This window comes from Paroedura picta, chromosome 9 (genome assembly GCF_049243985.1).
Source record: "Paroedura picta isolate Pp20150507F chromosome 9, Ppicta_v3.0, whole genome shotgun sequence".
Lineage (NCBI taxonomy): Eukaryota > Metazoa > Chordata > Lepidosauria > Squamata > Gekkonidae > Paroedura > Paroedura picta.
This window is the reverse complement of record NC_135377.1, coordinates 65,953,996-66,242,353: the sequence shown is the minus strand read 5'-3', so window position 1 is coordinate 66,242,353 and position 288,358 is coordinate 65,953,996. Positions and strand designations below refer to the sequence as shown.

General features: G+C 43.8%; 1 protein-coding gene and 1 long non-coding RNA gene across 4 annotated transcripts; one reads left to right on the top strand and one right to left on the bottom strand.

Moving 5' to 3' along the window:
* Positions 1–151,219: 151,219 nt before the first annotated feature.
* On the bottom strand, positions 151,220–259,403 carry LOC143844271 (uncharacterized). The gene is made up of 3 exons (XR_013233910.1): positions 259,271–259,403; positions 154,920–155,052; positions 151,220–151,316 (listed from the first exon to the last, which is right to left on the bottom strand). It is a non-coding gene; the product is annotated as an uncharacterized LOC143844271 (long non-coding RNA).
* Positions 259,404–260,885: 1,482 nt separating this feature from the next.
* On the top strand, positions 260,886–284,721 carry SLC35B3 (solute carrier family 35 member B3). Of its 3 annotated transcripts, none has more exons than XM_077353165.1 (11): positions 260,886–261,147; positions 266,438–266,562; positions 267,262–267,519; positions 270,306–270,427; positions 271,919–272,073; positions 274,843–274,950; positions 277,094–277,191; positions 279,945–280,037; positions 280,491–280,537; positions 281,484–281,553; positions 284,069–284,721. In XM_077353165.1, exons 3-11 carry the CDS (start codon positions 267,319–267,321, stop codon positions 284,171–284,173), a joined length of 999 nt encoding a protein of 332 aa, XP_077209280.1. In that variant the 5' UTR covers positions 260,886–261,147; positions 266,438–266,562; positions 267,262–267,318; the 3' UTR covers positions 284,174–284,721. The 3 variants fall into 3 exon arrangements, with proteins under 3 accessions (XP_077209280.1, XP_077209278.1, XP_077209279.1); XM_077353163.1 differs by having other exon boundaries at positions 260,892–261,147; positions 280,491–280,602; XM_077353164.1 differs by lacking the exon at positions 260,886–261,147 and adding an exon at positions 265,303–265,456 and having other exon boundaries at positions 280,491–280,602.
* The last annotated feature ends 3,637 nt before the right edge of the window (positions 284,722–288,358 follow it).

Here is a 288,358-nt window from a genome sequence, read left to right as displayed (position 1 = left end):
CTTGTCCTCTGACCTCCAAGAGGGCAACATGTGCTCTCCTAGTCCGAATACCTGTCTCACCTTTCCCATCACAGTAGGGATTTTGCTTCCAGTAAAGAATATCTTTTGTTGTTGTTGTTAAACTACAAGTCTCTTGTGGACTTTATCTTAAAACACCTTCTCCTTCCAGTTGTATACAGCTAGTTCAAGCTGACCACATCTACCCTTAGAAGACACATAGAGAAGACAAAGGACAAGCTCATGTCCTGTGCAAAGTATGGCCGTGCTCCCCTGGCCCCTTAATCCAGCATTCTGACCTAGTTACTCAAATGAGCCTCGCTTTGCAGAGCGTCACATCAGCTTCCCCTCCTTTCAATTTGACCTGAATGCAAAAAAAGAAGTGTTTAAAAATCTTTCTCACAAAATGTTTAACAAGTTGTTCTCTCTTGCCCCGGAGGGACGGACCAGAACCAATGGGATGAAATTAATTCAAAAGGAATTCCGTCTAAACATCAGGAAGGAGTACCTGACAGAGCGGTTTGTCAGTGGAACAGGCTTCCTCGGGAGGTGCTGGGTTCCCCATCTTTGGAAATATGTAAACAGAGGCTGGACAGCCATCTGACAAAGAGGCTGATTCTGTGAAGGTTCGAGGGGGTGGCAGGTTATAGTGGATGACCGAAAGTTGTGAGTGTCCTGCATAGTGCAGGGGGTTGGACTAGATGACTCAGGAAGTCCTTTCCAACTCTATTATTCTCTGATTCTAACGCTTCCAAATCAATTTACGAGCTAGTAAGAGGTAAGATGTGTTTTGTAGAGATTTAGACCCAGCTCTTCTACCCAATGAGGCCCTTACCTCTCCTCCTTTCTACCTTCACAAGAAAAGTACTGTGCGGTAGTTTAGGCTGAGAGGCCACTTGGTGAAGTTCCATGGCAGAGTAAGGATTTGAATTTCCCATTTCCTACTCTCACACTCTAACTGTTTCACCATGTGATATGAATTATCACCTGAGAATAGAAGAAAAAGCCCAGTATTTTCTTCATATCTCTCAGTGGATAAGCCTACTAGAATAGTTAGGCTTTCCTTGAGGAGAAACAAAGACAGAAGGCATCGCTCCTGCCTTAATGTGTGTGCATGTGTGCATACACACCCCTTTCCTCTGCTTTGTACATTTGAGGTGAATTTTTGCTGCTCAGTCGAACAGTAGAAGAACAACATCGTCAGACTTCAGTTAACCACACAAACATCACCAAGAAATGTATTCCCAACAAGAGAGTGTTCCATTCAGCTGATGTTATTTCTATGGAAAAGCGTTGCCTGCAGGCTTATGCCAGAGTACTTACCAGTTTTGAAATGTATATAGTGCCTATAGCTATAGCTATTATCTGTTTAAAACATGCCAATTATTATTAAGTACAATTACTGAGGGTGTTGCCTGTTTTCAGTGCAGACTCTATGGCTCTTTAGGAATAACATGTGCAAAAAAATATCTCTGAAGTAGCCAACTTATTTATACCCTACGTGTGTGGGGTATAAATAAGAACATCCTATAAACAATTGCTATAGAGCAGGGGTAGTCAAACTGCGGCCCTCCAGATGTCCATGGACTACAATTCCCAGAAGCCCCTGCCAGCATTCGCGAATGCTGGCAGGGGCTTCTGGGAATTGTAGTCCATGGACATCTGGAGGGCCGCAGTTTGACTACCCCTGCTATAGAGCATTATTTATTTGGGCTGGGCTGGGCACCAGGAAAGCTCTACCACCTATAATATTCAACCTATAATACTACTTGAGATCCACACGTGGTGTTTTGACATGCCACCTCTGGCTCTTCTGAGTATTGTTTCCCAATATGGCCCCCTTCCCATGCCCCAGGAAAGTGGGGAAAGCCTAGGTCTACCTGATGGAAGACCTCCTTCCCAGCCGTCTTGGTCTTCTCAATAGAGTGGTGGTAGAAATGAAGGGGATACATGCATCATGCCAATGCTGTGATACCACTTCTGGCTTGAACCTGAAAGTTGCATCATGTTTCTGTGATGTTCTATGAGTCCCACATACTCTATAGGAAAACCATAATAAAACAAGGTAAAAACACAGACCGGCCTTTCTCAACATTTTTACTGTTGAGAAACCCCTGAAACATTCTTCAAGCTTCAAGAAACCCCAGAAGTGGTGTGATCGTGCAGAATATGGTTGGGAAGCACAGCTGTGTACATGCCCACCCAGGGCTCCTCCCCTTCCCACCCCCTCCAGGCCCATCATTGGGAGTGTGGGTCAACATGTCACATGTGGTCATATCACGGATAAATGTTTAACAAATTTTAAAAATGTATAAAAAAAATAACTCCCACCCATTTGGGAAACCCTTCCAGGACCATCAAGAAACTCCAGGGTTTCATGAAACCCTAGTTGAGAAAGTCTGACATAGACTTTGGGGGAACCGAAAGCATTACAGATACGATGAGTTCCTTTTTAAGTCTGCATAGGAAGAAGAAGCAGCAGCAGCAGCAGCTAGATTCCTCAAGGTGATCTATCCATTTCTTTTTTCAAGATGTCCTCTACTGATATTGGCCGTAAAACATTAGCCACATGCCCTCCCACTGAAGTTTAGCACCTGACACTTTTATTAAAAAAAGATACGGAAGTGAGCTGAATTCCATGCCACTCAAGCTAAAATTCACTGTAGTCTGTTAACTGTACACTCCGTAACACTGACCTCAGTGCTACCCAAACCCTTGCAGTCCATCTTTCCAGTAAGCGCCAGCCCTCGAAATGCAACCAGAATAACTAAGGGAGGGAGATTTCTATGAGCTGCAAACAGTACCTGAGCATTCCTTTCTCACACCGTTCAGCATCCCTAACTTTATGCAACAAAATACCATCGTGCTCAGTAAAAATGGAACAGTGATCTTTAAAAAAATAAATAAAAATAACAACAAAAAATCCTGCTAATGATGGAAACAAATGAGCAAGATTTATCTTTCTGACAAGTCATGTGGGTGTGAATCCTTAATTAGTATATAACAGGTTTAGACTCTCATTTCTCCCAACGGGCGTGGGAATGACTTAAAGTAGAAAATCCCAATTCCTAATCTGCAAGGAAAGCCAAGCCTGGTGTTTTAAAATGAACCTGTAATTGTGGAGATAGCAATCTCCTTTCTCATCTTCCTTTTCTTTTCTTCTCTCTCTCTCTCTCTCTCTCTTTAAAGCAAGTCATTTCATCTCCCCAAACCTCAGCGACCATGCTTTGATGGCAAGCCAGATGGCAGTTGTTCCTCACCCCCGGTGCCAAACAGCCTGATTGGAGCTGCAATTTACCTTCCGTGGTGAAGCACTATGTCGGAGCGTACCAAAGCTGCAAATTTGGCTGCTGCTCCTGAGTCTGTGTGCACACAGTTGGTTTCTTCCCAATTTGGATTCAGCAGGTAAGAGGCTGTGTCGGTACCCAGCAATTATGAAATTGGCATGCCCTGGATTGTTTACTCACAGTAATATTCCTACTGGACTTTATTAAAACACCATCTGTCGTGAACACTGCAGACAAAGAATCCAAACCAGAAACATCTCCTGACTGAGAGAGCAGTGGGTTTTTTTTTGGGGGGGGGGGGAGGGAAGAGTGAAGTAATGCATATATGGACAATAGTGTTTCAAGATTACGCTCACAGTTTTGGAAGGAGACAATTTCCCCCAATCCCTGAAATGCAGCTTTTCTTCTTCTTCTTTTTTAAAAACCAAACTTGATATTTTTCTTAATGGATTTTCCCTTGTCTCCTGTGCAGAAGGGAAGGGAAGGGAAGGGAAGGGAAGGGAAGGGAAGGGAAGGGAAGGGAAGGGAAGGGAAGGGAAGGGAAGGGAAGGGAAAGAAAGAAAGAAAGAAAGAAAGAAAGAAAGAAAGAAAGACAGAAAGAAAGAAAGAAAGAAAGAAAGAAAGAAAGAAAGAAAGAAAGAAAGAATTATGGATAAGCTGTTTTGGTCTTATGAATCAATCAGGAATGGGAGGTAAATGAATGGCTGTACATGGTTGGAAGCTGGCATTGTTAGCTTTGCTACAAATTAAACTGGAAATGATTTAAGGCCAGGGCATCTGACCAAATTATGCGCAGCCATGGTGAAGTCCTGAATATTTAAAGCACAAGGTGACTAAAGATAGCCTCAATAAATATTAATAATTATTATAAATAATAGCCCTCGCATCAAAGCTTGCAAAAACCAAAAACAAAAACCCATAGTTTGTATAGATCTTTCTCCTTTCCTCTGCATCTCTCTCTCTCTCTCTTTGTATATTTGTGTCCATGCGTGTGCATCTGTGTGCTGAAGTATCTCTGGGTACCAAAATATTGTTCTATGCCCCTGCCACTGTATTAGGTAATCTTTATTCAGGTAAGCACGTTTATGAAATGCAAGACCAGTAGTTAAATACTCAAATGCAGAGCACTGCGGCTCAAATACATGCCCTCCCCCCCAAAAGGTTTCAATGCCCTCCCCCCCAAAAAGACAGATGTCACTTTAGGAACCACATCCATGTGTGGGGTATACAATACCCACATGTAAACAAGGGCTGGTTCCTGCTGTTAAAACTGTGGTAAAGGGAGTACAACATGAGCCAAGAGGAGCCCCTGGGAGAAGAATTTAAGTGCACTAAAATGCTTGGGTTGCTTGAGAACTGAGTGTGTTCCATTCTCTGTATGCTGAATGAGAATGATAGGCTATTTTAGGAGGCCCCGGGGAAAAATGATTACAAATACACACAGTCGCTGGTCCCTCATTTGCTCTTTAAATCCAGACACCATGCTCGGCCCTAATGTACAGAAGCACTCCACAGTCTATAATCAATTGCATATTTGTTTTAACCAAGTGCAAATTCAACCAATGTGTCACTGTCATTTGGTGAAATCCAGCCTGGAGTCCTCGTTCAGACGGCTGCTTCAGGCAAACTTAACCATTTAGTATTGCTCCGTGGAGTGACAACTTTGCACGTCCATATAACTTTTCTCTTTCCTCACGTCACCTGATCTTAGGTGGAGCTGGTACAGACCTTCAGCTGCAAAATAACAAGTAGTGCAATCCCGAACAGAGCCATGCCCTCCTGTGTCTTTACTTCCTTTCTATCCCAAAGCAGCTTACATCATTCTCCTCACCTTCGTTTCTCCTCACATCGACCTTGTGAGGAAGGCTAATCGGATCAAGCTGGAAAAAAAAAATCCTTCAATAGCAACGTGATGTAGTGGTTAAGAGCTGTGGCTTCTCATCTGGAAAACTGGGTTGGATTCCCCACTCCTCCATGTACAGCCTGCTGGGTGACCTTGGCTAGTCACAGTCCTGGTAAAGCTGTGATTCTACTCTTCAACCATCTCAGTGATTCTGCCGTCATACCTATGGCATGATGGCTAAATGTTGTTCGTTTATTGCATTTACTTCTTCCATCGTCATCTCAGATCTCTCGCAGCCCCACCCACCTCACAGGGACCCTTTCCAGACTGGAGGCTTCTCACTGAGCTGCAGGCTGAAGTTTGAGTCAGGGAAGGTTGCCCCGCCTCTTCCTGCCCATGCACAGGGGAGCATTTGGCCTGGTGCACCTCATCCTTAGAGCCTCTTGTGGCGCAGAGTGGTAAGGCAGCAGACATGCAGTCTGAAGCTCTGCCCATGAGGCTGGAAGTTCAATCCCAGCAGCCAGCTCAAGGTTGACTCAGCCTTCCATCCTTCCGAGGTCGGTAAAATGAGTACCCAGCTTGCTGCTGGGGGGTAAATGGTAACGACTGGGGAAGGCACTGGCAAACCACCCTGTATTGAGTCTGCCATGAAAACGCTGGAGGGCGTCACCCCAAGGGTCAGACATGACCTCATCCTTCCTGGATTTGTGCTATCACATGGGAGCTGAGGCAGTGAAGTGTTCAGTGTGGAAATGGTCAGTGCTTCTGTTCTGGAGAAGGGAAGGGAAAGGTGTTTGTAAGCTGCATTGGGACTCCTTTTGAGTAGTGAACAACAGGGTACAAACAACAACAGCAGCAACAACAACTCTTCTTCTCCATCAGGTCTTTCCCCAGGGACTGGTTGGATACAGTCCTGGATGATCAATACGTCAGAGCACCTGTGATTTACACAGACTACATAGCTGACAGTCTAGCACCCCCTGAACTGTCGGGTGAGGGCATTAATGGGACAAGCTAGAGAGGGCTATGGGCAGCCTGAACTGTGTTGGAAAACAGCTTTCTGTGCGATGTCTCCTGACTTGTGGGGGTGTAATCAGGACTCTCTTGCCATAGAGTTGGTGAGATAGATAGGACACTGACCACTCTCACCTTTGATCTCACTGACCTGTCCCTAGAGGGTAATTTCCTGTTTCCACAGTCCCCACCCTCTTTCTCCTCCATCTCTCCTGCAAGCAACATGATGGCAGGAAGGTGCCTCAAGCATCTCTCTCCATCCAGCTATTTAGAATAGATTAGGAACCTTATCTTTACCTTTATGTAGTATTAAGTTCTTTATTAAACAGTAGTTATATTAGTTAAGTACCATGTTTGTTAACGTGTGTTTCTTTGTTGTTTTCACTCCACATGCACTCTGCCAGCCACTGCATTACTTGCCTCATCAAGGCACTCTGCTAACTTTAAGGATATTAAGACTTTAAAGTAAAGGTAAAGGTATCCCCTGTGCAAGCACCGAGTCATGTCTGACCCTTGGGGTGACGCCCTCTAGCGTTTTCTTGGCAGACTCAATACGGGGTGGTTTGCCAGTGCCTTCCCCAGTCATCACCGTTTACCCCCCAGCAAGCTGGGTACTCATTTTACCGACCTCGGAAGGATGGAAGGCTGAGTCAACCTTGAGGCTGAGTCAACCTTGATTAAGACTTTACCAATCCTTAATATCCAATAAACTGGAGTGGATCCATTCACTCTAATTAAGGTCGCCAGTCACAAAAGGCAAAGAGAAGTTCTTCAGTGCAGCACCAACATATGATATCATTTCCAGAATGGAAAAGGATATTGATGTCGCCACATCAAGGAGACACTCTAGAATTCATCGAAAGCTCTATGATATACCCACAAAGCTTGGGGTGAATCCTAGAGCCCTGTGTTGATGTTATGATGTCACTTCCAGTTTTGCACTGGAAGTGGCACGTATTGGAACAACATCTAGGTTTGCGGGCATGATGCTAACCACCAATGGGCAATTCACTGCGAGTGGGGTGGGGTTTGTCAGTGACAAAAAGCCATTACGGGCAATGCACTGACATCTCTTTTGGGCTTGCTGAAAGCGATGTCAGCAATTTGGGATGCTGACAGTCGCTGGCACATAGATGTAGCTGCAGCAGCAGAAACAGTATACTGAATGTACAGGAATGTACAAGTGAAGCATCAGGGCTTAATTAAACTATATTTCACAGGATAATCTTCCCTGAAATGTATATGTCTGGTTTCTAGAACCATTCCATCACTGAACAGAAAAAGCACAAAAAGCAAGCCATGCTCAGTCACAGAAAAACAAAACTCTTTCTGACTGGCAGAGATAACATCCCTCTGACACAAGGGGTCTTCCACTGACACAAGAGCATCTTTCCCTGGAACACTCTCATGGTGCATTGAACAGAGCGTGGGGCTCTAGGTTCCTGAGAGGCTCAGGTCTGAATCCCTATTTCTACCATAAAAGCTTGCTGGGTAACATTGTAACCCATTACAAATTTTCAGCCTGGCCTATCTCGCAGGGTTGCTGTGAGAGAACGGAGGAAGGAAGAACTCTCTTTGAGTCCCAAAACTGGGGAGCAAAGCACAATATCGATACAAAGAACAAACTGTACCAGCAAAATCAGCTGGTAAGATCCTGCCCAATAAAATGAAGATGAAATTTCGATATCATTCAAAGAACAACTGGAATAAGTTGAGGCTTTTTTAGCCTTGCTGAGATTGGATGTGGCTGCCATCTAAAAAGCACCAGCGATCTTGTTGCAACAATAAGCTTTTGTTCTCTGTGTCAGTACAGTCTTCCAGCCTCCTTTAAAAAGGGGGTGGGGGTGGAGAGAGAGAGAGAGTGAAGAAAAAGAAAAACAGAAAGTACCCCTAGCTGCCTACTGTTCCAAGCAAAACGGTTTTCATGAACCACAAAGTCCATTAGGAATTCAAATGAGGCAACTAATTATGAGAATAGAACCTCCGCTCCTCCTGCATCGACCGCACTGAAACAGTCTGTTTTAAAGGATGAGTGCCAAAATATTTTTGCAACCGTCAAGATCCCCGCTGGCCTTGTGTTGCAAGTGTACGGCTGCCTCTGGCGCACGTGTGGTTCGGTAGCCTACCTGTGCACTGGCACACGCTCAGAACGGCCTCTCACACTGTGCAAGGCAAACCGGCTCAAGCTGCATAACATCTGTGCCAGCACTCCAGCATCCTTATCAATCATCCCTCCTCTCTTTCTGGGGCAACAAGGAAGAGAACGCTGGCATATAAATGTAAATCATTCCCGTTTCCTCTGGAATAGAATAATAATGGAGACCATTTGCCAACCACGCGTTGTTCCAAGAAATGGGTTAAGGGGAACATTGGTCTTATAGCTCCGAAAAGGGGGAGGAGGGGGAGGAAGAATTTGCTGAAGCTACACAAAAGTGATTAGAATAATCAGAGCAGCTTCTGACTGCTGAACTTGTGTTCTGGAGAGCTCTGCTTTCAAACAGTGTGAGATGTGTCCCACTGCAGGAAGTAATGTGATTATTTCATTTCCTGGGATGTTTGAAACAAGAACAGGAATCCCAGCCCATTATCTGTCTCACAAACAAGCCGTTTCGGTGTGCAAGAATTGATATTCCCCTTATATACAAATGGCCGAGGCCAATGGATAATTACCGAGGATGCATTCACATAGTCACTCCGGGTTTATAGTCAACCTGTAGACATCTGTCTCTGACCAAGTGTGCGCCCTTCGCATTTGGAGCTGAACGCTGCACTACTGCCCCAGATCCTTGTTTTATGAAGCATCTATAATGGCTTTGGAAAGCATTGCAGAATGACTGGATAACCATTCTGTAGCACACCAGGGCGCACTGAAGCCTCTCGGCAAGACAAGGAGAGAAGATGGCGCCAACAAATGGGGAGAGACACTGGAACCCTGCCTCTTGCCAGAAAGGATAGTAAACTGTGTGTCTCCTCAAGCATTTACATGGAAGGGCTGGTCAGGGTTGCAGCCCTTAATGGTTCAGTACTGAACCAGTGGAAGGAAGGAAGGAAGGAAGGAAGGAAGGAAGGAAGGAAGGAAGGAAGGAAGGAAGGAAGGGAGGGAGGGAGGGAGGGAGGGAGGGAGGGAGGGAGGGAGGGAGGGAGGGAGGGCAGACCAAAGAAAATGTATATATCACTAATAATCTATAACTGTCTAATTTCTTATGAAGAACCGAGTGGAGAAATCATGTGATCCCGGGATTTAATATGGACTTTTTTAAAAGGCTCATCTACAAAAGAAGCTAATAGTAATATACCCAGTAATATATGTATATAATAAAATATTAATAGTGTTTATTAATGATTGCTGTACTGTACTTTTATTGGCTTTGGACCAGCCATGTCAAACTTGAATGTAACTCTCGGGAACCTTGAAGGACAGAAATGTTCTTTACAAAATCTAGAGCTGACCATGCAATCTCAGTCTTACTGGAAATTATTTTGTAGGTCCCTGGCCTGGGGACCCTCCTGCTCTCTCTCTCTCACTGATTGGTTTGGCAATATGCAGTTTGGCTGCCATCCTGCCTCCTTTGGGCCCCCTCTTCCCTCCTTAACCCCCTCGTCCACATTTGGAAAGCATACACATGACCTCTGAGGGGATCTGCCCCCCAGTTGCAAAATGCACTGAATCCCCATAATTATACTGTGAAGACAAGCAGTGTCCAAATTCCAGGGATTCGTGCGAGCTCTGCTTCAGACTAGATTGCCCTGACTTCTTTTTTTTTTTTTTTTATAGAAAGTTTTTATTTTATTTTTCCAAAGTTGAAGACAGTGAGATACATGCAATCTACATTGTTAATACAGAAAAGGAGAGCTATGCTCTTCATTTGATACACTTGGTTCCCCATTTTAATCCCTTTTGTAAATAGTTCAGGTAAGGGCCCCATTGTTCTTGAAAGGCCTCTTCTATTCTTCCGTTAACTATTAGTGTCAGTCTGGCTATCTTGGCAAGATCAGCTAGTTTATTCAGCCAGTCTTCTGTCGAGGGTAGTTCTTGTGTTTTCCATTTCTTGGCCAATTCTAGTTTTGCTGCCGTTGCATAGAAGAAGAAGCTCTGTATGTGGGTTAGGAAGCACTGTGGAAAAACATTTTGGTTCTCCGTTTCAATCTTAAAAACCCTCTTCTCTCCATTTAAGATTATAAGACTGGCTACAATATTATGGACTTTTACCCAAAGCTTATAGACTTTTTATAGACTTTTTCACGTTTGCACCACATTTAAAAAGAGAAGTCTACCTTGTTACCATCATTTCAACATTTGTTTGCATAGTTTCTGATAGTTTTAACAATCATAAACAGTTTATACTTAACGTATTCCTAGAGCCCTCCACAGTTCCACTAGAGAAAGGGAAAAAGGAAAAAAAAATAAGCCTACTTAGTTGTACGTTAAGAAGAGAAATAAATATATATAAGTGTACATTGTTAATACCAGAAATAATAAAATGGAGTCTTCATTAATTAGTAGAATAGATTTTTCGTTAGTTATATTTACACCTCCTCAGTTAGAAACCTCCTTTTAGTTGTGCTTTAAATTTCAACCACTGTGTTACATTTCCATTCCCCAAGTTTCTTAAGGGGGTCTCATATCGAGGCTTATTACGTCTTGTGGCTCCCGTTGACTAATGTTCTGTCCTATTGGTCTTTCGCTGGGAAAGTACAGTTGTAGTCTTTCCCTCGGAGTACACATCGATAAATCTTGAAGCAGTTGTACCTCCTGGACTCCAATATCAGTACCAATGTTTTTCCATGAAGCTCCTTTCAATCGATTGCTTTCACCGCAGATCCATATGTCTTTTAATTGATTCTTGTGTATTGTTGCTTTGGAGTGGCTATATATCTTCTCAGGTAGGGTGTCCTTATCTGAGCTGCAAGACTCTGACATCCCCTTTTCCATCTCCATAATTTCAGATTCCTCTTCTGCTGATAATTTTCCACCTTGTTTAGAACTATCATCAGCCACTACTATTGGTTCATCATTCCTGTTGGAGACTTCTTCCTTAATACCTTTAAACTCCATGAGCATATTTTTAAGTGAGCCATTTATAGATTCTTTCAGGTCTTGTGTTTGTTTCTCTAGAAGATATGCAAATTTTTTAAACGAAAACATGTTCCAGGTTTGGAGTTTTGTTAGACTTAATCAATTATGCATATGTTGTTTCCAAAATATATTTGCAATTTTGCAAATAATCAGTAGAGGTCCCTCCTTATAAAACTCAGAGTCCTGGGAAATCAGCCAAAAGACAGTTAAAAAACAAGGAGCGATTGTAGAGCAAAGCAGAAAGACAAGACCAAAAATAGCACTCCAGATAAAATTTTGTCTCTTTGCACACACTAGTCCCTGTAGTTGCCAATGGGAAACCGAAACTATTTTCTTCACCAGCTGTCGTCCGTCGCTTTGATGACCTGTTGAAGCTTTTCCAAGCCTGAAATCTCGTTCTGGCACAGAACTCTCGCAGAACTCTCGCGAAGTCCTTATATCTGCTTTTTCAATCTCCGGTTTATAAACAATGGTGAGGGGGTGTTCTGGCTGTCTTAGCCCCTTTCTCTACCTTCTCCCACTTATCTCCTTGTCACTCTAGCTGCTTAAATTAAGGAGAGCAGCTCTTCACGCCGAGAGTTTGTTCCAAAGGGAGAAGGTGCCGGGGGAAACCCCCACTCACTGTTTGTAGGCTCGATCCGATATCTGCCAGTTGTTTTCACTCCGGAGTTGTGGTGAGTCAGAAGTCTTGCAAGGAAGAATCCAATTAGCTTTGAAGATTAAAGTAAAAGCTGTGTAGATTGCAGAGTTGTAAGAAAAGACGAAAGTTTTAAAATGGCGAACGGCACTTGCTGGACCCTGTGCACACTGAGCTTATGTTCCAGGGAGTATTAAATTCCCTGCGGAACGGAAAGGCCCCAGAGATTCACAAGGAATTCCTGAGAAGATGGTAGGTGGGTTTGCGTACCCAAATCCCGATTCTGTCAATCACAGCAGTGATTGACCCTCAGTGGAACAGGAGCTCGAAGTATTCGAGCTATCCAAGTGCCATGGCTCCGCCCTTGCCCTGACTTCTTTACCTACCTCTGAACTTTGGCTCACCTTCTCAGGTTCAACATTAAAGTTCCAAAAATCATGTGCCTCATTTTTTTTCACCACTTGAATTGATGCACTTCCCTTCCCTTAAGCACCACAACAGCCTAGAGAAACACACTTGTCATACTTGGAGCTTTTGGCCCAGTTGTGTCAATGCCTCTCTTTGACTGGATACCTTCAGGGAGCTCAACAATCTTCTCCTCTTTTGATATCTGATATACCAAGGAGATGACTTATCTCCTGCTCTGGAATAAACTGTCCACTCCCATCTGTCAAACACTGTTACACTGCCTGGCACCAGTGAAGAGAATCACAATGACAATATAGATTATGTGCTAACAAAAGGTTACCTGCATCCAACCTGCATCCAAACTGATTAAGAAGAGGAGAAGAGATGGATTTTTTATACCCTGCTTTTCACTACTAGTCCCAAAGCAGCTTATAAACACCTTTCCCTTCCTCCCCCCACAACAGACGCCCTGTGTCTTTTCTATCTTTTCTACTGCATATATTTACTTGAAAATATATCCCACTGAATTCTTTACCTGTTTCATCTCTGAAGGCAGAGGCACACAGAACAGGGCTTCAGAAGACAGGTGAAGACAGATTTTAAATATCCTGAACCAAGCCATTTTGGGCTTCAAATGTAAGAACCAGCACTTTCACTTGTGCCTGGAAACAGATGGGTAGTCAGTGTGGATCTTGGGTGATATAATCCAATTCCTGCCAAGAACCTGTCTGCAACATTTTGGACTAACCGATGTTTCTGAGCCGTTTTCAAAGGCATCCTCATGCAGAAAGCATTGGATGTGGATGCGATCAGAGCTGTCCCAATCTTTTCCCACAGCCACATGGGGAACCCTTGCCTCGCTCTTTCCCCTGCCTGCCCCCAGCTTTGTGTACACACAAGATAGCTGAGGGACAGGAAGTCAAAATCTCCCACTTTTTTTTTACTCATCAATCATTGCCGCATGGCGTTTGGTGGCAGGGGCTCATGGGAACTGTAGTCCATGAACATCTGGAGGACCACAGGTTGACTACCCCTGACATAGGTGAGGCTGAAAGAGTTCTGAGCAAACTGTGACTAGTCCCGAGGTCACCAAACAGGCCTTGTGTGGAGGACTGGGGAAGCAAACCCAGGTCACGCCATTATAGTCCACCCCTCCTTCACCACTATATCACGCTGGCTCTTGGAAATAGAACTATTACATCTTGTTGGCTCAGCATGAGTGACAGTGTAATCCTGCCTGCTATCAACCATTTTTTATCCTTCCTAATATTAATGTGAAGTTTAAAAGGGATAATTTCTTTACGGTCTGTAACATTACAGTAGATAGATATACGATTTCAGGCACAGTTTTGTTTTCTGTCAAGATCTGTCGTCTCCTTCGCAGATGCAAACATAAAACAACTTTCCTAATGGAGATTTCTTAACCCACATAAGAAGTTTCTCCCCCATCCCTCTTTAATTTGAACCAGATTCAACAGCATTATAAGAATTCATTACACCCTCCAGAGCAAACACAAATAGATGCAATAATACATAAGGCATTGTGGCAGACGAGTCTTGGCATTTAAGTAAGATTTATCTCTGTTGTTTTGTGGGCAGGGCAGGGATTTGGAAAGGAAATTTTCCCACCAATCTCCTTTGTGCACAATTATGTTGTGAGGTATAAAACAAGCAAACAAATAGCCATTTGTTTGTGGTGGTTGCACAACTTCTGGATCTTCCGTGATATGGAGGTTGCCTTGGTATAATTGTGCCTCTTTTATTGGTGACATCTCCCCATACGATATCCCTCGCGTAGATAAATGTGTGGAATCTTGATTACACTAGTGAACTTGTTTGCTAGTTGGGGAGGGGGGGTGGGCGAAGGAGGGAAGGATAATAGACTTCTTTGTCATCGGAGGGTAAAGAAATGTGACAATCCAGAAACTGGTTTTAGGGCCCCATCTGCTAAACCAGAGAGAAATCAAGATTTTACAGTTCTATAAATATTTTAGTGTATGCCATCATTTATGAACTCTGGCAGCTATCATAAAATCTCTCTGACTTTTGTTACAACTGCATATAAGGCCAGAAAATTGCGTCTCATGGTAAACCATAAAAACCTAAGTAAAAGCACCATTCCTTCCAGTATATTCTAAAAATATACAGCCTCCCTGTCAGTACATGGCAGGGTAGTTACCATCCCAAGATGCCTGTTTCTCTCCCATTTTCTTCATCTGATCCTACCCTGGTCTTTATAAACCTTTTTGTATCCTTTTATGTTCCATAAATAGCAGCCATCACAACAGAGCAGCCGGAATGGCTTTTACAGTGTCACAACGTAAGTGTAAGTAAGAGACACTTAGGTGATGGTAATACTGCAGATATATATACTGGGGTGGGGGGGGGGAGGAAGGTACACTGACCTTTTGTCTAATTACCCTTGATATAATTTTTTTTTCTATCCTTCGACGGCATGCTTCTTTAGCACCATGAAACAGGAACTAGCCCCAGAGAAGATTCTTTGGACTGCAGTCATCAAGTGTAAAACTCAAGGCAATAAGGAGAAGAAATATAGAATGAAATTTACACCGGGATTAACGTCCTTGACATCTAACTCGGATAATGGGTTATATCTTTTCCCAAATGGTTTTGAGCATCGTACATAGAGATGCCAGCCTCCAGGAGGGATGTGAGGATCTCCTGGAATTACAGCTCACTTCAGACTACAGATCAGTTTCCATGGAGAAAACGAATGCTTTGGAGCAGGGACAGTCAACCTGTGGTCCTCCAGATGTCCATGGACTACAATTCCCATGAGCCCCTGCCAGCATTTGCTGGCAGGGGCTCATGGGAATTGTAGTCCATGAACATCTGGAGGACCACAGGTTGACTACCCCTGCTTTGGAGGATGGCAGCCTTTCTTAACATTTTTATTGTTGAGAAAACCCTGAAATATCCTTCGGGCTTCGAGAAACCCCAGAAGTGGCATAATAGTACAGAATATAGTTGGGAAGCATAGCTGTATACATGCCCACCTAGGACCCCTCCCCTTCCCACCCACTCCAGACCCATCATTAGCCATTGGGGGGGGGACAGAAAAAAGTTGACATGACCATATTTGATTCCTTCATCCAGTTTTGTTGTATTGTTGTCATCCTGCTACTTTTGAATGTTATATATTTAGAAAAAAAATATTATTAGCAAGCATCCTTAGAAATTATATAAAGTCGGCTCTATTGGTGAAAAAATGAAGGTAGAGCAACGAGGAGGGGCCATAATGAATGGAAACCATTCAAACCACTGCTTTCTGCTCCCTGCTGCTATGGGTGGTGAACAAAAAGCAGGGGATGAAACGGCTGGGAGGCAATTCACCCCCTTTTTGCTCGTTGCCCAAAGCCACAGTGAGTAAAGAGCTGAAGATGAAGACTCGGAGCCATTTAAACCCTTGATTTCTGGTCACAGGGCTGTTTTCTGTTCTTCATGAACCCCCACAAATTGCATCAAAACCTGAGAAAGTTTGTTGTGGCTTTTCAGTTTGTGAACGTCGCTTGACAAACCACAAACTGGTCAGAATTCATGACGAATTGTCAGCGGGTTCGTTCCCATCTCTAATGACAGGTTACAAAAACTAGTTTTAGAGAAGATGGTGATACAGTAATAAAGGGTGGTAGGGTATTTACAGGAGAGACAGGGATAGCACCCAATTCTGACACTAGAATTGCCAACACAAGTATGGGAAATTCCTGAAATGGGGGGGGGACATGTGGGGGATATGATGCCGCAGAGTTTGTCCTCAAAAACTCCCACAGGGGAACTGATTTACATCGTCTGGGAATGAACTTTAATTCCAGATGGACTCAAGACCGTGCCTTAAAGTTGGTCACCCTACTTCTCACTTAGAAGAGGATCTCATCCAGCAACCCAGGTACTAGTTACCACACCCAGTTTTTAGAGGCAACTCTTTCAAACAGTAAGCTGGTTCACTGAAACACCACAGAAATAATTGCTGCCTGATGAAGGCCATTTCATCACTTGCATTTCAGTTCCCTTTTAATAACTGAGCGTGCTGTGTGGGATCGTAAGCAAACCCAAGCTATTCCAATTACCTCCTACTATTGAATACAAAATATAGTCTTCATGGGAGGCCAAGCTAGCCTCTTCCAGATGCTAGGTGCTCAGATAAATATTTATATTTTCTTTTAACTATGCGTAGCTTCGACAGTTGATTCTCTAAGAATAAACAAAGCAGATCTCTTATTTCTTTGAAACAGATTTATATACTATTCTAGCCACCACCTCATAGTGAAATATAAGTAAATGTACAGTTTTATTCTTCCCCCCACACACACACACACACACAATGTAACCATTGAAAATAATCATCTTATCTGATATGCATGAAATGTGAGGGGATCTGATCCTTTAGAGCAGGGGTAGTCAAACTGCGGCCCTCCAGATGTCCATGGACTACAATTCCCAGGAGCCCCCTGCCAGCGTTCGCTGGCAGGGGGCTCCTGGGAATTGTAGTCCATGGACATCTGGAGGGCCGCAGTTTGACTACCCCTGCTTTAGAGTTTTGCAATCTGCATTAGAATCATAAAGTTGGAAGGGACTTTCAGGGTCATTTAGTTCAACACCCTGCAGAATTTAGGAAATTCACAACCACCAGCCCATCCACAGTTCCATGCCCAGATTATGCCCCACCTAAAAAAACAAAAACAAAAACATAATCCCTGGCCAGTCTGGTCTGGACGAAATTTGCCTTCACACCTCACAGTGATGATAAACTTTTCCCTGGGCATGAAAGAAAGGACCACAGGAGCCAAACACCACCACAATCCCTTCTTCCCACTCACAATCTGCTTAAATTCACAGCAACAAACTGCCTAAATTCACAGGTGCTTTCCGCACCGGGATCCTTGTAGCAAATTGTTTGCTGAACGAAAAATCGCCATTTAAAATTGTGCAATTCGTCATTATGCATACCTGACTTTGTAGTGGAATCCAGTTGCGTTTCTATCGTTTCCCACAAGCTTCCGGTCTCAGCAAAAATCGCTAGACAGGAAGCGCTATTGCCAAGCTCGTCCCGCCCCTGGCCGTCAAGCAGCCAATGGGCAGCCGTTAGCATGCTCCCAAACAGCCCCTTTCCCTTTAAGAAAGGTTTAAAAAAAAAAAAAACACACCCATTGCAACGAATATGTGTTGATTCGTTGCAACGGAGAGACCCATCAGCTGGCAGGTGTGTTTGAGCTGTCGTTTCATCGTAGCCACGCTCCCCCCAAGTGAAAAAAAAAATCCCCCCCCCTCACGGGTCCGATTTTCAGCCGAAAACAGTGTAAAAAATAAAGGGAAAATACATCAGCAAATGGGCTTGTCTGTTGTTTGTGCTTAGTGAATAAACAGCTCTGGGGAGGGACTGAAGCCGGGGAAGCCTCTAAACAGGCTTGCTGGTGGGTTGAACTTCGCTCGCTCGGAGAAAAAAAAAAGGCGATCGCTTCGCCGGAAGATCAGAGGAGAGAGCCAGGGGGAGGGACTTTGTAGAAACCACAACAATGGTAACGCACAGAACTTTCCCGCTAGTGTTGCAGATTGGTTGCAGGAGTGTAGCGCTTTCCGGAGGGTGAATCCACTTTTGGGGATTTCCCTGAAAGCGCTACAAGGAAGCGCTTTTTGCGGATCGGTTTCAGGTGTGTGGCAGATTGTCAACGACGTTGTGCATAATGGCAAATCAGTAGTGTTTTCAATTGGCAACCATTGTGCGATTTTGAAGGTGTGCGAAAAGCCACACAGAATCAGCCGAATCAACCCTGGCGATCAATGGGGTGACAGATGTCGCAGCCAGATCGCCCTCACATCCAGATAATGCTTGTGAGTTTTGAAACCAGAATGATTCTTATAGCTGGAATGTTTTTATCTTTTATAATATTTAAGTTATCAATGCTTCTTTTATCTTGTTAGTGCCAGGTGTTTTTATGGACCTTGTAATTTGACTACTGGTCTAGCACCGTAATAATAAAGACAGACAGACACAGAATCAGCAAGTTAATGTTCCAGATTGAAATATCATTTATATCTCAAAAAGATAACGTATCTATAGTTTTTCTGTCATTTAAACCAGATTTTCTGAAATTCCCGCAGCTGAACTCACCAGTTATCAAAGTCCACCCCCCATTCCTGTTTCCCATTGCCACTTTAAGCATTAACAGAAGAAAAAAATGTTAGTATAGTCCTCAGACTTAAAGCATGACAATTACTTCCAGAGATAACCCAGAAGTGACTTAGAGTTTTTGATGGCTCTTAGAGAAGCATGTGTCACTAACAGATTTTCTCCATTTGGCTCAAAGGCCATTTATTTTTTTCCTGCTGACGATTTTCCAGGAAGTGATATCATACCACCATTGACAGCTGTTCCCCCATGCCCCCCCCAGTCTTCCATTTAAATTCCTACCTGATAAGTATGTTGTGGCCTGCTAAATGCATAATAATCTTGTCTCCCAAATTTTTGTTGGGTTGTGCAGAGAAAAAAATGGAAGATTTCTCAAATCCCTGATTAGCTGCCATCATAAGACATGTTGCAAGCTTCTTGAATCCCATGACACATTTTTCTAAGTAATACTATTATACCTTATTAACAAGGGAACAAATCTGTTATTTGTTTTCTATCCAGAAGGGCACTACCTAAAACAGGTATAGATATATTATTTATCTTGAAAAAGTAGTGTTCCAGCTCAACACAATTTCCCATATATTGTTCTTTGAACCTGCTTTCATTTGCATCTTTCATGCTACAGAAAACATGACACCTCTGTTATTTAGATGGAACAAATCCACCCAAATGTCCCTATTTATGTAATTATATAATGCAGAAATCCTAATTAGAAGTTCCTCCTCATATTGCTCCAAAATGTGTCAAAGTTTTGGTTTTGAGAGTCCAAAATTGCCTTCTAATAATGATTTGATGCAAGCCTTTTTCACAATACCATTTGTGAATAATAGTGTAAGGGTGGCAGGAATGCTTAAGCAACTGCACCACACTTCCACAAAGATAACTTCACAATAGGAATGTATCATAGAATCCTAGAATCCTAGAATCCTAGAATCATAGAGTTGGAAGGGGCCATACAGGCCATCTGGTCCAACCCCCTGCTCAACGCAGGATCAGCCCTAAGCATGTAGACTGAGGCCATTTTTCTGTACTGATTGTCAGCCACCGTTAGCTATCCAGAGCAAAGGTCACCCTCTCATCAGGACAGAGCAAAGGGTGAAGGTATTAAAGTTCTAGCTGGCTCGTTGACTGCAGACTGTGCAAGCGCTAATGTAGGGCATTAAAATGAATTGCAAAATAATTTCAGGATAAAGGTTGCCAACTCATAATAAAATGAATATTCCAAGGAGAGAAAGTTTTTATTATGAACCCATGACATGCTAACTTCGTCACTAGTAGCCAAAGAACAGATAGTAAGCAGCAATGAAAGCTGCCAACTGACCCTTCCAGCAGCTCCTTGACCCACTCTTGCATGAGGCCAAAACTAGAATAATTCGCTACGGCATGCAGTGAGAAAGTGTGTGTCTGAGTATGGTACAAGTTGAGCAGTGTTGACAGAGTTAAATATGCATCAGGGCAATTGTGAAGAGAAACTACTTTGTGTAGAAAAAGGAGAGAGAAAGAGACCTAACTGTCTAGTGTTCTGCATTCATTCTGTCTGTTCATTCTGGAGGCAAGCAGAGAGGAAGTGTATTCAAAGGAGCAGGAAGACTTTACTATCAGGAAGATCCTAGTCTAACTATGCTAAATACACATCTCTGATGCCCCCTGTCTTCATATGCTTTTTGAATCTTGCACACCAGAGATCCTGCACATTCTGACAGGCAGATGCTACAGCTGTTTCCTTTTCAAAATATGGCCAAGATTTCAAGGCTGAAGTCCCATAAATTGAATTATGGAGGAGCACTCCATTGATTGCTGGCTTTCAGGGCAACAGAAGCAAACACAATGGAGTAGTCAGAGGGTTGGACAAGGATTTGAAAGACCCATGTTTGAATTCCCACTCTGTGGAGTTAGCATATTTAGACTAGGATCTTCCTGGTATTTTCAAATAATCTCCTCCTGTATCCTGATTGGCTCAGTTGGAGACTTCCTACTCCTTTGAACACTTTTCCTCCATTCGCCTTCAAATATAGAACATTTGGTCAGACTGTTAGAACTCTCTCTCTCTTCTCTCTTTACAAAGTTATTTCTCTTGTCAGTAAAGCCATTTATTCATTAAGCACCTGGCACTCCACCCATCTTTGCATATTTAAACTGTGTCAACAGGAAATGCTAGATAGTTATACAGAGGCAGAGGATGGGAAACTACCTATGGTCGTCTCTTCCCTTGGAAACACAATCAATCAGTTGTGACTTGGCAGAACTTAAATACAATATAGCCAATTAAAAGAATTAATTCTCCCCCTCTCCATTTTCCTGATCTCAAACATACACACAGCTGCTTTTGCCACTCTCTTTTTTTGGGGGGGGGGAGGGGAGCATAGGGGCAATAAAGGGAACTAAGCAGGTCCAGCCCCAGCTAGTATTTGGATGCTTGGACCTCCAAGCATCACCAGAGTCAGCATGTGGAGAAAAGCAATGGCAAACCTCTTGCCGTAAGTCAGCTGGGGAGGGAGGGATATCAGAATCATACAGTCCTAAAGCTGGAGTGAGCTACATATGATCTCTAGTCCAGTCGAGTAAACTGTGATTCATCACAAAATTATGTCAATGACCTCAAGATCATTCATTCTGATGGTACAGATCATTATTCAGCAGTCTAAAAGTGCAACCATTGGACAGTCTGGCTATAGACATTCAATTGAAGTGAGCAGAAGGAATCGGACAGAGATAGGTGCCAATTGCCAGATCCCCATCGACTTCCTTGAACAAACTTGGCAATTTACAAAGCTCACCTGGGACTGGTCCCACCCACTCTCCGCCCACTTAGCCCTTAATGAATTATGAAGAAGGGAAAGATGTGGTGTTTTATTTCTTATCGGCTACTTTTGTGATATTTCATATTATTTTGCAATGGCCTATAGACTCAATCAAATAAAACTTATCCATTCTATATACCAGTAGGCTAAAGTCTGACTTTAACTTATATAGCAGAAATTATATAGCAGGCAGGAATTCAGCAGGTAAAACTTTCCCCCATCCTCACATTGGCATGTTGGGGAAAACGGCACAGGGTGAGTTTCTGCCTGCGAGTTTTTAACGGCAAAGGAACGCTAACAAGAAAAAGCTGGCAATCTTCACCGGGCCTTGAAGAGATTTCTTTTACAAAACAGAAAAACAAATGTGGGATAACAGCGGCATTGTAATAGTAATGATTTACACATGCCATTGGCATAAATGTCTACCCGAGCATGGGAGAATCGCATCCTGTAGTCATTGAAAGCCGAGAATAAAGCAGGCTTTGGATAGAGTCTCTTTTTCTTTAATAGCATTTTTCGCTTTCACCACACACAGACGAGTCTTTCAAGTGATCAAAGGGATGTTAACACTTTCCAAAACACTGCTATTAAAATATTTTGTCACTGCTTTAGTACATCAAATGATGCAATGCCTACATTCCCCAGACAATGCACAGAACATTAGAGAATTAGTTTAACATTCTGACAACCTTGCAATTTTATTTAAACAAGTTCTTCCCTCTCAATTCCCTTCGGAGAGACGATGGTGTCTTTCTGTTGATTGTAGTGGACATAATGCAGATCTCCGGTTTCTTTCCCAACGGACCACCCACTGCTTGCATTTTACGCCGCTACCATGGCTGGATGTGCTCCTCACTACCGCTCCGTTCTCTCGGCTTCTTCCCTGCCTTTTCTTTTCAAGAAACGCAGCAGATGAGCAGATGCATTGGCCTGCCATCTGTGCTTTCCTGACATGGGGCAACCTTACCCATTATTCCCAAAGCACTTTGGAGTAAATAAATTGTCGACCATCATAACAAATACGCAGGAAAAGGAAAAGAGCACAAGGCAGCTTCTGGTGGGGACTCATTCTGAGGCCAAAATTAAATGTGTCTCAGCAGGGAGAAAACGTGATTTTCTCCCCTCCGGGGGTAACTTAAGTAAATCCAGCCTACTTCTTACACTCTTTCCACAACGTGTAAAATTATCCCGATGGGTTTCTCGGTTGCAAAACAGAGCTGGAGATTTGCAGTGCCAAAGGACCAGATACAAGTGGTGCATAGCGGAAAGAATTTCAGGGGAAAGTTGTGAGTAGAAAGCAGAGTTGCCAGGTTCACACCCCCCCCCCCCGGCTGTTGGAGCAGGAAGTGCTTCAGAAGACCCCACCTTTATGTTTGCAGGGAATATCCGTTCAGAAAAAGCTGCCTCTATGACATTTGACTTGCCAAACTCTGAAATATTCGTTGACGGGATGTACAGTACCTTTTTTTTTCTTTGCTACTAGCTGTACTAGTTGACTGATCTCCAGACCTTACTAACAGACAGACTGTCATGTCAGCTCTTGGCACAGGAGGACCCCTTGGGAGACAAGGAATCCAGCTCTCTCAGGCAGGATCCAAACATAACTAGCAAACAGCCTGAAGCACAGTCCCTACAGAGGTTCTACAGAAGGTTCATCTCCTGGTAACAAACCTCCCACACCTGAGCCATCAGTCCTGTCAGAAAAACAAGTACCCAGCTCACCTGAAGCAGGCACACCATGAAAGTGAAGGAGATGGCAGCAAAGTCAAGAATTTAAAAAGAGAAGGCGTAGTGCTCATCTACAGGCTTGCTATTGCAGGGGACTGGGAGAAGAAGAGAGGTCTTCTCAGGATGGGGGCTGAATGCAGGGCCCCACTTGCCCTGTAATTCTAGGATCAGGACTAGGGGTTAGCAATGCCCTATATACATGGTTTGCAACAGCAAGTCAGTGTAGGTGTGATGTGTTTGAATACTGGCTCAATTTTGTACAGGAGCCACCGAGCCTGCTCTAAAGCCCTGACCTTTGCTTTTTGGGCTGCTTCCAGATTATGTGTTGACAATCTGCCTGCCTAAACATTTGACCCAATGTCTGACCATGCTCCTAATAGCTGCCCACCCTGACCTTGGACTGGATTCTGGCTACACTTCTGACTTCTGCCTACTCTGACCTTGGGCTGTATTCTAACAATGCTCCTGACCACTGGTTGCCCCATTCTTGGACTGTATCTCTTCCTTTGGACAGGAACAATCTGATGTTGTACCTATACTGCTAAGTAACACACAATATCTCAATATCCTGATGAAACAAGTGAATCTGGCATATGGTTGCAATAAGCATGGAATCACCCAAAAAAGTCATCAGAATGACTCAGTGATTGCATCATCTATATTTGATTGTCAGAAGTCTATACATAACTGGTGACTATGACATGATTTGAAATTGCAGGAGTTTGGGCATCCCTGTGATGTCACTAGAGATAACCTAAATTCGCACTCCACACTTTTGGGGTGCCAGTATATTGAATAGGAGTGTCATACTAGGAGGAGAGAGACCTAGGCTTATTATGCACAGGTGTTTTCCCTTCCTTTCACAGTGCATATCCCTTGGGTTTTCCTTGTCATTCTGCATTGATTTCCCTCCTTTCACTGGTCAGTTTGCTTTCTGGTTGCTGTTTCCCTGGGTTTTCAGAGAGTGCGTTTGAGCCAATTTCTCCTCTATTTTGCTTCCAAGAAAAAAATTAATTCAAAGAATACAAATTCAAGCACATATAAAGGAACAAATGACATGATTTCTTTTCCTTTCCCTTGATGAAGGTCAAACTTTCTAGCAATTAATGCTGTCATATGTGACAAAGAGGGCATTTCATCAGTTTAATTACAAGGGTCCTCCATAAGGCCTTTGGGATCCCCTTTTCACTTTTATCAGGCTGTGGCCTCCTTGAAATATGCCAGCCCCCCCCCCCCCACGAGGGCCATATGGCCCACAATGAGAATGGCTGGTTAATTTCCAGCTGAGAAATAAATTCTCTCATATAACCTGTCCCATCTCTTTTACAGTAAGGATGTTCCATCCAACAAAAAATCACAATATTTCCTTGCAAGTCTACTTTTGCTGTGGTACTTCACGTGATAGGCCATTCATCTTTCAATAAGTGCTGCAAATAACTTAATAAAGTGGTCCATAATGCAGCAGCTTGAACCCCATGGAGAGCACCAGTGATCTCCCAGCTGCACTGGCTTCATATTGAAGACCAGATCAAATTCGAGGTTTTGACTTTGATATTCAAGGCCCTAAACGGTCCAGGATCCTGTTTCTTTGGGGTTGTCTCCTCCTGTATAGCTCCCAAAGAGTATTAAGAGCAGGCAGTCTAAATCTGCCCCAGGTCCCCACCCCCAGGGAGATAAAAAAAACCCTCAGCCAGGACCAGGGTTTTCTCGGTCTTACCCTGGCCTGGTGGAATGTTCTACATGAGGAACTCAGGATCTCTAGGATCTCACACAATATCGGAGGGCTTGCAAAACCGAGCTGCAAAATCTACAGTTGAGGTCAGGCAATAACACCAAGAAATACTGGTCTCCTCATGTGAAACATCCACCAGTGGAATCACCCAGTGGATGTTTCCCCTCCAAACTCTGAGAGTTCCACAAGAAATTCAGTTCTAGAAGGCGGGTTTCTAATTTTATGTATGATTTTATTATGTATGATTTTATGCTGTTGTTAACCGCACCGAGCTGATAGGATAGGACGGTATAGAAATGAAACATAATTTTATTTAGATTGCCCAAAGCTGGTGGGAACTGTCCTTCTTTCTATTTGTTCATAATTTTGTTTTACTTTCTTGGAATGCTACTTGCTTTCTCTGGAATACAAGACATGGATCTCTTTGCTGACTCTTCTCAAGGAACAGCTCCTCTCAATTTGGAACAATTTGGCCAGGACAGAGATGAATGGCTGGCTGGAATGCTATCTCTGAGTTTGAAAGGACAATAGTGCTAGCTTCAAACAGGGCTGGGGGGGGGGGGGGGAAGTGGCTAAATTTTCAGAGAGGCTTTCTGTCCATGTGTGTGTGTGTGTGTGTGAGCTCCTTTTTTGTTACATGATATCAATTTGGCATTTAATAAGCTGCAATGGGAGGCGACCTTCCAATGGAATTTTTAACACAGTAGAAACAAATTACTTCCAAGATGCTTATCATTCATAATCCTGGCGGTAATGAAAACAAAAGTTATGGCAGAACACGTATTTTGTCCAGGATGCTGGCCACCAACAAGAAATGGACCGCAAGGCAGCTCTGGTTTGAGTCAAAAGAGGCCTGGCTGGCTTGTCTTTGACAGCAGTATAAAACCCCATGGGGAACGGATTGCCTGTAAAAGAATGCTGGCTGAGGACAGCTCATCAGACAGATGTTGTTTTGAATTGGGTATCTCGGCGCTTTGATTCTGCTACAAATGGACTCACACAGACAAAAAAATGAGTTCATGCACGCACTTGACGGCAGATCCCCTTTGAATGATGGAGGGGCGGACATGCACCCGCACGCATTCACACTGACAGACTCATCCACCGCCGTGCAATAAGGCAGCACTCTGTGTGCAGGCGCATCTATGCACAAGTCTGATTTTGCATGACTTTCATTCCCTTTTTGGAAGGGAAGAATCACAAGGGCTGAGCCGGCAAAGATGCAAATAATTCATGGAGCTCTTGTGCCACATATAGGGATGATTTAAAATTTCATATCCTCGCTGTTTAGACTTTAAAATCTCCATTTCAGCTTTGCTTCTTCCAGGTCTGAATTGAAACCATGATTCTTTATGTTTGCCATTCCCCACCACCACCACCCCACCCCACATGTATGAAATTTTGTGCCTTTGTTTTTGAGCCAGCTGCACTGAGATAGTATAAAAATTGTGCAAAACCGTGTCCAATAAAGAACAAATCAGGAATATCAAGAGTGCAAATTGGTGAAACAAACAAGTTCATAACAACAGCATACAAAACAAATAGGGGGGCATATTAATAAATATCAGGCCACGAGTAATCATCTGTGTTGGGTCCCTTTGAGAAAGGGTAGAATTTTTAAAAAATCAAATAAATCTATGCATGGCTGAAGGAGGAGCCACACACCCATTCCTCCACCATACAAAATGGATCCCCTGCTGGGTGGTGACCAACAACCATCATACAGAACAAGGCTTGCAAACATTTATAGATTTAAATGATACATTGTTGGTAGTCCCTGGCCCTAAAGAAGTGCTCCTGGACTCAACCAGAGCCCTGGCCCCAGCTTGGTGGAATATGTTTCCATCAGAAACTTGGGCCCTGATAGAGCTATTAAAGTTCTTCAGGACTAGAAATTGGCACTTTCCCACCAGACATATGATTGAGGCCAGGGGCAAGTGCCCCCTCCCTCCCCCCCCCCGTATTTTCTCCAACACAGATATTGGCCAGAGAGACAAAGATAGAAGCAAAGCCTAGGAAATGAATTCTAACAGAGCACCTAGGATATTATTTTATACTTCTGCCATCTTACTGTTTTTATCAGAATTGTGGATGAGTGACCACAAATTTATAAAGCTTCAAAGGATGCTGCACAATGGTGGCAGGGGCAGGGGCTCATGGGAATTGTAGTCCATGGACATCTGGAGGGCCACAGTTTACCTCCCCCTGCTTTATGGGACAGAGAGCAACGTCGATGGGTGCCAAAGCTGCGTAACAGGATTTTGCCATTCACCGTGGCCGAGCCCAAGTGCTTGGGGTCCTAGCTGGCCAAGTTGTTCTCATTCCTGTGAGATGCTGACTCAGTAGAGGAAATATGGTTGCCAGGCAATAGGCGCTACAATCCAGACGTGAAGTGACAGAAACAGCAACATTAAAAGACAGCTTCATTTATCGGTATAATTAATGCCAGGCTACAGTGAGGTGAAACTTTTTCCTCTTTTGATATCGCAAGAGCCAGCGATTGGTCTTGCTGCCATGAGGTCAGGCCTATATCCAGCATTACCCTGCCAATAGTAACAATTCCCACCTTCTAACATTTTAAAATCAGTTTTAGTTGGATTTAAAACAACAACAACAACACCCTTTGCGATCAGCAGAGGTCCACGTGGATGTGTGCAATAATTATCGCCAGATCTTCACCCTAGTTCACTTTTATTATCCTTACAAGGACTTTGATCCCTTCTAATGAGGAAAGAGAAGCCACAAAGGGGGAGGAAGGAAGGAAGGACATAAGCTCTTCTCTTCCTTTTTTGTTCATTTGATCTGATGGAGGAGCAGGCCAAAGTACGGCTGAAGCACTCGATAGAAGGTAATCAAAGAAATTCACAGTGGGGTTTTGACGGCTGCTGGCTTCCTCGAGCTCTCCTGTTAATGTTGGCTTTGGACACACCAAAAAAGTCTGATTTCTCAGTTAACTCGGGTTTAATGTCTTCACTCTCCACCCGACCTCACTCCCACCAGAAGACTTCACTAGGATTCATTAGGATTTTCCCTTTAAAATGCATTGCATGCTAAGCTGATCGATTATGAGCTCCCCCTTCCCCCGGTACAAAACAACTTAATGACGGGTCAGCTTTAATGAGAAAAGCTGCTGCCTCTTGAAGTGACCTGGCTTGGGCCAGCATCCCACTGAGCGCCAGCATGTAATGCGCTGCCTCCCTTTTAGAGTGCAAGAGCCATGGAAAATCAACAGTGAACGGCCTGGTGCCTCTGAACAGGATGGGCCATGTGCGTGGCTATTTAGTGCTGTTTGGGGAGGGGGGAAGGAGGAAAAAGAGCATTTTGCACAAATGGGAGCGAACATAAGGAGTCCTTCAGAGGAGAATGGGGCCTTGGCAAATTTATAGACTCCCCTGAAAGAAAGTGATTACAGATCATTATCCAATTGAGGCAGATTGATGGGACAGGGTCAAAGTGATGTCTCAGAGAGCATGTTGACGGGACAATGGCCCCTGTCAGTTGTGTCCAGGGACTGGAAGAAAAAGGAAGTCACCACACACGGAAAGCAAAGGCCCAAAATTATCCATTCTCTTTCAGGAAGCTGATTATAAACCAGTTAGCATGGTAAGTGTTTGGGGTTTTTTAAAAAATGAAAACACAAAATAAAATGGCACTTACAGCAATAACAGCCACTTGCTTTTATATACACACACACCTAAATATACTGCTGTCAGTAAATAATACAAATGACATCAGAGAATTCCAATGTGTGCGTTGAGTAACAAGGACCCTTCTTGGTCTGTTGGGCTCTGATGAGTGTGCAGGCTGTTTCTTTTTCTTAAATAGTATGCTCAGCTGCTGGAGACATCCATTTTGACCTCTTAGGAATCGTTGGCAAATACAAAAACATCGTACCAAATTATTCACAAAGGGACTCAGAAAAATTAGTAGGGGCTGTGGTCTACACCAGGAGTAGTCAACCTGTGGTCCTCCAGATGTTCGTGGACTAAAATTCCCATGAGCCCCTGCCAGTAAACGCTGGCAGGGGCTCCTGGGAATTGTAGTCCATGAACATCTAGAGGACCACAGGTTGACTACCCCTGGTCTACACTGTGGTGCATATCTTGTTGAAAATAGGGTCCTGCTATCATTTAATGGAGGCTTTTTCATCCAGGATTTCATTAAACTCTGGGGTTTCCTGACAGCTCTGGAAGGGGTTCCTGAATGGCTGGGAGTCAATTAATTTTTAATATATTTTTTAAAATATTTATTTGGTGACATGACCATATATAGTCATGTTGACCCACCCACCCCTCCCAAAGTGACCAATGATGGGCCTGGAAGGATGGGAAGGGGAGGGGCCCCGGTTGGGTATGTACACAGCTCTGTTTCCCAACCATATTCTGCATGATTGCACCACTTCTGGGATTTCTCGAAGTCTAAAGAATGCTTCAGGGGTTTCTTAGTGGTAAAAAGTTGGAAAATGCTGATTTAATGAGCCATGCTTCAGTTTCTGATTTTAGACTTCTGGTGGGCTCTACAGGACAAATCCCATTTCATTGCTTATTGTATGCCCCACCCATTGATTATGTTGACTCCCTCAGTGTAATCCACCTGGGGTCCAAATGGGAAAGGTGGTCCATAAATAATGAAAATAAATCAATATTTAGCATTTGATTACTGCAGTATCAAGTTGTGCCTACACAATGAGCTGGAAGACAGAACTTTCTCATCTTTCAGCTTTCTACAGAGCCTTTAAAATGGAGCTCTTCCACCACGTCTATGGTTGAGGCTGGGATAGTGTAGGAAGATCATTTGGGATCCCCCTGATGTTAAATGTCAAATGCTATCTATGATTCTATCTCTTCCTTTTCCTCCCTCTTGTAGAAGGTGGGGGGAGGAGTCGAGGGTTCCGCCATTCTTGTTGTTGATATTGTTATTATGCTGTGATTGTCTATTTTAATGGGTTTTTATTTGGAATTCTGTAAACCGCCACTAGCCTCTTGGAAGTGGCGGTTAATAAATTGAACAACAATAACAATAACAATAACAATAATCTGGCAGACAGAACTTTCACATCATGTCACATCCAGGTCTTTTCAGCTGCTAGGCTATTCACCAATGGATTTAAGCCCTTCTAAGTCATTATGATTGGCAGCCCTGCTTTGCATTCTGGGAGAGTACTAGGTCTGCAACCTTCATGATATTCACCACTTTGTTTTAATAGGATAATGTACCTATTTCCCAGCTATTTCCCATTAGCACCTATCCTCAAAAATCTGGATTACTGATTGTGTGTGTGGTGTTTAAATCTCTGCACCTTGCCCTATTTGCATGAAAAACTACATGTTTTAAAAGTCTCACATATGGTATTTTGTGCAAATAAGGCTCTGGGAAACGACCCAGTTATCCACCGTGGCTGCCTCAAAGGAGATGAACAGAGATATGGGAAGAGACATCAAACAGGAGGAAACGATGGAGGAAATACAACAAGAACCTCTCTGGGCCCATGACTTACCTAAGGAGTTGATGGAGGATGTATCCCCGGGGGTTGGGAGAAGAGGCACACTAGGGCAGCCCAAGCAGGTTGAGCATGGGAGAAACCCAGGGGCGGGTCGTTTGTGGCAAGATGTGGAGTCCCGGAAGGGCGGGGTCCCTCCTTAAAGGCTCGGGGGGTGGAGACGTGGGATGAAAAGGCTACTTAATTGAGAACATTAGTTTCTATGAGGAGACGGGGTTGAGCTGTAGTGAGGAAATTACCCTGAACTCAGGAGCGGGAGAGAGAGGATCGACTCCGTTCTGAGACGCTATATCCTAAAGGAAGGGCCTTTTCAACCCCCAGATCTCCAACTCCGAGCAACGTGGCAGACAAGAAGCATACATCAGACCCCGAAGACCCTGACAAAGGCAATTAGCAGATTTTCAAACACCATACACTTTTATATGCTCAAAACTGGAAAATTACAAATTTGCCTACAGCAGAAGACTGACTGGATTGTTAAACTGTTAGAATTGGCTGCAAAGGCCAAACTCACAGCAACAGTGAGTGAAAAAAACAACCATTTTATTTATGATGCAATGGAAACCTTTCACTGTCTTCTTACAGAAAGGGGGGTGGGAATGAGTGAATGACCTGTGGCTTTGAAGATAAAAGAAAGTAAACATAGGCCTAAGTATAATATGAATATGATGAAAGATATTCATGGTATAATAATAATGTATTGTATTGTTTCTGGTTTGTGATTTACAACATGATGGGATGGAGAAGCTAAACAGAAATAAAATTAACAATAACAATACAGCATGTAACGTAAGTGATGTAAGATACCTGTTCTTTGTTCTTTATTCTAGAGTTTCTTTGTTTTTTATTTCTTTTCTTTTTCTTTTTTGTAATTTGCGCTAAAATAATAATCTTTTTTTTTTAAGTACCATATCTGTCATGTGCACCTGTTCTCCCCAGTATGTGAGGTAGAAGCAGCAAAATCATAACGACTGGAACCATAACTTGCTTCATTTGTTATCACATTGCTATAAAGTTTCTTCAGATAGTTTGTTGACATTTTCCTGCAGTCATTAAGTGACTGGATAAGAATACATAAAGGCACACCTAGATTCTAGAAGCAAAGGCTTTCCTAAGCCTTCTAGACTCTTTGGTACTTTATTTATTTCCTGAATTCATCATATGGCATGAGCACTGTAGCCAGGAAATCAGAGGATTGTCTGGTAGCCAGGCAAGGGATGTTCAAAGGTGGTGTGACATGGTGTGCCTCTGTATCATGACTCCTAGTGTTTTTTAGAAGAACTACCACCCGAATCCTTGGAGGTCTACCATCCAAATACTTGCCGGGATCAGCCTTGCTTAGCTTCCAAGATCAGATGGAATTGGGCTTGCCTGGACTATCTTCTCGAATGGTTTTATGCACACACACACACAATCTCATGACACAGATTGGCAACCAGAACCAGACAATTCTATAAACTCTGCTGCACATGCCCAACTTCAAGGACTGCTGATCTAGTTCATTGTGACTTGGGCTAATTGTATTCTGCTTCATGCAATTCTATGGTGGTAATTCAAATCATTGCTTGCTGGCCTTTGACATCCAGGCCTTTGATTCCTTAAACACAGTGGCACTGTAACCCTGCTACCTCTTTCAATGCTGCCTGTGTCTTTTTTGTCCTGCTGGGCCTAAAAACCATGCATCCCTTTTTCAGAAGGCTAGGGAGGAGATTATTTGGAAGGCAGAAGAACAAGTTGCTAATGAAACTCAAAGGTAAGCAGACAGTCAAAAGGACTTTAAGCTGAGCTAACTTTTTTTTCCATCACAGTTTCATGTGTATCCTAAAGTGTCTGACAATGCAGTGAAGTTACTTCCTGTTATATGACCGGAAATGACATCATGAGTGATGCAATGAATGCTATTCAAGTAAGTCTCCAGGGCCAATCTTTCCCAGTTAGTTGGAGGCACAAACTGTAGACTTAGAAGAAGAGAAGCTGGGTGTTTGTACCCCACTTTTTACTACCTGAAGGAGTCTCCAAGTGGCCTGTAATTACCTACCCTTCCTCTCTCCACAGCAGACACCCTGTGAGATCGATGGAGCTAAGAGAGCTCTGAGAGAACCATGACTGGCCAAAGTCCACCCAGCTGGTTGCTTGTGGAGGAATCAAACCTTGTTCTCCAGATTAGCAGTTAGTGCTCTGAACTACCACAGCAAACTGCTCTTAGCAGTGTAAGGGCACTACTGTGCTATATTGATGGTCAAAACTGAGATATGAAGGTGGATTTTTACTTTGGACCTCAGTTAGTATCCCCTGAATCAGGACCAAGGAAAGCAAAGGTCATACTTAAACCAGCACTTTGGTTGGGCCAGAGTTTCCTGGGGGCATTTAATTTCTACCCTTCCTGCCCAATAGCTGATCCTCAATTTTAGCTTGAAATCTGCCTCTGAGACTGACCACTGGTGGACACTGGATGCTGCTCTGCTGAAGAATGCGTGAGATCACATCAGTTTGGGGAGAAGAACACGATGGTATTCATAGCATAGCTTTGGGCAAATGACAACATGTCTACAATGCAATCCAATCTTAGCTATGTTTACTCAGAAGGAAGTATGGATTCAATGAGATTCACTCCTAAAAAGTGTGTAATCGTATGTAGAATCTCTACAGTCTAACCCAGGGATTCCCAACCAAGGTTCTGTAGACCCCTGGGGGTCCAGAGGAGGTCTGTGGCCTTTCCCCACCTTCCTTAACATACTTAGCCACAAGCTAAGGAACTGGCTGCCTCCACCCAGAGGACTCGGTAGGTAGGCCATAGGTATTAAAATCAGAGGGGCGGGGAGTTGGTTATGGCATGATCCGGGGGTCCAGGCTGTCTTCTCAGCCCTGCCTTTCTTTCCAGCCTATATGAGGTGGAACCACTGTAGTAGTAGTAAAGGTAGGGGGGGAGAGTGAAAGAAGGGTGTGGGTGATGATATAATTGCTGGTGACATGTCACTTCTGAGGGGCATGACAGGGAGGTGTGGCTAGCTGACATCACTTCCAGGGGTCATTGAAGCCTGAAAATTTATTGCAGGGGCTCCTCCACAGTCAAAAGGTTGAAAAAGGCTGGTGTAACCCCATTGAGTCCCATGAATTTAAACCAGACTAAGTCTGTATAGGATAGTATTTCCAGGCGAGGCAATGGCTTAAAATTACTGAATTGCTTAGACCATCTTAGAATTGCACCCTTCTAAATCTAGTGAGGTTAGTGGGATTCTGTTTAGAAATTGCACTGAAAATTACTCATCATTGGATTTCTTGTCTGATTTCTTAAAATGTTGTATAGCAATAATCTTTGAAATCAAAATCTGGCTTAATTTTAAAGGGACAGCGCGCAAACAGATGGAACTCTGGGAAGATGCATTTTAAAGATCATTTATCGCTATTGGAGGCAACACAGTATAATGGTTGGAGTGCTGGCCTAGGCTCCTGGAGGGTAGGTACAAACCTTCCCTCTGATATGAAGGAGTTCACTGCTGGAATATGCAAGGTCTGCAGTGTGCAAGACTGAACATAAGATGAGGAGCGTCCTGCAGGGGGCACTGGAGGGAATGTGTATTTAGCATAGTTACATGAGGAACTTCCTGATACTTTTTAAATAACCTTCACCATCTCTCTGTCTCTCTCGCTCTCATTTTTCCTTTCCAAGTTTGTTCCTCCTCTAAATATTTTATTCTTTTAAGCAAGTTGGTGCTTCACCAACACATATGACGTAGTCTTGGGTCAGACAGTCTTTCAAAGTCCAACTATCTCAGTGTGTTGTTGCCACTAGGATAAAATGGAACATTCGTTATTATACTGGTCCCCTGCCCCCAACTGGGGGAGAAAAGAAGACTCTAAATGAATTAGTATTTTGGATGACAGCCAAGAGGAGGGGGAGAAGAGTGTTAACTAAACTAAAATGCATTCAAACTCCATGTGTTGCAATAGTCCTCTCTCCCTCTCCATTCCCCCCTCTCTCCTTAGACCAGAAGGCCTTTAATAAAGAAGGATGTATCAGTATCCCCCCCCCCCCAAATATCTGTTGTCAACAAGGTGAGGGGGATTTAAGTTAACAAAATATGTGGTGGCAGTGGAAAAGGTAAAGCTCCCCTACCCTTTCAATGTGACCCTGATCAATCAATGATACGTATGGCTTTGAAAGCCAAGTAAAGCCCCCTGTTCTCCATCCCACCCCATTTCGGCCATATAGGGCAATCCAAAATAGAGCCACAGCTATCTATCCCCAGATATTTCAAAGGCCTTAGAAAGAGATGACTCTGTTTAGGATTGCCCCACCAGCTGCTTGTCCTTAAGAGAGTTATTTTGCAGTGCAAACACGTCACAGGACTAACCGGGTTATTTTATTGGTGTATTAGCTAAAATTAAAGAAGGGGTAAAAAAAAAAAAGAAGAAAAAAAACCTCAAATGAATCACAACCAGCTTGCAGAATAACAAATATATTGTATACAACAAAATTAGCTCCATCTGACATCCCAAGTGCTGTACGTAAAACACTCACTGTTTGTCCTGTCCCTTTGAAAATCATTTTATTGGAATGTATCAGTTAAACTAAAACACATGACCTTCCTTCTCAGGCCATAAAAGAAACCGCTGAAGAGAAGCTCTTTTTTTTTTTCTTTTAAAGGTCTATTCATACAAACTCACTGGGAAAAGGCTTTTTTAAAAAATCAGTGCCTGAGAAATGACAAGTGTATCACATGCATCCGTTTCCATTAGCTCTTTGGGTCTGGAAGAACTGGTCAACATTTAGGAATTTGTTTAATGAAAGGCTCGCTTATTAAAGCACCGCCAACCCTAGGAGGTGGGTAGAGCTGTGCACACCAGCTTCCTGCACCGCTGTAAATGTTGCAATGCCATTATCTACATGTGATGGAGCAGACACGGTAAGCTGCAACCATGGCAACATCAGGGGTCAATAGGCCTTTTTTTTCTTTTTTAACAATGTAGTCCCAAGGAGGGACAGTAAAGTCGGTCCTGTGCAGAATTACACCCTTCAAAAGCCAGCAAAGTCAGTGAGCTTAGAGCTTGCCATCTTAGCCCATTGGCTACCAAAGCATGACTGGCGACTTTAACATTTTGGATTCAACCCCATTGCCATGCAGAGTCCAATAGCTTTATTTCCTATACGTTAGCTGAACATCAGAGTTCAGAGTGACAAAAATCATTATTATACTCCTTGCCAGAAAAGTCTATGTTTGCTGTAATCAAATGCAGACTGCTTGACCTGGGGGCTTTCCGCACCGGGATCCTTATAGCAAATTGTTTGCTGAACGAAAAATCGCCATTTAAAATAGTGGAATTCATCATTATGCATACCTGACTTTGTAGTGGAATCCAGTTGCGTTTCTATTGTTTCCCAAAGGCTTCCGGACTCAGCAAAAATCGCTAGAAAGGAAGCGCTATTGCCAAGCTCGTCCCACCCCTGGCCGTCAAGCAGCCAATGGGCAGCCGTTAGCATGCTCCCAAACAGCCCCTTTCCCTTTAAGAAAGGTTTTTTTTTAAACACACCCATTGCAACGAATATGTGTTGATTCGTTGCAATGGAGAGACCCATCCAGCTGGCAGGTGTGTTTGAGCTGTCGTTTCATCGTTGCCACGCTCCTCCCGAGTGAAAAAAAAAATCCCCCCCCCCTCACGGGCCCGATTTTCGGCCAAAAACAGTGTAAAAAATAAAGGGAAAATACATCAGCAAACGGGCTTCTCTGTGCTTAGTGACTAAACAGCTCTGGGGAGGGACTGAAGCCGGGGAAGCCTCTAAACAGAGGCTCGCTGGTGGGTTGAGCCCCGCTCGCTCGGAGAAAAAAAATGGCGATCGCTTCGCCGGAAGATCAGAGGAGAGAGCCAGGGGGAGGGACTTTGTAGAAACCACAACAATGGTAATGCACAGAACTTTCCCGCTAGTGTTGCAGATTGGTTGCAAGAGTGTAGCGCTTTCCGGAGGGTGAATCCACTTTTGGGGATTTCCCTGAAAGCGCTACAAGGAAGCGCTTTTTGCGGATCGGTTTCAGGTGTGTGGCAGATTGTCAACAACGTTGTGCATAATGGCAAATCAGTAGCGTTTTCAATTGGCAACCATTGTGCGATTTTGAAGGCATACGAAAAGCCCCCTGGAATTGAAAGAACTTAGAAATATGGTAAAGAAGAGATGCTCCCTTTGGAGCATGGGGATTAAACAAAATGAACAGTGCCTAGCAACTTATTGATGTGGGACACATCTTCTGGCACGACCCCTGGGACAGAAATGAGTACGACGTAGTCCCGCCCCAGGGAGAATGCCAGAAGAGGCTGGGGCAGTTTCAGGGAACTGCAGCAGGTGCCAGCTGAGGTAGTGCGGGCCATTGCGGGAGGAGGCAACGTGGGCCACCGCTGCACTGCTTGAGAGGCCTGGGCAGTGGCCTCCTGAGGCCAGGGGGACATCACAAGGTGACATGGAGGCCAGGTGGACCAGCATTTTCATGAAGGTGAGGAGGGGGGGAGATGGGAGGGAGCTGTGAGTCTGGGTGGGGGTGGGGGGGAGGCAGCTCCCTATCCTTTTCCATAGTAGGAAATTGGGAAGTTGCCACTGGATGTAACCCTAAGAGGAAAAATTCACCAGTTCTTCTCTAGGATTGCCAGCTAGCTCTGAGTTGCCTGGAGATCTGATGCCTGAGATGCCTGGAGATCTGAGGGGTGAAGCCTGAGAAGGGCAGGGCAGGGTTTAGGGAAGGAAGAGACTTCAATTATATTAAAAAACACCTTCCAAAGCAGCTATTTTCTCCAAGTGAGGTGACCTCTCACTTGGAGCCCAGTTGTAATCTCTGGAGATATCTAGCTACCACTTGGGTGTAAACTGCACGGAGCTTTTATTCCAACCCCAGATCGATTCAGTCCCTGCCCTCTACACAGAATGGGATTTCCATTTGGATTTGGGGTGATTTAAATTTTCCTTCTGCAGCAAGAAAGATTGATTTGGAGTGACTCTACCTTTATTGTGCGATATCTTAGAGTGCTTTTAATCCTCAATATCCAGATTGGGAAAGAAAGCTCCATGGTAGAGGACCTCTGATAGGTTACACCTGGTCATGTGACATGCTTGCCTTAAAGGAGAAGCCCCTAATTTCTCTCAACTTCTGTCGGTCCTGGATTTTTCCTCCCTCCTCTGCCTTTTTTGATCCTCTCCCCCACCCTTCCAAGAAAAGAAAGAAGCTCCCTGTCTGGCTCCTCTCCCCCCCCCCCACTCCTTCAAGAAAAGAAAGAAAGAGGCTTGGCTCCCCCCCCCTTCTGAACTACCCTAAACGCGTGCAGAAGACTTCCCTGTTTCAATGGGGGGGGGGGAGATCCGAGTTCAAAGCAGACTGAATTCAACAGGATTGACGATGGAATAAAGAAAGTAAGTGCAGACTCTGCCCTGGAGAAGGCAACTCTATCCATCTCAGAGCAAATTATTCAAAAAGGAAAGGAACTTGCCATGCCCATCTTGTTTTCTTCTCAGTGAAGGAGAAGTACTGCTTGTGTCATGCCCTTCAGACATCTTATGAATAGTTTATGAAACTATATTAATAAAATTAAATTTAACACTAGAATAAAGACGCAGACAGGGAAGTATTCCAGCTAAGTAATTCTCCAGGCTCCAAGGGCTGTGGTTGATTTCTTTTTTTAATTGTGTTTTTGTTTTCCAAACCGATTACCTACTTAATTCCTAAAAATAATTACACTTACTGTCTTTGATCTGTAGTAAATGGCTAAATAATACCTCCCCGCAGGCAGATAAGGTGCCGGCATTTTACAGAATGATGGTTACATCCATGCAAGGTTTTCTTTTGGACTTGCACAAATTATGTTTCTGTTTATGATTTTCCCGGGGGGGGGGGGTTGTATTTGGTCCACTTGCCCATTTGTATTTTGTCCAGTGCGCTGCTCAAAGCAAATCTACGCAGCAAATGTTTTCGCTGTGCTATGCCAGTGTTACTGTCATATGAAGTGTAAGAATACAAAGTTCAGAATGTTCCAATCTCTCTCTTCCTTTCTAATAGCAACTACAGATGAACAAATCATTATTAAACCAATTTCCGTCCTGAGGTGCTGCCGGTATTGTAAGGTTCTGGGGTTAAGAAATACTTGGAGATTTTGGAGGGTAGACCCGGAGGAGGGCAGGACCTTTAGTGGGGCATAAAACTATAGATTCTGCTTTCCAAACCAGCCATTTTCTCCAGGTAAACTGATCTCTGCCACCTGGAGATCAATTCTAATCCCAGATCTCCAGCTACCCCCTGGATGTTGGCAACTCTATGGTAAGGGGTCAGGAATTCTAATCCTTCCAGTGGTCAGTGGGTTTATCTGAGCTATTCTGGAACACAACGGAAAAGTTAGGAGTGTGGACAGTAGTTTTGGGAATTTCTTCATGGAACATGATGATGGTGTGGGCCTAGATCTCAGTAGGGCGCGTTATCGTTCATCCTTTCTGGGCACCTCAGAAAACCTGTTTAGTAACACCCCTGCCCCATTCCCTAGTGATTTCCACTTTCTTTCATAATTTTCCTTTTATCCACACTGCCCCCTCCTAATGCAGGGAAAGAGAGAGAGGAATAAGGATGGAGGGGGGAGGGGGAGAGAGAAGGTGGGGTAGTTAATGAATCATAAAAGACTATACTTTTATCGATGTGAGGGGGGGGGAGGTATAGATGCACTTTTTTTTTTCCTGAGTAAGGCCTCCAGAAATCCAGAATCAATGGTTTGGAACTTTTGTTTGAATTGAGCCCTCAGAAAGCACCACTGTGATTTGCATGCAAGTAAACACCTATATTTTCCCCCCCTACTAACTGAATGGATTTAACTGCTAATTAAAACTAGTCTGTAAGCACAATGGAAAATTAATTAAACCATTTAGCAGAGAGATGCAAATGAGGCTAAGCTGTAGTTCGGACATTAGTACAGGGAGATTCACGTTCCTGTTTGTTATTCAGTAAAGTCCCCTCCTTCTTCAATACCGTGCGGTACGAATCAGGAACCAGCAAGATTCAGTGGAGTAGCCGTGTTGGTCTGAAGTAACAGAACAAAGTTTGAGTCCAGTGACTCCTTTAAGACTTTAGTTCTGGGTATGAGTTTTCACGTGCAAACTTGTAGTCGTTGTTAGGTTCCATCCAGTTATTTCCAACTTGTGGTGATTATGTGAACAAAGACCCAACTCTGTCTGCAGTCATTTTTTTAAGTGGGTGTAAGTTCAATCCACTTATGTCTTTGATTCTATCCATCCGTCTCTTTATGGCCATGAAGACTGGCTCGAAACTGCGTAAGCCCTGTCTATTAAAACCCTGGAGAAAATGTGAGAAGATGTTCAAGATGAGGCTCAGGGCTTGCAAGGCTCATTCCTTGTTTCATAATTTAGCCAATACAGAATGAAAATCAAACCGCCTTCTTCAGCAAAGTGGAAGTCAGTAAGCGGAGAAGGGTGTAACCGCGCTTCAGATTTGCATGGCTATTCTAATAAATTGCGTCATTTGTCACGCCCATATCAAAGCACTGAATCCGAGTTAATTTGGAACCCAGATTTTGATGCCTATCAATACATTTTAGAACATTGTGTTCATACAGAAAAGAAGCATTAGGGGGCCATTTAGACTTCCTAATCATGTTGTTGTTTGGGTGAGGAGACTTTTCTAACCCATATTTCTAGATCAGTTCTTTATTTGTATTTATTTTTTTGTATGAATGACTCATCCTCCTTTTGGCTCCACAGAAAACACTGAGTGGCTTCCAAAATTCATTTTTCCGTCATTTACAGAGGAATCTATTTATGGTAGGATTGAAATGGGAGGTCTTTTCCTTTCAAGATTGTCACAAAGAACTGCTAACACACTGGGTTCGGGACTGATGCCATGATGTTGCATGTGACCTGTATCTCTGTAACAATTAAAATTCTGCAATAATAATATTAGGAAGCAGCGGGAGTTCCCCCACCCCTTACATTTTCAACAGAGAAGACAGGAGACAAGAGAACAAACTAAAGTTTCGCCCATGAGGTGCATGTCTCTGCCAAAAGAAGCCTTAGATTACCCATCAGCCCAGGCTTGCATATTTCCCCATAAAATAACATTTGCTAGACAGGATGATGCATGGACTGAAAAAGATATGAATGACGTTGCTCTCATGTTTACAGATATGCCAAGCGATCACGGCTGACAACAAGTTGCTAAGCTGTATTCATGTGGACATGAAGCGGGTGGAGCTGACTTGTAAACCTTCTGACACCAATCGACCCATTTTGCTCCTTGTGCAACTATTTATTTGTTTATTTATTGTATGGCATGTGCATAATGTTGCCAGGAGATCCTAAGCTTGTCTGGCAGCCAATCCGGAGGTGGTTTGCCAATTGCCTGCCCTCACATCGTGGTCCTGGCATTCCCTGGAGGTGGCCCTTCCAAGTGCTAGCCAGGGCCTACCCTCCTTAGCTTCCGAGATCTGACAGGATCAGGCTTGCCTGAGCTTCCCAGGTCGGGCTGCTTCTCAAAACTAAGATTCAAATGATGCACAAGCTTGTGTTGCTTTAGTCCAGTGGTTCTTTTTGAAAGGCAACAATTAAGAACAGAGAAGGGGTTGGAATGGGACTTTTCTTTCCCTTCTGTGATTTCCCAAGCTCAAATTACTCCTCCCCCAGCAGTTTTCCTGGTAGAAGAGTAAAAATTGGTTGTCACCATTTGTTTTGAGGGGGGTGGAATTTGTGATTGTATCTGATATGTACTTCAGCCCTCCAAGGTTGACTCATAAGAAAACGGGCAAGCACATGTGCCATGAGCATGTTCCTCCAAATAGTTGTCTCTGATCAGGGAGAAGGGTTTTTACATCAACACAATAGCATTACGTCTTTCCCAGGGGAAACCAGGAAGTGATGTCATGTGTCTTTCAGAAGTTTCCATTGATTCCAAAGGCCTGATTGCATGAGACACTAAGCATGGGTTGGGTTGGGGGAAATGCCTCACCCATGAGGACAGGGTTGCAAGATCCATTCTGGAAAACTCCTGGAGATTTTGAAGTGGAGCCTGGGGAGGGCAGGGGAACTCAGTGAGATACAATGTCACAGAGTCTGTTCTACAAAGCAGACATTTTCTCCAGGAGATCTTGAAGTCTGGAGATAAGCTGTAAATCCATGGGGATCTCCAGGGATTACAGGTGATCTCCAGGCAACAGAGGTCGGTTTACCTGAAGTAGATGTCAATTTTGGAGAGTGGACTGCATGGAATTGTGTCCTTCTGATGTTCCGCCCCTCCTCAAACTCTGCCTCCTCAGCTTCCACCCACAACATTTCCAGTTATTTCCCAACCTGGAGCCTGGGAAGGGGTGGGGTTGAGGGCAGGACTGGAACTCAGTGGGGTATAATGCCATGGAGTCTCTCATTCACAGCAGCCCTTTTCTCCAAAGGAACTGATCTCTGTAGTCTAGAGCAGGGGTAGTCAACCTGTAGTCCTCCAGATGTCTATGGACTACAATTCCCATGAGCCCCTGCCAGTTGTGAATCTGGAAGTGAAGACAGGTGAGATTGATAACCCACCCCCAAACCGCAAATATTACCCTATGAGAAGAGTCTGTGTGGGACTGTGCTTCACGTTCAAGGCTATTTACACTATATGGTTCTCATGTTCTCTCTGTCCTTAAGGGGAAATCTAGAAGTTGCCTACAGGCGTCAGTCTTTTAAGATCTCGAACTGATGTTTAATATCTTCCTGCACAGAATCATCATTTAAAAAAAAATAAAAAACCTTCAACATCTGTTTTAATTCTCTTCCTGTCTTCGTTTCTGCCTGTCTTTTACAAATAATGCTATTTTATATATCTTTAGAAATACCGAAAATACTATCAGAAAAGAAGAGGTGCTGGTGCAGCCATGGTAGATCAGGCGGTGACATAACCAATTTCCGGGTCATAACCCACCAGGCAGAGGCCAATGATGTAAATTAAATTTAACATCCTGTACAGCACCACAAGAAGTATTACAGAAGTGAATACTGGAATGTACAGGCAGCATGTGCTCCTTACCACCAAGTCCTACAAAGAAAGACAGTAAAACTAGCTGGAACTGAATTCTAGTTCCAATATTGCTATTGTTCACAAGAGGGAATCAGGGGGTAATTGTATCTCTACTGCAGTCCAATGGGCGCTGTAATGTCAGGGGTTATTTTTCCTTCAGAAAAGGGGGAGATTATAGTACAATGATCGTTTAAATGGAAACCATCCTTTGCAGGCACTTCCATTTTATTCATTTCCCCCCTTCAGTGAAAGGATTTTATCATCTTCATCTTCATCTTCATCTTCATCATATAGGGGCGGACCATTTTTCTTTACCATTTGACTTTTTAATAGTGTTGCCATCTCCAGCTGGCAGCTGGAGAGCTACTGCTGCTACACCTGATCTCCAGGTGACAGATATCAATTCGCCTGGGGAAAATGGCCACTTTGGAAGGTAGATTCTAGGGCAGGAGTGCCCAAAATATGGCTCTCCAGATGCCCATGGATTACAATTCCTAGGAGCTCCTGCTGTGAGGTACGTGACGCTGAGAGAGCTCTGACAACTGCTCTGTGAGAACAGCTCTATCAGGACTGTGACTAACCCAAGGCCAACCAGCATGTGGAGGAACGGGGAATATCCAGATTAGAAACTGCTGATCTTAACCAGTACACCAAGCTGGTTTTCTTTAAATTATTTGTGTTTTTCCCCCACCAACACATTTCATTGATGTCTATTCGTTCACGTAGCCCAGCATTTCTTATTCTTTTTACGGCTGAGGACCCCGAAACATTCTTCAGGCTTTGAAAACCCACACCTCCCTGTCATGTCCCTGGAAGCCCCCTCCCATTTCCACCCCTTCCAGGCCATTATTACCCATTTTGGGAGGAGGAGTCAACATAACCATATATGGTCATATCACTGATCTTTTTTAAAAAATATATATATATATATGTAAAAAAATTAATGAACTCCGACCCAATTGACAAAACCCTTTGGGGGTCTTCAAGAAACCCTTGTTGTTCACAAAACCCTTGTTGAGACAGCCTGACGTAAACCAACAACTATCTTATGAGGCTCAAACCCTGTTTTGTGCTAGAACTTAGATTTTTAAAAGATACACTGATGGACAACAGTGACAATAAAATGACACTCCTTCTAGAATCCCCTTCTAGAACTTTCTCCATGCTAGAGGCAACCCTGAGAAAGAGTGGCCGATGGAATGTACTGAATGGAATGCCAAGTAGTGTCCAGATGGTAACATAGACCAGGGATAGTCAACCTGTAGTCCTCCTGATGTTCATGGACTACAATTCCCATGAGTCCCTGCCAGCAAATGTAGGGAAGCATGCCTGGCCTTGACCAGGGCCAGGGCCTTTTCGGTCCTGGCCCCGACCTGGTGGAATGAGCTCCCAGGAGAGCTGCGGGCCCTGCGGGATCTTTCAACATTCCGCAGGGCCTGCAAGACGGAGCTCTTCCACCAGGTTTATGGTTGAGGCCGGGGCTGATAATATAGATCTATGCCCCCCCCCTGGGACTCGGGTTCCGGACCCAAAGCAAAACATCATCAGGACCTCCTCTCCACCCGCTAGTAGTGGGAGGGGGGGAAGTTGAGCCGCCGTTCTTGCCATGCCGGTAATATTGGTAATGTTATTATTGTTTTAATGGGGTTTTAATGGGGATTTTGGGATACTGTTACCTGCCACGAGCCACAAGGGAGTGGCAGGAAATAAATCTAATAATAATAATAATAATAATAATAATAATAACAACAACAACAACAACAACAACAACAACAACATCTGGAGGACCGCAGGCTGACTACCCCTGACATAGACTACATTGGTAACCTGCTGAAGAATTGTAGTATTCTTGTATGTTTAAGATGGCATGTGAGAAAACATAAGAGATGAGACTTCATATCAAGGAAGACAAGCCGTTCCATAAAAGATATTGAGGTGGAAAATGACCTAAAGCATCTCTTGAATCTTGAGGTGCAGGCTGAGGTCTTGAGGGGGAAGAACCTGGAGACGTTCAACTTTGGACAACAATGCTGAGGAGGTGACATAGCTTAGTCAGTTAAATATGCATTTGGAATCAGGAGGAATGCCTTGAGCAGTCTTCACTGTGGGAAACCATCACCAGAGATGTAGGAGAGAAGACATGGAGGGATATTTGGATAGCTCTTTTAATAGGCACACTGAGAACTTAGACACAGTAGTCATCAGTAAACTTAACTTCTCTGAATTCTCTCACTTATATGGGAGTCAAGCTCCTAAGCAGAGAGACCCAGCATGGTGTAGTGGTTAAGAGCAGTGGCTTCTAATCTGGAGAACTGAGTCTGATTCCCCACTTGTCTACATGCAGCCAGGTGGATGACTTTAGGTCATTCACAGTTTCTCTTAGAGCTCTCTCAGCCCCACCTACCCCACAGAGTGTCTGTTGTGGGGAGAGGAAGGATAGGTGATTATTATTATTATTATTATTATTATTATTATTATTATTATTATTATTATTATTATTATTATTATTATTAGATTTATAGCCCGCCACTCCCTTGCGGCTCGTGGCGGGTAACAATATCGCAATTCCCCATTAAAACCCCATAAAACAATAATAACATTGCCAATATTGCCGGCATGGCAAGAATGGCAGCTCAACTCCCCCCCCCTCCCTCCCACTACTAGCGGGTGGAGAGGAGGTCCTGATGATGTTTTGCTTCGGGTCCAGAACCCGAGTCCCCGGGGGAGGCATAGATCTATTATCAGCCCCGGCCTCAACCATAAACCTGGCGGAAGAGCTCCGTCTTGCAGGCCCTGCGGAATGTTGAAAGATCCCGCAGGGCCCGCAGCTCTCCCGGGAGCTCATTCCACCAGGTCGGGGCCAGGACCGAAAAGGCCCTGGCCCTGGTCGAGGCCAGGCGTGCTTCCCTAGGGCCGGGAACGACCAACAGGTTTTCACCCGCAGAGCGCAAGGCCCTGCGAGGGGCATAGGGCGATAGGCGGTCCCTCAGGTATGTGGGTCCCAACTCGCGTAAAGCCTTGAAGGTTCAAACCAGAACCTTGAACCGGATCCGGGCAGCAATTGGCAACCAGTGCAGCTGCCTCAGCACTGGCTGGATGTGGGCCCTCCAAGATGTGCCAGTAAGGACCCTAGCAGCTGCGTTTTGCACTAGCTGAAGTTTCCGGATCAAGGACAAGGGAAGGCCCGCGTAGAGCGAGTTACAGAAATCTATTCTGGAGGTGACCGTTGCATGGATCACTGTGGCTAAGTGTTCGGGGGACAGATAGGGCGCTAATAGTCGGGCCTGGCGAAGGTGGAAAAACGCCTGGCCCGCTACTTTTTTGACCTGCGCCTCCAAAGTCAGGGAGGCATCAATGGCCACACCCAAGTTCCTGGCCTGGGACGTGATGGTGAGTTGCGTCCCTGCCAGAGTGGGTAAGCGCGCTTCCTGGTCCTGCCTCCTACGTCCCAGCCACAGGACCTCCGTCTTGGAGGGGTTGAGTTTCAGGCGACTCTGCTCGAACCATTCTGTCACTGCTTCCAAACATCTGGCGAATGGTTCCGGGGGGAGTCCGGGCGGCCGTCCATGAGGAGATAGAGCTGGGTGTCATCAGCGTACTGGTGGCAACCCAGTCCAAAACTCCGTACCAGCTGGGCCAGAGGGCGCATAAAGATGTTGAATAATGTGGGGGAGAGGACCGCACCCTGAGGGACCCCACAAGGGAGTCTATAGGAACGCGAGAACTCATCTCCCACTGCAACCCTCTGGGTCCGGTCCTGGAGAAAGGAGCGTATCCAGCGTAACGCTGTGCCCTGTATCCCCGTGCCGGCAAGGCGGTGGACCAACAGCTCGTGGTCCACGATGTCAAAAGCGGCCGACAGGTCCAAAAGAACCAGCACTGCCGACCCGCCCTTATCCAGCTGGCGACGGAGGTCATCCAACAGGGCGACCAGCACCGTCTCCACCCCGTGGCCAGGTCGAAAGCCAGACTGATATGGATCGAATGCCGAAGTTTCTTCCAAGAATGCCAGGAGCTGGTCTGCCGCGGCCCTTTCAACCATCTTGCCCAGGAACGCCAAGTGCGACACTGGGCGATAGCTGGCAGGGTCCCGCGGATCCAGCGTAGATTTTTTCAGGAGAGGGTGAACCACTGCCCCCTTCAGCTGCTCAGGGAACTCCCCGGACTCCAGGGAGCGGTTGATAATGTCCCTGAGCTGGCCTCCTATCTTCTGGCCGCCTCCTTTGAGGAGCCATGATGGACAGGGGTCAAGGGGGCAAGTGGTCGCCCTAACTGAGCCTAGCAACTTGTCCACTTCGGATAAAGAGAGCCGTCTGAAGCCATCAAACGTCACCTCCAAAGGCGGCCAACAGGCCTCCAGTTCATTTACTGTATTAACTGTGGTGGGAAGATCATGGTGGAGAGACGAGATTTTGTCCGCAAAATAGCTCGCAAATGCCTCACGGCCGAGTTCCAATTTGCTATTATTTTGGCGCCCCTCAAGGGCGGTAAGGGATCTAACTACCCTAAATAATTGGGCCGGGCGAGAGCTTGCAGACGCGATTTCCGTGGCAAAAAATTCACGTTTTGCCACTTTCACCGCCATCTCATACGCCCTCATAAGCGTGCGATAAGATGTTCTCGTAGCTTCGTCGCGAGTCTTCCGCCACACTCGCTCCAGTCGTCTCACTTCCCTTTTCTTCTCCCGTAGCTCCCCGGTGTACCAGGGAGCCCGTTTGAGTCGAGGGCAGAGAGGACGTTTAGGGGCGATCTCATCTATAGCAGCTGTCAGGCGGGACTGCCAGTCCGCCACCAAAGCCGCTAGTGAGTCGCCAGGAGGCATCGGGTCCCGCAGAGCATTCCGGAATCCAGTTGGATCCATAAGTCTCCGCGGGCGGGCTAGAATGCGCCCGCCGCCCAACTGGGGGGGGGTGGTATCCTGAGCCGGGCCCGCAGGGCATAGTGGTCTGACCACGGCACAGCTAAAGCTGTATCCAGATCCACCTCTATCCCAGCACCGAAAATCAAGTCAAGTGTGTGGCCGGCGTGATGGGTGGGCCCGGCAACAAATTGCGAAAGCCCTAGTGTCGCCATGGATGACACCAGGTCTCCACCATGGACTGAAGGGGGCGCGTCCGCATGGACGTTGAAGTCGCCCAGGATCAGAAGCCTGGGGTACTGCAACGCCCAGGCGGCCGCCGCCTCCAGCAGGCGGGGCAGGACATCTGGCGGCGCGTTGGGCGGACGGTATACCAACCAGATAGCCACACTCTCGACCGAGTCCCATCCAATACCGACACACTCCACTCCACTGATTTCCGGCGCTGGGAGAGCCCTGCAGGTGAGGACCTCCCGGACCACAATTGCCACCCCCCCTCCCCTCTTGTGGGTCCGAGATTGGTGAAGGACCGAGTATCCTGGTGGGGCTAGTTCTTTCAGGGCCGCTGACTCGCCTTCCCTCACCCAGGTCTCGGTCACGCAAGCAAGATCCGCCTTCGACTCCGCGATGAAGTGTTGCAGAGTCGAGGCCTTGTTCTTAATCGACCTTGCGTTGCACAAGACCAATGTTGGACCCTTTACCCTAGCCTCCACCCTCACATTCCTGGGGATGGGACGGAGGTTAGAAGGGGATCGAGCACACCCAGGGCGCCGGCCGTGTCTCCACGGACGGGTCCTATATGGGACACCAGTGCTTCCACCTCTTCTTTTGTCCAACCTCCTCCCCCAGCCATAGCGCCCCTGGCCTGTGATCGTTGGAATCCCGACCCCAGTGCGAGCCCCCCCCCTTATTTGGACCTCTCTCTCAATGTTCCCGCACCCCAGAGAGAACAAACCACTAACCTCCTGCATACTTCTTCCCCCCCGCTTAGCTGCACTAACCCACCCTAGCCCGCCCTTCCCTAGTACTGCTCCCACCCAGCCCTCCCCTCCCGTCCACCCTAATCTAAGTAGCAGCTGGCGAGGCAGGAGCTACACTCTAGGGGCGAGATCCCGCCTATAAGGGGTTCTCTCTAGCCCTTCCAGTTCACTCCTTTAACACCACTGGTCTTGCCCTAACTTCTATTTCTCTCTGGGTAAAAATCCCTATCCACTAACCCCTCCCCCCCTAATATCGAAGAATGGCCAGTCCAGGCAACCACAAAAAAATACAGTTGGCAGGTGTTCTTAGCTTGGCCACCAGATGGTGCAGAGGCGGTTCTCAGCTGGACCAAGTCCTTGTGGTTCTTCCGGCCGCCACTAGGTGGTGTCCAAAGGAGCCAACTCTTCACTCCCGGTTCAGATCTTAAAGTGGAAGCGTCCTCGCCTTCGTTCTCCTCCATTTATCTGGCGGTGGGGATTTGGCCTCCGGACCACAGCTCCAACTCTCCCAGCACAGTCGACAGCAGCAACAGCAGCGGCAGGTGCAAGAGAGGGCCAGGCTCACGGAGAGCTGGCAACAAGCCAATCACAGCAATCCCAGTGCCTGCTACCTCAGTGGGCGAGGCCTGCCTGGTCTGCAGTCTGAAGCTCCAAGCATTAACCTGTAGCCCAAGGTAGTAAATACCGGCAGCAGTAACAGAAGGACGAAGCAACACCGGCAGCAGGAACAGAAAGAAGAAACGACGCCTCCTCCACAATGACCAAGGTAGGCTCAAGTAAAACAGCATCCTGATGTGTCAACAAACAGAGAAAGTTCTCTGTGTCGCAGACCGCAGAGCAATAAGGCCATAACCAGCAGCTGCAGATAACTGCAATTAGCAAAATTCACTGTGTGGTAGCAGCCAAGGTCAAAAAGATATTTTGCTGCTTTCAAACAGCTGCAAAAAGATTTTTAAAGGCTTTGTAGGGACTTATCGGAGGAGCGTTAATTAGTTGCTCTCACTCCGCCGCCATCTTCCTTCCTTCCTTCCTGAAGCCACAGTTAAGAGCCCATATAGAAAAAAAATTATTTGACCTGTTGTCTAAAGGGGATGACAGAGAATGAGGTGGCTGGATGGAGTCACTGAAGCAGTCGAGCTTAAATGGACTCCGGGGAATGGTAGAGGACAGAAGGCCTGGAGGATCATTGTCCATGGGGTCACAATGGGTCGGACACGACTTCACAACTAACAACAACAACTACTACATTAAGTACAATACAGTTCAGATTTAGCCTGTTGTCTAAAGCACAGGGCAGGCCTCATGGAGAAGGACATGACAAAAGTCTTGTTTCTGGTCATCCCTGCCTGACCTCTGCAGGTAGGGCAGACCTTGGAAAGACGTTTAAGGGCTAGGTGTTTGTCAGGATAAGAGGTTTCCCAGCCCTGGTCATTTATAGTTTCGCAATTCAATTCTTCACCATGTTCCACTCCTTCTGAATTTTTGTCCAGTTCAGAGAATTTCCAAGCTTAATTTCAGAATTTCCCAAAAGCATATTTTAGTTCTTTTCAGAGTAATTCAGAAACACCAGTTTGCTGTAGTGGTTAGGAGTGCAGACTTCTAATCTGGCAAGCCGAGATCGATTCTGCACTCCCCCACATGCAGCCAGCTGGGTGACCTTGGGCTCGCCACAGCACTGATAAGACTGTTCTGACCAAGCAGTGATATCAGGGCTCTCTCAGCATCACCCACCTACCACATAGGGTGTCTGTTGTGGGGAGAGGAAAGGGAAGGCAACTGTAAGCCACCTTGAGACTCCTTTGGGTAGAAAAAAGCAGCATATAAGAACCAACTCTTCTTCTTCTATCTATCTGTATCCCTGAAATTTCAAAATTGCCAATCCATTCCCTCTAAGTACTAGAACAAGGTATTAGAACTCAAGGGCATCCTGTGAACCTGAAGGACTGAAGCACAGAGTTCTATAACTGATCCTAATGGCGTCATGAAAGGATTTGTTGTTGCAATTGTTTGAAAAAGTGAAGAACTGATGCCACAGTTCTTTGATGATTCCTAGGAAATGGAGAGAAAAGTGCCGTTTGTCTGCTGCCATTCACTGAGTACCCTGGAGACACAGTGTTCTGGTTAGCCACGCATCCCAGAAAGCTTCTTCAGCAGGATTGCAATGGCATTTGAATTCTTACAAAACTATGCAATCCAAGTGAAAACAAAGCTGCTGGCTAAAGTAATAAGCCAGCACTCCACACCTGATTAAACGGCATTGTGTTGCATTGTGTTGCTGTGTTGCTGTGGTCGTTGTGTTTTTTGCCCAACAGCATGCCAAGTTTTTCCTCTCACTACAGATATAACATAAGACCAGAGAAGAGTACAAAAGGCAGGAGTTACAGCCATGGAAACCAGGTCAGAAGCACATAGCTAGTGCTGCTGGATACCAGGTGGGACCTGGGAATCAACAGCTAATTTCCAAAGCATAGAAATTTGTTCCCCTGGGGAAAACGGCAGCTTTGGAAAGTGGGATATATGGCATATTCCACCAAGGTTCCTGTCTGCCCCAAGCTCCACCCCCAAATCTCCAGGAGTGTCCCAATCTGTACCCGGAAACCCTACCCTTCTGTCCCCCACCAGTGGCCAGGGGGGACCTAGCAAGACTACACATGGCATAGGCAGTGAACAAAGTGATACAACCCCACCTCTTGAAATTAGAAATGGCAGAAATTGTAGGTTTCCATTTAAATTGAATTTCCGGTTGACCGAATAAGGCGGTGACTAGCATGAGAGGTGCCCAACTTTCCAGAATATTCGTTCTTCCATTTCTGCTGTGATTCGGTGATTAAAAAAGGCACTCAGTGTTTAAATTCCAGCTGGAACAGAAAGACCTGCCAGCTGAAGACTATGCAGAGAAAGAACCAAGTGGACGATGTACACAGACAGATGTAAATGAGTTTTGGAGGAACAAACTTGCTTTCAACCACTATCTTCATCAGTGGCTCTTAACAGCTATCACTCATCTAAAAGAACAAATGTCTTATGTTGCTTTAAATAGTAGAACACCTCAAAATATCCACTGAACCTATTCAGGTTCCTAACTTTAAATTGTGTGTAGGGTAGGTATCCTATGGTCATAGACCAAACCTGATGGCCCCCAGTCTGACACATGCTCATTTGATCTGTCAGCAATCACGCATTTTGTACATTTTAGAAATGTGTTGTGTTTCTATACACAACTAGCCAACTCTGTTCTTCCTTTGAAACCTCTAACCTGGACCAGAAATTACTACAGAGTAAATAAAAAGGTAAAGGTATCCCCTGTGCAAGCACTGGTCATGTCTGACCCTTGGGATGACGCCCTCTAGCGTTTTCTTGGCAGACTCAATACGGGGTGGTTTGCCAGTGCCTTCCCCAGTCATTACCGTTTACCCCCCAGCAAGCAAGCTGGGTACTCATTTTACCGACCTCGGAAGGATGGAAGGCTGAGTCAACCTTGAGCCAGCTGCCGGGATTGAACTCCCAGCCTCATGGTCAGAGCTTCAGACAGCATGTCGGCTGCCTTACCACTCTGCGCCACAAGAGGCTCTTACTACAGAGTAGAAAGAGGCACTGTAAAAACAGTCTTGGAACCAAAATGGATTGATGTAGCAAGGTTGTATTATGAGATCCATTAATGTATATAATATCGTAATATTGTGCACATGGATATGTATAGCTGCAGCATAAAATATTAACAATGAATTACTCTGAGTTTCGGTGAGTCTATGAAAGTAGGGTTAGCACGCAGATAAAGTTGATTTAGTTTATCTAGTTCAGAATTATCTTCTCTGTCTACCAGTGGCTCTTAGTGGCCTCTAATCTGGAGAACTGGATTTGATTACCCATTTCTCCACATGCAGCCAGCTGGGCAACGCTGGGCCAGTCACAGTTCTTTCAGAGCTTTCTCATCCCCACCTATCTCACAAGGTGTCTGTTTTGGAGAGAAAAAGGTTAAGTGATCGTAAGCTACCTTGAGACGCCTTAAGGTAGAGAAAAGCAAGTTATAAAAAATATGTCTTCTTTTCCCCCCTAGGAGTCCCCTTCCCTGCGGCCACAGGCAATCCTAGGGGGGTAGCTAGCATATATGAAGAAAAGTTGTTTTTATACCCCACTGTTGTCTACCTGAAGAAGTCTCAATTCCCTTCCCTTCCTCTTCCCTGAACAGACACCCTGTGAGGTAAGTGGGGCTGAGAGAACTCTGACAGAACTTCTATGAAAGAACAGCTCTATGAGGACTGTGACTAGCTGTGACTAGCCCAAGGTCACTCAGCTGCCTGCATGTGGAGGAGTAGGGAATCACACCTGGCTCTCCAATCACAGCCCACTGCTTTTAACCAGTATATCAGCTTTTCTCACACCTTTTTCTTGTTTACTCCAGCTTTTCTACACCAGCTTTCTTCTTGTTTACCATTGAGAAACCCATGAAACATTCTTCAGGCTTAGAGAAACCCAAGAAGTGATGCAAGCAGGCCAGACCTCCCTGCCATGCCCTTGGAAATCACATGTCACCAGAAGTGACATCACCCAGATGCTTCCACTGGATGTGACATCACCAGACCACTCCCACAGCACAAGAAGTGACAGCACAGAATGGGATGCCAAGTGGTGTCCATCTGGTAACTGGGTGGCTGCCGGTTTGCTCTTCTTCACCAAGGGAAGCCTGCAGTGGGAGCCTTCAGAAATAGGGCCAGCCAGGTCTATGCTGCTTCATTACCCCCCACGCTCACCCCAATGCTAGAAACAGGACTGGGGCAGGCCTATGCTACTCTGTCCCCCCTCCAAACAGTTAACTTAAAATGAGAGTACTTACCTCTCTGGACTCCAGTCACTACCACATGCAAGAAATCTCAGCCTGCAAGGACTTTTATGGCTGGGGCCCCTCGCCTTCCACCACCTCCAGGCCCATCACTGGCTTTGGGGGGGCGGGGGTGGACATGGCCATAAATGTTCATTTCATCAATAATTTTAATTTCTCCCTGTGTGTATGAGAGGGAGAGACTGAGCCCAAAGGCCATGTTGTCTGTAGCAGGCACACAATGATTATTTGTGCCACTTTCCCATTGGATACTGGAGTGACCATTGCTCATACAGAGGCAAACAAAATGGGCTCTTAGCAATCTGCCATGTGCTTGGCCATTTGGGAAACAAAAAAACTATAAGTTTTGTCCCACAAAAGAGGGGGGGGGGTAAACCGCCCCCTCCCCATCGAAGAGACCATCCCATAAGAAATATATCCAGTACAGAACTTCTTCCTTATTTACATTCAAGAAAACACAGCAATACCCCTTTACTGCTGGGAGGAACCAAGCAAGCTGTTTGAGTGCAGCAGCTTTCCTGAATCGAAGCAAGGATCTTTCCACCCCAAAGGGGCCGAAAATGTAAATAAGGTAAAGTGAGCCTTTAAATGATCAACGCGCACGTTGCTGTACCTACAGCATGTTGGGTTGCTACACTGACTCAAAGCAGCTGCCAGTTTCCCCTCCAACACTCAGCGACTTGCTAACTGATCTGCAAGTCCCCAAAGTGTGTTATCTTTAACATGCCGCTAATTTTGCTAAAAGCCTTGTATTTATAGCATCTTTATTTATTTACAACTAATTAGGCTGTTATTTTTCTGAAATCTTTTTTTAAGATAAAAGCACATGCAGAGCTCTTATAAATAAGGGGGGTTAAAAAAAAAATCCCGGCAAAGATTTTTTTTAAATCATGTTTTGCAATATGTAAACAAAGCTCCCCAGCCCTGCATTATTGTATCTAATTAGACTTGGAAATCTGCGACAATTCTAATTATTCATTTACACAAATGGCTTACAGTATGTCTCGGGTTTTTTTATTCCCGGTAAAAAGAATTAAAACTGTCAAAGAAGGAAGAAGAGGAGGAATTAAAACGCTGAACGCAATTGTTTTACACATTCTGTTGCTGTTGTTGGGAGAGAAGTCTACGAAAGCTAAACTGATCCATCCCAAAACTGGTAGAGATATCTCTCACCTAAACAGAAGAGCAGCATTTCATACCACCTGAATATTCCAACAAAGTGTGTTTCACTTTGCATGCATTTCCACGGTTTGCAAAGCATCAGCTTGTAAATAGCCAAAGATGAGAACATGGCCACAGTCACAGTTTTACAATAGGATATGTGGCTTTCTTGCAGCTCTGCCACACTGCGATACAAAATGCCCTGAACTTCACAGGAAATAATATCTTAAGAGGGAAATCAAGGATCCTCAAAATTAAATGGCCCTGCAGGGATGAAGAATCTGAGCCACTCCCTTATTAAAATGTATGTCATCTGAGGCATTTTGTCAGGTTTTTCTAGTTCTAGAGAGATTCAGTCAGGCACATGTGGCTACACAACAGAATGTATTTCTACTACTGAAAGGTATGGAACAGAGAAAGACAGAGTAAGCAAGCAACAGGGAAGGGAGGGAACTGGCAATACGTGGACTTCTCTAGGATCAGTTGCGTGGAGAGGGCCTGGCCAAAAGGAGAAAGAAAACTGTGACAGGATTAAGGTAGCCAAAATCAAAACCAAACACTCAGGTGCTTGAATGACCAACAGATCTTTAGACTTCCACCTGCTCCCAAATGTCAGAACCGATGCTGATCAGATCAGAAATCAGATTAGAAGTCTGTACTCCTAACCACATGAGCTTCTTGTGGTGCAGGGTGGCAAGGCAGCCTACATGCTGTCTGAAGCTCTGACCATGAGGCTGAGAGTTCAAGTCTGAGTCTGCCAAGAAAACGCTAGAGGGCGTCACCCCAAGGGTCAGACATGACTCGGTGCTTACACAGGGGATACTTTACCTTTAGTCCTAACCACTACACCAAGCTGTCTACAACCCCTTATAGGTTTGGTATACCCACTACCACTTTATCCCCATAGAAGTGTTGTACAGGGAAATTTTACATCAAGGACTGGGCCACTTGATCAGACAATATAACATTGGAGATTTCTCAAAGTGAGGGATCAAAGAATGGCTTGCTTATAAGGTTGGAGCAGGCTTTCTCAACCAGGTTTTCATGAAACCCTGGGGTTCCTTGATGGCCCTGCAAGGGTTTCCCAAATGGGTGGGAGTTAATTAAGTTTTAATCTATATTTTAAAAATTATTAAACATGTATCAGTGATATGACCATATATGTTCATATTGACCTGCCCTGCCACCCAAAATGACCAATGATGGGCCGGGGGGGGGATAGGAAAGGGAGAGCCCTGGGGTGGGCATGTACACAGCTATGCTTCCCAACCATATTCTGCATGATCGTGCCACTTCCAGGGTTTCTTGAAGCCTGAAGAATGTTTCAGGAGTTTCTTGAAGGCTGAAGAATGTTTCAGGGGGCTTCTCAATAGTAAAAATGTTGAGAATGGCTGAGAGTAAGCAGTGAGCGCTATTGAGAGGAAAAACTTGCTGGATCCAATATCACATCCCATACTGGTAAGATACACAAAGCAGTAGCAGGAGGTAGAGGCAGGATCTTGCTTCAGGTCAAGAAATTACTTCCAATATCAACACATTTTCTCTCTCATTTCTGAAAAGGAGTGGAGGGAAGGCTGCTCCTTAGGCTTCCTCCTTCTCAGCAATACTGATCAGAGTCTTCTGCCTTACAACCTCAGCATGCAAGTAATATCTTGACCCTTAGTACTGGGTTATTGAAAGAAGGCAGCATAACTAATGTATGACTATCTTGTTCATTTTCAGCATATCGTGTGTTCTCACCTGATCCGTCAGACTATGCTACGGCATTGCAAACTCTTGAAGAACTTACTGACACTACTGCTCACAGGTTTTTGGTGGGGACAGAACGGTACAGAAACTAGGGATGGGAATGAACCTTAAAAAGGCAGTTTGTTTCTGAGTTCAGAATGGCCCCTGAATGAAGCCCCAAGCTGAACTCAGCCACATGGGCCCCACCTGAAGTGAACCAGTCCAGAAAGTTTGGTTCCCTTGAGCCAGGAGAAATAGGGCAGGGATAACCCTGCAAAAGACTTCCCATTCCCCTTTCTCCTGGCATGACTCATCATGGCTAGGAGAAAGCAAGCAGAGATCACAATGGGAAGGATAACCCACAGCCAGGAAAAATGGGGTGAGGATTGCCTTAGAAAGGACTTCCTTTTCCCCTTTCTCTTGGCATGGCATGTGGATTGCCTTGAAAGGGCTTGCCATGGCCAGGAGAAAGGGAGACAGGATCCCTAGGGAAGAGTCTTCCCATCTCCCTCTCTCCTGGACCGAACTGGAGTTGGTCACCTTAGTAGTCTTGGGCTCCCTCATGCAGCCCCTTTAAACTGGGCTGCAAGAGGAAGTCAGAGGCAGCTGAGCAAGCATGGAGAGTCTTCTCCAGCCCTGATATTGCCTCTTTAAATGGGCTGCACAAAGAAGCCCAGTTTAAAGGGACTGCAGGTGAAAGCCCAAGACCACTGAGCTGGCAGGGATAGTTGTCCATACCAGGGAGCCTACCCACAACTGGGATGAAGGGAAGAGCTCTCCCTGCTAGTTTTGTTGTCTTTGGCTCCCTCATGAAGTCCCTTTAAACCAGGCTGCATAAGAGAGCTTGTAGCTAAGATGGAAGGAAGAGTTCTTCCCACCTATCAGTTGCTGGTTTAAATGGCTCTGAGCCATTGAAACCACGTTTTCTGCTCCCCACAAATGGCTGAGTGGTGGGGAGCTCCCAGTCCCTCCGCTGTTTTTCATGGAGAGAGGAATGCAGGGGTTTACCTCTTCACAAAGGGTCACGTACCATCATTCAAAGAATTTCATTGTGGTTCGTTAGTTCAGCAACCTTGGTTCAATTGGCCAAAATTCATGATGAACTTTAGTTTATCAGCTAGTTCATGCCTATCCCTAACAGAAATACCAAACTAAAGTAATTAAACAATTTTTTAAAATACTCAATCAGCAATGCCACTTTGACAAATTTAAGTCAACTTTGGAGGCTCCATGAACCACTGATGGTACCCAAGTGTGAATAATCCCTAACTAGTTAACGCATCACAGAATTAAGTGCGTGGAATGTAACTGACATCATTGGTTGAGTTAATATTGGTTGCCTTGAGAACCGAAGGCTATTTCAAGGAGTAACTTGGCAAACAGTGGAAGTTCTAGATGCGTTATTGTATTGCTTTAAGTAGTAAACTGCACTGGGTCTACCAATATCCCAAGCAATAAAGAACCACAACTTAGTGAAACTCAGTGATATAATTCACTAGGAAGTGTACAATTTCTTTGGTTTGAAGTTTAAAAACAAAACAAAACAGCGATTTGTCATGTTTCATATTTCCAAAAGCTGTATGTGGTTTGCGTCTTAGGCAGAGTGTAGAAGCATAATGTCACATTGTTTATTTCTGTGCCGTTCACTTATCTCAAAAATAGCACAAGGTTTTTGCAAAAAAAAAATCAGATCTGTCTTTAATCACAGTCAGAGAAATTCCTTTGCTGGGCACTGGTGTTTTTACACAGGCCATACGATGTGGAAGGAAAGGAAGTTAAATCCCTTTTGACAATTTTGTCATAACCCCCCCCCCACAAAAAAAGAGAAAAGAGTCATCTGAAACAACAGCCTTGTTCCCTAATGAAATAAAGAGATCAATTTTCATGATTTTCAACCCACACGCCAACTTTTTTTTTTTTAAGAACGTCATTAGATGAAAAGGAAAGCTACAGACAGACAGAAAAGCTTCTAAGGACGTAATCATAAGCTTTCACTTAGTGACATGAGGAAAACCAGCAAGTTATCCTTCCCTCCAAAAAAACCGATCTTCATTGTCAAATGTCTGATCAAAGTATCCTCCCCTTTAAAAGTAAGCTGAGCAGTCAAACATCTCTCACAGTAACTCACAGACGTTAAAGGCCTGGTTTCAAAGAATGGGGGTTTGACAATACCTTGAGCCCTTGGTGATTAACTGAAAATCGTAACTTGTCAGCGTTACTTTCTGCCCCACATAGACGTCCATTCAGTTTCTCCTTTTCCAGGAGGAATGCAGAGAATTAGTAGATTTAGTAAAAATTCAGTCTTCATAACAGAGGGGGGAAATGTATCACCAGCTGTATTGCGTGGACAAAACTGAGAGGGTTCAGTGGTGAGTGACAGGAATGATCTGGGGCCAGTAGATCAAGCCCTAAAAGGAAAGGCTAAGGGACTTGGGAATGTTCAGCCTGGAGAAGAGAAGGTTGAGAGGGGACACCATTGCTCTCCTTAAGTATCTGAAAGGTTGTCACTTAGAGGAGGGCAGGGAGTGGTTCCTGTTGGCAGCAGATAACAGGACCTACAGTAAAGGGTTTAAACTATGTATATAACCATTTCAGCTCGATATCAGGGGGAGGAAATTGCATAGAGGGAATAGTTCAGCAGTGGAATCAGCTGCCTAAGCAGCAGCTGGACTTATCCTGGATGTTTTTGGCTGACATTGCATTAAGCAGGGGGGGGACTAGATGGCCTTTATGGCCCCTTCCTACTCTATGATTCTATGATTTCAGATTTTCCTTAAACATATTTTTCATTCTGATGCAATTCTGGCTCTAACAGACGGACAGTGCTGCTTCCCAAAATGTATTTAAATTTTCATGAAACTCATATTTATGTTATACCCACAGAATCATAGAGTTGGATGGATCCATACAGGCCATCCTGCTCAATGCAGGAACAGTCTAAAGCATCCATAAGAAATATCTGCCCAACTTCCTAAGGCCAAGAACCAGTTTCTTCTGGGCCAAAGTACTCAGAGGCTGAACTATCTCCAGTTGTAATACCATAGCCAGGCTCTCTGTCCAAAGCCGATGATACAAAATGACCTTCTATTTGAATATTACAGGTGGAAACCAAAAGTGGTTTGCATAGTTTTCCATTAGGTTTTTCAAAAAATGTAATGTTCAAGATTGAAAATTTTCAATTTCCTTAGGACCGAATTTCCTATTTTTGAAATAAATTTATTTATTTTTAGTGTTAGATGTTCGGAATGCCCAGAGACCCCATTCCTATGTGTTTACATACATTTTTCGATTAAGCATGGAGCTGGGAGGGCGAGGGAGATGGCAATCTTTTTCAGCTTGACTACATAACTCACAACTACTTATCTCTTCGAGGGTCAGTCTGTTTTGCTATGTTCCTTTCGATCTGTACTGGGCAGGTGCCATTCATAAACCATCAGGAATTACTCACGTGTGTGACAAAGAACTGCCTTTAAAACAAAGGCATCACGTAAATGTCTCAAATCACTAAAGACAGAAACATAAGACTGCAGAAGCCTTGTAAGGCAGATCCATCATCTCCAAATACATTCTGTATCTTCAAAAGCCTGTGGAAATAACAAGTCTGTAAATGTTGACTTCACCTGCCATTGACTAGAGTGTCATGACTACTTCCTGTCTGATTCTCCATTAACTAGCTTGGCCCACCTACTTTCTGACTCATTTTTCTTCAGCTATGGCTGCAATTCAAAAGGTTCATAGCAGAGACATACCTAGCCTATTTGGTGCCCCGGCTAGGCAGGTAGTGTTTGCTGACATTGGGAAGGTCAGTGGGCAGGGTCCCCATGAAGTGCCCCTGGCTGCGCGGCTGCCGGATTTAGCTTCCCCCACTTTAATGAACACCCTGGAAGGTGGAACCTACTGGCCACAGCTGGGCAGCTAGTGACTGAGAGTGCAGGGCATACGGAGCAGTCAAAAAGAGAGAGCTGGCTGATCTGGCCAGAAATATTGAAGCTTCAGAGAAAGGAATCACATCACTTCTTCTGTATTCTATTGCAGTAGTGAAGCCTTTGACACTGATTGGCTGGCCCGCTGTGATGTAGGCATCTGCAGCCTTTGTAATCCTATCGCCTGTGAACATCTACAAGGGTCACGGTGAATGCTAGTAGAAGGGCTGAGGGTGGGTATGGGGGGGGGGATATTAGATTGTTGATTGCTGCTGCCATTTTGGATGTATTGTGGGTTTTATCGGGTCTTTTAGGTCTATGTCTTTATGTTTTTATGTAAACTACCACGAGCCGGCCAGGCCGAGAATGGTGGTCTATAAGTACAATAATAAATAAAATAAAATAAATAAATGTCATAGGAATTTCTGTCTACTTGGGAACAAAGTTGAGGCAGATGTTTACCAGTTTGGCTGGCACTACAATTACATGTGCGGTTGTGTTGGAACTGGCTGGGGTGCCAACGGAGAGAAGGCAGTACAAGGTAAGGGATTATGTGGGCAGAGAGTGTCTTGATGGAAAGAGGAAGAGCAAACACCGAAGAGATCTATGTGAGCCTGAGAAAAGGATAAATGAGAAGTGTGGGAAAAGGCTTGAGAACTGTGGACTTGAGGAAGAAAAGAAGGCTTAGGACTGCTAAATCTAGATTTTGAGAGAGCAGCAGGGCCTTTAGCAATTTCTGGGGTTGCCAACCTCCAGGCGAGGTCTAGAGCTCTCTCAGAATTACATCTGATCTCTAGACTATGGCATTATAGGAGTTGGGAACCCATGTGTATGTATCTGTGTGTGTGTATGTATTTCTGTGTATATAATTTCTTTGTGTAAGCTATTGCTGTGTTACTGTAACATTCTGACCTTGCAATCTAAAACTGATAATTTGGGCAAATACTTGAGTTCAACAACTAACTCTCTGCCATCAGGCATCTAGAGTTAGCCCATTTATCTTTAATCATTTTATTTACTTTGTTTTTACTCCACTTTTCACCCCACTGGGAACCCAAAGTGACTTCCAACCATCTCCCCTTCTCCGTTTTAAGGAAGGTATTTTAGTAATTCAAGCAGAGCTGTGGTTAGGGTTGCCAGCTGGCTAGTAAAAACAAAAGCAAGTTGGGTTCCTTTCCTAGAGGTTTAATATGCAGAAACAAGCTGTTGAAGTTGTTCATGGCATGGAGCTAAACAGCAGCACCTAATAGTTGCTGCCAATGAAATTTATATTAAAAAGACAGCTAGAGGACCAGTCAATTGATTTCTATTACAATCTGAAATTTACATCTTCCCTTCCCTGTCCAATGAGAGATGCTATTTCACATTGCCCCTATGTGCTGTCAAGTCACTTCCAATTTATGGTGACCCTATGAATTTGTGTCCTCCAAAATGGCCTAGAAGAGGAGAAGAGCTGGGGAGCTTTATAACCCACTTTTCCAAACACCGTTCCCCTCCTGCGTGTGGACAAGTGGGGAATCAAACTTGGTTCTCCAGATTAAAGTCCGCCACTCTTAGCTACTACACCATGCTGGCTCTCTACCATTAACAGCCCTGCTCAGCCCTTGCAAACAGAGGTTCCTGGCTTCCTTTATAGCAGGCTTTCTCAACTGGGGTTTCGAGAAACCCTGGGGTTTCTTGGTGGCCCTGGAAGGGTTTCCTGAATGTGTGGAAATCAATTAATGCCTTATACCAGGGGTAGTCAAACTGCGGCCCTCCAGATGTCCGTGGACTACAATTCCCAGGAGCCCCTGCCAGCATTCGCTGGCAGAGGCTCCTGGGAACTGCAGTCCATGGACATCTGGAGGGCCGCAGTTTGACTACCCCTGCCTTATACACTTTTATATGGACTCCTGGGAATGGTAGAGGACAGGAAGGCCCGGAGGATCATTGTCCATGAGGTCGCGATGGGTCGGACACGGCTTCGCACCTAACAACAACAACAATGCTTTTAAAATGTGTTAAACATACATTGGGTGATAAGACCATATATGTACATGTTGATCCCCATCCAATAATGGCCAATGACGGGCCTGGAGGGGGTGGGAAGGGCCCTGGGTGGGCATGTACACAACTAGGATTCCCAACCTTATTCTGCACGGTTGAGCTATTTCTGGGGTTTCTCGAAGCCTAAAAAATATTTCAAGGGTTTCTCAGTGGTAGAAATGCTTTATAGAGTCAATTCTTCTCACACTCCCTTACATTCTGCTTCCTTGCTAAAGTGAAAAGTGCCCTGTTGTCATGGCCTCAAAACACATGCCCTGCTTCCCAGACCGAGAGGAAGGAAACAGCTGCTAATTCAGCCTGAAAGAAATATACTCTTGACATGTTCAAGAGCATCACTTTCTTTTACAAATTAATTCACCGTCTCAAAAGAAAACAGTTTAATGACATTACAGAATACATTCCCTGGTGTTCTCTCGACTTTCCCCCCTGTCGTTTCGAACAAGAGAACTAACCACCAAGCAACTCCATATGTGCCATATTCCTTATGAGCTTAGCAGACCTTGTGCACACAGGAAAACCCAAACCCTTGACGATTAGACCCGTCATACAAGAGTTTGACATATGTTCCTAAACGGGATAATGCAAACAGGCTGGCCTTTCAGAGCAATCCACATCAATCTGAGGTAATGGTTTAAATGCTGTAAATATCCATTTGATACTTTTACCATAGTATAAACAATTTTTAACCATTCTCATATACTTCTGAGGTTTCCAAAAGACCATGAGGATTTATTTACTTCCTGTAAAACAACAGGAATTCTTAATCCTGTCAACAGATTACAGAACTGTTTGCTGTTTGTGGGGGGTGGCGGGTGGAGGTTAGGCACGAGATGGAGAAAGTTCTTTGTGAAATGCTGCCATCTATAGGACTTGTGGGGGTTTTGCAGCATGATATGTCGCTGAGCTAACCCTACAGTATAATTATTTCACAGTACAGACTCTCCTCAAGCAAATAAAAAGAAATAGAAATTGGCTGGCATCGAGAATATTGGTATAAAACCAAAACTGAGCTGAAACTAGCCACATTTTCCCATAAACACTTTTTGCCAATGCCTCCCAAAACCCTTTTGCTTTGGACTATATTTCAATCTCACCTTATTTTATTTATTTATAGTTGCATCTGTTTCCCACCCTATTGCCTGAGACTCAGGGTGGGTTCCATCACAATAAAATCCAATTCCCAATTGCCTAGATCCTCTGTTACTGGAGAAGGAGGAGCAAGGAGATGGGAGGGTTATACTAGTCCCAGTTGGTATATTACTAGGGGCTTTGACAGGGAGGACAGCATAAGTCAGATGTTGTTTTGGGCTTCAACCATAGACCTGGTGGAACAGCTGTTTTACGAGCCCAGCAGAACTGTTCAAGATTCCGCAAGCCTCTGATCTCCTTGGGACGAGCATTCCACCAGGCCAAGAAACGTGAAAATATTTGCTTCTTCACTGATGTTGACTTCTCTGAAGGAATCCCATGGTATAATCTGATTCCCTATGTATCACTGTAACGTCATCCAGGTCAATCTCTTACCATGACTGGGTGGAATTACCCACATGACTCATGCAGGGAAAATAACCCTTAGTTATCAGTGAAGCATTAGACACCGTCAAACGGATAAACTATCATGTTACACAGTCTCCAAGTCAACCCCCTGCCACCACCAGGTAGACTTGATTGCATTTTCCGTGGTGCAGGTAAACATGATACCAATTGTGGGCAACCAAAAGGTTTCAGTCGCAGCATTCTGTATCACAAATGAGAATGTCCAGTAGCATTTAGAGACAAAAGGACAGATTTGTAAGACAAATGAGTGTCCAGCTCTGAACCCAAGAGATAGATGTCCAGTGGCAACCAGAGATAAGATTTGACTCTTACCTATTTATCAGCCTCATCAGCACTGCCTCTCCTTCCCTTTCTTGCCAGCTGAGGCTATGGGATTCCATGAGTTGGAGGAAAAAATGGAATGAATGATGGGATATTTTAACCTGGAATGCTGTAAAGCAAGGGTAGTCAACCTGTGGTCCTCCAGATGTCCATGGACTACAATCCCCATGAGCCCCTGCTGTAAAGAACTAGGTGGAAGAAATGACAGTAGTGAACAGGGAAAGGAAAAGGCAGAAAAACAAAAAATCTAGTGTATGATGCACAATGACAACTAGAGGCTTCTGTAAAACACGTCGGTATAGATGGGACTAGGGTGGAAGAGCCCTATAAGTGTCACAAAACAGAGAAAAGATAATAAAGGTAGTTACCCAAAGCAGAATAAAATTTGGAGGAACTGCACTGCTATATGTTAGGGAAGCCCTGAATAGGTGAATTGTTCGGACATAACTGCCCTTGTTAACAAACCAGTTTCAGATAAAACTGGCACTGAAGTTCACCTGATGTGAAATTCAAAATTCAATTGGGAATCCCTTTTCAGGAGAAACACAAAGTGCTTGAAATAATTTTTTCCAGGAAGCTCAGATTGATCTCAGCTACTGGGGGATCACAGCTTGGTGGCCATTATGTCACAAAGTCATTCAGATTTGACTTCATGATGACGCCGTTGAAGACACAGAAGTCAAGAGAACAAGAGCAGTGCTACCTGCATTGCTCACCTATACAACTGTGGCCCTCCAGATGTCCATGGACACTGACAGGGACACATGGGAATTGTAGTCCATGGACATCTGGAGGGCCGCAGTTTGACTACCCCTGAATTCTAGCCAGCTAGAGATCAAATTTATTGTTTTTTTCTTTATTTATCTTTAGATTTATACCCCACCCTTCCCCAGGGATGGATGGCAAACTGATGACATCACTCCAATCAAGTAACACGTCCTCAGGGCAATACTTCTTATGTATGCGAAGTTCCATCACCTTTTCTTTCAATAGTACAGAAAGCCGGGACAGGACAACTACCAGTGCAGGCTGAAGTATTTGCCAAAATTGTCCCTGCTCTGTTTTATTAATGGGAGAAAGTACCATTTGAAAAGGGGAAGCAGATGCTTGATCATCTGTCTCCTTGTTGGGAAGAATGGATGCCTGATTCATGGAAAGAGAAAGAAGACTTAAGGGGGGGGGGAGAAATGGCACAGGGGGAATAGCCATTATCAAGCAAAAGGTTGAAGATATGTCCCATTAAGCATTTGGAGGGGAAATATTTCTGCATCCCTGCAAGTGCAACCCTTTCCTGACAAACTGAAATGGACAAACACTTGGTGGGGCCTTTGAAAACCAATTTAGGGCAGTGGCTAAGAGCAGCAGCCTCTAATCTGGAGAACTGGATGTGATTTCCCCACTCCTCCTCCAAATGCAGCCAGCTGGGTAAACTTTGGCCAGGCACAGTTCTCTTAGAGCTCTCTCAGCCTCGCCTACCTCATTGAGTATCTGTTGTGGGGAGGGGAAGGGTAGAGGATGGTAAGACAGTTTGAGACTCCTTCAGGTATTAAAAAGCAGTGTACAAAAAAACTGCACCTTTTTCCAGCTTATCTCCTCTAGAGACTGCTATTGTAAACAGATAACAGGCAAATCTGTTGGAAAAATATATATATTTATATATATATATATATATAAAATTTTGCAGCGATTTTCCTTCAAGCTGGTGGTGGTAAATGGCTGAAATTTCAGCTTAATCAAGGGCTTCACATTTGGCTCTTAGTGGCAGGATATGCCCCCTCCCCACCAAAAAAGGTGAGCCTTCTGGGTTTTGCCCATGCCAACCCGCAATATGTAAAAGCCAATCTTATTGTCTAGGGATTAGCAACATTTTCATTTCATTCAAGCTATGTATGAAACGCATCTGCTCCGATAATACCGCTCGAGATGCAATGAAAGAGTTGGAAGGTAGCCCTGGATGCAGCTCAGCACTCTGAACCTTGCAAAAGGTGAAGCTTTCCCACGGAAATTCAGATGTTGGGAAGTCGACTCCTTTAAATCTGCAAGGACTAAATAACAAGAATGTCATTTCGGGTGACATAATGTCAGAGTTTTGCTTTTTGAGCTTTTTTGGCACGAAGCAGCAGAGGAAGCTCAGCAGTCACCGGGGCCCTAGGCTAGAAGGTTTTGAACAAACTCCAATCCTTAAATTTCCAGTTAACTCGCATGCTGAAAAAACAGCGTTTCAGATGGATGGTCTGTGCCAGAGGAACGGAACGGGAGGGTGGAATATTACAGTAAATGACCTATAAAATGAAGGGGGTCTGCATGGGAAAAAGGAGGAATTGCCCATTTAGTCTGGATTCAGCCCAATGCCAGATATAAAGAAGGACTCGTCTCAGATGCTGCAACTGCGAATGAACAAACAGGCGGGGACAGAACTCTCTCGGAGGTATTAATTTCTTGAGACACCCAGGACTTGTCATGTGGTTCAAGAGCCAGAAATAGACTGCCCTTTACTGGATACTTTTAGCTTAAGGATGAATTTTGTACGCTGACTCAGAATGGGGACCAGACATGGTTCAGTGGTAGATCAGCTGCTTGGCATATCGGAGGATCCAGGTTAATGATCAGGTAGCATGTAATGTGGATGGTCTCTGTGTAGCATCCTGGAGAGCCAATGTCAATCTAAGTGGTCAGGTTATTGACTTTTGTGGACCAATGACCTGATTCAGTCTAAAGCAGCCTCATGTGTTCATATGTTCAGTGCTTAAAGCAGGCTCTCTCATCAAGGTTTCTTGATGGTCCTGGAAGGTTTTCCTGAATGGGTGGGAGTAAATTAACTTTAAATATATATATTTTTAAATGTGTTAAATATTTGTCAGGTAATATGACCATATATGGTCCTGTTGACCCACCCACCCTCACTTCCAAAATGGCCAATGAGGGGCCTGGAGAGAGTGGGAAGGGGAGGGACCCTGGGTGGGCATGTACACAGCTGTGTTTCCCAAAGAGATTCTGCACAATCACACCAATTCTGGGATTTCTAGAAGCCTGAAGAATGTTTCAAATGTTTCTCAATGGTAAAAAAGTTGAGAAAGAATGAGTAAAAGCAGAGCCAGTGTGGCGTAGTGGTAAGAGTACTAGACTATTATATAGAATTAGAATTTATTCAACTTACATCAGAGAACAGACATGGACAGGGCCACGTGTATAAGTGCATTTTTGGTAACAAAAGCAGCCATTTTCTCCAGGGGAACTGATCTCTATAAATGAGCAATAATTCCAGGGGAACCCCAGGTCCCACCTGGGGACTGGCATCCCTGCTTGGGCCAGTCACTCTCTCTGAACCTAGTTTATGTTACAGGGTGGCTTTGAGGATAAAATGGAGGAAGGGAACCAAATACACTGGAGGAAAGGTGAGATCAAACTGTACCAAATGAATATATAAGACATCTTCACCTTCTCTATCTAGCTGCCCATTTGTTCCCTTGGGCTCATTCCGTACATATTGAATGATGCACTTTCACTGTGCTTTTGTGACTGGATTTTCCTGTGCAAAACAGAAAATCAACTTCTAAAGTGCATTGAAAGTGCATTATCCAACGAGTGCAGAATGAGCGCCGCATCCAGATTCCGTGCTGTTCTGTGCCACACGTATCAGGGAACATTGCCGAACGCTAGGTGCTCACATCTGACACAAAGAAACTCCTAGTCCTGTGTCTTCTCACATGGCAAAGGAGCTCTGACCACCCACATAACTCAAGCCTGGCAAGGAGCTTTATGGGTGGGGGTAGGGAGGGAAAGGTGAAAGGGAAAGAATCAAGCCGCAAGTTTATTGTCATGAACATGTAAAATGCCTTCCTGCATTGGCAATCATTTGGAACAAGAAGAAATGACCAAGAATAGACAACCTATATTCACCTATTATCAAGGACATGGAGAAAGACAGCATTAAGCATTTAAGACACGTTAATAGAAAGTGACTACAATATAGTCTTTGGTAACTGTGGCTTTTGCTGATGCTATAACACATGCTGACACCAAATATCAATTCTAGGTAAATCCAATTAAGCCCAGAAGCAAAACAGCTGGATTAGCAGTTCCCTGCATAAATTATTTTTTGCCTTCCATTTACTTTCCCCTCTTTTTTTGCAAATGAGCCTTTCAACATGGGATAAAAGACCTCGCTATCATTTTCCCCTTTGCTTATTAATTGCAGAAGTCTAAAAAAAAGAAAAAAAGATGCCCTTGCAGAGACAAAACCTCTATTATTGTTCCACATCGCATTCAGTGTGGTGAAGATGCCTCGTCTTGCCTCCACAAATTGTCCCTGGGATCCTGGTTTATGGGTAGAGGTCATCTGGATTATATTAATTACAATAGGACCTCCTGGTCTTCCCAGGGGTATGTTGCCATTTCTTTCAATTACATTTTGCATGATGCATCCCCCTTCTGCAACCACCCATAAAATGTATATATAATGGCGACCAATCATCTATTTACTTTTAATATCTATCTATCTATCTATCTATCTATCTATCTATCTATCTATCTATCTATCTATCTATCTATCTATCTATCTATCTATCTATCTATCTATCTATCTATCTATTTAGGGATTTATATATCGCCCCTCTCAGTAATACTGTCTCGGGGCAGTTTACATAATGTAAAATTCAATAATCAATAGAATTAACAATCAAATTAAAATATTAAAACAATTTAAAACCACGATGATCACCATCGCATCAGCAGACAGTAGCGACTCGTAGCCAGCTGGATATTAGTTGCAAGAATCAAGGGGGAAAGGAGGACAGAAGGGAGGGAGGCCCAGGATTGGATCTCATGTTATTTATTGTCCAGCTGGCCTCAACCATAGGCTCGGCGGAAAAGCTCCATTTTGCAGGCCCTGTGGAACTCATAGAATTCCAACAGGGCCCTGATCTCTCTAAGTAGCTCATTCCATCAGGTAGAAGCCAGGGCTGAGAAGAAAATGAAAGAAGCGCCTGGAAGTGGTGGTAAAAGTTTAAAATGTTGTTAGCAGTGATCAAAATACCTGAGAAATTAAGACCGGGTTCATCATGAACTGTATTTTACAGCAGAAATGTATCCCTGGGTTGGTGAATTGAATGAATAAATACCCTCTTCTGAGTTTCAGAAGGTGGGCGAAGTAAAAGAATGTAAGAAAAGCCCTGCTAGATCAGACCAGTGATCCATCTGGCCAGCTACCATGTGGTTTCAAGCAACAGTCAGCTTATTAATAAGGTCATTGACCAGTAAAGATTCCAACACAACACAGCAGAAATAGGCAAATTAAAATATTGATTAACAATTGGGAATGACACCATTCCTCTTCTAAATATATTCCAAGTTTCAAGCATCAGCCAACCAGTTGCTTTTTTATATTTGTTGTTAAATCTATTTGCCAACCACTTTCCGAAGACTCAGGGTGGCTCACAACAATATAAATTACTTAATAAAAAAAATAAAAATAAGAATTTAAATAAATTAATAGATTTAAAAACATTAAAATCATGGTGGGTTTCTGATAGGGAGGCCAGCAACTCCATGTGTTGTTTGGGTCTCAACCATTGGCCTGGTGGAACAGCTCTGTCAGATCTCATTCAGCAGAGTGTTCCACTTGGTTGGGACCAGGAATAAAAAAGCCCTGGCTCTGGTTGAAGCCAGTTTAATCTCCTTGGGACTGGAGATTCTGAGCAGATTTCAGTCTCCAGATCTTAAGGCTCTTGGGGGAGCATATGGGGAGAGGCAGTCCCACAGCTATGAAGGTCCCAGAGCATTTAGGGCTTTGAAGATAATAACCAAAACTCTGAATCTGATCTAGTCTTCAATTTAGAGTCAATGCAGCTTAGAAAGCACAGGTCAAATATGAGCCCTCCGTTGGGTTCCAGTAAGGACCTGCACAGCTGCATTCTGAACCCGTTGAAGTTTCCAGAGTAATGAAAGTGGCTATCACACTTGGCAAAGATGATTTAAAAACTGATGCATAACATTTGTGATCTAGACCAGTGGTCCCCAACCCCCGGTCCGGGGACCGGTGCCGGTCCGCAGATCAGTTGGTACCAGTCCGCAACTCCTCCTTGTCCTCCTACCTGGCTGCTGCCTGGGGGGCTGCCCTGCCACTCTGCCGCCAGCTCACCTTTGGTGCTCTCTGGCGGCCACCATGGCTGGGGCTCCCCCTAGGCATGGCACTGTGCAGCTGCTGCAGGCAGCACCCCCCAGCAGACGGCGGGAAAGCAAGTGGAGCAGGGACTCAGGCAGCAGCGACATCCCTTGGCAAAAGACTACCCCCCATCCGGGCCTCAGTAAAATTGTCAAGTGTTGACTGGTCCCCGGTAATAAAAAGGTTGGCGACCACTGATCTAGACCTCCATAGATAAGAAATGCTCCATAACCACATCTAAACTCTTGATGGTTTTCAAAATTGTATAGATGTTCAACAACTTCAGAGAGAGGATAGCTGCTGCAGGACCCCAGGGCATGACACTGGAAGGTTCTCACTCCTAGCATCACACTCTGGTCCCAAACTTGGAGGAAGGAATTCACCATTTAAGGGCTGCATTTTGAATTCCCACATTGGCTAGATGGTGGGCTAACAGCCCATGATCGACTGTTGTTAGATCTAATAATAACAGCAGCACTGACCCGCCTAGAGCCAACCTAGAGCCAACCCAGCACTGACTCACTTAGAACTCTCTGAGAGAGATCATCTGTGAGGGTGACCAGAGCAATCTCCACCTCATGGTCAGAACAGAATCCATACTGAAATGGATCAAGGACACACTCAGCCACCTTACTCAGGAATGGCAAATGTGAAACCAGGAGGTAGTTGGCTGGGCTGGATCAATCCAGTGTTGTTATTTTTTTTCAAAAGTAGACTAACCACAGCATCCTTCAGTATCTCTGGGAATGTCCCTGAAGTTAGGGACAAGTGGATAATCTCCTGGAGAGGAACCCAGATCTCCTCACCACCAACTTTCACAAGCCATGAGGGACATGCATTTATGGAGCATTTTACTCCTCTATCCTCACTGGATAACATCTGTCTGTCCATCTGGAATTGAAGACAATTTCTATTTTCTAGAGACTAGATTTTCATTGAACTTGCTTAGGTTCTTGGGACTACAGAAAGCCCTAAATACCACCAGCATGACCTTGACCCGGTGTATCTGATTTTTTGTCAGTGGGTAAAATGGTGAGCCATGACTGCCATGTCAACCATGGTAACCTTTCTTTGGGCAAGTTGACTTCTGACCTTCACCTCTTAAAAGATGAGTAATATCAGCCCATTAAGAAGTTTAACTCTACTTGCCAAATGCTGTTCTGAAGTTGAATGGAATATATATTTTCAAATACATTTTGTTGGTTACAGGGTCTTTTTTAAAGTATTTAAAGTCATATATTTTCAAAGATTGTGTGATATGATGGATCAACATTCTGAGAAATTTTAATGTAATTGTACATTGTTCAAACAGTTAACCACAAGGGTGGAAAATACAGAGAACTGGGTGGAAGAATGATTGAACTGCTCTTTTAAATGGATTCTTTGGTACAGTTAGTTCCAACTCAAGAAATTATTAAAAGAAGTGGTATATTTTACATTGGCTTTTCCAAGAGTAAGGAACATTTGATGCATTTGCTTAATGTGTCAGTTCAAATGTTTTAATGTTTTGAAAGGTCCCAAGTTAATTGGTTTGTAAATATTAAATAAATCCGTTTCCCACATCCAATGTCTGTTTCAAAAACTCTTATTTTTAGTTTCTGATTTAAGATCAACCATATCACTTTCCCATCACTTCCAGAAAGATTACCTTCTAAACCTCAATTCATCAGCCATAAAGACTGTGAACAACTTTGATTACAGTTATACTCTCATGTTGATCTTATGCATAAATTTTAGTGTAACAAATGACCTGAAGTAGCCATATACTCTATCGTGATTTCATTACCACTGATTTGCATATTTTTTATTTATTTCTAATGGGTATAAATACACATTAAATGGTTATAAAACCCATCATAAAGTTGACTGTAATTATTTATGCATGCAATATGCAAGGAATTTATAAAGGAAGGGACTGACTGATGTATTTGCTCAGAAGTGGTACTTCAGGAAGTTAAAAAGATAGCTTTGTGTTGCAGTTTTCTTGAGTTTTCAGTGATACCGCAAGGAAGTAGGCACAATTTGTACAATCTTCAGCCATCATTTCACATTTTATAAGATCTTTGTTTTGCACAACAGGCATTCCATACTTCCAGAATACTTGAGATCATGCACAAGGCTCTAGTGACACACCAAGGAACCTTTATCTATCTCTGGGAGATTACATGAAGCTGCCTTATCCTGAATCAGACCCTTGGTCTATCATAGTCAATATCGTATACGCCTGGGTGGCCAAACTGGCTCTCCAGATGTCAATGGACTACAATTGCCATGAGCCACTGGTAATTGAAGCCCATGGATATCTGGAGAGCCACAGTTTGGCCCAACCTGATCTATACAGACCAGCAGTGGCTCTTCAGGATCTCAGGTTGAGGTCTGTCTTTCATATCACCTAATATTTTTTAACTGGAGATGCTGAGGATTGAACTTGGGACCTTCTATATATAAAGCAGATGCTTTACCATTGAGCCACAGCCCCACCCCAATTCTTACTGGTATAATATGGTTATACTGTCAATGGCTGGAAGGAGGTGAGTGATATGATGGAGGTGGCTGGATGGGAGCTTAAATGGACGAGCTTAAATGGTAGAGGATCATTATCCATAAAGTCGTGATGGGTTGGACACGACTTCGCACCTAACAACAACAACGGTCAATGGCAGCAATTCTTCTGCTCTAAGTAATGCTGAGAGATAACATATTCAGAAAAGCAATGTTAATTCATACCCTCTTCAGATATGTGCAAAGAACTTCCTAAGATGCATATACGATATCTTAATTTAGTACCCTGTACTATTAATGCTTATATGTGTGAAAGTGAGGTCTTTTGCTGACTATTCCTGCCAGTTGTTCCCTCATATCTAAAATTACAAACTTTGCTTCTCTTTAAACACACTGCCCAAAAAAGTCCACTGTAGGTTTTGAGTCTACAGCTAATACTCAAAGGATTTTCTCGGGATTTTTTTTCACTTTTCCCAAGAAAACCCAGATACATTTGGGAAGCTAGAATATACCAGGAAAATACTAATCAGGTACTTTTACGGCCTCTTGTGGCAAATGAGCCTCTTGTGGAGCAGAGTGGTAAGGTAGCAGACATGTAGTCTGAATCTCTGCCCGTGAGGCTGGGAGTTCGATCCCCAGCAGCTGGCTCAAGGTTGACTCAGCCTTCCATCCTTCTGAGGTCAGTAAAATGAGTACCCAGCTTGCTGGGGGGTAAACGGTAATGACTGGGGAAGGCACTGGCAAACCACTCCGTATTGATTCTGCCATGAAAATTCTGGAGGGCATCACCCCAAGGGTCAGACATGACCCGGTGCTTGCACAGGGGATACCTTTACCTTTACTTTTAGGGTATATTTTCAGCTCAGGTGGACCCAAATGCACACTCCTAAGATGAGAGAAAAATAGCATTGTGGGACCAGAATGTTTTGTGCCGTTTCAGAACTGCTTTGTTTAAGTTCACTGAGTTAAATCCCATGCAATAGGATGCTGAAAACAGTATTTTTTTCCCCCAGAAAGAATACTATATCGTGCAAGACAGATGGTTAAAAGCTTTGTTAAACATACATAGACAATGTCATTTGTTCTGGATATGATGGCATTTAGCAGCCGTTTTTGAGACAATCAGAGACAGAGCGAGCTTTCATTTTCTTCCTCCATCATTACCTACATGAACGTGGCCTAGAAGATTGGCCACTTGTATATCACCATAATGGGCTATCCTTTTTAATCACTATGCTGGCACGCGAAGACACGCCATAGCACTTGGCAAATCCATATGTTCAATGGCGTGCTCAAACACAGAACGGTTATTTTTCTCCAGAGACGGGTGGCAAAGAATCCAAAGAGATTTACGCTTTAAGCATTTACGTCTCGAGATTACATGAGCAAGAAAAATATCTTACTATATCTTAAAATATAAGGGGGGAAACCCCTGTTTGCAAGGCACAACTGTATGCCAGGTGAGGTCAGACTCTCCAGAGAAGGAACCGAAAAGTATCCAGGCAGTTGTGTTCTACAGCAGCTATGTGGGAAATAGGACTTCACAAGAGCCCCAGAAGCCGCCGAGAAGGAGGCAGAGCACCAGCCATATTTGAGAGGGAAGTTGCAGTGGAGGTCACCTTGCCAAGGAACAAGGGAACATGGACCAAGCTGAGGAGAGGTTTAGTGCCATAACAGAAAAAAAGACCAGTGTGGGGCCTAGTCCACACTAGCCACAGGGTTCCAAACACATCAGGAAGGAAAGGGTCTTAATGCCCTTTTTTCTCAACTTTAAGAAGTCTCAAACTGGCTTAGAAACACATTCCCTTCCCTTCCCCTCCCCTTGTGAGGTAGGAGGAGCTGAGAGTTGTGAGAGAACTGTGACTGGCGCAGGGACACCCAGCAGGCTTTATGTAGAGGAGGAGTGGGGAATCAACTCCGATACTCCAGATTAGAGTCTGCAGCTCTGAACCACTACACCACGCTGGTTTCCTGTCCTCGAAGTGGTCAAACTCTTACCTCCAAATAAATGTTATAACTAGAGAAGATATTTTGCCAAGGGGCATCCAATGACTTCAAACAAATGACAGAGCAGAGTTATGCCATGAATCTTCTTGATAAAGAAAGTCATCATAACCCATCCTGAGGCCTAGAACATTTGCACTAGATGCATACTATGAGGGAAACCATCATTCTCCAGCAACTGAGCCACAGTATTTAAGGATCTTGTTGAAAAGGATACAGGTACCTGCTTGCCCTCAGCATAGTAGATCGGAAAAAATACTTGAAAGAAGAAAGCTCTATGGGGCATATTCTTATAGGGATCTTCCTTGCTATATCGAAATGAGTATGTAAATACTGATGCAGCATACTGCAAGAAAAATCTAGACATATTAGCAATACGTTTATGATATGTTTAATATTTTAAGCAATAAATGAACAATACAAGAAGGAATCAGACTATGTTATTCAAATACATACATAAGATAATGAATACTATGAATGATAATGACTGCATTTATTTAGTGCACATAGGGACTTTAAAATTAAATTGAAGTCACTAATTCTCACCTCCATAAGCTGTGAAAGCAGTTAATTCTCACAAAATAACCCCGGATCTCACTTCAGTCCCATCAAAGGTTTCGTTATTAATTGTAATTGTGAAGAATTACAGAATATTTACTTATGCACTTTGATGGATTCTCTCACAAATAACTTTAACTAAACATTCATTGCTATATATTGTAAAATATAACAACAAGGTGACATATGTGAAGTGTCATCGCTGTATCATGTATACGTGAGGTTCTAGCATTTCCATATTAACTGCTAAAAATTAATTAACAGCTAGTTTATGGCACACTCTTCACAAATTCTTTATTATTCATATCAATTTACATGTTAGCTTAGGTTGGAATATGACTTACTGACCAGCCAAATTGTGTAATTAATTCAATACTCCACTAGTTTTTGAAGAAACAGCACTGCTACATGATGTCTGTTCTGTTTTGTTTCAAAGGCAGATTTAGGGTGGACATGGTGGCACCATAATCTCCTGCCGTTTCTGTTTTCATGGAGTCCCAAAATGTTTTATCCCAGTGGAGCCACAAATGTCATCTACAAGTTCCAACTAGCGGTTGGGTGGTTGTATAGGATGTCATGATCATTGTTGTATGTTTCCCTCCCTTCCTTCCTTCCTCCCTGCCTCCCTTCCTTGTTATCAAGGAAAGAGACATTCAGAAGGTTTGCCATTGACTACCTCTGTGTAACAATCCTGGTACTCCTTGGTGGTCTTGTTTCCACATACTGACCAAGGCTAACCCTACTTAGCTTCTAAGATCTGAGGAGATTGGGCTAGCTGAGGCTATCCAGCCTTTGCCATGAGGAACCAACAATGTGGAGAGGAAGTGCAGTGGGGAGGAAGGCAGTCTTACAACAATGAGAGGATAAGTGATGTCTCATTTACAGGGGATAATGTAACCTCAGGGTCCTACCCATGCCAAGCACTCGAAGTTACCATTTAATATGTGAAATTTAGTTTTCTGTACACCCAAGTTAAGTATTAGGCATTCCCAAATGGAAGCTTAGAAAAATACTATTAACAATGGTAAGTTTGCTGGTAGCTCATTAAGCTAACAATTAGGAATTGTGCAACAATTGACCTCATCAACATATATGTGGCCAAAGGTCTATTTAACTGAAAGTTCTGGAACTAATGACCCAAGAATGTACATGTTTCCCATTATTGTGTATGCATATTTGGCTTCTTGACCTAACTTGCTAACTTTACTTTGAAATTTGAACAATCTTGCTGACTTTTTCCCCCCAAAATAGAATGTGACAGGAACTTGGCTTTATTAAAAAAAACTTTTAAAGAAATTTTGGAGGTAATAAATCCCTTAAATTTTAGACCTCTGAAGTCCACAAGGGTAGGCCTCTGATTTCTTTGTGTTCACATCCGGCTTTAAATATCTTGCTAACCAAGCACACAAGCTAGTTGGGGTAGCCTGTTTTCACTGCCTCACCCATAACCATCCATGTTTATCTTTGTGTGTTTTTTTTCATGTCTCCGTGCCAAGAAATCTGGTTAGTGAAAATGCCAGATTCTTTGATTTGATTTTATTTGATTTCATTAGGGACCATCAGCCAAGCTGCTTAAGTGCCTGACTACTGTTTGCAGTTAAACATTCATTAGGGAATCCCCTGTGGGTTCATTTGTTTCGCTGAGGTCCAATTACAGTGCCACAAATGCAGCTTTTGCAGCAATTAGCTGATTTTTCCTGTTTACGTTCTGTCTCTTTAGAAAGAGGACTAGTTTGTAGGGGTCAGATTTTTAATTAGGCACAATTTAGGGCCAATAAGAAAACTGATCATTTAGTAAATGGATGTGGTGATCTTAAAAGCTCAGAGGTAAATAACACAACAGGGACACCAGCAATCTGCCCTCCTGGTGTGTACTGCTTAAAACCCTATAACGTGGGGGAATAGATTACATGTTGAATGGGCTGTCATCAATTACACTTAGGTGTGTAGGGCACTAATACTGTACCACAATGGCAAGAATGATGGGGAAAATAGACAGCAGAAGTCAATAGCTTATCTTTGTATTCGAACTAAATATTCAATAATTTTATCACGTTCAAAGGAAGTACAGTGCTTTGCATACAACCATATGCCTGCTGCCATTATTTCTTCAGTTTTACAGAAGGCAAACTGAGGCTGGATTAGGTGAGCTGAACAATCAAATATTACTAGGTGGTCAGTCAACTGACTTCCTGTTATTTGACTGTGATCGGATATTGTCAAATCTTCAGGAAGCCAAGAAGGCAGCTATGATACCTCTACTCATTTCCCCACTCTGAGGTAAATTTTGCCTCCAAAATATGTATTATATTTGTTGATTATTCAAGAATACAACATGAAAAAAGGAAGGTTCACAATAGAATACCAACAGAAAAATAAGAAACCTATCCAAGGCAATATTCTTGTTCTAACAATATATATTCAATTTTCATACAGTTATTATATACATAAAGAATCAACCATAACCAAAGGCATTACCTTTGAGCTGATGGCCTATTGATATTATTGAAACACTAATATAAGGAAGGCCGAGCATCAAAGAATTGAGGCTTTTGACTCTGGTGCTGGAGAAGACTCTTGCGAGTTCCTTGGACTGCAAGATGAACAAACTGGTCAATCCTAGAGGAGATCAGCACTGACTGCTCCTTAGAAGGCCAAATCCTGAAGATGAAACTCAAATACTTTGGCCACCTCATGAGAAGGAAGGACTCCTTGGAGAAGAGCCTAATGCTGGGAGAGACTGAGGGCAAAAGAAGAAGGGGATGACAGAGAATGTGGTGGCTGAATGGAGTCACTGAAGCAGTTGGTGAGACTCCAGGGAATGGTAGAGGATAGGAAGGCCTGGAGGATCATTGTCGATGGGGTCATGATGGGTCGGACACAACTTCACACCTAACAACAATATAAGGAAATGATGTAGGATTTTTCCACACTCACTATTGTTACAACAATCTTATATTGGAGGAGTCAACCACTGAAGAAAACATATTGAAAATGGAAATTATCTAGAAACCGTTATGGTTGATTCTTTATATGAAAATATTGTTAGAATAAGAATATTGCCTTGGATAGGTTCCTTGTTTTGCCGTTGATTATTCAAGAATGACAACAGTCTCATTTTGTTGTTCTAATATTTAATGCTTAAAGTTTGCCAGCTGACAAGTTTGACCAATCAACTGAGGATATCTTTTTTGATGAGTCAAGTGCCCAATTCTAGGAGGACAGCTAATAACAACTATTCATGTGCCCATGGTTAAGCCCCAGATTCCTCATCAAACTTTGAAAGGAATAGCAATTTTTCAGAGCTTTTGGGCCTTCCCAGCAGCAATGGTAATCTTTTCAATACTTGACCTGGGAATAAGGGTAGAATTATGGGAATCCCAATTCCATGTCTCTTTCCTTCTTTCCACCATCAGAGGTTACCAAACATGTGATGTAACATCATTACACTGTGTGTGGCTCTACCTCAGTCTTGTTGGTTCCTAGCAGTAGGGCAGGGCTCGACAATGTGCCATGTGACATAATCACACAACATGTTAGGTTAAACTAGATGCTAAAAAGAAGATATGGCAGAGATGTGGAGGGACAGGAGCACCGTCTCTCTTGGAATGTCTGGTTTTGCTCACGATGAAGATGACTTCTGAATAAATCTGCACAGGAATGTGCTGTCTGATATTCCTTCTCAAGCACAAAAAACTGTCAAAACTCTCCTTAATGCCAGTGGGTCTATAATTTAAAAGAACCATTTATTTCCCAAGAATCTGTTTTTAAAAAGTGTGATTTTGAGATAGAAGTCAGAGTACAGTGGGAAAGTTGTATAAACAAGGGGAGTTAATTGTTGATGACACTGCCAACCATTCTCATGAAACTTCAGCTGCAATAATATACTATGAAAGTACTTTTATATTCCCTATTTAGAATATAAACGGTTGACTTTTTGCTCAATGGCTTTATGAGGTCCCTATACTCTTAGCTGGTTTGATTTCTCCACAGTGTCTGGATACTGTTTGGCAACTGACTGCTGGGTCAAAGGTTATTAAAAATGCAGTGGCCTTGTGACCTCTCTTTCCCATTTCCTGCAGGAGAGCATGCTTTCATCCAGCTAGTCTCTTAAGAAGAATTTGTTGTGATTTAATGTCTGAACTCTAGGATCAACCTTGAGTTCAGAAGGTGGGGCTGATATCTGGGATATTTTTTTGTAGAAAATGTAATCCTACTTTCCCTAAACACTGAATGATATGTTTGCTTTCATAGTTCTGTTTCATTTCCCAGTATATGCTGCCACACGAACATATGACAACTTAATTTATGGTTAACACAACACTAAGAATAAAAATATGCATTGTGTGTAAAAATAGCTGAGCCATCTGAGCCACCTTTCCCATTTAATTTGGGCGGGTGAAAGAAGATACTTGTGTTGTTGCAGTTGAAATGATGGCCTAAGTTAGGTATATAAGGCAGAGAATCCAGCACTGCAACACATAAAACTCAGTAAAATCACTAGGACCTTGAATATTTTGTACCTCAACATAACAAAGATGGAGTATCATTTCCTAAATAGTTAAAGCTGACGCATCAGCTTCTAGAATGAAACCCAAAGTGAAACCAAAAGGTATTATATCACTGTCCTTTATATCACAGACGTTTAATTCTGGACACATGCCTTCATTGCAACATGAAAATTTGTGGGCACCCTAAACACAAAACATTGAGCTGAATCCTGTGTGCCCTTTCACTCATAGAGGGATCATGCATAAATGAAATAATGGTCCTTCCATGAATGAAGAAATCCCCTGAATGGAATTTCTTCCACAAATGGAAGACAGCTCTGGATCCAACTGAGATCTAACTGGGAATTAATATTATTCTTTTGTTTGTTAACTGATTCCTAAAAATATTAATTCTTTACATCTATGCAGCCTGAGGCACAAAATTACCAGCCAAGATGTAATGTATGTATAATTTTTTATTATATATATAAATCTAAATAAATATAAATCTAAATAAATAAATAAATAAATACATTATTATTATTTAATTTATATCCCGCCTCCCCCCGGAGGCTCGAGGCGGGTCACATAAAAACCAATCCCCTAAAACAATAAAAGCACAATAAAACATAATACAATTAATACAAAAGTTATGACAAGAATGTCGTATGTATGTATGTATGTATGTATTTATTTATTTGTTTGTTTGTTTGTTTGTTTATATACTACCCTCCCCGGAGGCTCAGGGCGGTTTACATGGAACGTATGAACAATACATGAAACAATCCATAACATATGAATAACCATAACAATAATACTAATAATTGATAGCGGTAACAATATAAACAATGTAAACAATGCAACAGTGCTAACAGGTCCAGAGCACTCTGGTGGAGTTCTGGGAGCGAAGGGAGCAAGGGCCCTTCAGTTGCTGTTGGTTATACCTGGTCTCAACCAAATGCCTTGCGGAAGAGTTCCTTTTTTCAGGCCGTGCGGAACTGTTTAAGCTCCGTCAGGGCCCTGATCTCCTCCGGGATCTCATTCCACCAGGTGGGGGCCAGAACAGAGAATGCTCTGGCCCTGGTCAAGGCCAGGAGGGCTTCCTTAGGGCCAGGGACCATTAGCCGGTTGGTGGTGGCAGAGCGTAGAGCTCTTTGAGGGGCATAGGCAGAGAGGCGGTGCTCAGGTACACTGGGCCCTGACCACGTATGGCCTTGTAGGTAATTACCAGAACCGTATATACATATATATATCTATGGTAAGGCAGCCAACATGCAGTCTGAAGCTCTGCCCATGAGGCTGGGAGTTCAATCCCAGCAGCTGGCTCAAGGTTGACTCAGCCTTCCATCCTTCCTAGGTCGGTAAAATGAGTACCCAACTTGCTGGGGGTTAAACGGTAATGACTGGGGAAGGCACTGGCAAGGCCACCCTGTATTGAGTATGCCATAAAAATGCTAGAGGGCATCACCCCAAGGGTCAGACATGACTCCGTGTTTGCACAGGGGATACCTTTACCTTTATATAGGAGCTAGTACTCAGAATATTCACTCCTAGTTATGCTACAGAAATCTTGACACAGATTTCATGCAAGGGTGTCACCAGGTGTTCTTTCATCCTTTTTCTCCTAACATGTTAGGTCAGCAGCAGCTTTTGGGACCATATAAGGTCAAATATCATTTTATTTTATACAAAGGCTGTGTTCTGATACGGCTTTTAGAGGGGCTAGATCAGCTTTTCACCACTTTTTTTTTACCAACCATTTTTTTACCTCTGAAACATTCTTCCGGTTTTGTGAAAACCCAGATTCTTGCAATCATGAAGAATATGGCTGGGAAGAATAACTGAGTACATGCCCACTTGGGGCCCTTCCCACCCCCACCAGGCCCATCATTGGCCATTTGCGGGGGGAGGGGGTTGACATGATCGCATATGGTCATATGTTTAACAATTTTTAAATATATATTAAAAAATTAACTCCCACTTATTTGGGAAACCCTTCCAAGGCCATCAGGAGACCCCAGGGTTTCATGAAACCCTGGCTGAAAAAGTCTTGGTTATATAGATTCATGGAAGATAGGTCCATCAGGGGTTACTAGCCATGGAGACTCAAGGGAACACCCATTTTCAGAAAGAGGAGATCTCGGAGTAAGATGAAACTTGAGGGAAGGGCTTGTTCTATGTCCAGTTTGCTGGCTCTCCCAGGTAACAGGATGCCTATACAGGAAATTTGTACTTGTTTAAGTCATCAATTTTTAATTATAGTTAATTTGTCTGCTTTATTCTGAAAAAAATTGCCAATGATCATAACTCTCATTCTCGTCTAACATTTGGGGGGGGGCATTATTATAACCTATATTAAAAATTAGAATTAAAGCATGAAAATCAGCTGGCATATTGGTTTCTTAAACATATTAAGAAAATCAAACATGGCATTTAAAAATAGTGCAAATTTCACACCAAAGCAATTACTTCTTTTACATCTGAAAAACATGACTAATTTACACAATAAATTTCACTGAGTTCACTGCAGACCATGGGTTTAGAAAGTTAGGACACTGTTTACAATGGGTCTATAAATCTGGTGTGGGTATATTATTTAATGGTGGTTAACTAATATGGATTTCAGGACCGCACTCTCTTTCCCCTCCCTTCTGGAGTGTGAACAACTCACATATTTCCTCCTCCCTTTCTGGCCCATTTTCCTTTGATGGATCACATTGCAGGCATTATTTTGGATAGTAATCCACTTTGAATGTTATGACAGAAAGGAAGTCGATGAATGAACCATCTAAATAAATTAATTAAACAAACATCCAAAGGGCACTTTAAGCTCCAAGAGCCATTTTCTTGGCACATCCTAACATGCCATTGATCAGACTAAGCTGCTACAGTGCTTTTGTAAGTGAGAGAAAGAACTGTGGCTTTTGCTCAGTTTTGACATCTACAGGGCAACCCAGCAGCTACCTCAAAACAAGCTTCTTGATATGCCCACACCAATCTGGTCCTTGCTTTCAAAACCTACCTCGACCCACCTGTTTCTGAAGGAGCACCTCTGCCTACACAAACCCATGTTCACAAAGGAAACTTTTGGCTGGGCCCTCAGTTTGAATTGCACATGCTGCCACTATCCATTAGTGATCCTTTTCATGTGTGGCTCCATCCCTACAGAATAGATTACTACAAGGTGCAAGATCTATTAGAAAAGCCATGAAGTTTATGAGAGCCAGTTTGGTGTAGTGGTTAGGAGTGCGGACTTCTAATCTGGCATGCCAGGTTCGATTCTGCACTCCCCCACATGCAGCCAGCTGGGTGACCTTGGGCTCCCCACAGCACTGATAAAGCTGTTCTGACCGAGCAGTGATATCAGGGCTCTCTCAGCCTCACCCACCCCACAGGGTGTCTGTTGTGGGGAGAGGAAAGGGAAGGCGAATGGAAGCAGCTTTTAGCCTCCTTCGGGTAGAGAAGGAGGCTCAAACTCTTCTTCTTCTTCATGTTTTCAACAAGCCTGTATGATACTGGCTTATGAAGCCATTTACTGATAGCTCTTTTTGTATAGTTGGTTTTATTTTCAGAGGCTGATCTCTTTGATGATGTTTATCATTTTGGTTTTTATGGGGACAATACTAAGAAGGTCTGCTTTTTCAATGGGGCTTACTCCCAAGAAAATACTCTTCGGATAGCAACCACAGATACTGTGGCAATATTTTACTATTATTATTTTGTAAGCTGTTTTGAGCCTCCCAGGAAAAGATCAAAAGAAAGCAGTGTTTTGGTGGTATAGATATGATGATCAAGAAAGTGGATACTTATATATTCACTGTATATATTCACCAAGCCATTATAGGAAGCTGAAGCAGTTTGGCTGTGTGAAAGTGTTCTCATTAGAGATTCTTCAGGATTTAGAAACATAGGTAGACAGCTGAGTGACCTTGGGCTCACCACAGCACTGATAAAGCAGTAATCTCAGGGCTCTCTCAGCCTCACCTTCCTCACAGGATGTCTGTTGTGGGGAAAGGGAAGGCAGTTGTAAGCTGCTTTGAGACTCCTTTGGATACAGAAAAGTGTCATATAAGAACCAACTCTTGTTCTTCTTCAGTAATATCAGGGTTCTCTAATCCTCACATTCCTCACAGGGTGTCTGTTGTGGGGAGAGGAAAGGGAAGGTAATTGTAAGCTGCTTTGAGACTCCTTCAGGTAGAGAAAAACGGCATATAAGAACCAACTCTTCTTCATTTATTTGCTGAGCTTGACCAAAGTATGTCTTGACCAAAGTATAACATTGAGTTATAGCACCTAGCATTTTGTACACCAAAGGGTGCCTGTGGGGTGGACTTTGGGACAGCCATAGAGGTAGGTGAGCTTGTGCTGACTTTCATTTCAGCTATGAACCTCATATGCACCTGTTTCTCTAATGCCTTGAATGCCACTTTTCTTGGATGCTTTAGGATGCTTTGGGCTGGATGGTCTGTGTGGCTCCTTCCAACTCTAGAATTCTATGATTCTGTGATTCTATGATTCTAAAAGGTTTCTTCCACCAAGAGACTGTTTATCGGGAAAGTCAATTGGGCACTGACAATTAGGTAGCTAGGATTGGGCATCAGCAGCAGAGAAATTAATGGAGTGCATGTAGATAAGCTCTTTGGCTCCAAAGAAAGGAGGAAGTGTCACTTTGGAACAATGATTACAACCAGGTACCTTGTTCAGAACTGTTTGTTTTTTCTTGCTTGCTATTTAAAAAAAATGCTCAGAGCATCATGCAACAAGACATAAACACTGCCGTTACAGATTACAGACATTTCCTAGGATGTCTCCAAAGCAAACATTGCTCACCCAGTGAAAATTGCAGCCGTTCCCCGTTATTGAACACTTGGCAAACTCTGCCTGATCACCACAAAGTCCTACAGCTAATGAATTCGCTCATTTTGAAGTAAAATAAACAAAGACAAGAGGAAGCAAACGGCTGAAATTCAGCTTGAAGACAAGAACTGGGAGTTCAATACAGGTCACGTTTTGATTTGGAATGTGCATTTCCTATGGAACAGAGAACTAAGCGGTTGATAGTAATCCACGTGATATAGGGTTGCCATCTTTTGAGAAGAAGAAGAAGGAGTTGGTTCTTTTAGGCCGCTTTTCTCTACCCAAAGGAGGCTCAAAGTGGCTTACAGTAGCCTTCTCTTTCCTCTCCCCACAACAGACACCCTGTGAGGTGGGTGAGGCTGAGAGAGCCCTGATATCACTGCTCTGTCAGAACAGCTTTATCAGCACCGTGGCGAGCCCAAGGTCACCCAGATGGCTGCATGTGGGGGGAGCATGGAATCAAACCCAGCTCTGCAGATTAGAAGTATGAACTCCTAACCACTACACCAAACCGAGTTCGCTATGGCCCATTATGCATGGCCGCCGAAACGGCGATTTCGGGTCACATGGAAAACGCGGAGGGGGAAGACGCGACGCATACCGGTTATGCACGGGGCGGGGCGCGACGGCGGCAAAACCCAGAGTAACCGATTATGCACGCGGCGATCCGGGCGCCGCTTCTGGTTGCGCCCCGTCACCCGGAAGCTGTGCTTTCTTCCGCGTTTCACTGACGCGGCTTTTTCGGCGACATGCACCGAAGCTGCGGCCGGTTGCAGCCGGCTCCGTGCGTTATCGGTGATTTTAGTCGCTGCCATTCCACCCCGAATGTGCGCTAAAACCCCCGTGCATAATGGGTCTATGTGTAGCTTGGAGAAGAGGAGGGCAAGGGATAATAGGACAGTAGTGTTTAACTATATAAAAGGTAGACATGTAGAAGAGGGGGCCAAGGTGTTTACTGCAGCTTTAGAGACAAGGATTAGGAGCAATGGGTTCAAATGACGGGAAAGGAGGTTCCACTTATAAATATTAGAAAGCATTTTCTGACAGCGAGGACTGTTCGTAGATGGAATCTGCTGCCTGAGAGGGTGGTGGAGTCTCCTTTTTTGGAGGTTTTTAGCAGGAGATTGTATGAGCACCTGTCAGGAGTGTGTGATTTTTAAGTCCTTAAGAACAGGGGCAGTCAACCCGTGGTCCTCCAGATATTCATGGACTACAATTCCCATGAGCCCCTGCCAGCAAATGCATTGTAGTCCATGAACATCTGGAGGACCACAGGTTGACTACCCCTGCTTAAGAAGGTGAGAGGCTGGACTGGATGACCTTTTCTGGTATCTTCCAGCTCTGTCTGATTCTGATTCTGATTCGATTGCCAAATATTAGGATTCCTCAGACTTTGCCTCCTTTTCCATGAAGCCAGTTCTTGCTCCCCAGTCTGCACCCTGTTCCACTAATGTGCATTTCTCATGGGTAAAACAAATTTGACACACTAAAAAAAGTCATGCACCATGGGAAAGAGAAGTAGTTTCCATTCGTGTTTACAAGCGACACCCCCCCCCCGCCCCCGGTACAAATGCAGCCAGCTCAAACCATGCAACAACAAAGGAGACAAGCAAAACAATTTTTGTAACTGAATATTGTCTGTGTATCCAAATGATTAGCATGCCTCATGCCAAACATCATAAAATACTCAATTGCAGCTAATTGGGATTCTGGTTTAAAAACAAAAAACAAAACCACCCACTTGCCTATGGATAGCCTTGACTTCTCCAATTGGCCTTTTTCAAATTGTCAGGAGGTCTGGCACCTGTCAAAGAGCCCTTGCAGTTTGAGACCTGACCACGGCTACAGACACAGAGCTCTGTGTACAGAGGGAATGGTTTCTAGGTGGACACCTCGCCCTCCCTTCAGTTCATTCTTGTGCTGCAGGAATAAAGCCCAAGAGCTACTGAGGTCTTGAGCACACACACACACAAGTTTATCTTGTGGCTATTTCCCCTTCCTTTTATAAAACCTGCTAATGCCGTAAGAAACTACTGACATGTGAGAATTGCACTTTACCTGCAGGGCAAGCTTATGTCTCAGCCCTGGCTGCCAAAAGGGGGAAAGGTTGATCCATCCTGTTCTTTCTCTTTCTCTCTCTTTTGCTGTAATTCCAGCGAGGTGCTTTAATGGAAAGACCTACAGAATGCAGCCTATGCCAAAGTAACAATCCTTACTGTGTCTATATCCATTTAGACAACTGCAAAAATCAGGGGACGAAGGAGGAAAAAGATGACTAGAGAAAAGGAAAAAGATATGGCTTTGCCCCACTCTAAAGAATTAAGAAGAGGCATACCTATCTCCAAGTTTATTTAGCTTAGAAGAAATGTGCCATAATAATTCTGTTTATGGCATATTAGACTCTTTGGTAATTTGAGAAGTCCTGGCCCCTAAGAGGATGTTGAATGCTGCAAAAGAGAATGAGCTCATGCCAGTCTAAGATCCTTAGACTCTGTTTCAGCACGAAAGGAGGACAATCATATTCCTAACTCAGCCTTTTTCAACCTTTTGACTGTGGAATAACTCCTGAAAAATTCTGCAGGCTTCGAGGTAACCCGGAAGTGATGAGCCACACCTAGCCACACCTCCCTCCGAGGTAACCCGGAAGTGATGAGCCACACCTAGCCACACCTCCCTGCCACACCCCTGGAAGTGATGAGTCACCGGAAGTGACATCATTTATTGCCAAACAAACACAGGATTCTGATGCCCCCCTCTGAAATTATACTCATCTTTCTCTCTGCTTTTAATATGGAATAGTTAACACTCCGTTGGGTCCTTATACAAGTTATTCTGTTTAAGATCTTCATTGTTACTGGTATGTGGTGATGCATATTGTGGAGAAATGCCCCTACAGTTCCTAATTGTTAAGATGTTTTAAAGAGTTTTTTTTTTTAAATCCAGGTCTCTGCGAAGAGCAGAGGCTGCAGCAGGTAAATTTATTTTTTAAAAAAATATATATTTTAATAAATTAAATCTCCTGCCCAACTGGCATACCCCTCTAGGGCTCTGGCATAACCCCGGTTTGGAAACACTGTTGTAGTCACTTCAGAAGGCAAGTGTTGGTGGGGAGGGACCCTGATTGAATAAAATACTCCTCTAATTTTTTACAAAAACACCTAGATCCTTAGACATTGAAAACTAGCATAAGAAAAATGTGCTGTACAGGGAGTTGGTTTTGTTTTAATATAGTCAGTCAAGTTGCAGTCTGGCGTTTTGTAGCCTAGGTGCACATGAATTAGAAAGGCTACATCCAAACTGAACTTTTTAGAGCATGTACTGCTTCCTAAAGTCTTCTGTCTTAGGTATTACTTATAGAAGACAAGTTGCATAGGGTCCACAGCAGGCCTATTTGCTAGGGTAGCCAAACTCAGGATTGGAAAGACCTGAGGATTTGAGGGTAGAGCTATGGAAGACTGACGTTTATGGAAGAGAAGGACCTTGGGAGGCATAATCTCCATGCAGTGCACCTTCCGAAGCAGCCATTTTCTCCAGGAGAAGTGAAATGGGTGTTTTAAATATATAATTTGCAAACTATATAATTTGTAAACGCAATCTGCCCCCAACTGGAGGCTGGAGGAGCTGGAACAAAGACCAGTCAGCTGATGAAATTCAGCAAAAACGGAAAGAAGCTGACTTGGCTCAAAAGAATATTTATTAAATATTAAGTATATTAAAATGAAGCCAGAATGAGCTTTTGGAGAACAGATTTCTTATTCTGTTACCAGAAACACACTTAAGCACATGTCCTGTGACACGCGTATATTCAACAGTGGGGAATTTGCTTAGCAAGAGGTGGTGATGTAACATAATGGCTCATTTGCCAAGTCTGGAGATGGGCATTAATGGGTCTTTAATGGGTCTAAAGCAGGGGTAGCCAACCTGTGGTCCTCCAGATGTCCATGGACTACAATTCCCATGAGCCCCTGCCAGCGTTTGCTGGCAGGGGCTCATGGGAATTGTAGTCCATGGACATCTGGAGGACCACAGGTTGGCTACCCCTGGTCTAAGGAAAAGGAACCAACATGGCAATGGATCTATCTATGGAGGTGGGGGAAGCAATTTCCTCTGGCGGATTGGCCAAGATTGAGTCATAGGTATTGGACAAAGGAGATTGCCTAGGAGCCCCTTGGCTAACACAGGTCTGACGGCAATACAGTGTGGGGGAGACGGAGAAGAGTGATACCTGTCTCAGGCTGCAACTGTCATGTTGACTCTGTGGCTGAGAAGAAGATGGAGTCTGACCCAGCAGGGTCTTGGCAGATTTTTAACAGTGCCTGGCTTGGACACAAGCCTAAACTATTGAGGGATGCCACTGGTTGTTGGGGACAGTATGCCATACCAAAAGGCAGGGTCCTGCCATACGTAACACTTCAGTGGCTTGAATGGGTAAACCAGAATGTGAACTGCTTCTCTTTCTTAGGGTGACTGACTTTTTTTAGTGTGTCAAATGTGTTTTACCCATAGACAGTATAGTAAACATTCAAGCCACTGAAGAAGACATTAACTATCTATTTGCCCATTATTCTCTTGATGTAGATATTTTCATTTTTTTTAAATTGTGTCCAAATGTATCCCATGCTATTCAATCTCAGGTGATCGCAAACAAATCCTAATTGCTTTCTTTTCCTATGTATCTCTGGAAGACTGTTTATACACTGGGAACTTCACTGCCCCAGCTCCCATGCAGGAGCACAAATCGGGGGCAGGTGAGGCGCACCAGCCCAAATGTTCCCCCGTGTTGGTGCAGGAAGAGGTGGGACAACCTGACATGACTAAAACACCAGCCTGCAGCCTGACATGAAACCTCCAGTGCATAAACAGTCGAACCTGGGCAATTTCATTACACTGTATGTTAATTTGCCCTCCCACTCCATCTATAAGTCTGAACTGATTCTTTTCATTCCATGACATTGTATTTGAAGAAGCGTGCACAAACACAAAAGCTCATACCTTAAATAAAACTTTGTTGGTCTTAAGGGTGCTACTGGACTCTGAATTTCTTCTGAAGTAATCTGTTCTACAAAAGCAAGCAATACACCGGGGCTTGTTCTGGCTTTATTTTAACATTTAATAAATATTCCTTCAAGCCAAGTCAGCTTCTTTCCATCCCAACTGGAGGCTTGCAACCCGACCACTTCCAAATTAGGACTACTTCTACTCTGCCTTGCATTTTAAACCCTTGCCCGAACAATGTTTTCGGATGGGAAAAGTTCAGATACTCTCACTGGGATATGCTTTACCCTCTAATAAGTTGTGACTAAGAACAATATACACGTGGAGCTAAAGTTCAAGGCATGCTGTATATTCTAAGCCTTCTGGAGGTACGTTTCTTTTAGCAGGTGGTCTTCAGCTGGAAATGAGAATCATATTTGCCCCGTATCTTTGAAAACTAGTGCTGCAGCTGAAGAGATAAAGTGGCGTTCCTGAAAGTGGAGAGGGAGAAAAAACTCTTCCTCAACTTGTAAAATCCGTCTTATTTATCCTCTTTGGCTTGGTAACTGAAAGAGGAGAGCTTTAATTTGCACTCATTAAAAAGCTAATCTTCGGCAGTCCAAAATAAATCAGGAGTAGATTAAAGCTTAGGCTGCGTAAGGAGGACAGGAGGATCTCCGAAAGGGCAAACAGTATCTCTGGAAATATTTATTTGGTCTTCAACACAGTTTTAGTTTCCTGGGGGGGGGGGATAATGTTTATTTTCTCTTGATTCGTGGATCACAGCACCTCCATTGTGAACTCAAAAATTACAAAACACAGCGTTGGGTCCTCTGACTTCCTTCTGCTCGCAGGGATCCTATTACTCTCTTCCGAACATAAGAACACAAAAGCCCTGCTGGATCAGAGCAGCGGCCCATCTAATCCAGCACTGTCTCTCAGGCAGCGGCTAGCCATTCATACCAGAGCGCCAACGACAGAGCACAGAAGCTCCCTCCGTGCATGTCTACAGGAACCAAAAAAAGGTCAACCAAAAGGGAAGTGTCTGTAGGCTTAATGGGCGTGCACGGTAAAGTTTCTAAAATATGTAGTTATAAAAATGCCAGTATTTATTCACAATACAATTTAAATTACAAACACCAAAGGCTTTATGCATAGCCTGCGGTAAAATTCAATCCTATGAAGAGGCTAACATTTCGGCATTACCGCCTTTATCCCTGGCATGGCATACGTATTATGTCCACTAGGCCTATAGACATTTCCCTCTTTGTTAAATTTTGTTTCCAAAACTCTTGTTTGGATTAAGATTTTTCTCTTTATGTGGGTATTCAGAGGTTTACTGCCTCTGTATGAGGAGGTTCCCTTTAGTCATCGTGGCTAGTAGCTGCTGTCCTCCATGAATCTGTCTAATCCCCTTTTATGGTTGTCTATGCTTGTGGCTTACACTTATTACCTATTGGCTACCCCATTTTTTACCTTTAGAAATAATATTTCAAATCTTCTGTTATGCTGACCTTGTCATCAGGAGGACTTTAAACTGGGTTTGATTCCCTGCTCCTCCTCCACATGCAGCCAGCTGGGTGACCTTGAGCTAGTCACAGTTCTGTTAGAGCAGTTCTCACCGAGTAGTTCACTCAGAGCTCTCTCAGCCCTACCTACCTCACAGGGTGTCTGTTGTGTTGAGAGGAAGGGAAGGCGATTATAAACTGCTTTGAGACTCCTTAAGACAGTGAAAAGCAGAGCATAAAAATGAAGTCTTAGGGTGTTTCCGCACAAGGACCAATGTTGCCAATTGGTTCCACAAAGCGGAAATGCTATTTTTAAAAGTGCAATCTCAGAGTTACGCATACCTGCCTTTTTAGTGGAATCCTGTAGCGTTTCAATAGTTTCCCACAGGTTTCTGGTCTCGCAAAAATCGCTAGAAAGGAAGCGATTTTTTCTGTGCTTTGTCCTGCCCCTGGCCGTCAATCAAAAAACAGCCAATGGGCGGTTGTTATCATGCTCCTGAAAAGCCCCTTTCCCTTTAAGAACAGGTTTTTTTTTAAAAAAAAAGAAAAACACATGTTGCAACGAATATGCCTTGATTCCTCCTAACATTGAGACCCATCTAGCTGATGTGTGAGCTGGCGAGTCATCATTACCACGCTCCCCCAAGTGAAAAAAAATCCCCCCCCCCGCATGGGCGCGATTTCAGGCCAAAAATAAAGGGAACTTGCAAACGGGGCTGTGTTGTGCTTGGGGACTTAGGGGAGCTTTAAAGCACTTCTGTGGAGGGAAGCCTCGCTGGGTGAATGAAGGCTCGCTGGTTCGTTGCTTTCTGCTCGCTCCAAGAAAAAAAAATGGTGATCGCTTCGCCGGAAGTTCGGAGGAGAGAGCCGGGGGGGGGGGGACTTTGTTGGAACCACAACAATGGGAACACACAGGTCTTTCTCGCTAGTGTTGCAGATTGTTTGCAAGAGTCTAGCGCTTTTCGGAGGGTGAATCCACTTTTCCCGATTTCCCTTTAAGCGTTACAACGAATCGCTTTTTGCGGGACTGTTTCAGGAGTGTTGCAGATTGTGTGCGATGTCATGCGGAACTGCAAATTAGTAGCGTTTACAAATTGCAAGCCTTTTGCTACATTAAAGTCGTGCGGAACGGACCTTATTCTTCCCCTTCCAAATGTGTCATAAAGACTGCAAGTATAAAAAATTTAAGAATGGACCTCAAGTACAAAATCAATAGTTTGGAATTTCAAAAACAATATTCTTATTAATATACTTTGGTGAAGAAAATCCGAAATAATCTATCACCTAAAATTAATGATAAAAGGGTGAAATATTAATCCAGGATTTAAATTGCTTCACATCGGTCTCATTGCTGCTGAGAATTCAGATCTATTCGTGGTGGCATTGGAGCTTCTCTATTAGCCAGCTTGGAATAGTGGTTAAGAGCAGTGGCCTCTAATCTGGAGAAGCCTCTTCCACATGCAGTCAGCTGGATGACTTTGGGCCAGGCACAGTTCTCTCAGAGCTTTCTCAGCCTCACCTCCCTCTCAGGGTGTCTGTTGTGGTAGAGGGAGGGTTGGTGCTTGTCGGCTGCTTTGAGACTCCCCTGGGTAGTAGAACAGCAGGATACAAAAAATGTTCCTCCTCTTCTTCCACTAGTACTACAGAGCAGTTTTCTTGCTTCAGCCCCAGTAGTTGCCTTTCCTCCCCACCACCACTGGAGGGCTTTTCTTTAAAAAAGAAGAAAAAAAAGAAAAAGGCATTTGCTAGATGTCCATAGCCTTATAGCCATCGATTGTTATGTTCCACTAGTTCTTTTGAGTATGAACAAGAAAATCTCTAGTCCTGGAAAAAATGTCCACTGGTGGCAAAGTGGGAAATGACAATCCCAGGGCTGAGGCAAAGAAAGTGGCACCAGTATGGGCAGGACCTTCAAACATGCATACCTTGTTGGCAGAGTTTGAATATGGTGACTGGTGAGCAAAGCACCAGTCTGCTTAAAGAATAAAATAGGGTTTCTTATTCAGAAGAGAAACAACTGTCTACAATGGGCTTTCTCAACCAGTTTTTCATGAAACCCTGGGGGTTTTTTTGATAGCCCTGGTAGGGTTTCCGGTATGGGTGGGAGTTAATTAATTTTAATATATATATTTTAATTTGTTAAACATTTATTAGGTGATATGGCCATATATGCTTATGTCGACCCCCCCCCTTCCCAAAATGGCCAATAATGGGCCAAGAGGGGATGGGAAGGGGAGGGACCCTAACTCTGCTTGCCAACTATATTCTGTAACAATCACACCACTTATGGGGTTTGCGAAGGCAGAAGAATGTTTCAGGGGATTCTCAATGGTAAAAAAGTTGAGAAAGGCTGATCTACAGAAAGAGAGACTAACTAACTGCAGTTATTCTTCTATTGTTCACCTGCTGTTCTAGAGGCAAACAGGGAGGAAGTGTGTTCAAAAAGCAGGAAGTCTCCTATTGAGCCAATCAGGACACTGGGGGACATAATTTGAAAATAATCAGGAAGTCCTCATCCTATCTATGCTAAATAAATAAATAAATAAATAAATAAATAAATAAATAAATAAATAAATAAATAAATAAATAAATAAATAACTCCTCTGTTGCCCCCTCTAGGACATCCTGTATAATCTGCTCAATTATGCACACTGCAGGTCATGCATTTTCCAACGCATCTATCTATCCCCATGGCATTCAAAGGTACTTTGACTATTCTGCTGCAGAGAAAACAACAAGTTTTGTTTGTAGCTTAACTTCTGAGCATTTGGGTTTGAACAAAGTCATCCTTGGCTTTTCTTCTATTACCGGCTTCATTTCCATTCCAAGACGCACATTCTTTTACGGGCCTACCACAACATGTTTAATTAATGCCTACATGCATTCCATGGTTAAAGCCCTTTTCAAAACGCATTGCCCCGTCGCCAACTCTCCCAACTGCTCCTTCATAGGATTCCGTCGTCTCGCCTTTTGAAGTCCGTCATCAAGATGCCCTTGTGTCGACGGCAGAACCCCCCTAATCTCTTCCGAACACACCGGGCCGAATCCTCTCATGCCCAAGTCGAGTCATGTAAGTCCCACTGGTTTTCGGTGTTAAGGAGATTTACACCACATGAGGGTCTGGCCTCAATTAGATTGCATTGCCTCCCAGCAAACAACAAAAAAAATTCTGTTAATGAGTTGAAGGATCCTTGAGTTTTAAGAACAGCTGGAGAAAACCCTCCATCCCCATGCCCTTCCTTCTTGGCAGGCAAAGACCGCTCCGAGTAATACTCAGGAGTTTAACTCGTAGAGCCAGAGAAACAGGCTCTCCGTGGGGTGCGGCTGCTGTGGTGAGCGCTAACTCCCAGACTTCATTCGGATGGCGTGGCAAGGAACATATTAGGAGTGTATCTCGGTGCTCCTGCTTTCGTTTTTGGCAAGCTCTGCTACTCCAAGCCAGCAGGGGTTTAATGCTATTAAATTTATGGGCAGCAAACGCTGTTGAATTTCTGGGTAGCAAATTAACAAGACCAAAAAAAAAAAAAAAGTGGTACATAACTGTAAAGTTATTTGGAAAATCTGCTGAAGTGCACAAGTCAGCTAAACAAATGCCTGAACTTTTTAAAGAGCCGTTTATTAATTATTTATTTTTGTATTTGTATGCCGCCTTTCCCCTAAGGCTCAGGGCAGTTGACACGCATTAAGATATAACTCTATCTACTACAACAAAACACTATATTATAATCAAAGTTTTAAATTTAAATTTGTTCAATTTACAATACAATTGATCATTTTACCTAGAAGAATAAGAGTTGGTTTTTCTCCCCCGCATTTCACTACCCAAAGGAGTCTCAAAGTGGCTTACAATCACCTACCCCCACACCTGTGGGGTAGGTGGGGCTGAGAGAGCTCTGATGCAACTGCTTTGTGAAAACAACTCTAACCGAATTGTGTCCAGCCTGAGGTCATCTGGCTCTCCAGTTGAGAGCAGGGGTAGTCAACCTGTGGTCCTCTGCTGGCAGGGGCTCATGGGAATTGTAGTCCATGAACATCTGGAGGACCACAGGTTGACTAGCCCTGGTTTAGAGGATGCTGCTAACAATAAATAACACCAGTGTGCTTGGTTGGTCTCCTATCCAAGGTATGGAAAGAGAAGGTTGTGTGTCTGCAATCTTCAAATGCAGTTTGGTTGGGTAGATTTGGGTGGGGAGGCCAGCTGTGTTTTGATATTATCTTTCTTTAGGACTCAACTATAAGCCTGGCAGAACAGTTCTGTTTTGCAAGCACTGTGGAATAATTTAAGGTCCTGCAGGGCCCCGATCTTGATAGGTAGATAGTTCCAAGAGGCCGGGGCTAGGACTGAAAAGGCCCTGGTTGAAGTCAGTATTTTATCTTTAGGGCTGGGGATCATAAGCAGGTTTTGTATCAGTAGAATAGAAATTGATTATTTCCTCAAGAACATTATAAATTTAGAAAACAATAAACTTCCAAAATATATTGTGTTAGACAGCCCAGGCAAAAACAGCAGTCAAACAAAGCACTGAGGACTCAGAGCACCACACAGATCTTTCAGGCTCCCCTAGATCTGTTGCACCATTGAATATTAGATATATTCAAGCCCCTGCTGACTATCTCTTCTTTGAAAGCAAAATACTAAAGGGAAGCATTCACGTTAGCCATGTGCTCTGCATTACCTTCTGCCATCCTGGGGAGATGTTTTAAGAAAGTCCCAATAGCCAAAAGACTCTGTCCTTGTAAACCTGGGGAGGTAGAGTCCATAGAGCATGTGCTCCTCAGGTGCGCTTCTTTTACATCAGCAAGGGCCAGGTTTATCCGCCTTCTGCTCAGGCATGCCTCTGATAGCAAGACAGATTCCTCCAATGGAGTGGAAAGCCCCCCCCCTCCCATTGTCATGCATGTTGCCAGATATTTTGCTCACATTTTTTAATCTTTAGTCTGTTTTTAGAAAATGTTTGTAATTTTTTATTGCATATTGCCAAATATTTCATCTGGCCGCAGTGCTGTATTAAATAAACTTACAATGTTAGAGGACATCCAGTATCTGATTCTAGGCTTCTTCCCTTTGACTAGTGACCCTGATCTCCCCATCCAACTCCACCCATGCTTGCTAAGACCCAGCATTTCTTTAGCCAGCAGGTCACATCTGGTACACTCAAAACTTAAAAAGGGAAGGGAAAATGGCCAAGTGAGAGTTGATTGATCGATTATTGTAAATCCCCTATGTGTTTCGCTGTGCTATAACATGATTTTACATTTGATACAAGTAATACAAATAACAGAAGGACCCCTCAATGAAAATTAGCACAAAGGTATTTAAAATAATATTAATTGGAAATACAGGATCAAAATTTGTTTCTAAAACTGAAACATGTTCGTCTGTATACCATATAAGAAGAATAAGCTATACACTTGGACATGAAACAAATACTGACCAAATACTGGAACAGCCCAAAGGGCAGGGGCTCATGGGAATTGTAGTCCATAGACATCTGGAGGACCACAGGTTGACTACCCCTGCATTACATAATGCCAGCGTTTGCTGGCAGGGGCTCCTGGGAATTGTAGTCCATGGACATCTGGAGGACCACAGGTTGACTACCCCTGATGTAATGGACTGCCCCCTCTATGATGAACCAAGAGGCAAGTTTATTTTAAAAATGCTCCCTACCATCTCAGGCCTTTCATAAACTGAATATATGATTTTTCTACTGTCTGATATTGATGCCTACGTTACAAATAGAGTTGCAGTGTTTGCTCTCGCTGCTGGGAAAATTAGGTCCAAATTGTCCAGTTAGGATTAAAACCCAATCGTTATGGTTCCTTTTTATTTGTGCAACTTTTTATTACCATGTAGGAACTCAATCAACAACTTTTAAACTGCTTGTGATCTTATCAGTTTGATGCCTTAATTTTAACTGATTTTTGTACAGTCAATTTGTTTGTAATGGCCAATGGCTGACTAATAAACTGAATCTGAATCTCTGAAATCAATAGGCTGACGGACTCCGTATGAGATTGCCGTGTAGAATGCTTGTGTGAGCAGACCAAAGTCTTGCCTAAACTACAAAAACGGGCCTATCAACAGCCAAAGACAACATATGACATGCCCCCCTCCCAGTGCAGCTGTAAAACGAGAATTATCCCTCTCTCTCTCGTTTTGCACATGCTCTTTTCTCAAGACAATTCCTGAGACTGAGGGCTGCTTAATTTCAAAGATGTGCACCGAGTACATGATTTGGTTCCCTCTGTTTCCAGTTGTGAAGGTTTAAATATCACTCTGAAGAGTGTTTGCTTTGATAAGGCTTCTCAGCAGTTGGGAGTCTTATCCACTTCCCAAATCCTACTTAAGATCACACATATGGCATTAGGGCTGTTATTTTTGTAGTTCATTGCAACTTAACATCTGCCATGAAAATCCCCATTTTTCTAAGGCTATGAAAATTCTAAGGATTTGATTTCTTATGATACTGATAGGAATCACCAGTAGGTTGTGTGTGTTTTTTTTAAAATGGCCTTTTCTTCGGCATGTCCTTAGGAAAAGCATTAAGCTTAATCACTAAAAGAAAACCTGCTTCAGTCAACTGAAAAGTGAAGGAATTGGATTCCTTATTTCAAGTTTTCACCTTTCTATTTCCCCCCCCCCTGCAAGTCAACTGGCTGGCCCCATACAGATAATGTACCCATCTAGTTCTCCTCTGGGCACCATAAAGGGATGGACAGGTAGGGTTACCAGGTTCAGGTTGGAGTCTGGGGAGGACAGGGACCTCCATGGGCTACAATGCCATGGAGTCCCCCCTCTCTCCAAAGCAGCCATTTTGACCAGGGGAACTGATCTGTAGCCTGGAAACGAGCTGTAATTCTGGGGGATCTCCAGGTCACTGTCATTATAACAGGCACCTCTGCATATTGAGGGGTCTCCTCAGGTATATAAGAAGATATGACTTTGTAAATTAATCAAAGATTAAACGTGGGATTTCCAGATTGCTCCCCTCAATCATTCTCTCCCCCCCCCCAGCATGTTCTTATGTCTTTTCTTGAATCTAACATTGTTTTTCAGTGGCTTTACTTTTACAAACAAAAAAGTCCCCGTCTACACAATTCTCACATTCTTAAACATACCCTGTCTGTTACTTGCCGCATACAGGAAATGTTTTTATTGACGCACACAGAAAAATAAATACATTTTGTGAAGCTGTTTGGCTGTTAAAAAACAGAAAATCGGGCAAACCCCAAAGGTAAGGGGTTCAATTTGCACATAACTACAAATGGACATTTTGAGACTGAAACATGAACCAAAACAGCTATGAAGCTGGAGTCTTACCGTTTCCTATACGAGGCATTTGTGAATTCTCATTCGTGTTGCTGAAAATTATTATTGTCCTTAATCCATTTTACTGAAATGGAGACGGTTTGAGTCTTAGCCTTCGTGTCCTTCTTTTCCACTACCATATAATTACTGAAATGGGTTACAATAAAGGCAACGTAATTTGTTATGATCCCCATTTTATATTCCCAACCTTAAAGCTGGGAGCATATCCCATATTTTTCTACCTGGTGATAAGCTAAGGTAACCTCCAGTACGATGGGCATAGAAACATGATTCAGAAAAGCCAGGTTTTGTTAGGGGTTATAATGCTTGGCTGAGACATACCTTGGGGGCTGACTCATGCCACGGAGGGCTGGCTGTAGGCGACGCAACTCTCCAAGCAGCCTGTGCTTGCAGCATGCACTGAGTCATGGGCAAAGTGGGCCCTGAATCGCCTATAAAAGGCACTACATAGGTGGGTCCCAGCCTCTTTGCCCAAGATGCCGCAGGAGCAGCTTCCCTATGTTGATGTGGAATCAGCCTTTGTTGCACTGAGTTGGTTGTTTCACGGTTAACATTTCGTCACAGCTGCAGGGTTGCATGGGATGGAGCCTGTTGGCAGGGAGTTTGGTTGCTATCAGACTCCTTGGGTTTGGGGCCTCCCTAAGAAGCAGCACGTAAATGAGTGCAGCTGACCCAGCTGGGAGGCCCATTGGCTCTGCCACATTGGTTGCTTCCATTAGTGGTGGACTCCAGTAGGCAAGGGGATCTGCTCTCCCGGCTGGGAATGGTGCAGATCCCCAGAGCATCTCTGGGCTCTGTGGGTGTAGGTACAGTCCACTGACTGCTAGGTCAGGCTCCCTCTCCCATGCTGTGACAACCCTCCCGTGGGGAGGTAATAAAAGCTGTGGCCTTGTTTAGTGTAGTGGGCCAGTTTGGTGTACTGGTTAGGAATGCGGAATTCCAGTCTGGCATGCAAGTTTCGATTATGCACTCTCCCACATGCAGCCAGCTGGGTGACCTTGGGCTCACCACAGTGCTGATAAAACTGTTCTGACCGAGCAGTGATATCAGGGCTCTCTCAGCCTCACCCATCCCACAGGGTGTCTGTTGTGGGGAGAGGAATGGGAAGGCGACTGTAAGCCGCTTTAAGCCTCCTTCGGGTAGGGAAAAGCGGCATATAAGAACCAACTCTTCTTCTTCTTATACCCAGCATTAGTGCATCGTGTCTTATTCCAGCCCAAAAAGCCCTCCTGCTAGTCAACTGCAGATTAAACACAGAGACTTTGGGAAGGTTTATGATTTAAAAAAAACCAGCATACACCACTAATGCTATTTGCCAAGCAGCTCTGAAGCAAGACAGACAACAAGAAGAAGAGCTGGCTTTGTGTACCCTGCTTTTTACTACCCAAAGGAGTCTCAAAGTGGCTGACAATCGCCTTCCCTTCCTCTCCCCAAAAACCGACACTCTGTGAGGTAGGTGAGGCTAAGAGAGCTCTGAGAAAACTGTGACTATCCAAGGTCACCCAGCTGGATGCATGTGGAGCTGTGGGGAATCAAACCCATCCCTCCAGATTACAGGCCACCGCTCTTGACTACTACACCAAACTGGCTCCTGTAAGAATGGTCAACTGGTAGTGGGGGACTCCACAAAGTAGTCCATTGACTAATGGTGGGAGAGAAGCACAGGATCTAAGCAAAACATATGAAGGAAGGCAAATTAGAGAGCCTGTTCATCTGACAGCAAAAAAGTGTCCATGGTTAATTAGCCATTTAACTACTATCGGAAGTATATAAAATGTAGCTGCTCCATCCCAACTTTAAGGCGATCTTTGGCGGAACTGCATATGTCTTTGCTGAAACGCCAGGCATTAACACCTTCAGAAATGGCACTCCAGTGTAAGGTAAATCTGCCAGCTTTCAAGATGATTAGGGTACGCTGAAAGTTGTCTTTCCTGCCTTAATCCCTGGATTTTACCTCTAGTCGGAATGCAAGTAAGGCACATTAGTCAATTAATAGGCTGTTAAATGACAACAGTTCCAGGCAATTTAATTATTGTTGGTAAAATACAAAATGAATTATTGCATGCCAGTAACTAATTTCAGATCCTTCCCCTTGGAAGAGATTAATTTAAAACATGATAGTTTATTTGGGGTGAGGGGGGAAAATGACAGCTTGCTTGCAAACTATACAAGTGTGGAGTCTTTTTTTAACGGGATGGGAGGACCTTTCTAGCACCATCACAGCACTGGAATAATGGCACATGTTGCCCTGCTGTGTACATACCAGACTGTGGTAGCAGGAAGTGTCAGCAACACAGCACTGGTGCCTCTCCTCTACTCCTACATAGTGCAGGGAGATGGTCAGTCGAAAATTTTTGTTCAGGTTGACCGTCCTGCATTCAGCCTCCTATCATAATGAATATGTCAGAATGTGCCTGGTTGCCAGACTCCTGCCATGTTCCCGTCAGTGTCAGCTGTCAGCTTCATTGTCCCTTGTCATTCTGTGTGTTGTCACCTGTCAGTGCAGAGCAGGCCTAGAAAGTTAACTGATTGTAACTGTTTTTATTGCTTGCTCGCTTGTGTAGTTTCTTGGGAGACTCTCCCAATTTTCTCTTGGGAAGATGGAACTGTGGGAGAGGGTAGCTTGGATGTTATCGGTGAGGCTGACCTTGAGGCAGCCTTGCAGGAATGATGTCATGTGCACCTGGGCGCACGACTAGTTTGTACGCTTCTCCTGGGTAATGGGGGAAGCCTGCCAGATGTCAATTGGGGATGGGGTTTCTGGGGTTGTATTGATCAGTGTATTGTCTATCACATCAATTTTAGCAAGAATAACCATGAGCTTCATATCACTACCTCAGTAAACTGCTCTTGCTGCTAATGCCCAGTACATTTATTGAGAAACTGTTGGGAATTCCCAGTAATTCAATCATTTTGGCATCACTGTGCAGGGAAGAGGAGAGGGGGCATGCACACGTGGAGCCTCCAGGGAGGGCGGTATAGAAGTATGATAAATAAAATAAATAAAAGGGCTCTGTGCATGCAAACCTGCCTCTTTGGCCACAGCAACTGAACTAAGCGGTTATCCGCCAATTCTCCCAGTTAAAAAGTTGGGTTATGTGAGTACATAAATGTGTTGAAATTCAATGTTAAGATTTGTCACAGCTGGTGAGGTAGGTGTGGGTTGGGGCCTGTTTCCTGGGGAGCAAGTTCAGGCGATCCACTGGACTTCTCAGAATAGGGGCCTCATAAGAGGCAGGAAAACTGTGACCTATAGGGGCAAGTCCAGGAGGCTTGCAGTGCCAGGTGGCCTGTGGGGGGGGGGGCAAAGGAGGTAGACACCTCCTGCAGCACCTTAGTTGTACTTCCCAAAATGGGGGCACAGCAGCATGTGCATTGGGGCTTAGGTACAGTAGGCCCCAGCATCCTGCTAGGATCTGGTTTTGGTGGTGATCATCAAAAATGTAGGCTCCGCAACCCATGCCTAGCCAACACCTTTGTTGTAATAGTTTTTGATGTTATTAAAAGCTGTGGCCTTGTTATTACCAAAACAAGAGTCAGCATCCTTTGTTGAACCCAAAATGCCTTCCTGCAAACCAATGTACTGAAATTTACTAATCCAAACTATTGTACTAAATTCTCTTCTACTTGGCATCCAGTCCTCCTATATATTTCTGGAAAAGTACTGCCTCATAGATCTATTTATAGAGACTTTTCCATACCATCAATTTTCTGTATTTGTGGTTACTTTTTATTGATGCATTTCCTTTTCTGTTTTTTTAAACAGAAAGTCAGTGGGGGGGTCTGATAGTATAGGCTATTAGTATGATGTTCCACACTTCCTTCTATTTCAGTTATGCATGTATGCTGCGTCAGATCATCCGTCTAGCCAGCTAACAGGCCGAAGTTCTCTGGCAAAGAACAAGTCTTTCCCAATGCCTCTCTGTGATCTTTTAACTAGATAGGCCAGGATCTAATCAGGACCCTTTGCACACAAAGCAAGCACTGCATCAAGTCTGTTTCTGCATTAGGAAACATACCTTCTTTTAGACTTGCTTTGGAATTGGATTATGAATTCAGGCAGATTGTGAGTGGGTGGGCAGGAAGGGATGTGCCAGTGTTTGTCTCTTGTGGCCCTTCCTTGCAGACCCAGGGAATTGCTGATTGGCACTGTGGGATGGTAGGTGAATTTCTACCAGGCCAGTTGGATTCTGGAGATTTTTGGTGGTGGTGGGGATCACTTGGGAATGAAATTGGGGTTACTGTGGGTGGGCAGGTAGTTGTGAGTTCCTGCATTCTGCAGGGGGTTGGACTAAATAAGCCTGGAGGTCCCTTTCAACTCTATCATTCTATGATTTCCTTTAGATGCTGTGAGTCGGCTCTAGCATTTACGCATTTGGGCTTTTCTCCCCTTATTTCCCAGGCTACAATTCACAACATGCTTTCTGCACTGAGTCCAATGGAGGCAGCCTCCCATCATGCTTTGCTCCCTTTCCCTTTTCAAAAAATGTTTTGGTTTCTTTTGCAAAATGGTGCCTGCTTTCCCCTTTGTTTTCATTGGGTCCCTTAACCCCACCATGATGTGCCATTGATCACCTCCCCCCTTTCTCCCAAAGTTTTATTTTAAACCCTGGATTATAACATTATAACATTATTGCTTTTTTAAAAACTTAGAAACAGAATTGTAATGTGCTAACTCCTTTCTTTTGAAAAAAAAGCAGATTTTTTCAGAAGGAAGGGATGGGAAGGGAGGACAGTGATGAGGAAAGGGCCATTCCCTCATGTCTCCCCACAACACCCTGTGTGGTAGGAGGGGCTGAGTGAGCTTTAAGACAACTGCTCTACGAGAACTGCCCTAAGAGAACTATAACTAGCCTAAGGTCACCCAGTTGGCTCCATGTGGAAGAGTGGGGAATTAGGCTATTTGAGATTTGATTGGCTGTGTAGATTTTTTTTTAATGTTCCTTTGGCAGCGGCAGCAACTGCTACAGCACAAGAATCTGTGCTGTGTTACTGAAGTTAAACTGTAGCAATCATTTTGTGCCTGGCTCTGCCCTCTGTGGCAGCCATTTTGTTTCGGTACCCGCCATGTCATGTGAGAATTCCAAATGTGTCCACAGGCTCAAAAAGGCTGGGACACCTGTACATTACCACTTAACCATAACCCCTTCCTTCTTTAATAAGAAGAAGGCCTAGGGTTGGGAAATATCTGGGGATTTGGGGGATGGAGCTGGGAGTGGGTGGGATTTGGGATGGGGAGGGACCTCAATGGGGTATAATGCTATGGAGTCCATTTGCTAAAGTGGCCATTTTTTTCCAGAGGAATTGATTTCTGTCATCTGGAGAGGAGCTGTAAAACGGGGGGTTCCCCAGGTTCTCACCAGGGGACTGGCATCCCTAAGAAGACCTCAGTAGAATTTGTCCTCATATTGTAGAACTGTTCCACTTTCTGTTTTTGTAAGGTGATTCTTTTAATGCATGTGCTTCTGAATTAAATAAACACCTGTTTGGTAACATAGTGCATGGGTTCACTCAATAGCAAACCAGAAGAAGTGCAGTGCTCCACATTAGCTTGGCTCAGCCTAATTTGACCATTTATTTGAGCCTCTGGTGGCTAAGTCCATCACCATGCATGATTATTGGGGATCCCGAGAGCTGGATAATGGAACGCACCTTGCCAAGATTCACTGTGCACATGAGTCCAGGGATTAATCTACTTTCATCTGTGAACTCTCATCTTCCACAGCCTCTGGCACATGGACCATTTTCCTTTCAAATGAGCTATTAGCATCAGAGGCTTTCCAAATGCTGTCCATGGCAATGTCCGTGTTCAATGTCCCACTCGTAACAAAGATTTACAGTTTAGTTATCTATTGTGAATAATTAGTTTCCAGAAATTGCTTGGGTAACATTTAAGGTGACATGGGTTCACCGGTCTGTTCGTGTTTCATAATTCAGAGTTTTATATTGTAGCTCCCCTTATGACAAACCCTATTAACCAAAACCTTCCAGGCCTTACTGAAAATGTCAGGCTACACTCCGGAAAAAAAAGAAGCAGATAAGAATTGTCATTTTGCAGGGCCTGCACACGACTGCTGACTCAAAATCTGGCAGAGCAGCATATTTCTAAAGCCATAACTCATCGGCTAAGAGAAGAAACAATCAATCACTGGACAGGAAAGGAAGAAATGGAGAAACAGGGCAAGATGTTGGACAATTTGCCACATTCAGGACTCGGAAGATATTGTCGCATTCTCCCGAAATTGAAGGATTCCATGAAACAAGAATAATGTTGTTGTTTTTAAAAGAAGGAAGAGCTATGCAGTGGTCAGAGTCTAGCTGTATAAAGCCCAAATTAGGCATGGAGTTCAATGACTTTGCACCACCTTTGAAGTTGTCAAATTGCAGACATCCCAGTCACAGATTTAAGATAAGTGTGGTGTTAACACATGGTTATGAAATCACATTTTTTTCATTATATTAAACATGGAACTGGAAAATGGATAATGAATATCTATACATAATTTTAATTTCTAGAGTGATTTAAGGCAAACGATATGCCTTAGACCTGTTCCACATAATATATTTCTGGTAAGGCCTTGGAGGAGGAGCATGTCTCATAGCTAAAGTGCCACTCAGCACTTAACATCCACTCAGGGCGGCTATCCCGCCCCTGAGTGCCTCCTTCTCCAACCAGCTTGCCTGTCTGTCTTGCAGCCAGCCAATCGCCTTCCATCCCCCACTCCTGACCACCCCCTCCTACTTCCACTTACCTCTGGTACTTGGAGACTACAGTTCCCTGCTGTGTGAGAGCTGCCCCTGCTGGTGAATTCCCTGCAGCCTGCAGCCTTTCCAGGTCCTGGCTGGAGGGGAATGGAGAGGCCATCTGCAGAGTTCTTCCACTCCACCCCACCCCACTCCCGATCTAGCACCTGCTGTATTCCTGAATGCAATGGGCATTGCCCCTAGTGTCTACATAATACTTCTACCTCTATTAATTAGCAGTTATTTGAATGCACATCTTTTTTGATAGCTCCGTCACCCTTTTTTTGCAAATGTACATTTTTGAAACAGAAGAGAGGATGGAGTATATTTTGTTCAAACTTGAATTTCGAGTGTTAGCAGATGCCCCAAATTAGAAAGACACCTGAAACAGTTACAAATGGGTCAATCAGCCCTACTCATCTAGGCCAAGCTAATAGCTTTCAGCCTAGCCTACATAACATGGATATCCTTTTGCACAATCAAAGCTCTGAAGAGGTTTTAAAAGAGGGGTTCCCCCCTCACAAAGTGCAACATGATAGATTGTGTTCTAATTTTTATACATGGTCTTTTAAAATTGCATACCTTGGTGATTATGTCAAATTGATTGTAATTCTCTCACTTTGAGACTTGCTTTCTATTGCTATTGATCAATAAATCTCTTCTACAAAGGGGGTGGGGGGAGAAGTGCTTCGGAGAGGCTTACAATCTCCTTCCCTTCCTCGCCCCACTACAGACACCTTGTGAGGTAGGTGGGGTTGAGAGAGCTCTAAGAGAACTGTGACTGGTCCAAGGTCACCCTGTTGGCTGCATATGGAGGAGTGGGGAATCCAACCTGTGTGTACAGATCCTGATGTTCTTTGGGGGTCTCCCATTCAAATAGTAACCAGGCCAAACTTGCTTCACTTTCAAGATCTAAAGAAATTGGGATATCCTGGTCCATCCAGGTTCACCAAAACACTATGTGGGTGTGTGTTTTGTATTTTGTGGGGGGGTAGGGGGGTTGCAACATGCAAGGCTATCCCCTCCTGAATTTTGTATTTATGGGCATTACTGGAAAAGAGCAGCCACACTTACTCAGTAATATCTACTCTTATGAGCACACTACACAATATGCCTGACATGACTGATGCATGACCTAACTCGCATTCAGATGTACATTAGAGGATCCACTATAAACTGTACTCATTGACTCAGCACTTTGAGGGAAGAGAAAGAGTTTCCTTCCCAATCCACTTTTGCCAGCGGAAACAGTGGCCCTTCACATCCCCCAGGAAAATCCCAAGGAGCCAGAGGAAAGAGCCAAAAAGTCCCCACCCCACCACCTTTTCTGCTGGCAAAAGCAGGGTGGGAGGGAAACCAGAAGCTCCTTCTCTGGCTTCACAGTATCCCTCTATATCTATATCCCTGACTGAAGGAGCAATGTAGATCAATGTAGATCTGACTGCAGGTCCAGGCATTGATCCATGGCCTGACACTGTAACAAGGCATATTACGGTTGCGAGTCAGTCCCTCAGGTAGAGGCGGAGGTCCCATGCTACCAAGCCTTGTCCTACCACCACCAATCACCTGGCCAGTGGAGGGGTTTGGCAGTAAAAAGAAGAAAGTCTAGGCCATATTGCCAGCAGTATATAAGAAATGACATAACCATGCCAACAGTGCTCAGGTGACGCTCTGGTATTTGGACAAAAACTCTGGTAGACAAAAACTCTGGTAGTTTTTGTCGAAATACCAGTGTATCACAAGTGATGTCACAGTGTGATGATGCAATCTTCTGTGCAACACTGGCATTGTGGCCTTGGTCTTCCTTGAGAGCCAGCTTGGTGTAGTATAGCCTTTCTCAACTCTTTTACCATTGAGAACCCACTGAAGCATTCTTCAGGCTTCGAGAACCTCCAGAAGTGGTGTGATCTTGCAGAATATGGTTGGGAAGCATTGCTGTTTATAGGCCCACCTGAGGCCCTTCCAGGGCCATCGAGAAAGCCCAGGGTTTCATGAAAACCTAGTTGAGAAAGCCTCGTAAAATAGTTAAGAATGGTGGGGACAGGGTTTGATTTCTCACTCCTCCTCCACTTCCAGCCAACTGGGTGACCTTGGGCCAGTCACCATTCTCTCAGAGCTCTCAGGCTCACCTATCTCACCAGGTGTCCGTTGTGGGGAGAGGAAGGGTAAATGATTGTAAGTTGCTTTGAGACTCCTTCATGTAGTAAAACACAAGGTAGAAAAAAGCAGCTCCTCTCCTTCCTCTTTCTTCTAATAAGTTCCCTTCTTCGGAAAGTGGTGGAAAGATACAAGTCTAATAATAAATAAAATAATAAATAAATATTGTTGCGGTTGCCAGTGTCCAGACTACATTTTCCCTGGGGGGGGGGGAATGGCTGCTAATGTCTCTCCCCTCCCCAAACTCTCTCCTCTCCAAGCTCTGCCCCCCCCCCCACAAATCTCCATCTATTTCCCAACACAGAGCCGGCAACCCTACCCATAGTGTAGTTTGGCCCTTCGTTGGAATTACTAACACACATCTCCTGTACAGCTCAGCCACTTTGTTCGGGATTTGCTTGAGTAAAAAAAAAAAAAAAGAATTTTGATAAGATTAGCAGAATTTTTCAGATGGGGATTCCACAGCTCCCCAAAGCAACAAAAATGCCAACATCAAGATCCTAACATGGTAATTAACAGTTTAGGCCTACTGGCAAAGAACCCCCCCCCCCTGCTTTCCTAACCGATAAATTGAGCAGTGATACCTCCGTTTGCCAGGTAGCCCAAGAGATTAAGGGCAACTGCTGCTTTGTTTTTAATCAGTTACTTAATCAGTTTGCGCAGCGTGAACTGGTTTGACTCAACAGACTGAGTGACAACACATTTCAAACCAGAGCAGAGTAATAAAAAAAATTGTAGCGATAAATCATGGCCAAGCGATGGCACAATTCCTTTTATTTACCCCTTTGCTTCTATCAAAGCCAGTTAACCTCGGTTCTCTCCCATCCATCTTTTTGTTGTTATTGCTGGGGAAAATTTTTAGCATTTCACTCGCGATGTTTCGCATGATGAATTATTAAAAATCTTTAACTGTCGGACAAGCTTTGAGAGGCAGAAGCCCACCCACCCGCCCACCCCCCTTTCTCCTAAAAAATTATCCCCGGTTTTGCTGTGAGGAGAAGCAGCTAATGAAAAATGGCCTGGAATTATTGTGAAACAATTGTCTGTAGTGTAATCAACTCCGCTTTTGCCCTCCAACTACTCCACGATATAATGATACATGTATCATTAAGCAGCTGCTATGGATGCCCCAGGAAATCTGGTAGAAATCTGTACCTATTGTTTTCCTTTCTCCCCCCCCCCCTCCGCCCCAATCCCCAGCTCCTTCTCCTCCGGTACATTCCCTTTGCTCACTCCCCATTGCGCTTTCGAAGGGCTGTTTCCAGGCAGAGATTGTTATGTATTATATTTGTACACACCGTTTTTACACATTATAGGGGTGCGCTCAGGCTCCGGTTGGAATTTGTCCTTGCAGAAGGCGGAACATGCCACTGATCACCGCTGCGGCGGAAAGTTCAGAACGGCTAGCCCATCTTAAGGCCAACTTAATGCCTAATTAGGCCATTCGTATAAGAGCGGTTTTGTTTTGTATTTAATTTAGGGTAGCAATTTTTAACATGGAAAATGGAGGGCAAGGGCGAGTGTGTGACTAATGTTTAATTAGAAAAGATTTGCCATAAAACAATTGTTTGCTTAATGCTGCATAATGGAACGGGCTGGGGGTGGCGGTGGTCTAATTCTGGTCCTTGAGATTTCTTCTGCATGCGTGGTTTTTGGTTATCGAGTGATTTTATACGTAGCCCAAGGCACCGTAGACATCAGCCTGACACTCAAAATCACTCTCTGGAGGTAACTACATCTCCGTCGATGTTCTCTACAGTGGCTATTAGCAACAACATTAACAACCACAGTAATCATAAATAGAAACTCGACGCCACAAAACTTTGTTAATGCAGAACAAATGCAAAACACGCACACACACTCACACTCTTCGCTAACAAAGAAGTTCAACTAGTTTTAAGAACTGTGAAGCGTGCAACTAATATCACTTGGATTGTACGATTCAAGTCTCCCTGTCGAATAGACAGACGATGCAGTCTTGAGTCCTTCCAAGAGTGTTAAGTGCTTAAGCCAGGGGTAGTCAACTGCGGCCCTCCAGATGTCCATGGACTACAATTCCCATGAGCCCCCCTGCCAGCATTTTCTGGCAGGGGGCTCTTGGGAATTGTAGTCCATGGACATCTAGAGGGCCACAGTTTGACTACCCCTGGCTTAAGCCATGAGACCAGCTCCTCCTCCAAGCCCTTACCAGAAATATATAGTGGAACAGACATGTGTGTGTATGTGTAATCAACAATTCTTTAGCAAAGGAGTGAGAGCAACAGAATGAAGTTTTATTCTGTACACTTTTGTCTTCCCCAAAAAGAAATTTGGACCAGTTTAGAAAGTAGCCCATTGGAAAATGGACGCTAGAGGCAGATCTGTAGCACATGGGTACCTTCTTGATCACACATGGTCACCAAGAACCCTTTTCAATATATATGCGTAAGCAACACCTTCCAGAGCAAAAAGGCTCACAATAATGCAAATGCAAAATGAATTTGTATGGATTATTCTGAAGCTGCAAAGGGCTCCTTCCAATAGACATCCTATTTAGTTGTGTGTGGGGGGGGGGGGGGAGGACTTCCAAGGGGACTGTGCACACAATTACTGCAGTGAGGTAATTTTGGGGGTAGGGGAGGCACCTCCAGATGTGCAGTCGCCTTGGAGCCTTTGTAACATAATTAGAGCTGGGATTTATTTAGCACCGTTGAAAATAGTTTCAGTGGGGCTGATTATTGGCCGTTCCCCTTGGAGAAGTGAGATAATTTGGTGCCGCATTAGAGCTGAAGTTGAAGGAACGAAGGATGGAAAGAGGTGTCTCAGAGTTACACTCTTATCAGGATGTGGGTAGCCTGCCCTTCTTCCAGTCATCTTGTCCTCCCAGGCAGCACTTTTACAGTCAATAACTTGGAAGATTTTCTAGTTCGTTGGATGAAATCAGGCACTACGAGGGTAGCTACCTCATACAAATGAGTTGTTGGAGGCATTTTCCGCAGCACGCTGCATGAGGTAATTAGGACTGGGTTTCAGTTCTTGTCAGGCCAGGCTTAAAGCACAGGGTAGAGCTAAAAATGCTAAACAGGACAAGCTAAAGGGAGCCTATATCTGGTTACGGTACTCCTTTTTTTTTTTTTTTTTTTTTGCCCTGACATGTGGAATTCATAGCAATGTTACCAGCTGTGTTCAAATGCATACACGGTTTCACTTGCAACTAATAAAGATAAATTATGGGCTGAAAATAAGAAAAGGAAAGTAGGAAGAAAAGAAAAAAACAACAGAACCTTAAGGAATAACCACTTAAATACTAAAACTTGATGTTAATACAGAATTGTAGACAAGATTTACCAGCCCAGAACAAATGCACTGGTCTACTCACTCACATGTGTGTATGTTAAGGTGACCAGATTTGAAGATTGGAAAAGAGGGACACAATTGGTCGGGATGTTGCCAACCTCCAGGTACAGCCTGGAGTTCTGGAATAACCAATTAAGCCTGCACAGCGTGGAGACACGGGGGTTGCTTGGAGACACAGGGGTTGCCAACCTCCAGGCATGGCCTGGATTTCTGGAATCACCTTGAGATTTATTGAGATCTATTGAGATTTATTTATTGTAATCTTGAGATCTTGAGAGCCAGTTTGATGTAGTGGTTAGGAGTGCGGACTTCTAATCTGGCATGCCGGGTTCGATTCTGCACTCCCCCACATGCAACCAGCTGGGTGACCTTGGGCTCGCCACGGCACTGATAAAACTGTTATGATTGAGCAGTGATATCAGGCCTCTCTCAGCCTCACCCACCTCACAGGGTGTCTGTTGTGGGGAGAGGAATGGGAAGGCGACTGTAAGCCACTTTGAGCCTCCTTCGGGTAAGGAAAAGCGGCATATAAGAATCAACTCTTCTTCTTCTTCTTTATTGGTCCAGAGTTAAAGGCACAATCAATAAAACTGTTTTTATGCACATTCAGTAATTATTTCAGCTAGTAGTAGTTCTTGTATAGGTTTCCCCTTATTAAGAGATATGTTAGAAACTAGCTTCTTTAAGTTACTCAGTAAGCCAAACATTTTTAAAAGAACAGGCAAGAATGGCAAGGCGTAAGCCTTCGTGGACATGCTGGTGCTACCCCCTCCCCTTTCCCTTGGGTCCCATGAGGACTAGAAGATTGATGTAAAGGAAGCACAGGCACAAAAGAATCTGAGAATGGCAAGACTGTTTAACTTCACAGAAGTGAAAATATGATTCAAGGACAGGAGTACTGTTTGAGGGCCAAAAGATTCAAGTATGAGAAAATAGCCATCATTTTAAATAGACTTTGCTAAAACAAAAAGTAGCAAGAATGAAGTATATATATATGTTTGTATATATTCAAAGAAGTTATTTTAAGTATAGATCGATAACTTTTAATGGTGTTTGAAGTTACACGATAATGACTTAGCAAAGAACATTAAGCCATCAGAGAAAAAATGCAACTTTTTGATAGGTTGCTACTTTGGAGAAATCAGTCCTAACCTGTGGTTGATGACAGGGGTTTCTTTTAAAAAAAATAAACTGGGAGCCAGCCTAACAGGTGGTACTTACATTTCTAAAGCAAACAAGTTGTTGTTTGAAGCCATTTCCTGCTTCCAGGTCAGCTTCAGATATATAAAGCACACAAGTCCCACCAGTGAACTAATCCTTCTCTTTGTTTTTATCACTGCTTGGAGGACATAACACCCCTTTCCTGCTTCATGAAATGCAGAAATTAAAAAATAATAGCATATTCCAGCAGGGAAACAGAGCAAGCATACATTTATTAAAAGGCCAGAGACCCATAAAAGCGTTCCTTGCATTGCAAAAACACGGTGTTCATTAAACAGGCTACTATTAACAAACACCCTAGCATAAGCTGTAATTGTTTATATGCCACCGACAACATTTTACATACACAAATGACATACAAAGTAAAAAACAACTTAAAAATGAATACCATTAATTTAAGATAGAAATAAAGGGTCCCCAACTTCTAAGAATGAATGTAAATAAACATTCACAAGTAGAAGATGCTGGTGCCTGAAGAAGAAACGTGCTTTTGCTTTAAAAGAGGTTGAACAGAATGTCATTTACCTACTATGCTTCCTTGCGAGGAGGAGGATGCTGGTGGGGGCGGGGCCAGCTGAGCTTCATTTTCACCCACAGGTTTTCAGTTTTCCCCAGGTGGCTGCTGCTGCTGCTGAGAAGCCAGCCAGCCGAGGGGGCGGGGGAGGAGAGAGAGAGAGCTTCTTTGCCTTGAGAGGAGGAGGAGGAGGAGGATGCCGGCGGCGGGGGGCGGGGCCAGTTCCATTTCCGCTGCTGCTGAGAAGCTGGCCAGAAGACCAGCCTCCTCCTCCAGTGGGCAGGTACGTGTCCAGGGGAGAGAGTGAAATGGGGGCAGGCCACCTCCATTTGCCGGCTCCGGGATGGGGCCAGCTCCATTTTCGCTGCTGAGAAGCTGTCCAGCAGACCAGCCTCCTCCTCAAGCGGGTGGGACACGTGCATTGGGGGGAGAGACAGTGAGAGTTTCCTTGTCTCACGAGGAGGAGAATGCCAACAGGAGGCATTTTTAGAAATGCGGCGGGACATGGCAAATTTTCTCTGAATTCGGGACAGTCCCACCAAAAGCGGGATATCTGGTCACTGCAGGCTGTAGTTTTAGTCATGGCAGGTTACCCTACCTTTCCCTGCACCCACATGGGGGAGCTTTTGGCCTGGTGTGCCTCATCCACCCCCGATTTGTGTTCCTGCATGAGGGCTGGGGCAGTGAAGTTCCCAGTGCATAAAAGGTCTGTGTCAGACACATGAGACTTTGGGGGGTACAGAGGTTAGAAGTCTAGCAAATTTTACCTCTCCTCATCTAAAGTCTCAGAATCAAGAATGAAGAGGCAGACTGGTAGCCATCATTTGGGAGTAACATTTTTCCTAGCAATTTGTTTTACTTTTTATGCTCTGGAAGATATGTGGTTGGTGCAGGGGGAGTGATGGCACTAGGGGAAAGAGAGGATGTAACAGGGCTCTAAGATGTGGGAGGGGAGAACATTCTGTCTGCTTTGGACTAGCCTTCTCTTCTGTTCCTCCTCCCCCTAATTACATAAAATAATTGACCAGGAAAGCCCTTTATTACAAGAAAAGCAAATGTGAGGAGCAAATGTAAGGGGAATTAGGCAATAGGCCTAATGTTGGGTGAAGATGGAGAGACAGAGGACAGAGACACAACAGAAAGGCTCACTACCTATTTTGCCTCTATTTTCTCCCAGAAGAATACAATCACATCTAGGGATGGTAGCAGGCAAGGTATAGTGTCTGGGGGTTGATATTGACAGAGAAGTGATCAAGAGACTCCTGACTGCATGAGATATGCTCAGATCCCTTAGGTCAGCAGTATAGAAGGCAAATGCAGTCTTGGACTGTATCAACAGAGGCATCCCTCAAAATTGAAAGATGTCATAGTCAGATCGCATCTAGGGTACTGTGTGCCAAGGAGCTAAGCACAAACTTCTTAAAATAAATAGCTTTATTGGGAATAGAGAAACAACTTCGTAAAGAGAGAGAAGAGAGAGTCCTAGCAGTCTAACTTTTTAGCTGTTTTAGCTGAAGGCAAAAAGGGAGGAAGTGTGCTCAAAGGAGCAGGAAGTCTCCAATTGTCAAATTCAGGACATAGGAGATTATTTGAAAATACCAGGAATATCCCAGGAACAATTAAGCATGCTCTCCACTAATAAAAAAAATGGAAAGAGAAGAACATACATAGCTTTAGTTTGAAAAATCAGAGTAAAGTTGCATGCAACTGTGTGTAATGTCTAGCTTCTGCCTAAAAGAATTACAATTACAATAATGGATAATTTGCACCTCAGAGAATGATGGCAATCTATTTTTCCTCTCCCTGTCGGTTCCCGAGAGCTGTCACTGAGTTCCCATTACCTGTGTCACATTATCAACGCTCCCCATTAACTGAGTTTGCTGGCCTCTTGGAAACTTGTTTGATTCGATCAATGGACTCGTTGCCATGGAAGGCTAACATGAGGTTCCACTGATGATAACTTGATTTTCTTTTGCATCTGAAGTTGTGGGGAGGAAGGGGGGGAGGAGACGGACTAAATGAAATCCCATCCATCTTAATGAAATACAATTATATTCTCCTTATTAATCATTTAAAAATCAATACGTCTCTTCTTGGTGAACCTCGCCAGAATTTGTCATTCCACACTAGGCCTCAATACATCTTGTCCTGTAGCGATTTGTATAAGTTCAGTCACCTGTGTCATAGAGTAAATCACTGCGTTTCTTGGTTTCAGGAGAGGCAGCAGGGACCAGCAGCAACGATGGAGGATCACAGAGATAGCCAATCTATTTTAAATTATTAAAGGGAATGTTTTCTTCATGCATTTAATTGTATAAAGAATATTACATAACTATATTTCTTAACTCTGCTCCACTAAACATGTCACTCCTACGGAACAGGCTTTTCCACACCGAATTTTTTTTCATTGGTTCTGACCTCATACTGCTTCAGTAGATCCCCTAATTTCTGCATACGTTTTTGAGCCTTTAATTTTTGCTTCTTTGTTGTTTTCCCTCTCTTTCTAACCCCTCATCTTTCCCAGAAGCAAATTTTTAGTAGCCTTTTTCCTCGTGTGTGATATCCCTGCCAGCCCACTTTTCTATGATTGGATTGTTGTCAGACTCAAACAATGCCTTCTCTTCTGTCTATATCCAGAAGACATAAAGTTTCATTTCCCCTTTTTTAATAGCACTGACATATCAATATTGTAATGATAGTTCTAACAGGTTCTCTAAATTCTCAGCTCACAGCGCCACCCTAAGAAGAGTTATACCCCTTAAGTCCTCTGAAATCAGTGACCGTGACTCAGGGCTCGGCTGAAATACCAGAGGCCTCTTTATCTATAACTGTAGGCCCTGCTTCAATACAGTTGTAATTAGGTGGTGACTTCTCTATTCTGCTTCCTTGCCGAGTCTAAGCCCTGAGTCACAGTTTATAAGATTACATCCCCTATTGGAGCTATTTTATTTTCATAATACTTGTTATATGTCTGGAGCTATTGACTTTTACAATCTATGTATGCTTGACCACGGAAGAAGGCTATTGTGCCAAAATACATTCGGCCTAAGACATTTGGTCCTTGTTTGAACTGATTTTGTATAGGAGGCCTTATAGAGTCTTTAACTTATTTTGTAATAGATATGTGCATTTTCATATATTTCAACATTTTAAACTATTTATGCATTACATTCATAATATTTGGCCACACATTTACATTTCTTTAACCTTTTTGAGTTCTTGATTAAAATTTGGCGTTTTTCTCTCCTTTTTTCTTGGGGTAAATGCTAATACTACAAAATTTAGAGACAACAAAGTGACAATGGAATCATTTCAAGAAACTTTAGTTTTTGTTCATGAATATGGATGAGCACAAACCATGGCTGAACCAGGAACTGAAGCACGAAGCACAATTCACAAACCAGTTTGTATCACTTTGACCATTTTGGCACTGGGGACTTCACTGCCCTGGCTTCCATACTGGAGCACAAATCCAGGGCAGAAAAGGTGCTCCCAGCCAAATGTTCCTCCTTGCAGGAGCAGGAAGAGGTCGGGCAACCTGCCTCGACACAAACTCTAGCCTGCAGTACAAAAATGTGAAGCCTGCTGTGAAGCCTGCAGTACAAAAATGATCTTTGTGAGCCATTTAAAGTTTAAATACCTTGTTAAGTATGGCAGGACCCCCTGCCTCACAGGCAGGCACACTGTCTTCTACAACCAATGGCACCCTTCAATAGCCTAGGCTTAGGCCAAAGCCATGACACTGCTAAAGTCTGACTAAGCCAGGTCAGAGTCCATCTGAGAAATCCTGCTCTCTGCCTTAGGTTCAGAATGACAGCCTAATCCAGGTACCCCGATTGAACTCTTGCTCTCCACCTTAACCCTGCTCCATTGTACTGCTGATCGAGTGGACCAGCTCCATCCTGTTTGCCCAAGGGGGTCCTAGGCAAACCTCTTTGTCTTACATCAGATTCACACTTGGCCCCTAGGCCAGAGGAAATCTCTTCCCCAAACCCTACAGATAAACCCATTGAGACATGATGACTCTCCTCCTCAGACACATTTACACCTTTGTATAAACCCATCTACAGCCATTATCGGATCCAGCTAGGGCATTGTCTTACATCCTGACCCATAGAAACTTCCCATCATGTGCTCACCTGAGTCTTGTCACATAGCCACTCTGAGTGTCTTTCAGCTTGGGACCCTCAGAGACCTCCCACGCTGGTTTGTGTCACTTCCTCTGGTTCTCCATTCTTTGAATAGGTAATTATACCAAGCCTTCCACCCTTCCTCCCTTTCTCTATACGACTGTAGGTGTGTTAGCTATTTGTGTATCTTTTTGTTATTTTCCTCAATAAAGCTTACGTGTACTGTTTTACCATTTACATTTGTATCTGCTTTGAGTTCCTACAGGTGCAATTACCCTGGTATATATAGGCAACGATCCATAATGCTAGTTACCCTCCTCTCGCTATAATTGAGCTATCTTCTCCACAAGGTCTAAGACTCGTGTTTTAGGACACATGTCCAAGCAATTCGGGTAACACCCTGCTTTCTGCTCCTTGCAGCTTTTTATGTGGGCCAGATAGCAGAAATTTCCAAACATCTAAGCAGCGGCAACTAGGGATGTGTAAGGGGGAAAAATTGGACTGTCTCGGATTCAGTCTGAAGCTAATCTGATTCATCCCAATTGCTAATGGTTTGTTCAGATTCGGTTGCATTGATTCGACCAAATCCGAGTAAATTCAGCACCAATGAAGCCAATTGCACCGTTGAAGTCTATGGAAATATTTCCCTTTTCATCTTCTCCAAACTTGTGGAGAGTGGGGGTTTGAGGTACAGACACCAAACTTGCAGCATGGCTGCATGAGTCCTAAAAAGAATCTCCAAGTTGCAAAAAGATTGGACCAGGGTGCCCCATCTGACCTCCATTATGTTCTGTGATGAGAATTTACAAACAGACCAGAGTGGATAGGTTGGAGGAAGAGGGGATGCTACCCCAGCCTCAAGTTTGGCTCAGCAAAAAAGACTGCTGGGCTGCTTCAGGGTTTGTGGTGGGTGGAAACCAGAGCTAAGCTCCCACCTGCTGCCACAGCCTGGCATTTCGTTCCTGGTGGCAGGTAGAGCCAGTGGCTGGTCTCCAACCAGGTGAGTCCTCTTTGGGTTGTTTGGGTGAGAGGATTGTTTCATTCTTGTGTTTTTACTCTGGGTTGGTGGGTTTGAGGGAGAGGGGATTGATGTTACTTCCAGTGACATGTCACTTCTGAGGATTACCTCAAAGTCTGAAAAAACTTTTCAGGGGTTACTCCACAGTCAAATGGTTGAAAAAGGCTGGATTATGGTCTGCAAATATCTTCAGCTGAATCACTACTTTTTTAAAAAATTATAATCAAGCTTTTTCATACCCAACACATGTCTATTCTTAAATTTGTTTCATGTCTGTCTGAGAAGGAGGCAATGTCTTTGGATATTCAGTCATCCAGGAGTTTCCAAATTCCATCATTTCCACTTTTAGTATTCCTTGATCTGTCTGTTTTTTGGGGGGGGTCTAGTACTCCATATCTCCAAAAATCATTATTTCCTCATCTTGGAAATCTAGCACAACTTGAAAAAAATTCAGCAAAAAATAGCTTTAGCCTTCTTTGGTGCATATATCATTACTATTATGCACATTTTGCCTTCTGGGGGTCTCTTTTTTAAATTAGGTAACTTCCAAGTCTCTTAATTTTTCTAATACATCTAATTTTGAGTTGTTTATGTAAATAGCTACTCCAGATTTTTTATTTTGTGCTGAAGCAAGATATGCTTTGCCTAATTTTGTATTGTTTAAAATATGTTCATATTTCTTCTTTATATGAGTTTCTTGTAGGCATAATATATCAGTGTTTTGCTTTCTCAGATGATTGAAGATTTTCATTCATTTTGAAGGAGAATGCAATCCACTGATACTATTTTTAATTTATTTCATAAGATCTGTCTCAAAAAGCTGTTCCTTTTCTTTGTAAGTTAGTAAGTCCTGAAAGACCTACACTACTCTTCCCATTATCCTAAGTAGTGATTCCTTTGGTTCGTTAATACTGTGCTTTCTTGTAGGTTTATTGAACCAGTATATCTCAAGGAAGTTTATTTTTGAATGCAAATCTTGAATTCACTCTAAAAATCTGGCCAATGTCATGGAAGTTTTCGTCTACCTTTAAATAATTCTGAAGTAAATCATGAAAACTGTTTTCCCAATTTGGCCTCCTCAAATCATCTGGGATTCCTCTAAAACACATATTACTAGATCTGCGTTGAACTTCCAGGATTTCAGTTCTTTCTCAATCCAAAGATTCTGCCTTTCCTAATTTGTGTCATTATCTTTTTGCTTCTCTTGGATTTTTCTAATTTCTTGGTTATTCTTGTAATTTAAAATTAATTTCTGAGAATCTAGCTGGTATCTCTTGACATACATTTTGAATATTTTTGGGGTTCCTTCCTTAGATCCTTGAATATTTATCTGAATAATCTGTGTATTCTTTAAGGTTCTTTTTTCTGAATCATTAAAGGTCTTTTGAGATCTTTCTTCAAGTTGCACCAGTATTCATAATAATTTTCCCACCATTTCTTTTCTGGTCTTCATCTTTTTCATCTGACCTTTTTTCCCTGTCTCATTGACATATTCCTGTTGCCATTTTCCTTTTTGCTCTTCTATATTTAAAAATATTGTTCACACTTACCATACGTGATTCTCATATATAGTTTTCAATGCATATATCAAGTGTATATCAAAGTTGATACTATTTCAATGACTTAACTATATCTCCATTAGAATCAATGACTTAAATGACTTAAGTATATCTCCATTAGAATAAAAAATTATATTATCTATAGTTCTTATTAAAAAGCACTAAATGTAGCAAGTAATGAATGTTCGGAATAGATATTATATAGATGAGAGTTACAGCTTATCTTCTAATCATTAAATTGCAAACATCAATCTATCATTAACACAATAATTTTTCCCTGTTAAAATTACAGTAAAGGAGGGGAGAAAGGTGATAAATGAGAAGAGCAAGGGGAGGGAGAAAGGGAAGGGACAAAAAGGAAATAGAAAAAAGGGGGGGGAACACCATCTTAGTTTAGTTTCTTGGTACACTGCTTCATCTAAGGTTTCAAGAGTAGGGGGGACCCAATGCTTTCATGTTGTTTGTCATTCTGGGAAATTTCACATGTCCAAATAGGCAAATATATAATAGGAAAATAAATAAATCTTGCATTTCTGATGAACCAGTCATCTGGTGAAACTGAGACTTTTAAATCCCTGCTATATCATGTCACAGCTGACACCCTGAATGCTTCAAACAAATAACTTTCATCAAAGATAAAAAAATTATAAAGGTAAAAAAAAGTAAAAATGAAAATAATGCATTATATATTCTATAGTAAATAACATTGAAAAAGAGCTTGCCTTAGTATGTTTGCTCTGTTATTGAAGCCGAGATTTTCTTGGAAAGCAACCAAGTGTCATTCTGCTGAAATAAAGTTCTTTATAACTGGTTACATACTCCTGCTGAATAGTTGTAATTAAAGACCAAAGTTTATCAGAAACCTTGCTCCTTTTTACTACTACATATTGGAAGTTGACTTCAAACACTGCTGGAAGACTGCCAGTCTTTTCAATTACAACTGCAATTCTGGGAGTCTAGAAATATTAAAAATATTGTTGATCCGGGAGTACAAATTATTGCAAAGAAAATTGAATCCAGGTTGATTTGGGGGGGGGGGTCTATAAAAAGAAAGAGATTAGTTAGGGTCAGCTTAACAGCAAAAACCCCTCCTTATCTCAAGTGTCCTTGATAATTCTAGAACCCAGGTGAAAACTGGACTTATCAAGCCCCCTTGAAAGTTTACCTATCAGTTGGGTCTCCCCCCCATAGGGGAGAGGTAAGTGGAGAGAAGCAAACTCCTTCCTTTCCTAGTATCGTTTACCCCACCGCAGCAAGAAAAGGCTGGAGCTCCTTATCGGGTCTCCATGTTTTCTATTATTCAGGAGTAATGAACTTATTCGATACAATGTATTTATAACTTAAGACCACCAGAGCATCATTTAAGAAGTAATTTATCATGGAAAACTGATTATGGGAGTACACAAAAAGAGGAAACAGAATTCCTAGTTCATCCTTCTTTTCATTTATCAAATGAAGCTGAATTTCAAAACTGGCAATGGTGAATCTGAGTTAGTGATGCCTTGCAGTTGAGTTCTTCACATTAACACAATGTTAGATTGTGAAATCAATGAGTAGTGTGGTTGAACAACTTTAGAGCCAGGGGAGGAACAACAAAGATGACATAGTTCCCTTAGCTCATTATCCATGCATATATATTCAATTAACTTGTTACTTAGATATCTGTGACACTTTCTCCTTCTAAATGGAGAATGGCTATCAGCCAAATTGCATGAAATCTGTAAATCTGTAAATCTTCGCCAGACTTTTCAGATGTAGATTAACTGTATCCATAATCCAGTCCTGTCTGTGCTGTAGCAGCTGGGGGGGGGGGGTTGTTCACCATGGATCTGACAAAATAACTCACCCTACTACTTAAATCCCACATACAGAATACAGATACAGTCAGAGACTTTGTGGCAGTGCTCTAAATATGATCTAGATGAGCAGTCCAGAAATAAAGATTATTGCCTCATAAACTGAACTGTATTAGCCACATGTTCCCAGGTTAAAGAGAACATGTGATTGACTCAGCCCACACTAGGTTAGAGGAGACTTTCCAAAGAAGCAGACAGCTTTCTTTGGAGTTATATGCTCTTTTCCCTGCTCTGCATTTATTTGTCACATTTATAGCCTATTTTTATTGTGTGAAATAATATCCTGGACTAGATAGGTCCCTGGCCTGATCTGTATGTTTTTAGTCCACAACTTTGAATAAATGTGGATCAGGAAATACATTATGCAATCTGATTGGTGTTGTAGAAGCGGTGGCTTCTAAATGATGAGTGGGGTTTGATTTCCCTGCTCCTCCACATTCAGCCAGTGGGGTGACTTCGTCCCAGCCCCCGCAGGCACCTGCAGTATCCAGGAAGCTGAGGAAGTTCCCGCATTTCCATAAAGCGGGCCTTCCGTGGTCCTTGGCCAGGCCATGCCCGTGCTGGCAGCATGGGCTTGCATAATCAGGGATTTTCCCTGATGGCCTGCTGCCACCAGCGCAGGCATTCTGGCCTGTGCATAATGGGTCATTGCGGAGCAAATCTTACAAAAACTCATGCCAGCCACTTGAGAGCTCCAGGTTGCTGCCGACTAAAACCCACGAGCAATGAGAGGCTGTCCAGGGAGCAAATTCCTTGTGCAGAATTAGTCTATGTTTGACATGTCTGCCCTACAGTTCACCATAAATCGGTTGTGACTTGACAGCACTTTCCACCACTATTATCACCAACAACAACTGGGATACAAAAACAAAAGTGAGTTCAATTGGGGAAATGAAAAGGAAGAATTAGCAGTCATAAGAGGAGTTGTATGTCTCCCCATTAGTTTTCACAGCAGGACTGAGATTGAAGTTCACATTTCGTCTGGCCCCAGTTTCAAAATTAATCCATCATACAGTGGAAGAAAAAAAGATTGCAGTTTGAGAAAGCACTCTAGAAACAGAGAACGAGTTCTTTAAGTCATGTTCTAGATTTTCTGCATACAGACCTCATAATGTACCAGTGGCTTTCTGCACTACGTCATCCTACATCAATTTCTTCTTCAGCCAAGGATTATAACTATCAAGGTCATGCAGAAGCACTAAGAAGCTATTTCTATTGCTCCCGATATTTTCACCTAAGCACTGTAATCAATACCTGCCAAGACAATTAAACTCCTCAAACAGTTTTGAGCCATGTCCCAGAAGACTTCCCCCCCCTTTACAATACATTTAAAAATCAATGTGCAGACACAATCAACCAATTAACAAATTTCAAGTGATCCTTTTTTAATCAGCCTGTTGGGTGTGTTTGGATATTAGCAAAACCTCAGTGAGTGGCTTTTCAGATCTTTCAAATGTAAGTTCTCAATACCCCCATCAATAATGTTGAAATTGAATAAAACCAACATTTATTGTTAGAAAGAAAGACCTACTTTAACATTTTCTTTTCCCTCTTAGATTATTGTGCGGCAACCAAAAATGACTTTAAAAATAAACACTCATTTTCTTAACAGACAACTCTACCGCCCTTATTTTCACCCATTCCAGTTGGACTACCTTGATTTAGTAGCTAAAAAGTTTCTGTTGATCAACCAAGAAAACCTTTTCAAGCTCACAGCCCTTTAAAAAAAATTAAAACAGCAACAAGCAAACAAAAATCCCCCATGCATTCTCTTTCCCAAATTTGTACACTCTTCTGATCCTTGTTTTATAAAGGAAATGAAATTTGTCAAGCTGCCATACATCATGTGTTCTGCGGTACAATGTCCCATCTGTGTGTCAAGCCGAAAACAAAAGCATTTTGTGAAAAATTGCTAAAGTAGTAATGATTTTTGTCCTCAACTCTTTGTTTTGCCTTTCAATAAAGAAGGCGACAAGTGCCACAAATGATGTATTGTTGTTTAGGAACAAACCCTAGTAACACAGTGCATAACCAAAACCATGTTTCACAGGCGAGAAACTATAGTTTACTGCCCCTATGGCTCTGATGAGAATGTGATGTTCCACAGTTTATAAATGCTCGGAGGTCAATACATGATTTACCTCGGCCTGTTCATCCAATGAGCAGTGGGTCCAAAAATACATCATGCTGTTAGACAGCCCATTCGAAGCTTGGCTGAGCCCCCCAGTGATGGAAAATGTTCCATGGTAGCCTTTCTGTCAGCTGAAGATGAGATAATTAGATCCAGGTAATACATTGAAGTCCCGTCAGGGAGCCGGACAGCAAACATGTCATCTTTATAGGCCTTTCTTGTCCTCCCCAGCAACACTGGACTAAGATAGTAAAAATTCTGAACAAATGCATCCATGCACTGCAATAAACACAACACCAGAGTAATCATCCTTCAGCCAGGCTCATTACCCATACTCAACTGGTATCCGGCATGAATGGCAAGCAAAACAAAAAACCAAAAAAAAAAAATCCAGAATGCATTCAATTTATGTGCCGTTTCAAATGGAGTTATGCAAGGAAATGCACTTGAACCTGAATTTTTCTATGAACTGAGAAATGCCCCAGGTTTACAAAAAACCCTGAAATCTGAAAAAGAGAGATTAATTCCCTCTCCCCAAAATAATAAAAGCAGTGCCTGTACCTTTAAACAAGATCTCAGTGATTGTCCTGGGGAGTGCTCAGCAACCACAGCAATATTGCCAGCCTCCAACACTGAGTTTGCCAGTATAAGGGAGGAGGAGGAAGAAGAGGAGGAGGAGAAGGCAGGGCCCCAATCCCATTCCTCTTGGCTTGGAGAGAGGATTCATTAGGACCAGGGCCATCAACAACCACTTGGTAACCTGGTATCATACAATTGGTGCAATTTTAAAAGGTCCGCCTAAGTTTGAATGATTTACATATTAGACTCCTTTTTAATCATGCTCATTCTGATATTTTTCAATATTTATTTATCTTCCAGGATCCCATTTAACCACTCAGCTACACTTTTAATATAGTTGAATATAGGTAATTAATATAAGAGCGTATCATCACAGTTCTGACCACTGAGGAAGACCCAGTAGGGTCGAAACGCCTTTGGTCTTATGTGCTGTTAGTTCTGTATAGTTTTTATGAAGTTTTTATTCTGTTTTTAATTGTGCACTATAATAAATAATCAACAAGTTTTACATTATTTTATTGTACAGCTCAACTTCTAAGTTCCTACCTGTTAAGGTTGTGTTGTGTTCCTTTTTTGGTTTTTGTTATACAACATGAAGTCACACAACTTGCTTGAGCCCTGAGGCAGCCTCTGTACAACTTACACAATTTGGCTGGGCCCAGCAAAGGCCACCACGTAACTCACCTGAGCACTGTGCATGACTTTTGCAACTGGGGTGAACTTGTCTCAGGTAAAAGCTGCCAGGGAATTGGAAGGAGGGAAGACTGACAGCCAGTGATATAGTAATTAGAGAATCAGAGTAGGCTGTGAAAGATGACATTGTACTGTAGTAGCTTGCTAGATGGCCATGGTGGTGCAAAACATGGAGGCACCAAATCATTTCTCATGCCCTTCCAATTAGCACTAGGGGTTGATATGAAATCTGTCGCAAGTCTTTCTTCTGCCAATGCGCAAAGGCATTTTGCTCCCTCCTCCCAACTTTGCTGAAGTGGTAGGCCGTCTCCTTTCTTCTTCCCAAACTTTGCTAATTAGGGAGGCAGCTGTTGGAATATGCAAGATATGTAGTGTGCATGATTGAACAGAATATGGGACATGTTCTGCAGGGGGCATCAGAATAGGTGTATAGTTAGCATATTTTGGTTAGGAACTTCCTGACACTTTTCAAATAATTTCTTGATTGACTCACTTGGGAGACTTCCTGCTCCTTGGAGTACATGTCCTCCCTACTTGCCTGAATGAATGGATGGATGAAACAACTGAATGACTGAAGAACTGCAGTCAGTTAGTTAGGTCTCTCTCTTCTCTATACAAAGTCATTTCTCTCTTAAATAAAACCCTTTTATTCATTTAAGCATCCTAGTGTTTTGAACCTCTTTGCATATTTAAACTCTGCCACGAGGAGTCTCCTTCCCGCTTCCTGCCTCCCTCCCAGGCTTTGCCAACAAGGCTGTGAATCTCCCTCCTTTTCTTGCCTCCCTCTCTGGCTTTCCTTTTGCATTTTGCTTTCTGCACAAAGCATTTGCTCCCACGTGCTCTGGGGCACATGACCCAGTACTTTTACATGTGAGTACCTGCTTAGCTGTTTTGATCCCTGAAAATACTTGGTGGGGGGAGTGCTGCATCACAAGCCCACAGTGGATTGGGACATCAGCTGCCACCACCCTGGATGGGGAGGAATCTGAAGCATTGTGCTGCATATCAACAAAATCCCCACCTGAACACAGAAATCTAAATAAATAAACAGCTGGGTCCAGCAGCAGATCCAAGGGGGGGGGGAGGCATCAGGAAGCCAGGCTACTCCCCAGTCATGGTCAGGCTACTCAATTATCCACAAGGAGACAGAGATGCCGCAGAGTCCAGCTTCCCCCCCCCCCAGCCTTTTTTGTGCCAGTAGAGTACAGAAGAAGAGAGTGCTTGCAGCTTAGAAGAAATGAAAGAAGGAAGGTTTTGTATGTCACTTTTTACTATCCGAAGGTGTCTCAACACGGCTTATACCCATCAACCCTTCCTTCTCCCCTCAACAGGGACCTTTTGAGGTAGGTGGAGCTGAGAGAGCTCTGAGAGAACTGTGAGTGGCTCAAGGTCACCTAGCTGGCGGCATGTGGAGGAGTGGGGAATCAAACCTGGTTCTTCAGATGAGAGGCTGCCGCTCTTGCTCAGCAACAGTCAAAAGTTAGTTTCTGGAGCACAGTGACAGGCTGGTAGGGAAACAGTAAAAGACCTGCACCTGTAGGGAAGGGAAGGGACTCCACAGAGCAACTCCTGGCCCTCAGGGGATGAGTCAGCAAACTGAGTAGATGAAAGCAACCAGCTGAGCAAGGCTCAGTGAGGAAGCAATCTTGCTTGCCATCTCTTTGTGCTAAACTGTTTAGCAAGCAGATCTTTATGTATTATTATTATTACTAGTAAAAAAGCCCATTGTATTAAGAAGACAATGGGCGCTAGCAGGCAGGGACCAGAGCGAGGGGCAGGCGAGGGACAGAGCGAGGGACAGGCTACCTGAAAGAGGAGGCGGGCGGCGGCTCCTCGGTGTCTCGTGTTTTTTGCCGGGTAGTCCCAGGCGTGGTGCGCTGGGCTGCGGCGGGTCCTCTGGGTTTTTTTGTTCTTCTGCGGCTTTCCCGGCGGCTCCATTGTGTTCTGGGGCCATGAGGGCAGGGAGCCCCCAGCAGCCGCGCTGTGTGCGGCTGCCAGGGCTCCCAGGGCGGCGGCTTCAAGCGGCGAGAGGCTGCTCCTGGGGGGGTTTTGTTCTTCTGCGGCTTCTCGGCGGCGCGGCGGCTCCCTCGGCAGAGGCTCCTTCGGCTGGTGGCCTGACATCAGGCTGCCAGCTACGGAGCCCCCGGCAGTCGCGCGGCGCTCCCTCGGGCGGCGGTGTGACTCAGGCAGTGGCGGCTCCCTTGGCGGCGGCTTCCTTGGGCGGCGGTTCCCTCAGCAGCGGCGTGACTTGGGCGGCGGCTCCCTCGGCGGCGGCGTGATTCCGGCGGCGGCTCCCTCGGGTTCGTGGCTCCCTGGCTGGCTCCCGGCTCCCTGGCCGGTTCTTTTTTGCCGGCTTGCAGGAGTCCTGGGGTTGCTGCGGCGGCGGCCTGACGTCAGGCCAGGAGCAACTGCGAGCCGCGCTGTGCGCGGCTCGCAGTTCCTGGGGCTGGGAATCGGAGGGACCGGCTTCACGCCTGCCGATTGGTCCCTCCGATTGTCTGTCATGAGGAAGGGTCCAATCTGGACCCTTCCTCATCCCGGACTCATCCCTCCCCAGAACCCCTTACTGTTTTATTTAGTCCGTGGCGCCTGCGGCACCACGGGCGGTTTACAGATTATTATTATTATTATTATTATTATTATTATTATTATTATTATTATTATTATTATTAAACAAGTGCCCCTCTTTGTAGACAGGGTGATTTTCAAAATATTAAAAATCTAGCTAAAATACAATAAAACAGTAAAAGCAATAATACCACATGCTCACTTCTCCGTTATTTGTTCAGCAATGAGACATTCTGGAGAGGGAAGGAGGGCTCTGACTCTGTTACTTGTTTCTAGTAATCTGTGCATACTCCTGACACTGGGGACCAAGACCCTGTATCCTGTGCCTTTCCCCAAGCATTGGCAGTAGACCCCTGGATTCACAGCCCTCCTACCCTGACACTTGGACTGGACCTTTGGATATATTACTACAGGCTGGTTTATAGACCTTGCTCTTGTGTCTTTCTGTACTTGTGTCTTTCTATACTTGTCATCATTGTACTTGCCTATCCTGGAACCCCTAAGGTTATAAAATAATAAAGAAAGGACATTTTTTGTATTTCACTTTTACCAGAATAAACAAATGGAAATGGGAAAGGGCAGTTGTTGAAGAAGACACAGTAGAACCAAAGGGGAGGAGCCAATTGGAACGAGGGTAATTAGAGAAGAAAAGGGCTCCATCAAAAAGGAAAGGGGGGCCTGGCTGTAGGCTGCTTAATATGAACTCTCTAGGTCAGGCTTTCTCAGTCAGGGTTTCATGAAACCCTGGGGTTTCTTGATGGCCTTGGAAGCCATGATATGACCATACATGGTGATATGACCATATTTGGTCATGTTGACCCACCCCTCACAAAATGCCCAATAATGGGCCTGGATGGGATGGGAAGAGGAGGGGCCTTGAGTGGTCATTTACACAGCTATGCCACCTCTGGGGTTTCTCAAAGGTTTCAGGAGGTTCTCAAGACTAAAGTTGAGAAAGGTTGCTGTAGCTGAACTTGACAGGCAAACAACTTTTTCACTTTCAACCTGTCCTTACACAGCCATTGCTAGATTACAACACAGTAATTCATGTGAACAATTCTGAGCAAATCCTAAATGTTTAATGTGAATGTGGTTTGTAACGGATAAAATGTGACAAAGAGAACTTTTATATCTCTTCGAACATAAAGTTGTCCAATGGACTCAGTTTATATAACCAGCTTCCAGCAGTGGTAAACCCAGACAGAACGTGACGTACAAAAATCCCACCAGAGGCAAAGGTTCTAGCTCAGCTTTCCCCTCATCTTCTAATTGTTTTATGTACAGATCTATTTTCATAACAATCTTTTGTAACAAATTTTGCTAGATAATGAACATTATTTTGTAAATTGCCTCAGGAAGGTTTCCCAGAAGAGGCAGCATATGAAGTCCCTAAATAAATAAATAATAAAAAGCAATCATCCGTTCCACTATATATTTCTGGTAAGGCCTTGGAGGAGGAGCATGTCTCATGGCTTAAGTGCCCTTAACACTAACTCAGGGTAGCTGTCCCACCGCTAAAGGCCTCCTCCTCCAACTGGCTTGCCTGTCTGTCCAGCAGCCAGCCAATTGCCTTCTGTCCCCCACCCATGACCACCCCCTCCTCCTTCAACTTCCCTCTGAGGCTTGGAGGCTGCAGATTCCTGCTGCATGAGAGCTGCCCCCTAACAGCTGCCTGCAGCCTTTCCAGGTCCTGGGGGGCGGGGGAGACCATCCACAGAGTTCTTCCACTCCACCCCCCTAATCTACCACCCGTTGTATTCCTGAATGCATTCTCTAGTAGCTGAATATGACAAAATCCCCTAAATTATAATTGGACTACGAATTAGGGCAGAGCATAAAATGAGAAAGAGTGTTGGAACTGTTGAGCTACAAAAGATACCACAAATGAAAACCTATTCTTCACTTCAAAAAGCAAGTGCATAAAAATTTGAATGCTTTAAAAAAAAAAAAAAAACCTCAAGATGGTCTGTTGCAATATAAACTGGCAAGGATGTAGCAGATCACTCTTACATGAGAAGCAATATCATGGAAATGTTTTGTGCCCATCCGATTCTTTCATAAAGCACATTAAACTAGAATAAATAGTAATTCCGTTACCGCAAAAAAGCAGTGTCTCCCTTTGAGAAAGATGCACTACATCATAATATATACCAAAACTAAAATGAATACTAACCTCATTTTCCTGTTATGTTGGAATAGTCCTTAATACAATCGCTTAAGAGCATATTTCTTGATACTGTGTGGCCTGTTCCCTTTTATACATTTCACTTTAAGGTATTGCCTAGCATTAAAACGGGTCTTGTGAATTTAATTATCTTTCAGCTAGAGAACAAATCTTCTCTTATCACTGAGGATTTACACACATACATTTTTTTTGTATACAACACTGAAAGAAGTTATCTACTGAAACGATTCACTTAGAAAGAGATCAAATACAGCATCGGAACATTGGAGTAATAAAGGCCACTGAAATGGGAGCAAGCTGTACCCTTTCTACTCCTTATCATCATTTCTACAGCTTTTATTAGTTAGCTTAACTACAGGGTTTTTTTACATCACTAACTCTGCAATATGAGCCTCTTGTGGCGCAGAGTGGTAAGGCAGCAGACATGCAGTCTGAAAGCTCTGCACATGAGGCTGGGAGTTCGATCCCAGCAGTCGGCTCAAGGTTGACTCAGCCTTCCATCCTTCCGAGGTCGGTAAAATGAGTACCCATCTTACTGCTGGGGGGTAAACAGTAATGACTGGGGAAGGCACTGGCAAACCACCCCGCATTTAGTCTGCCACGAAAACACTAGAGGGCATCACCCCAAGGGTCAGACATGATCCAGTGCTTGCACAGGGGATACCTTTACCTTTTACCTTTAACTCTGCAGTGCATTCTATTATACTTTCTTCTTTGTTCAAGGTCTTCAATCTTTGCAGACTCGGAAACAAGTTACAGGGCCCATCCATGGTGGAATCCTTTCAGTCACTAATAGCCTTGCCAGATTGCTACTCCACTCAATATTCATGTACAAAGAACGTAAAATAAAAATGGAGGCTTAGAGGGGCTAGCAAGAGGGGCTCTATAACACCCCATGGGTTGAAGATACTAATTTAACACAATACCCACACCTTCATATGTTCACTTCACATTCAGCAGCATAACATTTACCTGGTGCTAGTATTGGCAGATGCATACACGGATGTCAGTCAGCAGGTGGGACCTGGGGATCCCCTGCTTTTACAACTCACCTTCAGGCAACAGAGATCAGTTCCCCCTGGAGAAAAAAGCAGCTTTGGAGGGGGGACTCCACAGCATTATACACCATTGAGATACCTCCTCACCCCAAATCCTGCCCATTTCTGGCTACACCCCCAAACTCTCCAGGTATTTCCTAAGCCAAAGCTGGCAACCCTAAGTTTTTCCATTATTTAATAGGAGACTTGCATATGATAAAGGGACATCGTCTGTCTATCAGTTTCATTTTTTTTACTTGTCATTCATAAAGAATAAGGAAGCCTTAGTAACTCTACATCTTTTGTGCTATTTAATTTATGCATATGACAATTATTTATCTTTTTTTTTAAGAGTGTGAATTTTTTAATCTCACAGGCTGCATTCTCTACTGTGTCACATGCGTGTTCTGGATGGGACCTCTGAGGAAGACCCATTTTGGGGTTGAAACACATTAGGTCTAGCATTGTATGGGGTTTGTCTATGTTTTTAACTATTTATTTATTTATTTATTTATTGCATTTGTATGCTGCCCTCCCCTGAGCTGGGCACAATAAATGTTAATAAAATTTGATTATTTAAATCTTGTGGACACCTAACCTTTTGGATCCTAACTTCTGGCTGGTTAGGTTTGTTGTTTTGTTACACTATCCCCTTTCTGGTTTTCTTGAACCTTAAGTGCATATTTGGTACCTCTGGGAGAGTTTGGGGGCACAGCAGAGGAGAAAGGACATTGGCCATACATCAACATCATTCCCAGCTGGAACCCAGAAATGGTGTCATTTTTCTGCTAGGATTTTGCTCAGTCTCTATCATTATTCAGAAAGATTTCTAGAGCATTACCAATGTTATTTCCATGTTGTAGCTAGAAGTGTCATCAACCAGTCAGTGATGCCCTCCCCCCCTCCCCCCTCCCCCCCCATTTCCCCCTACCATGCAGCAGAGCAACTGAATGGAAGGGGGTAGACTGGTAGGTAGAAGGCAATCCTTTCTGATTTCCATAAAAATCTAAAAATACCCTACTGATCTGAAAGCCTTGAGAGACAGAATGTGGAAAGAGAAACCATATGAAATTATACCAGACAAAATTTGTAAACAACATCCAGAATTTTCACTGTTACAGTTGGACTAGTATTTGGAACAAAATTTTTGGAACAATGGGGAAAATTTGCCCCGGATTACCTTTAAACCTACTCTGCACCCCTAAATTTGGTGTCATCTCAAACGAACAAAGTGGATTATTTTTTTAAAACATGGGCTGAAGTGGTTGTGCATGCCACAAAGACAACCTGCAACTCAGTTTGGTGTAGTGGTTAGGAGTGCGGACTTCTAATCTGGCATGCTGGGTTCGATTCTGCACTCCTCCACATGCAGCCAGCTGGGTGACTTTGGGCTTGCCACGACACTGATAAAACTGTTCTGACTGGGCAGTGATATCAGGGCTCTCTAAGCCTCACCCACCTCACAGAGTGTCTGTTGTGGGGAGAGGGGAGGGAAGGGAAGGCAACTGTAAGCCTCTTTGAGACTCCTTCGATTAGAGAAAAGCAGCATATAAGAACCAACTCTTCTTCTTCTTCTCAACTCAAACTGTTTACTTCATATATAATGGCCAGAGCCAGCCTTTTAGTAAAGCACACAATTAAAACTTTACAACTTTTCAGTTCATTTCAATGCACCCTAAACATACTAATTTGTTGTCCGAGCTGACTCAGTGCATGAAGTAGTACTAACCATCTCAGGGCTGAATCTGCACTGGGCTTTTCATCTCCAGTGACCCCAAATTTTAAAAAGTCATCTACAAGTTATTCGATTTCCATTTTGATATTTAGTGCTTAAAATTTTGCCTCTGCAACATCTATGATTGGCATGGTGTTGACACTACCTTTTTCCAGCGATATCCAGGAGTGGATATCACAGCTTGTCAATCACAGCAAGCCACCAATCACAGCACAGGAGTTCTCTCAAGAACTGAAACTTTCGCCTCCCCCAAGCCCCACCTTTAAAAAAAAAAAAGGCACTTCCATGTTGCTATGCAGTAATGCCACAACACAGATGCATTTTTAATAAAAATCAACACTGCCACATTGCTATGGAAAAACACCAGAACAATACAGCATCCCCCTCACCCTTTTGGGATTTGTATTTTTTTTTTACTTTATTTCTGTCTGGGTGGATTTCTGAGATGCTGGACATGGTCCCTGGAGCCCAAAAATACATTTTCTGTAAATGGCTGTCTTAAAAACTGTGTTTCACCCACCCCATATACAGAAAAGGGGCTGTGTTTTGCCTGCCTGATCCTAAAAAAGACCATAGACACTTTAAATAAGATGTTATTTTACCTTTGACAATGTATGTTTGCAGTCGCACTGCAATGCGGTCTGTAACATTTTTAAAAAAATTACTTGGAGCAGGAAATGGAGAGGGGTGGGCGGGACAATGCTGCAGAGACTGTCGTGAATTTCCCCCTCCATATGGACTTATTCCTGGTTGCTCACCTATGGGACGCATAATTTAGGGTTGTAAATCCAGTTTTGTCGATTCTCCTAAACGCAATTTTTAAAAGACCCAAACTCGATCCAACTCCTGGACAGCCTCAGGATGCAGGCGATGTCATGTGGAGGGGGCTCTAAAAGACACCAACATTTGACGGCTGTGCAGGAGCAGATTCCTTATGCAGAAATGGTCTATAGATCATGTATATTCTTCTATCAATTATACAGTTGCTGGTATGATTGCCACCAGCCTAAAAAAATGTGTCTCTTTAAGAGAGGTTCAAGGGGTAACTGAGGAATGTTATTTACCAAGTAACTTCCCTTTCCTCTATGCTGTGCAACCCTCCATGCCAGCAACCCTTATCGCAGTTGGTCATTTGCATTGTCCAATCAGGTGCACACAAAAGATGTAGACTCATCTTACAAACAGCAAATGTTCCCAAGAAGGACTTGGAAGATAACCTGGATCCTACGCCGCCATCAAAGGGTTATGGGTGTTACATTCATTTCTCACAACAAGAATAATATGAGCACGGCTTTGGCAATCCTTAGCTGTTTGGTCTCTGTGAAATCTCAATACCCCTTTTCCCTCTGCTTTGGTCTCTATTAGAAAAATCTAAAGAAGACTGTTTTGTGATTTGACCTCTTTTTACTTTTCCTGAAAGCCTGTGGCATTTATATTTAGGCAAGATTTCTTCTTATTTTTGTTAAAGGCTGATAACTTTTAAGGAGAATATATACTGTAGTCATGTTACCATATATGTCTCAATATGATTTTTTTTAAAGGAAAAAGCAAAGAAAGGGGGGGGGGAGGGAATCATTCTATTTCAAATAATGAGCATGTGCACCTTTTTGCCTCAGGCCTTCACACACAATTTAGCCAGAAAGCCAGGGCAGATCATGATTTAGCTTTTGACATCTCCTGCCTCCAGGCCAATAGAGACTAATACAGATTTCTGACTCTGAGCACACCACAGAAGGAAGGGAAAAAAAAGTGAGGGAGAAAGGCCTTTTATTGACTAAATGATAAAGAGGTTTGTAATGATAAATAACAGTCATTTTATTGTGGAATTCCCCAGAAAAGATGCATTCTGAAGACGTCTACGAGCCAGCACTGGTCCCCTGTGGATCTGAACTGGTTAAGCCTCCCAGTCTTCCTGGTGCAGAAATGTTAGGTTGCAAATTGCATAAGATCCATCCTATTAAAACTGCATAAGCCCAATACATAATCAAGGCTCCATCTAGCCTAGTTGGAACTGAGGATTCGCTGAAGGCAGCCAACTCCGGCCTCGCATTTCCTTTCTCAAGGCAGTGTGTCAGACATAGTCAGCGGTGCCTCAGCACCCGTCCGCCTGAGCCTTCTCTCCACCGGCTTTGATCGATAGTTTAATTGTAGACTTTGGGAGCAATAATGGATAATTCAGCTTGAACCATCCTTTATGAGTCACGGTGTCAAGGATGGAGCTTTCAAAATTAAACAAGAGTTGGGTAATATTATTACATTTGTACAGCTCACCTACAGTTAAATCCCATTTACAAGTACCGTCTTGACAACTCATAGAGTTCAATAAACATTGGCCAAGAGAAGATGAGAGGCGAAAGGGGAGAGGCAAGAGCTGGCACTGACAACAATGTTTAGTGGGGAAGCAGAGCCTCAGAAGAGCTAAAATTGACCATCTGTATTTTAACATAATAGGGATGGCAAAGCAAATAATACTATATAATATAATAGTAGTATTGCCAGGAAACGAGACATTTCAATGTTACTAATTTAACTATGCAGTCCAAGAAAACTGATTACAAATTCACTGTAAATAATTATAAACTCCACCATTTTACAGCAGCCGTTGACGGAAGTGGAAGCTCAGTTTGGTTGAGGAAAATCTCACACTAAGCCGACTACAAATTCACTGTAAATATTATAAACTCCACCATTTTACAGCAGCCATTGACAGAAGTGGGAGGTCAGTTTGGTTGAGGCAAAGTTCATACAAAGCCTGATGCCAGAAGAAGTTGTGTGCTGACAGTTTGAGAGGGGTAAGGTTGAGAGATGAAGGACCAAGGAGCCAAAGATCCTGAATTTCAAATATGTGTTTAAATAACCTGCCAATAAAAAATTGCCCGAAAGCCCGTTGACAGGCAGTCGGGCATCATCGGCCCAAAGAAGACTCAGACACTTTTGTTGTGTTGGCATAACCTGGCCACAGCTTTTATTACACATAGGACTGTTGGTCCCAGCATAGGGCAGAGTTCCACTGCCCTCCCCACTATCTAAATCCTAATGGCCTGCAAAGGAACTCCCTCCCATCTCCCAGCCGGAAGCACGGGCTCCTTTGCCACTAAAAGGTATAGGTAAAGGTATCCCCTGTGCAAGCACCGAGTTGTGTCTGACCCTTGGGGTGATGCTCTCTAGCGTTTTCATGGCAGACTCAATACAGGGTGGTTTGCCAGTGCCTTCCCCAGTCATTACCGTTTACCCTCCAGTAAGCTGGGTACTCATTTTACTGACCTCGGAAGGATGGGATTGAACTCCCAGCCTCATGGGCAGAGCTTCAGACAGAATTTCTGCTGTCTTACCACCCTGCGCCACAAGAAGCTCTTCCTTTGCCACTAGGATCCCCTTTAAGGGAAGTGACCCACCCAAGATACCTCTGGAGGCACACACCTCCATTGGTCAACCTTGAGCTACCCGGTGGTGAGAGTCCCTGGCCTGCCCCCAAGAGTCAGGCCCACTCACTCCCAGCTGCTTCTTAGGAGGCCCCCAATCCTGGGAGTCCAGGACACAGGCTGGCTCTCCCCCCAAAACCTGACTCCCCCTATGCCATCCCGCAAGCTGTGACAATAGCAAAACAATAAAAATACAACACTTAAACCTTCCAAACAGAACAAATAACACATTGTTGACAAAGAACCAGAATTACAGGTTGGGTAGGAGGGAAACTGCCCATCGCTGCAGCTTTGGGCAAAAGAGGCCCTCTTAACCACCTCTTCACCCCACCACCACACATCAGGCATCAGGCCGCCTTGATGTGCTCCTGCCCATCATCTTCTAGTGCCCTTCTTTTGGCACCAGCTCCTCCACCTGTCAATCAGCGGCCCCAGTGAGACAGAGCCTTTTTTTTTTAATGGTTGTGTTTTTCAAGCAGCGCACACATGCTAAACACATGTTCCCCTTATCCAGTATCAGTGACATTAACAATCCAGGGATAGGAACCCTTATTATTGCACTCTATTATCCTCCTGATTCTGTGTGATGCCGGATGTATGTCTGAAAATGGCTTTCAACCAAATGCCTGCAGATTAAAAGCAGAAGACAAGACTGGAATGGGTCCAAGGCTGATGCTTCTTCTAGGAATGCTTGCAATTAATCCATGACCACTCACTCTACCATCTTTCCTAGGAATGCCAGATCCAAAACCAGGCAGCGGTTGGCTGGGTCTCTCAGTAAAGGCCAAACCACTGCCTCTTTTAAACTCCCTTGGAATGTCCCTGAAGATAGGGACAGATATACTGTTTCCTGGATAGGTTTCTTGACCCTCTCATCACCCACGCTCATGAGCCATGAGGGATAAGGATCTCAGGGGCTAGCCTGACTGATACTAGCATCCTAGTTTGGATATGCCCCTGGAAGCTATCAAAAATGACCCCCGAAGATGGCCAAGAGGTCTCCAGTTGAATCACTGTCTCAATGGTTGGGGGGAGGTTGCCAATTGCTTGAAAACTCGATGGAGTCTCCATAAGTTAAGTGTGACTTAATGGTATTTTCCACCTCCAATAAAAGATATTATGTTAAGTATGCTCTGGTCTTTTCTTAACATATATATTGTACAGATCTGTTCCATTTTTAATATTTAAAATACATTTATTTTATTTATGATTATTATGGATTTATGGTCCTTTCAAAAAGGAAGTGGACAAAATGGGGAGGGTGCAGAGGAGAATGATTCCCAAGCCCTATGAGGAAAGGATGAAGGACTTGAGAAACTTCAGCCTGGAGAAGAGGAGGTTGAGAGAAGACATGATTACTCTCTCTAAGTACAATTTGGATGCTTTAGGCTGATCCTCATTAAGCAGGGGGTAAAACTAGATGGCTTGTATGGCCCCTTCCAACTCTATGATTCTATGATTCTCTGACTGATTGGATTTATAAAACTGCCTGTCTTGGCACAGCCATCTTAGGTTGGTGTACAACATTGTAAAAACCAGGAATACAGTAAAACAATAAATAAACTTGCTTAAAACTGTCACAGAAGGGCAGCCGGCATCCTCTTGATTCCCAGGTCCAGTTCAACTAATCATCAATTAAGGCATCATGAGGATTATTAGGTGTTCCTTGCAGCCTGGCCTCAATCGAATGTCCGGTGGAAGAGCTCTGTCTTACAGGCCCTGCAGAACTCAGCCAGCTGTGACAGGTCCTATGTCTTTTCCAGAAGCATGTTCCACCATGTGGGAGACAGGACCAAGAAGGCCAGGCAGAATTCTCTTGGGCTAGAGGCCACTAGCCTGTTGGAACTGGCAGAGTGTAATGCCCTTCGGAGGGTATATTCAGAGAGGCAGTCCCTCAGGTATGTTGGGGCCAGACCATGAATGGCCTTAAAGGTCAAAAACAGCACCTAATCTGGTACTCCAATGGAAGCCAGTGCAGCTGCCTGAGCACAAGTTGTATCTGAGTCCTCCATGGTGTTCTGGTGAGGATTCTGGCAGCTGTGTTTGGACAAGTTGTAACTTCTGAAGTAGGGTCAAGAGAAGGCCTGCATAGAATGAGTTACAGAAGTCTAGTCCAGAGGTGATCATTGCATGGATGACTGTGGCTAAGTGATCCAGGCCCAGCTAGGGCGCTAGTAGCTTAGCCTGGCACATTGGAAGATGTCTGCTGAACTACTCTAGTTACTTGAGCCTCCATTGAAAATGAGTCATCAAATATAACTCCCAGATTCCCAGCCATCTGTGCAGCAGTAAGCTGCATGCCATCCAGGCTGGGCAGGTACACTTTCTCCACTGGTTCCTGCCACAGGACTCTTTTACCCATTCTGACACAGCCTCTGGCAAGTTGTTCTGGGGTAGGGGGGAGTTCAGCCAGCCATTCATCAGGAAACACAGCTGGATTTTGTCAGCATGTTGGTGGCACCCAAGCCCAAACTCTCAGACCATCTGGGCAAGAGGGCACATGAAGATGTTGAATAACGCTGAGGAAAGGATCACCCCCTGTGGAACTCAACAGTTTGTCCTCAATCCTGGAAAAAGGAGACTAGCCACTCTACTACTGTCTCCTGTATCCCAGTATTGATGAGGCAGTGAACTAAAAGCTCATGGTCTACAATAGGGGTTTCCAAAGTGGGCAGTTTGCCCCCCTGGGGTGGTGGAAGGATCCAGGTGAGGAATTTCAGGGCAGTAGGAGGGCAGCAGTCTTCATACTGCAAATGCTTTTTCCTAGCAAGAGCTGTTCCAAGGTGGCTTGCCACTGCCTGCCTCTGGGTAGTAGTGACCCCATGGACTTCCTCCCATCCCAGGGCTTCCTGAAGAAAATGACAGTTGCAGAGGGTAGGCTGGATGAGTCATATTCCTGCTGAGCTACTTCTCAAGCTCCACCCCAGACCTCTAGGAATTTCTTAACCCAAGTTTGACAGCCCTTCCCCAAAAAAGTCTCCATCTTTGGGAGGCTGGAAAAGCCTTCTCCTGCTTGCTCCTGACCATGGGATTCTCCATGGGCTACTGCTTCTCTCTCTCTTTCCCTGTCAGTCTTTCTTCCCAATGAGGACACAAAGTGGCTTTTATGAATGACTTTTAAAAATAATATTTTTTCCTGTTGCACAACAACCTAAAAAGAAGTGTAGGCAATATAGTATGTTTTGAATTTGCAGTAAACCTAGCACCAGGAAAGATGGGTGTGTTCCTATGTGGGAGGGGGCGCACTAGGGATGTGGCCTGGGAGTCAAGGGGGCAGCAGCCTGAAAAAGTTTGAGAACTACTGATGCTGATATCTAGCATCACAAGCAGCACTGATCCACTTCAGTCCAGCTGCTTCTGCAGGTCACCCAACAGAGTGACCAGTGCTGTCTCCACCCCATGGCCAGGTTGGAAGCCAGAATGAAATGGGCCCAGGATCAAGGCTTCATCAATGCCAGGAGCTGGTCCAAGTCAGCCTGCTCAACCACCTTCCCCGCTAGGTACAAGATGATTCGATTACAAATATCACCTTTGATTACCTGCCAGAGTTAGAGCTTGTATCTTTTTATTTTACCTATTTATTTTGCAAAACCAGTTATCCTGATTTTAACAGCAAGAATAAAAAGCAGATGTTTAATGGTCATTCCATTATTTTCCTAAGACTATGAACAGTTTTCTATTTATTTTTTTAAAAGCCTCTAGAAGGGTCAAGAGTTTCCTTGTTACAGGCTAACAAAGTTGCACATTATTGACATTGCATGTTATATCCATGATTGGGGTAAAATTGTTAACATATTCCAATAAAGGCTTCATATCTGATCTTGGATTGGTAAATGTTCCCTGTGAAATGCTTTCCGTGGAAATGAAATGGAACTTCTCTGTGGCCTAGTTACCATTATGAGTGGCACACTTTTCAATCCATTAAATTGTATCCTGTTGCCAAAAGCCATTAACATGTGCCTGAGCAAACTGAAGGGAGTGGTCCAACCTATGATGTTCAGTTTAATGACTCCAAATACAGTGGGGGTCTCTTTTTCTCTGACTCCTCACGATGGAGTTAACAGGATAGTTCTGGATTGAAACAATCACCACAAACCCCAACCAATCAAGGCTATTTTTGCCCAGTTGAGGGAACTTGTATGTTCTCTGCATTCTTTGTCTCCTGTTTAAATTGGCAAGCTGACATTATAGGCATTCATACAGAAGACCCATGGCAGTCTCGAGAATGTTAGAGTGAATCCTAAGTAGAGTTATAAACTTATTGATTTCAATGGATTTACAAGGGTCTGACTTTGTTTAGGGTTACACCGTTAACATCCCAAGTAAGATTCATATTTGTATTACATTGTGGTATACTTTTTCTAAAAGACTAGTTCTATAATCAATGTTGAAGAAGACAGAATGGAACTCAAATTCTGTTTTTTTTGGGGGGGGAGGGGTCAAAGTCCCCATAACTTAGATATTTGTACAAGCTAAAGAAAAGGAATTGGGGCCATTTGGAGCCATATATACAAAATCTTTGTAATAAAATATAGAAGCCTAGTTATCATGGATAGAGTTCATGTTGGTCTGTGTTCCCAGGAGCACCTGCTATCTTCTGTAACTTGCAGGGAACATTTCTCATCATGTGGTCTTAGTGGGTAGTGTTCACTTGTAGGCGCAAACACATGAGGACTGCAGCATCAAGAATCAGTATCTACATACGGAGCAATCACTGCTAATCAAGCTTTCACATCTCATCAACTCAAACTCATCAGAACCAGACTGAATGATGATCTTATACAACTTTTGCCATTTTAAGGTTGTTGCAGGGCCAGCCTCAAGCAAACCTAGCAGTTTGGTAATGGGAGTGGTGTGTGTGTGTGTGTGTATGTGTTACTCTTATACAGGAGTGGCCAAACTGTGCCTCTCCCAAAGTCTATGGATTACAAGTACCGTGAGCCCCTGCCTGCATAATTGTAGACCAAAAACCACAGTTTGGCCACACCTGCTCTAGTATTTCTGTCTCTGTGCTCATTCCCGCACTCTGGGTTCAACCCTTAGCTACAGTCTCAGATCCCTTTGTCCAAGACATGAATGTAAGATGTTCTGTACATACACTCAAAAATATACACAAAGGTTATATGAACATTTTAATTGCAATAAAAATGTATCATGGAAGTCAACGGGCTAGAATTCCCCACTGAGTTCAGTGACAAACTGAACTTGCAGTTGGGTAACATCAAATTTATCTCACTGGTCAATTAATGGTGAAGCTCTTGACCACCAACCTTGGCCAAGACCATTATTTTCTCTATATAGTATGACTGCAATTATGGTTTCTGGGTAAAAACTCTTCTCAAAGGCAGGCTGATACATATATTGCTCAACTGAAGAGTAAGATGGAAGTTATCTCAAAGCACTCATCCAGGATCCTTCCATGGAATGCTGAATCCCATATTTAAAGACCTGTGCGGAATATTACTTATCCAAACACAATTCAGTCACCAGCACTAGCCATTGTAAATTGGTCCACCCTGACCTTTGCCCTTATCTCCATGGAACACACTCATTGATTTTCAAGACGTTGATTTCCTTCCTCAAGAATTTCGCTCTGGACTAATTTTATTTTGCTAAGTCTGATAAGAGATTAAAACACGCACATTTTTAGCAGAGATAATACATGGGAATCCAGCCATAAAGTTCCGAAACGGAGGGGCGGGGGGGGGGGATGATGGTATAGAACGCTCTTGAGGTTCTGTTTGTAACATAACTTCTTGGCAGACGCTTTTTAATTGATATGCAAGGTCACTTTCAGCAACAAAACAAGTTTCTCTTTATACTCCGTTTTCATTCATATGCTTTCCCAATGCATATATCTGTGAGGAAGTTTGTTCTGTTATAAAGGCTGAGGAGACATGTGATTTTTCCGATCTGGATTTCTGCAACTCCCTCATCTTTATGCCTAGGGCCTAGGCACTTCTGAGGTTGTCAACGTTTTGCTCCTGCTCTTAAATATTCAGCAGCAAAAATATATATAGTTTGTGTGTTCACAGATATATATACAATAATGAGTAAATCAAAGTCTTGTTTATTGTCCAAGCCTTGGAAGCCAAAGACATTTGAGTATTTAGCAGCAGCAGCTTGGCATACAAAACTATGGTATCTGCCATCCCTTTATCTCTATGCTACATGTGCGCTCATCAGACTACTGTTAATGGCAGAGGAGCTGGGCCAGCAAAAAGAGTTGGCAGCCCCAAGATCCCAACACAATGTTGCTCAATAAAATCCTTTCTCTAGGGACTTCTGTTCATTTAAAAACTTCAAAACTTAGGTTTATAAATAGGGCTGGCATTTCCCAGAAGATCCCCTGGTTTTGAGCTTCTCCCTCCATTTTGGGGCAATCAGAAGCCAGGGGAAATTATCCTCTCCAAAAACAAATCAGGCAAAAAACTGGAAATATGGGAATTGTAGTCCATGGACATCTGGAGAGCCACAGTTTGGCCACCCCTGCTATTTCATAACAGGTTTGTGACACAGGTGAAAGGCTGTGCCTTAACCAGGAAACTGATAGGTTACCTAATCAAAGTTCAAGGTAAACCTAGTCAATCCAGCTAAGTCAGATGGGGATGGTTAACAAGCCCAGAGAAGGTCATGCAGACGCCAGTGAGGTCTTAGCCTTGGTTACCAGATAGCTCCCCATGGAATGGGGTTTCCCCCCTAGGCTAGCTGTGACACATTTTATTTCTACTATACTACCCCTCTCAATTGTATTGTAGAAATATTAATAAGGATGTCTCAAAACTTTTGAGTATTCAAAATTGATTTTCTCTTTGTGTTCTTTTTTTGTTTTTTGTAAGGGCAAATCTCAAATCGACTGGTTGAGGAAAAGCTGTACCCACTAAATTCATCCCTAATGGTACCATTTGCTAATGGTACGATTATAATCAACAGAGAAGGATATCATCAAAGGGAGATTTCTGGAGAAATATAAACAGAAGTTCCAGCGGACTCAAAAACACAGGATTGGCACATATGAATAATAAATAATTGCCTTGCAACATTAGTTTTGTCAATGATAATTTTCTGTTCCTACATTAAAAATAAGCAGTATTTCTTAAGGCCGTTGTTTTATACCTCACTGTAAGTTGTTGGGGGGGGGGGGGAAGGTTGCCTCCCCCTTCCGTTTAATTGCACGGGTCACTGAATTAAATCAAATTGGCTTTCTGACTGGGGAGAGAGGAGTGTCTTATTTCTTTCCATTACTCAGTAAATTATTATAGCCTGCTCACCAAACACAAATTGCCAGCTTTATTGGTGTGTTATGTGGCTACTTCAGGAAAAGGGAGGGGGGAAACCCAAACCACAAAGTGTTCACATGTGCTGCACGCATACACTTTGGGGTTTTAATAGCTGGTTGACAAGAGATTAAAGGCAGAAATATGGCATTTTATTAAAGCAAACATATCAGCATGCCTACCATGATAAAATGGTCTCGTTTTCTTCAGACACAAAAGTTTCTGTTGAGTGATACCTTCGAAATTCCTTGAGGGCACCCCATTATTCACTTCCCTCAGCAGAGAGCAGCTGCAAATGGCCTCCAATTTTCAAAGAGTATTGCCTGGTCATTCTTTACTGTCAAAATGAAGAAGAGCATAAAAGTTAAGTCAATAAAGTAATATGAAATGCTTAATATAAAAATTCAAGAATGAATGATTAACCATTAAAAACTTACAGTAGCTATTTCGGCCTAGGAAAAAAAATTAACATTTCCCCTGAAACCTATTAACACTCCTTGTAAACAATATTCTTTCTTGAAATATATGGCCTTTCCCCCCATTCTCTTCATACCCATGGCATTTTTCTTATATCCACTTCCCACAACAGATATGAGCCTAAATTCCTCAGGAGAAGGTGTTCAGGGCTCCTTCCTTTGGAAGCTTAGAGGGAGGGGGTGATGCATGCCTCTTACTGATGCCCCCCCCTTTTCTTGGCTTCTATATCACAATAACTCCCCCTCCCCCTTTGAAGGCCTGCTGTAACTGTTGCACGACCTGTTGTAACTGCAGAGAGAATCCTATAAATACAATGTACATCCAGTATTTTACTTGTCCCCTTTCATTTCAAGATCAACATATCTTACGGTTTGGAGCGCATTTTGATTATGTCCGTGCAGAAATAAGTAAATAGTTCCCTTTCCTTTGTGAGGGTCATATGGGTTCTTCATTTCTATTAAACTGAACTTGACTGAAATATATATCCCAAATAACAGCTAATGGTGTGCAGCTAACTGGTCTATTTTGGGCTAGCCTTGAGTTAAGATAGCAAAAGGCAGAATAGAGCAATTACTCTTTTGATACTCAATGGTGAAGCTATAAATCTACCTAAGTAAGTTGGGCTGTCAACCTTCAGGTGATCGTCTAGGATCTCCTTGGATTATAGCTGGTCCCCAAGCAACAGAGATCAGTTCCTCTGGAGAAAATGGTAGCTGTGAAAGGTGGACTCTATGTCCCACTGAAGTCCCACCCCTCCCCAAATCCCACTATCCTCAGGCTCCACCCCAAAAATCTCCAAGTATTTCTAACCTGGAGCTGGCAACCTTATGAATAATAAGGCAATGTTTCATTTACAATTCAATGATGAAGAAGGAGGATGTGGAGGATGAAGAGTTGGATTTTGCATGCTTTCAGTCTGTTGTGGAGGCAAACTGGGAGGAAATATGCTCAAAGGAGCAGGAAGTCTCCAGCTGAGCCAATCAGGATGCTAGAGGAGATTTGAAAAATATCAGGAAATTCCGCACCCAGAAAATGAAGTGAAAGGGTTACCTCTTGCAGATGCTTTTTTTTTTAATGTTTTAAATGATGTCAGCATCCAGCATTCCAGCAGCTATATCCTCCATTTTTAAAGCGGTAGTTGGGGAATCCTCAAAACTGGATTCCCCCAACTAAGTTGCACGAGCAGGAGGAAAGCAACCAGCAGCCACTAGTGAAATAGCTGTGCATAATCAAAGTGGCCAGAAGTAGCGTGATATCCGTCTCCAGTGCCCACCCTCCTCCCTTTCCCTTCTCCCTGGAATGGGGCTTTCTTTTGTGTAGTAGCTATCTGGAGCAACGAATACGTATTGTTTCATCCAGGCAGAGAAAAAAAATTTCAACCCACCAGTTGGTGCAAAAAGCATGCCTCTCAACCCCTCCCCCTCAAAAAAATTAGGAAAACAATTACTTTTGTTGATCTTCAAGTCTAATTCTAAGTCAGGGTGGCATTAAAATATGCACTATGCATCTATGATTAGATAGCAATGGGTAATTTTTACTTTAAAAAGAGATTGCTTGCTAGCTTTCCCTTTAAAACTGGGAGAAAGGTGATTGGCTGGCTGCCATGATTGACAGGCAGGGGGAGACTCTTGGGTATAGTGAGTTCCTCTCCTCCACCATTTTAATCAGCCACGTGGAGTTCCAGGAAGCATGAGTAAGTAGAAGAAGAAAGCGAGAGTATGAGGAGGTGAGAAATGGTGGTGGGGGGGGCACAATTTTTAATAGATGTGCAGAATGGCCCCCATTCTAATTATGCTAAATACACATAACCTCCAATAGCCCCTGCAGGCTATTCTTATGCTGTTGAATCATGCACACTACTGATATTGCACAGTCAAACAAAAGGACTGGAAACTGAGGTAAGCTTAAACGCAACAATTGTTTTCTTTAAAAATTCTCCTTTTTAAAGGAAGAATGGAAGGAAATACAGATCAAGCTCCTGAAACAGAAAAGGCAATTGAACTGGGAAAACCTGCTTATGTTGGACGCACCAGGAAAGGTATGGATTGCAACAGTTTCCAGTTCCTTCATTCTCAATATTGGGCAAGAAAGCAGTTTTGGCCCATTCCCCCTAATTTCCAGAACTTGGAGTCATAAGGGACTGCAGTGGAAGAAAGCATAACAAAGATCCACATCATTTCTATTAGCGATAGGATCGAATCCATACTTTAAAACAGGGGTAGTCAAACTGCGGCCCTCCATATGTCCATGGACTACAATTCCCATGAGGGCCTGCCAGCATTCTCTGGCAGGCCCTCATGGGAATTGTAGTCCATGGACATATGGAGGGCCGCAGTTTGACTACCCCTGCTTTAAAACATCATTGCTAATGCAATGGCTAAGATGTACAGATTAATGCAGCAGCTACTTCTTACCAAGCAGTCATGAAGGAAAACATTCTCGCATGCAAGGTGCTTTAACCAACAGGAAACTGAATGGACCCGGCCATGCTTTGCAATATTCATGAATATACAATGCTCTTCATTTCCTCTGGTTGTCATGAAAGTGAAGGGTGTGCCTTTTCAGAAAATGATGGATATTGTTGCCCTCGTATTGAATTGTCAAAGGCTTTCACTGCTGGAGTCAACTGGTTGTGGGGTTGTATTAGCAAGTCATAACCATGACTAATGGATGTTCTAATGAACTCCCCTCAGACACCGGAAAAATACTTCCTAATGGACTTGCTACTGAACTCCACACAGGAGAAGTACTTGCAAATTCCAGTCCATCCTCTGGGAGACTCCCAGATAAGACAAGAATGTGATATGCCCCCCACACATACACACACACAAAGTAAATAGTGCCCAACAGCAATTAACAGGGCCATTCCTCACAATGACCAATGTTGCTAAATGTCTGCAGCATGCAGAAACACTATACTTAATGGTGGAATTTCGTCATTCCGCACACCTTCAATTTTAGCGGAATATTTAAGTCCCAGTAGCGGTCTATTCATTCCCCACAGGTTTCCGGTCTCGCCAGAATCGCAACAAAGGAGGCGATATTTTTCCGCACTTCTTCCCGCCCCTTTGTTCCATTCACACTTTTTCAAAGATTAAGATGACCTTAATGCAGTTTGTGATCTAATATGGAGATCCCAGGAGCATTCAGAATCAGGGCTTTTTTGGTGGCTGCTCCAGAGCTTAGAATAGGATTCCATGGCTCTCTCTAATATTCAAGAAAAGCATAAAGATTCTGCCTCAGGAAGCTATTGCCTGCTGCTTAAGTTTGTCCTGTTTTAGCCCGGGGTCATTTTGCGGTATTCATTTTATTTCAGCTTTAATACGGGACTGTAAGGTGCTTGATAGAACTGCTTTCTGCAGTGCTTCTGCAATAATAGCTGGGAAATCTCCTGGAAATCATATAAATAAACACCAAATATTGAGCAGAAATCTTTTTGAGCCAATTTCAAGTTAAATTGCTTTCATGGAGCTGAAAGTAACTGAGACTCCAATTACAGAATAAAGAATTCAACATTAAAATGCATTTTGCCATAATAACTTAATAACAGCAACAACTGAGTGCCAGAATTTTGGGATGCTTGATATTTGATGCAAAGAAAGCTATGAAAAGATTCATGGTGGGAAATACATCTTTTGCAAAAAAAAAAAAATTCACAGTGATTCACAGTCATTGTTCTTCAAAAGTATTCTACCTTAAAGCTAGAGTTCTTTTCATGTAAGGGCAATAGTCCACATTTTTTTTTACCAGCCCCTGCTGCTGGGAGCTGCTGTACTTAAATGCCTGGCTTTATTTTATAATTCCAATCATGGAATTAAAATATTTTTGCAAGTCTGCTTTTGTGCATTAATGAACATCAACACATACCTTTTTATAGCCCACTGCTAATGCCAATAAATGCCTGGATCTTAAAAAAATCCAGAAATATTTGTACAACCATATGGTCCCTTGCTTCTGCAAGGCAGGCATACACATAGTACAAATTTGGTTTAAGCTAAGGTTTATTCATTTTAGCAGCTGAAGTACATCTGGTTTAAAAAAAATAGTGAAGAGACCTTAAGTGGTTACTAGGGATGCCAGTCTCCAGGTGGGGCCTGGGGATGCCCAGAGTCAAGCTCCACTGGGGAAAAGTGCTGCTTGGAAGGGTGGACTCCATAGCATTACACTTCCCTGAGGCCCCTCCCTGCCCCAAATCCCACCTACTTCCAGCTCCACCCCCAAAGCTTCCAGGTAATCCAGAATTGGCAATGGTAGGCTACCCAAAGGATTCACCAGTCTGGCTGGCTCCAAGCTCCAAGCACTAAAATTAGCTACTTTCACTTTCCATTGCCTAAACAGCAGACTGGGCTGAGTGATGCTGTTCATCAAAGCCATTCCCTGGTGCCCATCCACCCGGGGGTTTAAGCCCTGCAATCCAATGCCAAGAAAACTGGCTCCTGAGGCCCTAAGACCAATAAGACTGTACAGCCTGGCTTGCTTACCTTGCCTTGTCATGAAACTAGCATTGCCTCGCAGTTTCTTGGCTTTTCAGAAATGTTGGTTGAGGCTTTGAGTCTGTTCAAATCATAGGAAGCCTCTCTCTGGGAACTTGGTGATTTGCACTTCAGAGAGAGAGAGAGAACTGATGGGAGTTAGATGTAGGTACAACTGCAATCACCTGGGTCTCTAGAGGCTTCTAGGCACAGCTGATTACCACAAGGAATCTTAGAAGGTGACTTGCTTAATGTCTTGCAACACACCTGATCAGTCAGGTCTCCGGGCTGGCAACGCATTTGATTGGGATTCAGGCTAACTTTGCTTGGCTTCTGTTCTCAGCCTGATCAGGAAACACCTGGTTAAGAGAACCAAAGTTATTTTACAGTCCAGTGGGTAGCCATGTTTGGTCTGAAGTAGCACAACAAAAATAGAGTCCAAGAGCACCTTTAAGACCAACAAAGATTTATTCTAGGTGTGAGCTTTCGAGTGCTCTTGGACTCTATTTTTGTAAAACTATCTTAGCTATTAAGAATCTATTTTTGAAGGAGTTTAAAAGATTCATAACCAACTTGTGTCCAGGCCCATGATGCACATGTTGGATAGGAAAGGAGTAGCAAAAGCCCATTGAAAGTGCATCATCTGACGTGTGCAAAATGGTCAGCATGCTGATGAATGGTCATTATTTGTGGTTGGATGGAAAATATAATGATCTGAGTTATAGAATCATAGAATCATAAGAGTTGGAAGGGGCCATACAGGCCATCTAGTCCAACCCTCTGCTCAACGCAGGATCAGCCCTAAGCAGCCTAAAGCATCCAAGAAAAATGCGTATCCAACCTTTGCTTGAAGACTGCCAGTGAGGGGGAGCTCACCACCTCCTTAGGCAGCCTATTCCACTGCTGAACTACTCTGACTATGAAATTTTTTTTCCTGATATCTAGCCTATATCGTTGTACTTGTAGTTTAAACCCATTACTGCATGTCCTCTCCTCTGTAGCCAACAGAAACAGCATCCTGCCCTCCTCCAAGTGACAACCTTTCAAATATTTAAAGAGGGCTATCATCTCCCCTCTCAACCTCCTTTTCTCCAGGCTGAACATTCCCAAGTCCCTCAACCATGTCCCTCAACCTATCTTCATAGGGCTTGGTGCATTCTGAATTATGTGCTTCCAATAAATTTCAGGCCTTTGATTTAAACAAAGGTCATGTTCACCCTGATGCTCATATGGATTTCTGAACCGATTCAATGTGAGGAATTTGTCCCTGGCCAGCTTCTCATTGTTTGTGGGTTTTCATGCTGCTTCCACATGACATCGGCCGCAACCCAGAGCACTCCAGCAGGTGGCATGAGTTTACATCCAGTTTGCTCGGTGATGAGGCAAATTACAAAATCCCAATTTCCCTCTTCTTATCGTGCTACAGGGTGCAAACAGGGACAAGTCTGTCTGGAGGGAGAAATGTGTGACAGTCTCAGTAGCATTTTGCCTGCCTGCCTTCCCACCCACCCTCCCCTCTCCATTTCCAGCTTGATTTTTTAAAATAAATATGGCACAGTCCACGTTGCTACATGACAGGAATGCTACATTATTATTATTATTATTATTATTATTATTATTATTATTATTATTATTATTATTATTATTATTATTATTATTATTAATTTTTTAGACCACCCTTCTCTAAATAGGTCTCAGGGTGGTTTACAACATAAACAGTGAAAACACAATAAAATCCCCATAAAAACCCCAATTAATATCAACAACAAGTCACATATAACATATAAGCAGTGGTGGTCACAATTCTGATCGTAGTTACCCGACTTCCCCCCAAGTTCAGCCTGGTGGGGAGAATAATATTCAGAAGACGGTGGCACCAATACAATAGATCTAACAATGATCTCAATGTTAGAGATCTCAATATTGATCTCAATACATGCCCTCACTTCAAATAAAATGTTATTTTCAGTGTGCACAGTAATATTGGGACTGAACTGCTAAAACACATTCCTGTTTGTGTTTTCTGGCAGTGAGGTATGAACGGGAAAAGAAGGGGGGGGATCATGTGATGAAGCAGCCACCTCCCTATTAGCTTGGCATCCATGCTCTGTGTTTTAAATCTTTATAGTTAACACACAATCATCGGGGTCTAGTTACCATGGCCAGCCTATCACAGATCTACTCAAACAAAAAGTGAGACCAGTATACAAAGAATCTAGAAAAGGGATTTAAGGAGATGTTTTATTGTGGTGCTGTGATCCCAAAGCAACGTGGAAGAACAAGTTTTTATTTAAAAAATGTTTTACTGTTGTGGGGTTTACCCTTAGCAACGCGGAAGTGTATTTTTTAAAAAATTAATAGTAAAGTCAGGTCTTCGGGGCTTTCATTGATTGACAACTCAAGAAGCTGGGAGGAAACTTTGGGTTGTCCACATTTCCTGCTTCACTGTCACCTCGTTGGGGAGCAAAAACCTGCAACGAGATGGCAGGATAATGCGGGAGGGGTCTCCTGTCAGAAAGCATGCAAACACATGGTTTCTTATCGCACATTTGCAAGCAGGAGGCGGTACACGCTTTACGCCTCCGTGAGGAATTGCTTACCTCTTTGTTCCATATCCGTGTGTTCGAGAAAAGGAGCAGCTATAAATATCAACAATTCTAGAATGTGATTTGGTTTATATGGGAATCCTGTTATATAGGTAAACAAGCTTGTGCAAGGCCTAAACACTTTGAGAAGCTTTGAGCAAAAAGTAAGTCACACTTCGGTTGCTTTTAAAACCATTACATTGTATATCTAGGTGAGATATACAATACCCTTTGAATCTTCAGGCAAGAAGCAGTTCACTGGGAGCACCAACATTAGCGACCGCTGAGGTCATGCAAAAGGAAGGAGCAGCAAAACAAAGCTAAGGTGACTGTCTGGGCCAGGAAAAGTCATCACGGGTGAACTTTGAAAAGGAATGAGGGGAAGGGTTGATAAGGAGAGAAACAGATCGTCACTAAGCTGAAGATCAGAGATGACCCCAAGAACTCTGACAAATGGATTACAGTGCCCTGGAGACATGAACTCAGCGGTGAAGACCTGCCTCGAAAGTTCAGTCATTCATGGCATTGCTAGATGTACAACTCAAGGCCAGTCTTACTCTAGCACGATCAGCGTGAAGAAGTTACTTCAGGTACCAGATTCCAGAGGAGGGTGCTCTTTATCGCTTCTCCATGCAAATCTGAATTTTAATTTTGGACATGTGGTTGGCCCGGGTGCTGTGGAATTAATGAGGGCATACAGAATAACTTTAACTCAGTAGAACACGTGATGCTGACAAATCAAATATAAGTAAATGGAATGGCAAGAGGACTTAAAAAAATTCTTCCCAGCTTTGAGGTTCTATTGCTTCTAGGAACATGAAACCAGTTTCACTTCTTCATTCATTCATTCATTCATTCATTCATTCATTCATTCATTCATTCATTCATTCATTCATTCATTCATTCACTCATTTGGATTTTTATACCACCCTTCCATACGGCTCTGGGCAGTTTACATAAAACATTGTAGAACATTTACATAGAACATACAACAGATAACAATCATGATATAACATGCCAACCAGAACAGCATTTCAACAGAACAATAACACTGACAATCCCTGGGTAGGTTTGACCTCTCAGTCGGGGGGGGGGGGGGGGGAGGACCTGTAGATGTTTTGCGCCAGTCGGCCTCAAGCAAATGCCTGGTGGAGGAGCTCCTTTTTGCAGGCCAAGCAGAATTGTGGAAGTTTAGGCAGGGCCCTGATCTCTTCAGTGGGTTAAACCATCATCACTACCCTGGTATGTTTCTTAAGGTTTCTGATTGTTCTGAAAACCGAAAGCATTTTCTGTGGTTTGTAGAACGATCTGTCATAATAAGTTCATGGCTCCAGTTTCTAGATTTAGGTATCCACAGAACTGCCATATTGAGATTTATTTGAGCACTAAATATAAAATGTATCAGATAGGAATGAGCCAATACATCCATGGAGCTCCACATGATTCCCAGCATGGTGTAATGGTTAAGAGCAGCAGCTCCTAATATGGCAAGCCAGGTTTGATTCCCCGCTTCTCCACATGCAGCCAGCTGGGTGACCTTGGGTTCATCACAGCTGTGATAATGCTGTTCTCACCGAGCAGTACTGTTAGAGCTCTCTCAGCCCACCTAACTCACAGGGTACCTGTTGCAGGGAGAGAAAAGAAAGGAGATTGTAAGTCAATTTGAGACTCCCTCTTGAAGAGAAAAGTGCAGTATAAAAACCAACACGTCTTCTTAGAATACTGAGTTTTCCTTCTAGAGTAGTGGTTTGAACATAGTCCATTATCATTAATTATTATTATTCCATTTATTAAAATTTAAAACCATAAAAACAATACCATAAAGTAGTATAAAACAGTGGTCCCCAACCTTTCTGAGGTTGGGGACTGGCAGGGCATTCGGGGCGCGGCCAGCGGCCCGTGCGGGCCGCGTCCACGCATCGGGCCGCACCCGCTGGCCGCGCCCACGCATCGGGCTGCACCCACACGGGCACGGCCGGCCCTGATTCCCTCTCCCCACCCTCCCGCAGTAAGAAGCTTCCCGGGCCGCAAGCTTGCGGCCTGGGAAGTTTTTTACTGCGGGGGGGCGGGGAGAGGGAGTCGCGGCCCGGTGCCATGGCCTTCGCGGCCCGGCACCGGGCCGCAGCCCGCAGGTTGGGGACCACTGGTATAAAACAATCCTTAATTTGCACATGATGGTAGTAGAACAGGAAGTACGACAACATTTTGGTACCTCTCTGTCTTAGAAACTTGTACAAGTGGGGCAGAAATCTACCAGGAGAGGATCGGTTGGAGTACAACAGATGCTGAAGACAGAGGTCTCAAACAGATAGAGTTTCTGTCTGCATTTTATGAAGCCCTCACATTTGTTGGGGGACAACATGCGTATCACACATGCAAAGGGAATTTGGTGCCTCAAACACACACCTCACTGCTTTTTTGTTGTGGTTGTCCAAAACAGGCAGGGAGAAGCAACATTCGTCTCCATACACATACCCTTCTATTTCCACATCTTCAAACTGTCCCAGGCAGCTGCTGTTAGTCTCTTGTGAGACTTAGGTTTTTTATCTAAGCAGCATGATTTTTACAACAGAACCAAGATCATATTCCAAGGGTGATTTAAAAACAAGAAAACAACATGAGGGGGATGAATCATAGAATCACAGAGTTGGAAGGGGCCATACAGGACATCTAGGCCAACCCCCTGCTCAGTACAGGATCAGAATAAAGCATCCAGGATATGTGTCTGTTCAGCTGCTGCTGAAGAAGGACAGATTCTGCATGGAGCCGTAAAGCTCGTGCCACTTCCTGCTCGCAAACGTGCGGTTGGAAGCCATGCATTTGCAAGCTTCCTGACTGGAGAACCCTCCCACATTTTCCTGCCACTTCACCGTGGCTTTTTGCCTCCCGACGAGGTGGCAAGGAAGAACAACCTGCACTTCTTCCCCCTCGGCTCGTCAGTCATCGCAAGCCACCAATCCCATCACAACAGTTGTTTCAGGGACTCAAATTTTCTTCCTCCCCTAAGTCCCAAAATTAATTTTTAAAAAACTGCACTTCTGTGTTGCTATGGGGAAATGCCACAACACCAAAGCATTTTTTTTAAACTAACACTTCCATGTTGCCGCAGTATCATGCCACAACAATGAAACATTCCCCCTTAGACCTCATTTTGGGATTCTTATAATGGTCTCTATTTTCGGGTACATTTTTGATAGGCTGGCCATGGGAACTGGATCCTGATTGTGTGTTCACAGTAATGATTCAAAACACAGAGCACAGACACCAAGCAAATAGGTAAAGGACAGTTTCATCACATGCCCCCCCCCTTCCTCATTCATACCCCACCACCAGAAAACACACACAGGAATGTTTTGCCTGCCCAACCCCAAAATTACCAAGCACAATGAGGAAGACATTTTATTTTTATTGAGGGCATGTAGCTTTGTGGTCCTGCAGCAACATGGACCGCACCATTTTAAAAAAAGATTCCCAATCCGGAAATGGAGAAGGGAAGGCAGGTGCGAGGGCAGGCAAAACACTACAGAGACTGTCAATGTGTTTCTCCCTCCACACAGGCTTGCCCCTTTTTGCTCCCCGGATCGCAGGGCAGCAAGAAGTGGCAAATCGTGATTTTGCAATTTCTCTCATCTTGAAGCAAATCTGGGGAAAACTCACACCAGCCACTTGAGAGCTCTAGATTGCTGCTGACATCATGTGGAAGCAGCACTAAAAACAGCTAGCAACTAGGGGCGGTCTAGGGGCAAATTCCTCATGCGGAATCGGCCAAGGAGTTCACCACTTCCTTAGGCAGCTGATTCCACAGCTGAACTACTCTGACTGGAAAAAAAATTTCCCCTGATATGTAGTCAGTACTGTTCTACACATAGTTTAAACCCATTGGCAGGTAAAAGGCCATTGGGGCAGTAAGAAATACGCGACTCCATCCATTGGCGTATAACAGGCCACAGCGTTTATTCAACAATCTCCCAACAATGGGGTTGGCGCAGCATAAGGGATGAGCCTGGCCTGGCAGTGGCTACACTGCAACCCATAGTCCACACGCATCAGAGTCCGTCAACTATTTCCCCGCTGGGACTACGTGACCCTTCTGCTGGACTGCTACACCGGGAGATGGCCCTGATGGGGGGCCCAAAGGGCGCAGACCTCCTTGGGTGACCCCCAGGACCACCTGGTCATTCCGCAAGCTACGAAAGGCCTACCCTGCTGGGCAGGCCCCAGCTTGCTACTGACTGCCCCCTTTACTGAGGCCCCGAACCCTTCGGGGAGGCCGATCGCACACCGGCTCCCCTTAACAGGCTCATTCCCGTATGCCTTCCCGCTGTGACGAAATTAACAACATGAACCCAAAACCTAAATACAGGGAGGGAGGGAGGGTCGCTTGCCTGCCCGGGACGCGAGTGGCGGGAAGCCGGGCAGCGCGCAAGCCCAGTTCTGCCGGCCCCGCCCCTTGCGCTGCCCACGCCGCACGCTCTGCCGGCGCTCCCAGCACGCAGCCGCGCCGGGAGCCACCGGGACGAGCCGCTCTTCCCCTGCCCGCCCTTCCCCCGCCAACGGGCGGCTCGGGTGAGTCCCGCCGCCTATTACTTGCAGGTCCCAGCTTCTGTTCCCAACAAGAACTGATCCCCACCGTCCTCCAAGGGGCAACCTTTCAAATGCTCAAAGAGAGCAGTTATGTGTGCTCTCAACCTCTTCTTCTCCAGGCTGAACATTCCCAAGTCCTTTTTCTTTTAGGTTTTCTTTTATATCCCACCCTTTCCATCTGGCTCAGGCCCCTCAGCCTTTCCTCGAAGAGCTTGGTCCCCTCCTTTTTTTAGTTGCCAACAAAAAAAAGAGCTGGCCTGCTTAATGGAGGCACAAAACTCCCCTTGCATTTGGGACAGAAAGTCCTCATGTTATTCCCCAACAAATAAAAAGGACTTTGTAATGTGTGGACAGAATGGGAGAGAAGAAGAAGGGCTGGGCTTGTACCTTGCTTTTTACTACCTGAAGGAGTCCCAAAGCAGCTTATAATCATCTTCCTTTCCTCTCCCCACAACAGGCACCCTGTGGGGTAGGTGAGGCTGAGATGACTCTGAGAGAACTGTGACTGGCCCAAGGTGGCTCTTGAGAGAAAGGTTTTATCCCGTTATTTTTCTATGTGTGTGTCTGAGTGTGTGTTTGTCTGAGAGAGAGAGAGAGAGAGAGAGAGAGAGCAGTCAGTAGCTCAGAAAATTCATAACTACCATCCAGGCCCTTCTTTATACAGTAAGTGTCATCTTGATCGTACAGTAACACTTTATCTTATATACGATCTTCGAATTCGTAGCCATACTCCCTCTCAGCAGCCTCTGAATTCTTTCAAGACAGCTCAGCAATCTGCAAGTGAAAGACAGAATAAGTTATTACAGGAGGCTTCCTAGAGAAGCTGTTTTAAATCATGTACTGTCAAATAATTTTAACTTTCTTTGATCTGCACTCAATCTCTGCTTTGCCGCGCTGACCCATTCCTGTTCCACACTCTTCTTTTTTACTCTGAGCCATTAAGTTTTATTTTTTCATTTATATCACAGATGTGTTAAAATATATTAAAAAGTAGATCTGATGGTTTGGAAGGTTTTACTGTATAAGCACATTTTTTTTAAAGAAAAATAATAAGTATGTTAGAAACCTAGAAAAAAATGAGGAAGAGAAAGGAACTTAAATAATCTTGCAAGAGGCACAAAAAAATATTATGTTCAGGACCGAAGAAGAATTCTCCCTCGGGTGGGTTATGGCTTATAAGAGAGACATCAGAGGGACTTGGAATAAGATGACTTCTTACAATATCTTTTAGGGTAGTAATGGCTATAATGTTTAAAGTCTAGGAGGAGACAAACTTGAGCAGGGAATGGGGCAAAAAGAAGGAATTTTAATGAAGACAAATGCAAGTAAGTCAAGGGAACAGTACAACAAAAGAGAGCAAATCAAGGTTCATACAGAAAGTTAATATCTAGCATCCAGACAGTAAAAATGACACATAAGTGCATAACTTACTGTTTCAGTCAAATGAAGCAGGGGTAGTCAACCTGTGGTCCTCCAGATGTCCATGGACTACAATTCCCATTAGCCCCTGCCAGAAACCACACTAACTCTACTTATGTCCAAAGGTTTGTTAGTAACAGCTTATTTTAAATTCCATGGTGATAAAAATTGGTGTAGTGGTTAAAAGCAGTAACCTCTAATCTAGAGAACCGAGTTTGATTCCCCACTCCTCCATATGCAACCAGTGGGTGACCTTGGGCCAGTCACAGTTCTCTCAGAGCTCTCAGCCTCTCCTACCTCACAGGGTGTCTGTTGTGAGGAGAGGAAGGGTAGGCAATTGTAAGTTGCTTTGAGACTCCTTTGGGTAGTGAAAAGTAAAATATAAAAACCAGATCTTAACAACAACTACAACAACAACAAGAAGAATAATAAGTATATATTTTAACCCACTCTTTCTGTTTTACTCAGAACAGGTCAGAGCATTCATAAAACATCATATATAAAAATAAGTTGAAAACATTATTAATCTAATATTTCCAGGCAGGGGGAGTTGGGCATCAGGAGCTGGTCTTTCTCCAAGTGGTGAGACCAGCATTTATTGGTGGTAGTTATTTGGGGCTGCAACCATAGGCCTGTGGAATAGCTCCATCTTATATGCCCTGCAGAACTGGTTGAGGCCCCAGAGGACCCTGATCTCACTCAGAAGTGCATTCCACCAAGCTGGGACCAGGGTCAAAAAGGCTTGCAAGTTTCCTGACGGGAGACCCCTCCCGCATTTTCCTGACCCCTCATTGAGGCTTTTCGCCTCCCTATGAGGCAGCAGAGAAGCCAGAAAAGAGAACAAACTGAATTTCTTTCCCCGCTCCTCAGCTTGTCTATTAAGACAAGCCACCAATCCCTTCACAGCTGTTGTTTTGGGGACTCAAATTTCCTTCCCCCTCCCCCATGCCACAAAATTAACTTAAAAAAAAATAACTGCAGCCGCCAATTGATGACACAGGGGATGGCTGGCAAGGCGCGACAACACCTGTCAGCATGCGGGTACACACAGGTGGGCGCACACATTGGCAGCGGTAAAGGGGCGGGCCTCGTGGCACCTATTTAAGGCGCCACATGCGTTGCCACCAGGACAGCTACCGCCAGTTGCCACCAGGACAGCTTCCCACCCTCCCGCTCTTGGTATTTGGTTATATTGTTGTTTTATGTTCCATCACAGTGGTTTAAAGGGGGCATGAGGTAGAGCCCAGGGTTTGTCAGAGCTCCAGTTTGCATACAAGAGCATTGAAGGAGAGGATCTCCATAAGAGACCAGCTTGCATGAGTGCAGCCTATCCGGCTGGGTAGGTCAGGGGCAGCTGGGTGACCAAATGAGGTGGGCATCTATTGGCCACCCACCAAGCTGCCTCCCTGGGGGCATGTCTGTCCTCCTGACTGAGAGAAAACAGGCTCAAGGGAGCCCTCAGGGCCCAGCATGAGCGGCCAGACGGCTGATGGGGGCTCTGACACTCATGCCATGCCAACCCTCCGGCTGGAGGTCGTTTACAATAAAGCTGTGGCCTTGTTCATGCCAACCGGAGTCGTGTCTTGCTTGCCAACATGCCCACCTGCCAATCCACAGCGACCATAAATAGTAATACAGTCCTTTGCTGATCTATCCAGACTCTCCATTTTAATACAGGCTATTAGTTACAAGCAGGCAGTTTATAGGAGCCAGGCGTGAAGGGTTTATGTAAGCAGAACGGTGCAGATAGCAACAGAGCCGGGATATCCGTTCTGTTCCTTTTCATCTTGCAGATTTGATTCCCTAAGACTTGTCTTATGAAAGGCAAATTTGCAGCTATCATCGAAGCGACGAAGAGGCTATTATTCATCCTCACACGGCTGAAATCCAAACAGTCTCCTGTGAAGCTACCTGAGCTTCTATTTCGTTTCCCATACTTCTCTCTTTAGGCATTCAAATTGACAAATGCTCTTGTATATGGTTTTTAAACCCGGCCCATATCTAATGCATCAGTATCTTGTTATGGGGCCTTTGATTTCATTGTTCGCAAGGCTACTGTATCAGCGGCACGGAATTGCCCAGGCACTAAGAAGCCCAATTTTTCTCTAATTTCTCAGGAAATTGACAGCTTTATGAACTGTCTCTTTACCTATGCCTCATAAACATGTCAGGCTGTAGGAAACCATTCTAATTAAATCCCAGGAGAACTGCAAAGGGAGATTAGGGTTTCTTGGCAGATTATTAAAAAAAAAACAACAGTTGTTCATATATACACAAATATCTGTACAGGAGCCTAGCATTTGACAGAACAGCCACAGGATTAACCCCAAATGACGCCTTCAAAAAAATTTGGGATATTTTTTTAATATATATATGTATAATGCTAAACATAACTTTTCTCGGGTACATTTGAATTTTTCGCAGTCAATCTCTTTTGGTTTACCACCGCCCCCTACCCCACCCCACCCCAAAGCAAATAAACCCACAGCTAATTCAGATTGAAATATAGGGTGGTCACCTTTCACCTCTGATGATAAGAACTGATGTCAAAGGATGTGTGGGTTTCAAGGTTTTAACACCACTTGAGCAACTTGGGGTGCCTTGGATTAAATGCATCGAAATTATAAAGGGGGGAGGGGGGAATCCAGCAGTTCACATGCCTGCAGGTGACAAAGAAAAATGCATCAAGCTGGCCAATAATTGGTCTGGGTGCCCCAAGAATTGTGACTACTATGCCAGAGATTGTATTTTCTAGTAAATACAGCGGTACAAATACAGCATGTAATCCCTTAGTACAAAGACTGGAGATCTTCTCTACATTCCCCTCTCTGTTCTTGTAATAGTCAGCAGTCTCTTCCTTTCCACACAGGTCTGAGTTCTGCACAGGGGAGAAGGAAGGAGATGAAACTGAGCATTCTTCCTTGAGCACCACTGAGAAGCAGGAAGGCAGTTTTATCGATTCTCCATAACCAATGTGGTGGGTTAGTTCATGCCAGGAAACAACTTTTGTGAAAATGGAAGGAACTGCTGGGGGAGGGTAACATATTATTGTTGCATTTATTAACCACCCATCCCTATAAGGCAGAGGTTCTCAACCTTTGTAATACTGCATCCCTTTAATATTGTTCCTCATGTTGTGGGGACCCACAACCAAATAATTATGCAAGTGTTCTTTCACAGAAATTAAACCAAAACTGACCAATGGTGTGAAAATCTATTGTTCCTGGTTGTATATAAATTGGTTTCCCCCCGAGGTTTCTCAGTTCAGTTCTGCCTCTTGTCCCACCATGCCAATCTTGCTCTTTTCCACTGCTTCAGACAGACAAATGCTCTAGATGGTGCTCCCCACCCCCAGCCAAGCTGCTTGCCCTGCCGTGACCCCTGTGAAAGGGTCATTTGACCCCCAAATGGGCCCAACCCCCAGGCTGAGAACCACTGGTATAAGGCTTGGGACACTGTACAACATATGAAAATTGACGTGACCATTCAATAAAAATCCATATCTATTGTCGTTCCTCTATATATTTATGAAACAGCCTAGCGGGTGGGACGTGTCCGGCTGTCCAAGTTGGAATAGGGCCAATCAGGGTGCAGCCAGATTTGCCCTGATTGGCCCTGCCCCTGCACCTCCCACCCTCCATCCATGGACTCTAGCCTCTTTGCTCTCAGACGCCTCAGTGCCTGGAGCCAGCAGCAGGTAAGGGGAGAGGCCCTGGGCAAAGGATCATGGTGGAGGGCCTGCTAATGAGGGCCTATTGGCCTGCTAGGCTGGGCCTGCTGACAAGGGCCTGCTGACTGCTCGTTAAGGACTGCTAAGGAGCTGACTATCTGACTGCTCTTTGTTGTCCCTGCTAACAAGCTGCTCAGCCCCCACCCGCCCCACTTGATCTGGTTGCGAGCTGCTGCCCAAGACTACTTCAAGCTACCTGGCTAGGGGCCAGGGGAGGGGACCCTTTCAAGACCTGTTCTTATGAATGGGCTTTGAAGCTAGTTACAAATAATACAACATTAAAACGTCTAAAAGAATAATTCCAGTTGCTCAGCAGATTACTCAGTTGGTCTTATTTTTAACCTGAGTCACTGGCCAGTTATGCTGCTGTGTTGTGTTGTATGTGTGTGTGGGGGGGGAGGGGTATGTTCTGAGAGGAGGGGGAGACTCGTTGGTTTTGTTATGTGCTCTGGCCTCAACCGTCCACCTATTCTACACACAATGGATAAAAAACTTTCAATGCACTTTCGAAATAGATTTTCCTGTTCTGCACAGGAAAATCCAGCTGCCAAAGCACAGTGAAAGTGCATTATCCTATATGTGCAGAATGGGCCCTGGTGGAACAGTGCCATCTTACAAGCCCTGCGGAACTGTGATAGTTCCGTTAGGGTCCAGGTCTCTGGTGGCAGCAGGTTCCATCAGGCTGGGGCCAGGGCGGAAAAGGCATTTAAACCAAAAGAAATATTTAGGAATGGTCAACTGATAAAAAGCTCATGTAAATGTAGAAGGATACGCAATACCAAAAAACACAAGCTTGCCAATTTTCTATTGTTTGCTACTCCTGGTGCCTTTATATAGCCACAGTCCAGCAAAACCAGGCTCCCTCATATTCTCTGTTGTGCTTTATACGAAAAATCATAATTTGAAATAATAATGCGCTGATTTGCTTGATATGCAAACAAACATTTTAAAATACCGTCTGGGCTTTAGTGGCTACATCGCAAGATGTTGATTGGCAGTCCCGACTAGGAGTGTTATTTGAAAGGACGCTGGACAATCATATGAATGTTTTGCAGTAAAGTCACTGGCTTTTATTATATTCACTTATGGCCACAAAGTATATAAGGGAGGTTAGACGCCAGCCACTTGCCATAAAACAGCTTGGCCTTGTAATTTGTTCAGGGAACACAACCGTTCATTTGCCGCATCCAAGAAAAACCTATGTACGGCAATGCCAGGCTTTGTAAAAGCGGCGAGGAGTCAGAAGCCACGTAGCAAAAAAAAAGTCATTGTGGCAATCTGCTGCTCACCACAGACTCAGCTCAGAATTCCTATGCCAGACATCAGCTGAAAAATAGCATTCTGCAAACCAAAGCCCATCCGGAGACTGTTTATCAAATGATAGCAGCACAGCTCATCTTGTTGACTCTTTATGCTCCGTGGAATCTTTTGTTTGTGGTCTAAACAGGGCTTATCTGTGGGAAGATGGCAAATGGATGATGGGTTGGGTTGAGAAATACTTGGAGGTTTTGAGGGTGGAGCCTGAGGAGGTGGGGCTTGGGGAAAGGAGGGCCTTTAATGGGGCACCTTCCAAAGTAGAACAAGAAGAGTTGGTTCTTATATGCTGCTTTTCTCTACCAGAAGGAGTCTCAAAGCGGCTTACAATTGCCTTCCTCTCCCCACAACAGACATCCTGTGAGGGAGGTGAGACTGAGAGAGCCCTGATATTACTGAAGAAGAAGAAGAAGAAGAAGAAGAAGAAGAAGAAGAAGAAGAAGAAGAAGAAGAAGAAGAAGAAGAAGAAGAAGAAGAAGAAGAGTTGGTTCTTATATGCTGCTTTTCTCTACCCAAAGGAGTCTCAAAGTGTCTTACAATTACCTTCTCTTTCCTCTTCAGCTGTAGAATAACTGCAAGCACCGCAAAATTAAAAGGAACTTTTTGATGTATAGAACATACGGATAAAACCAGCTCATTTCTGTTTGGAAGCATGCTGAAATTTATGCCATCTACATTGTAGACTGTAATAAAAGTGGCAGCCAAATAAGGACAAATAGCTTAACGTTAACATAAAATGCAGCTTGGCTCTTTCACCTTGGGTGACAGAATCACAAGTACTGTTCTCCCCTGAAGTTAAATGCAGGACTCTCTAGTATCAAATGGCTGGCACCTTTTCTCTCCAGGACTTGCAGGAGCAGCAGCCCAAATGTAATTTGAGTAAATATATGAAATGTGCTGGGTAAACAGATCCTTATTGCCTACTAGATAAATCAAAATATATCACATCTTGCAATGTTTTGGGAATATGACATTCTGGTTGTTCAGTGGGATCCTGGGAATGAAATGAATATTGCTTTTTAAAAAAACAGCACTCCTGGGCCTTAAGACAACATTACTCCACTGAAGAGCAAACTGACAACAGAATACAGGTTTACTTGACCCAAGAATATACTTCAAAGAGTTGTTCTTCAAGACAAAAAAAAGTTTTAACATCTATAAACCGTAGTTGCTACAAAATTTAAAATCCTCCATTTTATGAAAAACCTGAAAAAGGCTTATAAGTTCTGATTTAGGGGGGAAATATATATCCTTAAACATATCCGAGGGACCGCTTAGCCTACTGTACCTCATGATGGGCATTGTGTTCTGCCAACTCCAATAGGTTGGTGATCCTTGGCCCAAGAGAAGTATGTCTGCCCTCTGCCAGGGCCAGGGCCTTTTCAGTCCTGGCCCCTGCCTGGTGGAATGAGCCGGTTGAGGTCTACAGAGTTCTACAGAGTTCTACAGAGCCTGTAAGATGGAGTTCTTCCACAGGGCTTTTGGCTGGTCCACTGAACATTAATGGAGGTCTCTCCTGGTGCTGTAGAAGCCTCTTGCGAGTCCCCTGGAATGCAAGGCGAACAAACCGGTCAGTCCTAGAGGAGATCAGCCCTGACTGCTCCTTAGAAGGCCAGATCCTGAAGATGAAATTAAAATACTTTGGCCACCTCGTGAGAAGGAAGGACTCCCTGGAGAAGAGCCTAATGCTGGGAGCAATCTAGGGCAAAAGAAGAAGGGGACGATAGAGAATGAGGTGGCTGGATGGAGTCACTGAAGCAGTCGGTGCAAGCTTAAATGAACTCCAGGGAATGGTAGAGGACAGGAAGGCCTGGAGGATCATTGTCCATGGGGTCGTGATGGGTTGAACACGACTTCGCACCTAACAACAACTCCTCCATACAAATCACCCCCCAAAACCAAAATGAATGATTATAGTTGTTGTTGTTAGGTGCGAAGTCGTGTCCGACCCATCGCGACCCCATGGACAATGATTATAGACAGCACCGTAAGAAACACCATTAGTCGGCAGCTGTTTGACTGGTTCTTCATTGAGTGTGAATGATTTTAATGGTTTTAGTCTAATTAAATTACTGTGTTTTAAGACAGAAGTGAAATGTATTTGAATTATTCTATTGCTGTTGGAAAAGCACTCCGAGCCAGCTTGCTGGGTGGGGCATCATACAAATCTCATAAATAAAGAAATAAAGAAATTCTGACCTATTCCATTATTTAGACCATGGCAATTTATAATCATTAAGCAACACACATAAAATAAAAGAATAAAAGGTTTTTATACTTTTCTCTATCCAAAAGAATCTTACAATCACCTTCCCTTCCTCTTCCCACAACAGACACCCTGTGAGGTAAGTGGGGCTGAGTGAGCTCTGAGAGAATTGTTCCTGGCCCAAGGTTACCCAGCTGGCTGCATGAGGAAGACCGTTTATGCACTGGAGGTTTCATGCCAGGCTGCAGGCTGGAGTTTTAGTCATAGTAGGTTGCACCACCTCTTCCTGCACCCACATGGGGGAGCATTTGGCCTGGTGCACCTCATCCGCCCCTGATTTGTGCTCCTGCACGGGAGCTGGGGCAGTGAAGTTCCCAGTGCGTAAATGGTCGAAGAAGAGTGGGGACTCTAACCCAGTTCCCCAGATTAGAGTCTACCACTCTTAACCACTACTCTCAAACTGTCCACTTTTTGGAATATTTGGGCAATATTCTCGAAAGTGAGCAGAGTGCCCTAGGCCAGTGGTCCCCAACCCCTGGTCCAGGGACCAGTGCCGGTCCATGGATCAGTCGATACCGGGCCATGGCTCCTCCCTGGCTGCTGCCATGGGGGCTGCCCTGCCACTCTGCCACCAGCTCACCAGTGGCTGCCATGGCTGGGGCTCCCCCTCGGAGTGGCAGCGCCCCCCAGCCAGCGGTGGGAAGTCAGGAGCACCGGTGGGAAAGCAAGCGGAGCAAGGGCTCAGGCGGCAGCGGCAACATCCCTTGGCAAAAGACTACCCCCCCCCCCTGGGCCTCAATAAAATTGTCAAGCATTGACCGGTGATAAAAAGGTTGGAGACCACTGCCCTAGGCTAACCACATGGTCTGGTTGGGTGCAATAGAGAAAACAACAAAACAAGCTGAGACTTCTTTAGTCTTTTCAAAGTAATGAGCAGTTTACATTTCTAGATAGTGCAAGGGAGAGATACAGTCCTAATCTATTCTATCTACCTAGGATAGATAGAGATGCCACAGCGATACCGCATCCTTGGTGCCAAAGTTGGAAGGCTCCGGTGTGTGCTCAAGAGGCTGCTGTAAAAGAAGCAGAATGGAAGGTTCCCTGAGAATTATCCTTGTACACATCAGAGGAGACAGCAGTGAAAGGAAAGGAGAATGCTAGGGCACTAACCAATCTATCTCTAAAACTGACTCACATCCCTTTTGGAAGGCTGAGACTAAGAGACATCGCAAGCCCTTCTTTTCCAACACTGCACAAGTACTGATCAGGAGAGGAGGAGGAGGAGGAAAAGGAGGAGGAGAAGAGCTTGTTTTTATATCCCACTTTTCACTAACTGAAGATTATTCGAAAGCATACAGATTTCCTCAGCTTCTCCCCCCCCTTTTGCCACCCCTTGAAGGGTCACTCCCTGCTCACATCAAGGTTGTTCAGCCACTCTGCAATTTCTAACATCCCCCTCCCCATCACTGTAGAAGCTGCATTTTCCTCCTTTTTTTGTTTTGTTTTTTGTTTTGACAAGCAGCATGAGTCCACTGGTACAAGACTATTGCTAGTCTCAGATCACTGAATTAAAACAAAATGTTTGGGGGGGGGGGAGTTTAAATGGAGCTGTTAAAGGTTTAGTTCAATGCTGGTATGGACTTGGAAGGGGGACTGGCGAGGAGGCAAATGGCAGTATCCCCAGTGCAAAAAGAGAGGTGGATTTGAGTATTGCATGGAAACAAAATAAAGGAGGGATCATCAGCATGGAATGAAATTGACACAATATGTAAAGAGACAGAGACACTGCCCTGGGAGTTCAAAATATTTTTCTCTTTAATGCTTAAATTAACAAAGTGTGTGTGGGGGGGGCATTTTGGCAGTCTCTGGAAGACTAACATAAAAATGGTGGCTTAGTCGCATGGACCTTTTACTAACTGCAAAACTTAAGAATGGGTTGGAATCAATCCATTTGAAGGAAGCCTGCAATCCACACAGGACCGACATTTAAAAAATGCCAAGATCACAACCAGGGTGCAGGAATAAATTAGAGAAGCACAAAGGGAAACCCACACAGATTTGCAAGGGAGGGCAGAGAAATAGCATTACTATGCAGCTGTGCTAGTGCATCAGTGAAAATATCCCCTCCCATTTTTTAAAAAAATGTTTAGTGGCACAAGACAAAGAACTCTCCAGAGCTTCTACAGTAGGACCCCCCACCCATACAAATTGCAGCCCTTTGCAAAGCACTGTGGAGTTGCAGCCAACTAGACAGGCATGCATGCATGCACGTATGTTGTCAATGATCACAGCTTGCAATGCCAGTATCATTAGGTTCTACCATGCACTTTGGACACTCAACATGTTCCCGCATATTATGAGATCATGGAACTCTTTTCCATTTTTCCCAGTGGCTGATGACACAGCAGAGAATCCCCTACTGCTCCACAGTATGGGAAATGGAACTTCGCAGCTGCTTGTCAGTTTTTTAAAAAGCCTAGTAAATGTCAACACCAGGTTTTTCTCCCTTTGCCTGCATTCCCTTCTGTTCTTTCTATCACACTAAATGCACGCACGAAACCTGAACCGCGAGGATTTACATGGAAAGCACTTGCTGAATGCTGCGACACAGTTGCGATAGTGCAATTGCATCCATTTTTTTAAAAAAAAAATTGAACACGCCTACACACAGGTCACTTGTGATGTTCCACTGTGGTTTAGATTTTTTTGAAGTTGCAGAGGAAAAAGAATGGGGCGTAAGGTGGGCATCAAATCCAAAGTAAAGATTAAAGGCGTACTGCTCTGAAAATCTGCAGTAAGATGTGCATAGGCACCATTCAACCATAAGGGCTCCTACCAAATGTTAGTAGTAGAAGAAGAAGAAGAAGAAGAAGAAGAAGAAGAAGAAGAAGAAGAAGAAGAAGAAGAAGAAGAAGAAGAAGAAGAAGAAGAATTGGTTCTTATATGCCACTTTTTGCTATCCAAAGGAAGCTCAAAGTGGCTTACAGTCGGCTTCCCATTCCTCTCCCCACAACAGTCACACTGTGGGCCAAATCCTACCTCATGTTGAGGGGTAAAATATACGTAGCACAAACAGAAACACCTCACCTTAATCCTGCATCTTATATTTATTTGAAGCACATTGCCTAGCTGGAAGGGACACTGTAATAGAAGTCAGTTGCATTTCAAATGCCAAAATGCATTGTTTACTCCCAAGCAAGCACCAAAAACATGGACACCAGCCCAATGTCAATCTCTGGGACTTCCCTTAGATTTGTGAGACTGCGGGGCTGATTCCCTAATGGTTTTCTCTCCCTACCAAAAAGAGATCCATACCTTTGGGACAATAGGCTCTCCAATGAACTGGTACTAATCTCATCATTTTCTCAATCTCTCCTTCCCCTCACACCTGGCAAGGGAGTCGATTTTGAGGCTCTACTAGTGTATGTGGGTCAGGGGAGCAAAGCCCTGCCCATCCAGCTTTCAGAGGCAGTTTTAGTGATCTTGGGGCCTTGGGCCAAAGTCCAGGCTGGATGCAAAATTACTGCCCCCACCAGCACTCCACTGCCCCCCCCCTGCCTGTCAGAATGAGTTCAGGCCCAAGCAAGGGGCAGATCTTGAGCTGACTGCCAAGGGGACAGGCATTGGCTGCCATTAATGAATGGAAATGGCTGCAAAGAGGTTGGCTGCACACTGCTGGTGCCATAATATCTCAGCTGCCGAGGGAGTGGGTGCCTGCTGTCGCTGCCCAAGCACCTGAGCCACCAGAGGGGGCAAATGTACATGGCAGCGGAAGTCTGCATTTCCTTCCTGCCTCCACTGGGCAGTCGGAACTGGGCAGGGGGGGGGCTCAGGATTGCTCCATGATGAAAACTGCTTTTGCTAGGACTAAAACTATTGCCTGCCTCTGTATAGCAATCATGGTCTTCCTTGGCTGCCTCCAAGCCAAGCCCTAACCACAGCCGTTTTGGTCAAGGGTAGATCTGTCTTGCTTTTTACAAAACCAACCTTAACATTGCCTCTCCTTTTAGTCCAGGCTTTCTCATCCAGGGTTTCATGAAACCCTGGGGTTTCTTGACAGCCCTGGGTTTCCTGAATAGGTGGGGATTAATTAATTTTTAAGATTTTTATATTGGGTAAACATTTATCAGGTAACAAGACCATATATGATTATGTTGATCCATACCCCACTTCCAAAATGGCCAGTGATGGGCCTGGAGGGAGTGGGAAGGGAAGGTGGGTGTGTATACAGCAATGCTTCCCAGCTATATTCTTCACGATCATGTCCCTTCAGAGGTTTCTCGAAGCCTGAAGAATGCTTCAGGGGTTTCTTAGGTATAAAAAAGTCAAGAAAGGCTGCTTTAGTCACTGGACATTTCAACAGTTCTTCTTCCGGCCCAGCACTGATTACCAGAAATCTGCTCAACAGAGAAATAAATGCTCAAAGCACAGAAATAAACACAGGAGGTTGCCAGCTCTGGGTTGGGAAACACCTGGGGTCTTTGGGAGTGGAGCTGGGAGCAGGTGGGGTTTGGGGCAGGGAAGAAAGGACCTCAATGGAGAATAATGCTACGGAGTCCCCCCTCCAAAGCAGCTGTTTTCTCCAAGGGAACTGATCTCTGTTGCCTAGAGATGAGGTGTAAAATCGGGGGATTCCCAGGTTCCCCCAGGAGGCTGGCAGCCCTATTCGGGGTAGGGTGGGGACACTTGTTAAGCAGCATTTGTGGTTGCCTGATCTTCAAGAAAAAGGAAGCAGGAAGGATGACAATCCTATAGCTAATGAATGACTTACTTAATAGCTGCTTGCAAGTCAGAAAATCTATTTTTATCCAGCTGGTTTCATGTGAGAAAGGGATGGCAGGTTTGTAATCCATACTCTCACACTGCCATCTTCTGGCGAAGAGATCTCCTTCACCAAAACTTCAGTCGGGGAATAAAGACTCTTAGACCCTGACTCCCTTTGACAGAGGGGACTCTCAGCCTGTTGTACATAGTTCAGATCAACTGCACTCTCCTTCCCGAATCCTTCTTGGTTAATAAAGACAGATGGTTCTAAAGCCACTGAAACAAAATTCAATAGGCCCCTTTTGGTAATGTCATCTGAAATGGATAAGGAAAAAATCCATGTTGTTTGACTTCGTATTTAAAAAAAATAACTTTAAAAAGCAGAAAAACAAAGTGTCGGGGCTTTGAAATCAGCAGAGTTGCCTAATGATATCCAGAAGAAAGAAAATAATTTCTGAGCAGCTGCCCAAGGGTTGCAACCGTGATGCAAGAATAATAATAAAAAAGAAGCCCTCTTCTGACCACACCTTATTCTAATAGTGTGGTGTTATGGGTGTTTATATCTAACTCTAATCCAGGTTGACAGTTCTTACTGGGTTTAGGTAAATAAATGGCAGTGTAAGGATCATTTTCAGTTCACTGTCAAATATGGTCCAAAACCGTATTTATTTTTTAAAGACAACTATTGATCCACTGTAGCCATTCCATTATGACTTGTGCTTCCTCAAATGACTCTTAGATCATTTTCACAGGATCATATTCCCTCTTTCCAGGTTGAGATTGCTTTGGCCCTCTGCCAAGGTTTGCCTTAACCCTTCAGCTGCTACTCTGGCTGCAGTGTAATCTTGCAATGCCAGTTTAATGGCAGCAGTGTTTCATTCAAAATCAATACCATGTCACCTGAAACATCCAGTAGCACTTTCAACTGATGACCTGTACCTTGTACAGTCATTTATACCATCTACCTTGAGCACTTATGAGAGTAGAGAGGTTCTCTCACAAACATATATAGTTAATTTTTTTCCCTATTAGTGCCACCTAAATACAGACAGGTGAGTTTTTTTAAACAAAGAAACCTTATTTGTATATCTCAGTGATTTCAGGCATTCCAGTAGGAAAGCCTGGAGCCTGTTGAAAAGCTACGTACCCACCCACTTGTGCTCCTAAGAAATGAAGAGCTAATATTAAATCAGGTAGCTGTCTGACTGGTATCCCTATCCAGAGTTCTGAAGGGTCCAAATTTTACAATTAGGATTAAAAAACAAATAAACACCAGAGTGTGAAATGCACCTGCTCTGAAGACTGTGGACTTTCAGGGGATTTCAGTGCTGATGAGATTTTCAAGGCACTGAAGTACATCAAAAAATGGAAAGGTACCAGGCATTGACTGCATCCATAATGAGTTTCTGAGCAACAGCAGCATGTTCACTAAGAAGTGACTAGCAAAGTTTCTCACTGACATCATGAGATCAGAAAGACTCTCAGGGGACTTAAAGAAAACAAACATAGTTGCAGTTCTGAAACCCAAATAAACAAAACATCTGGCAGAAAATTACAGACCTATTTCCTGTCTGAGCTCTTGTTATAACCTCAAGAGGCTAATCCTAAACAGAATCAGTGACAAAATTAATAAATATGTATTTCTATATATAGCAAGCAGATCCCAACTATAGAGCAAGGTAAACCCCACTGAAGTTGTGAAGAACAGATTCTCAGTTTAACAGCTTTCATTAAGGTAGGGTATCAGAAGTATCTTAAGATATCAGCAGTTTTCATTGATCTGACTGCTGCTTATGACTCAGTCTGGAGTAATGGTCTGCTATTCAAGTTTTTATGTTTTCACCTGCTGATCATTATTTTGACTTCAAAATAATATGCCAAATCATAGATCTTTCCAAGTAATTATGGATCATTCAATATGCAAGCAGAGGAAATTGAATAACAGTCCACCCCAGTGCTTGTGCCTTACTCCAGTTTGTTTGTTTATTTTTGGATTTTTAGCCCACCCTTCCCTGGGGGCTCAGGGCAGGTTAGAATAACATAAATATATAAATAATCATCCATAAAAATTTACATATAAAATCTTACACTATATCATAAATATAAATTCTAAAAATAAGATATACTTATATATAACATTACAAAATATTTTTTTTTTAAAATACAGGTATTTGCCCAGTACTATTTCCTGTCTGAGGAGTGAGGAGTGAGGCTATGTGCATGATTGTCAACTCTTAACAGACTGACAAGATGGAATCAGACAGGGAGGCCAGTTGAAATCAGACGTATCCTCAAGGCCTCAGTCATAGGCCTGGCAAAAAAAAAAAAAAAACCTGCCTTAGATGTCCTGTGGAACTGCAAGCCCTGATCTTACCAGATAGCTTGTTCCACCAGGCCAGGACTGGGACCATATTGGCCCTGATTGAGGTCAATATGATTCCTTTGGGGCCAGGGATCCTTGGCAGACTTGGCAGATTTAAGTACTCTTTGGAAGACATAAGGTGGTCCTGCAGATATGACAGTTCTAGATCGTTGAGGACTTTAAAGGTTAAGATCAAAACCTTGAACCATATTTGGTCTTCAATCTGGAGCCAGTACAGCTATCAGAGCACAGGCTGAATATGTGCTCTCTATTGGGTCCCTTTAAGAACCTGTGCTGCTGCAATCTGGACAAGTAGAGTGACTTACAGTAAGCAAGCTTGGAGATGACTGTTGCATGGATAGCAGTGCCTCTGTCAGATGTCAACAGGTTGTGCCTGACGAAGATGGTAGAATGCGATCAACACTGGCAACCTGAGCCTCTACAGACAAGGAGGTATTCAGGACTACACACACACACACTCCTGTTGGTCACTGAAGTTATTAGCTGGACCCCAATAAGAGTCAAGAATTGCACTGTCTCACCTGGGGCATGCCAACCCAGCCAGAGGACCTCCATCTTAGCTGGATTTAACTTCAGCCAACCTTGCTTGAGCCTGTCCACCATGGCCTCCAGACACCTTGCCCTATTCTGCATACATAGGATAACGCACTTTCAATGTGTTTTGGCAGCTGAATTTTCCTGTTCCACACAGGAAAACCCAGCTGCTAAAACACATTGAAATTGCATTATCCTATGGGTGCGGAATGGACTCTGGTCAAAGACTTGGGGGGGGGGGGAAGGCTAACAGATGGCCATTCATCAACAGATATAGTTTGGTGTCAACAGCACATTGATGACACCCCAGCCCAAAGCTCCAGATCAACTGGGTGAGGGAGCACATATAGATGTTAAGTAACATTGGAGAAAGAATAGCTCCTTACAGAACCCCATATATTAGGGTATATCTCAGAGGCTCTCTCCCCTAGTGTGACCCTCTGTCCCCAGCCTAGGAGGAAAGATTGCAGCCATTTAAGGGAAGCACCTTGGATACCCATGTTGGCTAGATGGTAGGCTACTATCTCATGATCAACAGTGTTGAATGCTGCTGTTAAATCTACCAATATCAGCGGCACTGACCTGCCTAGATCCAGCTGTCTCCAGAGATTATTTATAATGTTTTTGAGATGATACCCAGGAGGTTTGCATATGCCAGTGACATTGTGATTTCAGTAAGGCATACATCAAAACACACCAATGAAAGGCCCACAAGATTTGACTCTCCATGTGAAATATGGAAAATGCGGACCTGTTGTTTAAATGGAGCAAAATACCAGGACGAGAATGCAATTTTGATCTAGTCCACAAAGCTATTTTCTTTCTGTCACAGGAATGTGATCATCGTGCTTTCCAGGGTGATGTGACAGAGCTCTTTGAACTCTCCCCAACTGCAACTTAGTGCATTGAAAATTTAGATATGAGTATTTAGGGGAACTGCCCAATATGTCTGCTTAACTGTTGTATCAACGTGCTTACATATTTTATATTTGTGTATGCTTCCTATGTATAACTCTGACATACAATAGGTATCTGTCTATCTTTATGTATGTATATCTCTTCCACTTGATTTAAACATTATGAGGGGGAAAATCCAAACAAACATGATAGTGCCCACTTTAAAGGTTACTGATTTAGATTTGGCTGGGATTGATTATGTAAGTATTGCTGAAGAGCTGTTTAAAAAATTCTCATGGACAAAGTGAGAGATGAGAAAATGCTATTGTAATGGGAATTGCCTGACCATCTAAATGTATTTTATTGCCTGCCATCACTGTTTTAAAATTGAAAGCAGATTTCACAGCTGTTCTAATAGCAATGGTTTTCATTCCCTGTATGCGAGGCAAACAGAGAGCACTCTCCAGAACCTGAATCAATGCTTTGTTATTTATACAAATATTATTTGGTGACTCCAGCCCTAAATCTCAGCAAACAGAATAAATCTAGCTACTGATACATTGTCAATTGAGAAACAAAAATTTATTCAGTAAACATATATTTAATAAGTGTATTTGTACCAAAAGTATATTCTGACTCAGTAACATTTCTTCCTCTGACAAATATTCTGTAACCTCCCTATAATATAATATTTCAGAGCTTGGTACCCCATACAACTTACAATGTGACTATGCATTATTAAGAAGAAGAAGAAGAAGAAGAAGAAGAAGAAGAAGAAGAAGAAGAAGAAGAAGAAGAGGAGGAGGAGGAGGAGGAGGAGGAGGAGGAGGAGGAGGAGGAGGAGGAGGAGGAGGAGGAGGAGGAGGAGGAGTTGGTTCTTATATGCCGCTTTTCTCTAGCCGAAGGAGGCACAAAGTAGCTTGCAATCCCCTTCCCTTTCCTCTCCCCACAACAGATTCCCTGGGAGGGAGGTGAGGCTGAGAGAGCCCTGATATCACTGCTCAGTCAGAACAGCTTTATCAGTGCCGTGGCAAGCCCAAGGTCACCCAACTGGCTGCATGTGGAGGAGCTGGGAATCAAACCTAACCACTACACCAACCTGCAGCTACATACAGCTATGGAGATAATCAAAGGAAAGTCATGGTTTGGTTTCATGTATTCTAGGAAATTTTTCAAATTAAGTTTTAACTCCTACCTCTAACTGCTCTGTTTTTTGTTGTTGTTGTTAATTCAAGAGGCAAGCAGGGAGGAAGTGGTCTCAAAGGAGGAGGATGTCTCCGATTGAGCCAAGCAGGACACAGAAGGAGATTATTCGAAAAATAAGTTCCTGACTTAAATATGCTACCTGCACATCTCCTCCGATGCCCCCTGAAGGACATTCCCCACATTCTGTTCCATCATGCCCAATAATTCTCCCCGTCTCCAGTCTGTCTTTGCAACACCCGTGCGAGAGCAAGGACTGGCCCAGAGTCACTCAGTAGCTCCATGACCCAGAGAGGATTCGAACCTGAGCCTCACAGATCTAAGTCCAACTCTCTAACCACTATGCTCACTACCTTAATTGTGCATCTCTTTATATTCACATATTCTAAACTCAATCTTGCCTGGAGCTGTGTGCCAAGATGTATGTAATATTCTTAAGAACAGGGATTGTCCCGGATCAGGTAGGGGCTCCAGTGCCCTGGTGGGATCCCCCAGAATTACAGGTCATATCCAGACTAGAGATCAGATCCCCTGGAGAAAATGGCTCCTTGGAGGGTGGGCTCCTTAGCATTACACTCCACTGAGGTCCCTGCCTGCCCCAAATCCCACCCAGGCTCAGCTCCACCCCCAAACTCTCCAGCTCTTTCCCAAGCCAAAGATGGCAACCCTAGGGTCAAGTCCAGATTAGCCGTTTACATGGCCACAATCTCATCAGTTCTCAGAGGCTTAGAAGGGTCAGCGCAGGTGAGCGACCTCCAAGGAATATCAATATTGTGACATGGAGACAAGCCATGGCAAACGATCTCTGAGCATCTTTTGCCTTAAAAACCCTATGGGGGAGTCATAAATTGGCTGAAATTTAATGGCAAGAGAGAGAGAGAGAGAAATAAATCTACCTGGCCAGTATGAACTGTAGCAAAACCAAAATAGTTTTTCTAAAAAATCACTCTTCATACCACAGAACAAAGTTTGAATCCAGCAGCACCTTTAAGATTAAAGGTAAAGGTATCCCCTGTGCAAGCACCGAGTTATACCTGACCCTTGGGGTGACGCTCTCCAGAGTTTTCATGGCAGACTCAATACGGGGTGGTTTGCCAGTGCCTTCCCCAGTCATTACTGTTTACCCCCCAGCAAGCTGGGTACTCATTTTACCGACCTTGGAAGGATGGAAGGCTGAGTCAACCTTGAGCCGGCTGCTGGGATCGAACTCCCAGCCTCATGGACAGACAGCTTCATACAGCATTTCTGCCGCTCACCACTCTGCGCCACAAGAGGCTCTGTGTTGATTAATCTTTAAGATTAATAAAGTTTTAATCAAGGTATGAGCTTTCATGTGCAAGCACACTTCTTGAGAACCAGGGATGGATAACAAGAATCCTATGCCTTGCCTTCCAGGAGTTAAACTGCGAACAGAGCTGGAGGCTTATCCCAAGACGGAGCTAATTTATCAGCTGTTCTCCTTCTGAAATCCTCACTATCCAGCACGGTGAAGTGGTTAAGAGTGGTGGACTATAATCTGGAAAACCAGACTAGAGTCTCCTCTTCCTGAAGCCTGCTGGGTGACCTTGGGCCATTCACAGTTCTCTCAGAGCTCTCTCGGGCCCACTGACTTCACAAGGCACCTGTTGTGCAGCGAGGAAGATAAAGCAATTGTAAGCCACTTTGAGACTATTTAAGGCACAGAATAGCAGGTTCTTTTCAGCTCTTCTTTTCCTCCCACTTTGCCCTCTTAATTGAGCACCTTGTTTTACATCCTGTGACTAGAAGGGTGTGCATGGCACATGGCACAAGTTAACTGCTGCTTGGGCAAAGTTTTTGATCAATCCTCTCTTAAACCTCCAAGTCCATAATGAAGTTATTTATCGCTGTTTTTCCAATGATTTTTAGAAAATCTTAAGCACAAGAAATAACAACAATTCGCTGATAATTCTGAAAGAGCAGACTTCTGAGTTCATAATCTTCTTGGAAAAAAACACATGCGCACGCAGAGTTTTTGTGCATGAGGATATTTGTGCAGCATTGATTTCTGAATAAGCTGCTAAACCAAGGTATGATCAGTTATATGGACAGGCTCACTGCACTTTCTTATTTCTGAAATATCCCCGGGGGCTTTCACTATTTCTCAGTGTCATAAACGTTAATCTTTATAGACCCACAACCTAAAATTACAATACACTTTCTTGTTTATCTCTGATATGCAAGTCCTGCACAAGGAATCAAGGACTCGGTATTTATAGGGTCTTACTTTAATGGCTATTGAAGTCAGTATCCATTATGAGTAGGGGGGCCTGAAAACCCTTAATTCAGCTGTTCTCCTTTATTGTGATAATGTAGAATCCCACAGGAAAGGCGCATGATGGAGTTGCCACCCGTACCAATATCATCCTACCCTAGCAAAATAGAGTGCAAGCACAGAAACAGCATAGTCACCTCTCTAGAACTAATGTCTATTGGTTTTATAATGCCTTTTTTCTTTGCTTGACAGTACAGTCTGAAATGCTACAACAAGGAAGCAACAAACATGCAGTTCATGGACCTTGGACCAGACACTGACCATGGTAGCATCTCCAAGCCTAGTTGAAGAAGAAGAAGAAGAAGAAGAAGAAGAAGAAGAAGAAGAAGAAGAAGAAGAAGAAGAAGAAGAAGAAGAAGAAGAAGAATGTGCCGCTTTTCTCTACGCGAACGAGTCTCAAACTGGCTTACAGTCGCCTTCCCTTTCCTCTCCCCACCACAGACACCCTGTGAGGTGGGTGAGGCTGAGAGAGCCCTGATATCACTGCTCTGTCAGAACAGCTTTATCAGCGCTGTGGCAAGCCCAAGGTCACTCAGCCGGCTGCATGTGGGGGAGTGCAGAATCGAACCCAGCTTGCCAGATTAGAAGTCCGCACTCTTAACCACTACACCAAACTGGCTCTCCAGTTAAGGATTTGCAGGGTCCATAGCACCAGAGCCAGTGTAAGGATTTGCAGGACCTTAGCAGAACACAACTGGCACTGTCCCCTGTGCTGCACAAGTAACTGTGGGGGGCCCCCTCCCAGAGATTGCTGGAGCTTTGGAAGCAACTGACAGCTTCACTTGCTGAAAACATTTCTCAAACTTTGGTGAGATGTGCAAGCACAATGCTCCAATGTCTAAGGGGACCTTCACACTGATGTGGCTTGCAGTCCACACACACGCTCAATGAGCTATGTGCATGCTCAGTGACTAACAGAGCATGCGTATCAATCTTTTTCGTTCTTGCGGTCCACAAGCCACATAAGTATGAAGACCCCAAACAATCACAATGTGAAGGCCCCCTAACTGTGCAGCATTGCAGGGGGGGCATAACTGCAGGGCCCATAGCATGTGCTACATGTGCTACTAGGATAAACCACTTCTGAGAGCCTTTTCATCTGATAGTCATCCAGCTCTGAAGCACAGAATTGGAAAGAAGGAAAGTATCTCAAGGGAGGCAAGATATCTAACCCCATCATGGCACCCTTTGCTCACTGTGGGGTTCAGCGAAGAGAACTGGATGGAGAGGTGAAATGGAAGGAAGATTAAAGCAGTCTTTTTCAACTTTTTGACTATGGAGGAACCCCTGAAATATTTTTCAGGCTTCGAGGAACCTTAGGAATCATCTCACATGGCTACATCTGCCTGCCATGCCTGCCAGAAGTGACATGTCACTGGAAGTGATGTCACCCATACACTTCCACTGAATGTGACCAGCATTTGGAAGTGCCAATAGGGTAAACCAAAAGTGAATGCTTTAGGTCTGCTCTGTGTAGGGCCTATACAGCAACAGGGGAAGCGGGCTTTACAGTGACATCTAGTGATGTCAGTGGCCAACCGAAGTTCTGGAAAAGGTCCTGGAACCCCTGGGGAACTCTCAGGGAACCCCAGAGTTCTGGGAAACCCTGGCTGAGAACCCCTAAAGTAGAGGATCCTTCTGAATCCCCACTCCTCAGTCACTGTGCATCCTTTTGCATTTGAACCAACAATGGAAGCACAAGGAGGAAATGGCTCTCATGCAAATGCAACCAGATTGGAGCAACTTGATTTCATATTTCTGGAAATCAGCAAGATGCAGCCTACACTAAGACAGTGTGTTTGACATTGGACCAATTGTATGCAGAATAACTGCGGAAAGCATAGCAAAGCAAAAAAAAAAAGAAAAATTAAAAGTCCTTTCACAGAGAAAATTAATTTCCTGAAGAACAGGAAACATATTTAGCGGCAGCAGAATTTTGACAACTCGATCAATCCTAGTAAGTTTATCATTAGGGCTGAGCATTTCTTAACTGTCTAATGTGAAAACATGATGCTACAAAGAAAGCACCTTATTTGGCTGCTGTGCCAGAAAGGACTGCGGGTGGGAGAGGAGAGAGAGAGAGAGACGGTAATGACAAAAGAGATCTTCCAAACCATAAATAATATTCTCTCTGTCATGCTTGTATCCTTAGTCCTGAAATCAATTTACAAAACAATTGGTCAGGGCACCCCAGGAGTAAAGAATCGCTCACTATTAAACTTTGTGTGATTACTTAGTGGTGTAATTGAAAACATAACCATTTTCTCTTGCCAGTGTTCTATTGCCAGGAGATTACATCATGAATGGTACAACGAATTTCCAAGGGAAGCTCTATCAATGTCATGCTGGCTGGGGATAAACAATCAAATACAAAAAGTGGCATCTCTGATCATCTTCATGAGAAGCACACAATGTCAGGGTGGCTGTTTATACACAAGCTTTCATAGAAGCAAGGTGATTTGTTACAATAAGGAAGACGGAAATGATAATTTGGGATATCAGTGAAAACATTTATATGACACTTCTAATATGCTAAATGCTTGACACCTCTCCTTGCGTCTTCTCTGACGTCGTGTATATTCCACACTCGTTGGATAATGCACTTTCAATGCACTTTAGAAGCAGATTTTCCTGTTCCACACAGACCCATTATGCACGGGGGTTGTAGTACGCATTCGGGGTGGAATGGCAGCGACTAAAATCACCGATAACCCATGGTGCCGGCCGCAACTGGCAGCAGATTCAATGCACGCCACCGAAAAAAACGCGTTAGCGGAATGCGGAAGAAAGCGCAGTTTCCAGGTGACCGGGGCGCAACCAGACAAGGTGCCGGGGTCACCACGTGCATAATCGGTTACTCTGGGTTTTGCCACCGTTGTGTCCCGTCCCGTGAATAAGCGGTTTGCTTCGCTTCTTCCCCCTCCATGTTTTCCATGTGACCCAAAATCGCCGTTTCAGCAGCTGTGCATAATGGGCCACAGAAAAACCCAGCTGTAAAACCACATTGAAAGTGCATTATCCAATATGTACAGAATTAGATTAACGCATTTGCCGGCGTATAAGACGACTGGGCATATAAGACGACTCCCCCCCCAACATTTCCACTCAAAATATAGTTTGTTACATTACATTACAGTACTATGGGCAGCTATGTCTATCCCAACTAAAGTGCACCCGACGTATAGGACGACCCCCCCACTTGGAGGCATGTTTTTCAGGGGGGAAAAGAAGTCTTATACGCCAGCAAATACTGTATTTTAATTCTGAGGTGACAACCTCTGAATGAACATGGAACTAACCATGACTATGAATGCAGGCTCTAAGTTTTAAAACTTTGTTTATTCCATTGTCAATCCTGTTGAATTCAGATCGATTTGAACTCGAGTCTTCCTCCCCCCCCCCCCTTTCCCATTGAAACAGGAAAGTGTTCTGCACGTGGTTAGGGAGGCTCAGAAGAGGGGGGGAGGCAAATGGAGACTCTTTCTTTGTTTTCTTGAAGGGGGGGAGAGGATCCAAGAAGTCAGAGGAGGGAGGAAAAAATCCTTTCTTTTCTTGAAGGGGGGATGGAGAGTATCGAAGAAGGCAGAAAAAAATCCAAGACCAACAGAAGTTGAGAGAAATTAGGGGCTTCTCCTTTAAGGCAAGTTTGTCAAATGACCACCTGTAGGCAATCATGGGTTCTCTATCACGGAGGAGAGCCCAGATTCAAAACAATGTGATTTTAAAATATATTGAGGCTTAAAAGCACTTTAAGATATCGCACAATAAAGGTAGGGTCACTCTGGATCAATCCTTCTTGCTGCAGAAGGAAAATTTAAATCGCTCCAAATCCAAACGGAAATCACATTCTGTGTAGACGGCAGGGACTGAATCAACCTGGGATTGGACCTGGGGATACAAAAATAAAAGCTCCGTGCAGCTTACACAAAAGACCCCAAATTTGGGGTTAATTTCTCACTCCCAATGTACTAGTGACACCTCTATATATTCACTGACGTTAAAACTAGCAAAATTGCTGGGAGTTCAGGTACCATTTGGGGTGACTGGAGTAATCATAGGGAGATGAGATTTGAATAAATATGTAATGCTCTTGGCGGGTAAGAATGAACGGGAAATGTTGCAAATGGCACAGCTTATTGACATGGTTGTTAAGACGAAGATAACTTTCTCATGATGTAAGTACTCCTGATAAATAGTTTTCCTATAAGTATCCTTTTAGTCCAGTGTAGTTTATTATTATGAAGGATAATATGAAATTCATATTTGTTATTATGTGTTTATGTTATTATGTATGTATATATTATATAAAATATCTATTTATATAATGTGTTATCGTGGTTGTGAATTTTAAGTATGCGTGGCAATGTAATTGCTGCAGTTTTATGATTCTGTGTTTGCTGTTTGCTTTGAGTCAACACAATGCAAGTACTTGACTTGACCTGACTTTTCTTTCTTTTTATTTTCTCTTTCACCTGAACTGAAAAGGAATCCTTTTAAAAGTACTGCCCTTTTTGGACAACAGTTTTGCATTCCCAGCTGTTTTCCACATAGTATCTTTGTTGTTGCTGTTGTTGTTAGTTGCAAAGTCATGTCCAACCCATTGCGACCCCATGGAAAATGATCCTCCAGGCCTTCCTGTCTTCTACCATTCCCCAGAGTCCATTTAAGCTTCAGTGACTCCATCCAGCCACCTCATTCTCTGTCGTCTCCTTCTTCTTTTGCCCTCAATCGCTCCCAGCATTAGGTTCTTCTCCAGGGAGTTCTTCCTTCTCATGAGGTAGCCAATGTATTTGATAGTATCTTTAGCTGTTTTCAAAATACAAAAGGATCAGAACCAACCAGGTTATACCAGTTTGATACAGTGGCAGCCTCTAATCTGAAGAACCGTGTTTGATTCCCTACTCCTCCACAGGCAGCCAGCTGCGTGACCTTGGGCCACTCACAGTTCTCTCAAGGCTCTCTCAGCCCCACCCACATCACAGGGTATCTGTTGCAGGGAGAGGCAAGGTAGGCAATGTAAGTTGTTTTGAGACTCCTTTGGGTAGTAAAAAGTGGGATACAAAAAACACGTTCTTCTACTTTGTCCAGGTGATCTACAGCAGGGGTAGTCAGCCTGGGGTCCTCCAGATGTTCATGGATTACAATTCCCATGAGCTTTGCCAGAAAATGCTGGCAGGGGCTCATGGGAATTGTAGTCCATGAACATCTGGAGGACCACAGGTTGACTACCCCTGATCTACAGCATCTGAGCATTTTCTGGCAAAGCTCATGGGAATTGTAGTCCATGAACATCTGGAGGACCACAGATTGACTACCCCTGATCTACAGTATAAAATTAGTAAACAACTGTTTTTCACCTGTAGGTCTGCTTTCCATGTCAAAACTGTCAGTCCCATCAAAATACTTCCAACATTTTCAGTTTGTGATAGGTGATGTGCTGGGGCCTTCTGAGCTTTGTAATATAATTACAAGCACCTCTTTATCACATCCAATAGTTTATTGGAACCAGCTTGTACAGATGATTTAGTTTATCATGGTGAGGCCAATCCTACAGGGTTTCAAAAGCTCTGTTTAGGGGCTCTTCTGTAATTCTTAACAGCTGGGAACTTGGAAAAGGAAGACTTGCCTTTTGTTGTTGTTGGTAGTTGTTAAAGTTCACTTGATTTAAGAGTAGCTTTTATTATGTCCTACTCCGAGACAGCTTCCGTGCATGGTCTGAGATGGGCTGGATCAGACAACTCTCCATAAAGATTAACTACTGTGGACAAAACGATGGAAAGGAGACAAGGAAAGGAGGAGGAGGAGGAGGAGCTGGGTGGGGGGTTCTACCTCACTTTTTACTACCTGTAGGATTCTCAAAGTATATATAGCCTACCCTCAAATAGCCTACCCTTCCTCTCCTCATAACAGACACCCTGTGAGGTAGGGAAGGCTAAAAGCGCTCTGAGAGAACTGTGACTAGTTCAAGGTTACCCAGCTGGCTGCATGTGGAATAGGAATGGGGAATCAAACCAGGTTCTCTAGACTAGACGCTGCCACGCTTAACCACTACATCAAGCTGACTCATCGTGACTATGCCAACAGGAGCTATTTCTCAGTAGCAAACAACCTGACTAGGGAACCAGAATAGTATAGTGGTTTGACTGTTGGATTAGGCTCTCAGAGACCAAGGTTCAAATTCCACGTCTTCCATTGAAGCTTGCTTGGTGACCTGGGGCAATCCCTCACTCTCAGTCTAACCCACGTCACAGGGTTGTGGCTATGAGGATAAAACAGAGGAGAGGAGAATGACATTGTAAGCCACTTTAGGCCTGTATCAAGGAGAGAAGCAGAGTATAAATAAATAAAGTACTTCAGTATCTTCTCTTTTTTTACTTGCACATTGACTGATCTTTGAAAAAGTCAAAGTAGGAAAAGGTTCAATGATTTGGTATCTGGAACATTGTTTACAAGGCACTATATAAGAATATGTTGTTGTTATATTGTTATATTGATACTGATACTGTTCCATGTAAATGTTTCGAAATGTTTTCTGTAAACTGCCCAGAGCCGTAGGGAAGGGCGGTATAAAAATCTAAATAAATAAAATAATAAAAATATGCAAGTGCCTTGAAATCACAACCCCCTAATGGTGATTTCTTTAAGGGTCTTTCAAGGCAAGTGATGAAGCAGAGGTGTGTTGCCATTCCCTGCCTCTGAAAAGTCTTCCCTGGTGGTCTCCCATCTGAATATTGACCTTACTTTCCTTATCATAGACTCCTAGAGTTGGAAGGGGCCAGACAGGCCATCTAGTCCAACCCCATGCTCAATGCAGGATCGGCCTCAAGCATCCAGGATAAGGACCTGCCCAATCATTGCCAGTGAGGAGAAGCTCACTACATCCTCAGGCAGCCAATTCCAATGCTGAAATACCTTTAACTGTGAAAAAAAAATCCTGCTATCTAGCCAGTACCGTTCTGCACATAGCTTAAACCCATTACTGCGGGTCCTATCTTGTGCTGCCAGCAGGAACTGCTCCCTACCCTCCATCAAGTGACAACCTTTCAGCCTTCCAAGATCTGCTTTAGCTATACCATGCTGTCTTCCCTCCCTTATCTCCAGTATTATGTATACAAAATCAGACAAAAGCAAGAATGAATGTTGTTGTTGTTAGGTGCAAAGTCATGTCCAACCCATCACGACCCCATGGCCAATGATCCTCCAGGCGTTCCTGTCCTCTACCATTCCCCGGAGTCCATTTAAGTTTGCACCAATTGCTTCAGTGACTCCATCCAGCCACCTCATTCTCTATCGTCCCCTTCTTCTCTTGCCCTCGATCGCTCCCAGCATTAGGCTCTTCTCCAGGGAGTCCTCCCTTCTCATTAGGTGGCCAAAGTATTTGAGTTTCATCTTCAGGATCTGGCCTTCTAAGGAGCAGTCAGGGCTGATTTCCTCTAGGACTGACCGGTTTGTTCGCCTTGCAGTCCAAGGGACTCGCAAGAGTCTTCTCCAGCACCAGAGTTCATGTTACGTTAACATACATATGGGGGAAAGGAGAAACCCCCTTTTTTAACATAGTTAAAGTAAATTATTTCAACAGCAGTTCATACAGAGGAAAACAGTACTGTTGCAGCCAATACCAGCTCCTGCAGTTCCCTTTACAAGTGTGCAAATTGCTTGTGGCCCTGCCCAGTCTAGCATGAACGGGACTGTATATTAGAAAGTATTATTTTCACAAGCACTCCCATTCTATTCAAGGAGATGCACTATGTCGAATCCAGGGAGGCTTGTACAGCAAGAGCAAATTTGTATGGGTGACGTGTTGGTAACTGAGTCTACCCAATGGATTGTTGCAGTCAATTCCAGCTCCATCTAAATCCATATCCAACAGATGAAAAAGAATAAGTACATAATTCCACTTGACCATATACCCTCAAAAAAGGAAAATTAGATTTGGCCAGTCCTACAGAACAGAACTATCATATCAGATGAGCTCCTGAAACATACCGTAAGAAATCAGATACATCCGCCTGAAGTGAATTACCATTAGTTTGCCAAATACAATAAATACAGATTTGTTGACTTTAAAAAATTATCCCTGCCAGTTACCCAATTGTGGGAAATTACAGAAGAATGCTAGCTCATGGCTCAAATACCAAAGTGTTATACTTCCAAGCTACCGCATATGGAAATTATTATAGTTTTAGTCATACTTTACCCATTTTTTTCTAATGTTAACCACAGAAGATCCTATAATATTTTTAAAGTAAGTTCTAGACACTGACACTTCTAAATTATCCTGCTTGATAATGAATATATAGTCTAAATGTAAAACCTAAAATTACCATCACACCCACATAAACTGGATAGGTCAGGCTGGATCACAGAGCCAGCTTGGTGGTTAAGAGCAGCTATCTCTGATCTGGAGAATGGGGTCTGATCCCCCACTTCTCCTCCACATGCAACCAGTTGGGTGACCTTGGGCCACTCACACTTCTCTCAGAGCTCTCTCAGCCTCACCTACCTCACAAGGTATCTGTTGTGGGGAGAGGAAGGGATACATGAGACTCTGTTGCATGAACATAGACCAACACAACAATCAGTCTAAAGCATCCATGATAAGTATCTGTACAGCCACTGTTTGAAGACCACCACTGAGGAGGTAATAAAAAGAAAAAACAGTAGAAAAAACAGCTGTTCTTCTTGGATTTCGCCAGCTGTTCTGCTGTTGGAAAAGGGAGGAGGGAATCAAAACCACTATACTTAGGATCCTGTGACCCACACGAACAAAGCCATATGGCAGGAAGACAGTGGTAAGGAAGGCAATTAGGTGAGATGGAGTGGAAAAGTTGACTGGATACATCCCTGTGTTGTGCATTGTGATCTCAAGAGCTATCAGCATCCATGTGTTGAAAAGGTTCCTTGGGAGCCACTCTCTAAATTACACCTATCAGAAAGCAGGGATGATATGTCTGAAGCCAACAGGCATCTCAGGCAGAAAAATGGGATGAGAGAATGGGATGAACCAGGTAGTGTCCCATTCTGACTTAGCCTCAGGCAGAAACTCATGAGCAGCCTTAAGTTCTTAAATGAGCTGCCAGAGGCCTCAGCTTCTCCAAATACAGTCAATGACTGTCCTTCCACTAACCTTGGGAGATCGTGCCCTCAAGCTTCAAGCTGTTGTAGGGATGGCACCATGGTAAAAAAAAAATCTGGAAAATTGCTAAAGGGTTCCTCAGGATTGTCAGATGACAGGGCTGTGCCTTAGGTCCCCCCTGCTTCCCGGTAGCAAAAGATTCACAGCATAATTGTATGGTGCCTGGCATTCAGTCCAAAAGTGCCGTTCGTTATGAGATTCTATTCATTATGGCTGCCCCATTATGCCTTGTTAAAGTATCTTGACTCTTCGTTTTCGCTGAAGCAAAGGCTTCATCACTTGCCAAAATATGCTGCTAAGACAGGATAGAATGCCTCTTCTCTAAGCGTTTTTGAGCGTTTAACTCTAATGCAATCTGTTATTAGTTTTCAGAAGGGAAGTGAATTGTGATGTCAGAGAAAGGATATACTCCATTACCACTTGACACATCCAATCAAAGCTTAAGTCGAGACGATGAGGATTCAGGAGCAAGAAGCAACACCCAGGCACAGCTTTCTGCCTCGCTGAAATGAAGCCCAAAGATAATCATGGTCCGTTATGGGTTATTGTGGGTTTATGCGACAGAGGAAAGTGCATGGGTGTCCAACAAGTGAGTGGCAACTTGGGAGACCTTTCAGATGCATTGTCTGAACTTCAGACGTATTCAAACATTTAAGACCAAAACGAACAGTTATTTTAAAATTTCCAGAAGACTTAGGGGCAATGTTCCCCCTAGAGCGGAGGTCGTCAACCCCTGGTCTGCGGCCCGTTACCGGGCCGCAAAGGCCACGTTACCGGGCCGCAAAGGCCACAGTACCGGGCCGCAAAGGCCACGGTACCGGGCCGCTGTCAGCCGCGCCTGCCTACCCTCCACAGCGAGAGGGAGGGGAAGAGGCAGGCATGGCCGCCAGCATGCTGGCGACACAAACGCGCACGCACAGAGCTGCTGCACGTTTGCACCCCCTGCTGGCATTTTCGCTCAGCTGTCGCGCATGCTCAGCACCCGGGCCATCTGCTCTCCCTCACCCTAGAGGCAGTCCCCAACCACAGAAAGGTTGAGGACCACTGCTCTAGAGCATCACTACAATTCAGAGCCAAAGGCCGGAGTATACTTTAAACAATTGAATAAATGTAATAGAGGTATTGAGGTGCCAATTTACTTACAAGTAAGAGGAACAACCACTGAGAAAATTACCCTTTGAAAATGGGAGACATCTAGAAACAGTTCTGGTTGCATCCTACAATAAAACAACATAGAAAGAAGATACTTCTAACTTTACTTTGCTTTATTCTATATAAATTTTGAAAATATAGCCTTGGTATAGGTTTTTCTCTCTTTTTGATTGTAGACACTACAAACCGTCCCTTTTGTCTGTATTTGCTCCTGGTCTGTGCCATCTGGATCCATTGGCATCTCCAGGAGATCTTTTGCCTCTGGAGTGACCTGTGGCATCGGAACAGAGGGTGCAGGCAGGACACCTGGGTGTAAACTGCACGGAGTTTTTATTCCAACCCCAGATCAATTCAGTCCCTGCCCTCTACACAGAATGCAAGTTCCGTTTGGATTTTGGGTGATTTAAATTTTCCTTCTGCAGCAACAAGGATTGATCCGGAGTGACCCTACCTTTATAGTGCAATATCTCAGAGTGCTTTTAATCCTCAATATCCGGATTGGGAAAGAAAGGTGGTAGAGAACCTCTGATAGGCTACACCTGGTCATGTGACATGCTTGCCTTAAAGGAGAAGCCCCTAATTTCTCTCAACTTCTGTCGTCCTGGATTTTTCCTCCCTCCTCTGCCTTTTTTGATCCTCTCCCCACCCATCCAAGAAAAGAAAAAGGCTCCCTGCTTGGCTTCTCTCCCCCCCCCCTTCAAGAAAAGAAAGAAAGAGGCTTGGCTCTCCCCCCCCCCCCTTCTGAACTACCCTAACCACGTGCAGAAGACTTTCTTGTTTCAATGGGGAGGGGGGGGGAAGAGGAAGATCCAAGTTCAAAGCGATCTGAATTCAACAGGATTGACAATGGAATAAACAAAGTAAGTGCAGACTCTGCCCTGGTCAGTGGAGGCATTAGTAAGGTTGCATGTATTGATTTTTTTTTTTTTAGGCTAGACTAAAAGCCTTGAGGTTTTAACTTGATTATTAAATACCGGTATTATTATGTTTTATAATTGTGTTTCACGCTGTTTAGATTTAAATTCATTTTCCTGTTTTTTAGGGAACATCCAGCTCAGCCAGGATTGTAGTAAGACTCAACAGCGAATGCTGGCAGGGGCTCATGGGAATTGTAGTCCATGGACATCTGGAGGGCCGCAGTTTGGCTACCCCTGCAACAGACAGAAAAAAGAATCCAAACAAAAAGTATTAAGGGAAAGGGGAAAATATGAAAACAGTGATACCTGGATGTATTTCCTTAAGATCGTTACAGTTTCAAAAAGATGCCAAGGTAACCGGGGGACAGGGGTGGGGGGGCGACGACACAGGAGCCAGTAAATCTTACCACAATAACTTATGCTGTGTGCTTTCTCAGCAAACTACTTAGTACAGCAAAACAGATACTGAAACTAGGTCATCCTTCACAGTCCGTCTTTAGTGAATTAATTTTAGAGCCACAAAGCTGGCGTTAAGACGCTTCTTTTTTCAATGAGAAGGATTTTCTTCCCTTCCTTCTATAAGGCAGTTCTGTCACTGTTAAAAGTTCAACTTCCTGACTGCTGATAGTAACAGAAGCCAATGTTTTTATGAACTCTGCCTTCTCTATTCACAGACAAATGAAAACAGCAAAAACCCAAGCAGGGCAACAGCGTAGGGTGTCGGGCTCTAAATCTCAGGGAAGCTTCGTTAACCTTCGTTAACCTGATACGACACTGAAATGAGCAAACAACTGGCAACCCAGTCAGACTCACTGTCAGTTCAAAGTACACAATATATCAAATCAAAGCCAGCATACGGGGGCCTTGGGGGGTGGTTTGCCAGTGGTGTGGGTCCAGCTACAAATTGGCTGCCACAGCCAGTTTGGTGTAGTGGTTAGGAGTGCGGACTTCTAATCTGGCATGCCAGGTTCGATTCTGCGCTCCCCCACATGCAATCAGTTGGGTGACATTGGGCTCACCACGGCACTGATAAAGCTGTTCTGACTGAGCAGCGATATCAGGGCTTTCTCAGCCTCATCTCCCCCACAGGGTGTCTGTTGTGGGGAGAGGAATGGGAAGGCAATTGTAAGCCACTTTGAGCCTCCTTCGAGTAGGGAAAAGCGGCATATAAGAACCAACTCTTCTTCTTCAGTAATATCAGAGCTCTTTCAGTCTCACCTCCCACACAGGGTGTCAGAGGGGAAGAGGGAAGGGAAGACGGGAGAGGAAAGGGAAGGCCTTCAGTCGCACAGCAAAGAATATTGCTGGGTAGAAGTGGCAGCTGCCAAATCACTGTTTTTAAAGTTCTGCCCCACCAACCAAATCACCAATGGTCAATCAGAAGCCTTGGCTTCTTTGGACCCTCCATTTTCTACAAACACATGGTGGACCCCAGGAAAGGGCTTGGTAAGCACCACAGTTGATCACTTCCATTTTTCTTGTACAGCTAAAGCTGCTAACAACATGACATATGTGGAAAAAAATTATTCGCCTCACCACATAGCCTAGGAAAGAACGAGACCTGGTTGTAAGAGCCAGTTTGGTGTAGTAGTTAGGAGTGAGGACTTCTAATCTGGCAAGCCAGGTTCGATTCTGCACTCCCCCACATGCAGCCAGCTGGGTGACCTTGGACTTGCCACACCACTGATAAAACTGTTCTGACCGAGCAGTGATATCAGGGCTCTCTCAGCCTCACCCACCTCACAGGGTGTCTGTTGTGGGAAGAGGAAAAGGAAGGCAAGTGTAAGCTGCTTTGAGCCTCCTTCGGGTAGAGAAAAGCAGCATATAAGAACCAACTCTTCTTCTTCAGTAATATCAGAGCTCTTTCAGTCTCACCTCCCACACAGGGTGTCAGAGGGGAAGAGGGAAGGGAAGACGGGAGAGGAAAGGGAAGGCGAATGTAAGCCACTTTGAGATTCCTTCGGGTAGAGATAAGTGGCATATAAGAACTAACTCTTCTTCAGTATCTCAGGGCTCTCTCAGCCTCACCTCCCTCACAGGGTGTCTGTTGTGGGGAGAGGAAAGGGAAGGCGACTGTGAGCCGCTTTGAGACAGCAGCATATAAGAACCAATTCTTCTTCTTCTGAAAAAAAAAAAATACCCTTTGCATGAATGTGCTGTATATTTAATGTGTTTTCTTGACCACTGAGGATGGCTGCAGAGACCGAACCCCTTCCGTTTTAATGGAAGAGAAAGCCGAGGTACAGCTAGGTTATCGTGCGAAACAGATTTAACGCAAAGCCTATGATCAGCAGGAAGCCCGCAAACACAAATAGTCTTGAAGGGATAATCGCTCTTTGGATGTCAAGTTGTGTAAAACACATTTTCCCTCCTGTGTTAATGCTACCAGGTGTTTGATTGCACCTAGTATGTGTAAACACCACCGAATTAGAGAACCGTCACCCTCCCTGGTTTCGCTTTGGTTCGTTGTAATAGCTACTAAGTGTTTTAAAAGGGTTTTTTTTTCTTTCCTCCTTCCTTTGGTCTTTCTTCATGCAGGTAAAAAGTTGATAGGAATAATGTAATTGAGAGGGGGTAAAGGAAGCAGGCAGCCAGTGAAAGGGCTGCCAATTCCTCTCCCCCCTCCCCCCTCCCCGAAATCAGACGCCAATAGCGTTGGCACCTACCCGTCATTACTTTAGCAGTCGGTCCAACTTTATCATCAAAAGACGAGCCAGCGCAAGCAGATTGCACACATATCTCCCTCAAAGGAGACGCTTGAAAACCTAGATAACTTCATAGTCACACTTTCTTTTAAAATGCAGATCAAATGGAAGAGGGGGTGGGGGGGATGCCAGTAGCCAAAGAGACGCTGCACATATCTTATTAAATTAAAGAATATATAAAAAGGGGGAAAAAACCTGTGTAGTATTTCTCTTTTTTATTGTCTATAGTGCTAGAGAGAATAATTCCATTTTTTCTCCTTGCTGCTTACAAACTGAATGTGAGGTACAGGAAAAAATTAAAGATGGGGTCCCTCGGTTTTGGTCCCACAAAACTTTCCCCAGGCGCTTTATTTAAGTTGCCTAGCTCAGCTATTTCTAGCAAATTCCTCCTGGCCCAGAGAAGTCTGGATCGATACATTGGGTTGTATACAGTGGCTGTGTTCTGACAGGCATTTCTGCTAGCAGAGGACATAGGACAGTTGGGGGGGCTTCCTGCCCCCACTCTACAGACCCCAGGGCCAGCACTTAGTAGTAGTAGCCCCTGCCCTCCGGGGGACAGTATTTCGAGAGCATTATGCGCTAGTGAGGGTCAGAGGCAGGAAAGTTCCATTCTGTGAGCAGAGTCCCATTTATTTATTATATTCCTTCCTCAGCCTTTTTCTTCAGACTCAGGGCAGGGTACATTAAGTAACATATAGCAAGATACAATGTATAAAAATATAATCTACAATGAATAATTAAAATCTTAAGCAGCTAAAACAGTTCTGCCCTTCATTGCCTATTTCTAGTCTTTCAGCAACGGGATGGGGAGAGGGCAGAGAAGTTTTATCTGTCCCTGGTGGAGTGAATAGGGCATGGATAGGGAGGCCAGTTTTGCTTGGTGGTGTTTATTAGGACTCCACCATAGGCCTGGTGGAACAGCTCCATTTTATAAGCCTTGAAGGATCATTCGGAGTCCCACAGGGCTCTGATCTCACTTGGGAGAGCGTTCCACCAGACTGGGGCCAGAATAGAGTAGGCCCTGGCTCGGGTTGAGGCCAGTTTAATTTCTGTGGGGCAGGAGGCCCTAAGCACATGTTGCTGGCTCGATCTTAATGCTCTTGGGGAGGTATATAGGAAGAGGCAGTGCCACAGATACAAGGGTTGCAGGTTGGTTGAACACAACCCAGTACGCCCATTTCTGTGTGGCAAAGCAGGAACCATTTGGTCACCCCCTGCATTCTTCGTATTTCTGGAAGATAATTAATGCTCCCAGTTGGTTATCCTTTAAACCAGGAGTAGTCAACCTGTGGTCCTCCAGATGTCCATGGACTACAATTCCCATGAGCCCCTGCCAGTGTTTGCTGGCAGGGGCTCATGGGAATTGTAGTCCATGGACATCTGGAGGACCACAGGTTGACTACTCCTGCTTTAAATCTTAAAGGAGTAGCAGCATCCTTTATTTATTCATTGATCCGTTTCATTTAGAGATTCTCCTGCACATTTTTAAACTTTGTTTCTACAAAGCCACGGGAGCTTATCCGGGTTGCCCAACTTATTATCATTGATACCAGAAGCGTTGTACATTTCCCTGAACTGTTTTGGAATTTTCTTCACTCCTGGTAGGATTTTATCACTGCTTCGGATTGGCCTCAGTAGCTAGCTTGGAGCAACTCTACTACAGCCGAATACAGCATGGATCAGCACGTGATGTGTATTTGGCACCATTTTGTTGACTTCCATATTTCATGTATGGCTAAAATGAATAACAGTGTGGCATTCTGCTGGGCTTTGACCTCTTGGCAAGAGGCAGTCAGTCAATCAAAGATATACCAATCATTCTGTTCTGAACGTTTCATGCACTCATATCCCTTGCTTTCACCTTCCAGAAAAGTCTTGCATTCTCAGAGCTATCAGCTTGGAGTGGTTATACTAAAATTAAAATGTCATTTTAATTTCAGTTTTCCCCATGGCATGACTTACATTGTGCTGAAATTAGGGTGGTGGGCTGGGGTGGGCTGGGCTGGGGGTGGAGGGTTGATACCATTTTACAAAATTGCTTCAGTCAGTTTCAGGTTTTAGAATTTCAGTGCGTGAAAAGCCCCTACCTTGGGAAAAATGAAATTGAAAAGTTATATTTGAAGCCTCTGCACTATCCTCCTTCCAAGTCATCAAGAGAAGGATGAGCACCAATGGTCTGCGGAACATCACCCCTTTAATGAACCTTTAAACGTTAAAGGGATTTTGTTTTAATAGATTAGGTAGACCTGGCCAACAAATCTCAACTGTAGGCCAACTGCATACTGGGGTACTCTACCTGTACTCTTTTTACCAATGCAGGAACCATTCAGTCAGCAAAATGCAATAGCATTCTGGTCTAGCCAATCAGATTTGGCCATGTGATGAAATCATCACCAGGGATAAGTGATTGTAGAATAAATCCATAAATTACCTTTATTGCAGGGAGTGCCCAAGTCTCAGAAAGGGGAGATTTTGAAATGGCTAATGCCCTCTTTTGGCACGGCTGAACATGGGATGATTTCCCGCTCAGCTCTGGTTTCTTCTCTGCAGTTGCCTTTTGTTCACCGGTCAATTTGATACCATTCATATTAGTTGGTTCAAGTGAAAACACCAAGAATTTTCCCATTCACAAATAACCCAAATAGAAGAAGAAGAAGAGTTGGTTCTTATATGCCGCTTTTCCCTACCCGAAGGAGGCTCAAAGCGGCTTGCATTCGCCTTCCCTTTCCTCTCCCCACAACAGGCACCCTGTGAGGTGGGTGAGGCTGAGAGAGCCCTGAGATTACTGCTCGGTCAGAACAGTTTTATCAGTGCCGTGGCGAGCCCAAGGTCACCCAGCTGGTTGCATGTGGGGGAGTGCAGCATTGAACCTGGAATGCCAGATTAGAAGTCCACACTCCTAACCACTACACCAAACTGGCTCTCAATACCAACAAAAACCAAACCTAGTCAATGCTTTCTCTTTTACCAGTGTACTTTTGCATTTCTAAGACTTTAGCCAGAGATGCGTTTTTCAAGAGCAACTGTCCGACGAGTTCCGTGTGCCCAGCCCCTCTTGAGGTTAGTCAACGACTAGCAAGTTTGAACCACTTGACAGGTTTTTAAATTATGAACTCCTTAGGGTCACATTACTTAATTATAAAGTACATTCTGGCATATGCACATGGGTCCTTTATGGTAAATGATATGACTGTCTTAAAAACTCATTAATATGTCATTAACCAAGCAGACATTTACTAATTAAACAATTAGCTCTTTTCTTATATTCCTTTGTTCCTCCCACAGATATTTGGTTATACAGATCATTAGATTTTTTCTTTTCCTACAAAATGTCGTCTTCCCTCCCGACCCCCCCACCCCCATCCCAACAAAACCATCCATTTGTCAGGGCAGAACTGAATACTTGCATTGAACCTTTACATATTTGTCAAATGTAGCCGATGCTAATGGGCCTGCATCGGACGCAAAATTATCTGCTTTTAACGAGTAGCGCGAGATGAACAACTGGTACAGATATCGAATTTATATGGTTATTTACCAAATGCTTTTTCGTTTATGTCGATTAAATGGAACACTTTCCATCTGGGCTGTGCCAAAGACTTATGTAATTGTCAGGGTCACGAGGAGGTCTTTGGGAAGACGAGAAGAAAGATGGCGAATTTGAAAGTGCCTCGTTAGTGTACGATCACTCAGTTTTGGCATTAAACATAGGGCAAACAACGTGAGAGCCCCTGGCTATATTTGGCTCTCTCAGGACTATTTTTCCACTGCCCTGGGACAACTACGCTTTCTCCTGCTTAACACATGAGAATGTACTTTTGAATAAGAACCGAGCAACACTGAGAGTGGGGGTCTTCGGAATAATATTTCAGAGTGTGGGCTCCACATTAGACAACTTTATATACAACACATATTAGTTGGAGATTCGCCTTATAGATTTTGTATCACCCAGCAATCCCTAATGTTATTTTATTGCGTAAGTACGTTTTAAATTATTTGACCACTGAGGAAGACCTTTAGAGTCGAAAGATGTCTCGTCTTATTTCCTTCTATGTTCCATCTGTTATTGTTGAACCGCAGAAGTGGTAAGTGCTGTACGTCCTCTCAGCAGCACAGAAGTCTCGTGGAACATTTCTACTTTGTCTTTTTTGTCCTTCAACCTTCCCCTGAGTCACTCTGCTCTTAAATTAAAAATCACAGGCTGGGCCCCTGTGTTTCAGTACCCCAGCTGGATAGCCCCAAGTTGGATAGCTGGATAGCCCAGATAAGCCTGATCCCATCAGATCTTGGAAGCTAAGGAGGGTAAGCCCTGGTTAGCTCTTGGAAGGGTGACCTCTAAGGCAGTGGTCCCCAACCTTTTTATCACCGGGGACCACTCAACGCCGGGGACCACTCACCGGGGACCACTCACCGGGGACCACTCAATGCCTGGGACCACTGAGGCCCAGTGGGGGGGTAGTTTACTCCTCTACTCTCAACCACTGCCCTAATGCTCTCTGATCGCTATGGTAATGTCAAAACATCCCTTCAAAATAAGATACAGACACGCCACAACAATGAACATAAGGAACATTTTATTTTCATGGGAATTTTAACTCATGACAATGACAAATCAATGGGAACCCTGAGCTTGTTTCTCTGCAACAAGATGGGAGACAATGACACCCAAAGTATGTTGTAAAGGGCTGGGGGGGGGATGAAGTAAAGGGCCGGGGGGGGAGAAGGCATCCTTCGCGGCCCACCTCCAATTAGTCGAAGGACCACATGTGGTCCGCAGCCCACAGGTTGGGGATCACTACTGTAAGGAATACCAATGTCATGACACAGGGGCAGGCAATGGCAGACCACCTCCAAACATCTCTTCCTGGCTAGCAAACAATATTAGGATATTGTACACATGCCATACTATATGTATGTGTGTGTGTGTGTGTGTAACAATGGCAGATATTAAAGGGAGTGATCTGCAAACATTTGGAGGACAATTTGGTGATCCAAGGAAGTCAGCATGGATTTGTCTCCAACAGGTCCTGCCAGACCACCCTGGTTTCCTTTTTTGACCAAGTAACAGGTTTGCTGGATAGTGGGGGATACACTTCTAGGTAACACTGTGCATGAACGAGACTTTGGGGTACTTGTGGATTGTAAGCTAAACATGAGCAGGCAGTGTGATGCAGCTGTAAAAAAGGCAAATGTCATTTTGGGGCATCACATCAACAGGGGCATCACATCAAAATCATAAGATGTCATAGTCCCATTGTATACGGCACTGGTCAGAAAACACCTGGAGTACTGTGTGCAGTTTTGGAGGCCTCACTTCAAGAAGGACGTAGATTAAATTGAAAGGAGAGTGACGAGGAGAGCGACGTACTTACGTCGACAGAGGAGAGCAACGAGGATGATCTGGGGCCAAGGGACCAAGCCCTATGAAGATAGGTTGAGGGACTTTGGAATGTTCAGCCTGGAGAAAAGGAGGTTGAGAGGGGATATGATAGCCCTCTTTAAGTATTTGAAAGGTTGTCACTTGGAGGAGGACAGAATGCTGTTCCCATTGGCTGCAGAGGAAAGGATGCGCAGTAATGGGTTTAAACTATAAGTACAACGATATAGGCTGGATATCAGGGGGGAAAATTTCAGTCAGAGTAGTTCAGCAGTGGAATAGGCTGCCTAAGGAGGTGGTGAGCTCCCCCTCACTGGCAGTCTTCAAGCAAAGGTTGGATACACACTTCTTTTGGATGCTTTAGAATGCTTTGGGCTGATCCTGCGTTGAGCAGGGGGGTTGGACTGGATGGCCTGTATGGCCCCTTCCAACTCTATGATTCTATGATTCTATGAATGGTAGATGGACATGCTAATACACATGTCGACACATCACAGAAGCCTCTTCACAGAGGTCTGGTGCTAAGGTCCATATATCAGGCCAATTCCATCACTATTCTGGAAAGATTTTTTGCAATAGCATGCAATGTTATGACATGCCAAACCAGATAATAGTGCTATCTTACTCTTCCTGTCTAAGCCAACTACCTTCACTACTACTAGAATGAAGTAGCAGAGGAGGAGGAGGAGGAGGAGGAGGAAAAGAAGAGTTTTTTTAAAATGTGGAAACATCTACTGACGCAGCTCCTCAAACGGAAGTCAACGGATGTGACATCCATAGTTCTGTCCCCAGGGACTGCATCAGTAAAAGGAGAGTGAGGGCGGCCTCAGTGGGGGAAGCAGCAGCTGGCCAGGCTCAGAGCCAAGCTTCATTCATCACACTGCTGCCACCTGTCCTTCAAGGCTGCCCATGCCCTCAGGAGAGCTCGGGCATTCTCGGAGGATGAGCAGTTGCAGTGAATGGGGCTTGGCTCTAGTCCTCACCACCCTCCACCACTGTCCTCCGAAGATGCCCCTGCCTTCAGCAGAGCATGAGCAGCCGTGAAAAGTGGGTGTGGGCAGCTGGCGAGCTCCAGAGCACAGCCCTATTTGTTGTGCCACTGCTACCTGCCCTCCAAGCCCATCCCTGCCCTCAGGAGCATGTGGATGGGTGAAGGAGACAGCATGGCGGTCAGGACCTGGCACCTGGATTCACCAGCCGTTGTTCCACATGATGGCCAAGAATCTACTTGCAGGCATTTTTTATACCCCACTTTTCACTATCCAAAGGAGTCCCAAAGCAGCTTACAATCGCCTTCCCTTCCTCATCCCACAACAAACACCCAGTGAGGTAGATGGAGCTGAGACAGCTTCAACAGAACTGCTCTGTGATAACAGCTCTAAGAGAACTGTAACTCATCCAAGGTCACCCAGCTGGCTGCAAGTTGAGGAGTGGGGACTCAAACCAGGTTCTGCAAATTAAAGTCCACCACTCTTTAACCACTACCCAACACTGGTGCTGTTCATCTGGTCTGTTATATATATATATATACCTCTATTGCCTTCCAGCTGGACACATGCCAGATGTCTGCCTGACAATATGTAATGGTAATGACGGATGAGAATTTACCAACAATACATCAAAGTATATTAAGGCTAATACACTCCTGGGCATTGTTAAGTGGATTTGTGTCCATTCTACTTGCTTTTTCACAAAGATGTATCAATTTACCATACATTAAAAGAAGCTGAATTATATCAATTAAAGCGAACAATGTAATCTAAAAGCCTAAAATAAGGCACATTAATTAATGCCAATAAAAATGTTGTAGAGAACCTAACTAAAGAGGAGACAACTTATTAATGCCTGCCAGCAGTGGTGTGGAAGGGCAGTGGGGCTAGTGTTTCTTGGCCTGGTCATATATGGGGATGCGCAACTTGATTCACAATGGCTGAATTGTACTGAAATCAAGACTGATTAAGGCACAATTTGGCCAAATCCAGTTCAAACCACAATTTTCCTATATATTTAAATGGCCAAATCAACCTTGTTAAAATTGCTGAATCATGATTTGGTGCAATTCAGCGATTTCTACCTGCTTCTGAATGGAACTGACCTGCTCCAGGGCTGCACCAGGCCCAACCTTTAGGGTTGGGTGCTTCGGTGTCCGAAGCAGCCATTTGTGCCTGAAGCAGCCAGCGCCACTGAGTGAGGGGGACGGGGAGATGCGGGCGGCATTGTGCCCACCAGCATGCCACCGCCAGCGCCTCCCCTCCTCCCCTGTGTTGCAGTGTTGGCTGCTTCAGACACCAAAGCGCCCAACTCTAGTACCCTTGCTCGCTCACTCTCATTGTGAGTTTGACTCAATTTTTGTTGCAAACTCTTACAACATCTGTACACTGCCCGTGGCGCCGCGGGCGCCACGGACTAAATAAAACAGTAAGGGGTTCTGGGGCGGGATGTGTCCGGGATGAGGAAGGGTCCGGATTGGACCCTTCCTCATGACAGACAATCAGAGGATCAATCGGCAGGTGCTTTGCGCCTGCCGATTGGTCCCTCTGATTCCCAGCCCCAGTAAGTGCGAGCCGCGCGCAGCACGGCTCGCAGTTGCTCCCGGCCTGATGCGGTGAGAGGCGCAAAGCGCCTCTCGCCGCGTCAGGCCGGCCCCTGAGGGAGCCCCCGGCAAGACTCCAGCCGCTGAGAACCTCCAGCCGCCGAGACTCCAGCCGAGGCAAGACTCCAGCCGCCGAGAGGGAATCAGGGCCAGGCCGCGCCCGCGCGGCCCGATCCGCGGGCGCGGCTCGCGGGTGCGGCCCGATCTGCGGGTGCGGCCTGCGGGCGCGGCCGGGCGCGGCCTGAAGCGTGGGCGTGGCGGGCGCGGCCCGATGCCCTGCCGGTCCCCGGCCTAATAAAGGTTGGGGACCACTGCCCCAGAACCTGCAGGAGAAAAAAAACCCAGTGGAGCCTTTCGCCGCTTCCAGCCGGCGCGCCTCCGAGAAGCAGCAGGAAGAACCCACCCCCCCCAGCCGCAGAAGATCAAAAAAACGCATTGGAGCCGCCGCAGCCCAGCGCACCACGCCTGGGACTCCCCGCCAAAAACCACGAGACGCCGAGGAGCCGCCACCTGCCTCCTCTTTCAGGTAGCCTGTCCCTTGCTCTGTCCCTCGCCTGCCCCTCGCTCTGGTCCCGCCTGCTAGCGCCCATTGTCTTCTTGATACAATGGGCTTTTTTACTAGTATTTTAGAATTGAGGAGTGAGGAGTGAGGGGGCAGATCAGAAACAGAGAAGGAGAGCTGAGCCATAACAAATTTATTGTGACTTTAGACCAAACTTTGGCTCAGATTTTCAGCAAGTTTGACCATATCCCCTCTCTCCCTTCCAAAAGGTACCTTCAAAGTAATGAGGAAGGAAGGGTCCCAGGAAGAAAGAGCTTCAAAAAAGCTTCAGAATCCCGGCAGACTATAAGGCGTAGGGTCAAGTACTGTTGATGCTTTTTACTGAAACTGTAGCTATGTTGTATACTAAGTTTTAAAAAATTGAAGTGAGAGGGCTGTATATAGAACATACCAGACCAAGTCAGGCAACTGGCAGGAAGACTAGGATGGGACACGTTTTGTATGATGGAACCCTTGTTCCATGTCACTCCAAAAGGTTTTTGGTAAATATCTCCTTCCACTGACCTATTTCCCTGGACTCTATTCATTTTGTCTACATCTGCTTTTATTTTAAAATAAATATTGCTTATTGTTTTGTTTTACTATCTGTTGTCTGCCTTGAGTTCCTAAGGGTTCAAGCACCTGGTACACATAGGCAATTTTATCTTTCACTAAAGGTTACCTGACCACTCACAAACCATTCCCCACTTCACACGTATCTCCTGACATGTGTTTCAGAAGAGGAAGAGGAAGAGGAAGAGGAAGAGGAAGAGGAAGAGGAAGAAGAAGAAGAAGAAGAAGAAGAAGAAGAAGAAGAAGAAGAAGAAGAAGAAGAAGAAGAAGAAGAAGAAGAAGAAGAAGAAGAAGAAGAGTTGGTTCTGAGCCCTGATATCACTGCTCGGTCAGAACAGTATTATCAGTGCTGTGACAAGCCCAAGGTGACCCAGCTGGCTGCATATAGGGTAATGCAGAATTGAACCAGATTAGAAGTCCGCACTCCTAACCACTACACCAAACAGACAGGTGGAAAGGCATGCAGCATTTTAAGAATCATTCGGACACTTCTGGGGGAAACTGAGAAATCAGGAGCCTGAAGGTTGAGCAACAAATATATGCTAAAATTAAAATATAATTATTTATTATTAAGTGCATAGTAAGCAGATTAAAAACAACATAATACTGTGCAATACTGCATGTACAATCTCAATGGTATGACCATAGACCAACTCAGAGGGCCTTCATCAGTGGTCAAGTAAACGATGTGCATACATAATTATACAGTATAATAACAAGACCTGGTTGGTGGAATAAGAATAATAAAATGTGAAGCTCCCCAAAATATGTAATAACAATTTCAGACGTGGAGTTCACAAATGAAAATCAAAATAGCGATCCTGCCCAGGGCCAATCACTTTCTTTTTGTTTACACATGATGCTCAGGACTGAACTATGGCCATAAAGTTACAAAGTCAGTCATCCATTACTAATGATTTCTTCTTACAGATCTTACTGCTGGGACATGAATGCTAGACATGAGGAAGTAATTGTTGGTAGAGTTTGATATGTAAAACTTTGTAAAGAAGGAGGGGGGAAATAATCCTGACTGCTTAACTGTTGTTCTTCATTTGAAGGTAAGCAGGGAGGAAATGTGCTCAAAGGGGCAGGAAGTCTCCAACTGAGCCAATAAGGGCCCATTCCCTGAATGCTGGATAATGCACTTTCAATGCACTTTAGAAGTAGATTTTCCTGTTTCACACAGGAAATTCCAACTGCAAAAGCACATTGAAAGTGCATTATCCAACATGTGTAGAATGGGTTCAGGATACTGGAGGAGATTATTTGACTATGCTAAATACACATATCCTCTGATGCCCCCTGCAGGATATTCTTTATATGCTGTTTGACCATGCACAATGTAGAGCGTGCATATTCCAGCACCAGTTTCCATGAAGATTTGAGTTTATGAATTAGCCCTTTATCTTTCTTCCCAAGCTGTGCACTACAGTAGCTCAAAAGGAATGTTACAAAACATTGTGTGTGTACCTGAAAAACATTAAACACATACATAGGGCATACACTAACTATGCTGATAAAAGAAATCTCAGCGCTGGAAAGTGATCGTTCCAAATCCCCGTATGAAATTAAACACCAAAGGAATTCACTGTAACTTTGCCTTTGAAACTCAAAGCATTTCTTAATAATTTTCCTCACTGTGTTTTCTGCTGATAAATTCTACTTGATCATGTTTGATGTGCTCTGGCTTCATTTAATATACAAAGCATTATCAAATGTATCAGAGTTGGATACAGCAAGCAACGCTTAAAAGGAAGAAAGAGAGATGTCTTTGCCAGATCTCGTTCCCCAGACATATCCTTTTCTAAACCAAAGTTGAGCTAAAGTGTTGTTCTGAGATATGTCGTTGGACAGAGAACTATGCACAATTCTTGTATGCATTCTTGTTAATCCTATTATATAGGTATTGCTTGGGGTTGCATTGGTTTAAGTTGGGGTCCTCAGTTGGTGACTGTTGACATCATGGCCTATTATGCACGGCCGCTGAAACGGCGGCATGGATAATGCGGAGGAGGAAGAAGCAAAGCAAACCGTTTGTGCACAGGATGGAATGCAACAGCGGCAAAATCCAAAGTATCCGCTTATGCACGCGGCTACTCCGGAACCGCTTCTGGTTGCACCCTGGTCCAGGGAAGCTCCACTTTCTTCTGCATCTCGCTAACACGGCTTTTTCGGTGGCATTCGTTGACTCTGCGCCTGGTTGCCACCTGCAGCGTGCATAATTGGTGATTTTGGCCACCGCCATTCCACCCCGAATGGGGACCTTCCACTCCGTGCATAATGGGCCCATGTGACCACCGACAGCTTTCCTGGTGTTTGCCAGGCATTTCTAGAAAGCGGGTAGGTGGGCAAACAGGGCTTTTGACCAGTGATTGACCACTGGAGTTCTGATTTTTTTATAAATGTTGTTTTGGCAGCAGCTGTGACCACAGCACAAGGATTTTCACTGTGTTATTGAACTTAAGCTGTGATTTTTCCTGGATCTGCTAGGGCAGTCATTCTCAAAGGGGGGCAATATGGTCTTCTGGGGTCCCTGGCACATTTGAAAGGGGCCACAAACTGAAAATGTGACAAGGGGAGACCAAAGGGCATGGCAGGGGATCTCATAACAGAAATGTTGAAATACCCTTTGTCACCTTATGATGTCATTAATTGTTAGAAAGTTCGACCTTTGTCAAGGGAAAGAAAAAGAAATCACGTAATCCGTTCCTTTGTATGCACCTGAATTAATGCACTCAATTGAAAAGAAAAACACACATGCTTCTCTTGGTCAAATGTTTTAGAAATCTGTTTGTGTATATATATATGACAAGACAAGATATTGGGGGGAGGGGGAATTTCACAGTCAGAGTGGTTTAGCAGTGAAATCGACTGCTGAGGGAGGTGGTAAGCTCCCCCTCACTGGCAGTCTTCAAGCAGTGGCAGGATACTTACCCTGGATGCTTTAGGCTGGACCTGCATTGAGCAGGGGGTGGACCAGATGGCCTGTATGGCCCCTTCCAACTCTCGGATTCTACAATTCTAAGACAAAGTACATCGAGCCTAATTAGTTCACTCTTAGCTTAGGCCTTTTTAAATCTAGCCCATTGTGCTAGCAGCTAGCCTACTGCAGGGGGGCCTGGAACCTGAGAACAGCTCCTTAAAGGGCCAAAACAAAAAAAAGGTTGCCTGAGCTAGGGGAGGGGTGAGGCACCTTACAGCAGCCAGCAAACTACCAGCAACTAATGAGCTACCTGTTGGAGACCCCTAAACCAGTTGAATCAGCTCAGCAGTGGAGCCAATAAATTCTTACACCTGCTTTCAATGAATCCCCGAGCCTAGGGCTCTCTGGCCTATAATATCGATTTATGTGAAAGCAAATCTCCACCTTCCCAGCACTAGCACGATAAGAGGCGCAGAAAGTGGAATTTGCGTGAGAAACATCTTCATGAAGGAAAGATCACTCCCTCCCCCTCCACCCACTGAAGAGAACATTAATTACAGCAGTTGGCAGGGGATAAATGCTTTCCAGTTACAGAGCTGTGTAATTATAGCAGCTGCAGAGTCCAAAACTGGCTGCTAACTTTGAACCTCAACCCTGACATGACAGGTCTTCCTTGCGTTTCGGTCTCCCGCTTGCCAGGGTGTTGAAAGTTCTCTTGCTGTGCCTTCGTAATTATACCTTGGGTTCAGAATATAATCACCGGCTCAGGTGGCATACGTGAAACCTTATCGTCTGGTTAGCAAAAGGTATGTTGTAGCGCCTTTGAAGTGTCGAAATCCCTACAAGCAGAAAAATTTATTGGGAGAAAGGGATGTTATGGCAACCGAGTTTAATTCTGCCACAACACGTTACGTTATCCGGCACTTTGGGGGAATTAAGGATTCTGGGGGAAGTTCAAAAGAAGGCAAAACCCTTGTGTGTCAAGAGATGAACTAGGATGCTTCAGTCAAGTCTTGGGATTCAGGATTTAAAGGGGTCGCTTTAGCTGGCCATGATCCTGGGGGGGGGGGGGATTAGACGTTCAAGGAAACAGAGAGGTTTCTTTGGGCAATTTTCCCATTATGCCTACAGCAGATTCTATTATCATTTTGAAGCCAAGAAGAAAGTTCTAATCTCATCTGTAACTTTAATCTGTCAAAATGTGTGCAAGGTTTGTAACGGAACTGGGTAAATTTGGCAGAAGTTTCTGGTGATGGAAATAAAATAATTCCTTTCAATCACTGATTGCCAGGTGAGTTCAAACTTGCCTCCTAAACTATCTATCCATTCCAAATAGAAGCCACAAACTTTTCCCCTAAAGATAGATTCAAGCGGGTAGCCATGTTGGTCTGAACTATCACAACAAAATTTGAGTCCAATAGCACCATTAAGGCCAACAAAGATTTATTCAGCGTGTGAGCTTTCGAGTGCATGCATTCTGCAAGCACTCGAAAGCTCACACTTTGAATAAATCTGTGGGTCTTAATGGTGCTATTGGACTCAAATTTTGTTGTGAATCTTTTCCCCTATTTGCTTCTGTTTGTTGGAATATACAAGATCTGCAGTTAATAATTTTATTAGTGCAATAAAGTTTGACTTGACTTGACTACAAAATCTGCAGTGTGCATGATTCAACAGCATAAAAAGAATATTCTGCAGGGAGCATCGGAGGAGATGTATATTTAGCGTACATAGAATAGGAACTTCCTGGAATTTTTCACATTATCTCCTCCTGTGTCCTGATTGGCTTAAGGAGGACATTCCTGCTCCTTCAAACACACTTCCTCCCTGCTTGTCTCTAGAACACGACAGACAGAAGGAGCAGGCAGAACACTTCATTAGGTCTGTCTTCTCTCCTCTTTCTACAGATAGTTGTTTTCAATTCTTCATAAAAGCTATTCTGTTTAAGCAGCCTGGTGCTCTGCCCTTTTGCATACTGAAACTCTGTCAACATTGCTGATCACAACTATTTGAAAAAGTCAGGCTCCAACAGCAAAGGCAGGAGACAATGAAATCATTAACCAAAGGGAATTGTCCCTTTAGCAAATGAGGGGGGCTAGATTATCTTTCTAGCGAGGTCACAGAGGTTTCAAGTCTCTGGCTGGAGAAGGCTTCTGCGGATTCCACAGACAGCAAAAGTAACAAGCAAGGAAATATTAGAATGCATAAAGCCTGATCTATCACTGGAAGGCAAAATCGTAAAACTCCGGCTCACTTACTTTGGCCCTATCACACGATCCAATCCAATGGAGAGAGCAATTACGCTAGAATTGACCTGGGGTAAAAGAAAACCAGGCTGACAAAGAACACATTGGTTAGATACAATCAAAATGGACACTGGCCAGAACATTGTTCAACTAAAAAAAGCAGTGCAAGATTGAAAAATGTGATGACAGCTGAGCCGTAGGATCACCAAGAGTCAGACACGACTGAATGGCTATCATTGTCATCAGCGTGTTCTACGTGGGACTGGCATTAAAGAGAACCCTAGAAACTCATATAGGCATGTAGAACACAGTTGTCCCCCTTTAACTGGTTCAATCTCTCCTCCTCTGGGCTGCTATTTCCTCCCAACGTACCATTTGACTGAATGAAATCAATTCAAAAGAATTTTCGGCTTAACATCCGGAAGAAGTTCCTGACAGTTAGAGCTGTTCCTCAATGGAACAGGCTTCCTCAGGAGGTGGTGGGTTCTCCTCATTTAAGCAGTTTTTAAACAGAGGCTAGATGGCCATCAAACAGAAATGCTGATTCTGTGAACTTAGATAGTAAGTGGGTGGGCAGAAGGGATTGTGTCTGAGCTTGGCTCTCGTGGCCCTTTCTTGCATGCCTAGGGAAATGCTGATCACCACTTCGGGATCAAAAGGCGAATTTCTTCCAGACCAGACTGCCCAGGGATTGGGGGGGGGGGACAAAATCTGTGCAGCTAGTTGTGAATTTCCTGCATTCTGCAGGGGGTTGGATTATATGACCCTGGAGGTCCCTTCCAACTCTGTAATTCTATGATTCTATTCTATGACCTTCTGGTTCTTATGTTCAAAGGCCTTTAAAGGCTAGATCCTATTTGTCATAAGTATTGAATCACTCCATATAAGCCCATGTGTTTCTAACAATTAATTCTGCTTGTAATTAGGATCTATGTATTTTTCTCCTGTGTGGTCTTAGGCATTCTCTGTAATTGAACTGGCATTATGGAATGGCTTGCCAGGTGAGGTCAGGAGGGCAACATATTTTGTAAGCTCTCCAACATAATGGTTGTGGGCATCACGTCTCCCACTAATTTGTTTCCCAATACTCAGTTGCTTTCTTGTGGCATCTCTTCTCCAAAATACAGTTCTGGTTTTCTCCACTTCAATGAAGTAAGAGGTGCTCCAGAACAGCCCAGGAGAGAGGTGCAACCATGGATATGCTCCATGAATCTATCTGATTCTCATCTGTGATACAGAGACTCCAGTCTGAAACTGTTGCATCCATCACAGGTCAATTCTTGGTTTAAAAGCTCAACATTTTGTTGAACCTCATTGCAGGCTGACATTGGACCCAACCCCTGTGGGAACATGTTCTCAAAATGACAAAAGTAAAAGAGCTGGAGGGTTTTATAGCCCACTATTCACTACCCAAAGGAGTCCCAAAGCAGCTTACAAATAGCTTTTCCTTCTGTGAGAACAGCTCTGAGAGAACTGTGACTAGTCCAAGGTCACCCAGCTGGCTGGGTTTGGTGTAGTGGTTAGGAGTGCGGACTTCTAATCTGGCAAGCCGGGTTCGATTCTGCACTCCCCCACATGCAGCCAGATGGGTGACCTTGGGCTTGCCACAATACTGATAAAGCTGTTCTGACCAAGCAGTGATATCAGGGCTCTCTCAGCCTCACCCACCTCACAGGGTGTCTGTTGTGGGGAGAGAAAGGGGAAGGCGAATGTAAGCCACTTTGAGACTCATTTGGGTAGTGAAAAGTGGCATATAAGAACAAACTCTCTTCCTCCTTCTGCATGTGAAGGAGTAGGGGAGGATCAAAATTGGCTGTCTAGATTGAAGTCTATCACTCTTAACCACGACCCCCTCAGCTTCTACAAACTTGATCTAGCTTGTCAGAAATTTTATGTGAGCTCTTAAAACACTTCTTCAGATGTTTTGATGGGGCAGGACATGAGTGTGTACAAGAGAGAAAGTGAGTACAGGAACATTTTAAGCTAGAACTGTTGATCCAAATTTGATAATTCAAAAAAATCAGCATTAAAATATCCAGGCCCACTGATTTCAGAAGTTAATATCAAGGTGCATTTAAGTAACCTAGATTTAGCTTTTTAAACTCCCCCTCCCCAGTGCTTTTATATTATTGTTATAACACATGACTCTTCTATAGAAACCTCCTGCAAATGCTGAAACACACTGGAGTGGTAGAACAACAGCAAATAATCATTTGGAGCTTTTACCATAGAAACCTCTGGAGTCCCATGAAGATGTTTTTGCACTCTGCAATACTTGCTTCCTGGGATACACATATACTGTCTCTGTTGGCCTCATTATTAGAGGAAAACCACTCTTGAGCTGACAAAGGGCAAGCTGGAAATGTCACCCTGGCATGGAATCTGGTCATCCTAGCGCTCCCCATGAGGCAGCAAATACATAAACAGTAGGCCTCAAAGCAGAATAATTTTACATTTTATTACAACCTCTGATTCAGTTCTGCTAGGGTTTTGTTTTGTTTTTCCAGGAAAGCCCAATCATTCATAGCTCAGGAAGTGTGTTTTGTATCACAAAGTGACACCGTGGAAAACCAGTGTTGGTTATAAGTGTGGTTTTTGTGTCATGTTCGATCAGTCTCACTCCCCGTTCCTTGCAAGTAGTGGACCGTTTACGCACTGGAGGTTTCATGCAGGGCTGCAGGCTGGAGTTTTAGTTGTGGTAGGTTGCCCCACATCTTCCTGCACCCACACGGGGGAGTATTTGGCCCGGTGCACTTCATCCACCCCCAATTTGTGCTCCTGCACGGGAGCTGGGGCAGTGAAGTTCCCAGTGCATAAACAGTCGTGCTGTAGCTGTTTCTAAAGCTTCTTGAGCCCCGAAACTTCCAATTCTTGACATACAGACATGGCTACAGATCTGGCAGTGGCATGGCTGCTTGACAAAAAAAAAACTGCAAGGACTGTTGGATAGTTAGAAGCTTTTATAGGAATGCATAATCCTAAAAGCTGCCCCAAAGCAAAGATTACCATGAAACTGTATACAGCATCTTGCTGAAGTTCTTATCCTTTAAAAAGACGGGGGATAAAATCCAGCTTTGTCAGATACCATATATATCAGCCATACATATTCGCTTCTTTTTTTAATGCTTTATCTTCCTGGCTCATCTTTTTCTGTAGTTTTTTTTTAAGTGGTTTGGTTTATTTTTGTATAGGTAACTTATGATTTTATGTGTTTTTACTTGTAAGATGCTTCAAGTAGAACTCTGGAGGGGCCAGCATAAAGATGTTTGAATGAGACAACCACAGCAAAAACAGGCACAACAAAGAGAAGGAAGTTGGACTGGCAGGGATTTCATGGACAACTTGGTGCTTCTGAAGCTCCAGTGTCTGATTCAATGAAGGTGAGAGGCACAGAACACACTAACAACCTGCACTGGTGCAGTATGTAGACAGAACTCCATGTGGATTTGACCCCCTCAAACTTGGGTTCCTTTCTAGCGCCTGACAAATTCCTTGGCTGGTTTCCCCAATCAGGAATCCTATTTATCTCATTATGTCATTGTTAAGTCAAACGTACTGACAATTCCTGGGAAGCCTGTTCCTATTAAGTGATCAGAATATCCTTGGATTATGTGGTGCTTGTTGCCAGTCTGCACCGCAGCAGTTTGGAGGAGGCAGGATGTTGAAATCCATCTGGCCATGATTGCCTTCCCCTGTCAAATTCACCGGTGAGGCAATCCACTTTCATGCCCCTCCAGAATCTTTTGCCCATCCTTTCTCCACAGTAAACATGCTTCCAACTTTAATTGGTGGCAGGATTTTCTGTTTCCTGCTCATTTCCGTACCCTTCGGGATAAAACTTCCCACTTGTTTTACAGCTTGGCACTCAGGTGTTTACTGAAACACAATGGGGGGGGGGGAGTGGATTGGAAAACCATCAGCCTTTCAGCCACATCATATGCATATGAGAACCTAATGCTATTTCAACCACAGTTAAAACCATAACCTTTCAAACAGCAAAGCCAGCTATTAAGAACACCGCTGTAGGCAATCTTGCCATGTTTCATCCAGCCGTTTTTTGCATGATAATGTAAAGGATGGGGAGGACTGGGTCAAAATGAATACGTTCCGTTACTTTTATCACACCTTGGATCCCATCGTATCCTTTTAAAAGAGATTTTCCCTGCCAAAGATTCCTTCTTTTAAACGGAAGTCCTAATCCAAAGGCAACTGGGAGGGTGGGGATGGCTACACGGAAGACAGAACAGCAACTAAGATATTGTGATTAATTTGATAGACTTCCAGTAGGAAGTATTTAGTTTATCGGCACATAGTAAATGAATATTAAAATATGCATACCCTGAGGCTGTCAATGAAACCAGATAACAGCTGCTGGTCTAAAATGTGGTTTCATTATGCAGGGATTGGAATAAGCTTATAATTATGAATTAAAGCTAGATCTGTTTTTTTTTTTAAACGCACCCCAAATACAAATATACAGAGAGTGCTTGTTGAAACCCATTCCATTTAGAACCAGTTTGTTGTTGGGGGGGGATATAAAATACGCCCATCATCATCAACTCAAATTAACATTCAACAGCAATCGGCATCTCTTCGTTCCAACTTTCATAGCACAGTTGTAAGCATGTTTGGTCTGAAGAATGGCCCACTGAGCTTAGCGATGCTCCTTCAAAGGTGTGCTTAGGACTGCAGTGTTAGAACACCAGAAAAGGAAGGCAGAGGGGCAGGGGGAGGGAAAGGCATCTTCCCAACAGCCTGAATATTCCAGGTTCATTTCCACTGGCTACCAGGGTGTAATCTGACCCTATCCAAGGGGTATGCAGCATTTGGGCTCAGCTTGCACTGAAGCTCCCCATGCAGAGCCAATACCCCACATTTTATCCCTAACCTTAGGAGGAAAACAGAGTTGATTGATTACACCAATTCTTCATTCCAAGGGTGCATCACACCTGGGCCAAGATCTAAGCTAACAGCAGGTGAATCCAATCCAACTTTGGACCCTTTTTGATATTCTAGGCCAGTTGTTCTCAACCTGGGGGTCGGGAGCCCTTTGGAGGTTGAACAAACCTTTCACAGGGGTCACATCAGGGCAAGCAGCTTGGCTGGGGAAGCACCATCCACACAACAGCCTTGCGGAGTAGATCGAGATAGAGCGTTCATCTGTCTGGAGCAGTGGAAAAGAGCGAGATTGGCAGAACTGAACTGAGAAACCCCAGGAAAAAACCAATTTATATACAATCATGAATGATGGATCTTCACGCCATTGGTTAGTTTCGGTTTAATTTCTGTAAAAGAACACTTGTACAACATGAGGAACTGTATTAAAGGGTCGCGGCATTAGGAAGGTTGAGAACTACTGCTCTAGGCTTGTAAAGCCTCCCCAATTACAAGGAATTTGGTAAACGTGCATATCATCGTGAATCAGCAAAACAGGCAAAAACAAAATAGATATAGAATGTGATGTGATGTGAGGAAAGACAAGACATGTCACTAAACTCCTGGAGACCATATCATGACTGCCACTACACCTGCACCACACTTTGGTTCTCTCTATAACAGGTTGTGTCTTAATCATAAGATTAGTTTTCTCTTGTATAACTCATCAATTGCTCTGGACATTATAAGCTTCCAATAATGTCTAAGTTCCCAAGCAACTGTCTCTTATATAGGAGGTAGAGTAGAACCAACATACCTTGGTCTTTGGAGTCTTAAGTTACCGAGAAGAAGAAGAAGAAGAAGAAGAAGAAGAAGAAGAAGAAGAAGAAGAAGAAGAAGAAGAAGAAGAAGAAGAAGAAGAAGAAGAAGAAGAAGAAGAAGAAGAAGAAGAAGAAGAAGAAGAAGAAGAAGAAGAAGAAGAAGAAGAAGAAGAAGAAGAAGAAGAAGAGTTGTTTCTTATATGTCGCTTTTCTCTACCCAAAGGAGTCTCAAAGTGGCTTACGTTCACCTCCCTTTCCTCTCCCCACAACAGACACCCTGTGGGATGGGTGAGGCTGAGAGAGCCCTGATATCACTGCCCAGTCAGAACAGCTTTATCAGTGCTGTGGCGAGCCCAAGGTCACCCAGCTGGTTGCATGTGGGGGAACGTAGAATCAAACCCGACTTGTCAGATTAGAAGTCCGCACTCCTAACCACTACACCAAGCTGGCTGCTGCAGTTGATGGACCTTTAGTAAGCTACACAAAGGACCGCATGTTGGTGAATACAGGAACTGTTTGCCGTAGAGTGCTCTGCAAGCGCCATTACATTAGACCGGTGCTTCCCATCCTGAGGGCCGGGACCCAAAAATGGCTTGTGAAGTCTCTGAAAGTGGGTCACAGTCCCACCTTCCCTAATGGCTGCCCTTCCTCTTTCCATTGCTCTCTTGTGTTTCTTAGGAACCTTTACATCCAGCACCTTCCATGTCACAGTGAATCATAGAGTTGGAAGGGGCCTCCACGGTCACCCAGACCAACCCCTTGAAGAATGCAGGAAATTCACGTATGAATCCACCCACTGTGACCACAATTCCACGCCCAGATGATGCCCCCCCCAAGAAACCCAGAATCCCTGAACAGTCTGACCTGAAGGAAACTTGCCTACCGACCCCAAAGTGCCAAATATGCAAGATTAGCAATTAAATGTAGAAGTGCCTGGCTAAATATGTACAAGGGTTAGGATGGATCTATTGAACACATGAAGTGTTTTGGATCTTATATGGTGTTTTACTGTTTTGTATTTTGTACTGGTCGTTGACCAAAATAAAAGTATCTGAATCTTGCAACACAATCCCTACTGTCCACAATAGTTGGTGTCTTTTGTTTCACTGCATATATATGTTGATCAAATAAAACACATCTTGATGGTTACCCGAGTAAGTTTCTGGGAATTAGAGAAAGCTTGGTGTAGTAGTTAACAGCAGAAGCTTCTAATCCGGAGATCTGGCTTGATTCCCCGTTCCTCCACATGCAGCCAGCTGGGTGACCTGTGGCTAGGCACTGTCTGGTTAGAACTGTTCTCACAGAGCAGTTCTGTTAGAGCTCCCTCAGCCCCACCTACCTCACAAGGTGTCTGTTTTGGGGAGAGGAAGGGAAGGCAATTGTAAGCCGCTTTGAGACTCCTTCGGGTAGTGGAAATCAAGGCATGAAAACCAAGTCTTCTGCTTTGAATCAAGGAGGACAGAGTGATAGAAGGTTAGAGTGTAACTGCCATACTCAAAAGCTATATGTCAAAATACCGCTTGCTTGGGGTTCATAGTGAGGGAAGCTGCATCTTTTGTACTGTGTTCATTGGTTTCTCAACTACTGGAGAAAATGTTATACTGAACTAGATGGGTATGAAGAACAAGGTTTGCCTAGGCCAGGGATTCACAGGGGTTTTTGTGGCCTTTCCAAGAAGTTCAGATGGTCACTACCATCACTAGACATCACTGGAGTCCACTTCCTCGGTTGCTCTACAGGCCTAGTCTATTTCCCCACAATGGAAACAGTAAGTGGTTGATTGACTGCCTGGCTCCTATTTCTTACTTCTGCGCCCGTTTCTCTGAAGGGGCCTGTCACTACTTCTGGAGTTCCTTGAAGCCTGAACATTTTTTCAGGGCTTCCTCCACGGTCTAAAGTTTGAAAAAGGCTTGTCTAAGGTGTAAAAAAAAAACTTGGGCCAGCCTTGAATGGGTTACCATACCAAATATATTTGGATTTGTGGGTCACCATATCAAAAAGGGTTGCAGCTGGGAGACACTGCAGTAGGTGGCATCTAACTGCACATTGATCAACCATGTTGCTGTCCTCACAAAGAACCCGTTTGCAAATGAACTTACTGTGCTCACAGTGTCCATATCCCCCCCCCCCCCGCCTCAATACAATCATCTGTAAACCACTGATGCATTTGCAATGGGAAAATATGTCTAAGGCATGTCCTGCTTTTTTCAATCAGAACAAAATTCGAGTCCAGTGGCACCATGAAGATTAGCCATTTGATACGAAAGTAAGATTTGACTCACCAAAGCTTATAACTTGCGAAATTTGATCGGCTTCTTAAAGCGCTACTATACTTGAGTTTTTTGTTGGCGACTGCACATTAATAGGGCTCCTCTCCTGAAACTGCTTGTGCATCAAAGTTTGAGTCCAGGGGCACCTTTAAGACTAACCAAGTTTTATTCGAGATATAAGTTTGTGTGCGCATGCACACTTCCTCAGATGCATTCCCAACTCTCCTCATTACTGGCAAAGAGTACATGCACCTGAAAGCTTATGCCTGTCAAGATCTTAGACTTGTAAATAGACTCCACTTTGTTTCAAGATGGAAGTTTATTCAAGCTGTGTCAGGAACTCAGGTCAGGAAAGCACAGATAGACCCTCAGTTTTCCACCCTCCAGCATCCGTTAGATACACAGTAGCAAGTGAGGCATAATATCATGAAGCCCAGATACAGAGTCCGGGAACCCTGCCAGCAAAGAGCACAGATAACCGGGCAGAGAAAACTGACCTTGAGTTAAGCGCCTAATCTAACATTAAGGCAGAATGAGAAAATGAGTACAATTCCAAAATGGTTAAAGCTAAAGGTAAAGGTATCCCCTGTGCAAGCACCGAGTCATGTCTGACCCTTGGGGTGACGCCCTCCAGCGTTTTCATGGCAGACTCAATACAGGATGGCCTTGCCAGTGCCTTCCCCAGTCATTACCATTTTACCTCCCAGCAGCAAGCTGGGTACTCATTTTACCAACCTCAGAAAGGCTAAAAGCAGCCTGATGGACCCAGGACCTATCTTCCCATGGCAGAAACCAGAGGACTCTGACAATGCCATGAATGAAATGTTGTTGGTCTTTGAGGTTCCACTGGACTCTGCTGCTTCAGACCAACACAGCTACACACCTGAATCTATCTGTTTCTGCACCTGTGCATTTTGTGGTACTCACCATCACACCGGGCAACGATAGGGTAGTAGTTAGTTGGCACATGATCAGATTCTGTAACAGATTCTCCACCAGGCATTTGCTTGAGGCCGACCAACCCAACAATATCTGCGTGTCCGTCCCCCCCACACACACACACAGACAGCCCCTTCCATGACTGAATAATCTGACCCACCTAAGGGTTCTGTCAAAGTTACCATTCCTGTTGAAATATTGTTCTAGTTGATACGTTATGATTGTGATATTTGTTATGCTGATCTGTGTAGCTACCCTATGACATTCTATGTAAACCACCCAGAGCCAAATGGAAGGGGCAGTATAAAAATCTAAATAAATAAAATGAATAAACAAGGCATCCTTGATGCATTACGTATATTAATTCCTTGTTTGGCTGGCCTTTGAACACTTGTGAATTCTCAGAAATATTTAGGTAAGAGGCCAGCAAAAACAAGTCTACACCAGGCTGCAGCTAAACTGTGGGGAAGTTGCCAACTAATTGTCAATACCCGAACCAGTTAAAATCCTTCTTGAAATAAAAGAAAAGCATAATTATATTTGTACTTCTGTAGCCTAGATTCCATGGCGTTCTGGTCCCGAATGCATGGCTTTGGCGGTCTACCCTCCCATGCACAACTTATTCTCAAGGCGTCTATGTAGGAATGTATTAAAAACGTCTTAGCCCACGATGCCCAAGTGAATTATTGCAGTGTCATTATGATGAATACACATGTGTTCTGAATTTAAAAGGCTGCAACATGTAGAGACCAAAGCTGATGTATGATTGTGAGGGCAGCGGATCAAAAAGGGGCGATTTCCACAAGAGCCGTGTTCATTCTCAGGCTGTGCTCCATGAGAACTGTTGTGCCTTGGAAGGAGAGAGGAGAGTTATAAGGCTGCATACCATACTTGAGTTAAACATACTCGAGGGATGCATTGCATTGTTTGCTTCTCAGGACACAGCTCTCCCTTTGGAATCCCACAGCACTTCTTTCTACATTACAGTTTGCCGGATGTGAGATCCAGATAAAGAACGTAATCCAGCCCTATTAATAAGACTGATTCTCCCACCAGGGGTGCTGTGATTCTCCCACCGGGACAGGATCTGGAAGAGCGCGGCTCAAATCTCCTCACTGCCATAAAGCTCACTGTGTGACCTTGGGCCCACCATATTCTTTCTACCTGACCTATAGAAACATAGAATCATAGAGTTGGAAAGGACCTCCAGGGTCATCTAGTCCAACCCCCTGCAGAATGCACAAGATAGGCTGTTGTGATGATAAATTGAAGAGGTGTGCAGGAATGTAGGCTGCCCTGAGAAGGGTCCACGGTCCTTGGAGAAAGGTCCAGGGTAAAAATGTATTTTAAAAAGGCATATTGCTTTGTTTCCCATCACAAGGACTTCAGGTTGAATGTATGAACCAGCACTGCGTTTTAGTGGTCAATATAGGATGAGATATAGGGTGGCCTGGTTTCCTCTCCTGCTGGCCACCAGGAGAGGAGAGGGGGAAGGGTTTGCCAGATTCAGGCTGAGATACTTCTGGAGATTTGGGGATGGAGCTTGAGGAGGTGGGGTACAATCAATAGAGGAGGAAGAGGTAGTCTTCAAGCAATCTGGTGGGGCTTGATTTGATTTGTATGGTACGACTGTTGCATTTGGACTGGGGGAAGCCAGGTTTAAATTCTCACTGGACAACAAAGATGATTGGGTGGCTCAGGAAACTCTCACCTGATCTCGGTAGCTTGGCCTTGTTAGCTCCTGGGATGGGAGGCCACAGGGCTGCTGTGCAGAGGTAGGCAATGGCAATCCAACTCTGAATGTCTTTTGGCCCTGAAAACTCTATAGGATCACCAGACAGACAGACAGACAGATAGATTACATAGGTTGAAAAGTACAGCCAAAGGAAGAGGGAAAGGGACCTGGCAAACAAACAGGAAAAAGGTTCAAGGGCAAAGTAAGCAATATAATCAAGAAACCTTTTAGGAACAACCAAGGAACTCTAAGCAGGGGCCTTTCCCTGCTTCTTCTGCTTGGGGCCATTCAACAACTAGTGGCAGGCTTTCTCAACAAGGGTTGAGAAACCCTGGGGTTTCTTGGCAGCCCTGAAAGGTTTTCTGAATGGGTGGGAGTTTAAATGTATATGTGTATATATAGTTTTAAACATCTTTTTGGATGATATGACCATATATGGTCATGTCAATCTGCACCCCCGCACAAAATGGCCAATGACAAGCCTGGAGGGGTGGGAAGGGAGTGGCCTTGGGTGGGCATGTACACCATTATGCTTTCCAACCATATTCTGCATGATCCTGCCACTTCTGAGGTTTCTCAAAGTCTGAAGAATATTCAGGGGTTTCTCAATGGTAAAAAAAAGCTAGAGGCAAAGAAATTTGGGAGGCAGCTATCATTCCATGGCAGGGTGGACTTGGGAAGCAGTGCTGACAGATCAACATCCAGCTGCTTTTGGAGACAGATTTTCACGGGTCTTTTATTTCCAAAGCACCTTTCCAAAGTCAATAACTCACAGGTAAAAACTCTTCAGTTCATTCTCTCCTCTATGAGGAATGCAGGGGACAAAACATACCTAGGATTTTAAAAAACATAATAATGAAAGAACCCCTGCAAATGAGTGAACGCTGTGGGAAAGAGACAAGTTGATCTTTATTGATAAACAGAATCAATTAGCCATTTGGTCTTCGGGACTGGAAAGTTTGCTCTATTGGATTGTTCTTTCCAAATGATTGTTTGATTAAGTTTTCGGCCACAGAAAAGGAGAATACAGTGACAGGAATTAAATTACAGAAAAGTTAGTAAATCTTCGCAAGTATTTTACAAAATACCAGTCTTTACTTAATAAAGGGCATGCGACATATTTTACGATTTCCGCATTCATTCAACAAAGCTATGGTGTTCGTAATTGGGTATATAACGCCATCCGTCTTCCCGGGCCGTCTTTTAGCTTAGCAAGCCCCAAAGCATCGTCCATTCTGCTGCTGCCGAACTCTGATCAGCATCTTTATAGTTTATCAGCCTTGGGGTTCAATTTTGTTTTGGATGCTTTTATAAATGAGCACAATCACTGGTGAATCTGTTCTTTCCAGATTGCAAAGAGAAAAATTGCGAGAGGAACTTTAGTAGATTACCGTGTCACTGAGGATAAAGTACAAGCACGAGGCATCAAAAGTCGTCTCGGAGATTATTCTGGTGGATGTACATTTTCAGTTTTTTATTTCACTAAAATTAGATGATTGCCTTAGTTATTATTGTTTCTGAAGCTATATTCTGTCCCCAGGCAAGGTGTATGATCAATGCCCTATCTAGCAAAATCAATTGTTTTCAAAGCACCATTTATTTAAAAAAAAAAAAGAAGAAGAAGGGAAAGGAAAGCAAAAGGGAAAGGAAAGGAGGGGGGAATAGATGCCATACATAGTAATACGGAGCTGATTTGAGGGTTTTTTATCTAGTTAGAAGTAGTAAAAGCTTATAGGTAGCCTTCTAGCAGTCTGATGGGGCTTGATTAAATTTACATGGGACAGCTATTGCATTTGGATTTGAGAAATCTAGGTTCAAATTCTCACTTGACAACAGAGCTGATCAAGTGGGCTTGGGAAAACTTGCTACTTCCTGGCCTACCTGATCATAGAGATTTGACTTCCTAGCTCACATTTCATGCTCAAGAACCTTGCTCAAGAACTTGAAATGACTGTGAAGGGAGACAATTGCGGCAGGGAAGCATGGCCAGCTGACATCACTTCCAGCCCAGTTCCATGGCTCCTTGAAGCCTGAAAAATATTTCAGGGTCTCCTCTATGGTCAAAAGATTCAAAAAGCCTGGATGAATACATTGTCAGTGAGCTGTAGTAGTAAGAATAGCCCTCAGACCAGTAACAAGATATGGGGTGATTGTTCCCTTATCTGCGCAGGTTCAGAACTTCCTTGGTGACAGAATTTTGTACATGTTACAAGTCACACAAGACTGCCACTAAAAATGGCAGGCCTTTATCAAGTTCTCCACTCTATGTAGTATAATTTATTTATCTTTGAAAGCCTTTACACTAAGCATTTAGGTTCCATAGCATTATACTCCACTGCGGGACCTTCCAACGTTCCGCAGGGCCTGCAAGGCGGAGCTCTTCCGCCAGGTCTATGGTTGAGTCTGGGGCTGCTGTGGTACATCGACTGCTCTCCCCCGGGCTTCTTCTTGAACATCGTTGACCTCCTTCTCCTCCACCCCCCCTTTTTTATTGTGCTGCCATGTTGTGACATTTTAAAGTCTTTTAATGGGAGTTTTAATGGGGTTTTAAGACACTGTAACCCGCCACGAGCCATTTGGGAGTGGCAGGAAATAAATCGAAATAATAATAATAATAATAATAATAATAATAATAATAATAATAATAATAATAATAATACTGTATCTTCCTGCCCCGAAACCTACCTACTCCTGGCTCCACCCCCAAAATCTCCAGATATTTCCTATCCTGGAGCTGACAACAGTCTACTTCTTGTGTTCCACAACACATCTCAAAAGAACCTTCTCTTGAACTATGCTAGAGGAGAGGGGGGAAAATCACATCTGAAATCATATCCTTTAAGTTACTACATAATACCCAGTATAAGAAAAGCTTCAAAGGAATACAGAGGTATTTTTGGCCAGTTGTCAAAGACAATAGCCCTCTAACATTTTGCTAAGGCTAGCAAAGTCTTGCAAAGTTCTTTATTCCTCTGACCCTTTGAAAACGATTCTGCTTCCTTTCATTGTTGCGAGTGGAGTGATATTATGTACATCGCTTCGGATCATTGCTGAGTTCCTCTGTTTTTCAGACACAAAGAGTCCCCTCTCTGAAGCAGGATGTGAGACTACGGCAGAGGGTTCCATCTTAATTGGCTACGGTCACGCTATCCAAATAGAACGAAATCTGCTACACATTAAGCATTTTCCTTCTAGTCTGAAAAAAAAATTAATTACATTGTGCAACCATTTCCCACTCTTGAGGGGGGAGGGGCCCCCTCTCGGTTTGGTAGATTCATCTTTTTAAAAGCCATTATGCCCCAACAACAGCATGGAAAGTCAATTTCCATGGGAAATGTCCAGAAAGCCATGCCCCTCCTACCTGAGGGCTTTCGTTCCCACGCATCGTCATAAAGGGTTAATCACAAAATAAACCGAGAAAGGAAACGAGACTCCAAAGGGTCCCATTTTCATACTGAAGGAAGCTCATGGCTGTGTGACAGTCTTCCTTAAATCCCCCAGAAACTCCTTAATGTGGAGATATTAAGAGCTCCTTAATGTGGCAATATCAGGAGGACAAAGACCATGGAAAACCCTTACTTCTACATACACCCATTTATCCCTGTGCTCTACTGTCCTGATAATTCTTGCTGGCCTTCAGTTCACCTGATGCCCAAAGTCTCCTGCTCTTTCACCTGATGGTCCTTTATCGGGAGCTACACTCTCTGCCCACAAACATCACCTGGACTTCTGCTTGACACCATCCTGTAACTGGGCTGAGACAGGGGTCCTCCAAAGTTCTGTTGGCAGAGTTTGAGTATGCACAGAGGGACAAAGTGCCAGGCTGCTTAAAAGAATAAAATGATTTTTATTGTAAAGAGAAACAACTTTGAATAGAAAGAGGAGGAGGGGAGAGTGGAGAGAGAGAGAGAGAGAGAGAGAGAGAGAGAGAGAGAGAGAGAGAGAGAGAGAGAGAGAGAGAGAGAGAGAGAGAGAGAGAGAGAGAGAGAGAGAGAGAGAGAGAGAGAGAGAGAGAACTAACTGTCTAACTGTAGTTGTGCTTTCATTCAGCCTGTTCTGGAGGCAAGCAGGGAGGAACTATGTGGGAACAGTTGTTAATTATTATATTGTCATTGGGTGAGTTATTGTTATATGGGGGTTTTAATGGGGAATTTTTAATGGTTTTAATGTATTGATCTGTACCTGAAACACTGTAAACCACCATGAGTCATTTCTCTAAGATTAGTGGTCATACAAATCTAATAAATAACAACATCAACAACAACAACTGTGATCAAAGGAGCAGAAAGTCTCCAAATGAGCCAATCAGGACACAGGAGAAGATCATTTGTAAAGTATCAGGGAGTTCCTAATCTAACTATGCGAAATACATATCTCTTCCAATGCCCCCTACAGGACACTTTTCAAATTCTGTTTAATCATGTACATTGCAAATTTTGTATATTCCAACAAGTAGGACTCTAAGGCCTGGACTGATAAGGCTTGGGACATAGGCTGGAGCTTGGAGCTGGAAGCTGGGAACACAGTCCTGTACATGATGAACTGGTTGATCCAGCAAGGATGTCTTCCCAGGACAGAGCCTAAATTGGATGAGAACTCAGGTAGACTGCAAGCAGGTGCTGGAGCTCCTGAAGCTAGAGCAAGGGTAGCCAAACTATGGTCCATGGACTACCATTATCTTGAGCCCTTGCTAGCATGCCACAGTGTGGCCACCCCTGGGATACACTGTACTGTGGCCAGGATCCTGAAAGCACCACCAGCAGCTCTCTACTCTGTTTCCACAATGGGGTGGTATGCAGCCTCCTCTGTGCCACTTAAGCCTGGGTAGGGTCACCAACCTCTAGATGGTAATGCAATATCAAAATGAAAACTGAGCACCAATATCAAAATGAAAACTCTATCCCCAAAATCTCCAGGTATTTCCCAAACTGGAGCTGGCAACCCTCAAGCCAGCCCTTCTGCCTCCACTGTTCCTTGCAGAGGACTTGGATGGGGACTACAAGCTCAGGTACAAGCCCTGCCTTGAGGAAACCTGGTGACTATCTCAAGGCTGGGACCTAGGTTTCCTTTGCAGGCTTAGCCCAGGAAGTACGCTGTCAGTGGGCTCCTAAGAAGTGCCTGGGCCCACCTTGGGCCCTTCGATCTTCCTTAGCCTCCAGACATGGCTCCTTGGACTCTTCTCCTGCGGATACTAAACTGGAGTCACTGAGCTGGTCAAAGAAGGATGCTTCAAAAATGGCCCACAAAACCTCACCTTTCCATGAAGCCTTTGTAGGGTTCCCAGCTCCGGATTGGGAAATACCTCAAGATTTGAGGAGCGGGACTATGAGGAGTGAGGGGATTAGGGAGGGGAGGGATTTCAATAACATATAATGCCATAGTCCACTAGAAGTCGTTTATCCTAGTACGTCACGTAACACGTACTATGAACCCCACAGTGTTATATGGCTAGAGGGCCTTCACACTGTGATTGTTGGGGGATCTTTTTGCAGACTGCAAGAATGAAAAGAGAGTGATATGCACGCTCTGTTAGTAATTGAGCATGCACATCGCTCATTTGAGCATGTGTGTGGACCACAAGCCGCGTAAGTGCGAAGGCCCCCTTAGGTCAGCCTTTCTCAACTGTTTTGCCACTGAGAAACCCCTGAAACGTTCTGCAGGTTTCAAGAAGCCCAGAAGTGGTGTGACCATGAAGAATATGGCTCTGAAGCATAACTGTGTACATGCTCCCCGGGGGCCCTCCCCTTTCCACCCCTTCCAGGCCCATGATTGGCCATTTGGGAGGGAGGGCGGGTTGAAAAATGTTTAACAAATTTAATATATACATATTAAAAATGAATTAGCTCCCGCCCATTCAGGAAACCCTTCCAAGACCATCATAGAATCATAGAATCATAGAATCATAGAGTTGGAAAGGGCCATACAGGCCATCTAGTCCAACCCCCTGCTCAATGCAGGATCAGCCCTAAGCATCCTAAAGCATCCAAGAAAAGTGTGTATCCAACCTTTGCTTGAAGACTTCCAGTGAGGGGGAGCTCACCACCTCCTTAGGCAGCCTATTCCACTGCTGAACTACTCTGACTGTGAAAAACTTTTTCCTGATATTTGGGGGCTTTTTGCACGGCTTCAAAATCGCACAATGGTTGCTAATTGGAAACGCTATTGATTTGCCTTAACGTACGACATCGTAGACAATCTGCAACACTCCTGAAACCGACCCGCAAAAAGCGCTTCGTTGTAGCGCTTTCAGGGGAATCCCAAAAAGTGGATTCACCCTCCGGAAAGCGCTACACTCTTGCAAACAATCTGTAACACTAGCGATAAAGACCTGTGCGTTACCATTGTTGCGGTTTCTTCAAAGTCCCTCCTCCTGAGCCTGTCCTCCAAACTTCCGGCGAAGCGATCGCCATTTTTTTTTTCTCCGAGCGAGCGGGGATAAACGCACCAGCGAGCCTCTTTCTGTTTAGAGGCTTCCCTGGCTTCAGTCCTTTACCTTTAGTCACTAAGCACAAACCACATAAAAGCCCGTTTGCTGAAATAAAGTCCCTTTATTTTTTACACATTAATTCAGCCGAAAATCGGGCCCGTGAGAGGGGGGGGATTTTTTTTTTATCACTCGAGGCAGCGTGGCAACGATCATACGATCAAACGACAGCTCACATTAGGCAGCTGGATGGGTCTCTCCGTTGCAACGAATCTACCTAGATTCGTTGCTATGGGTCTGTTTTTTTTTTTAAAAAAAACCTTTCTTAAAGGGAAAGGGGCTGTTTGGGAGCATGCTAACGGCTGCCCATTGGCTGCTTGACGGCCAGGGGCGGGACGAGCTTGGCAATAGCGCTTCCTTTCTAGCGATTTCTGCCGAGACTGGAAGCCTGTGGGAAACGCTAAAAAACGCAACTGATTCCACTACAAAGGCAGGTATGCATAACGACGAATTCCACAATTTTAAATGGCGATTTTTCATTCCGCAAACAATTTGCAACAAAGATCCCCATGCGTAAAGGCCCCTAGCCTATATTGTTGTACTTGAAGTTTAAACCCATTACTGCGTGTCCTCTCCTCTGCAGCCAGCAGAAACAGCATCCTGCCCTCCTCCAAGTGACAACCTTTCAAATACTTAAAGAGGGCTATCATGTCCCCTCTCAACCTCCTTTTTTCCAGGCTGAACATTCCCAAGTCCCTCAACCTATCTTCATAGGGCTTGGTCCCTTGGCCCCAGATCATCTTCGTCGCTCTCCTCTGTACCCTTTCAATTTTATCTACGTCCTTCTTGAAGTGAGGCCTCCAGAACTGCACACAGTACTCCAGGTGTGGTCTGACCAGTGCCGTATACAATGGGACTATGACATCTTGTGATTTTTATGTGATGTCCCTGTTGATACAGCCCAAAATGTCATTTGCCTTTTTTAGCGCTGCATCACACTGCCTGCTCATGTTTAGTTTACAGTCCACAAGTACTTTACACCTATCTTTATTAAATTGCATCTTGTTCTCATTTGCCCATTTTTCCATTGTGTTCAGATCTCGTTGAACTCTGTCTCTATCTTCCGGAGTATTTGCCAGTCCTCCCAATTTGGTTTCATCTGCAAACTTGATGAGGAAACCAGGACCTGTTGGAGACAAATCCATGCTGACTTCCTTGGATCACCAAATTGTCCTCCAGATGTTTGCAGATCGCTCCCTTTAATATCTGCTCCATTATCTTCCCCACAACAGAGGTCAGACTCACTGGTCTGTAGTTTCCCGGGTCATCCTTCCTCCCTTTTTTGAAGATCGGAATAACATTTGCTCTCTTCCAGTCCTCCGGGACATCTCCAGTCCTTAAAGAGGTTCCGAAGATGATGGACAAGGGCTGTGCAAGTTCTCTGGAAAGTTCTTTGAGTTCTCTCGGGTGCATTTCATCCGGACCAGGGGATTTGAACTCATCCAGTGCAGCTAAATGCCTCTCGACAACCTCTCTATCCATGTTAAACTGCCACCCAGACACTGTCCTTTGGCTATGGCCATCTCTAGATGTGCCTAAACACTTTGACCTGTGGGAAAAAACAGATGTAAAAAAGGCACTAAGCCTTTCTGCTTTCTCTGCATCTTCCGTTAGAGTTTGTCCATCCGCACCCAACAGTGGGCCTATTGCCTCCTTTACTTTACGTTTGCTCCTCACATAACTGAAAAATCTTTTCTTGTTACAATGGGCTTCCCTGGCCAATCTTAGCTCACTCTCAGCTTTGGCCTTTCTTATGATTGATCTACAATGCCTAGTAACCTGTAGGTACTCTTCTTTAGAGCTCTGTCCTTCCCTCCATTTCCTGAACATTTTCCTTTTCTTTCTTAGTTCCTCTTGAAGTTCTCTGTTCATCCAAGTAGGCTTCTTAGAGCTCCTGCAGTGTTTTCGTCATCAAGAAAGCCCAGAGTTTCACGAAACCTTGGTTAGATGTTGGGGCATTGTACTTGCATATCCCACTAAGGTTTGAAAGATGTTTTCCGGAAAGTGAAACTGTCAGTTGATTCCAAAGTTCCAAATATCCCTGGGAGGGGCGCCCCACAATTATTTGTGCAGCACAAGGAATACTGCCAGTTGTGCTCTGCTACAGCCCCATGAATCCTTAAACCAGGCCTGGAGTCCACCTTCCAAAGTGGCCATTTTCTCCAGCTGAACTTATCTCAGTTGCCAAGAGGTCAGGTGCAATCCCAGGAGATCTCCAGCCCCTCCCTGTAGGTTGGCATCCATAAAACTCTGGCATAGCTCCTTAATACCCTTCCTTTCCTGATACTGAGCCTAAATAACTATATTATCCCCACCTCAACTCTTGTCTTCAAGACAGCTTTTTTTTCAAACTTTCAACCATGGAGGGGCCTCTGAAATAATTTTTCAGACTTCAAGGAGCCCCAGAAGTGATGTCATCTGGTCACACCATTCACACCGTGGAAGTGACATCACTACCCACACCGTTACTCCCCACAGCCTTTTGCTCCCTCCCACTGCCTTGACTACTGCTATGGCAACTCTGCCTCATGTAGGCCAGAAAGAAGAGTAGAAGCAGAGACGACAGCCTGGAGCCCCCCCCCCCCCCATTCCAGACCCCGAAGGGTCCACAGACCCCTGGTTAGGAGTCCTTGTAAAGTCCTTGAGATCTGTTACTTGCTATGCAGATGGTTTGATTTTTTTAAATTAAGACAGGACTGTTATGGGCAGTGCAAACAGTTACCCGCCGTTTTCTCTATATTACCTAAGAGCCAGGAACACGAAGGGCTTTTAGAAGTTCCTAGAGAGGTATTTCTGAACCATGATGTAAGACTCAGACTGTCAAAGAGATATGCAGCATACAAGGAAGGTATACGTTTTGCTCATTTCTCTTCCTGCAAAGTTTTTTTTTTAAATGTTGGTTCACAAAGAATGATTAAAGCACCTATTATTTTGACTAAACATGTATTTCAACCCCCTGGGGCAGCTGCAGACATCAAGGCATTAATATATTATTTGGCTGTCACAGCATGGGGCCGGGGAGGGGGGGTGTTTTAAGGTTCAGCACGCTTACAAAACAGCCACATTTGGAAATTTCAGCTATAATATTACTTATGAGATGAGATGTAGCCATCATTTTCTTATTTACTCTTGCCTGTTACGTGTCCAGTAATTAATAGTTTCTTCTACCTGGCCACTTTTTGAATGAAACCAATAAGAGCATTTGAAATTCAAATCACAGGAAACTGTCAGAGGAAGAGAGGATTCCCTCAAGACGACCTGGACCATCATTTACAGAAAGAAATCTTATAGATCCAGTTGATAGGGCTGTATTCTGGGATTTGAGGCAACCAGAGACAGGCAAGACCATGAAATCGCTTCCTTGTAGATGCTTTGGGAGAGAACTTGCGTTTTTTTCCCATGCTTCAGTGATCGATGAGACTAGGAATAATGGTGATACAACCTTATTAGGAAGTCGTGTGATGGGCTTCAATATATGCGTTTCTATAGAGAAGAATTTGAGTTCTTGCATTACCATGGAGGCAGTGACATATCCCAGAAGTGGATTGATTTTGGCAATCTATTCAAGCACCGACCAATACCTTTCTTATCCGGCATTGCCATAGAAACAGGCATATGCTATCAAAGCTCTCCTCAATCTTTTGCCAAGACGATCGGACGATTGGAAAGTGACTCTGACACAGAGGTTTAACTACCTATCAACGTGGAATGTGAGACAGCAGCTGGTACTGGGGCTACTTGGAAAAAAGTGAGCCTAAACAAAGCTTGCATCTGATAGATCCAGAGCCTGGCACATACTTCCTGCACAGAAAATGGTTACTGGTCTGGGACAATATGGCTAGGACAGAAAACATTTCACACTTCCCTTTGTAAAGTTGTATAGTTGTGCTCATTAGGGTCCAATTCAGATGGGTAGCTGTGTGGTTCTGAAGCAATAGAACAAAGTTTGTGTCCAGCAGGATCTTTAAGACCAATAACGTTTTATTCAAGGTATATGCTTCAAGGTTTATGTATCTGATGAAGTGTGCATGCCCATGAAAGCTGAAACCCAGAATTAAGCTTTGTTGACTAGTGGACTCAAACTAGGGTCCAATCAAATCAGAGTCCAGCAAAGATTTATTCAGGGCGTGAGCTTTCGAGTGCAAGCACTCTTCGTCACTCGAAAGCTCACACCCTGAATAAATCTTTGTTGGTCTTGAAGGTGCTACTAGACTCTGATTTTATTGTGCTACTTCAGACCAACATGGCTACCCATTTGAATCTATCCATAGGGTCCAATCAGTGTGACCAGATTCGTCTTTACACTGTATCAGTCATTTTTATTGAAAGAAATGGAACTGATAATTACACCCAAAAAAGGAATGAGAAAATGGAGAATATTAATTGTAAAATAGTTCTTATATTGTGTATTAAAGGTTCTGGCTCAGTATTCCAGGTATGGCATCCTATTATTTGTAAAAGTACCATAACATGGGGAACAAGGCTCTGCCATGGACCAGAGTGAAATGAAGACCCATTATCAGTCAGCACTGAAAACTTCATAGTGGGCGTCTTTGCATTTCCAGTTTCCTTGCTTGTGTATTCCTGTTCCTTGGGGAGGGGGGGGCATGATTCCTGTTCCACGTGTGTATTACTCCCTCTAGTGGTTAGTTTGATATTACAACACTTTATGCTCAGCGCATTTCCCTGCAGATTTAAACTGCAGGTTTTTAATGCCAGACATAAAGATCTGTAACATCAAATTGACCACAAGAGGGAGCAAAACATGCACAGGACAAAAACCCGCAGCTCTCCCTAAAGCAACTGGAACACACAAGTGAGGAAAACGGGAATGCAGAAAAGCCCAAAGGGAACACAAACTTTAAAAAATATAATGTGTTTCTTAAAGCCCATTGGCTACCTTAGTCTAGAAGTCTCTGTGTTACATAAAATACATGCCCACACCAAGGAAATGCATTTAATTGAGAGATTCTCTTTGTGGCCTTGGCCGCCTGTCCCAGTGTGCCCTCAGAGGGACCTAAACATCATCCAACACTAACATGTTGGTGGTCCCAGCCTAAGGAAGCTCCATCTGGTCTTGAACAGGCCAGGGCCTTCCCAGCCACGGTCCCCTCCCTGGTGGAACGAACTGCTGTCCAAAATCCGGGCCTTGACAGAACTATCTCAGTTCCGCAGGGCCTGTAGGACAGTGCTCTTCTGCCAGGCATCTGGTTAAGGCCAGAATGAACTAGTGCCAACAGAATCTATGGGCCTCCCTGCACTGTATCCTCCCCCTCCCGAACTAGAATTAAAACATCACCCTACCATCCAGGCGGACAAGCAGAACATCCACAAGCACAAGGGAGCATTGAAGTGTTTAAACAGTATTCTAATTAATTATGATTTTAATTGTGATTTTATGTGTTACATTATGTGTTACATTGTCAGTTTGTCTGGGAGTAGCGGGATAAAAGTCAGATGGATGGACGGACGGACAAACAAACAAACAAACAAACTTCCCCAAATCTGCTTTGCAGGGAGGTGGAAGTATATAAAACCAATAATTAATAAATAAATAACATCCTCTCCCTCCACCTCCCAACCACTTTCATACCTCATAGGCTTGCTGGAAGGATAAGAGGAGATGAAACAACGTACTCTATGCACGTTTCTTCCCTCTTCTTCTTTTCCTAGAATCACAGAGATGGAAGGGGCCATACAGGCCATCTAGTCTACCCCCCTGCTCAATGCAGGATCAGTCTAAAGCATCCAGGATAAGGATCTGTTCAGCCGCTGCTTGAAGACTGTCAGTGAAGGAGAGCTCCTTAAGCAACCAATTCCTCTGCTGATATCTAACTGGTCCTGTTCTACATGTAGTTTAAACCCATTACTGCAGGCTCTATCCTCTGCTGCCAACTGGAGCTGTTCCCTGTCTTCTCAAATACTTCAAGAGAGCCATCATGTCCCCTCTCAGCCTCCTCTCCTCCAGACTGAACATTCCCAAGTCCCTCAGCCTTTCCTCACAGGCCTGGATCATCATCATTGTTCAATTAAACAATCTTATTTTGTTGCCCTCATCCACACCTTGGCAGCTTCTGAGACCAGAACAGAGAGGCTTTCTCCCTCCTGAAATTCATTTAAAAGTGCCATGCAGCCATGGATGATGTGCCAGATTGTCTGTGCTCCTTTTAATGTTTCTCACCAAGCTTTCCCTCATTCAGTCAAAAAGACTTGCCAGCCTATTGTATATACCTTCATGGTGGTCTTTGTTCTAAAGCCCTTTTAAAGGGACAGTGGTGTTTGCCAGGTGCTGCAGAGTGTCCTTAAGCAAAATTAGATCACTAGCAACTGAAGATGGTTTGCAGTCATCTCTTTCTTGGCCATATTTAAGGAGAAGCAGTACGAGGGAAACAGGGCAATTCTGGTTTGCATTCTAATGTTTGGGTTACTTGTGCTTTTGAAATAGCACACAAAAGTCCCGGGAATCATAGCTGAACAGTGTTTGCCTTTACTGAGCTCCATATTTGGTTATAAGTCTGGCTGCAAAAGGGGGGGGGGAAATTCAGCTCATAAAATACACAGTACTTTGGCATGTCTTCTCACGGATAGGTTTTTATGGTTGACCCTAACTAACCCTGCAAGATGTAAGTTATCTAGAAGAGCTAAAAAGGGTCATTTGAATAGTACTTGAAGGGGAGTGCTGGGAAAGTGCCACACCCAATTCCCAAACTGCTAAAAATGGGAGTATTAAGATTCGGCTGATTTTGTAAAACTGGCTTATGTGGCCAGTAAAACTGGCTTCAGTCTTGCTGCTAATAGATCTGTGAATCAAGCTGTGACATTGCAATCTAGCAATAGCAATGCTCATGTTTATTATTTGTTCTGAAGCAACCACTGCAAGGCACTTGATAAGAACAAATTAAAGAAAAAATGAGTCTAAAACAGCCTTTCTCAGATTTTTTTTACCATTGAGAAACCCCTGAAACAGAATTCAGGCCTCGAGAAACCCCAGAAGTGGCACGATCATGCAGAATATGACTGGAAGGCAGGTGTATCATTGCCCATTGTGGGGAATCGACATGACCATATATGGTCATAAAGGTAAAGGCAGGTGTCTGACCCTTGGGGTGATGCCCTCTAGCGTTTTCATGGCAGACTCAATACGGGGTGGTTTGCCAGTGCCTTCCCCAGTCATTACTGCCTTCCCCAGTCATTGCCAGTGCCTTCCACAGTCATTTATTGGGTGATATGGTCATATCACCCAATAAATGTTTAACAAATTTAAAAATATATATTATAAATTAACCCTCACCCATTTGGGAAACCCTTCCAGGGCAGTCAAGAAACCCCAGGGTTTCACATAACCCTGGTTGAGAAAGCCTGGTATAAAACCTAAAATCTACGTAGTTATTTTGAAAAAGAAAAATTATGCAACATGCAACGTTAGAGTCAGCATGGCTAGGGTGTGGTTAACATGTTGGATCTGGAAGGCCCAGATTCTAATCCTCATAGGCCACGTTGCTCTATGAAGAATTGAAAATTCTCATTTGAACTTGTCCAGTTCTGCAAGACTTTAACAAACAATGAAACCAATGCACTTCCTTCCACATAGTGATCAACAAACAACTGGGAATACTGGAGAGCAACGTAGATATCTGGATCACCAATGTGAGAATGTGCACCTTCACCATTTGATGCCTGAATGACTACTAAGTGTATAGATTCAAGTGGATAGTCACTTTTAATTACTTCTTTTCACAACTGGGAGAGTGTCTGTTGTTAATCACTAACTTTACATTTTTATTGCCCCAATGTTTTTGTAAACGACAATTGAACCCATAGGACTGACTGGCCTGTCTAGCAACGAATTATCATACCGCATGTTTGAACTTATGATGCTGTTTACTAATTTGCTACTAATTTACTTTCTCCTTATATCTGTATCTCTTGTGATCCCTGTTCCATTGTCTGAGGAAGCGTCCATGCACATGAAAGCTTGAATAAAACCTTGAATAAATCTTTGTCAATATTTTTTGTACTGGGTATATAGTTTTTCCGTTCATTCACCCAAATGTCTCAATACGAAGAGAACAATTAGATGTGATTCACTGGCAGCTCTAGTAACTATCCATCATTTTAAAAGTGTCATAAGTATAAATGATTTTTCAAGATATCTTCAACAACTGTAATGCATATCTGTGATTTCTATCGGTGACAAAGTCACAGTTACAAGTAATACTACTGTGATTTGTTGACTGCATTCATAATGGAAGGAAATGGAAGGAAATGCGAAATTTCAGTTAGAGGTTAGCGAAAATAAAGATTTAATTAATTTTCCATTAGACACCCCCCCAAAAAAAATAACCCAGTTAAGAACCCCTGCCATAGAGAGACTATCCTGTTCAGCTGGAATAATAACATTTTTTCCTATTCGGGCAACTTGCCTCTCAGGTGTGTATTCCTAAGTCACTCTCTGCACCTCTCCCTTTCCCTTATTTATTCATTTATTTATTTACTTTATATTTTGACTTATAGGTCACCCCTCTCCAACTGGTCTCTTGACAGTTTGCAACAGTATGATTAAAAACCCATACAATTTGTCAGTTTAAAACTTCCCTAGCTGTGTCATGCCTCACAAAATGGAGACCGTGACCATAAGGTGTCTGAGGGGCAGGGAGGAATAAAGATAACTTACCTTACATCCCTCACACCTATTGTCCATTTCCCTTTCAGATTTCTTACAAGAAGTATATTAACGAACAAGGTCTGTTCAGGTTGTATTTTGATTTTAGTTTCTATCCCTTGAAAAAAAACACCAGAAATACTTGAAGCTACTTAAGTTCTTGGGGTCAAACTGAAGTCAAAAGAGTTCAGCCGGTGTGGTCTGTAGCATATAATTGCCTGCAAATAGGAACGTTTCAAAACTACTGTCATTTACTTTCTCTGTAATTACGGCTTCTGTCACCATGAATGCCTCTCTAGGTAATGAACCCCCTTGGTAGCCGTGTGTTTGATAAACTTGGCCTCTGAAGCCACTAAATGTCATTACTCATTTGAGAGGGCACTGGGATAAGAGAGGACAGGTACCTCTTCGAAGGCCCACTGGGAAATCAGAATGTAAAGAATGTAGCAGTAATGAGTTATTTGTACATTCCAAGGTGGAAAAGATCCTATGTTACTCCAAACAGAATATTATTCCATATGACATAAACCAGAGAACTTCTCTGTCTACTGTGGCTGAGCTGCATTATCAATTCTGGCTTCGGAAATTTCCTGGAAATGTTAAGGTCGTGTGGAAAGGCAGGAGGTCAGTAGAGATGTGGTATCACTCTAGGACTTCTGTGTCTCCTAGAGTTTATGGTATCAGTAGGGGCCAAGCCCATTGTATTCAGGAATACAACGGGCGCTAGACTGGAGTGGGGTGGAAGAACTCTGCAGATGGCCTCCCCCTCCCCCCTGGGACCTGGAAAAGCTGCAGGCTGGAAGCCCCAGGTAGGGAACTCACTGGCAGGGGCAGATCTCACATGGCAGGAATCTGCAGCCTCTGAGCCTCGGAGGGAAGTGGAAGGAGGAGGGGGTGGTCAGGGGTGGGGGGTGGGGGGTGGAAGGTGATTGGCTGGCCGCTGGAGAGACAGGCAAGACGGTTGGAGGAGGAGGCACTCGGGTGGGACAGCCGCCCTGAGTGGGTGTTAAGCGCTGAGTGTCACTTAAGCCATAAGACACGCTCCTCCTCCAAGGCCTTACCAGAAATATATTATGTGGAACAGATAGGCACTATCCTCAAAAGCTGCCATCTTCCTCCAAGAGAACTGTACTCACCTTGAGGCTGGTAATCCTATAGAGAAGATGGGATTGGAGTTTTTGGCTTTACTCTGCACTGAGCAGAAATGAGGAAGATGTGGTAACCAAGACCACAGGTTTATCAATAAAATTCTTTAAAATATTTCTATTTCACCTTTCAATAACAAGATACTTAAAAAAAATACACAAAATTAAAAGCACAATTAAACACATAAACTAAAAGACATCAAGTTAAATTAACCGGCACTGCTGAGAGCAGCGGGAAATAAATCTAAAAATAAATAAAATAAACTTGAAGTTTGAAGCTGAGCTCAAGTCTCCTGTATTTTGTTTGTTTGTTTGTTTATGTGCTGCCCTCCCAGCAGACTGGTTCAGGGTCCCATCCCATTTGTATAAAACCACATAAAATGCTTAAAACAGTTCATTAATTCAGTTAATAGCAATTAACATTAGTTTATTTAGTGTAAGCATATAGTGTAAGCCTGCGATATTATTACATGTAATGCTGTCGTCATTTCTGCTACAAGAAGGGGTCAGGTGACATTGTTGCCCCCACTAATTCTTTATCCTATCAAGTCACTAATTACCTATGTCAACCTCTCGTGGCATATTCAAGGTAAGAGTGGCTTATAGGCTGTTTGCCATTGCCTACCTCAGCATCACAACGCTGATATTCCTCAGTGGTCTCCCATCCAAACATTGACCAAAACCAAACTTGCTTAGCTTCTGAGATCTGATGAGTTTGGGATATCCTGGGCTATCCTGGTCAATGGAAGAAGAGGTGTGTTTTTTTTGTACCCTGCTTTTTACTACCCAAAGCAGTCTCAAAGCAGCTTACAATCACCTACCCTTCCTCTCCCCACAACAGAAACCCTGTGAAACAGGTGAACCTGAGAGGGCTCTGAGAGAACTGAGACAGGCCCAAGTTTACCCAACAGGCCTCACATATCTCAAAATGTCTTATAACTGCCTTCTCTTCCTTTCCCTACAAAAGACACCCAGTGAATAGGTGAGGCTGAGAGGGCTCTGAGAGAACTGTATCTGGCTCAAGGTCATCCAGCTGGTTGCATGTGGAGGAGGAGTGGGGAATCAAACCTGGTTCTCCACATTAGAGGCCACCACACTTAACTACTACACCACACTGGCTCTCATAAGATTCCATTATGTATGTCTTATCAGAACATGAAAAAACAGTCCTATACAAACATCAAAGCCTGGGAATATAACACAAAAAACACCGATAATAAAGTTGTTTAACATTTATGATTCTCATGATGACGCAATATTAAAAACTGATGCCATGTTTTAGCTAATTGAAGTTACTCCAAAAGGTTTGAATGGCATATGCAAATGGAACATTTATGCAATAGAGATGGTACCTGGAGGCATATTTTACATTGCTTCATTAAAGCTTGCCCCCAGGTGTGCTTAACCACTCAAGGTGAGTATTAATGGACCCATAAAAAAGACCCTGGGGCGCCTGAGTGTTAAAATGCTATGGCTATGTAAGTTTAAATTAATTTTTAAAAACAGCTTTTAAAAACAATTTCCTCTCGTACTGAATATATCTTTCTAGACATATAAGCCAGAGCAGAGCAAATGAAGAAATGAAAAAGAACAGAGCATATTCTTGTAAAGAAGTCCTTAATGAAATGAAAGATTTTCCCAATTTGTTGACATAATTTATTTCTAACTCCTCATGTGGCTTGAGATACCTAACATTTTATTATGAAATCTTTTGCATACATTCAAGGTAAATCCCTTCTGTGCACTCAGAATTTTACTACAGCAGCTTTTCATAGGAAACGGTGCAGAATTCTTTAAACTGTTAAGGAGAATTCAACAAGCTTGTAGGATTTTCATGGCTTGTAACAGGAACATTTAACATTGATACAGTAGTTTCAAGTATCCAAAGAATTTTAACCATACTACCAGTAAAGCCTCACAACAGCTTTCCAAGGTAGGTCAATCAGAATTTTTATATTAATATTGCATAGCCTCCTATGATATTGTAGATGGAGACAAAAACACATTTATTGTTAACACTGCCATTGTCCTACAAACATGTGCCATTCTCCACAGCCAGCTTGGAGACCTTATAATCCTAAACAATTTTGTCTGTACACGTGTGAAGTGCCATCAAGTCACTATGAATTAGTCCTCCAAAATGTCCTATTGTTAACAGCCTTGATTCCAGTCTTGCAAACTGAGGGCCATGGCTTTATTTATAGAGCTGGTCCATCTAGGAATGCCAGCCTCCAGGTCGTACCTGGGGATCCCTGAGAATTATAGCTCATCTCCAGGCTAAAAAGATTAGTTCTCCTGGAGAAAATGGCTCCTTTGGAGGGCAGTCTCCATAGCATGAAACCCAAATACTTTGGCCACCTCATGAGAAGGAAGGACTCCCTGGAGAAGAGCCTAATGCTGGGAGCGATTGAGGGCAAAAGAAGAAGGGGATGACAGAGAATGAGGTGGCTAGATGGAGTCACTGAAGCAGTCAGTGCAAACTTAAATGGACTCCGGGGAATGGTAGAGGACAGGAAGGCCTGGAAGATCATTGTCCATGGGGTCGCTATGGGTCGGACACGACCTAACAATAACAACTCCATAGCATTATTCTCCACTGAGGTCCTTCCCTGCCCCAAATCCTGCCCAATCTCAACTCCACAACCAAAGTCTCCTGGTATTTCCCAACACAAAGTTGGCACCCCTAGATCCATCTCATGTTGATTCTTCCTCTTTTCTGCCTGCCCCCAACTTTTCCTAGCATTACCGTCTTTTCCAGTGACTCTGGTCTTCTCATAACATGACCGAAATACGATAGCCTCAGTTTGGTTGTTCTAATTTCTGGGGGGAGTTCAGGTTTGATCAAGTATCCCTTTATTTGTCTTTTACTCTTCTAAATATATTGATATTGGAAGGGTGCAACAGGGCTCAGGATATGATTGCTAAATGAAGTGCAAAGCAAAGCAGGAAAACAATACACTTTTTTTTTGAGTGAGAGCTGCCAATAATTGTTGAAGCTGTAGGAAAACAGAATTGCCCATTAGGGCCCATCTTTGCCAACGTTCCCAGTTAGGGCACCTCCTTGTGTAATTTTCCTTTGAAATTCTGGTTTTATTAGAGCCACTCTAGGATTCAAGGCACAGGCATATCAAAATGAAATATGCCAGCCTTTCTGCCATCTTTTTTCTTTCTTTTACTGCGATATCCTATAAAGAGATCCTACTAAGAGCTGTATTTTCAGTGCAAACGCTTGAATTCGCATAAGATTTATCTCGTCCTATAAAAGCACAATTCATTAAACAGTCGGATAAAAGTGGTCTGTTTAAACTAAGACGGCTTTATCACAGTCGTTTCAATTATTTAACAATGCTTTCTTAAATAAGTGCTTAACGCTTACTTTTGACAAGTATGCCTTTCAGTTCGTATTTCACAGAATGGAAAACACACCATGAAAACATCACCATCCACTGGCAGTTTCTGAATATCATGACATATTCGTGTTAATTGTTATAGACCCATTATGCACAACAGCAGCTATGCTGCGCTGCCACCATGCCGTTGGGGTGGGGCCAAAAGTCCCGTCATCCCCCGTGTATGCATGGGGGAGGAGCACCACCGGCTGTGCCAGCACAATGGCCCCGCACACGCAATGTGGGGCTGGAAGCGCCAGGAGTGTTGTGAAGCGGTGGCAGTGGGGGATTGGGGGCAGGGGTCCCCACTGCAGGATGGTGGGGAGCAGCGTGCTGCTCTCCCACCATGGCGGGGGGTTGCTCCTGTTGACTCCGCAGAGCCGCGGAGCCTGCAGGGGCAAGAGGTGTCCTTGCAGGGATGCTGTAGGTTGGGGGAGGAGCCCAGCTCCTCCAATTACGCACAGGGCTAGCCTGACCTAGCCTTCACCTGCACCCTCGGGTGACCCAGGACTCCAGAAGAATCTGTGTTTCATTAACGCAGGTCTTCCGAGGGCCTGGGTCAGGTCAGGGCCTAGATGGCAGCGACGTCAGGCATAATCAGGGATTTTTCCCAAAGACCTGTTGCCGCCATTATGGGCATTCCAGCCCATGCATAATCGGTCATATGCATGTAAAAATACCTCACAAATCTACTACTGGGGTCAAGTGGACCTCAGCTGAATCACTGTATTTTTAAAACCAGGATAAGGAATATAATATAATGTCAAAATAATGAAAAAGTATTTAAGCCAGCATGATGTAGTGGTTAAGAGAAGCGGCTTCAAAACTGGTAAACTGGGTTTGATTGCTCGCTACTCCACATGCAGCCAGCTGGGAGACCTTGGGCTCGTCACAGTCCTGATAGTGCTGTTCTGACCGGGCAGTGTTATCAGGGCTCTCTCAGCCTCACCCACCTCACAGGGTGTCTGTTGTGGGGAGAGGAAAGGGAAGGCAATTGTAAGCTGCTTTAAGACTCCTTCAGGCAGCAAAAAGCAAGGCATTAATCCCAATTATTAATTTTCTTCTGGTTATCACTTCCTTATTATAAATGAGGATAGGTTGAAACAGTCAAATCAGTCTTGCACGGTTTTGACAGATAAGAAGATAGAATCATTCTACCCTGAAAAAATGCCATGGCTCAGTGGTAGAGCATCTGCTTTTCATACTAGTTCCCAGGATCAGTCACCAGCCTCTCCACTTTAGAGGGTTGGGTAGTACATGCCTATAAAACCACTGCCAGTCAGTCTTCTCTCTCCTGGATTAATCTCAGAGAAGGGGGGATTGTGCAAAGCAGCTTTATGTGTTCAGATCTTGGAAGGTGGAATTAGTTCCCCCTAGGGATGGGCACGAATGGAAACACAAAGCAAAATTAATCTTGAATTTTGCCCTATTTATGGTTTGCGAGCCAAAATACATGACAGGTCTACTGTCATGAACTTACATGAACTTTCAAAGCAGTTTGTGGATAGATCAGAAAGTAGGGGTTCAAAGAGACTCTGCAAAAACAGCTGAGTGACTGGGAGCAGGCTTTGAACTTTAAAGGGGCAGCACAAGAAAGCCTGAAACAGCTGAGTTCCCTGCTGTTCAGTTGTTGTGTGAACTTTTTCGAGCTTTCTGCAAACCCTAAAGGGCCACAAATGAAAAATCGACATTAAGGGTCGTCCTCATCCCTAGTTCCCCTCATTCATTCTAAGGAGTGTGACTAAAAGGCCACCTAGATTTTATGGTCACAGACTCACAAAAAGATCTACAATGCCTTTTGAAACTGTAGGTGGTAGCCAGTGACCACAGTTCAGATGAGGACACCTTGCATTGTTCAAAGCCTTCTCTCTAGTCTTCTTGGGTTGGACTCGTTTGAACCACTTGGTCCACTGAACTAATGATTCCCCATTAGAAAACATTCTAACAAATGTTAAGCCAGTGTTTGCTGAGGATTTTAAGGGACATGTGGGTCTTACTGTTTTGTTGCCCCTGGTCCCTTCTATATCTTCCATTACACAAGAGCCCAAGACCATTGGTTCATCATGGTCAGCATTGTTTACTCGGACTGGCAGCAGCTCTCCAAAGTCCCCGGTAGAGGTCTTCACATCACCTGTTACATGATTATTATTATTATTTACCTGGAGATGCTAAGGATTTAATCAGGGACCTTCTGCATGCCAAGCAGATGCTCTACCACCAAGCCCCTCCCCAGAAGAAACCACATTATGACCCATTTACAAAGACTGATGCAGAACATTATCATCTGAAGGAGCAAAGTATACTAAAAAATGAAACGTCTTGTCAATTGTTGCTCCAAAGAAAGTCAGTGCAACTTATACATGTCCGTAATGTCTACAAGAACACCAAACATTAAGAGCTGCAACAGCTCGGCTTTCAGTTGTGGCTGTCAGCAACCACCTGTAGGTGAAATGGCTGCTAATGTCCAGATCATTGTCACCAAATATGGAGTTTGCAGGATAAAACAGCTCCCTTTTTCAGTTTACATAAACATAAGAACCAGCCTTTGATTGAACCATGTACCAGAAGTGGCATCATCATGTTAGGACATCCCAGTGATGCTCTGTCATTAGGGCAAAAACTCTATGATAAGAATGACTTATACCATAGAGTTTTTGTCCCAATACCAGAGTGTCAGATACCAGACACTGCTGCTGTGATGAGGTCACTTTCAATATGCACCAGAAATGATGTTGCTATATTGCTGGCAACATAGTCTGGGCTTCCCTCCTGCTCCTGGTAAGTCCCCATGCTGGTCAGCTAATCAGCAGTAGAGGTGGGGCTTCGGGCAGAAGATCCCCCACCTTTAGCAGGGGCTAGCAACTCTACAGACAAACCAATGAAGAAAAGATTCCCTGAAGAGAGAAACTGCCAAGTTAAGAGTCACAGTGACCTGCTTTGTGCAAAACCCCCCCACCACAGAACAGACATTTTGTTCCCCCACCTGTACTTAGGTTTTACACTGGAATCTGAAGCTCAGCAGTTTTCCCTTCAAACAAAATGGCTTCTAACCCAGAAAGGAGATATATAAATAGAGCTAACTAGAAAGAAACCCTATTTGCGTGCCGTTGTTTATGCATACCTTTTGTGTGCCATCAGTGAGTGATCTACAACCTTTGAAAACGAAATGGATTTATTATGACGGCGTCTGGGCCACTTGCGTGGTATAAATATACATACTGCTAAATATACAGCACCCAAGCACAAACATATATATATATATATATATATGTATATAAGCAGTAAGTCTTAGTTATACAAGAACTAAAGGGAAGACAATGCCTTCTGGCTTAACAGGGAAAATGTAATTTCTATAATGAATGGTTTGCATCCTTAATACCTTAGACCAGAGTCGTTGTACTGAAGTTTTGTAAGAGAAACTGGAATGGTGGCATTATCATTAACAAGAGAATGGGCCCCAAACAAATGAACATTATATTATCATCCATGGAAGGAATGCAATTGTTGCTTTTTAAAAAAAGAGGGGGGAAAGAAAGCGTCACACCATTCTCAGATCCTATCAGTAGCCAAAAAGGGAGGGGAAGAAACACAAAACCGCCATTAGTTTTTATTGATGATAACGAGATATGCTTCTGTTAGTAATCCAAAGCCAGCCCTTCAATGCTAATGTTTATTATTACTCTGTGTAGCTGTAGGCTGCCGGGAACCTCATACGTCTTAGCCCTTATATCATCATTTTAAAAAGATTAATCTTTAGACAATGATCTCCAAATACCATTAATCTTGGTCTCGGACTTGTTTGTTGTTCTTGTGCAGTAATCACGAGCGTCAAAAAACAAAAACAACTCACAAAGCCTGCCCCATAGTAGTTGGAGACAAAGGGCCCCCTTCAGGGTCGACTTACAGTGGGGTTTCTTGGTCCGCTACGGCAAAAACACGACTCCAAGGAAGGCCACCCATCTGGTGAGCTAGAAGCTAGAGAGGCAGTTGGGAACAGGGCTACATTAAGGACAGCTCTATAACTTATGGTTGGTGGACACACAGCAGTGTTTTCTATGGTGGACTCATAAAAGATGGGTAATATGTGTGTGTTGTTTAAACATAGGTACTCAGTATGGGAACCTTGACTGGGACATGGTTCTCAAACACGTCACTGCCTGGGGCTTCACTGTACGGGGAGGGAAGCAATACAGAAGTGGATTAATCAACAGGTGTGTGTCGCTTTATTTAAATGTATTTATCCAGAACATTTCTGTTCCACCTCATTGTCTCAGACACAAAGATATATGGGCTTTTAAAAACTGAGGTGTGTCATCCACCCTTTAGATGAGGCTTTCTCAGCCAGAGGTTTCTTGATGGCCTATATGGTCATGTCAACCCACCCATCCCCTCCCAAAATGGCCAATGATGGGCCTGGAGGGGGTGGGAAGGGGAGGGCCCCCCGAGTGGGCATGTCCACAGCTATGCTTCCTAACTGTATTCTGCACAACTGAGCCACTACTGGGGTTTCTCAAAGCCTGAAAAATATTTCAGGGGTTTCTCAATGGCAAATATTGGGAGGGTATTAATAATATAGTTGAGAAAGTATGTGACTTGGTGGCTAAGAAGGTAAATGGGATTTTGGGCTGTATCAAACGGAGTATTGTGTCCAGATCACGGGAGGTGATGGTACCGCTTTACTCTGCTCTGGTTCGGCCTCATTTGGAGTATTGTGTTCAGTTTTGGGCACCCCAATTGAAGAGGGATGTAGACAGACTGGAACGTGTCCAGAGGAGGGCAACAAAGATGGTGAGGGGTTTGGAGACCAAGACATATGAGGAAAGGTTGGGGGAGATTGGTCTGTTTAGCCTTGAGAGGAGACAACTGAGAGGAGATCTGATAGCCATCTTCAAGTATTTAAAAGGCTGACATATAGAGGATGGAGCAGAGTTATTCTCTTCTGCCCCAAAGGAGTGGGGAATCAAACAACGATTAGAGTCCGCTGCTCTTTAACCACACCACATGGTGGCTCTCAGCAGGGTTTCAGTATGGTGAAGACGACCTCTTCATTCATTGTTAAACGCACTACAAAAGCTTCCATGTGGGACCTCTCTGTGGCCACTTTAATACAGGCACCAGATCCAGGAGCAGAGTTCAAACTGGCAGCAGCCCGAAAGCACAATCTCAGCCATGCCAGCATGGATTTTACAGCATGCATGCATGGTCACACACAGCTTAAAGAAGAACAAGATGGAAAGTTATTCCTTCCATTCCTCAAACAATCACATCTGCATTTAGAATGCATGAAATGGATTACAGTGATCTAATCCTGGTAAAAGCTGAATTCAAACTAATATAAAATTAACTAATACACCAAATGTCTAAGAGGAAAGAGCCAATGCAACAGTTGTTGGCAGAGAGAGCTAAGCACCAGGCTGCTAAAAGAAGAAAATAGTTTTATTTATGAAGAGAAACAACTGTGCAGAGAAGGAGGAGAATAGAAACCTAACTAGCTCGCTAGTTGTCCTCTGCAGTTATTGATTTGCAGGTGGGCATTGTGGGCTGAATATGGCACGAGGCTTTTCATTGGCTTTTAAAACAGGGCACAGCTTTTATTAACCTTTTTAACTTGACAATTCCAAAAGTGTTGGCCAGGCATGGGTGTGGAGACCTGCGTGCCATGGCCAGCCAACCATTCTACGAATCCTACAGCCCTTGGGGTACCTGAGCCAATCCCGTTCCAGCCCTTCAGGTCCCTTACCGTGCATTCCTCCAAGGCAAGTATCCTGCTTGGGGTGCCACTGGAGGTGTAACCTGCATTGGCCCACCCAGGCGACCTGGCCTTGTGAACCCTTATGTGCCTACGCCCACCGGGTTTGGCTCAGTTTGCATCCTGGCCCCCTCCTACAGAGGTCCCATTGATGTTGAGTTAGGTGTCCCCAACCTGACTTCTCCTTTTCCAGTAGGCTCCTCCCCATGCCTCCCTGTGACAATTTGCAAAACATTCCAACATTCCTAACCATTAACAATAGTCCAAACAAACCCAAAATTCAGGTGGGTGGGTGGGGAACACTTGCTCTGCCGCCAGGAGAAGGGCGGGTAGCGAGCATGCAGCCCCTTAAGTAGCCACTCACTCCCCTCCCCTCTCCCACACAGCATGCCAAGCATGCGCACATGCATTCCACTGCCCTGCGCTTTCTCCCACCCAGCCCACCGCCACTTCAATAGCGGCCCAGGTGAGTCATGGCCGCATTTTCTGTCTGTTCAACTGCTGTTCTGGAAGCAAGCAGGAGGGAAGTGTGCTCAAAAAGCAGAAAGTCTCCTGTTGTGCCACTGGGGGACATAATTTAAAAATCATCCAGAAGTTCCTATCCTACTTATTCTAGCTATGCATCTCCCGATGCCCCTCATATATTCTGCTCAATTATGCACTTTGTAGATCTTCCAACATTAGCTGCCTATAGTAATGGGACAAGGCTTAATTGAAGCCAGAACTCACCTCCCATAGCCCCACTGTCTATGGCAAAGTCTGATTTCAGGTGCCAAGGCTCATATATGGAGGGCCACAAGCAATGCTAAACAATACCTTGGCGCATACACAGAATTCACTTCCCTCCTTCCCAATCTGTAACAATCCATAGATTTTAGCTTTAACTCGTGTTATTAAATGTCTATTGTTAAACCATTAACCATTTTTAAATAATTTATTTTTCCTTTGTATCATGTGGTAAGTTATCTCAGTTATTTATTATATCCTACTTCTCCTGTGTCACCTTGGTGTGAATGGGTATATTTTGTATTTTATTTCTATTGCTCCAGTGTAATTCCATGATAAACTTACGACTTCTCCCATAGCCATTCACAATGTGTTCAACTGCTGTTCAGGAGGCAAGCAGGGACGAAGTGTGCTCAAAAAGCAGGAAGAGTCCAATTGTGCCAATCAGGATACTGGGGGCCACAAACAAAGCTAAATAGTGCACAGAATTCACTTCCCTCCTTCCCAATCCATAGCACTGAGCTGTACATGCTTCCCCACCACCACTACCACTCTTGGGAACAGATCATGCCCATCATTTTAAAGAGAGATCAGCTCTGAGTTGCCATTTTAAAGAACTGGGATGTCAAATGGACCACAGTGGCCATGGGATCGTGTGAATCTGGCCCACGTATGCCCATTTACTGCTGCCAACGCATGCATAGAGATCACTGCAGATGTGTTTGTTTGTGTTATATTTAGACTCTTCTAAAGTATGCAAGCAATGACTTTGAGAAGGAGTAATTGTGATATTCCATTTTATTGAAATTTCCCTGGCACTGATTTGTGCAAAGGCTTCCTTTTCCAAGTTCCCACGAAGCTGTAAAACGTTTAAAATACTGTCTGTGCAAATGCAAAATTTATGAATTCACACATCTCTGGTTGATTTATGTGAAATAATAATGCACTATTTAATGCTTAAACATGGCTAGGAGCAATGCTAGGCTATCAAGATGTACAATGGAATAATAGATTTATAAGACGGATAACCTCCCTGCCTAGAGAAGCTTGTTTAAAGGTGTTGTACAGATATATTAAACTATATGTAATTTTATACTAACTTAATGCTGTAGGCCTATACTGGAAGCAGTAAAAGATTACAGCTACAGCATTTGCAATAATAAAATGAGCTGGCTATTCAACATAATAGTGTCTGAGGAGTAAAAAAAAAAAAAGTTCTTTATGATGGCAAACTTTTTGCCCCTGTCTAAAATCTTAACGGCTGCCCAGACAATCTGAGCCCATAAAAACTCTTTGCCATACGCTCTGATTGAATTTCACGGATTTCGTTTCTGCCGCGTCCCTCGCAGGGCCCAATGCGATCTTCCTGTCCCAGGGGTCCCTCATTGAAATAGATGGGACTGGTCAGCGGGAATTGATGGTTCTCCAGAGGAGTGATGCTATCAGAAATCTGACGTTTATGCTGAGGAGTAGAATGAGGGTCAAAAGCGAGAATGAATCGTTCGGCTGCTGGGTGCCGTTCAGATCCCTGTGAAATTGTTCTCACAGTCAGAGTGTGGGATGGGAGGTTGTTCCCTGTGCTCCTGAGTGCCAAAACACAGGGCACATTGCCCAAAGAGAACGTTCCATGTCGTCCGTCACAGTCTAGTCATCATCATCATATCTTTATTTACGGTCATTTAGACCCAAATTTTAGGTGCACTACTATACAAAGAGCCTCTTGTGGCGCAGAGTGGTAAGGCAGCTACATGCTCTCTCAAGCTCTGCCCATGAGGCTGGGAGTTCAATCCCAGCAGCCGGCTCAAGGTTGACTCAGCCTTCCATCCTTCCGAGGTCGGTAAAATGAGTACCCAGCTTGCTGGGGGGTAAACGGTAATGACTGGGGAAGGCACTGGCAAACCACCCCATATTGAGTCTGCCATGAAAACGCTAGAGGGCGTCACCCCAAGGGTCAGACATGACTCGGTGCTTGCACAGGGGATACCTTTACCTTTACTATACAATAGCAGTTTGTAAAAGGGAAGGTAATACATTAAAAGGTTAAAAATGCATCAACAATAAAACTTAAAACTTCTCCATCATAAAAGTCAACATTTAGAATCATTAACTGCCGTTGACTATTTTACAAGGATAAAATGAGCCATAAAAGCAATAAAACTAGTAAAGCTGTTAAATTATAAAACAAAAGACAAGATTAAGAGACGTACGATAATATCTACTAACCAAAAAACATAAGCTGTGGACTTATTATGGTTATACATGAGTGACCCAATTTTTCCTAGTTCTTAAAGCTAGCCACGCAAATTTTGCTACTTTGATGGTTAAAAAATTATTAGAATCTGTTAGCAATATTTGCAGGCGATGCTTTCTCAGGTCGTGAGGGCATTCTGTAAGCATTGGTACTAATGCACCTGTGCGAATATGATAATACAGCTTGCACTCAAATAAGATGTGTTCTGTGTTCTCTACTTGACCCTCGTTGCAGATACAGAGACAATCCTTGAGAGGGAGTCCATCAAATTTCCCACTCAAGAGTCTAAGCAAATTTCTCTGCCAATGCTAAAGAGTCAAGTCACATTTGAACCTGAACAGAAGAAACGTGTGGAGTAAAAGGGCTAGAGAAGAAAACTTGGAACAATTGTTTCTGTCTGTCTGGGTTTTCTCCATTGGCACCTATGTAGGGATACCAGTTTGGTTCCAGCAGTTAAGGGTGGCGGACTATAATCTGGAGAACTGGGTTTGAATCCCCACTCTTCCACATGCAGCCAGCTAGGTGACCTTGGTCTAGTCACAGTTCTCTCAGAGCTCTCTCAGCCCTACCTACCTTACAGCAGGGGTAGTCAACCTGTGGTCCTCCAGATGTTCATGGACTACAGTTCCCATGAGCAAACACTGGCAGGGGCTCATGGGGATTGTGGTCCATGGACATCTGGAGGACCATAGGTTGACAGGGTGTCTGTTGTGGGGAAGGGAAGGGGAAAAGTGTTAATAAGCTTCTTTGGGATTCCTTTGGGTAGTGAAATGGCTGGTATTTTTAAGAAAACAGCTTTTCTTCCAGGTGGAATTTGGGACCGTGCAATATTACAGTTTATCGTCATTCTACAAAGATCACTTTCTCTGGGGAAAATGGATTCTTTGGAGGCTGGATTCTTTACCACACTGAGGTCCCTGTCCTCCTGAGACTCGATCCCCAAATCTCCAGAAATTTCCCTCCCTGGATCTGGCATGTTGGCAATCTGGGTTCTCTCCTACCATCCACGAATAGAAATCTGTACAAACAGATCGTCCCTGTCTTCTCTTGGCAAGCCTCTCCCTCCCTACCCCCATTCCGTAAAACCCGCATTTGAAGGCTGCTGGTGGGGATCCTTGTGAATTGCATGCCATGCCATGGATTAAACCCCGTGCCTCCTCCGTAGTGAAGCTCCTATGCCGCAGGATATTCTGTTTAAGACCCTCAGCAGAGGCTTTCTGGAACGCCCGGGGCTTTGGGGGAGAAAGTGGTGCTGACCTATGCATACATGATAGTTGTAGTTGCCTAACTGGGAAAGGGAAGCTAAGAACATGTAGGATTGCCAAGGCCGTGGCAATGCTGGCAGAGGCCTGGAGGAGGCAGCCGTGGAGGCCCAAAGGAGACAGCCGCCTCCACTGATTGTCTTCTGTGGACCTCCACGGAGGCAGCCATGGCTGCCTCCGTGGTGGATCACAGAAGACAGTCAGTGGTGTTGGGGGTGCAAGCAGTGCTCAGCGCCACATGATCCCAGCTGCTGCGCCCATTTAGTCTCACAGCCCTCCTGCCACAGGAGGGAAGGAGGGAGAATGGAGGGGGAAGGAGTCTGTGTGTGCATGTGTGTGAGTGTCTTTGTGTGTCTGAGAGAGAGACAGTGGGGAGGGAGCAGGGAAGAGGCAAGGGCGCCTTCAGGCCGGGATCAAGGAACAGGAGCCCCGGAGCAGGTATGTGCTTCCACATAACCAGTGAGAATCTGATTGTCATTTCTTTGGAACCCATTGGTGGGGGATTGGATTTCTTTTTCATATAACGTGGAAAAATTAAGTTGTTCTAGATGGATTATTTTAATCGCCACTCGTTATTCTGGCAATCTTGTTTTTAATTCCAATCTGAGAATCTCTCACACTAATTTATAGCTGTTATTTTAAATTCTTCTTGGTTGTAACTTTTTTTTTCTTAGTTTGCTTTCTCACCCTGTTTGTTGAAGCCATCTTGAACATACTGAGGATGTGAGATAAAACAATTAGGAAACCAATTTTAATACTGCAGAGTCAGCCATGGGTGATGACTTTTGGAGTAATCCTAAACAAGCCTACCCAAGATATATGTAATGTTACTAAATAGGCCTTAATTCCAGGAAAATATACTTAGGATTATAACATATACCATGGAATGGCCTCCCCACTGAATATCCCAGGTGAAGCTCGGAGAGCTTTAAGAGAACTGTGACTGGCCCAAGGTCACCCAGCCAAATGCATGTGGAAGAGTGGGGAACTGAATCCAGTTCTCCAGAGTAGAGGCTGCTGCTATGAACCACTACACTAGCTCTAAAGAGAGAAGAGATAAAGAGAGGAAGTCCTAACTGCCTAAGTGTTGTATTCTGCATTCATTCAGTCTGTTGTAAAGAAATATGCTTCGAGGAGTAGGAAATCACCAATTGAGCCAATCAGAACACTGGAGTAGATTATCTGAAAAACATATTCTATTCTAACTATGCTTAATGCACATCTCCTCTGATGCCCCCTGTAGGATATTCTTCCTATGCTTTGGAATCATTTTGCCATTCCAAAATGGCAGACCTGGGTTTGCCTCTGCTTAATACACAAATTGGCCCCAGTCCCCATGGCAGTCATGGCTGAACTCTCCCAATGAAATCAATGCTTTCTAAGTTCTTTTTTTCTCAGTTTGCCCTAGGTCAGGGGTAGTCAAACTGCAGACCTCCAGATGTCCATGGACTACAATTCCCATGGGTGTACGCTGGCAGGGGCTCATGAGAATTGTAGTCCGTGGACATCTGGAGGGCCGCAGTTTGACTGCCCCTGCCCTAGGTTGTATATTAAAGCGTTCATTCAGAAGCATGAGGAATTGCTGCTAGGGGGTTCGTCCACCAGCAAAATTCTGGTGCGACTTAGACCGTTTATGCACTGGGAACTTCACTGCCCCAGCTCCCATGCAGGAGCACGAATCAGGGGCGGATGAGGTACACTAGGCCAAATGCTCCCCCGTGTGGGTGCAGGAAGAGGTGGGGCAACTTGCCCCAACTAATACTCTAGCCTGCAGCCCAGCATGAAACCTCCAGTGCATAAACGGTCTTAGAGATGCTTCAGACTTATACACTGCATATTTTAAAAAACGGAGGTCAGTGAAAGGCTTTTATTGGCGGGGGGGGGGGGGGAATTAACTTCACAAAAAAATCCTTCCATTCCCACTTACACATATCAAAAACTGCTGAACTTTCCAAGAAAACGCTCCATTAGGCTATGACTAAGAAAGTACAGTTTCCAAGCCCAGAAGGGAATTTTACAAAGTTACAAGCAATTGAACATTTGCACATTTCCACTACAATTAATTGAGCGCCTGGAAAATGTGCATTTCAGATAATTAAGTATGCTTGATATGGCACTTCCAAATGATTATAACGTTAAAGGCAACCCTTTCTTTCCCAGATTTTTAAGTGGATATTCCTCTCTAAAGATAATGTGATCCTTACCATTTTTGTGCAGTACCTAGTGGGCTGTCTAAAGACGTGCCGTTTTAAAAAATGTTCATTCTCGTTGGGCTTTAAAGCATGAATAAAGGGACTGCAAGAGGGTTGTGACTCTGCGCAGAAGGGACAGTTTGTTCTCTGAAGATCTCTTCAGTTCTTCTGATTAATTTTGATATATTTTCATACTACTAAAAGGGAAAATAATCCCTTTTTTTGTTTGTTTCTAGGTTGGAAACAGCAGAGGTTTGAAGCAGAGTTTCTGTGCCCTCATTCCTAAAAGTCTATTCTGCAGGCAACTATGTCAAGGAGAAAAACCAACAAAGGGATCAGATCCAGTAGGAAACTTCATATAATCTAAGAAATCGGCAGCGGAGGCCTTTCCCTCCCTCCCCTTCCTCAAGCAGCCTGTCCTTGTCCACAGATTCCACTCTCAGTCATAGGGTTGAGTCGTTTATGCCTAAAGCAGCCAGTGCCACGGCACGGGGGGGGGGGGAAGGGGAGGTCGGGGTGCATTGCAGCGCTGGCTGCTTTGGGCCGGTTCGGACACCAAAGCGCCCAACCTTTTCCCCAACCCGGCCACTCCCACATGGGGGAGCATTTGGGCCATTGCACCTTAATCAATCAAACTTTATTACAGTCGTTCAGGCCCAGTTATATGAAGTCAGTACATAAAAGGCCAAAAGAATATGGTCATTGCATTGCATGTCATTCACCCCAGATTTGTGCCCCTGCATGGGAGCCAGAGCAGGGAGGTTCCACTGCACTGCCGGGGAACAAGGGCCCTTTTATTTTTGTTTTGTTTACAAACACGCTATTGTGCTGGGATGCAATACCACACTCCTAAACAAAATGAATATGGTAAACAGATACCAGAGATAAATGGGGGGGGGGAGGGACAGCAATTTGGATTTATTTTATTTATTTTTGTATTTATATACCACGGCATTCCATTCAGACTCTCAGCGGTTCAAAACAATAAAAACCAGTATGACCCCATTAAAACCTATTCGAATTTAACATTAACACTAAGCCTTAAAAGATGGCCATACAGAGATCTAACCCCCCCCCCCCTCTGTCCAACTATAGAGGGCTTGTTTGTATTCACTTGAGGCTGAATAGCATGGGAAACATCTCGAGTTTAATAAAGATGTCCATATTAAGAGAATAATGGGTGACTAGATAATCAATTCTGACAGCAGTTAGCTGAGACCTTGCCCTTCTGCCCCCTGCTTGTCCCCAAGCATGGAAGCATCTAGGTCATCAACGTCTTTGAAGTAGAGCATTTAGCTGTTTCTGTTCACAGTCCAGAGAAAAGCATATATATACTATTCCAAACTACATTGCATTATACTAGTCATAGTTACTTACAATCTACTTGTTCAAATCAATTATTCCAATAAAGAGATAAATTAAAATACAGAGGGCATTTGGCCTTTCTGAGGGATTGTTGAGAATGTAGGTTAGCATAGGTAGTGAGGTTAAGAAACCAATACCTTTCTTAAGTTACATTGCTACCTACTTGTTTAAATCAATTATTTCAAATTAGATTTAAAGTAAAATGCAGAGGACATTAGGGCAATTTCCGCACATCAGTTTAAAAAGTGTTATGCCAGTTATGCCAGTTGAATGGCAAAGCACTAATTTTTTTCGCGTTCCCTAGCTCCTCCTCATCTTTTCTGCTGTCTCGTCCTTGTCTGCATCTTTTTTCGCATCTCAGCCTCCCTAACTGCTGTTGGAAATGGCAAAAGAGAGCAACGCGCCTTGTACATGTTGTAGTTTCACCTGTCAATCAATGCAGGCAACCAATTCCCTTTTTCCATATTTTAAAGGTCCCACAAAGACCACTATTTTTTATAAAAACTGAATACTTCTCCATAGAAATGCCTATGCACACAATCATAGAAGTATAGTGTTTTTTTGAACACCACTCCTTATGGGATCATGAGTCCCTTGAGACATTTAAAAATTAATATCATTCCCGATTTTTTTTTGGGGGGGGGAGAAAACTTTTGACAGGCATGCTTTGTGTTACAACTTTGAAAAAAATATATTTCTGGAATTGCCTGCATGCTTGTCCACCAATTTGTTGCTCCAGGAAGTTAGCCATTTAAAAAAAGACATTCCCATCCCCGGTAACAAGGGAGAGGGAAACGGGGTGAGGGCAGAACGAGTCAGGCACTTTTATTGCATTTGAGCTTCATACCTTACCTGGTTGCTCTCTGGTAGCTAATGCTAAGTAGGTTAGTGAACCCACTTTATGTGATTCCCCAACTAGAGCTTCAAGACGGAGGATGGAGCTAGCCAATTACTGCCCAGATGCTGGATGTTGGCAATGTCATATGGAGGGGCAGGAATATAATGACTACATAAGGTAAGCATTTCACTACATTTAACGGGTGCAGAAATGCCCTAGATTCTGGAGGTCACAATAGATATTGTTGGTTTCACTGGCCTCAACCAAATGTTTGGTGGAAGAGCTCCATTTTGCAGGCCCTGTGGAATTGTGCTAGCTCCCACTGGGCCCAGATCTCCTTTGGGAACTCATTCCACCAAGTGGGGGCCAGGACAGAGAATGACCTGACCCTGGTTGAGGCCAGCTGTGCTTCCTTTGGGCCAGGGCTCACCAGCCGATTGGAGTTGGATGAACGTAATTCTTGGGGGGGGGGGGCATAGGCAGAGAGGCAGTCCCTCCTTTGTGGCTCAGGGCAGTTTACACAAAACGTAGGGATAGTACAGTGCAATTCATAACATCCAGGAAAAAAACAATGGTTCCTATAACATTTCTTATGATAGCATTAACTTGTTAACTATGATCCCGGTTTGGGATTCAGTTACGGGGAGGGGTTTCTGGGGACCAGCAGATGCTGTACAGTCGGCCTCAATGAAATGCCTGGTGAAAGAGCTCCATTTTGCAGGCCCTATGAAACTGGGGATGATCAGGCAGGGCCCTGATCTGTTAGGGAGCTCATTCCATCAGGTAGGGGCCAGGACAGAAAAAGCTCTGGCCCTGGCTGAGGTCTGACATGTTTCTTTGAGGTCAGGGATCACCAGCCAGTTGGAAGTGGCAGAGCGTAGAGCTCTTTGGGAGGTGTAGGCAGTGAGGTGGTCTCAGGTACAAGGAGCCCACACTGCCTTAAATGTGATTACTAAAACCTTAAGTCTGGTCCAGAATTCAACTGGGAGCCAGTGCAGTTGTTGGAGAGTGGGCTGGCTATGGGACCTCCATTGTGTTGCTGTGAGGACCTTGGCTGCAGCATTCTGGACCAGTTGCAGTTTCCGGATCAAGGATAAAGGTAGGCCTACATAGAGAAAGCTGCAGAAGTCTACCCTAGAGGTGATCGTTGCATGGATCACTGTGGCTAGGTGTTCTGTAGCCAGGTAGGGCACTAATACCTTGGCTTGGCTTTCCATGATAACATGGAAATTAATAGCTGATAGCTATTAATTGAAACCTATTCTCTACAAGTCCATCTATAATTTTTTTAAAAAATTAACATAACTATCATGATATCAAATTGTGAGGATCTTTGATTGCTCAGCAAAGCAAACTCTTGGCGGGTAGTCAAAGATTTCTTTATTAAGTAAGAAAGCACTCTCATCAAGGCATTGTCAAAACTGGGGCCAAGGATAAAGGTCTCCGCTTATATCCCAAACCCCATTTCCCTCTCCCTTCCGTGGGGATCCAGTGAAAACAGGGGAATATTAAACAGTCTTAACACTCTGATGAAAAATTCTGCTTCAAGGGAGAAGGGGAAAGGAACAGAGCAAATGGGTTGCTTAGAGGTGAGGAAGCGGGGAGGGGGGAACAGAAATGCAGGAAGGAACATCGGGGTCATAAAACCAAAGGAGACAAACTGTCCCTGTCTCCTGGGGAGTTCCCAGAGGAGCTGAAGGAGTCAGTGGTCTATCCCTTAATGGTAAAACCATTTCTGGACCTGCAGGATCCTGGGCAAGGTGGTTGAGCAGGCCTTGGCGGACCAGCTCCTAGCATATTTGGATGAAACTTCAGGGCTCGACCCATACCAGTCTGGCTTCCATCCTGGCCATGGGGTGGAGATCGTGTTTATGTAATCCTTTTGACTCAAGTCCAAGATCAGGTTCAAGAATAGAGGGTGTATTTGTGTATGCCCCTTTCCATGAAACCTGGGAACGAAATGTTGTTACCTCTCATTCCCATAGCTTGATATTGCTAAAAAGATATATTTATCTAAAACAATAAAAGATACAATATGAAACAGGATGCGATGTCTCAGTGCAATGGCCATCTTAGGAGTAACATTCCTACCATGTACCATGTCCTTGGCTCAGTATATAGAAGAGCTTCCCTAAGGGGATGTCAGAGGACAGTACTGGTTAGCAGACTCGGCTTCAGCAGTTTCCGGGGAACCTTTCCTGTTCCTTACTGAGAATTTTCAACAGAAGCGTCTGGGGAGTGGAGCCCATATCACAGCAGATAGGCTCAACTCTCCAGTACTGTCAACCTGTAGTCCTCCATCGACCAATAATTACAGAAATCTGCATTCAAAAGACGTTTGGCATAACTTAACTTTTTCCTTTCTAAATAAAAGAGGAGCAAAGTTCAGAGATGGGCTGCTACATGACGGATTCAGTACAATGTCAGTCCTGTTCACCTGAGAATGACTTTTAAGCTAAAAGTAGAACGCATTTTGATTCCAATGGCACATTTAAGACCAACAAATTTTTATTCAACTTGTTGGTCTTAATGGTGACACCAGACTCAAAATTTCTTCTGCCACTTCAGTCAGCTACCCACTTGAGGCTAAAAAATGTCACCTCTGAAAGAGGAACAGAATAAGAACAGCTCCCTTTTTAAATCAAATATACTTTGCTGCTAGGTTTTCCATTTGCTAGACAAATAAATTACGCAAATAGTACTATGAGCATCACTTATGAATGCACGCACAGGTCCATACATGATCTACTACAAGGGTAGTCAGACTGCGGCCCTCCAGATGTCCATGGACTACAATTCCCAGGAGCCCCTGCCAGCATACGCTGGCAGGGGCTCCTGGGAATTGTAGTCCATGGACATCTGGAGGGCCGCAGTTTGACTACCCCTGATCTACTAGGAATAACAGGAGTTGGTATACTGGGATTCCCTCCTGCTGCTCTGCAAGCCATTCATTGAAAGGACAGTCAACACTTTTTATGTTGCTATCTCTTAACTTTTTGTGTGTGTGACCACTTAAGAGTTTGAAATGCAGTTCTGGAAGAACACAGCCTGTACACAGCTGGGGGAAATCCTACGGATATAGGTGGAGGGGATGCCCTCTTCTGGTCAAAGCTGGGAGAAATGTTGTTTTCCTGGCCAGTCTGGGGGAGTATACCACAGAACAAAATCAAACAGAACTGCAGTCCTATTGTTTCCACTGTCAGCATATACTAAAGTAAGCATGTGAGCGTACCGTGCAAAGATACAGACCCAGTTTCTGCAGCAGCCTCCACACTCCCTTAGCAAGAGGATCTGCTTCATAGCTGGGGAAGAGAGCAATAGATGAACAAAGTGTTCCAGGTTTAGGTGCAGAATGCATTGATAGCACAACAGATGAACTGACATCACTCCAGCAGGATCCAGATAAATTTGCAGAACTCTGATGAATCGTTTCCACTGTCCCCTAACATCTGAAGGCCCCTTTTCTTATAGATACGCTTGTTCCTATTTTCATTTTAGCTGAATATGTGATATGAAGTCCCAGAAAAAGAGGAGGGTCCAGACACCCCTTGCAAAGAGGCCAACTCCCTTGACAAGGTTGGGTAGGGGGATCACAGCAATGCTGCCAAGATAATCAGGAGTCAAACAACCTAGTCCTTGGAAGGCTACACTTGGGAATCCCCTTTGGCCTGAAAGAGCCTTGGCAAGGGACAGGGCATTTTGAGCCCTGGCTCCAACCTGGTGGAATGAGCTCTTGGAAGAGATCAGAGCCCTGTGGGACCTAAACCATTTATGCAGGGCCTGCAAAACAGAGCTATTCTAAACAGGGCACGGAGTTACATGCCTGCGTGTATGCACTGAGTTGCGCACCGGCGCACTGGCACACCGGCACTCGCGCCTCCCCTCCCCCCCCCACTGCATGGCGCTGGCTGCGTTGGCCTGGAACGGCCAATTCAGACACCACCGCACCCAACCCTAATTGTGACTACAGTAATTAATCCAGAGAAACAAAGACTGCTTTCTTGTTCAATCATTCTTTGTAAGATTTGGAGTGTTTCAGCGCCCATATTAATGCTTTAGCATGTTCAAACTTGTATCGCATGCTAAAGCTCCTAAATATTACAATATGGCCTTCACACAGTGTTACCTGAAGCTTGTTTTGGATAACTGCCATACACTGTGTCCTTGTTTATTGTCTTCCTACTTTCCAACAGATAAATTTGAAGAGCAGGACCAAGTGTAGTATAGTAGAGTCTTGGACCAAGGTCTGGGAGACCCAGGTTCTAATCTCCACTCTGCCACAGAAGCTTGCTGGGGAACTTGGCTACTCACTTTCTCCCAGTCTGACCTCTCTTGTAGTGAGGATAAAATGGAGGAGTGGAGAACAATGTACGTTGAGCTATTTCGCTAGTGGTTGCTGGTTGCTCTCCTCCCACTCGCGTAACATAGTTGGGGGAATCCAGTTTTGTGGATTCCCCCACCTACCGCTTTAAAAAGGAGGATGTAGCTGCCGGTTTGCAGCTGGAACGTTGGATGCTGACAGCATTGTTTAAAATGTCCAAAAAAAAGAAAAGAAAAGCATCTGCAAGAGGTAACCCTTTCACTTCATTTCTTGGGTGCAGAATGGCCCTTAATATCCCTGTTCAAAGGTGTCAGGAGTTTGCACACTCTGCAGTCCAAATGATGAGCCACTGGTCAAAGAGCATCACCTTGTCATGTTTATGAGTTGCGGTATGTGCCATCATTCCAAGAAGCAGCTTCAGGCCCTACGGAAGATAGCTATACCATACGCTGCAAGCGGGGCAGAACTCCGATTCAAGCAAAGTAATGGCATTGCAAAGATGCATTTCATCCCATTGCCTACAGCTCTCTGAGCACCCTGGGCCCGTGTTGAGGGGTTGGGGTACAACTGAAGGTTCATATGATGAAAAAAGGAGTTAAACCCAGTGTCCTCATCACATTTGATATTTGAAGAGCTGGAGGAGAACTGTGTACACATAGAAATGCACAAACTTCTTGCTCCACTTGTTTGCACTGTACACAAATGCCACAGTTGCAGTTATTTATTTAGTGTGTGGTGTGTACATAGTGTAGCCAGGAGATCCAAGGATTGTCTGGCAGACAGGGAAGGGACGTTTGGAGGTGGTTTGCCTCTGCCAGCCTCCACATCCTGACTCCTCGTTTTCCTTGTAGGAACGACCACCCAAATCCTTCGAGGTCTCCCATGCAAACATTAGCCAGGGCTGGGGTCAGACATGCCTGTTGCAGTAGGTATGTTCCACTCCAATGCTACCTCTGATAGACCTCTGCACCCAACACCAATCAGTCGGGTGTCTCCCAAAACCCTCTCCTGCTGTGGATGTGTTGCAGTTTCCCCCGCTTGTACTTACAGACTGCCAAGAGCTTTCAAACTGCATTACCATGCAAATACCTTGGGTCCCTTTACAACACATTTATATTGCGGGGCAATCAATAAATTATTATTTCAATATTTATTGGAATCCCGGAATAAGAAAGAAGACAGATTACACAAATCCATCTCGGCTGATTAATGACTGCTCCAGCAACAGGCATCCGCTGATGGAGTGGATCAGTATGCAGACTATATTACTGAATATTTCAGCTGGGTTGTAAATATAGTATCTGTTTCTCTTAGGGACTGTCACACTGAGTGCAGTATAAAAGGCTATAAATTTCAACAGATTAATTAACTCTTTGGTTACTGGGGCTGTGTGTCACCTAGCCTGGCACCTAATAAAAAATCCTTTAATGCCACGACATAAAGAAGGGCCTCTTTGGAAATGAGTTATTAACAGCATTTTGTGAATAGATGGAGAAATTGTCGCCCAGTCATTTAAGTGTCATAAAGTGCGACAAAGGCTGCTAGAGGCCTCCGAGGGACGCCAGGCAATACCATAACAATCAAATCTGAGATGGAAGAGGGATTGAGCTGTCCACTCAGAATTTTTATATTGTCAAAGAGCAGCGAGGAAATAATGTGATCAAGAAGTGAATTAACCTTGTGTGTGGAAGGCAAGGGGATGATCGGATGGAAAAGGCAGTAAAGTAAAAATCACTCCATAATGCCGGCATTGCAAGCCGGTCATTGGGGGGCTTCTAATGTCTGCAGGCTCTCGAGGAACAGATCCAATCCTCTAAGTACTGGAAGCCCATTCCCTGCCTTCGGTGGTAATTGGAATCCATTTATTCATGCTTTTTAAGTTCTTAAGGGCCCCCGAACATGGCTCACCAGCAGCACGTTAATTTCGAGGGTTTGTCTTCAAACACTCCTAGAAGAAGGGGAAAGCATGGCAGGCATTCAACGGGGAATAACTAATCATTCACAATGAACGAAAGAGTTATGTACAGAATAGAAATGTGAATTCATTAGCCTATCATACCTCTGTATTTAATCTAGTTTTGTGGACACTGTTGCTTACCGCCACCACCCCAAACCGTTCTGCTGGTAATAAATCCTAAAGGGCCCTGAATGCAATTTATTTGGCAAATCCAAATGCTGGAGGTACACCGGGAGAATTTGTGTTCAGGCCCAAATGCATGAAGCTGCTTCCGTCTTGATCCCTATGCAGAACAACCGGGACGCTCTCCTTAATTAAACCAATCCGGAATATGCATTTCACTACCTGCTCATTCATATGCAAGGTGCTGCACACAAAGGGTCTGCTTCCACCTGCCAATTTGATCCTGAATAGCAAATTGTGGATTTCAGCCAAAGTATATGCCTCCGCTACAGTTGATAGCTTATAGAGGTCATGGTCATAACATCCCGGCAGAATTAATGTTAAATATTATATGAGTGATGCGGCATTGTTCTCATATGCACTGTTATAAACTAAAAATGACACTGGAGAATAACAGGCAGAATGGACAGATAGTCCTGGGCACTCAATCAAAGTCAGCCTAGGATGGCTTTTGAATCAGGCAATAAATTACACAGAAATGATATACCACGTAGTCTGACTGTAAGCACGTTCACTTGAAAAGCAAGCATCGCTGAATTCAATGAGATTTTCTCCCCAATAAACCAGCTTACAGTCTTTATCACCATCCAAAGAAGAATCCTGGATATTGACTTCCAGGTAATTTACGCTGGGGCAGGTGGGTCGTGTTCTCCATGATCTCTTGGTCTATCTTATATCCCAAACTCTATGGCACATTATTTTTCCAACCTAATAATACCATCGTGTCACAGAGCTTTCATGTTAGCTAGACATGGAAATGTATTTCCCTCTGCAGTGGTTGAAGGCAGGTATAGGAGAATTCCCCGTAAAGCATGAACTTGCAGGTATTGTCGTACAGAACTGGACTCAATTTGCCATATTATTTTGTGATATAGTTTGTATAACCACAGCGTCATGATCTGATTTCCCCACTTTTAGCTTTGTCTAACGTTGCAGGTGCGTGGTCTCTTAATTTGCTGCTAGCTGATAAATGCTCAGAGACCACTGAACTGGTGGCCAAGTTTTTATCTCTAGTTATGACCCAGAGGCTAAAGTAGTAAACGGTTCTGGTTCTGAGACTTTTCCTGGTCATCTGCAATTCTTATTGTTTTAAAGTTCTGTGTTATCGTAATAATTTTGCATGTTGTTTTTATATCTTGGATGCCATTAAAGGTTTTGTATTGTACAGTCTTTATGGAATTGCACCCTTCTGAGTCTACTGAAATTCTTTAAGCTTAGAAAGCGGTAAATCCAGTTAGGACAGCACTGTTAGGATTATAGCCCACTATTTTGTATTATATTTATTTTTTCATTTATTTACAAAATTTATACCCTGATTTTCTTCCCTCGTCAGAGCCACCAAGGCAGCTGGAAAGTTCCAAACATACATAATAAAAACACGCCTTAAAAGCCATTAAGCCCAAACAAAAACTCATTTTTAAACAATTCAAATGTGAACAGAAATATACAAAAAAAAAAGTATTAGAAAAACTATTAACACATAGGGCAGGAATGGGAGATCACTGAGGAAATGCCAGATAAACTTTCTGCATCTGCTGGCAGAAGGTAGAAACCGAAGGGAGCAGGCAAAACTCTCTGGGGTGAGAGTTCCAGATTTTGGGTGCCATGACCAAAAAGACACCCACCTAATCTCAGAAGGCAGGGGCACCTGAAAAAGACTGTAGCAGTCAAGAAGGTGGGTAGGTAGTCTTTCAGATATCCCAGCCCCAAGCCATAGAGGACAACACCAGCACCTTGAATTGTGCCCAGAAACAAACTGGGATCCAGTGGAGATGGATCAAGACTGGAACAATATGGTCCTATCAGTTGGTCTAGGTCCAGGAGCAACCCCAAAGTATATTCCTGTTCCTTCAAGGGGAGTGCAAACCATCCAGTTCTGGTCAGACCTTCCACTCATAAATATCATTTCAATTTTGTCAGAATTAAACTTGTTTATTAGTCCATGGCCAATCCAAAAATTGCCTCCAGGACCTGATTCAGGCCTTTTACAGCACTATATGCACATTTTTTAAAAACATCCCAAAAGTATAGAATGCTTATTTGTCATGTCCTATTTAAAAATGCCACATGTCCAAATCTCATAATCTGGCAGGAGAGGCCCAGCTGTCTGAACTTCCAGTTGAGAACCTCAAGACACAACTTCTTCCTCTATTGGCTAAGACTTAATTTTATAAAAATATAAAATTGTATGTCATGATTAACTAGGACTTCCTAATCTCAATAAATCACTTATGTAATTCACTCTACATAGGGTTTCTCTTAAAGTCGCTCTGGAAGCTCCAGCTGGTTCAGAATGCAGCTGGAGCCTTACTGGAACCCAATGGAAAGTACATAGGTCTTCCAACTGCACCAGCTCCATCTTGGAAGCCGGATCAGGGTCTTTTCTGCATGTGTAGGATAATGCACTTTTAGTGTACTTTTGCAGATGGATTTTCCTGTGCAGAACAGGAAAATCTATTTCTAAAGTGCATTGAAATTGCATTAACTAATGTGTGCAGAATGGTCCCTGCTTCAAGGATGCGGTATTAAATGTTAAAGCCAGTCTGGACCCCTCCTATATCCAGGACTGCCTTTCCCAGTATCCCCCCCCCCCCAAGAGCATGAAGATCTAGTGACTGGAATTTACACAATGTCCCTGGCCCCAAATTGGCCTCTAGGACTAGGGTATTTTCAGCCCTGCCCCCAGCCTGGTGGAATGTTCTGCTTGATGACATTAGGGCTCTGCAGGACCTTAAGCAATTCAACAGGATCTGCAAGACGGAGCTGTTCCGCCAGGCCAACGGTTGAGGCCAGAACACTGAGAAGATGCTGGCCTCCGTGTTCGAAAGTCCACCTGCAGCCAACATCTTAAGCACTCCTCAGGCAGAAATCCATCCTAATACTTTGTCAGAAGAGGTGGCCATAGCTTTTTGCAGTTGGACTAAGCTGACTCAGTTGTAGCCAATGGGCTTAAAAGAGTGTCACTCTGCTAATGGCATTGCATTTTATATATGAATTTCACTTGTGACAACCTTGCCAAAAACAATGGCCACCATATTACAACATTACTGTTGTGTCAGTGTCTATGATGAACGCCACTAGCAATATGAACCATATTTCTTTCCCTGAGGCAGCCTTTCTCAAGTTTTTACCATTGAGAAACCCTTGAAATATTCTACAGACGTTGAGAAACCCCAGAAGTAGCACAATTGTGTAGAATAGGGTTAGGAAGCATAGCTGTGCACATCCCCACCCAGCGCAGTTCCCTTTCCCACCCCCTCCAGGCCCATCATTGGCCATGGGGGGATGTCAACGTGACCATATTTGGTCATATCAACCAATAAATGTTTAACACATTTTTAAAATATATTAAAAATTTATTAACTCCCATCCACTTGGGAAACCCTTACAAAGAAACCCCAGGGTTTCACGAAACACTGGTTGAGAAAGCATGTCCTAACCATAAAACATTTCACACATCATGTTGTAGAATCAACACTGTAATCCTAAACCTTTCTAAAACCAGATTCCAGTGTACTTAGAATTCTATACCTCAGGATTACACTGTTAGTTTTCTCTATCTGAGAAAGCACTAGAATTTTACAGTGTTTGTGTAATATTTGCTTCTTTGTGCTTAACTAGAGCACACTGCAAGGAAATGGCAACTCACTCCAATAGAGAGCAAATCCCCCAGAATAAACTTTCTGCCCCAGGGTATTCCAACTCCAGTCAACTCACAGCTCTCAGACTATCCAAATTTAAGTTGGCACCCGCACTTAACTGTTTCTCTGCCCCCATCCACTGTCAACCTGTCCCTCACTTCCTCCAGTCTCTGATTTCCTCGTGTTCCAAATGCTGAAGATCTCCATCTAATTTGGGATCATTACCTCCCAATGATTTCGACTTGAATGTAAAATGTGGCATACCAGTATTAAAAGTTACATGACAATTAGCATTAATGCACTAATATATATATCCCTTTCATAGCTTATGGTGTAAATGAAGATGTATTTGATAAATAACACTGTTCCATAGTTTTTAAAGCAAATTTGCTCTGCCATAAAAAAAACAAATGTCGGCAAGCACGCATTATTTATTGCACCGTGTATATTCCAGTTAGGCTCATAGATTGTATTTATTACAAAATAAGCAGAAAATAATTTTGCTTGTTTAGTCATAAATACAATGTATTGCTTTTGCGTGCACTTTTGATTTACTTAATTCCCAGCTGCAAAAACCATTTTCCATCATAAAGCAGGGTGAACAGAATGCCTTGACCCTAAATATTAACTCGTTCAGCAGAAGAAACCTCTCAGATGTGAAAATGCCATCAGTACCCCCTTAGGACCAATTAAAGGGGAGTAATGAGATGAGTCTTAAAAACCTGGAACCCTTGTTCTAGTACAAGCCAACACAACTTCAAGATCCTTTGGATCTCCCCCTCCCTTGAAAACGCTGGACAAATGATGGATTTTTCCTGCAATGTAGCCTTATGGACACCTCCTATTAACTCTCAGAGACATTATTATAAATAAATAACCCTTTCCAATTCCCTGTGCCTTATCAATTGATAGCAATGATTCCCTTGGCACCTTAACGATTTGTGGCATAATTTAATCCACAACCTTTATTCCAGAATAAACCTATTTTGTCTTTAAAGTGCTGCTCTAGTGGGCATATTTTTCCCTTTTCTGTAACAGACTAACATAGAAAACCATGGGCAATTTTTCAACATCCATATTATACACTCTTCTAACCTTCCAATTCCTGATTCCTTTTCTTTCAGAAATAGATGTGGCTCACCAACTTCACTTGTCTCTTTTATAACAGGTGTGCATAATCTACTTCCCACTTGCTCTGAGATTATGTCATAATCCTTGCTGTTTCCTGGCCCAAATAATTTCCTCGCTGTAATGGAATTCCTGAGAGCCGTGAACCCTCACCTCCATCTTGAAGTCTTTTAGGTTCAGTCCATGTTATTAAATCTTGTGACTCTTCCTGGGTTTGTGTCTGAGACACATCTTCATCCCCTGTTCTTCTGAAAGGATGTCTTTCAAAAATCCCTTTACAACCCAATCTGTACCTTTGAGCCAACAGCTGAGAGGGAATCCTGGGGCTTTTAAAAGTTAATGCAATTCTATGCACCTGAACTGTTAATGGCTACTAGTCAGGTCAATATCCTGACACATCTCGTTCAGCAGGAAGCTCAGGTGTTCTATAGCCTGTTGCTTAGCAATACATCTGGGCATATGTCCTCTATACTTACAGACTGTTCGACATATCTTTTAGAGCTGCAGCTTCAGATGTTGAACAGAGCTTCCATGGCATTCACCACAAGGCTCACTGAATATTGCACTCCAGGCTCTGACTGGGCTAGGAAATAGTTGTGCTTTACATCCAAAGGGTGAAAGGAGAGAAAGGGAATGAAAATAGGGAAAAGGGGTCCAAGCGAGAACTGCAATCAAGAATAGGCTGTGTTGTGGGGTTTAGGGATGCCAGATCCTGTCTGGCCAAAAGCAGGGGATGGGGAGGTAGGATATCCAGATCCAGGTTGGGGAAATTTGGGAGTAAAGCCTGGGGAGAACTCCATGGAGTCCGACCCTACAGATGTCCATGGACTACAATTCCAAACGCTGGCAGGGGCTCATGGGAATTGTAGTCCATGGACATCTGGAGGGTGGCAGATTGACTACCCCTGCTCCAAAGCATCCATTCTATCTGGGGAAAGTGATCTCCATAGTCTGGAGAGGAGTTGTAATTCCAGGGGATTCCCTTGTCCTAGCTGGAGTCTGGCTACTCTAGTGGAGATGTAGAGGCTGGAGCAAATAACTTAGGGGGATGTTACTGTCAGACTGAATCAACTGTACCATGAGTGTCCTGGGCAGAGGATGCTAGATTGGGAAGCCATCCCTCCCTACTACTTAACTTCTGGTTGCCCTTAAGCTCCTGTTGCTATTAAATATGTCACAGCAGTTGCTGAAGCCCACCAGGGTTCATAATAGAAGTGCTGCCCCTGAAGCAACTTCAGCAGTCGCCTCAAAACAAACTACTAATTTTTATCGACGTTATACTGCATTCCTTTTCATTCTCTGTCTAAATATTTTTTTTAAAGACCCAGGAAAATCGGTTTAAAAAAATTCGAGGGATAGTCATGTCAAGACCATGGCAATAAAACAAACAAGAGACTCGTGGCACCTTAGACTTCCCCCCCTCCATCAGAACAAAGTCGGAGTCCAGCGGCCGCTTTCAGGCCATCGCAGTTTTATTGAAGATAAAAAAGACAGACGCTTTCTTGGGCAAGCACACTCCACACCTGCTCTACAGCTTCAGACTCCCTCGGCTCTAGCGTAGTTTCCCTATGGCTGACAGCCCGTCTCCTTCAGAGGCATGCAGTGAACCCTTGCATTAAACACACACACACACCAAACACACACACACAGCAGCAGCTCTGTGCGGGCACAAATCACGCCCGGGCGGCGCCTCTGCAGGAAGCCGGACTGTAGCGGGGCTGGCCCTTCGCAGCGCTTATTCCCGCACAGCGACCCCTTCTGGGGGCCAAGAAAAGCACCCCGCGGGGACAGCTCCGCAGGCGGGCCAGCGCGCGGACAGGCATCGACGCCGGGGCCCAGGCGGAACCAAACGAGCGCCGACGGAGACGATGCCGCCGGCTGCTCGACGCGCTCGGCGCTCCCCGCCATTTTGGACGCCGGCGTGAGGGGGAGCGCGGGGGGGTGGAGAGAGATCGACCGACCGACCGGCCCGGCTGCCGCTGGTCCCCTCCCCCCCCCCCCGGCCACGAAGAGCGCCTCTCCGGACTCAGGTACCGGCGACGCCTCCCTGGTGGCTCGGGGGGGGGGGGGGTCGCCGCTTCCGGGAGGACATTCCGCTGCGAGGGGAGGGGCGGGGAAGGGAGAGGCCGGGCACGCCCAGCACAGGCGCTGACGACCCCCTCCCATTAGGTCCAGCGGTTCCCACCCCCCTTAGCTACTGCATGTGTTGGCGTACATAGGAGTGTATATGTGTGTGTGCGTATACTTATGTGTTCTATGTGTACATAAACACATGTATATGTGTACGTAAATATATCTGAAGATAAGTATGTGTGTTTGTATGTGTATCTGAGTATGTATGAATTCAAATGGGTAGCCGTCTTGGTCTGAAGTAGCACAATAAAATCAGAGTCCAGTAGTACCTTTAAGACCAACAAAGATTTATTCAGGGCGTGAGCTTCCGAGTGCAAGCACTCTAAGGCAGGGGTAGTCAACCTGTGGTCCTCCAGATGTCCATGGACTACAATTCCCATGAGCCCCTGCCAGTGTTTGCTGGTAGAGGCTCATGGGAATTGTAGTCTATGGACATCTGGAGGACCACAGGTTGACTACCCCTGCTCTAAAGTGCTACTGGACTCTGATTTAATTGGGTATGTATGTGTGTACATAAATATGCGTGTGTGCATATATGTGTGTCTGGGTATGTTTGTGAGTACATAAATATATCTCTGTGCATGCATAGATGTGTTTGTGTATATGTATGTGTTTATCAGGCTTTCTCAACCAGGGTTTTGTGAATCCTAGGATTTCTTGAGGGCCCTGGAAGGGTTTCCCAAATGGATGGGAGTTAATTAATTTTTGGTACATATGGTCATGTTGACCTAAACCCCCCTTCCAAAATGGCTAGTGAGGGGCCTAGATGGGTTGGGAAGGAGTGGGATCCCAGGTGGGCATGTACACAGCTATGCTTCCTGATCATATATTATGCATAATCATGCCACTTCTGGGGTTTGTCGAAGCCTGAATAATATTTCAGGGGTTTTATTTGTGTGTGTTTATATATATAGAGAGAAATCCTCTTTATACTTATACGCACCCTTCCTCTGAGGCACAGGGCAGGTAACATTAATCGAAATACAGTCAAATAACATTAAAATCACTATTACATTAATAATGTTTTACAACTTTCCCAAAATATACTTCAATTAGTTGGAACATTAAGAGTGTTTTGTTCTTTAAGTGTATGTTCCAGTAGATGTTTCCCAGTAGGTGTTTCCAGCAGACAGGGGAGGGGGGAGGCCAGCCAATGAAATATTATCAGGTGGTATGATTCCTGGCCTCAAACATAGGCCTGATGGAATAACACTGTTTTGCATATGTTAGTATATATACACACACATACACCCCACGATCACCAATCATTACCATCAGAAGATATCCTTAAGATAATGACAATCAGAATGCAAATGGCAGTGGGGCAAAGCATTTTAGAACTTAGGTATTTTATTGTGTTTTATTAGATTTTATAGACGATAATTGATTGTAAATAGTAACACTTGTTGTAAACTGCGGGATAGACCAGTGAAGAAATCATCAAATTGTAAATAAATTTCGTACACATGCCACACACAAGAAACAAAATAACACTATCGGTTATCATATTTTGAAAAGCAAAAAAAGGGGGACATATTTCCTGACTACTCAAACAAGGGCTCGCTATGACAAACCTCATTTAAAAGGCCACTACAGTTTAAGCTGTGATAATTGCTAACTAGGAATATCCCTAGTTTATTGGTCTTAAAGGTGACACTAGACTCATGTTCTGCTTCAGACCAACAAAACTACCTACATTAATCTAGGAATATGCCTAACCTTCCCATCCCAAAAGAAGACAGTTTTCTAAAGAGAATGGGCACCAAATAAAGAAGAAGACATCGCTTCTAAAAAGAGGACATCTGGTAACCTTGACTATCATAATAAAACAGGCTTCAATCAAAGTGGGCCACTATCAGCCTCGCCTGTCCCCCTGAGTCTTCTCCCTTGCCTGCCCTAACCATCACGTCCACCAATAACTGTAGTTAAACTGTAGGGGGCTGTGTGACTTAAATGAGGACTGCAATTATGACACTCAGTACTATGATCCCACTGAGCTCTGAAATTAAATGAAGAATTGGGTTTTTTGTACCATGCATTTCACTACTCAAAGGGATTTCAAAGCAGCTTATAACAGCTTATCCTTCCTCTTCCCACAACAGACGCCATGTAAGGAAGGTGGGGCTGAGAGAGCTTTGAGAAAACTGTCTGGCCCAAGGTCTCCCACCTGGCTGCATGTGATGGAGTGGGGAATCCAGCCTGGTTCTCTGGATTCAAGGCTGCTGGCAGGGCCTCGCCCATGGACATCTGGAGAGCCACAGTTTGGCCTCTCCTGTACCAATGATTTCCTAAATCCTTGAGACTTGGATCTCGGGTCTATTGCACTGAGTGTGGAAGTTTGAGGCTAGGTTAGGAGATGGATGTTACCGGAATGTTTTATAGCTGAGGAAGAAGACTGTGTGCCAGAGTTCTTGTACTGAACCAGACAGTTGGTCTGTCAAAGTCAGTAGTGTCTGTTCAGACTGGCAGAGGCCTTCACATCAGCTACCTACCACCTGTTTCTTTCAACTGGAGGTACCAGGGATTATTGAACTCTCTCACCAACTACAGCTCCTCCTACCGTTGGGGTTATCACTTGCAGCACATATTCTCCAATCCTAATTCTTCCGCCTCCCACCAAGTCTAGGAGACGATAAATTCTTAGGAAAGGGGTGATTAATTAGCATCAGAGAATGATCGTAGAGAATCTTATCACAATGTCAGCCTTAGCTTCATAGTGAGTAAACAGAATCCTTAAAAATTCACAACATACTGAACTAAGTTAGCAAGTTTGACTTAACAGCATGCATCCACTTCCATCTTCCGCTGCAGGAGAGTAAAAATTGTTTGGGAAGGTAGTGGGAAGTTGTCAGAGCACTGGCATAGAATTAGCGTTGAAATAAACTAAAACCAACATAAAATGTGAGGCAAGAGGTGTCAGTGATGGACTCATTTTGATTAAATTTATATGTTGGATCTATTTTGATTTATCCGTTCATTTCAGAAAATAAAATGTAAAAACAAATTGATACATGTTTGAGTAACATGACTATAGAATAAAGTTTTAAGACTTTAAACCTCAGCTTTTACTTTTTTTTAAATTCCTTGTGTATGAATCACTAACAGTGTAGGATTTCCCCCCCAAAAGAAATGATTCAATAGCTAGGGCTGGTACAGAATCTGTCTCTCATTGATTATCCAGTCTTAATACAAAACTCTTGTCTCAGACTAAAGTGCTTACTATTGAGCCCCAGAAATCACCTAGTGGTATCATTTCCCATTTTATTTTCTGTTTTGGGGTGTAAATAAGGAACTTGTGTAGTCCCAGGGTTAGTCAAACTGCGGCCCTCCAGATGTCCATGGACTACAATTCCCATGAGCCCCTGCCAGCAAATGCTGGGGTCATGGGAATTGTAGTCCATGGACATCTGGAGGGCCGCAGTTTGACTACCCCTGGTGCTAGAACAATGAACCCTGATGCAGGAAGTTGGTGGTTTACATCTCATTTTCGCAATGAACTCAGCAGGTAAACAAGCCTATGGACACATTCAGATGGATCTCCTCCTGTGTACAGAGCATGATTGAAAGCTTTCTGGTTTGGGAAACTTTCAGTTGTATCCCAATTTCCAATGAGGTATGAATGCAGGAATATAGGTAAACCAGAGTTTTATGTCCTCCCCACAAAGAATAGATCATAATACTCTCCAACCCCACCCCGCACACATAAAGGGGAGGAAGAAGGGTGCACACAGGTACAGGAAACGAGCAATGATCATGTGCCCCGTGGACAAACAAAGGCCAATTGTGATGTCTGAATGTACCTGCTGTAGTTTAAGGAAACAGGATCTGTGATAAAGGTTAGTTAATCTCTCCAAAATTAGTTATACACCAATTAATGACTGCTACGTAGCAGACAGTTCAGCCTTCAGAGTTTCCTAATTTATTGTCAATTGGATTCTATGCTGCAATTTTTTTTGACACTTCAAAATGAGCATATAGAATATTCTAGAAGAGGAATTCTAAAGAAAAGAATTCTTTGAAATTCAGACTGTTAACAGAACTTACATCACGCATTTGTACAGCCCAGTCGTAGGTAGATCGGTCAGCTAGGATAGATTAAATCAAATTCTGTATAGGATCAAGTATATAATTGATACAAGGAGGGGATATGCAAGGCCTTGCAGGGGGCACAATTATCCCTCCTATCCCCTCCATCAGCCCTGTAAGGTAAGTTAATATTATCCCTGAGGCTAAAGTAGAGGATAAAACTAGTGATTGTATGGCAGATACAGGAGTTTCTTCTTTTGATCTGGACTGCATGTAGCTTTTAGTGGCCAGGGTGCCTTGAGTAATCAAGTAGATGAGTTAGTTCCCTTTTGCCTGTTTTCCTTCAGTTGAAACCACAATACAGCTTTCACTGTGTTTGGTGATAGAGTCTATATGCTGGTTTCACTGACCTGTAGGGCTGTGTTACCACAGGCTGTATTTGTACTGGGAGTAAGCTCTACTGAATGAAATGAGACTGGCTGCTGAGTAGACCTCATTAAGATTTCTGTCTCAATGTCCTGGGCCAAGCCATAATTTTGCCATTAAAGCAAGTGAAAGGATCACATCCTTTTAAAAAGCAGAATTCAAAAGCTTGCTCGTTAATTCATCACATTTTAATCAATCCTCATAAAAGGTATTATGTTATTCTTTGGGGTCAATTCAGTGAAAGTTTTAGGAGGTAGTTAAGAATAAGGAAATGTTAATGCAGAAGTAAAAAGCTAGTACTGTAGAGGCTTATTTTGTTTCATAAATAGCAGTTTCTGTCTTCAGTCTGCGTTGACATCAGATCACAACACCCACCCACCCCTCAGTCTGCCCCCGCAATGTTTTAAGGTTCCTCTTTCTTTTGGCAGCAGTAGCAATCCCTACTCTGAAGACAGCTGCAGCTCAAACCAAATTGTAAGTGCAGTTGTGAGTAAGAGTTATACACCCTAAGTCCATTGAGGTCCATAGGCTTAGGAGGAGGTAAGTCTGTTTAGAACTGCATTCTCAGATTTTAAGGTTCTCATACGCAGAAAAAGACCATATCTCCCTGGACAGGTGACGAATAAGGTAGCGGCGTTTTTTTGTTTTTCCTGGAGCAGCTTCAAAACATAACCCAGGCATATAAAAATTAATTTCTAACTACTTGCTCAACAAGTTGCTGATTTGATCTTCTAGAGAGTGCTGGTTGAACAGAATGTTCAGACGGGATCAGCTTGTGGACAGACTTCTCTTGGAACTCAGCAATTTACTCAGTTGAGCGTGTGAAGCCATATAGGGTCAACATCTCAAGTAACGTTCTGGTAAATAAACTTCCTTCCTTCTTAGTCTCTCCTCTCATCTGTTTCTTTAACTATTTTCGAATTACCTTTTGACTCGATGACACCCTTGGAAGTCAGCTTGCCAGAAAAGAGAGCGAAAGAACCGAAGTTCTAACTCCTCAAATGTTTATCCCAAGGAGGCAGGCATGAAATGTGCACAAAATTAATTTTGGTTTAGAATAACTAAAGGACGGCCAGTAGCTCAGTGCTGTAGTGAAGGAGCAACTTTCAACTAACATCATTGTGCACTGAGATAACTTTCATTGTATGCATATTGCAGAAAACAGCCATGTTTCTGAACTTTGAACTTTGCAATATGACTGTTACAAGCAGGAAATGTCAAAATAAGGCAGGAATGTTATAAATGTTAAGGGGGAATGAAATTGTCCACAAATTAACACATATAGTTTATGAAAGCTAGGAATTTTTTTTTCTGTCCATGTGGTCACCAGCATTATATAACTTTGGATGTCCCTAGCATTCATTCTGCAAGTTACGTTGAGTCAGGATCACCAGTTCTAACACATGTGTTTGTTATCAAATTGCTATGTTATTGCTTGGAAGGAGTTATAGGAATTTAGAGAATTCTTGTGCAATCTTGAAACAGATTTTTAAAAATAAATACGTATTTGGAGTGGCTTTCATTGTGAATGATATAGTCTGATTTTATGTTGTTTTCAGTTTCCAATCAAATAAAGAAAAAACTTCATTGTCACCGAATGCAGCAAATTAGGAATCATGGATCTGAAATACAATTCCTCTCGGAAGCACGTATCTATCAGTGTCCCCTCGAAATCCCAAGCGATGTCACCACATATCAAATCCATAGATGATGTAATAGTCCTTGGAATTAATCTCAGCAAATTTAACAAGCTTACTCAGTTTTTCATTTGCGTTTTTGGGGTTTTTCTGTTTTACCTTATTTATGGATACCTACAGGTATGTGCTATCGTTTAATGTTTATAATAATATATGTATTTCCTTCTGCAGAATTAACCTTTTTACCTGCAGCATTTATTTTCTGTCGCAAGGGCTTATCCGTTCATTTCAGTTTTGCAGGATGTTGCCTAACTTTAGAGCAAATGAGGAAAATAGAGGGCCATTTCGCACGGCTTCAAAATAGCACAATGGTTGCTAATTGGAAACGCTACTAATTTGCCATAACCCACGACGTCGTAGACAATCTGCAACAATCCTGAAACCGACCCGCAAAAAGCGCTTCGTTGTGGCGCTTTCAGGGGAATCCAGAAAAGTGGATTCACCCTCCGGATAGCGATACACTCCTGCAACAGTAGCGCTAAAGACCTGTGCGTTACCATTGTTGCTGGTTCTTCAAAGTCCCTCCCCCTGGCTCTCTCCTCCAAACTTCCGGCGAAGCGATCGCCATTTTTTTTTCTCCAAGCGAGCGGGGATAAACGCACCGGCGAGCCTCTTTCTGTTTAGAGGCTTCCCTGGCTTCAGTCCTTCACCTTTAGTCACTAAGCACAAACCACTTAAAAGCCCGTTTGCTGAAATAAAGTCCCTTTATTTTTTACACATAAATTCAGCCGAAAATCGGGCCCGTGAGAAGGGGGGGGGGATTTTTTTTTATCACTCGAGGCAGCGTGCAAACGATCATACAATCAAACGACAGCTCACATTAGGCAGCTGGATGGGTCTCTCCGTAGCAACGAATCTACCTAGATTCGTTGCTATGGGTCGTTTTTTTTTTTTTAAAAAACCTTTCTTAAAGGGAAAGGGGCTGTTTGGGAGCATGCTAACGGCTGCCCATTGGCTGCTTGACGGCCAAGGGCGGGACGAGCTTGGCAATAGCGCTTCCTTTCTAGCGATTTCTGCCGAGACCGGAAGCCTGTGGGAAACGCTAAAAAACGCAACTGATTCCACTACAAAGGCAGGTATGCATAACGACGAATTCCACTATTTTAAATGGCGATTTTTCATTCCGCAAACAATTTGCAACAAAGATCCCCGTGCGAAAAGGCCCAGAGTTTTTTGAGCACTTTCAAGCACATTATTAATATTGAGAATTATAAATTGATTTGATACATTTTTTAAATAGCCTCATGTGACTGGAGCAAGTACTTGGATTCTGTTCATTGAAGACTCTTAATTGGCTGCACCCCACAGTCTGGGGTCCAGTTTAAACATAGCACTGATGAGCAAGAAGAATTTAAACATGTGAGGTTGCACATGTCAGCATCTTATTTAAAATGGGGCCTTAAGCCACCAGGAGTGCCGTTCTAGCTTATCAGAGAGCCATGTTGTGCTCGTAATCTAGCATTGAATGCATAGCATGTTGCATGCATAGTGACCCAATTTAAAGAAGATTCCGGCCATGTGCATCATCATACAAGTAAGTTCCTCCAGCTTGCCAGCATCAATGTCAAACTCAGATTTTCCATTATGCAGTTGGTGAAATAGCCCTTCTGTATCTTAGATACAAATGGGGACTGCGGAAGCTACTACAAAGTTTATAGCGCTAACTGCAATTCTTATTGCTAATTATGCTCTTTTAAATTGGGCCAGCTGATCCACAGAAAAGGGGCTGCTTCTATGGCTCCCTTTGCTGGTACAGGTGGCAGGTTTGTTTTTGTTTTTTTAAAATAATTTCTTGGAAATCAGTGTCCAAACAAAATTGTATCCAGTGTGTGGTGTGGCAGTGTTGGCATACAGTATACAGTTCTGACCCACTCCATCTTAAACAAGGATATTGTTTGACTGGCAGAAGTGGGGGGGGAGGCAGACAAAGTGAGGACAAGGTTAGTAGGGGAATTTCCTTATGAGGATTTTCAGATTAAAAATCACTAAGGTAGGAGAATGAGATAGAGGTTTATGTAATAAATGTGCTGGAGAGATTGGTTGAGATTTTTCTCCTCATAACAGTAGAATTCAGGATTACTCCATAAAACTGATTTGTCTGTCCAAAATATACTGCTAACGAAAGCACTTCTTCACATACTGCATAATTAACTTATAGAGCTTATACTGCCACAAGCTGCAGGAACAGCCACTGAATCAGAAAGCTTTAAAAGGGGCTAGACAAATTCAGAGAGGGAAGACTTGCCATCAGCCATTAAGCATGATCTTGAAATGAAACATCCGCATTCAAAAATGGCTTGTACCTCAGAATGCCAGTTATTGGGGGATAAACAGAATAAAGTTTTTTCAGAAGCTTTTGACTGGTATGCCATTTTGGGATACAAGATTGGAGGGGTGCAATTTGCAGACTTTCCCTCTCACTGCAGCCCCCCCCCCCATTCTGCTACCATTGCTGTTTCCAAGGGCCCTCTGCCTGCCCCCCGGTTGTGTTTCAGGTAGCTCAGTGGACTGCAGAGAAAGAGATGAGGGTAGGAAATGTCAGTTCGACCAATGGAAATGCCTTCCCTCAGCATGACACAATGCCTGGATCAAACCCCCCATTCCTAATAACTCTGACCCCTTCCTGTAGTCCCACAAAGTAGCCCCAGTTTCTAATTTGTTGTTTTCTTTAAATGGGACATGATTGTTCAAATTTCAGGTACATGAATGAATACCAAGATAAAATGGATTTTGTCTAACTTGATACATTTTTTAAAAGGGGAATAAAAATGACTGAATACAAAGACAGTGAACTTCTGATGAAACTGATTTTAAAAGTTGCATGCTGATATTACAGACCATTTAATACTACTATAAGGGAACTATTTTGAATAAAATATCTTGGTGTTCTTTTTTTCCTCCCCCAGGAGCTGATATTTTCAGTGGAGGGGTTTAAGCCCTTTGGCTGGTACCTAACGCTAGTGCAATTTGGTTTTTATTCTATTTTTGGACTAGTAGAGCTGCAACTTATTCAGGACAAAAGGAGACGGTATGATAATTATTCTCTGTTTCTTTGTGTTAAATTTTATTCCCATCTTAATGCAGTTTGCATATCCATTAAATCCTAACATTGTCTGCTAAGCTTACAATGCAGTCCTAAACAGAGTTCAGTGGACTTCAGTGAACTTCAATGGTCTTTGAACCAAATTTAACACCCCATAGAGGGAGCTGGTTTTGCACCTTGAAAAGCATGGGGGAACAAGATGTCCAGGGGCCACCACACACTTAATCCAGATTGGGGCCTCATGGCAATTTGTAAAGAACTGTTTCTAAAATGGCATCAGGATCCATGGAATAGACCTTGGCCATCATCACATTTAGTTTGGCCCTGCAATGGACTAAGGATGATATAATTCTGCTTAAGATTGTAATGTAAGGTAGAAGAACCTGTAGAGTACAGTCAGATCAAATCTCTGTCTAAAACATTGTATCTGATATTTTTGTCAGTCCCTTTAAAATACCACCTGTTACTAACTTGTCAGCAAAGTGTCCAAATACAAATTGATACCGTGTAGAATGGCTTCCCCATCTCCTCTTAATATGGCAGGCCGTTGCGTGTGAACACTGCTTCCATCCAAACAAAAATTGGCACGTATAGTTAGTTATGCCCTCATAAGGTGTTTATATTGAGAGGTGCATGCCTTTCTCGTTTACTCTGTTTAAAATGAACCTATTTTGCTGGCCTACATAAAATAATTGTAGTACAATCACATACTAGATAGCAAATATTTCAAGATGTTTGTTGTCGGAAGAATAGTGGAAACTTTGGGTAAAGTCTGCAATCTAGAGTCTGTTTCAGGCATTTTTGTTCTGGCTGTTGGCTTTCCTTCTTGCAGTAGTCTCCTCCTGAAAGCTTAGGGGGTCTTTAGAGGAGCCTTATAGTTTATCACAAAGAGCTGCATTCAGTAAAGGAAATCAGGAAAGCTTCTGTTGGGGGGACATGGCTCTCAGTAGCCATTTTTTACAACATAGTTGAATATAATAGAGGTAGGGTTCAGGAAATCAAGATCTTATATTCAGCTTTTTGTGAGGCAACTTGGAAGTCCCCGGAAGTAAAGTTCTCAATTTTGGGATAATAATACCAAGAGTAGGTGATTATAAGACGCTTTGAGACTCCTTTGGGTAGTGAAATGGGGGTGGGGACAGAAACAACAGCTCTTCTTCTTCCTCCTTTCCTTTTAATAGATTGATGTAAGGTTCCCATTCCAAGGAATGACAGGTCCACAGTAGCCATGCCTGGTGGATTGTGGTTCTAGTTGTTTGTTAACCTCTTCCTGCTGGTTGTTTTGAAAAATAAAAAGGGTCTGTAAAACAAAAGTAGAAGCAATAGGGGGGAAAGCCTTTGCCACCATTTCAGATTAGAAATATTCAGATTTCAGAACTTTTATCGATATTATATTTTCTGTTGATCACAGTGTTTAAAACCTCTTGTTAGATTTACCATTTGCTCCCAATACAGAACTTCATTTATATTTTCCAGGATCCCAGGCAAAACCTACATGATAATAGCTTTTCTAACAGTGGGGACAATGGGTTTATCAAATACCTCCTTAGGATATCTGAATTATCCCACACAAGTAATCTTCAAGTGCTGTAAACTGATCCCAGTTATGATAGGAGGAGTCTTTATACAAGGTATGCCTTATTCTTGCTATTCAATGCTGTTCATGTCAGAAGATAAACCTCGTAAAGACACCTCAGGAGTTGTTTCTTCTTCTCTCCTCACCCAATGTGGTTTTGGCTACATCCAAATCCTCGATTAACTCCTGAACTTGAGCTGAACTTAAACTGAACTGCAAACAATGCAGATTCTCCCCACAATTGTTTTCCTACAACTTTTCGCAATCTTGTAAAAACCTCAATTTTCATTGAAGGCAGGTTTCAAAGACAAGTTTATCATTGGCTGGAAAAGCATCCTTAACACAAGTACGTATTGCCTGCTGGTAGAATGCATAGGGAGATGTTAACTGAGGGATAGCAGTCTTTCATCCCCCACTCCTCCTCCACATGCAGCCAGCTGAGTGACCAGGCACAGTTCTCTCAGAGCTCCTGAAGGCCCATCTGCCTTACAGGGTGTCTATTGCAGGGAGAGGAAGGGAAGGCTAACCATAAGGTAAGCCACCTTGAGACTCCTTCAGGTGGTAAAAAACAGGGTACAAAACCCAGCTCCTCTTCTTAAACCCCAGCAGTTGAATGATTAGACATGTATCCCTCCTTTACCCAGTTGGATATACCTGTGCCTCAGTAGTGGCTATGTAATTTTGTAATGCTTGTTTATGCTGGGGCTGAGGGCAGTAAACCTGTCTTTCCCAGCTTTTCTGCTGCTTTGATGACCCTACAGCGCCTTATAGAACAGCATGCTTCCCTGTTGCGGGTCCCAAGCCTTTCAAGAAAAGTTAACACTGCTGTTTTATTTTTATTGGATGCGATCTTATTTATGTATTTATTGTATTATAAATTGTGGCAGAAGAACCGCTAGAATTATCTGAGATCCCTTGCTATGAGGGATGCTTATGCCCTAAATGGTTAAATCTCCTAGTGCCATTAACAAAATCTGTGAAAAATTACTACTGCTCTGTTGGTTAATCACAAGGTAACGTTGTAGTCCTATGCTTATGCTGGGTTCTTTGCCCACCCCCATCCTTTTTGTACTCTGGTAAACCCAACAGAACAGATTTCTCAACTGAATGCATAATGTTCTGTTGCTTTAAGTGTGGCTAGCTGTGCTCGCTGGCAGTTCAGTAATGGAGTGGAACTAGCAGAAAAACAATTGATACTCTGATTACTTCATAAATAATCTGCAATATTAAAGCGTTTTCTAGACTGAAATCCTCTTTTGCCATTTAAGAAAACATACTAGAAAGGAAGTTATGGAAAAGTGCTACTTGCAAAATCCATAGACTATTGGTCAAAAGAACGTGAATGGTACACAGCCAGAGTTATTGATCATGAAATTTCAGGTCTGGCAGAACATGCATGGAGACCACCTCTTTTGGTGCCTGCAAGGGGAGGTTCACAGGCCTGAATCACACACAGTAAAGAACAAGATAGTGAGAGAATAGACTACTTTGGACTGCTGGTGATGAATTCCAGCTTTATAGGTTCCTTCACATAAACAACTCCATGAAAATAAACAGTTAATCCAGCTGTTGTAGTTTTCTGTTGGGAGCTATTAAATGAACCAATTCATGATTCTCCAACTGCATTCCTAAAAGGTGCAATAAGTTCTTACCTCCTCATTCCATTGTATTATTTCCACCTGTGTAAAGGCGGCCATATTTTGGCATGGTCACTGCCCCAGGGGGACTGTTTCCAACTCATCTCCAGTAAACAGAGAGACCTTGTGGGAAAAGCAGATGATGCTGTTATTCTTCATGCCACCACTGTGGGCTGCACTGAAATAGGGAGTTGTGCAGGTTTGGTTTCTATCCCAGCAGTCCCCTTTCCCAGCATACCTGACTGGGAGTCGGCACTGCCACCAACCGGGCCAGCTGCCCTGAGTCCAGCCTGCCACCATCCAGCCTGCCCAACACAGCTGCTGACATCAAAGATCAGGCCAGCTGCATTACACCTGGGGCTGCCAACACTGATGCCTCCAGCAACCAAAACAGTTCCAGCTGCCGTTATTGCCCATCACCCAACCTTGCATCCCCCTGGCTGCCCATGTGGGACTTAGAGGATATATTGGGCACTGGAGACAAGGACAATCTCCAGCAGCAACTGTCAAGGTCACAAGCTCCAGACACCAGCCAGAGAAGCAACAGCATTAGTAAGGATAAGAGAAGCTCCACTTACCTGGGATGGTCACCCTGTGAGTCATATGATTGTAGCCTCTGACCCCCTGGGCAGGGCAACCCCAGAGGAAACCCACAGACAGTGGGCCAAGTGACAACCCAGAGGAGAATGAGTGAAGGAGAAGAAAGCCAGAGGAAGCCAGCATCTGGGGATTGGTCCTTTCCAGCCCCAGGGAGTGGGGTTTGGGGGTGAAGGGGAGAATAGAAGGACTCCAGAACTGGGACAAAGCTGATGCCATGCCTACAGCTAAGATTTAGTCCTGAGGGCATAAGGGGGCATTGGGTGTAATAGCCCTGGACCACCCAACCCTTCTCTGAGGCCAGGAGAGACCCCAAAAAACAGGACATGACAGCAGAGGAGCCCTACAAGAATGCACATCCACCAATTCCATATGTTCCCCTGTTACATGTAGTACTGCAGAAGTGTGGCAAAGGTTTAGACAGTTGAAGCAGCACTGTGTTGATAAGATCATGAACAAATTGACCCATAGATTTTGTCAATGGCAACAGACTGGATACTTGGATGTTGGTTTCCATGTGGTGAAGATCAAACTGAAAAATCATAAGTTATGCCAGTGTATCAACCCTGTTAATTTTCTTTCTGGCATAGGAAAACGTTATAATATTGCCGACGTTTCTGCTGCACTCTGTATGAGCTTGGGTTTGATATGGTTTACTCTTGCTGACAGCACAATTGCACCAAATTTCAACTTGACAGGTAAAAGAAACCATTCTTTTTTTGAAATGAATGTTTACAAGAATGGGGGGGGGGGCGTCGAAAGTTGACGTGTGGCTAAAAAATTCTATTTGCAACATAGTTGTCATTAATGCAGTGGCTGCATGATTCTGTTGTTTGTGAAGTCACAGCAGCCATAGCTACTGGGATGTCTCAGCCTTTGGGGATTGGTCTAGCAAATCTGAACAAGAACTGATAATGCTTTGATGCTGGCCCCTATGTAACGTTAGGTTTTCTTCTGCTAGTTTATAATCAAATTTTGTGAAAACATTTACACCCAAGTTTGTATGATTCTTAGCGAAAGCATTGTTTTGACTTGTATAATTTAATCAAAATTCTTTAAACATTCACATTGTCAAAGGCAAATCTATTTACATGTGACAGGTTTGCCCAAGGAGACAAAGCTGTGCTTGGAGGTTAAACGGAACTTGTAATTTTTGCTGATACAAATGTTATAAACATAAAAGCTGAGTGATTTTAAAGTATTGGCTCTCTGGACGATATTACCAGTATTGTGTCCGGCAGACATTGGAAAATTAGATTTAAAGCTCTTTTAATAGCATTGAAGAACATGGTAGGCATTATTGTGCAAAAGGGAAAAATAAGCCTAAAGAAACACACAGCACTATGAACTGTGTTCATACATTAACTACGTTGACAGCAAAGCAAGGAAGAATATACATTCTGAAATGGGATGACAACAATAAGAGTTTCTTTCCAAGCCTTCCATTAATCCTACAATAGTGGAGATGATCTTATCAAAACAAAACCTGAGGAAATGGTGTAATTTCAAGAGGCTTAGGAGATCTTCTGTGAGTTTTTCCTCCTCTCACTCCATTTATTATCCCTTTCACTATTTATACAAATTAGATCCCCCCTCTGTCATGATTTTAAAAATATGCAAGTAATGATGCAGTATACAGGAAATGTCCTTGCTGCTTTTTAGAAACAGGACCCACATTTTTTTTTGTAAAGTACTATGAGTCTCTTTTTTGCAAACATCATACCAAATTTCAAACTGCTTCTGGCATGGAAAGGACTTGCGAGAGTCATGGTTTCCAACAAACTCAAATGCCAAGTCCAGTAACAACAATTTAGGCAATGTTTGCTATTTGCTTATTCTTTAAATGATTGTATTTTTATTCTGTCGTGCTGTTATCTATTCTAATTAACTCCTATCCATTCAGGAAACACTTCCAGGGCCATCAAGAAATGCCAGGGCTTCACAAAACCCTGGTTGAGAAAGCCTGATTTACGTCATTCAGGCTACTTTAATAATAGGAAACTTCTGTTTTACGGAAATTTTAACAGAAATCTTAATGTATACCATAGCTTTATCCTGTGTCTTAATACTCAACATAGCCCCCATGTGGATTGAAAGTCTACAGGGAGAGTTTTTTTTATAAACTTGGGAGACACCCCCCCCACCCCAGCCTTTGCAGAAAACACAAAACATTTTTTTAATTAAAAGAGGAGGATTCTCTCCTCCCAGACAGTGAAATACTGTCAACATTTGAACAGAAAATGCTCTTCCGCTGCCCATCCTCCTTGCTACATGTGGGAGACATAGGAGGAGATGCCACTTCATCCAGATAGGCAGAAGCAGCTGCAGGCCAAGTGAGGAAGAAGGGCAGAAGCTGCCACCCCTTGGTCATTCCCCTCAAAGCATCAGGGAGGACAACAAGGAGAATGGGTGAGCAGGCAGAGTGGTGGGGGGAAGAAGAGGGCCAGCAAAGGGGGGCACAGGCAGAGCAGATGGCAAGGGGGCAGGCAGAGACAACAGTGTTTCAAGCAGGTAGGTGGGAATAGTGGAAGCCCCCTCTGACCCTACCTGGTGCTTAGTGATTCAGACAGAGGGGGCTGACTGGAAAAGTGACCCAGCAAAACAGTGGAACAGACAGGCTGGCTAGCATGCAGTTGAAGTAGTGGGAAGGATAACAGATTCCAAGAGGAGGAAAATGACAGAAGGGAAGCAAAAAGGGAGAGAAAGTGTTTTGCAGGGAGGACAAGCAAGAGAAGGCTGGAAGGTTCAGACAAAATGGATGGGAACCCCCTGCAATTCCCTGGCTGTTATATACTAATTTGAAATCTGTATGTTCATTTCCCCTTTTCTGTTTACTTGAAGGTGTGGTCCTCATATCTCTTGCCCTCTGTGCAGATGCAGTGATAGGAAATGTACAGGAAAAAGCTATGAAGTTGCACAATGGATCAAATTCTGAAATGGTATATGTTCTGTTTTTTTATTGTCATTAAGTTAATTAGGTGTCAGGATGTAGAATTCTGGTGCATTTCTGGCTTCCGTATAAAGTCGTGTGTTAAGTGGTGTTTCACAACTATTAAAGATTCTTCCCCTACAAGCATTTTTAAAAGTAATGCTATTTAAAAATGTGTTGCATTCAAGCATAAATTTATAGAACAAGAACCTAAAGATGTCTTCTTAGCAGTTATATTGTCAGTTCAAATATGACACTTCACTACATACCTTCTTTACTGATATTCAAGGACTGCAGGGGGTAAAGTCGTTTTCACTATTACTAAATTTAGAATACCATATTGTAGCCGTAAGATTACATATTTAGGAATATCACCACGTAAGGTCAGGGATGGAGACTCAGGAGCTATTACAGTCTCTATATAGAAATTCATTAACCGGTCAAACCCTTGCCCCTCATCCTACCCCCTCCATCTCAACCTGGGAAGTATACTGAGTTTAGAACTACCTCGATCCCAGGCTCTTTGGAAGTTTGTGACTTAATTTCAACTGTATATGGTTTTAAAATTTTATGCATGCATTTTGCATGTTGTAAGGGCCACCCCCAAGTGCTGTTAGAGAGAGGCACCCTAAAAATCTAACAAAGTCTCAGCATGCATTCACCAGTCATTGCCAGGAGGCAACCTGCTAACAAAGTCATTATCTTCACTAGCTATGGTTTCCTTCTTCCTTTTGTTCTACCCAGCTCCATACTCTGTATGCACAGTCAGATCTTGCAGAGGGGAAGCCCTGTTAGTGTATTGCAGCAAAATGTTTTTTAAAACCTTTTGTTGTCTTTTGCATAATTTCTATCCTTGCTCGCCACACTTTTCTCCGTCTTCATTTTGCTTACTTCCTTTCATGATCTATCTTCATTCCTGCCCCCCCCCCCCACACATACACACACATCTAACCCCCTTCCTTGTTTTTAAGTCTTGGTCTCCACATCTCATCCATTCTGGTTGGCAACTTAGAATGCATTGGGCAAATAGGGCTATATTTGTATGTATTGTGATTGTATTTTTATAGTTTTAGATTTGTATTTTAAGTAAATCTAAGGTTCAGATTTGATGTTTTAGATTCTGTGAAATGTTAAATTGTATATTTACTTGTTGTGACCCGCCCTGAGCCTTTGGAGAAGGGTAGATTAAAAATACAATAAATGAATAAATAGTAGCATAATAGCAAACCTTTGTCAATACTGTAAACATAAAGGTGGAGTTATTATTTCCCCATAATCTATCAAAATTGTAAAAAGATGCTTCCCTCCCAGGGGCCCATGGTGGCTCTCAGCATTCCTGGGTCCAGTTCACACAGCCATATTCATGGCTAACTGTAAATGCCACATGCCAGTGTGGTTGCAGGAAGCTGCCAGACCAGTGCATTAATTTTCAGATGAAGCATGCTGTTTGAGACTGGTTAGGTTCAGCCTCTTCCCTAGAGCAGCCAATGAAAGCTGAGGGATGGTTGAGTGGGGACTCGAAAACAGCGGTTGAAAAATGACAGTTAACGAGTTAGCAGCACATGAGTAGACTGCAAATGCACAAACCCAAAACAGCAAAAGTTTCAATAATCCAAAGTAAGTCAGGCAAGAAAACTTCCAAATGAAGCTAAAAGAAAACATTATTTTGCAAAAAACAGGGAGATCAAAACAGCGTAGCAAAGATGGGTTGAAACAGTGATCTCCGCCCTCCCAGGGCTGGAGAAAAAGTTTTAATACTTCTCATTTCCATACTTTTACACTGTCCATCACTGATTGGTACACACACAGATGCTAAATATTTAGGATGTTATTGGGTTGGTCAGATACCAGATCCATTGTTTGGATTAGGGTTGTGCGCAGTGGCGTCCAAATCGGTTGTTCCAGGCCGACGCAGCCAGCTCTGCGCCTTCTTATGTGCACCAAGTTACGCACCGGCGCCTCCCCTCCCCCGCAGTGCAGCACTAGCTGTGTCAGCCTGGAACGGCCGGTTCGGACACCACCACGCACAGCCCTTGTTTGGATTCTGCTCTGATAGACCCCTTACTCTGATGTCAGGGGTGGTCATCAGAACATCACTTCCAAAATCATTTGTATGTTTTGCCCTTGGATGGATTTATCTTTTACCTTCAGTTGGTAACCATTACAATATGATGGAACAGTGATTAGTTTCCCTAGAACCTAATAGGCTTTATTACTGCTACTGGATTCCATGAAGCACACAGAGTACATGCTGTCTCTGCTTGTTCACAGTGGACCTCCTGACCTTCTGAGTGAACTTTGGTAACTTCGGTCAGCCTGGGCCAGAATACATGCTGGTTATGATTCCGCAGCTATTCAGTGACAATTAGTATTCCTGTTAACTATGGATCTAATAGGAAATAATCCCACAGCTTATACAAGGCTAGCTTTTCTCAAATATCTTCTCTCAGGCCTATCAATAATCATCTTAATTTTTCTATCCCACCCTTCCCATAAAGGCTCAGGGTAGGTACTAGAGGGTGGTAGGCACTGTATGTGAGTGGACAAGGAGTGTCACGCCTGCTTATCAATGTAGTCCTTCAGAAACAATTTAGACCTTCAGTTAATTGTGTAAAATGGCCCCCAATCTGCTAGAGAAATGCTGCATCCCAAGTAGCTGGTGGTTAGGGGGAATGTGCTAACAGAACGGCCACAAAACACACAATTTGATGGCCTCTTTAAAATTCCCCGAGATTAAAATATTTGTTTTTGTAACTATTGCAGGTTTTGTATTCCTATTCAATAGGTTTCCTGTACATTTTAACGGGGCTGACTTGCACTAATGGCTTAACCCCTGCAGTAACATTTTGCTCTAAGGTGAGACACATTAATTTTTTTAATTAAAAAAATGATAGTTTTCCCTATGTATTGTGTGACTATTTGTTTGTAATATTTGTTTGTGACTATTTGTTTGTAAGCTATTCATGTAGCCTGGCTATTCCTAGTGTGCCTTGAAAGAAAGCTACATGTATTTAAAATAAGAAAGATAAAATTGTGTGATTCATAAACTAATACCAGTTATTTAGCCTGAGAATTCTTGCATGCATGCAACCTCATCAGAACATTATATTCTCTTTGAAATGTCAAGTGGTTTTTATAATTTTGTTACTAATTTTTTCATTATTCAATCAGAATTAAATAACATCTTTGAATGCTGTGAGCATTTCTGCTTTAGTTCAAGCAGTTGACTACAAAACTTTGTTTCGTTTTGCAAAGCCTCAGAGTTTGTTTTGCATTTTCCTAATAATTTTTTTGTTGTTGTTCTTGCAGCATCCAGTTCAGACATATGGCTACGCATTCCTGTTTTCCTTGACTGGGTATTTTGGAATCTCTTTTGTTCTGGCTTTGATTAAAATCTTTGGGGCTCTTTTGGCTGTAACAGGTATTACATTACAAAATTCATATTTTAACAGAAGATCTTAACAAGATCCTGCTGTCTGGTCAAGTTTAGGGGATTATTTCTGCTTTATCTACTGCCTTTTGATTTTGTGGGTGGTTTAATGATTCATGTGGCAAAAGGTAAACTATTTTAGAAATTGTACAGCTTTTGGTTTTGATCCAGTTCTGCTGTATGCACATTTCTTAGAAAACTGCCAAAGTTCACTTTCTAGTTTCCAATTCAGAAATGTGGCTCAAAACATGTAATATATGGGTACAGACATGTGACTATCGATAGTTCTCTTTTTTTGTGTGTTATTGTACTGGTTTACTATGTGTAAATCCACCTTAAGGACTAGAAATAATATAAATAAAAACAAATGAAGTAGCAAAAAAAGAAGTGACTAAAAAAAGAAGTGACTTCAGGTTTCTTAGCCGTAAAATCAATTAATTTTAAAATGAAACGTTATAATTCTAATATTTTAGCCATTTTGTATATGATCAAAATCCCAGGAACATTAAAGGAGACAGTGCCAGCAAAGTCAGTCATGATATTCAAAACCAAATATATGCTAAGAGTCAACAAGTCGAAAGAAATGAGAAGAAAATATAATACAGTGGAAGGTCTAGAAGTCTGAGTTAGCATTTGTATTAAATATATACTTGCCCGCCTTTTGGTCTTTCGCTGTAGGCTTGTCTGTCTTGATGACTGAGTCAAGCCATTTGTGTAAGCTTAACTTTCGCTGGACCGTGGACCATCCTCTATTGCTGCCACATTCAAGAGAGACTGAGTTGTGTGTTGAGTGGTTTATCTGTAAAACTCATCAGACTATATTTTAATTGGGCAAGGCTGAATGTTTTCCATGCTTTTTCCCCCTTCTGCAGTAACAACAGGAAGAAAAGCAATGACCATTGTACTTTCCTTTTTGTTTTTTACAAAGCCATTCACATTCCAGTAAGTAGTAGTTACATTTCTGTGTTTTATTAATTTGAAAATGCTGAAATTTTATATATTTATAGTATTCCCAAACATTTAATATTATTCAGGATAGAAAACTAGAAACTTAGGGGCACAGTGACCATCTACATACTTGGGTCCCAGCAATGAAATCTCTTTCTGATGCTTTCCAGTCCCTTCTAATAGCCAAGAGTTTTAATTATTTAATAGCCCATCTTGTTGACTGTTCTGACTTGCTCTGTATAATGCTCTGCTGTGCAATAAATAAGTCCCTCCTACTCTTTTTTTGTCCAATCTGTGCTAGCAGCATAGAAACCAATAGCAGAAGGCAGACCAAAACCAGATTGTTCCTTGGGAATTAGCACCATACAGAAAATTTGGTTAGCAATTCTCTTGGGGTTCCCTTCTGCTGGACTTGAAAGCTTTGCGAGAGTGAGCCAAAGACGCTTATAAATGTGGGCAGATTTCCTATTTATTATTCAGAAATACTGTTCTCTTTTTAGAGATGCGGGCTTAATGTTTTCTATTTTTTATATCTTAAATAAAACTGCTTCTTATTACTTTTACTTAATTTAATGAATCAGTTGCTTTACAGTTTGATCAGGAAACAAACTTAGTAAAGTTTAACCTCTTTTGGTGAAGCTGAAACTGGAATTAATGTCTGTTTTGTATCTCAGTAAATTTGAATCACAATGTCATGTGACATGGTAAAGAGTAGTGGGCTCTGATTTGGAGAACTGGGTTTGATTCCCCCTTCTTCCACATGCAGCCACCTGGGTGACCTTGGGCCATTCATAGTTCTCTTAGGGCTCTTGCAGAACAGTTCTCTCAAAGCTCTCAGCCCCACCTAACTCACAGGGTGTCTGTTGTGGTGAGAGGAAGAGATAGGTGTTTGTAAGCCGCTTTGAGACTCCTTCAGGTAATGAAAAGCGAGGTTTAAAAAAAACGGGCTTGAAAATGTTCAGAGCCATTATTTGATAAATAAGTAGGGTACTGAAAATTAGACTGCCCTGGTCCTCAGATCCTCCATTCCCCCCCTCCCCACTGGTAAACAGGAGAGGAAAGGATCCCCTTTTTACCACCACAAAACAGCACATGGGACCTGCAGAGACAAAAGTCATGTGGGGTGGGGCTGCACTAAGAAGGGGAACTGAGTGGGGAACTGAGTGGCATTGGGTGAGAAAGCTGGCCAGATCTAACTCAAGAAGCTCTACACAAGATTCTTGCCACCTGTACCTACAGAAAATAAATTCAACTGAGTTAAGGGGGGGGGAGAACTAGGTTGGATTTATCCCTCCCCATTCCTTCAAAACAGCGCCAACATTATTATTAGAGCATGTCTATGGTTTATTTGTTTGTGTTTACATTTACATTCCACCCTTCCATGGTGGCTCAGGATAGATCAAACCAAATCTAAAAATACAGTATTAATTATTAAATTAAACATACAGCATAAATTAAATATTTTACATTTCAAGCTATAAAGTTTAAATTGAGGATTAAATCACATGAAAACTAAGGCCTTCTAGAAAAAAATTGAACTGCAAAACTGGGCAGGAGGCATGGGGGAGCATGTATAGTAAATTCTTGAGGGATGGGTTGATTGGGTGGGCTTTGAACAGGCAGGCCTGCCTATTCTTCGTTTTATTTTGGGGCCTCAACTCTAGGCCTGGTGGAACAGCTCTTTCTTGAAGGCCCTGCAGAAAAGAGAAGGGTCTTTCAATGCAGAATACAGGAACTGTGTCCCATGCAGTCATCCCTTGACATGCCTGCAGAATGTGTGAAGTGATACATGCACTGACAGATGTTTGGGGAGTAAAGCTTTGCTAGTTGGCATCTCCACCTATTCTGATTCTTAGCAAGTCTAAATGTTAATTCTGTTTGTGGGCGAATTGTGCTTTTTCATGGGGAAAAGCATGCCTCAGCCTTCATGTTTGGGAGACTCCAGTTTACGTTATAGCAATAAACAAGTTTTAAAAACTGGAGAAGTCTCTTGCGAGTCCCTTGGACTGCAAGGCGAACAAACCAGTCAGTCCTAGAGGAGGTCAGCCCTGACTGCTCCTTAGAAGGCCAGATCCTGAAATACTTTGGCCACCTCATGAGAAGGAAGGACTCCCTGGAGAGGAGCCTAATGCTGGGAGCGATCGAGGGCAGAAGAAGAAGGGGACGACAGAGAATGAGGTGGCTGGATGGAGTCACTGAAGCAGTAGGTGTGAGCTTAAATGGACTCTGGGGAATGGTAGAGGACAGGAAGGCCTGGAGGATCATTGTCCATGGGGTCGCGACACAACTTCGCAATTAACAATAATAATATACAGAAAGTAACAGAAATTGAAGGAGGAGCTATAATAAATGAATAATTCTGTCAGATATTTATCTTCTGTTATTGTTTTTTTAATTGTCTTAGTTTAATGCTGAGGTCACACTTTTGCTCCCCACAAGTCATCTTAGTGTGAAGTAGAGAAACATAATGTGGCTGTTTATATGATTATTTGTTTTCTCCTTTTCTTAGGTATGTGTGGTCGGGCTTATTGGTTATCCTGGGTATATTTCTCAATGTCTACAGCAAGAATATGGATACAATCAGACTGCCGTCTATATGCAGCCTCTGGAATAAATCTGCAGAAGACAGGAAGACAAGGACGTTGTCCCAGACTGTGTAGAACAGTGGCTTGGGCCATGCATTGCACATTAACTTCTGTTATTACATTGCCATAATCTGGCTGGTTCGTTTTCCAAAGGGAATGATTCTAAAACCAAAGGAGCTGAAGACCTTCTGTCTGCTTGCGGATGGCCAGAAGTGAACGGGCCCCTGATGGCTGCCCCTTCAGAGCTCTGGGACCTCTTCCTGTCCTGGGGAAACTCCGTTTGGACAGCCGCTCTTGGTGGAGGACAGCCGCTCTTGGTGACTGTCGACATCCTAACTCCCAGTTGGGTGCAGAGGGAAGGGCATGTGTGTGATTAACTTGGGCATTTCATATCAAAGATGATGATGCTGAAATCAGTGGGTCTTTGTGTCTTACTGTTGACTTGGTTTATTTAAAAGTAATGTATTTGACACTTAATGGAAGTGGGTGAAAGCACAACTAAACTCACCGTTTAAACCTGCAAGGTTTGGATTAGCATACCACCGCTTTTCTTTTTCAATAAATTTTTTTTAATCTATCCAGTTTTGTTTTGAAGCTTTCATTCAAGTTGTTGTAACTTGAAAGAATATAGTGGAAGTCTTACCTTAAAAGAGGACAGCTTTGAAATGTGGGGGAAAAGAAATCTTTTGGTGCAGTGGTCCCCAACCCCCGGTCCGAGGACCGGGACCGGTCCGCAGATCAGTTGGTACCGGTCCGCGGCTCTTCCCTGGCTGCTGCCTCAGGGGCTGCCCTGCCACTCTGCCGCCAGCTCACCTTTGGTGCTCTCCAGCAGTCGCCATGGCTGGGGCTCCCCCTCGGCGTGGCACTGCGCAGCTACTGCTGGCAGCACCCACCAGTGGGCAGCAGGAAGTCAGGGGCACCGGTGGGAAAGCAAGTGGAGCAGGGGCTCAGGTGGCAGCGGCAACGTCCCTCAGCAAAAGACTACCTCCCCCCCCCCCTGGGCCTCAGTAAAATTGTCAAGCGTTGACTGGTCCCCAGTGATACAAAGGTTGGGGACCACTGTTTTGGTGCACACATTTGTCCCATTTTTATGTATCCAAAAGAACTTGATGCACCACAGAACTCACCCCTTCACTTAAAGAAATAGATTTTTGCGCTCTCTACTTGGAATTAAATACTTTAAAATGGATTCTGTATCAGAAAAAGTCAGATTCTGCAACCTGCATAGATTGTGAGTCTAATAGCAGCTTGAACTGGGGAGACAACATCTATCAGGCAAATGATGGCAGGGGAAATTTTTTTGTTTCTTGTTTAATAAAATTCACAAGAGGGCCATGATTCAATTACCTCTTGGCCCACCAGTGGCTGTTTCTTTAACATTAAAGGAAATATCAGAAGACACAGTTGCACCCTGAACCGTGTGACCAAAGACCTGGCTAGAGATACCAGAAGCCTGTTAGGGCCAGGGCCTGTTAGGGCCAGGGGAATTCTGGCCTTGACCCCCCCCCCCAACTATAGGGGTTTAATAAAGTGGGGGAATGCCCCCATACCTGAAACGTATGGAGTATCATTTGTGATTTCATCGCCATTGCACATGCCCACTCCCCCTCCCAAAACTGGTGCTTGCAGCTTCACTGGTGCTTGCAGCTTCGCTGCATATGCACTTGAACCCACTGCTATTGCGAGTGCTGGCTCCCCCACCCACCCAAAACGTGTGGAGCCAGCTGCTAACTCTACAGGTGTTGAGGGGTGGGAGCAAACACGCATGATGGCAGGCGGTGTCTGCAGGACAGCCACAAACAACAGCTCTACAAATTTGGGGTGGGGGGAGCGAGGCACAGCACCCGGTTTGGTTTTTCAGCAAAACTCCACCACTGAGTTTTGCCCAAAAGCCAGAGCATCATTTCTGTGTGACATCAGCATGTTGGGGAGCTTTCAACCATAGCCCCAAATCCCCCCCCCCCACCGCTAGCCCTCTTCTAGCTGACAATATTACCGGCTTATGGAGTAGTTTCATGGAGTAGGCATTCCTTTACCCTTTTGAATGTAGAGATTAATAGGTTGCCGGCTGATGCGCCCAGAGCTAGTTTCAAACCCTGTATGCTCCAGTTGCTGAATTTACAGCCTTTATATGAGCATACATTGCCCTGACAGATTACAATTGTAATTAGGTTGTACCAAAAAAAACACAAAATAGATAAGGTGCTTTGCTTATTCATGGTTTCTAAAATTATCAAAGCTGAAGGAAAATCATCGCAGCCTAAATGCCATCTCATGAGAACTAGTAGAGACCAAAAGTCTTGTAAGCTTACCTTGGCGTATCTTGACACATGATAGGCCAATATTATTATGTTCTCTGATTAATACCAGTGGCATTTATGCAACTGTGCTGTTCCACCAACACAATTGTGTTTCCACTTGTAGAAGTGGTGGGTGCTATTTTCACTGGTTCCGTCTTCGCGCTGCAGACCCACACTTGACCTCCTATGCTGTTCCTAAGAGTCCAAAGATTTGGAGGATTCCATGAAGTCCAACTGGAAGGGAAAGTGGTAAAATCTTGCTTGGCAAATAGCTGGATACACCCAAGTATCTTATAGTTCCCAAGATCTGTTACTGCCTCAGCACTAGAAACTAATTTTATAATTCCAGTCAGTTTCTGCAGTATTGAAAGACATGTCCTAATCACAACTCACAGTTTGCCAAGGTAGAGGCTGCCATGGGGAAGGAAAGCTGACGTGAGAAGATAAAGGTAGAACGGCTGACAGGTGGGAAGGAGAGAAGGAAGCAGGGGAAGGGGAGAAGCTATGAGGGCTTTCAGGAAAGGGAAAGGAAATAATGAGCTGAAGGAAAATGAAATCCCCTACTTGCAGGTCCTCCATTTGCCTCATATGTGCCACATGAAGCTGCTGTCATGGGCCAGCCAGTTGCTGCCTCCTCTGAAAAGGAGGAAACGCAAGAGTTGGGTCCTGTGCTGGTAGAATACCTGCCTAATCAGCTGGGTCTAGAAAGAGCAAGAGAAGCATCCGGAAGCAAGAACATTTTCCAGCTGCAGCCAGGCTGCTCAATCTCATAGGAGAAGAAAGAAATGACACACAGGTTGGAGTGTCAGTCACCACCAGTTTCTCCTGAACCAGCAGAGTGTAGAAGAAGAAGAGTACTTGACAGCCATAGAGAGAGGAAGGAGTGCCCATGTGATCACCCAGCAGTGATAAGTTTTATTTCTTGGAGCAGAGTCTTTGCAGGAGCAGGAATGACAAGCTGATAGGGAAGCAAAGGACGATGAACTCAGTAGAACTCAGTAGTAAGACGTTAGAAAGTAACACCTGCACTTCAGGGATGTCAGCTAATGAAGCAGATCAAATGAACATGCTGAGCAAGACTCATGTTGGGAGCAACTTTGCAAGCAATACACCCCTGTGAACTGACCTGCTATGCCCTAATTTGCCCCCTTTGCTTGTGTTTACAGCTTGAGACCTGTAAACATCCCCCCCCCCCCTGCACTAGTTCCAAGCTCTGGGGCCTGGACCCTGGACTGAACCTTTGTCTCCCTGACTTTGGATGGGTTAGTAGACCTTGTTCTTGTCCCTTGCTTTGTTGATATTTTATTTTTGTATCCCAGAAACCCTTGGTAGAGTAACCGCGCCAGGCTTTGCCCTGAATGAGACAGCTGCCTTACACTGAGTCAGACTGGGGATTTCTCAAGGTCTACATAGACTGGCAGTGCCTCTCCTGGGTCTCAGGCAGTGGTTTTGCATAAGATAAACTTTAAGAAGGTTTCTCTTTATATTAAAGGGGAAAAAAGTGGCCTGCACCCGAAAATGTGTCACAAAACAAAAGAAAAAAATGCCAGAGTGTACTTGGTGTAGACAGTTCCATTACAACCTGTGTTTCTTCTCATTCCCCCTGATGAAGCTTACACAGTGAAATGCATACGGACTCTGTAAAATAAATCTAGTTCTTATCACCTGGGATATTTTTTGTCCTTCTTATAATAACATACAGATTTTCACCAAAGTCAGTACACTGACCATTTTAAATCATCATTTTTCAATAGTAATGTTTATGTATGTGCTCTGATACTGTGCTGTTTTTTTCTGCATAGAATTATGTATTTATTATTATTATTATTATTATTTATTTGATTTGTATGACCGCCGCTCTCGGAAACCGGCTCGCGGCGGTTCACAACATTTTAATACAAATACAATATATTA

Bases quoted from the DNA above. Each gene is read 5' to 3' on its own strand.
- SLC35B3 (XM_077353163.1), top strand. From the start codon at position 267,319: ATGGATCTGAAATACAATTCCTCTCGGAAGCACGTATCTATCAGTGTC. The intron at 272,074-274,842 runs GTATGCCTTATT...TTTCTGGCATAG, and splicing joins AGGAGGAGTCTTTATACAAG to GAAAACGTTATAATATTGCC. The intron at 280,603-281,483 runs GTATTACATTAC...CCCCTTCTGCAG, and splicing joins GGCTCTTTTGGCTGTAACAG to TAACAACAGGAAGAAAAGCA.